The sequence below is a fragment of the Mauremys reevesii genome, linkage group 3 (assembly GCF_016161935.1).
Source record: "Mauremys reevesii isolate NIE-2019 linkage group 3, ASM1616193v1, whole genome shotgun sequence".
Classification (NCBI taxonomy): Eukaryota; Metazoa; Chordata; order Testudines; family Geoemydidae; genus Mauremys; species Mauremys reevesii.
The window spans coordinates 207,548,270-207,791,088 of record NC_052625.1 but is presented as its reverse complement, the minus strand read 5'-3'; the positions used below and the strand labels follow the sequence as shown (position 1 = coordinate 207,791,088).

General features: G+C 58.5%; 6 protein-coding genes and 1 long non-coding RNA gene across 15 annotated transcripts; 5 read left to right on the top strand and 2 right to left on the bottom strand.

Moving 5' to 3' along the window:
• Positions 1 to 14,268: 14,268 nt before the first annotated feature.
• On the top strand, positions 14,269 to 17,104 carry LOC120400298. The gene is made up of 2 exons (XR_005595695.1): positions 14,269 to 14,324; positions 16,453 to 17,104. It is a non-coding gene; the product is annotated as an uncharacterized LOC120400298 (long non-coding RNA).
• Positions 17,105 to 21,837: 4,733 nt separating this feature from the next.
• PPM1G (protein phosphatase, Mg2+/Mn2+ dependent 1G) lies at positions 21,838 to 42,763 on the top strand. Its single transcript, XM_039531721.1, has 10 exons — positions 21,838 to 22,031; positions 25,717 to 25,786; positions 34,802 to 34,887; positions 35,614 to 35,746; positions 37,155 to 37,612; positions 37,991 to 38,128; positions 38,893 to 39,127; positions 40,198 to 40,327; positions 40,715 to 40,817; positions 42,052 to 42,763. The coding sequence occupies exons 1-10, from the start codon at positions 21,912 to 21,914 to the stop codon at positions 42,244 to 42,246; spliced, it is 1,668 nt and encodes a 555-aa protein (XP_039387655.1). The 5' UTR covers positions 21,838 to 21,911; the 3' UTR covers positions 42,247 to 42,763.
• An 8,292-nt stretch (positions 42,764 to 51,055) lies between these two features.
• Positions 51,056 to 71,224, top strand: ZNF513 (zinc finger protein 513). Of its 8 annotated transcripts, none has more exons than XM_039529339.1 (5): positions 51,056 to 51,469; positions 53,896 to 54,014; positions 55,142 to 55,273; positions 68,339 to 68,929; positions 69,474 to 71,222. In XM_039529339.1, the coding sequence occupies exons 2-5, from the start codon at positions 53,957 to 53,959 to the stop codon at positions 70,220 to 70,222; spliced, it is 1,530 nt and encodes a 509-aa protein (XP_039385273.1). In that variant the 5' UTR covers positions 51,056 to 51,469; positions 53,896 to 53,956; the 3' UTR covers positions 70,223 to 71,222. The 8 variants fall into 8 exon arrangements, with proteins under 8 accessions (XP_039385273.1, XP_039385274.1, XP_039385275.1 ...); XM_039529340.1 differs by having other exon boundaries at positions 53,893 to 54,014; XM_039529341.1 differs by lacking the exon at positions 53,896 to 54,014 and having other exon boundaries at positions 51,058 to 51,469; positions 55,114 to 55,273.
• Positions 71,225 to 71,423: 199 nt separating this feature from the next.
• On the bottom strand, positions 71,424 to 110,813 carry SNX17 (sorting nexin 17). The gene is made up of 15 exons (XM_039529348.1): positions 110,642 to 110,813; positions 87,854 to 87,928; positions 87,143 to 87,260; positions 85,162 to 85,226; positions 84,400 to 84,510; positions 81,173 to 81,263; positions 78,477 to 78,564; positions 76,460 to 76,529; positions 76,266 to 76,358; positions 75,817 to 76,020; positions 74,594 to 74,716; positions 72,540 to 72,617; positions 72,342 to 72,416; positions 72,236 to 72,277; positions 71,424 to 72,151 (listed from the first exon to the last, which is right to left on the bottom strand). The coding sequence occupies exons 1-15, from the start codon at positions 110,699 to 110,701 to the stop codon at positions 72,032 to 72,034; spliced, it is 1,413 nt and encodes a 470-aa protein (XP_039385282.1). The 5' UTR covers positions 110,702 to 110,813; the 3' UTR covers positions 71,424 to 72,031.
• EIF2B4 (eukaryotic translation initiation factor 2B subunit delta) lies at positions 110,744 to 144,995 on the top strand. The gene is made up of 13 exons (XM_039530858.1): positions 110,744 to 110,844; positions 120,459 to 120,639; positions 121,246 to 121,372; positions 122,449 to 122,658; positions 127,803 to 127,885; positions 128,922 to 129,013; positions 130,442 to 130,556; positions 132,830 to 132,906; positions 133,211 to 133,313; positions 142,692 to 142,819; positions 143,824 to 144,001; positions 144,117 to 144,297; positions 144,742 to 144,995. Exons 1-13 carry the CDS (start codon positions 110,744 to 110,746, stop codon positions 144,939 to 144,941), a joined length of 1,776 nt encoding a protein of 591 aa, XP_039386792.1. The 3' UTR covers positions 144,942 to 144,995.
• Positions 144,996 to 146,399: 1,404 nt separating this feature from the next.
• Positions 146,400 to 185,713, top strand: GTF3C2 (general transcription factor IIIC subunit 2). 2 transcript variants are annotated; one of them, XM_039530431.1, is made up of 18 exons: positions 146,400 to 146,519; positions 150,778 to 151,153; positions 156,736 to 157,042; positions 161,223 to 161,317; positions 161,800 to 161,877; positions 162,472 to 162,570; positions 162,958 to 163,185; positions 163,685 to 163,796; positions 164,088 to 164,205; positions 172,999 to 173,030; positions 173,428 to 173,557; positions 179,413 to 179,557; positions 179,745 to 179,906; positions 180,042 to 180,129; positions 180,453 to 180,581; positions 181,622 to 181,747; positions 184,114 to 184,221; positions 184,926 to 185,713. In XM_039530431.1, exons 2-18 carry the CDS (start codon positions 150,843 to 150,845, stop codon positions 185,136 to 185,138), a joined length of 2,481 nt encoding a protein of 826 aa, XP_039386365.1. In that variant the 5' UTR covers positions 146,400 to 146,519; positions 150,778 to 150,842; the 3' UTR covers positions 185,139 to 185,713. The 2 variants fall into 2 exon arrangements, with proteins under 2 accessions (XP_039386365.1, XP_039386366.1); XM_039530432.1 differs by lacking the exon at positions 146,400 to 146,519 and adding an exon at positions 146,728 to 146,845.
• Positions 185,714 to 192,406: 6,693 nt separating this feature from the next.
• On the bottom strand, positions 192,407 to 231,665 carry SLC30A3 (solute carrier family 30 member 3). Its single transcript, XM_039531508.1, has 8 exons — positions 231,375 to 231,665; positions 225,285 to 225,499; positions 224,797 to 224,943; positions 221,657 to 221,810; positions 221,091 to 221,295; positions 214,069 to 214,174; positions 193,666 to 193,800; positions 192,407 to 192,840 (listed from the first exon to the last, which is right to left on the bottom strand). The coding sequence occupies exons 1-8, from the start codon at positions 231,464 to 231,466 to the stop codon at positions 192,695 to 192,697; spliced, it is 1,200 nt and encodes a 399-aa protein (XP_039387442.1). The 5' UTR covers positions 231,467 to 231,665; the 3' UTR covers positions 192,407 to 192,694.
• Positions 231,666 to 242,819: the final 11,154 nt, after the last annotated feature.

Below are 242,819 nucleotides of genomic sequence, written 5' to 3'. Positions count from 1 at the left end.
TGCCTTAGAGGTGGAAAAACCCCAGCCTAGGGCTTGACTGCCCTGTTTGAGAAATTAGCCCTTCCCTCCAAGCCAAGGGGAACATGGCTGGGTCGGGAGTTTCCTGCGCAGAGGCAGAGCAAGGAGCCCCCAGGCCGCTCCCCAGAGGCAGGTGCATCACCCTGATTGGGTGCCGTTTCTGGCCAAGTCCCCAGGTGGGACCAGGCTGTCAGGGCAGAAGGCCAAACGGCAGCGAGACCGAGAAATCATGGCACCCAGGGCCGCGGGGGAAGCTCCGATGTCTCTGGCTGGGAGACCCCTGGCGCGGGGGCCAGCCAGCCCCTCAGAGCAGCGCCCGCGGTCTGCAGAGGGCCAGTCCCAGTTCAGCACCGAGGGCGAGTGGGAGATGGTCGGGGACTGGGACAGCGAGGCCGTGGCAGCCTGGGATGCAGAAGGAGAAGGCAGCCTGGGGTGGAAGAAGAGGAGGGAAACGGAGGGGCGACGCGGCATGAGAGAGATGCCGGCGGAGGGGATGGGCCCCAGGGCTGGAATCAACGTGAGGCAGACAGAGGCCCTGGTGCTGACTGAGGCACCGCCTGGGGCCGAACAGCTGCCTCGTGCCCCTCCAGGGAGAGGGGCTGAGTCACCGTCTGTCCCCTGCAAGGGGAAGGGCTCCACCTTCAGGGGAATCATGCTGGGCTTCCTCAAACACATCACCTCCAGGGCATCGGTGGAGAAGAGAGGACAGGTCGATAGGTCGGTGGTTGCACCACATGGAGCCCCGCCACCCCCTCAGAAACTCGCCTCATCCCCCAAGAGCGTGACCTTCAATGCCAACGTCCACGTGCGGGCAGAGGTCAGGAAATGGCAGCTGTGTTCCAGCGTGGAGAAGATGGACGGTGCTGGGAGAAAGGAGCCAGCCGCAGCCGCTCAGACCAGGGGGCTGCCAGGGAATGGGGCTCCCCAGGGATCTGGGGCAGCCTCCCCCGAGGCCAGGCGAGGGGACAGCGTGATCAGGGGAGAAGAACCTTCTCCAGAGGAAACAGGGCCCTCAGCAGAGTATGGTGGATACCAAGAACGGGTGACCCTGAGAGTGACCGAATGCAGGGAGGGGATGCAGGCCCGGCGGAGGAAGCTGTCCCTGTCCCTCAACAGCGCCGCCTCCTAAGAGGGCTGTCTGGAACTAGTTAAAAGCCTCCCAGTTACTCGGTAAGGCATGCGTGTCAGGAGCTGTAGGAGGAAGCCATGCTGTTGGAGGAACTAAGCAGTACAAATCCATATCAGTCACAAGGAAGGAGGCCCTGAGGTAATGGTGAAGGAGATATTTGGGAGGGGGGGCTGCTGTGGGGAAGTGGCCCAGGGAATTGTACACATTCTATTTCCAAAAAGTCAGCTACCATAGCTGCTAATATTAGGGTCCCTGGGCTGGAGCCCGAGTAGAGGGTGGGCCCAGGCTCCCCACTCCCTTCCCTGACTAATCACTGAGACTGGGAGACAGAGACTGTGCGAGGGAGGGTTGCTTCTCCTCACCTCCATGGTTGGCTTGTGATGAAAATGGCTCAGTAAACTGTGACCCTTAATCCTAGAGAGTGAGAGAAGGGCTACGTGGAGGGTCACAGGGAGCCTGAGGCTAGCAAAAGTCCACCATGAAATGCAGGATCCATGGAGTCAAGGACAGAACTTTGTCACAGGGGTCCTTAGGCACATGTGAAGATAACAGGAAGAGTAGAATGTCACATAACGGTTGTCTTAATACCCCTAAAGTGGGGTCTCTCACAGGTCTGGTTCTGTGATGGTGACTCTGCAACTGCTGAACTTCAGTTCATCTGCAAATTTGACACCATCAGCTCAGGATTAAACAAAGACTGTGAATGGCTTGCCAACTACAGAACCAGTTTCTCCACCCTTGGTTTTCACACCTCAACTGCTAGAAGAGGGCCTCATCCTCCCTGATTGAACTAACCTCGTTATCTCTAGCTTGCTTCTTGCTTGCTTATATATACCTGCCCCTGGAAATTTCCACTACATGCATCCGACGAAGTGGGTATTCACCCACGAAAGCTCAAGCTCTAAAACGTCTGTTAGTCTATAAGGTGCCACAGGATTATTTGTTGCTTTTACAGATCCAGACTAACACGGCTACCCCTGTGATACTTGACACCATGCAAGGCACTGCATTTAGCCGTATGGAGTGGAAATCCATCAACCTCATGAAGAAACTTGCACAAATACAGACAGATATCATCTTCCTTTCCAAATGCAAACGGATGGACATCATACCAAATGGACTAAAGGTAAAAAATCCTCTGCTATCTACATACTACACAGACCACAGTGAGAGACTATGCCATACTCTATCAAAGAAACTGAGGAACCAACTAATCAGCATCCTATACAGCAAATAGGAAAACATCAAAAAAGAGCTCTCCAACCTGGAGACTCTCATTAATAACCAAACTTCCATACAAACGGACTTCACTAAAATAAGACAGGAGATCTACATTACTCACTTCACCTCTCTACAAAGGAAAAATAACTGTAAGCTGTCTAAACTCCTACCTGCCACATGGGGCCACAACCGTGATACCCCTAACCCACCCAGCAATATCGTCAATCTATCCAACCACACACTCAGCCCAGAAGAAAAAAGTCTGTCCTATCTCGGGGATTCTCTTTCTGCCCTGCCACCCCCACTAACATGATACAGTTCTGCGGCGATCTGGAAGCCTACTTTCGCCGTCTCCGACTCAAAGAATACTTTCAGGATAACACTGAATAGCGCACTGATACACAATTACCCTCCCACCAACAGCACAAGAAGAACAACTCCACATGGACTCCTCCTGAGGGTCGAAATGACAGTCTGGACCTATACATTGAATGCTTCCGCCGACGTGCACAGGCAGAGATTGTGGAAAAACAACATTGCTTGCCTCATAATGTAAGTTGTGCAGAACGCAATGCCATCCACAGCCTCAGAAACCAGCCTGACATTATAATCAAAGAGGCTGATAAAGGAGGTGCTGTTGTCATCATGAACAGGTCTGACTACCAAAAGGAGGCCGTCAGACAACTCTCCAATACCAAATTCTACAGGCCACTGCCCTCAGATCCCACTGAGGAATACACTAAGAAACTGCACCATCTACTCAGGACACTCCCTACACTAACACCGGAACAAATCAACATACCCTTAGAGCCCCGACCAGGGCTATTCTATCTACTGCCCAAAATCCACAAACCTGGAAATCCTGGACGCCCCATCATCTTGGGCACTGGCACTCTCACTGAAGGACTGTCTGGATATGTGGACTCCCTACTCAGACCCTATGTTACCAGCACTCCCAGCTATTTCCGTGACACCACTGATTTCCTGAGGAAACTACAATGCATTGGTGACCTTCCAGAAAACACCATCCTAGCCACCATGGATGTAGAGGCTCTCTCCACAAACATCCCACACACAGTTGGAGTACAAGCTGTCAGGAACAGTATCCCTGATAATGCCAAGCACAACTGGTTGCTGAGCTCTGTGCCTTTATCCTCACACACAACTATTTCAAATTTAATGACAATATGTATCTCCAGATCAGTGGCACCGCTATGGGCACCCACATGGCCCCACAATGTGTCAATATTTTTATGGCCAACCTGGAACAACACTTCCTCAGCTCCCATCCACTCACGCCCCTTCTCTACCTACACTACATTGATGACATCTTCATCATCTTTCCATGGGTCCAGGAGACTCTGGAAGAATTCCACCACAATTTCAACAGCTTCCACCCCACCATCAACCTCAGCCTGGACCAGTCTACACGGGGAGGTCCACTTCCTAGACACCATGGTGCAAATAAGTGATGGTCACATTACCACCACCCTATACCGAAAACCTACCGACCGCTATGCCTACCTTCATGCTCCAGCTTCCGTCCCGGGCACACGACACGATCCATTGTCTACAGCCAAGCACTGAGGTACAAAAGCATCTGCTCTAACCCCTCAGACAGAGACCAACACCTACAAAATCTCCACCAAGCATTCTCAAAACTACAGTACTCGCACGAAGAAATAAGGAAACAGATCAACAGAGCCAGACGTGTACCCAGAAGCCTCCTACTGCAAGACAAACCCAAGAAAAACCAACAGGACTCCACTGGCCATCACATACAGTCCCCAGCTAAAACCCCTCCAACGCATTATCAGGGATCTACAACCCATCCTGGACAATGATCCCACACTTTCACAGGCCTGGGGTGGCAGGCCAGTCCTTGCCCACAGACAACCTGAAGCATATTCTCACCAGTAACTGCACACCGCACCATAGTAACTCTAGCTCAGGAACCAATCCATGCAACAAACCTCGATGCCAACTCTGCCCACATATCTAGACCACCGACACCATCACAGGACCTAACCAGATCAGCCACTCCATCACCGGTTCATTCACCTGCACGTCCACCAATGTAATATACGCCATCATATGCCAGCAATGTCCGTCTGCTATGTACATCGGCCAAACTGGACAGTCTCTACGGAAAAGGATAAATGGACACAAATCAGATATTAGGAATGGCAATATACAAAAACCTGTAGGAGAACACTTCAACCTCCCTGGCCACACAATAGCAGATCTTAAGGTGGCCATCCTGCAGCAAAAAAACTTCAGGACCAGACTTCAAAGAGAAACTGCTTAGCTCCAGTTCATCTGCAAGTTTGACACCATCAGCTCAGGATTAAACAAAGACTGAATGGCTTGCCAACTACAAAACCAGTTTCTCCTCCCTTGGTTTTCACACCTCAGCTGCTAGAACAGGGCCTCATCCTCCCTGATTGATCTAACCTCGTTATCTCTAGCTTGCTTCTTGCTTGCATATATATACACCTGCCCCTGAAAATTTCCACTACTTACATCCGATGAAATGGGTATTCACCCACGAAAGCTCATGCTCTAAAACGTCTGTTAGTTTATAAGGTGCCACAGGATTCTTTGTTGCTTCTGCATGAATAATATCTTTAAGTACCAACAAAATCTGAATCACGTGAATAGTTGCCATTGATAGACCAGTTAAATGATCCAGCTGCAGTAAAGTAAAATTGGGGAAAAAAAGAAAAAAAAAGATGTGCAAACCAGTGACTGGATTAAAATATTGACAGTAATTAATAAATCAAGATTTGCATTTAGAGTGTCGGTTGTAAAGTAATCAGCACTTCATTGCACTATGTTGATTTTTTTCAGAAAGCGTGGAGGACTACTGCATATACTGCAACCTTGTCAATTGTGAAAAGGAAAGGGAGGATTGCATGATGGTAAAACAGAATTGTATCAGAAACACACGCCATGAGCTGCCTAAGGATCAGACTTCTTGTAAAAATTCCACATCAACAAACATTTTCATCATGCTGATAGGCATATCTTGTGTTAATGAATTGACGTCACACTTGCCTCGTTCGTGCACTTGTGCAACTGTTTTCTATACAATTCAACACGACCAGTCATAGTCGGTCTGTTTGTTTCTAGTAAATTGCATATGATATTTCGATGTGTAATACTAACTGGACTGTTGTTTGAAGATTAAAGTTTCCTATTCAATATTATTTACCCTTCCTAATGAAACAGCAGAAAAGCATTACTGATTGGTTTTCCAGTAAAATGACAATAATTAGTCAGTAGTTCTAGTAATGAAAATAATGATTTATATACTGAAAACACTGATGACAATTTTGGTTATGAAGATATCTTAAATGTTGAATCATCTGAAAATGTGTCTGCAACGGAAGAGGATTTACATGATTGTGGAAAAGGTAGTAGCCGATTGTTGAACTTCCGAGCAGGCACAATATTTTTTAGAGACATATAATGGCTTGATAATTGAAGGCAAAAACCTTGGCTGTTCCCACTATGCAAAGATGTCATATTTGGGGGTCCTTGGAGGAAAATCTTTACATATTTATTTGGAATGACAAAAGTGAACTATTAAAGCATCTGGAACTGAAAGTTCAGCAGGCTTCCTTAAGAAAAAAAAATGAAGGAACATTTTGAATCAAGCTCTCATTTGAGAGTTATAAATATTTAAATGAATCTAAAGAGCCTTTCAGTATAGTGATAAACTTACTGAAAAAAATATTGCAATAACTAGCAACATTTTCAACAGCTTAGTAAAAAGAAACCGATCAATGTCAGATATGGAGGATGAAGTAGAGTTACAAATTAAGAATGAAATTGATTTAGGGAACTGCCTACATTCTCGATTTTCAGCTATCAGAATCGTAGAAAAAATTGCTGAATTAATAAGAAAACAAATTTAGTAAAATCACCAAAAACAATTCAAAGATTTGTATTATTATTGATGAAGCTTCTACAATTTCAAGTAAAACTGCTTGTAATTCTTCTAACGTGTGAATTACAAGATTCTTCAACAATTTCTCTCAATATAGTGGACTTAGAATCAACAAAAGCAGAAGATATTTGTAACGCTTTGAGACATACGTTAACTGATACAGGATTTCTTTAAATACAGAATATTTAAAGAAAAAATTAACCAGATTTTGTTCTGATGGCGTGAGCACCATGCTTGGACATAAATCTGGGTTGCTACAAAACTGATTCAAGATTTTCCAAACATTATAATTTGGCATTGTTTGAATCATCGGCTACAACTGGCTTTAGATTATGCTATAAATCATATCAATTAAATAAGCCATTTCAAGATTTTTTTTGTTCAAGATTTATGCAATTTTTCATCAGTCAAATAAGTCATTTTGAACTTAAACAAGTTTCTGAAGAAATGTACATTGAAATCATCAAAATTGGCCATGGTTTTGGTCCATGATGGGCTTCTTGCAGCCTTAGAGTTGTCAAAGCGGTCTGGCGAACTTATCCAGCTCTTTATAGTTACTTTCCAAAGAATGAGAAATTTTCTGGCATGGCAAAAAGATTGAAAAACAAAGAATTTTTAGAAGACTTGGCATTAATGATTGAAATTTTGGATGAACTTGCATTATTTATCAAATGCACTGCAAGTGAGACAATTGAGTTTAACAAAGGCAGATAAGCTAATCAAATGAACAATTGGTTTTTTTTCATACAATTAAGATAGTTTTGGTATACATGAAACTAAAATTAATGAAATGATAGAAAATGCTTTTAAATGCATAGAGTTTGAAGGTAATGTAAGGTTTAAATCACTGCCACGAGAAAGAGTGCATTATTGAAAAAACGAAGGCAAGATTAGTAAACGAAAATCACATTAAATATAAAGATAATTTAGATCATTCTCGTAATATACTTAAAATAGTTGAATTTGATGTTATGGATCCCACTTCATGGAATATTGAAGGAGTCAGGTTACCTTGGATATCAGAAGAAAAAGTGGATGAATTAAATAAATTCATAAAATTTTTAGTCTATTTAAATGACTTTAATGACTATGTAGAGAATAACATTCAATCAAAAAATCTTCCTGATCTGGAAACAATAAGGAAAGCAAAGCAAATTATGAACACAATTGCAATTAGTTCTCCAGAAGCAGAAAGAGCTTTTTCGTTGATATTATTTGAAGTGATAAAAGGGCGAATTTAACAATTAAACATCTCAAGCTTTATGACCATCAATTTGTTGGGAAAACCACTAAGTTCCTGGAACCCAATACCATATGTTAAATCATGGATAAGTCATTGATCCGCATTAGATACCAGAGTTTGTGTATCCAACACCAAAGATTATGGAGAAGATCAAGAAGCCATTTGGAAATTACCTAATTAGTAATAACGTACTTAAATGTTTAAAATGTTGTTGTTGCATTGTCATATTGATGTTTTACACACCAGCGTTTTTCTCCTGGGGCACCCATCGGTTTGGCCGCCGCATCCCCCGCCACACCCTCATCCTACTGGCCAATCTCTACATCATCATCCCCCCCCATGCTGAACCCCATCGTTTATGGGATGAGGAGTAAACAGGTCTGGCAAGGAGCGATCCGTGTGTTCTCGCATTGAGTGTGGCAGTTGGACTGAGCCATGAAACTCGCCAACAAGTCCGTTTAGAAATGAAATTGGGTTGAAATGATGTTGGGTAGAGAAATGAAGTGGGACGAGGCAGGCAGACAACACAATGAAGCTGAATCTGGCAGGCGACAATTCCTGAGACACGTTGTTTCATTTGAGCCTTCCCCATACTGCTCTAATCCCACCGCAGTCTGAGTGTATTTCCTACTAGTCTATCAAAGTCCTTTACAAATTGAAAAAGCTGTTCCTCTGCGCTTCTCCAACTGCAGGAGCTCAGATGACGAACTTCTTAGAAATTATTATAAAGGGATCAAATAGATCTAGAGAATGTGCAAAACACAGTGTTAAAAAGAACATTATTATGGTTGCAAAGTCAAACATTCACACGTTGGGACATGCCAGAAGGCCTCGGCAGTCTGAGTACAGCCCCCCGCCCCCTTCGTGGATATGTTTTTACACTGTCTTTAACTGATTTGTGATGTTGTACTCCATCTGATTCTATGAAAATATGCTAATGAGTGTGAATATAATGTAACTGGAATATGCTTCATGCAAAAGGTCTCTTGTAAGGTATCATTACAAAGCTTATAATCTACTGAGTGTGATCATCCTATTTGTATAAATGTATCACTCTTGTATCTGAAACTAGAAATATGAAATATAACTCTGAGGGCCTATTGTAATTATGCAAAGTGTGGGCCATTAATGGAGGTCTGGAAATCTGGTGGCTCCCATGAACTCGGACAATTGACTGTAGATGGCTCTGTTTACTTGCAAGCCTTCCTGTGATTCAGGCTGGGAAAAATGTAGGCTTGGGGTCTCACAGGACATGTGACCATATCACCTGGTACTGGAATCCATCTTTAACCTGCTGCTGTTCTATTTAGAATGAGGGGTGGGGCCCAGAGTGACAGATTCCTGCATTGTGCCAAAGCTATATAAGGGAGTTGAAAAGAACAAAGCAGGCAGCAGTCATGAGAAATCCCCTAGCTACCATATGAGCTGGAACAAGAACTGTAGCAGGGGAAAGAATTGTGCCCAGACTAGAAAGGAGTTTAGTCTGTGAAAGAAGCTGATTGGAACATATCTGAGGGTGAGGTTTCATCCGTAATCAGTTTCTTACTGTTTTTGGCTTAGATTTACGTGTTTTTGTTTTATTTTGGTTGGTAATTTACTTTGTTCTGTTATTACTTGGAACCACTTAAATCCTACTTTTTATACTTAAAAAAAATTACTTTTTGCTTATTAATTAAAGCAGAGTAAGTATTAATACCTGTGGGGGGAGCAAACAGCTGTGCATCTCTTTCTATCAGTGTCATAGAGGATGGACAATTTATGAGTTTACCCTGTATAAACTTGCCAGGTGGCAGTCCCAAGGGCATCATTGTGACCCAACCCATCACATGATTAATCTGTCTGACTCAGAGCATGGCCTTCATCTGGGTCTCCCGCATCCCAGGGTGTCCCCTAACACCAGGCTATTGGCTATTCTAGGGTGGGGCTTGTGACAAGGCAGCCCTGCCTGGAGCTACCTCCAATGGCAAATGGCAACATGACAAGTGCACCTGCCTCAGTTTTCCCTGTAGTTCCTCATGCAAAAGAGTATTGACTCACCTCTCTGTCCTGTTCATCAGCCCCTCTCCAGGCCTCCACTCTCCAGACCTCTCCCCGAGACCTCCCAGACCTGCTTCCCTCCACCACTCTTCTCCCATAGCCCCCACTCAGGTCTCCTGTGAGAGGGCCCCCAGCAGGATTCCACTCGGCCCGGCCTCCCAGGAATCCTACCCCTGTTCAGGGCAACCTCCTGCCAGCCCCCCCCCCTCTTGTTCCTTGATTCCTCCCCCAGCCCCCAGATCTTCTGCTGTAGGGATCCCTGCCTTGGCGCACTCCTCAGGCCTCCTGGCTGTGAGCCCTGCCTCTGGGCCTGGCTTACGCGGACCGCGCTGGCTCTTCCCCTCATTCCTATGGGCCTCCTGCAACTCAGCAGGGCTCCCTGGCTCCAGCCAGCTCCCGCCAACAGCTGTCCTCCAAACTCTCCACCGGCAGCTTTCCCTCAGGCAGGCCTCTGCTGCTCCTTCGGTCTCCCCAGCCCTCACCTGCCCCCTCCTCCAGCCCAGGTGCCCTCACTTAACCCCAGACAAATGGCAGCTGCTGAGTCACAGGCACACCGGCCCCCGCGCCCTCCCACGGGGGGCACTCACCCAGTGACAGGCCTCTTGCTGTCCCTTCCCTTGGAGCTGGTCCACGTTGTGTGGTCGCTGGAGCAGAGACGCGGCCCCGGGTCTCCCCGGGGAGTGCCCCAGTCACTGGGCTCGAGGGCACTTTGCTCTTTGTCCCAGGGAACAATTAATTAGTTACACAGAGTGGAAGTGTTTCCACTGGGAGATTGAGAAAGACGGAGACAGACTGGAGCCAGTGGTGCAACCACTCCCCTCGGATGTGGGGGACCCACATTCACGTGCTCTACTGAGTCTGAGCAGCAGCCTGACCCTGGGTTTCCATCCCAGGTGAGTGCCCTGAGCCCTGTCTAACCAAGTGGCTCTCAAACTTTGGTCCTGGTGGCCCCTTTCACACAGCAAACCTCTGAATGTGACCCCCCCCCTTATACATTAACACCATTTTTTATATATTTAACACCATGGTAAATGCCAGAGGCGAAGTGGGATTTGGGATGGAGGTTGACAGTTCACGACCAGGGAGCCGAGATAACTGTCTGGGAGTCCAAGTTAACCTGAGAGTCTGCAGGCAATGTAAAAGGGAATTATAAACCTTACTGTCCAGCACGGTGAGCATCAGACATGAGAAATGCATACACTGATTCGGAGGGCTCTGCCTTCCTGTCGCTGTAAGGAGATTTCCTTTCTCTGCTGAGCGAGATTTCAGTGAGTTGCCTGTTTCTGCATTAAAGTTAGTGCTAACGGCTCAGGAAGGATTCAAGGGTCCAATTCAAGGACCATCTGCACAAGAATTCAGAATATGTAAACTTGGGCTGTATAGTACTGTCAGAAAACGAAGTGATTTACCAAGTAAAATTGGAACTGCCAATGTATTGGAAATTGTTTAGACTTTGTTCTTCTATCTGTCTCAGGATCTTCACTCAAGTTTTCCAATTCAGTAACTTCACTGCCTTGTTAGGAAGTGCAGCCAAGACCTCTCAGTAAGGATCTGTGTTACCAGAGTGTTCACTTCAACAATGGGCTGCACATAGGCCAGATTCTGCTCTCACATTCTGCCTTGACTTGATGACAATAAATATCTCCAGATCAGTGGCACTGCTATGGGCACCCGCATGGCCCCACAATATGCCAATATTTTTTTATGGCTGACCTGGAACAACGCTTCCTCAGCTCCCGTCCACTCACGCCCCTTCTCTACCTATGCTACATTGATGACATCTTCATCATCTGGACCCATGGACAGCTTGGAAATAGGTCTGGCCCCTCTCAGATCCAAAGAGAGAACATAGACCCCAACAAAGAACACAGACAAAGACTTCCCTCCACAGAGATTTGAAATTATCTTGTCCCTTGATTGGTCCTCTGGTCAGGTGTTCGTCAGGTTACTGCTTGTTAATCCTTTACAGGTAAAAGAGACCTTAACCCTTAACTAGCTGTTTATGACAAGTCGCCTCTCTGTACCTCAGTTTCCTCATGTGTTTAACAGTCTACTAACCCATACTGCCCTTTGAAAGGTGCTTTCACAGATTCCAAGGCCGGAATGCTGTATCACACAGGCCAGAAAACTTCCCCAGGATCATTCCTACAGCAGATCTTCTAGAAAACCATCCCGTCTTGATTTAAAAGTTGTCAGTGATGGAGAATCCACTACAACCTTTGGTAAATTGCTCCAGTGATTAATTACTCTCACCAATATCAATGTATACTTTATTTCACACAGGCTCTGTTCAAGATGGTTTCTCTCAGCCACAGTCTCCCAGCAAAATGGTGACTGGCTCTCCCCTTGCTCAGGCTCTCTTCCAGGGGCCCAAAGGTGCTGGTGGTTTTGTTTTCTTAGGTGAAAGAATGTGGGGTTGTCTGCCTCTTTCTTTTCTAGTCCATTGAGTCTTGGAAGCCGAATCTTCTAAAGCAGTGGTTGTCAACCAGGGGTATGGGGTACACAGAGATCTTCTAGGGAGCACATCAACTCCTGTCAATATTTGCCTAGTTTTACAGCAGGCTACAGAACAAGCACTAATGAAATAAGTACAGGTTAAAATTTCATACAGACAAAAGGAGAAAGTCGTCAATTTGTCAGTAAGAGTGTGCTGTGACACATCTCTATTTTAAATCTGATTTTGTAAACAAGTCGTTTCTAAGTGAGGTGAAACTTGGGGGTACACAAGACAAATCAGACTCCTGAAAGGGGCACAGTAGACTGAAAAGGGTCGAGAGCCACTGTTCTAAAGGATCCCCTCAAAGCAAAGTTTATCCAAGCTGTGAGGAAGGCGACCTGAAGTCTGGTGGTGAAGGCTCCGTGTGTAACCCACACACCTCCTGGGTGTGATGTCCTGTCCTATCAAGTGGCACCAAGACCACTTAATGAGAGAGAGAGAAAATGAATCTGTGCTGCAGCCTTTTAGCTCATGTGGTGGAGACTCATTCAGTAAGTTCCAGAGGCCCTAGGTTCAATCCCACTCGCCACCAGCCGGGGTCTGTCAATGTTACAAGTGGGGGCTCGTCTGGGATTTCAACCGGGAAGTGTCTGAGCTCGGGACGTGCTTCCTCAGCAAGGGGAAGTCTGTAACTCACACACCTCCTGGGTGTGGTGCTCTGTCCTATCTAGTGGCACCAAGACCATTTAGAGACAGTTCAATGAGTCTGCTCTACAGCCCTCGCTAACAGCTGGTTGGCTCTTAGTTCATGCAGCAGAGGCTCATGTACTAAGCTCCAGAAGTCCCAGGTTGGATCCTGCCTGCCAACAACCAAGGTCTATCAACATTATTCCTGCTCTTCTCCCTTCCCCTCCCCCACTTGCATTTGCTGAAATGTAAATTGCTCTGTTCACTACCATCTCCTTCCCCTGCTGTCTTAATGACCCTGTTTGCTGCTTCTCTAAACCCCCATTCCTTTGTTTAGGACAGACCTCTTTACCAGCGTTTGCCTGGGAGGGGCTGTCGGGTTTTTCACAAGTAATGTCATACAGGGGGAACGACATTACTTGTAATTTTGCATCATGATCTTATTGACCAGAGAGTTTTTAGTTTTCAAATGGTACCTCACAAGGCATATTTTGTACAAAGATTATTACCATCACATGTAGGGTGTCACTAGAGGGTGCTTTGGTCTCATATGCTCAGTAGGGCAGCTCCAAGGGTGGAGGGCCAATTCCACTCCCAAGTTTAAAAAAAGAGGGGGCCAACCTGTTCCTCCAGTTCAGCCAGCCCCAGAGAGAGACGGCCATATTGGAAGGGCGCTGAAGATCTCTGCCCCGAGGGCTGATGTTCGCAGGCCTGCTTTGGCTACCTGCAGCAAGCAGATAACTGCCAGGAGAAGGATCCCAGCCGATTCAAAGAACACGGTGCTTGCTGCTTGGTCAGCTCAGGAGGGTGTGAGGACATAAATGCCAAATAAGCAGCGCATGCTTTCAATGCATAGGATTAGTGGCCCGTGTACCTTTCAGTACTGAAGAAATCTGTATGTTAGATACTGTTATTTTTCTTTGACTGGTATGTGCTGTATTGCTGTAATGATAAGAGCATGTTTCGATTTATGAGGCGTCTTAGTTAACTCACAGATTGTCGTCTTAGTAACAGAAGGATTTTTTTTTGTTTAGTCTGAGCAGCTTTACTACACTGTGGTGTCTTTCCTCCACATCGGAGCAACTCGGGCTACTGGCATCCCCAACTGTCCCAATTTGCATGTTTGTGTTGTTCTCCACAGGTGGGAGTTCCGCTGTCAGAACAGACTGAACCTGCTCCCTGTCCCTGCAATACAATGGAATTATTTCGGGTGCGGGTGGAATCAGCGTTTGGTGGGTTACACTCAGGCCAGGCCCTTGTCTCCATCTCTTTAACGGAGCCCTGACTCTGCTCTCCCAGGAGCCCCGCTCTGCCTCAACACCGGTTGCTCTCACAGGCCCAGCTCACTAGGTGACATCTACCCTGTCTTTCCATCCAGACTCCATGGAAGACTGGAGAACTGAGCAGGATTATGACATCACAGGTATCAAGGAGGCTGAACAGCTGTAACATAAGAATGGCCACACTGGGTCAGACCAAAGGTCCATCTAGCCCAGTATCTGGTCTTCCGACAGTGGCCAATGCCAGGTGTTTCAGAGGGAATGACCAGAACAGGGAATCATCAAGTGATCCATCCCCTGTCATCCATTTCCAATTTCTGGTAAACAGAACCTAGGGACCCTCAGAGCATGGTGGGGCATTCCTGCCCATCTTGGCTAATAGCCATTGATGGACTTATCTTTCATGAAATTATCTAGTTCTTTTTTGAATCGTCTTATAGTCTTGGCCTTCCCAACATTCTTTGGCAAGGAGTTGACTGTGCATTGTGTGAAGAAATACTTCCTTTTGTTTCTTTTCGACCTGCTGCCTATTCATTTCATGTGGTGACCCCTAGTTCTTCTGTTCTGAGAAGGAGTAAATAACACTTCCTTATTTACTTTTTCCACACAAATCATGATTTTGTAGATCTCTATCATATCCCCTGTAGTTGTCTTTTCTAAGATGAAAAGTCCCAGTCTTATTAATCTCTCCTCCTATGCAAGCTGTTCCACACCCCTAGTCATTTTTGTTGCCCTTTTCTGAACCTTTTCCAATTCCAAGATATCGTTTTTGAGATGGGGAGACCACATCTGCATGCAGTATTCCTGCGCTTTGTTTCCTATGGTTCAGCCAGTTACTGATCCATGAGAGGACCCTTCCTCTTATCCCAGTACAGCTTCCTTTGCTTAAGAGCTTTTGCTGAGGGACCTTGTCAAAGGCTTTCTGAAAATCCCAGTATGTCAGTGCACTGCAAGGCCTTCAGTGGCTTTTAAACTTTCCCATGGGGACATCGGAGACATGGTCCAGTTAACTTGTGTTCAGGCCTAACAAGTGTCCCTGCCAGCAGGTATATGGGATCTTGGGGAGCAATTACCACACGGGTGGGGTGCAAAATAAACTTTATTAAGAAAATGCAAAAACAGGGAAAATTCAATAGTGAGGGGTATGGGGTTTGTTAAGGTAGACAATTGGGGAGGGGTTTCTTTTGGTGAACAGTATAGGGGGTTTCAATAGTGGGGTACAATACAGTTGGTAAACAATTAACACTGAGCTATAAATGTAACAGGTAGCTAACAATTTCTATGTATAAAGGTGTGTCACAGCAGCATATAATCAACTAACAGTTATGGAAAAATATGTTAAATAACAAACAATTTTAGGTAAAAATGTGTCACAGTGGTGTAAATATAGAATGTGAGGTGTATCAGAGAGGAAAAAGGTAACCAATGGGGTTTTATGCTAGATTGGGATGGGGGAAGAGGGGCACGTGGTGGAGCAGAGGGAGATTTAAAATTACAGAGACACAGAGAACAGACAGACTGTAAGGAGTCAGAGGGACACAGAGAAGCTGGGGGGGGGTATGGTTGCAGTAGAAAGACAGACTTAACCACAATTATACAAAACACAGTAAAATCTTATCTATGATCTAACTTAACCAAGACTACACAAATTAGCAAGTAACAAAACACAATGCAACAATTCTCTAAGCCTAACTTACAGAGTATAATGCTAAACCTAACTTAACCTAATGAGTGCACCTTATACTAGGGGTGGTTCTCCAAGGGTGTGGCTGCAGCAGTGGAGCAACTGCAAGTGAGCTGCCCAGGATAGAATCCAGGGAGGCACAGGTGTTTTTTTTCTAGCAGCAAAGGAGCTGCAGAACCAGAAACAGATTACAGATGCAGACCAAGGAGTTAACTTGGGTCTGTCTGTTGGGGAAAGAAAAGCCAGCAGCTAGAACAGGGAGGGTCTGCAAGAGAGAGTTCTTACCAATCCCCAGGACAACAGCAGAGGCAGGCACAGCATCATCATCAGAGGACACAGAGAGGACTCAATTTGCTCACAATAATCAGATCATCTCCAGGCAAAATTCGTTGTTCGTGGGAGGGGAGTTTAAAAACGGGGGTATGCTCAAAAACAAATGAGAGCGGCGAGAGGGCCTCCCAAGGACCCCTAGCTGATCAGACCAGGTGGTGTGTGAAACAGATTAAACTGAGATTGCCACTAAAAGTCCAGGTGATTGAATTGTTTGCAGTACTAAGACCTTCTCGACCTAGAATGGTTGATATTTAATTTTTGCCATTGTTTTGTGGAGACCTTGGAGAGTTGAAGCAGCGTGGAGAACTCTGGTTCAGAGGCCTCATACTCAGGACAACAAAGTTTAGCAGTTTTGGGATGAATTCCTTGAACACACGGATACTGCTGAGGACAAAGACTTTAGCAAACCTGGCTTGTTTGTTTTTTCATAGGTGTCGCTACCTTTTAGCAATGCTGCAGTTGGATGTTATTTGGATGAACTTGATAAAAACTAAACAGCTCAACAAGATGCAAGTGGAAGTTTTAGAGAACATTCTTTATGTTGGGACGTACATGCAGCCACACAAAAATCTATTGTGAACAGTTTGCAGCAATGAAAGAAATGATTGCACTGGTCACTACTGATATGTATGACCAGCAGCAGAAGCATTCTGCTTGTGACGAAGACAGCAAGGATGAAATGTTGCCTTTTAGAGACTAACAGTAACAAATTAATTCAACACAAAATATGAACATTCACTACTGTCATTGAATGCAAATAGAAATAAATAATATAATAATGTTCTTGTTGTTTTTACACTACACACATTTTGGACTACTTTGGGTCTTTTTTTGACACTGATATTTGCTGTTTTAAGTTTGAAACCCCTGCCAACCTTGAATCAGAATACGAGTACCAGTATTGTGGGTTTAATTTTGAATTTCTTTGTCTCATAGATTTGTTGCTAATGTGGACAAACTCCTGCTGGGACTTGTACATTTTTAAAAAAATCAAATCTGTAGTAGGTATGTAATGAAAGCTTTCATTTGTTATTTGATGTATAAATGAATGTGTGAATAAAAAAACCCCTTTGTTTCAAGAAATAGATGGGACTACTTTTAGGTTACGTTTTAAGCAATTATGGGCTATTAATGCAGTAGAAATCTGGAAAACTTGAGCAGCACCTGAAGCTGAGTGAGAGGCACAGAAGCAGGAGTAAAAAACACACGGGCCAGAGAAGCAGCCCAGAAAGTGGATGTGGGCTGGAGCTTGAGCAGCAGTGCTGAGACACAGCTAGGGGGCTGCAGCTGGAGCAGACCAGAACGAGCAGCTGGGTCAGCACAGACCAGCTGTGCCAGTGGGGAGCCAGGGCTGAGCTACAGTGGGGAGTTTGGGGCCACAGCCATTCAAAAGGCCATTGCCCCTTACTGAACACATTGACCGTACTTTCTCTGTATTGTAGCCCATAAGTTTGCATCTGTACATATCATATTGCTAGTATAGTTTTATTGTTAATTTTGGACCCACCAAATAAATTCACATTTAGAGACATTTTTAAGGCTTGGCCCTGTGTCAACTGGAGCTCCACACTTCTTATTCCTTGGTGGGAGAATGCACCAACATTTTGTTATATATGTATCCGTCTAGCCCCAAAATCTTACCCAAGGCTGACATAGCCCCATGTAACGTCTCAATATCAAATGAGTTTAAAAATCCTGCTACAGCACTAATGCCACCTACAAAATATTCCCCTTTACCTGTTTTATTTCATATCGTCCCATCTCCCCATTGTTGCCATGCTTGTAGTAGAGGTAAGGCATATGGTGTGCACTCTGAATATTGTGTACTTATGTTTATTTGCATTCCTTCCAACCAGACTGATTGGTCCACAATGGTTGGGGCTTTAATTACTTCTCTCTTTCTATATGGGTGTTCATCTGCCATTATTCTTGGTTCAATCTTCTTTTCTGGCATTTGATTGATAAACATAAACAACAGACCATATCCCTGAAAATCTACTCCCCGTTTAATTTTCCTAAAGCAACTCAATCTTATCATTATAGAAGAATCCACTATTTTACTATATTCCCATATTTTGAGAGCAATTGACTCATTCCATCCCACATCAATATTAGCCAATTCTTGTTCTTGAATTACATCTAAGGTGATTACATCAAATCCCAAACTCCAAAAGGTACCGTTCAGAGTACTCATATTCAGATTGTTCTCATCATAACTAAATCTAAACATTAGTTCTCTCCCCCACCCTTAGTATATACAAGTATCTCCATTGCTCTTCCAAATTTTTTGGTTTTAGATATTCCTATGTCACATTTTTGCCGTCTTCCCATCATATCTCAAATTTTATCTCAAAAGATTTCTATTTACATTTGGTTTTGTTTGGTCCTGTTTTTCCCATCCTGTCCCTTGAGTAAGGGTAGGAATTAATGGTAAATTCTCAGAATGGAGAGGGGTAACTAGTGGTGTTCCCCAAGGGTCAGTCCTAGGACCAATCCTATTCAATTTATTCATAAATGATCTGGAGAAAGGGGTAAACAGTGAGGTGGCAAAGTTTGCAGATGACACTAAACTACTCAAGATAGTTAAGACCAAAGCAGATTGTGAAGAACTTCAAAAGATCTCACAAAACTAAGTGATTGGGCAAATGGCAAATGAAATTTAATGTGGATAAATGTAAAGTAATGCACATTGGAAAAAATAAACTATACATACAACATGATGGGGGCTAATTTAGCTACAACGAGTCAGGAAAAGATCTTGGAGTTATCATAGTTCTCTGAAGATGTCCATGCAGAGGCGGTCAAAAAAGCAAACAGGATGTTAGGAATAATTAAAAAGGATAGAGAATAAGACTGAGAATATATTATTGCCCTTATATAAATCCATGGTACGCCCACACTGTGTACAGATGTGGTCTCCTCACCTCAAAAAGATATTCTAGAAAGAGGCTAGGACTCTTCAGTTTGGAAAAGAGGAGACTAAGGGGACATGATAGAGGTATATAAAATCATGAGTGATGTTGAGAAAGTGGATAAGGAAAAGTTATTTACTTATTCCCATAATACAAGAACTAATGAAATTAATAGGCAGCAGGTTTAAAACAAATAAAAGGAAGTTCTTCTTCCAGTCAACTTGTGGAAACTCCTTACCTGAGGAGGTTGTGAAGGCTAGGACTATAACAATGTTTAAAGGGACTGGATAAATTCATGGTGGCTAAGTCCATACAGAGGATGGAGATGGATGGCAGGAGAGAGATCACTTGATCAGTTCACTCGGGCACCTGGCATTGGCCACTGTCGGTAGACAGATACTGGGCTAGATGGACCTTTGGTCTGACCCGGTACGGCCTTTCTTATGTTCTTATGTTCTTATGAGTAGTCAAATGTATTATCCTCTTTGAACCATACCTCCATCCTAGAGGTACTCCCATATGTATATCCACATACCCCTACATTTCCTCAAATATTCAACAAAATATAAAAGCCAAAAACTATATTTTCACCCTTCAGGATTGATTTTTCCATTTCCCCTGAATTACTAGGATCCTTAATACTGAAGCCATGGCCATTATTTCATAGGAATAATGTCTGATGCTTCCAGATGTATTATTCTAAATACTTACACTAACATATTTTATCTTTGCTTGAGCTCCGGTATTTATTTTGCTTCCTAAAATATAATGAACACAGCACAATCTTTCTGCTATCCAAAGAATGCAAAGCCAAGCAAGCATAAGCAGTAAGCCAATCACAAAAATTGTAGCACCATATGCACCCTTCAAATCCAAGGTCTGGATCAGATAATCTCTGGTGCAATTGGGCATTCCTTCCACTCTGTAAAATAAGATAAAAGAGAAAGAAAATAACATTATTTAATCTTCAGGCCATAACTTTAATTGTGATATGTGGACCTACTTTCCCGTTCCCCCTTGTTAATCTGCACTAAAGTCGGTGAAAATGTATTCATAATGGAAAATGGTCTGACCCATGTAAACTCCAGGACATGATTTTTCAATATTAATTTCAAATACCATGGCGGTGAGTCCAATGTTAAGCAGCATATTGATTTAAAAAAATAGTTTTTTTACAAAATTTATAATTTATTTAGCCATGTGCATGTGAGGGGAGGGGGCACACATACAGTCCCCAAGGGGGCGGGTGATACACACAGTGGGAAGGGGCATACAAGGGCCCCCAGGGAGACACATGGGGGGAGAGGGGACACTCAAGGGGGCAGGGGATGCACATGGCCTGAGGGGTCACACACGTGGTCCCTGGAGGGTGCACGTGGGGGAGGGGCACACACAGGGTCCCCGGGGGCAGGAGGGGTGCACGTGGGGGAGGGGCACACACAGGGTCCCCGGGGGCAGGAGGGGTGCACGTGGGGAGGGGCACACACAGGGTCCCTGGGGCGGGGCACGTGGGGGAGGGGCACACACAGGGTCCCCGGGGCGGGGCGCACGTGGGGAGGCGCACACAGGGTCCCGGGGCGCACGTGGGGAGGCGCACACAGGGTCCCCGGGGCGCACGTGGGGAGGCGCACGCAGGGTCCCCGGGGCGGGGCGCACGTGGGAGGGCGCGCGCGGTCCCCAGGGGCGGGGGCACGTGGGGAGGGGCGCGCAGGGTCCCCAGGGGCAGGGGGCGCACGTGGGGAGGGGCGCACGCGGGGTCCCCGGGGGCGGGGGGCGCACGTGGGGGAGGGGCGCACGCAGGGTCCCCGGGGGCGGGGGGCGCACGTGGGGGAGGGGCGCACGCAGGGTCCTCGGGGGCGGGGGGCGCACGTGGGGCGATGAGGGGCGCACACAGGGTCCTCTGGGGCGCACGTGGGGAGGGGCACACGCGGGTCCCCGGGGCAGGGGTGCATGTGGGAGGGGCGCACGCAGGGTCCCCCGGGGCAGGGGCGCACGTGGGAGGGCGCACGCAGGGTCCTCAGGGGCGGGGGCGCACGTGGGGCGATGAGGGGCGCACACAGGGTCCCTGGGGGCGCACGTGGGGAGGCGCACGCGGGGTCCCCGGGGGCGGGGTGCACGTGGGGAGGAGCGCACGCAGGGTCCCCGGGGCGGGGCGCACGTGGGGAGGGGCGCACACAGGGTCCCCGGGGCGGGGGCGCACGTGGGGAGGGGCGCACACAGGGTCCCTGGGGGGCGCACGTGGGGGAGGGGCGCACGCGGGGTCGCCGGGGCAGGGGCGCACGTGGGGAGGGCGCACGCCGGGTCCCCGGGGCGGGGGCGCACGTGGGGAGGGCGCACGCAGGGTCCCCGGGGCAGGGGCGCACGTGGGGAGGGGCGCACGCAGGGTCGCCGGGGCGGGGGCGCACGTGGGGAGGGCGCACGCCGGGTCCCCGGGGCGGGGCGCACGTGGGGAGGGCGCACGCAGGGCCCCGGGGCGGGGGCGCACGTGGGGGAGGGGCGCACGCAGGGTCCCCGGGGGCGGGGGGCGCACGTGGGGCGATGAGGGGCGCACACAGGGTCCCTGGGGGCGCACGTGGGGGAGGGGCGCACACAGGGTCCCCGGGGGCGGGGGGCGCACGTGGGGCGATGAGGGGCGCACACAGGTTCCCCGGGGGGGCGCACGCAGGGTCCCCCCAGACTCGGACCCGCCCTGCCCGCCCCCCTCGAGCCCGCGCACTGACTGGCCTCCGGCCCGCGCTCCCTTGGCCGCTCTGTCCCGTCAGCCGCTCTATGGCAGGTACTTCCGGCCGCTCGCTCTCCCCATGGAGACTCTATGGCTGGCGCTTCCGGCCGCTCTGGTTCCGGTCGGTGACTCCGTGGTGGCTGGTTCCGCCTCCTCCCGCCCGCCTGCCCGCGCTCCGCGCCCCGCGCCCGTCCCGCCTGTCCGCCCCGTCCCGGCCCCGCGGCAGGGCCCGGCCGCCGCCGGAGGCCGCCGCACCATGGGCGCCTACCTGTCCCAGCCCAGCACGGTGAAGAGCTCGGGGGACGGCGCCGGGGCTGGGCCGCGCCCGCTGCACTTCGGCTACAGCGCCATGCAGGGCTGGCGGGTCTCCATGGAGGTGAGGGGCGGCGCGGGGCCCGGGCCCGAGGGGAGAGGGGGCGGCGCGGGATCCTGGGGGCGAGGGGAGGAGAGGGGGCGGCGCGGGCCCGGGGAGGGAGAGGAGATGGGGGCGGCGCGGGGCCCTGGAGGAGGAGAGGAGATGGGGCGCGGCGCGGGACCCTGGAGGGGAGGAGAGGAGATGGGGGCGCGGCGCGGGACCCTGGAGGAGAGAGGAGATGGGGGGCGCGCGGGACCCTGGAGGGGAGGGGAGATGGGGCGGCGCGGGACCCTGGAGGAGGGGAGATGGGGCGGCGCGGGACCCTGGAGGGGAGGAGATGGGGGCGGCGCGGGACCCTGGAGGAGGGGAGGAGGGGGCGGCGCGGGACCCTGGAGGGGGAGGGGAGGAGGGGGGGCGGCGCGGGACCCTGGGGGGAGGGAGAGGAGATGGGGGCGCGGCGCGGGACCCTTAACTGCTTCTTGGTACATTTAATTCTCTCTCTCCCCATAAGCCTCCCCAGACTGATAGTGAAGCATCCCCAGGGTTCTACTGTCTTTCCCTCACATGTCCCTTTGCAGAGCTAGGGGGACTCCACTTGTCTCAGCACCCATAACACACTTTTTCCAGCCTGGGGCATGCGTGTGGCTCATCTCTGAATTCCCTGCCAAGCCCTCAGCTGGGGACCTGGTAGCACAGTGCCATCACCACTACAATGAAAGGATGTTTATTCACTCTGTTTTCTCTTTGTTTTCATTAATGCCATATGTAAATCACATGGACGCAAACTCTCTTACTAAGGATTCAACACCCTTCCCACTGTGGTTAAGGGCTGAGAACTTCCAGGCCACGTTTCAGTCCTCCAAGGTGTCTCCTGGCAAAAGTGCCAGGACACAGCTTTCCTGATACTTCCACATAAATAAACAAAGTTTTTTGCAGGGGAGATTCTCCTTTCTAGTCTCTCTGCTATACCATAAAAATAAAGATGCAGTAAAGGAAGGACCCATGCCAAACTCAAGTTCTTCTGGCATTTCCTGGTTTTCGAGTGTTTAACTGTGCACTTACTGTCAGCCTAACATAGGGTTTAATCTGCTGTGCCAGTGCAAACGTGCCTGTCCTGGAGCTCTTGGCCCAGCCCAACAGAACTCCCCCAGTGGCATTCAGATAACTATCACAACCTGTTGGATGCATTGGATCAGCCTATTTCCTCACTTTCTTCCCTCCACCTTCCATTCTGGAATTGGAAGGGGAGCAGAGCACAGGGAGCTGCCCATTCCCCCTGGCTCCCAAGTCTCTAAGGTTAGAAGAGACGGTGGATTGGTGCTGAAAAATGATCGTCACCTGCATGGAAACCCCAGCCTCCCCTGCTTGCCCAGTGAGAACTGGCAGGACTCCTGGCTGGAGAGGGCCCAACAAGAGTCTGACAGAGACAGTATGCTCTGTCTCTTCAGACTGTGCACCAGCTGCTGCTGCCCACTCAACCTTCCTTCCCCCGAGGCTGGGAACTCAGAGTTGGGACTTGGCCTCAGCTTGGCAGCTGGGTTCCCCCAGTTAACAGCTTGATGTTTTCTCAAAAACTCTGGGTGTTCTCTGTGAGGACACCTTATCTTTGCCATTGTTTGATTTCCTGTAAGTGTCTCCTTCCCAGGCTTCTGCCACTGAGGTCTTAGCAGTCAGCTAGGAGAATACCCAGTAGGTGAACTGAGGAGCTATTTCCCTCCCTCTCCATGGCCTACTGTTGTTACACGGGTCGCCCATTCCCCTTGTGCTTGGGCAGTGCTCTGGGCAGGTCAGTGTTGCTGTTTTGTTGGTGGTTATTTGCACTTTCCTCGGGCACTAACTTGGTGCCACCTCTCATCTTGGCTGTGGAGGTTTGGTTTTGCTTTTTGGCCTCTTCAAAATCTGTTAAATTAGGCTGAATAATGGGGAAAGAGGAGTCAGTGAACACTGTTGCTAGTGAATTTTCCTGTGGAGCTCCTCTGATGAGGTACGTCTCAGTGTCAGCATGAGAGTCACTTAAACAGAGCCATCCCCAAGTATCTAGCAGAGAACAAAGCACCTGTGCTGAGAGGGAGTGTGCAGCACTTAAGAAACGTCAAGGCATTTCACACAAACACCCCCTGCAGGCTGAGCACCAGCCAGAGAACTGTTAGTCTGAAAGGCACATTCTGTGCTTCAAATTCAGCCCAGTCACTGCCAGCTGCTGTTCCTGGCCCAGGTCTGGGGAGGGGAAGGAATTTGGACATGAGCCCTTGTCTGCTGCTCTGTATAGGTGATTGTCCCATGCTCGTTACCTCAGTGTCTGAGTGCCTATAGATAAAGGCCAGAAAGGATTTCATTTTTGTGTCAAACAGTCCCCTTGGCGGGCCACCCTTTCTGCTGGCTCACCTGGGAGGTTCCGTGGGTGGCCGGAGAATGAGCAGCATTCTGACACCAGTGCCATGGCAGAGACGCCTGCCTGGGAGATGGGATTTCTGTGACACTATTTCTGATTCGCCCCAATGCACAGAGAACAGTGGGGGACAATGTCAGTTCTAGACTCCTCAGCCTACCCTTCAGCTCATTTGAGACCAGCACATGGGGCAGAGTCCACTTGGGGCGTGCCCAGGAAAGGCTTGGCACATTCAGGCTAGAGAGAGGGGAAAGGCCTCTAGCCCAGGTGTGCAGAGATCCCTTACAAGGGCCTGGGGAGTGTGGTGGTGCTGCCGTGCCACTTCCTGCTCTCAGTAGTCAGCGGGACACTCTCCCTCCTGTCAGGTGTGACTGGAGCAGGTGACGCTCCAGTGTGCATGGATCTGGGCTGCTTATGAACTGGGGAAAGGAGCCGGGCAGTGGGAGGGGCCACAGACTCCCTGTTTGACTTTGTCCGAGTCCTTTGGGGCTTGTCTACATGGGGAAACTTACCGGCATAACTACCAGTACGATGCTACCACTGTCGTTCTCCTGGTGTGCTATGGTGGTATAGTCATGCCAATATATTTCCTTGTGTAGATAAGCACTTGGTCTCCCTGGGCCTCCGTTCCCATCTGTACAATGGGGCCAGTAGCCCCATCCTGCCGCACGAGGGAGTGTGGGGATAAAGACACTCGGATGGTCCAGTGACGGGAGCCTGGATGGATAGGGCTGGAGTCTGGTTCCGGACTGGCAGAATCCCAAGTTACCATTTTAAAGAGCTCTCAGTCTGGAGGAGTGCAGAGGTTGCTGTGCACAGCAGAAGGCTGAAGAGTTACCTGCCCCTTCCGGGAGGAGCGAGCTGCTCTGGTGACCTGTAGATGGAGCGTGTGCTGTGGGTCTGGGAGTGTCTCGGGGGGTCTCAGGAGTGTGAAATTCACCCCCCTGCCTGCTGTAGTTGTGCTGACCCACTCTCTGGGGCAGACATAGCTAGGTCAATGAAGGATTGCTTCCATCAGCCTAGATACCATCACTAAGGGAGGTTGAGTTCCTGTGACAGCAACACCCCTTCTGTCACTGGAAGAAGCGTCAGTGCTATAGTGGCATGTGGCTGTGCTACTGTAGCAGCTGCTTCTTATTGTTCGTGCCCTCCTCTGGTTTTGTGAGAACAGCGTGTGAGTGGGAAATCTCCAGGTGTGACATGTGAGTGTGTCTGTGCTGGTACCGTATTTCCCTGCCCCTGAGCCCTGTTCATGCCAGGTCAGCCGCTGAGAGCCAGTGCAACCCCAACACTCTGAGGTGGTGCTTTCTCTTTCAGGATGCGCACAACTGTATTCCTGAGCTGGACAGTGAGACGGCCATGTTCTCCGTCTACGATGGACACGGAGGTAACTGCTCCTATCGCTCTTTCCAGGGAATTGTACCTGGGCAGCTTCTCACAGGGGACTGCTCTGGTCTGCTGCAGTGGCTGCCCCTTCAGGGCAAACCCCTCTGGCAGTAAAAACCCTACTTCTTCTTGAGAAGTGTTCTCTGGGGCAAAGTGCAGACTGAGGCTGCCGATGGCTGTGTGGGGCTGTGGGAGGAAGGGCATTGGGTTGGCACAGTGGGATCTGGACAACCTCCCTCTGGTGGGAGTTGGGCTTGAAGGGTCCACAGGAGGCATTCCGGGACTGAGGCTGTTTTTCCAGCTGGGCAGGGGAGCGGTTTGAGGGTCACCACTTTGAGGTGAGCACGTGCATAAGAACATAAGAATGGCCATACTGGGTCAGACTAAAGTTCTGTCCAGCCCAGTGTTCTGTCTACTGACAGTGGCCAGTGCCAGGTGCCCCAGAGGGAGTGAACCTAACAGGCAATGATCAAGTGATCTCTCTCCTGCCATCCATCTCCACCCTCTGACAAACAGAGGCTAGGGACACCATTCCTTACCCATCCTGGCTAATAGCCATTGATGGACTTAACCTCCATGAATTGATCCAGTTCTCTTTTAAACGCTGTTTTAGTCCCAGCCTTCACAACCTCCTCAGGTAAGGAGTTCCACAAGTTGACTATGCGCTGCGTGAAGAAGAACTTCCTTGTACTTGTTTTAAACCTGCTGCCCATTAATTTCATTTGGTGGCCCCTAGTTTTTATTTTATGGGAACAAGTAAATAACTTTTCCTTATTCACTTTCTCCACATCACTCATGATTTTATATACCTCTATCCTATCCCCCCTTAGTCTCCTCTTTTCCAAGCTGAAAAGTCCTAGCCTCTTTAATCTCTCCTCATATGGGACCCTTTCCAAACCCCTAATCATTTTATTTGCCCTTCTCTGAACATTTTCTAATGCCAGTATATCTTTTTTGAGATGAGACGACCACATCTGTACGCAGTATTTGAGATGTGGGCGTAACATGGATTTATATAAGGGCAATAAGGTAATCTCTGTCTTCTTATCTATCCCCTTTTTAATGATTCCTAACATCCTGTTTGCTTTTTTGACTGCTGCTGCACAGTGCATGGACGTCTTTAGAGAGCTATCCACAATGACTACAAAATCTTTTTCCTGATTAGTTGTAGCTAAATTAGCCCCCATCATATTGTATGTATAGTTGGAGTTATTTTTCCAAATGTGCATTACTTTATCCGCATTAAATTTCATTTGCCATTTTGTTGCCCAATCACTTAGTTTTGTGAGATCTTTTTGAAGTTTTTCAGTCTGCTTTGGTCTTAACTATCTTGAGCAGTTTAGTATCATCTGCAAACTTTGCCACCTCACTGTTTACCCCTTTCTCCAGATCATTTATGAATAAATTGAATAGGATTGGTCCTAGGACTGACCCTTGGGGAACACCACTAGTTACCCCTCTCCATTCTGAGAATTTACCATTAATTCCTACCCTTTGTTCCCTGTCTTTTAACCAGTTCTCAATCCATCAAAGGACCTTCCCTCTTATCCCATGACAGCTTAATTTACGTAAGAGCCTTTGGTGAGGGACCTTGTCAAAGGCTTTCTGGAAATCTAAGTACACTATGTCCACATGTTTGTTGACCCCTTCAAAGAACTCTAATAGATTAGTAAGACACAATTTCCCTTTACAGAAACCATGTTGACTTTTGCCCAACAATTTATGTTTTTCTATGTCTCTGACAATTTTATTCTTTACGATTGTTTCAACTGATTTGCCCAGTACTGACGTTAGACTTACCGGTCTGTAATTGCTGGGATCACCCCTAGAGCCCTTTTTAAATATTGGCGTTACATTAACTATCTTCCAGTCATTGGGTACAGAAGCTGATTTAAAGGACAGGTTACAAACCATAGTTAGTAGTTCCGCAATTTCACATTTGAGTTCTTTCAGAACTCTTGGGTGAATGCCATCTGGTCCCGGTGACTTGTTACTGTTAAGTTTATCAATTAATTCCAAACCTCCTCTAGTGACACTTCAATCTGTGACAGTTCCTCAGATTTGTCACCTACAAAAGCCAGCTCAGGTTTGGGAATCTCCCTAACATCCTCAGCCGTGAAGACTGAAGCAAAGAATCCATTTAGTTTCTCCGCAATGACTTTATCGTCTTTAAGCGCTCCTTTTGTATTTCGATCGTCAAGGGGCCCCACTGGTTGTTTAGCAGGCTTCCTGCTTCTGATGTACTTAAAAAAAAATTACCACCTTTTGAGTTTTTGGCTAGTGTTCTTCAAACTCCTTTTTTGGCTTTTCTTATTACATTTTTACACTTAATTTGGCAGTGTTTATGTTCCTATTTACCTCACTAGGATTTGACTTCCACTTTTTAAAAGATGCCTTTTTATCTCTCACTGCTTCTTTTACATGGTTGTTAAGCCACGGTGGCTCTTTTTTAGTTCTCTTCCTGTGTTTTTTTTAATTTGGGGTATACATTTAAGTTGGGCCTCTATTATGGTGTCTTTGAAAAGTGTCCACGCAGTTTGCAGGGATTTCACTCTAGTCATTGTACCTTTTAATTTCTGTTTAACTAACCCCCTCATTTTTGCATAGTTCCCCCTTCTGAAGTTAAATGCCACAGTGTTGGGGTGTTGAGGTGTTCTTCTCACCACAGGGATGTTAAAAGTTATTATATTATGGTCACTATTTCCAAGTGGTCCTATTATAGTTACCTCTTGGACGAGCTCCTGCGCTCCACTCAGAGCTAAATTGAGAATTGCCTTTCCCCTTGTGGGTTCCCATACCAGCTGCTCCAAGAAGCAGTCATTTAAAGTATCGAGAAATTTTGTCTCTGCATTTCGTCCTAAGGTGACATGTTCCCAGTCAATATGGGGATAATTGAAATCCCTCACTATTATTGAGTTCTTTATTTTGTTAGCCTATCTAATCTCCCTTAGCATTTCATCGTCACTATCATTGTCCTGTTCAGGTCATTGATAATAGATTCCTACTGTTATATTCTTATTAGAGCATGAAATTACTATCCATAGAGATTCTATGGAACATGTGGATTCACTTAAGATTTTTACTTCATTTGATTCTACATTTTCTTTCACATATAATGCCACTCCCCCGCCCCCCCATGACCTGTTCTGTCCTTCCGATATATTTTGTACCCCGGAATGATTGTGTCCCATTGATTGTCCTCAGTCCACCAGGTTTCTGTGATGCCTATTATATCAATATCGTCCTCTAACATGAGGCACTCTAGTTCACCCATCTTATTATTTAGACTTCTAGCATTTGTGTACAAGCACTTTAAAAATTTGTCACTGTTTATTTGTCTGCCCTTTTCTCATGTGTCCGATTCTTTTTTACGTGAACATTTCTTCATACACATAGCAGGTCCTAGAGGAAGGGGCACTTCCAGTTCTGCAGTGAGGGGATGACTTGGGGTTTGCAAGCTGCTCTGGGGGGCTCTGCAGTTGATGGCCTTGATCCTGCTTTAGTTTCTAGACTGTAGCTGAAGGTCCTTGCCTTGATGCTGCTGCCCGTGCCCCACTTCCCACGTCAGACTGAAGCCTGTGTCCATAGAGACCAAGAGTGTTTTTAACGTATAGGGGCGGCAGCACTCAGAGGCTTGCTGTGTGAAAGGGGTCACCAATGCAAAACCTGAAGAACCGCTGAGCTAGTCCCTTCCCCTCCGCACGCCCAGCTAAGCCAGTACTAGATACATGGGCCACAGTCTCCATGGAACTAAGCTTTCTGTAAATGCCTGGCTAGATGGATTTTGTCCAGGGTCGGTTTCCAATCAGAATACATTATTCTGTGGCTGCAGACTCCACCTCTGTGCAGAAACATGGTCTGGCACCTCTACTTGGGGTGTAACCAATACAGTGACATCCGCCCGAGCCTGCAGACAATAGCATTTATTTATTTGCCACCCCACCCTCATCGTATCTGAGCAGCTCGCCCCTTGCAACGGCCCTGCCAGGTAGGACAGAGTTGTTATCCTCTGGCTGGTAGGAGGGGAACAGAGGCGGATCAAGGACTTTCTGGAAGTGCCTTTGAGTTCAGGTGGTGTTTGGGTGCTGGGCACGTCTGTCCAAAGTCACGTGCTGTCTGCCTGGCCATGGTCCCCGTGGAGTCCCCGTCGTAACTGCAAGCCTGCCCTGCCTCCTGCTGCTGCGTCCCAGCAGGGGGGTCGCTTTGAAACCGAACCCTGGAATTCTCAGCCTCCCCACGAATTGTGTCATTGAGTTTCATGTTAGTAGTATTGGCTTGTGTTGCCATAGCAGCTACAAACCTCTGTCATGGCCAGCACCCCTGTGCTAGGCACTTTAGACATGGGACAAAAAGATGACTCCTGCCCCAAAGAGCTTACAGTTGAAGTCAGGCCAAGAGGGACCCAGCCAGGCGGGGCTGCAAGGGAACAGAGAGACAGCATTAGTGAGCCTGAGGGGCAGGGGGCTCTGCACACCAGCAGCCTAGCGGCTGTCAGTTTTTTGGAAGGTTCATGGCAGCAGAGGTGTTGAAAGAGGCAGCTTTGTGAGTGTTTGCAGGAAGCTCCTCTCAAGCATGTGGGTGGCAGGGGAGAAGGCTTGAAAATGTACCAAGGGGGCAGTTGAGGCTGGCACCACGGGCCAGTTGGAGTCAGCCTTTCACTAATGAATGAGAGAGGACGGTTGGTGGGGACAGGGCGTGAAGGGCCTCAAGAGTGAAGACAGCTTATGTTAGGTACAGTAGAGGAGGTGGAGGGGGGCTGGTGGAGGGATGCGAAGAGAGGGGTGACATAGTCAGAGCACCACGGCTAGGACACTGATCTTTGCAGCAGCATTATGAATGGGTCTGAGCGAGACAAGACTGTATTTGTCAAAGCCAGAGAGAAGGGAGTTGTAGTATTGAGATTGGCGCGCAGATGAGATTCATCCTAGACCAGTCTGAAGTGATGCTGCTGGGTTGGGGGAAGCAGCAAGAGGAGATGGAGATAGTTGCAGCCCCTTGGATTAAGGGGGTACAGCCACTAGCAGTTATTGATGATCACAATTTAGGATGATTCGTGACCCGCAACTCACGTTCACCTGATAAAACATTTGAGTTTGTTTGGCCGAATAAGCCCAGTATGCCTCTCCGTGCTCCCGCCTCCTTGTCTCTGCAGGTCCTACCAGGGTGTTTTAGAGGGACTGTCTCCTCCACTGTTCTCCTAGGTTAGGAACCAGAGATTTATAGAGCATAAAGGCAGGAGGAACCTCTGAGATCATGTCTCTGACCTCTGGTGTAACACACGCTGTAGTAATCCTGATATTGATTTCTATTTGAACTGGAGCAGAGCTTTTAGGAAACTATCCAGTCTTGATTTAAAAATTGCCAGTGATGGAGGATAAGTTGTGCCAGTGTTTAGTTATGCTCAGTGGTTTTTGCTGTTGTTGTTTTTTAAAAAAGTAGTTGCATCTTATTTCTGGTCTGAATTTGTCCAGCTTCAGCTTCCAGACACTAGGACGTTACACCTTTGCCTGCTAGATTGAAGACTCCCTCGATATCAAATAGCTGTTCCCCATGTATGTACGTATAGACTGGGATCAAGTCACTCCTTAACCTTTCCTTTTTTAACAAAAATGTTGTGGTACTAAGTCAAACACCTCACAGAAATTTAAGTCTGCTACATCCACACGATGACCTTTATCAGCCAACTGTGTCATTTCATCAAAAATAGAGAGCATGTTAGTTTGACAGGATCTGTTTTCCATAAACCCATGTTGATTTGCATTAATTATATTATGTAAGAACTGCCATGCAGCGTCAGACCATGGTCCCTCTAGCACAGTAGCCTGTCTCTGACAGTTGTCCATACTGGAGCTTCATGGAGAGTGCACATAACAAGGTAGTTAGTGATCCATCCTGTCTTCCCCTGCCGGCTTCTGGCAGTCAGAACTTTAGGGTTGCCCCAAGGGTTGGGTTGCGTCCCTGACCATCTTGGCTAATAGCCATTGATGGACCCGTCTTCCATGAACTTCACTATGTATTTTTTTGAGCCCAGTTCTACTTTGGCCATCACAACATCCCTGGCAATGAGTTCCACAGGTGAATTGTGCATTGTGTGAAACGGTGCTTCCTCTTGTTTTGTATTCATCCTGCTACCTGTTAATTTTATTGGGTGACTCCTGGTTTTTATATTGTGGAAAAGGGTAAATAACACTTCATTATTCACTCTCTCCACACCAGGCATGATTTTCTAGATCTCTGGCATATCCCCTCTTAGTCGTCTCTTTTCCAAGCTGAACAGCCCTAATCTTTTTAGTCTCTCCTCATATGGAAGCCCTTTTATATTTGTTCCCCTTTTCTAGTTCCATTATATCCTTTCTGAGATGGGGTAACCAGAACTGGACACAGTATTCAAGGTGCGGATGTGCCATGGGCTTACTTAGAAACTAAGACTGAAAATATCATAATGCCCCTATCACTTTCCTAATGGTTCCTACCATTCTGTTAACCTTTTTGACTTCTGCGCATTGAGCTGAAGTTTTCAGAGAACTATTCACTATGACTCTTTGAGTGATAACAGCTAATTTTGAACCCATCATGCATTACTTTGCACTTATCAATGTTGAATTTCATCTGCTATTTTCCTGCTCAATCACCCAGTTTTGTGAGATCCCCCTGGAACTTTTTGTAGTCAGCTTTGAACTTAACTATCTCGAGCAACTTTGTATCATCTGCAAACTTTTCCTGTTCACTCTTTCTTCCTGATCAGCAATTAATGTGTTAAACAGCACAGTCTTTGTACAGATCCTTGGGGGATCCCACTGTTTAATCTCTGTGCATTGTGACAGCTGACCATTTATTCCTACCCTTTGTTCCCTGTCTGTTAACCAGTTACTGATCCATTAGAGGACCTTCTCTCTAATCCCATGAGAGCTTAGGCTCTGGTTACACTACAGCTTAAATCAACATAAGTTATGTTGCTCATGGGTGTGAATTAGTCACCCTCCTAAAGCGCCATAACTTATGCCGGTGTGGACAGTGCTGTGTCGGCGGGAGAGCTTCTTGCAGGGGCTGGAGTAGTTAAGCCGACAGGAGAGCTCTCTGGAGTGGTGTAGCTGCATCAGTGCTCTCTTGTGTAGCCATAGCATAAGTTTCCTTAAAAGTCTTTCTGAAAGTCCAGGTACTCTCTAACCGCTGGATCACTCTTGGCCACATGTGTGTTGACCCCCTCAGAGAATTCTAATAGATTGGTGAGGCATGATTTCCCATAGGAAAAGCTGTGTTGATTCTTCCCCAATAAACTGTGTTTAACTCGGTTTTTGATAATTCTGTTCTTTACTATGATTTCTGCTAGTTTGTGCAGTCCTGAAGTTAGGCTCACTGGCCTGTAACCACTGGCCGGGATCGCCTCTGGAGCCCATTTTAAAAATCAGCATTACATTCTAGTCATGTGGTGCACCGTCCTTTAATGCTTTATAAATTGAGTCCTGTATCAGCTGTTCCGTTGTTCTGGCCAGGACTGATGTCTGTCTGATAGGCCTGTGGTTACCTGGGACATCCTGTTCACCCTTTTAAAGTCACCACCCCAAGATGGTCACGGTCTGTGTCACTGTTGTTGATCCCTTTCCCCCATGCTAGCTTCTGGATCAATGGTTACAGCACTCACCGGGGATGTGGGAGAGCCAGGCTCCAATCCCCACTCTGGAACAGACGTGAAACGGGGGTGCCGATTCTCTCTGCTGCTCAGGGTGAATATGGTCTGACTGGGCGGGTCTGCATCACCCAACTTCTGATGCATCCCCTTTAGCCAAAGCTGTTTTCACAGGGTTTAAATTCCTTGCCAGTTGCCCAGTTCTCCCCTCCCTCCAGGCAGGTTTGAAAGAGCTGTGTGTTTGCCATTCATTCCTTACTTCCCCTAACAGCGCCGTCACCTTGGGGGGACCCTGCCGTCACCCTTTGTCTGCATTCTTGCTGCCCTTCTCCTTTCCCTGCATTCTTGGCATGTTCTTGTTTGGCTGCTTCCCCCTTCTCCATTCCCAGTGTGGTTCCTTCTCCCACTCAGATCTCTGGCCCTTCCCTTCCAGACCAGAGGGGCTGCTCCTCACCTCTCCCATCAGAGCTTTTCACTGGGCTGCTTCCCTGCCCCGCTGTGCGTTCTGCCAAGTCCCATTGGATGAGCTGAACTCCAGGAGTTTGTGGTCACTGCTGCCATGTCAGTGCCGTCTTCTCTTTGGGGGGGCCCCACCTGTCGTCTGAACCACAACCCTGTGGTCTGCCTGGCTGCACTGGTTACCCAGGCACCCCCAAGGAGGAGTCGTGGTGTCAAGTAGCCGACAGTTGGTTCAGGAGTGAAATAATCTGTATGCTCATGTGCAGGCCAGGGGTCTGTTACACGTAACTCAGAGAATTTCTCCTCCTTCCATGTCTGGCCCTGTGGCTTGCTTCTCCTATCGCCGCCTCCTGCATTTCTTTCCTTCCTCTCCCAGTAGGACTCTGCTCTGCCCATTAGGACCACAGTCTCCCTCGTTAATTGTAGCATCTCCTTCCTCTTGCGCTCCTGTATGTGAACACTCACTGGCTGCCCCCTGTGTGCTGGAAACATGGCACCTCCCAGATTATCTGCATTGAGCAGAAGCCCCCTTTTCCCTGCTGCAGTATCAAAGTTTGGCTCTCCAGGTGGGACTGGCCTGAGAACAGTGGAGTCCCTTGGAACCTGGCCAGCCCCAATGAAGGGTGAAAAGCCTTGGAGATTTGCTGGGGTCCCAGGGCTTGTCATACTGATGGTGTCTCCAGTGGCAGCAGCAAGTCCTGCCACCTCGGCGGTGCAGCTCCTTGGAAAGCGGAGGCCCCAGCGCCAAGCCCCGAGATATCCCACTAGCGACCTCTCCTCTGCAGTTGGTTGCTGTCTCCTCCTCCTGCACTGACCTCCGTCCTGGCTGGAGGCCCCAGATTTCCCTCGGGGCTGTCACAGCTCAGCTCGCTCTGTGCCCAGGGCCACTGGGAGGAGCAGGATTTTCAAGCAGCCTCTGCTCTCTTTCAGGGGAAGAGGTTGCCCTGTATTGTGCCAAGTATCTCCCGGAGATAATCAAGGACCAGAAGGCGTACAAGGAAGGCAAACTACAGAAGGTAAGAGCCTGGCACTGCAGTGGATAAGTGTAGGCATCAAGGCAGGAGAACAGGCCTCTCTGGGCATCTAGTCCCCACCCAGATCCCGGTGTCATCTGGGATTGCCCAGCCCCTCCCTCGGAGGCTGTCCCAAGGCCTGGTTATTCTCCCAGGGAAGCTTTCTTCCTTTTTCCACCTTGGGTCTTCTGCTCACTAGCTGTTGGCCTTGTTGTTTAACTGTTCCGCCTCCCTCCTTTAGCTTCCTTGAAGTTACTGAGAGACCGTGCTCATTTCTGCCTCATGCCTTGTGTTCGCTACAGAGAGTCCCCCTCTCTGCTCTCCATATCCCCACAGAGCTACCCTGGTTTTCAGTCTCCTCCTGGATCAATGCAGGAATCGGACTGATGGGCAGCAGTGTAGGTGAGAGAAATGCAGCCCCTTGAGACTCACAGCGATGGCAGAGTGGAGCTTTCGGAGAAGAGTCATTAGGCGGCATGTCCTGAGCGCAGGCCAGTCTGGCAAAGCCAGTGACCTATAGGAACGAGGGGTTGTTCTCATGCTGACCCTCCCCAGTGCCATCCCGTCTGCCCCATGCGCTCTCTGGCAAACCTGGCCAGTCACCTCCGTGATTCTCCTGAAGGGGCTGGGGACGTGATGGGATCCCAGTGCTGCTGAGAGAGGGCAGGGCGGGTGGGCGGGCGCTCCCCTGAACAGCATGCAGCCCCTGTGCTGTCTGTCTGTCCGTAGGCCCTGGAGGATGCCTTCCTGGCCATCGATGCCAAGCTGACCACAGAGGAGGTGATTAAGGAGCTCGCTCAGATCGCTGGGCGGCCCCAGGATGACGACGAGGAGAAAGAGAAAGTGGCTGATGAAGATGATGGTAAGTGAAGCATGTGCCCAGTCAGTATCTGAGGCTGAGCACTGAGGCGCTGGCCGCCAGCCGTGGTGGGGGCAGGGCAGTGACTGCTAGGGAAGGGTTTGCTTTTTAAAGGAGCCAGTTAAACAAAGTGCAGCTGGAGCTAACTTAGCACTCTCCTCGAGGCACCTCCCGGCCTGGCATGGGGGAGTCGGAGCTGTTTTGGCAAGCTTGCTCGTTTAACTGACACACGCCTTCCTTGGGCCCCTCCCTTGGGCGTATCTGCAGCAGGTGCTCTGCTCCAGCCAAGGGTTTGAGCTTTCTGGGCCATGGCAATACGGGTCTGAGCTGAGATGTGGTGTCAGTGAGATGGGCAGCAGTGTCCCAAGCTTGGAGCTCCAGGGTGGGGTGGGTCGTGGACGGCTGGACAAGTGGTGGGATGGAGGTGAACTGAAGCCCCCCCAGGTGACTGGCCCAAGACTCTGCCTTTTTCATTCAAAGAAGCAGATGTGCTTTCCCACCTGGGCATGTCTGTCAGGGCAAGGAGCAAAGCCCCAGCCAGGAAACCAGAATTACTCGCTGCCAGCCTTCGAGTGAACGTAAAGGGGCACCCGCACTGGATCCCGGCATTTTTCTGCAAGTGCCTGGGACACCTGGGTTCCTAAACCTGGGGGGGGAGCCCTTTAGTTTGCTCTCTGCATCTGGCAGCACTCTGGGTAGAGTCATTTCACTTCCCATCTTTGAGCTGACTAGTAAAGTTAAAACGAGCAAAACGGCAGCTTCAGGGAAGCAGCAAGATTCCCCCTTGAACTGCTGGCCCCGGTTTGGTGTTTGGGAAGGGTGTGTCTTAGCGTCTCACATTTCCCCATGGCCCCAGCGCCTGGTTCTCAGGTGGGTGAGCGACCTGTGCCAGAGCCCTGCGGAGTGACTCGGCCTTTCCCGTTTGTGGTGTCTGATCTGTGCAAGAAAACAGACCAGCCAGTGTCCCAGCACTCAGCATCACCACAGACCTTCAAACAAAACCCAAACGCTTGGCCAGCATCAGCTGTTCCCACTTGCGAGCTCACCCCCAGCACCTCGAGCTGCGCTTCCATTGGTGAATCCCTCCTTGGTGGCCACTGTGGCCATGACGGTGGCCAGTGAGCATCGCCCGGCTTAGCAGCTGAGAGCTGGCTGCTGTGTGTCCATAGAGCCCAGTGTGTGCGCTGTGCCTATCGGCTGTGTGAGTGTGATGGTCGCCCTCCCCACTGCTTGGTCTGGGAGCTGGGTGGGGGCAGCTGTCTCCCTTGTGTGTGCGTGGAATGCCCAGCACAGTGCGGGCACTGCTGGAACACCAGGCATCTCTTGGCTAGTGCAGCTTGGAGCCAAACCTGTGCTGCTGCTGCCACCCCACAGGCGGCGTTTCCTGCTCTGATTCCCCTTTCTCTTGCAGTTGACAACGAGGAAGCGGCTCTTCTGCACGAAGAAGCCACAATGACCATAGAGGAGCTGCTGACCCGCTATGGACAGAACTGCATCAAGAACCTCAGAAACAAGCCACTCCCTCCGGCCGGGGAGATGGGCCAGGAGCATGGCGGGGAGGCGAGCGTGAATGGAGAAGGCAGCCCGGGGGAGCTGGCCGAGCACAGGGAGAGGAAGAACGGGAAGCCAGACAACGAGGCCACAGGCATTTCCTCCACCTCGGATGGAGCCGATGCTGGGAACGACAGCTGTGCTGCAAAGCAGGCCGAAGTGGGCAGGGGCGAAGAGACGGTCACCTCCTCCACGGGAGAGGCAGGGCCCTCCTGCTCCTCCACTGGAAAGCCCCAGGGCACGACCAAGTCCAAATTTTTTGAAGACAGCGAGGATGAGTCAGATGAGGGCGAGGAGGAGGAGGAGGAGGACAGTGAGGTAGGCGCCAGAGCGCGGAGGCAGCTGCCCTTCCTGGGGGTGGGGAATGACTCTCTCTCTCTCCACATTCTTTAAGGGCTGTGAGAGCATCGGGCCGCCCCAGGCCTGCCATCGAGGTGGGATTTACAGGCTGATGCCTCTGTCCACACCGCCTCGCAGTGGGCCTGTGGAGGGAGGATGCTGCAGACGCTGTGGTCTGGCCAGTGCATGAGCTGGGAGCTGCTACCTGCTGCCCAGCTCATACGCACCAGAGAGAGAGAAGACCTGCTGGGTCATCGGCTCCCTCTTGCTGAGCTCATCTCGTCCATCCTCCCGGAGGGGCTTGTGCCCTCGGAGCCGGGCACTCCTGCTCTCTCATGGCGTCTCTCGTTTCTGTAGGAGTGCAGTGAGGATGAGGATGGCTACAGCAGTGAGGAGGCAGAGAATGAAGAGGATGAAGATGACACAGAAGAGGCTGAGGAGGATGAGGACGAAGAGGAAGAGATGATGTTACCAGGCATGGAGGGGAAAGAGGAGGTGCACATCCCATTTCTGCCTTCTCTAGGTTCTTTGTTAATCCTGTGTCGGGGAGCACCCGCGGGTCACTTGGGAGCCAGAGAATGCCCCTTTCCATGTAGCCTGAAGCAGGTGTCTTCCCACCCGGAGGCGGTGGAGGGTTTGGAATGGGGCCTGGGCTGTGGGGCAGCAGGGGAGATGCTGCAAAGGGGGACTCCACTGCTAGCTTATCTGGTCGGACGTACCGCAGAACAGCACGGCAATTCCTCAGGATCAGCCAGCCTGGCTGTGTGTCTCACCTGCACACAACAAACGCTAGTAATTAGCAGCTCTCCAGCCAGCCAGCTGGCTGAGGACGGCATTGGCAGCTGGGCGGGAGCTGCAGCTAGGTGCAGTGAAATGGAGACTGCAGCAGCCTCCATCCTTGCCACTACAATGCAGTGCAGCCCCTGCTTGGGGCAGGCTGAGGCTGGAGTTGCTGCAGGAGAGGACAGCTGCAGGCCATACTATTGCGCTCACTGGTGTTCCTAGGACAGTGTGTTAAATCTGAGCTGGCCCACTCCTGGGAGAAGGTACCCATGCTCTGTTCCTTTCGCACCCCTTCCCTCGCCTCCTGCGGTGGCCCCCTCTTTGGGCCCTGCACCTCTTGAAAGGGGAGGTCTGGTACAGCCGATGTCCTGTAAGAGCTCCTGGGCTGGTTTGGACGTCTCTCCCCGAATAGCTCCTTTAAGGCTAGGGGCATTGTGTATCTGGGAGGAAGTCTCACCAAACCCCTTGCCTCTCAGCCTGGCTCTGACAGCGGGACGACTGCCGTGGTAGCCCTTATCCGGGGGAAACAGCTGATCGTAGCCAATGCTGGAGACTCTCGCTGCGTGGTGTCAGAGGGCGGCAAAGCTGTGGATATGTCCTATGACCACAAGCCGGAGGATGAGCTGGAGCTGGCGAGGATAAAGAACGCTGGCGGCAAGGTCACCATGGATGGGAGAGTGAACGGGGGTCTCAACCTCTCCAGGGCAATCGGTGAGTGAATCCAGGAGGCCGGCCAGGGCACCCTGCAGCCGGGGGGATGGCACGTGCATGCAGACCACCTGCTTCATGGTGGGTTTGTGAGTGATGGATGGTGTAGATGGGGCCCAAGGCATGTAGGTGTCAGCCAGGAGTGGTGAGAAAAGCAAATGATACTGGGATGTCTAAGGCATGGGGTGGTGTATTCCCTAATTAGTGGTGTGGGCTCATCTGAACACCGTGTGGGGTTCTCATCACCCTCCTAAACAGGGTGTTGCACAGCTAGAGGGGTTAGAGAAGGGCAGCGAGAACGGTAAAGGACTTGGGGAAATCTCTTCTGTGCAGAGGGGTTTGTCCCCGTGCAAAGGAGATGGATGAGGAGGGACATGATTAAAGTTTCTAAAGCAATGCACGGTCGAGAGAAAGGGAGATCAGCAGTGTCTGTTTAAATGATGGGGACCCTGAAAAGGCACAAGGGGCCTGTGGAACTCCCTGTCACATGACATAGCTGAGGCTAAGAGCCTAGCGGGATTCAGTGAGAAGTTAGATGTTTCTCTAGGAATGGGGAATATCTGGAATTATCAGAGGAAATACTAACCCTCAAACCAGAGTTCTGAAGTGGCCATGAACCCTCTTGCCCCAGAGCATGAGCCTCTAACTACTGGGGCTGGGGGAACCTTCCCCTGGGGCAAACCGCCTGGTCACTGCACCTTCCCCTGAAGCAGCTGGTGCTGGCCCCCATCGGAGATAGGACACTGGACTAAATGGACCCTGGTCTGGTCCACATGGGCAGTGTCTGTGTTTGTGCTCCTAAAAGCACAGGCGGTGGGGAGCTGTGTGGCTGGGCTGGGGACACACTGTTTTGGGGTTCTCGCTCTTCTTCAGTGTTGTAGCAGTTAAGTGCCAGGCTCTGCTGAGCTGGCCTCATGCTCCAGCTCAAACACAGACCTCAGTCTGCGACAGGGGGGTTGTCCCCTCTGCCTGCAGGAGTGCTGGCCTGGGCTCTCGAGCAGCCCCTCCCCAGCAGTCAGGGCAGCACAGCTGGAGGAGACTGTGCCGGCACTGACCTTCCCCTCTCTTGCCAGGCGACCACTTCTACAAACGGAACAAGAACCTGCCCCCGGAAGAGCAGATGATCTCGGCCTTACCCGACATCAAGGTGCTGACAATAAACGAGGAACACGACTTCATGGTTATCGCATGCGACGGAATCTGGTGAGCACCAGAGGAGCAGAAGCCCCTATGGGATGGATCCTGCCCCAGCCTTCGCACGGGGCAGCAGGCCAGGCGCGTATCCCCGTGACACCTCAGTAAGGGTTAGGGGCCTCTGGGATAGCTCATCAAAGAGCCCGCGGCAGGCTGTCCCCAGTGGGGCGCCGTTCCCTGGGCAGAGGATGGCACAGCGCACTCCACGGTGCCCATGGCCCCTGAACAAGGGGATCTCCTTTAACATCTGTCTTGGTGCGTACCCTGCCCCTCCCATTCAGCGAGCCAGCGCTCTCCGCCATAGCACAGCAGAACCAGGCCTCCCTGCCGTCAGCTGCAGGGCACTCTTTCCTTGCCCTGCCAGCCACTCTGACCCCTCACCCGCTCTGCTGGCAGGAATGTGATGAGCAGCCAGGAAGTGGTGGATTTCATCCAGGCCAAGATCAGCCAGAAGGATGAGAACGGGGACCTGAGGCCTCTCTCCTCCATAGTAGAAGAGGTAAGCAGCCTGACTCCAGCTGCCCTTTCCTGGATGGGCTTCCTCAGCTCGCTGGGCATTTGCATGCTCGCTGGGCAGTGACTCCCTGCAGGGAGAGTTACTGGGGCCCGCTCATTGCTGGGTGGTGATGAAATCCATACGGACCCAACAACTTTATCTGCTTCCTAGTTTCAGAGGAGTAGCCATGTTAGTCTGTATCAGCCAAAACTACGAGGAGTCCTGCTGGCACTTTAGAGCCTAACACATTTATTTGGGCATAAGCTTTCGTGGGCTATAACACACTTCATCAGATACATGGAGTGAAAAATACAGTAGGCAGGTATAAATATACAGCACATGAAAAGATGGGAGTTGCCTTACCGAGAGGTCAGTGCTAACAAGGCCAATTCAATCAGGGTGGATGTGGCCCATTCCCAACAGTTGACAAGAAGGTGTATTAACAGAGGGGAAAAATTTTTTTTGTAGTGACCCAGCCACTTTATTCAGGCCTAATTTGATGGTGTCCAGTTTGTAAATTAATTCCAGTTCTGCAGTTTCTCATTGAAGTCTGTTTCTGAAGTTTTTTTGTTGAAGAATGGCCACTTTTAAGTCTGTTGTTGAGTGTCCAGGGAGATTGTTGAGACTGGGCTACATCCACCCTGATTGAATTGGCCTCGTTAGCACTGACCCCCCACTTGGTAAGGCAACTCCCCCCATCTTTTCATGTGCTGTATATATATCTGCTACTGTATTTTTCACTGCGCGCATCTGATGAAGTGGGTTCTAGCCCACGAAAGCTTATGCCCAAACAAATTTGTTAGTCTCTAAGGGGCCACAAAGACTCCTCATTGTTTTTGCCTTCCTAGTGTTATTCTGAACAGCCAGCAGGTGGCAGTGCTGAGCAGCACAAGGCCCTGCCAGCAGAGGTGGTCAGCACATTGGGATATTTTGGAGGTGCCCCCCAACACATACTAATAATGAACAGGGGGCCCCCTGGAGGTGCTCCAGGTGCTAAGCAATTGCTTGGTCTGCTCATGCCTATCGCTGGCTCTGCCTGCCGGCCTCCCAAGGCACTGAGCACTGCCTTAAGCTGTCCCGTTCCCTCGCCTGGGAGGAGCTGGAGCCTGGGCCTGGCCCCGGAGCCGGGAATCAGCCAGCAAGTGAGCGGCTCCCTTGGACTGCTCGGCTGCGTATGAGGTTGGCGTCCTACTGGCTGCTTCCCGTGTGCTGTTAACTTTGTCCTGTTCCCTCTCAGCTCCTGGATCAGTGCTTGGCTCCCGACACCTCAGGGGATGGCACCGGCTGCGATAACATGACCTGCATCATTATCTGCTTCAACCCACGCTCCACGCAAGCCCACACCGACAGTGGCAAACGGAAACTGGCAGAGGCCCAGGCAGCGGGGGAGGAGAACGGCAGCGACAGCAGCAAGAAGGCCAAGCGGGACTAGCAGGCCCAGCACAGAGACTTGTCGTGCACTCCCCAGACTCGTTTCTTAAACAAGCTGAACTCGAGACTCCAAAGTCTCGTCCTTTTTTTTTTTGTTTAGCCTTAGCAGAGGCCACGTTTGTCTGTGTCCTGGACAGGGGTGGGGTGGGTTAGCAGGGCATGTCATGTTCATTTGTAACCATTCCAAAGAGTGAGCCAACAGCAGAGCTGCCAAGCGGGGCTGGCTTCAGCTCCGCGGACACGGGAGCCCCGGCGGAGGTGAGTAGCACGTTAGTGGTTAGAGGATGGACATCCCAACATTGTCTCTATGTAGGTGTCGCCATTTTTGTGCCTGTGACTATTCTGTTTGGAGGGGAAGAACTTTTTCACTGTTGAGGTTTTTTAATCTGTGCCCCCTTTATTTAAGGCCCGTTCTGTTTTTATTTGTGGAACAATCTGGATCGGGTGCCACTGTTGCACCTCGCTCTGTTATACACTTTCAATCAATACTTTTTCAAACTAAAAGCCCAGAAAACTTAGCCGCCCCTTTGTCCTTGGCTCTTTCGCAGGAGGTGGGGCGGGAAGCGGGGAGAACCGAGTCTGTCTGTTTAATCTTTTAACCCTTTACAGGTTACGAGACCTTAGGAGACTGTGAGGAGCTGATTGCATAGTGGGTGCCCCAACCCAGTACTGCCTTTCCTGTTGCACCTTGCTCCTGGTCTGCAGGCTCCAGTCTCGGGCTCCCTCCCATGGCACCATTGAGCCCTGACCCTGCAGCATTTGAGCAGAGAGCTGGCAGTGCTGGGCGGGATGGCTTGGGGATGTGTAGAAATGGGCAGTAGGGACAAACCTCCTGAGCTCATTTGTCTTTACTGAATCCCTGATTTAACCCCTGGGTCCAAGAGGCAAGACTGACATCCAAACACCTCAGGCCCCACCCAGCTCTCCTCTTCCCTTCAAGGTGATGGCCGCATGATGCGCTGGGCGGGTGCCAGCGCTGCACCCATCTCTGGCAGCTTGTGTGCTTTGCACTGAGGGGCGCCAGAGAATCAAAGCGCCTGGGTTGAAAACAATCTACTGAAAACTCAGCTGCTCCTTGTTCCCTCTCTGTGCCCTTCCTCCCCCTGGGCCTTCTGCGTGGATCAGGATTGGGGGCAGAGTGAGGGGAAGGACTGATGGAGGAGATTCCTACAGGCCGTTGCTGACAGAGGGGCTGTGGAGATGTTGGATCGTCCAGCTCCCTGCAGTCCCTCCCCAGGGCCCGGCCCATGGAGATGTTCACTGCTCAGGAGGAGCCGGCATTGCCCCCGAACCCAGCATAGCTGGGCTCCCTCCAGCCGCCACTGAGCCACGCTGCCCAGATCATCAGTCCTACTCAATCCCGCCCCCGCAGCCCATGAATGGCCTTTGTGCATCCCAGCTCCCTCCAGCTGCTCAGTACCCTTCTGCCTGTGAAGGGACCAGAACAGAACTTATTCCAGGCGCGGGCAGAGTATACAGAGGTGCTGTTCCCTGGCAGCCCCTGGACAGGAGGCCTCTGAACTTGCAGCTAAAAATTCCACTGGCCTTTTTGCAGCTGTCTCATAGATACAGATCATTGAGGCCAGAGGAGACCATTATGATTGTCTAATCTGACCTCTTGCATACCTCAGGCCTGAGCACCTCACCCAGTGATTCCTGCCACAAGCCCAGAACTTCTGGGGGAGCTGAGCAGATCTCTTTGAAGGAGATGTTCAGTCTTGCAGCTCCAAGAGCTGGAGACTCCACCAATTCCTGGTGTAGTTCAGTGGTCTGTCACCTTCACAGGAAAAAGTAATTGGAGCCTGATTTCCAATTTTAATTTGTCTGGCTTCAGCGTCCAGCCATTGGTTCTTGTTCTGCCTTTCTCTACTTGATTGAAGAGCCAATTACTACCAGTATTTTCTCCTTAGACACCGTAATCAAGTCTCCTCTCAATCTTCGTTTTGATAAGCTAACCATAAGAACATAAGAAAGGCCGTACCGGGTCAGACCAAAGGTCCATCTAGCCCAGTATCTGTCTACTGACAGTGGCCAATGCCAGGTGCCCCAGAGGGAGTGAATCTAACAGGCAATGATCAAGTGATCTCTCTCCTGCCATCCATCTCCATCCTCTGACGAACAGAGGCTAGGGACACCATTCTTACCCATCCTGGCTAATAGCCATTTATGGACTTAGCCACCATGAATTTATCCAGTCCCCTTTTAAACATTGTTATAGTCCTAGCCTTCACAACCTCCTCAGGTAAGGAGTTCCACAAGTTGACTGTGCGCTGCGTGAAGAACTTCCTTGTATTTGTTTTAAACCTGCTGCCTATTAATTTCATTTGGTGATCCCTAGTTCTTGTATTATGGGAATAAGTAAATAACTTTTCCTTATCCACTTTCTCAACATCACTCATGATTTTATATACCTCTATCATGTCCCCCCTTAGTCTTCTCTTTTCCAAGCTGAAGAGTCCTAGCCTCTTTAATCTTTCCTCGTATGGGACCCTCTCTAAACCCCTAATCATTTTAGTTGCCCTTTTCTGAACCTTTTCTAGTGCTAGAATATCTTTTTTGAGGTGAGGAGACCACATCTGTACACAGTATTCGAGATGTGGGCGTACCATGGATTTATATAAGGGCAATAATATATTCTCAGTCTTATTCCCTATCCCCTTTTTAATGATTCCTAACATCCTGTTTGCTTTTTTGACCGCCTCTGCACACTGCGTGGACATCTTCAGAGAATTATCCACGATGACTCCAAGATCTTTTTCCTGACTCGTAGCTATATTAGCCCCCATCATGTTGTATGTATAGTTGGGGTTATTTTTTCCAACGTGCATTACTTTACATTTATCCACATTAAATTTCATTTGCCATTTTGTTGCCCAGTCACTTAGTTTTGTGAGATCTTTTTGAAGTTCTTCACAATCTGCTTTGGTCTTAACTATCTTGAGAAGTTTAGTATCATCTGCAAACTTGGCCACCTCACTGTTTACCCCTTTCTCCAGATCATTTATGAATAAATTGAATAGGATTGGTCCTAGGACTGACCCTTGGGGAACACCACTAGTTACCCCTCTCCATTCTGAGAATTTACCATTAATTCCTACCCTTTGTTCCCTGTCCTTTAACCAGTTCTCAATCCATGAAAGGACCTTCCCTTTTATCCCGTGACAGCTTAATTTACGTAAGAGCCTTTGGTGAGGGACCTTGTCAAAGGCTTTCTGGAAATCCAAGTACACTATGTCCACCAGATCCCCCTTGTCCACATGTTTGTTGACCCCTTCAAAGAATTCTAATAGATTAGTAAGACACGATTTCCCTTTACAGAAACCATGTTGACTATTGCTCAAGAGTTTGTTTTTCTGTGTGTCTGACAATTTTATTCTTTACTATTGTTTCAACTAATTTGCCCGGTACCGACGTTAGACTTACCGGTCTGTAATTGCCGGGATCACTCCTAGAGCCCTTTTTAAATATTGGCGTTACATTGGGTACCGAAGCCGATTTAAAGGACAGGTTACAAACCTTAGTTAATAGTTCCGCAACTTCACATTTGAGTTCTTTCAGAACTCTTGGGTGAATGCCATCTGGTCCCGGTGACTTGTTAATGTTGAGTTTATCAATTAATTCCAAAACCTCCTCTAGTGACACTTCAATCTGTGACAGTTCCTCAGATTTGTCACCTACAAAAGCCAGCTCAGGTTTGGGAATCTCCCTAACATCCTCAGCCGTGAAGACTGAAGCAAAGAATCCATTTAGTTTCTCCGCAATGACTTTATCGTCTTTAAGCACTCCTTTTGTATTTTGATCATCAAGGGGCCCCACTGGTTGTTTAGCAGGCTTCCTGCTTCTGATGTACTTAAAATGTTTTTTTTTGTTATTACCTTTGGAGTTTTTGGCTAGCCGTTCTTCAAACTCCTCTTTGGCTTTTCTTATTACACTCTTGCACTTAAGTTGGCAGTGTTTGTGCTCCTTTCTATTTGCCTCACTAGGATTTGACTTCCACTTTTTAAAGGAAGTCTTTTTATCTCTCACAGCTTCTTTTACATGGTTGTTAAGCCACGGTGGCTCTTTTTTAGTTCTTTTACTGTTTTTCTTAATTTGGGGTATACATTGAAGTTGGGCCTCTATTATGGTGTCAACCAGATTGATCTCTTCCAGTCTCACTGTAAGGCATTTTCTCCAGCCCTTGGATAATTTGTCTCTTCTCAGCACCCTCTGATTTTTCAACCTCCTTTTTAAAATGTGGACCCCAGGACTGACGCAGTATTCCAGTACTGGCCTCACCAATGCCACATACAGTGGAAACATCACCGTCCTCCTCAAAGTCACTACTTCCCTGTGTGTACATCCAAGGATCGGATTAGGCCTTTTTCCCCGGTGCATCACGCTGGGAGCTCATGTTGAATTGCTTGCCCGCTGTGACCCCTAAATCCTTTTCAGATCCCTGTTTTCCGGGATCCCAGTCCCCATTCTGTACATCTGGCCTGCGTTTCTTGTCCCTAGATGTATGACCTTGCATTGGGTAGTATTAAAATGCATTTTGTTGGAATGGGCTCAGTTTACCAAGCGATCCAGTTACTCTGCAACTGCCCTGCCTCATCGTCCTTCACCACTCTGCCAAGCTTTGTGTCACTGCAGTGGTTTCCATAGTTCCTTCCAGATCACGGATGGAAATGTTAAACAGCATCAGAACTAGTACGGATCCCTGTGAAACTCCACTAGGAACACTTCATTCCATGCCAGCTCTTAATCCGCGAGAACACAGGAACGGCCGTACTGGGTCAGTGCCAAGTACTTCAGAGGGAGTGAACCGACCAGGACAATTATCAAGTGATCCCGGCCTGTCATCCACTCTCACTTTCTGGCAGTCAGAGGCCTAGGGACACCCGGAGCATGGGATTGTGTCCTTGACCATCTTGGATCCGTCCTCCATGAACTTTTTTTTTTAAACCCAGTTACACTTTTGGCCTTCACAACATCCCCTGGCTTTGAGTTCCACAGGCTGACTGTGCGTTGTGTGAAGAAATACTGCCTTTTGTTTGTTTTAAACCTACTGCCTGTTAATTTCATTCGGTGACCCCTAGTTCTTGTGTTATGTCATGGGTAAATAACAGTTTCCATTTCACTTTCTCCACACAGTCATGATTTTATAGTCCTCAATCATATCCCCCCTTAGTCGTCTCTTTTCCAAGCTGAATAGTTCCATCTTATTAATCTCTCCTCATATGGCAGCTGTTCCAGACCCCTAATCATTTTTGTTGCCCTTTTCTGAACCTTTTCCAATTCTCATACATTTTTTTTTAGATGGGACGACCAGAGCTGCACGCAGTATTCAAGATGTGGACGTACCATGGATTTACATAGTGGCATTGTTATTTACTGCCTTATTATCTATCCCTTTCCTAAGGGTTCCTAACATTCCATTCGCTTTTTTGACTACCACTGCACGTTGAGCAGATCTTTTCAGAGAACTATCCACGATGATTCCAAGATCTCTCTATTGAGATGTAACAGCTAATTTAGACCCCATCATTTTGTATGTAGAGTTGGGATTATGTTTCCCAATGTGCATTACTTTGCATTGATCAACATTGAATTTCATTTGCCATTTTGTTGCCCAGTCACCCAGTTTTGTGAGATCCATTTGTAACTCTTCACAGTCAGTTTTGGACTTATCTAGAGTAATTTGGTATTGTCCGTGAATTTTGCTACCTCACTGTTTGCGCCTTTTTCCAGATCAGGTATGACTGTTGAACAGCACTCGTCTCAGTACAGAGCCATGGGGGACCCTGCTTTTTACCTTTCTCCACTGTGAAAACTGATCATTTATTCCTACCCTTTGTTTCCTATTTTTTAACTAGTTACCAATTCTTAAGAGAACCTTCCCTCTTACCCCTTAGAATCATAGAATCTCAGGGTTGGAAGGGACCTCAGGAGGTCATCTAGTCCAACCCCCTGCTCAAAGCAGGACCAATTCCCAACTAAATCATCCCAGACAGGGCTTTGTCAAGCCTGACCTTAAAAACCTCTAAGGAAGGAGATTCCACCACCTCCCTAGGTAACCCATTCCAGTGCTTTACCACTCTCTGAGTGAAAAAGTTTTTCCTAATATCCAACCTAAACCTCCCCCACTGCAACTTGAGACCATTACTCCTTGTTCTGTCATCTGGTACCACTGAGAACAGTCTAGATCCATCCTCTTTGGAACCCCCTTTCAGGTAGTTGAAAGCAGCTATCAAATCCCTCATCATCCTTCTCTTCTGCAGACTAAACAATCCCAGTTCCCTCAGCCTCTCCTCATAAATCATGTGCTCCAGCCCCCTCATCATTTTTGTTGCCCTCCGCTGGACTCTTTCCAATTTTTCCACATCCTTCTTGTAGTGGGGGGCCCAAAACTGGACACAGTACTCCAGATGTGGCCTCACCAGTGCTGAATCGAGGGGAATAATCACTTTCCTCGATTTCCTGGCAGTGCTCCTACCAATGCAGCCCAATATGCTGTTAGCCTTCTTGGCAACAAGGGCTCACTGCTGGCTCTTAGCCAGCTGGCCCCCAGCCAGTGTCAGCGCATGGAATTCTTCCATCCTAAGTGCACTGAGGGCTGCTCAGCTCCTCCCCATACTGTGCTGCCCAGTGCAGCAGTCTGGGAGCTGACCTTGTCTGTGAAAACCAAGGCAAAAAAGGCATTGAGTACTTCAGCTTTTTCCATATCTGTCACTAGGTCGCCTCCCTCATTCAGTAAGGGTCCCACACTTTTCCTGACCACCTTCTTGTTGCTAACACGCCTGTGGAAACCCCCCTTCTTACCCTTCACATCCCTTGGTAGCTGCACTTCCAACTGTGCTTTGGCCTTCCTGATTACACCCCTGCATGCTTAAGCAGTATTTTTATACTCCTCCCATCTGTCCTAGTTGCCACTTCTTGTAAGCTCACCGAAGATTTCTGTCTCTCAGATGCGGCTACCTCATTAACTTCCCTCTTTCCTGATCATTAGCAAATACATTCAATGTTGGATTTTAAATCACCTTGATGCCCTGCTTTTTACCTTTAGCCATAAAAACTGACCGTTGGACTCTACACTTTGCTTTCTGTCTTCTAGACAGTTTCTAATCCACCAGAGTTCTTTGCCTCTCACTCAGTGGCTACTAACTTACATAAGAAAGGCCGTACCGGGTCAGGCCAAAGGTCCATCTAGCCCAGTATCTGTCTACCGACAGTGGCCAATGCCAGGTGCCCCAGAGGGAGTGAACCTAACAGGCAATGATCAAGTGATCATTCTCCTGCCATCCATTCTCCATCCTCTGATAAACAGAGGCTAGGGGCACCATTCCTTACCCATCCTAGCTAATAGCCATTAATGGACTTAACCACCATGAATTTATCCAGTTCTCTTTTAAATGCTGTTATAGTCCTGGCCTTCACAACCTCCTCAGGTAAGGAGTTCCACAAGTTGACTGTGCGCTGTGTGAAGAAGAACTTCCTTTTATTTGTTTTAAACCTGCTGCCTATTAATTTCATTTGATGACCCCTAGATCTTGTATTATGGGAATAAGTAAATAACTTTTCCTTATCCACTTTTTCTACATCACTCATGATTTTATATACCTCTATCATGTCCCCCCCTAGTCTCCTCTTTTCCAAGCTGAAGAGTCCTAGCCTCTTTAATCTTTCCTCATATGGGACCCTCTTCAAACCCCTAATTTTAGTTGCCCTTTTCTGAACCTTTTATAGTGCCAGTATATCTTTTTTTCTTTAGTGGCCTCTTGGGAGGGATCTTGCTGAAGGTTGTCAGGGAGTGACTCTCCCTTTTAGGAAGGAAGCTGGGTCCAGTCTCCCCATGACTCCTGCTGGTGAGCCAGCCTGAGGGGAACAGATTGCCCAGGGAGCCCTTTAGGGCTTAACTGGTAAATGAGCAGCTGGGCCTACCAGAGCGTTTTTTAGAATTCAGGGAGGGTTGATCCCGAGGCAGAACCGGTGGGGAAGGAAGGAGGGAGATCACTGCAAAGGCTGTTCCTCTGCCCCAGCTCCAGGAAAGAGAAGGGGGGTTCTTCATCCACAGAGAAGGGCAAGACTGCTGTATCCCAGCCCCAGGAAGCTTCTCGCTCTAAGGACGGATTCAGAGAGGGTGAACAGGAGAGCGTGGCAGGACCAAAGCCCCTGGGGAAATGGTTTCGTTTTTTGTTTGATGGATTCTTTGTAGACTCAGGGGGTGTCCGTGGATACAAAGCTCATTTTAAACGTGTTGGAAACACCCGGGGCGTGGAGAGGGATTAAGAAAAAGCATCTACCCTGCCATGACTGACCCCACGGGGCCGGTTAGCAGCAGGGACACGAGTCCGTTACAGAAATCGTGTCTGCGGGGTGTGGGTGCAGCCCTGCTGGGCCCAGGGGAGGAGAGAGACTCCCGGGGGGGAGGGAAACCGGCTCGTGCGGCACACGGAGCTCCGGGAGGGAGGGAGGGAGACGGCGCGTCTCTCTCACCGCCAGGCGTTGCTCAGTAACCGCTGTCACCGCCCCCGCCTCCTCTCGCTCGGGCCTGCGGCCGGTACGTTCCCGGCCCGCTCGCAGAACGCCCCACAGCCCGGCCGGAAGGGAGCCGAGCCGAGCCGAGCCGGGCCGGGCCGAGCCGGCGAACGCTGCCCCCCCAGGGCCGCAGGCGAGGCGGGCTGGGCTGTGAGCCCCCGGCCCGGCTCTGGCGCAGGGTCTGAGGCGAGGCGAGGCTCCGCCACGCCCGGCCGGCGGCACAGCGGCTGCGCGGAGGAGGGGGCGGAGTGTTGTCTGTGCCCGGGCAGGGAGCAGCTGGGCCCAGGCCCACGGGGCTTCGCCAAGGCTCCGTCCGCTCCAGGCCCTCAGCCCGCGACGGTGCCGCCTCTGCCCCAGCGGGCGGGAGCGGCTCTTCCCAAGCCGGCAGCGGGACAGCAACGTCCTTGTCGTTCTTAACTGCTCCCTTGACCTGCGGCCACAGGAGCCTCCGCCGCTAAGCCCCGCCCCCGCCCCGCGGGTGTGGGCGCGCCGATGACGTCACCGCCGTTCCCGCGAGGGGCCCCGGGGCTCCCATCGTGCCCTGCGGCCGGAAGCGGAAGTGGGGCCGGAGCCACCGGCCGCTCCGAGCCGCGGGGCCCATGAGCGGCGAGGGCGGCGCGGCGGGGCCGGAGCTGGGGCGGGAGGCGGCCGGGCTGGAGCCGGACACGATGCCCGCCGGAAGCAGCGACACCCGCAGCCCGTGAAAGGTCGGGGGTCCGGGGTCGGTAATTCCCGGGGCGCTGGGGATGGGGGCAGCGTAGCAGCCCGGGGGCGGGAGCTGGGAATGGGGTAGGAGTGCGGGGTGGGGATGGGGAAGCAAAGCAGCAGGGGGCGCTGGGGTTAGGGGCTAGGGGAGCTGCCGGGGGGGTGGGTGGCGGCTGGGGCTTGGGGGTAGCGGAGCAGCCCAGGGGGGTGCTGGGGCTAGGGGGTAGCGGAGTTGGGGGGCGCTGTGGATAGGGGCTAGGGGAGCTGCCGGGGGGGGGGTGGCGGCTGGGGCTTGGGGGTAGCGGAGTTGGCGGGGCGCTGGGGTTAGGAGCTAGGGGAGCTGCCGGGGGGGTGCTGGGGCTAGGGGGTAGCGGAGTTGGGGGCGCTGGGGTTAGGGGCTAGGGGAGCTGCCGTGGGGGTGCTGGGGTTAGGGGGTAGCAGAGTTGGGGGTGCTGGGGTTAGGGGTAGCAGAGTTGGGGGTGCTGGGGTTAGGGGTAGCGGAGTTGGGGCGCTGAGGATAGGGGCTAGGGGAGCTGCCGGGGGGGGGTGGCGGCTGGGGCTTGGGGGTAGTAGAGCAGCCCAGGGGGGCGCTGGGGCAAGGGGGTAGCAGAGCGGCCAGGGGGTGGGGGGTGTTAGTGTCCCTGGCTGTAACATCCTTGCAGCTAAGTGCCGCGCTGCTGGTCCAAGGGGGGAGTCTGGACACCAAGCTCCAGGTGCTGCAGGGGAGCCCAAGGATCGCAGTCCAGGGGAGCCCAGAGGTGCTGTGTGTCCATAGCAGTCAGACGCTGGGAGGCAGCCCCCAAGGATCGCAGTCCAGGGGAGCCCAGAGGTGCTGTGTGTCCATAGCAGTCAGACGCTGGGAGGCAGCCCCCAAGGATCGCAGTCCAGGGGAGCCCGGAGGTGCTGTGTGTCCATAGCAGTCAGACGCTGGGAGGCAGCCCCCAAGGATCGCAGTCCAGGGGAGCCCAGAGGTGCTGTGTGTCCATAGCAGTCAGACGCTGGGAGGCAGCCCCCAAGGATCGCAGTCCAGGGGAGCCCGGAGGTGCTGTGTGTCCATAGCAGTCAGACGCTGGGAGGCTGACCCCAAGGATCGCAGTCCAGGGGAGCCCAGAGGTGCTGTGTGTCCATAGCAGTCAGACGCTGGGAGGCAGCCCCCAAGGATCGCAGTCCAGGGAGCCCAGAGGTGCTGTGTGTCCATAGCAGTCAGACGCTGGGAGGCAGCCCCAAGGATCGCAGTCCAGGGAGCCCAGAGGTGCTGTGTGTCCATAGCAGTCAGACGCTGGGAGGCAGCCCCAAGGATCGCAGTCCAGGGAGCCCAGAGGTGCTGTGTGTCCATAGCAGTCAGACGCTGGGAGGCAGCCCCAAGGATCGCAGTCCAGGAGCCCGGAGGTGCTGTGTGTCCATAGCAGTCAGACGCTGGGAGGCAGCCCCCAAGGATCGCAGTCCAGGGGAGCCCGGAGGTGCTGTGTGTCCATAGCAGTCAGACGCTGGGAGGCAGCCCCCAAGGATCGCAGTCCAGGGGAGCCCGGAGGTGCTGTGTGTCCATAGCAGTCAGACGCTGGGAGGCAGCCCCAAGGATCGCAGTCCAGGGAGCCCAGAGGTGCTGTGTGTCCATAGCAGTCAGACGCTGGGAGGCAGCCCCAAGGATCGCAGTCCAGGGAGCCCGGAGGTGCTGTGTGTCCATAGCAGTCAGACGCTGGGAGGCAGCCCCCAAGGATCGCAGTCCAGGGGAGCCCAGAGGTGCTGTGTGTCCATAGCAGTCAGACGCTGGGAGGCAGCCCCCAAGGATCGCAGTCCAGGGGAGCCCAGAGGTGCTGTGTGTCCATAGCAGTCAGACGCTGGGAGGCAGCCCCCAAGGATCGCAGTCCAGGGGAGCCCAGAGGTGCTGTGTGTCCATAGCAGTCAGACGCTGGGAGGCAGCCCCCAGACCCTGGCGCATTCAGCTTTCAGTGGTGTCCGTTTCCCTTACACTGACCGTCTGTCGAGGTGGAGAAGACGCTGTGGCGTCTGTAGGAAACTGCCCATAGGGACGTCCCTGCTCCGTTCTGAGGAGCCTGTGGCGATGATTCCCCTGCTGCTGTCCGTGCCCTCGCACCAGCTCTCGGCAAGTCGCACGAGTGTAGGTCACAGCCTCACTGCAGTAGCTCGGGCACAGCTGAAATGGCTGGGCAGGTACTTGGCACAGCCAGGCCGTGCCTCTGCTGCCGCTACCCAGGCTGCTGCGGCCACATGGCTGTCGATACTCGCACTTGTTCGCTGAGCGCCTGAGCAAGGGAATCGCAGCCTTAGCTGGTGATGCAGCCATAGCCTGGGATAGAGCTCTTGTGCAGGGGGGGATAGGTGGGCAGCTCCCTAGCCCTGGTAGAGAAGCCATGTGAGCGGTTCCTTTCAGGCAGCAGAATCTCTGATTTCTTCCCATTCTTAGCAGGTGGGGAGTAGCCATCGGGGAAGCCGTTCTGTCTCCCCTCCCGGTGAAATGTACAAGGCAGATGGCTCCAGGCTCCTCTCCTGAAGGTCTCCACGTGGCGGGGGGACGAGCAGGAAAGGGTGTGTGGCATGGCAGAACCCAAGATCTGACCTGAGCACCAGTGGGCTTTGGTGGAATAACTTGCATGGACAGGGTGTCGTCCTGGGAGCCAGTCTGTGCTCTGCCAAGGGCTCCCTGTGGGGCCCTGGGCCAGTCGCTTTGGGTTTCAGTTCCCCACCAGCACCACGGGAGCGAGAGGGTGAAGGCTGGAAAGCTGGCGAGGCTCAGGGGCCGCAGACACTGGGCCAGGTCAGGACTCCAGATAGTCCAGTTGCCATGCAGTGGGGCGAAAGCTGCACGTCCCATGCAAGCCAGCGCACTCTCTCCCAACAGCCAGCTGTGCTCAGCGTCCCCTGGACTGCACTGACAACTCCCTGGCAAAATGAAATCTAATCTGGTCACCTGAGTCTCCTGCCAGCGTAGCTGCTTGTCTGCAGAGGCGTTGGGCTTTGGGGACAGAGCTTGCGAGTTTCCCCTACCCTGTTGGGACCAGCAACGCTAATTGTGTGTAGGAGGTCGTGGTGCTGGCTAGGCCCTTAGCTGTCACTGGCTAGCTGCGAAGCCATGGCCTGAGTGCGGGGGTGTGCCTGGACCTTTTAATGCAGTGCTTCTGCCCTGCAGAGGGGCCTGAGGGCATCGGTGTGCTCCACCATGCAGGCCTGGCTGGGTGGCTGGCTGGCTCCTCTACCGGCTGTCACTGCTTCTCCAATCCCCTCGGGCCTCATTTTCTCTTCACGCAAGAAGCGGGTGTGAAGTCCCTGCTGCACAGGGAAAAGGAGGTGCCCCAGCCTTCCCTTGTCTTGCCTAGCTCCCCTGCGTGTCGTGGGAGCTCTGATCCAGGACGCTGAAGGCAGCCTGAGAAGGGGCATCGGGACCGAGGGGTTCACCTTTCCCCCGTGCTGTAGGATGGGGGGCTCGGAGGGCACTTCACATGCAGCTGGTAGCATGTGGAGGACTCTCCCTGGAGCCACTGCCTAAGCCCCGGCTCCCCATGTGGCTGGGCCCAGCCCTGGCTCCAGACGCTAGTGGTAACGTCCGTTCCCCATGCCTCCCATGGCTGTGCGGCAGAAAGAAGAGAGTCCTCAGCCCGTGATAGCACGTTTCCTTGTGCCCCAGCAGTAACTGGCTGGCGCTCCGTGTGTTGCAGTGGACACTGAAGACACTCTCGAGGAGACGCCAGGAGGGGGTCTGGTGCTGCAGAGTGACCTGCTGCTGGGCCAGGACCTGGAGTTTGAGGACAGCAGCGACAGGATCATGGGCTTTGAGAAAGATTTGGAAGGTTTGTCTATGGGCTGTGTGTGTTTTCCAGAGGGACCCTGCGGTGAAAGGGGAGGCTCCTCCATTGGAGCTGGGTGAGAGCAGTTCTCCGCTAGACCCCAGCGTGGGGCCTGCACTCAGGAGTGGCTGGGGTCTCTACTGGGCACTAGGAGGCTGGTAGTCCAGGCAGCAGCAGCTGTTGCTGGTTTGGGGGGCAGAAGGGGGAGAGGGAGCTGGCCCTGTGCTCAGGGTTTTGGGGAGGAAGTTGGTCCTGGGGCCCTGGCACAGGCCCCTCCCTGCAGTCACCTCCATCCCGAGCAGGATGGGGAGCCTCTGTGTTTCCCAACAGCAACTGCTAGGGCTTCTGTGAAGCTGTGTCTCCAGAGCCATAAGGGAGCATTGCCCGCAGGACCCAGCTCCCCTGTGGTGTCCCCTGAGGCTCTGGGTGGGGAGAGGCCAGGCAGGGCATGTGCCTCACCCACCCTTGGCTACATTGACGTGTATCTGCCATCGTGCTGCCCAGGTGCCTGATTAGCTGGGACCCGTGCGGAGGCAGGGCGGGTGCTTGCCTAGTTGGGTGAGAGATGGATGGGGTGGGTCTGACCCCTCGCTCTGGGCTTGTGTACTGTCATGTGGGGGTTCCACTCCCTCGGAGGTGGCCTGGGTTCCTGTGGGACAAGCGCACGACTGTTGAGCTCTGTGCAGAGGAAACGGGTTGGGTGGGGGGCCGAGCTGCCTGGCCTCTGTTTGTCACTGTGAAAAGCACAGGCAAGTCCAGAGAGAGCCCACGGGAGCGCATGGACGAAGTCAAGACATGAGAGCTACAGTCATCTGGGCACCCTTCATGCCCATAAATAGGGACGGTGTCGTGTGTTGCCTGTCGCTGCTGGGCCGTGGCAAGTTCGCTAGACAGGGCTGTGGGGAAGATTGGTCTGAGGCTGCTACAATTGATGTGTCAGGTGGCAGAGCCCGGAGTGTGCTGGCGGAGGAGCCCCGGATGGGACAGGCCCCAAAGATCTGGATTCTCTTCCTGCCCTGGGGCTGCAGGCAATGACCTTCGGGGGTTTTCTCCCCTAGTGTGTGTGCGCTGCGCTCACCAGGGTTGGCCACACAGGTGTCGTGCATCTACCTTGGGCATCTGCACCGGCACAGCTACATCAATGCAGAGAACCCAGCATAGATCAGCCAGGAGCCTGACTGGACGGGGGGTGGTGGTGGTGAAGGAATGCTTGCTGGGCTCCAAGACGCCAGGAGGCAGGCAGTCATTCCAGGTCTGGATGGTGTGCAGTAAACCACCCTCCTCTCTTCCCACCTGCACCCAACTCCCCCAGACCTGCCCCAAGCAGAGTCCTGGCCTGAAAAGACAATCCCTGAGAGTGCAGCTGGAGCTGTTGAGCTGGCGTGGAAGATGCGTGGCCTTATAAAACCTTAGATGATAGATGGATTCCTGGCTTCTCAGAGCTGCGCCTCCCAGCTGCACGTTTGTAATGTATGTTTTAAATGAAGTGATGTCTGTGCACCAAGCAGAACTCCCTGGCCCTGGCATCCTCGCAGGGCCCTGCCAGGCATCAATGGGAGCCTGGAGCAACAGGTGTCATTTCAACAACACCGCCAAATGCAAGGTTGTCTCCCTAGCAGCACAGAGCGTCGTCCTGCTCACGGGCCAGAGGAACTTCCCGGGAAGCAGTGACTCAGGAAAGGACTCGTGGGCCAGCTGAACGTCGGCTCCCAGGACCACGCTGCAGCGAAGAGGCTAAACGTGATCCTCGGATGTATAAACAGGCAGGTGGTGTTACCTCCGTATGTGGCATTAGTGAAACCGTTGCTGGATGCTGCGTCCACACTGCAAACAGGATCTTGATGAATTGGAAGGGGTTCTGCGAAGAGCCATTTGAGGTCTGGAAAGCCTGCTTTGCAGCGAGAGACTGACGAGGCTCGTTTATTTAGCTCAACCAAGGGAACGTGAAGAGGTGACTTGGAGCGTGACCTGGAAGGATTCTCCTAGCAGACGGCTCTTCAGTCTGGCAGACAAAGGCAGGTTGGGAGCTGAAACTGGAGAAATTCAGCTTGGAAATAAGGTGCAGATGTTTCCCAGTGAGGGGGATTAACTGTGGGTAGGGTGACCAGACGTCCCGATATTTAGTCGGTTGGGACGCAAATTGCCCTCCGGCGCACAGGCAGAGGGGGCTCACACACCCCCGCCCCAGCTCCACCCCAGCCCTGCCCTGACTACGCCCCTCCCTTCCCAAATCCCTGCCCTGGCCCTGCCCCCTCACTGCCCTATTGGATCCCTCCCCAACTCCCCGCCTCTTCCCCACCGCATTCCTCCCCCTCCCTCCCAGGCGACGCAAGCGCTGGAGGGAGGGGGGAGAAGCAGGATGCGGCAGCCAGCTCGGGAGGTGGAGGCAGAGCGAAGGCGAGCTGGTGCAGAGGGGCGGAGCGTGGAGCTGCCGGTGGGTGCTCAGCCCCCACCAATTTTTCCTATGCTCCAGCGGCTGTTGGTGTTTGTTGCTCTGCTGGTACCCCCCCCCCCCACCCCCCCGCATCCCGATATTTCACATCTCTCGCCTGGTCACCCTAACCGTGGGACATCTGGCCAGGGGTGTGGGGGATTCTCCAGCCCTGGGAGAAGTTAGAAGATTGGGCACTCTTGTTTTTTGAAGATCTGCTCTGGCTCAGCCAACAGTTCTGGGCTTGATGCAGGAGTCCCTGGAGGAGGGTCAGTGGCCGGTTCTGCAGGTGGTCACACTTGCTGGCTGCAATGGCCTTAGCAGTCTGAGCTCCAATCAGCAGAGTGATGTTTCTGGAGGAGTCTCCATTACCCCAGCAGTGAAGATCTCTGCAGAGACGTCATTTAGGCGGGTGGCCATAAGAGACCGCGTGTCCCTGTGGATGGGGCCCTGAGCCGGCAGCCTGGATGTCTTCCTGCCTCTCTCACTGACCTGTGGCAAGTTCCGCACTCGGCACCTCCCTGCCCCTATCTGCAGACAGGATAGCAGCCCTGACCTCTGCAGAGCACTCCAAGGTCTCTGGGGGTTAGTGGCGCAGAGGCTGGGCCGTGTGCTCAGCTGGGTGTGGTGATCGGGTGTGCACTGCGTGCCCGTCTGGCTGCTGGCCCCGCCCCACAGCTATGTCACCTCCTGGTGTTCGCTAGCCCTCGGCATAGGGGCTTGGCTCATTGCCAAGCACTACGTGGGCTCCCAGTGCAGTGCGGGAGAGGAGAGGAGAGCTCGGCACTGGCACAGGGACTGGGCCCTCCGTACTAAACAGCGCAGGAGCCTTGGCAGGTTCCCCAGAGCTGTCCCTCGGCCTGCCCTGGGCAGATCCCGCGAGCGCTGCTGCTGTGCGAGTGGGCCTGTTCTCCAGCCTGCTCCTGGACCCATAGCGGTTCACGTGTCGGTCCCTGCAGCACATAGGCTCTTTCCAGGATGGTCACAGAGGATGCAGAGCTCTCACGTTGGAAGGGACCATTGTGATCATCTAGTTTGACCTCCTGCATCACGCAGGCCAGAGAACCCGCCCAATGAGTCCCACCTTGGGCCCAGAACTTCCAGCAGAGCTAGAGCGGCGCCTAAAAACGTCAAGGGCTGGAGAAGCCACCGCAGCCCTCAGCCGGTTGTTCCAGTGGAGCATCCCGCTGGGAGCACGTGGTCAGTTAGGGGTCAGAGTAGGTACAAGTCCTGTGCTGACTCTACTCTCAGGGCAGTGCCCCGAGCTGTAACTCTCTGTCCCTGCATCCAGGGACAGAATGTTTGGCTGGGTTAGTGAGCCCAGCTTCGCAGGCAGTTCCAATTGCTCGCTGTGTTTGACCTGCCGCCGTCATTTAGCGACCTGCTTTGACCCCTCTGCCAGGGCGGGCATTGCCCATGAAGGCAGCCCCTCTTCGTATTAATCATTTGTGTTCCCATCGTGCCTAGGACCAGGCTCCCATTGTGCAAGGGGCTGGCTGCCGTAGACAAGACGTGGACACGAGCAAAGGTGGGGGTCCGAGGGAACAGTGCAGCGGTATTGGTCAGCATGATGGGCAGTGGGCTGAGCCCACCAGCAGGCTCCCCTTTGTCAGGCTTTCATAGGCCTCAGAGAAAAGCGGCTGCTGAAGCAGGGTCATGAGTTTAGTGGAACTTTGCAGGGAACCCCCCAAGGGAGAGGCAGCCAGGCAGAAAACACTGGGGTGCTTGTTTAAAATGTAACCAGTGGGTGCGAGTGCTTGGTCAGCTGCAGGAGTCGGCCTTCGATTGTGAGTGAGAGCGAAATTGCTTGTCTTCGCTGTCTAGGCCCTGCCCAGATGGTTTGGTGTGCTAGAGAGGGGGAGCCAGTGGAGGGGTTTAGAGAGGGAGGGGTGACATGGTCAGAGTGCCCCAGACTAGGACAGATCTTTGCAGCAGAATTCTGAATGGACCTGAGTGGGACATGGTTGCCTTTGTGAAGGCCAGAGGGCAGGATGCTGCAGTAAGTGAGATGTGAGCCTGGCGGAAGGTTTTAGTTGGGTGGCTGGACAGATTAGGCTGGATCCAAGAGCTGTTGTGCAGAAAGAATCGGCAAGATTTAGACACCGCCTGCAAGTGAGGGCCTGGAACGAGGTCTGAGTCGAAGACGATACTCAGGTGATGGGCCTGAGTGACAGCTGGATGGTGGCGGAGTCCTCAGCGATCGAGATAGGAGGTAGCAGGCAGGTGACATGGGGAAGATTAAGAAGCTCTGTCTTAGCTATGTTGCACTTCAGCTGATGGCTTGGCATCCACAAGGAGACACCAGCAAGACAGGACATGGTTGTAGTTTGGCAGCAGGAGACGGGCGTGGAGTAGAAGTAGATAAGGTGTGCGGGGAGAAGAGCAGGGGACCAAGGACAGAGCCCTGTGGAACCCCCACGGAAAGAGAAGAGGATCCTCCAAAGGCTGTGCTGAAGGAGCAACTGGAGCAGTAGGAGAACCAGGAGAGGAGAGAGTCACGGAAACCAAGACAAGGCTGCAAGCGGAGGAGCATGGTCAGCGGTATGAAAGGCAGCTAACAGCTCAAGGAGGGTGAGGATGGAGCGCTGGTTCTGAGCTTTGGCTAGGGAGAGGTCATCAGAGATTTCAGCAAAGCAGTTTCAGTGGAGAGTGAGGGATGGAAGCAAGGTCAGAGAGGATCTCGGATGGAGTTGAGGAGAGGAACTCCAGACTGATATTGTAGAAAGTGAAAATAAGAACGGCCAGACTGGGTCAGAGAAATAGTGGCTAGCGAGAGATGCTCCAGAGGGAATGAACAGAACAGAGCAGTTATCGAGTGATCTATCCCCTGTCATCCAGTCTTTTTTTTTTTTTTAATTGGAGATGTACCAATCTCCTAGAACTGGAAGGGACCTTGAAAGGTCATTGAGTCCAGCCCCCTGCCTTCACTAGCAGGACCAATTTTTGCCCCAGATCCCTAAGTGGCCCCCTCAAGGATTGAACTCACAACCCTGGGTTTAGCAGGCCAATGCTCAAACTGCTGAACTATCCCTCCCCTCTCCTGTCCCAGTCAGAATTCTGTGCCAAAAAAATACTCCCCGTGGAATTCTGTGCCAAAATAAAAATTCTGCATGCAATATTTTAAAATTCTGCATCTTTTATTTGTCAAAATAACACAATATAATCATGCCAGCTTCAATTATTTTGGTAATTTATTTCAAAATACCTGTTAGCAAGTATGTCTGTAACAATACTGACAACAAAAAAGACTCAGGAAATGTTTTTTGGCAAATAGATTCCTTACTTGGGTGGGAGGGATAGCTCAATGGTTTGAGCATTGGCCTGCTAAACCCAGGGTTGTGAGTTCAATCCTTGAGGAGGCCACTTAGGGATCTGGGGCAAAAATTGGTCCTGCTAGTGAAGGCAGGGGGCTGGACTCAATGACCTTTCAAGGTCCCTTCCAGTTCTAGGAGATTGGTATATCTCCAATTATTACTTACTTATTACTAGGCACATTAATACAGACCTTTGAATAATAATTCATTTAAAGTACAACACAGACCCGTATTTCCCCCACCCCTCCGAAGCAGTGCAAAGGCCGGGGGGAGTCGGGGTAACGGAGGAGCTGAGGGAGAGGGAAGTAATTGCTGGGCAGGGGCCTGGGAGTGAACCTGGAGGGTTGTTAGGTGTGGGTGGGAGACGTATGGAACAGGGTGGGGTTTTTTTGGCAGGGTGGGAGAGGTTGTTCAGGAGTTGGGGGGCCTTCCCATGCAGACCCTGGCTGACCCCCAGCCTCTCCCATTCAGACAGGCACATCTGTCCCATCCCCCATGCACCTCCTCTCCCCCATGTGTTTCTACACCCCACTCAGCCATCTCCTTGCCCCATCCCCATGTGTCCCTGCACCTCCTCTCCCCCATGTGTTTCTACACCCCACTCAGCCATCTCCTTGCCCCATCCCCACGTGTCCCTGCACCTCCTCTCCCCCATGTGTTTCTACACCCCCCACTTGGCCACTGCTCCCCCCATCCCCATGTGTCCCTGCACCGACTCAGCCATCTCCTCCCCATTCCCAGGTATCCCTGCACCCCCACTCCCATTCTGCCCCTGGCTCAATGCTGTCACCTCACTGGCTTTGTGCCCCCTCCCTTGTTTGTCCCGTCCCCCCGGCCCTTCTGAACCCAGTCTGTGACGTGCCCCACTCTGGTCATCCTCCCCTGTATCCTGTTTCCCCTCACCTGGCCCCGCAGGCAAGGTGCTGTAAGAAGGCAGCTACTGCCCCCTCCCTCTCTACAGCGCCTTACTCCAGCCCAGAGCCAGCTGCCTTCTCTTCTGGTGCCACAGCAGCCCCTGGTGGGCAAAAGGTGTAACTGCAGCACCTCCCCTGCTGAATCTGTTTTTAGGCATGAGGGGATCTGCAGGGGACATAATATCAGGGTTGGAAGGGACCTCAGGAGGCATCTAGTCCAACCCCCTGCTCAAAGCAGGACCAATCCCCAACTAAATCATCCCAGCCAGGCTTTGTCAAGCCTGACCTTAAAAACCTCTAAGGAAAGAGGGGAGGGATAGCTCAGTGGTTTGAGCATTGGCCTGTCAAACCCAGGGTTGTGAGTTCAGTCCTTGAGGAGCCATTTAGGGATCTGGGGCAAAAATCTGTCTGGGGATTGGTCCTGCTTTGAGCAGGGGGTTGGACTAGATGACCTCCTGAGGTCCCTTCCAACCCTGATATTCTGTGATTCCACCACCTCCCTAGGGAATCCATTCCAGTGCTTCACCACCCTCCTAGTGAAAAGTGTTTCCCAATATCCAACCTAAACCTCCCCCCACTGCAACTTGAGACCATTACTCCTTGTTCTGTCATCTGCTACCACTGAGAACAGTCTAGATCCATCCTCTTTGGAACCCCCTTTCAGGTAGTTGAAGGCTGCTATCAAATTCCCCTTCACTCTTCTCTTGTGCAGACTAAATAAGCCCAGTTCCCTCAGCCTCTCCTCGTAAGTAGGGGGCTGGGGCACAGGAATCATTTTTGTTGCCCTCCGCTGGACTCTCTCCAATTTGTCCACATTCCTTCTGTAGTGGGGGGCCCAAAACTGGACACAGCACTCCAGCTGTGTCCTCATTGGTGCCGAATAGAGGGGAATATTCACTTCCCTTGATCTGCTGGTAATGCTTCTGCTATTGCAGCCCAATATGTCGTTGCCCCTCTTGGCAACAAGGGCACACTGTCGACTTGTATCCAGCTTCTCGTCCACTGTAACCCCTAGGTCCTTTTCTGCAGAACTGCTGCCCAGCCATTCGGTCCCTAGTCTGTAGCAGTGCCTGGGATTCTTCTGTCCTAAGTGCAGGACTCTGCACTTGTCCTTCTGCACATGCACAGTGGTGCAGAATTCCTCCTGGAGTAGGACACCTGGAGCATGTGGTTCCATCCTTGACTATTTCGGCTAATAGCTGTTAGTGGACCTATTGTTTGTGAACTTATCTAATTATTTATGAACCAGTTAGACTTTTGGCCTTCACAGCATCCCTTGGCAACGAGTTCCACAGGCTGACTGTGCATCGTGTGAAGAAATACTTCCTTAGGTTTGATTTAAACCTGCTGCCTATGAATTTCATTCGGTGACCCCCCAGTTCTTGTTATGTGAAGGAGTAAATAACACTTCCGTGTTCAATTTCTGCACGCCGGTCCTGATTTTATAGACCTCGGTCATATCGCCCCTTAGTCGTCTCTTTTCCAAGCTGAAAAGTCCCAGTCTTATTAATCTCTCCTCATGTGGAAGCTGTTCCATCCCCCTCGTAATTTTTCCTGCCTTTCTATCTACTTTTTCAAATTCCAATATATATATATATATATATATATATATATATATTTTTTTTTTGAGCTGGGGAAACCAGAACTGCTCGCAGTATTCAAGGTATGGCTGGACCGTGGGTTTATACAGTGGCATTATAATATTTATTGGCTCATTATCTACCCCTTTCCTTTTGGTTCCTACCATTCTGTTCACTTTTTTGGCTGCTGCTGCACTTTGAGCCGATATTTTCAGAGAACTGTCCACAATGCCCTCAAGATCTTTCTTGAGTGGTAACAGCTGATTTAGACCCCATCATTGTGTATGTAGAGTTCAGATTAGTTTCCACTGTGCATTACTTTGTATTTATCAACTCTGAATTTCATCTGACATTTTGTTGCCCAGTCGCCCAGTTTTGTAAGACCCCTTTGGAGCTCCTCACAGCCTGCTTCGGACTTAACTATCTTGAGTCGTTTTGTATCGTTTACCCCTTTTTCCAGATCATTTACGAATATGCTGAACAGCTGGTCCTAGTACAGACCCCTGGGGACCCTGCTATTTACCTCTCTCCACTGTCAAAATTGACCATTTATTCTTGCCCCTTGTTTCCTGTTTTGTAACCAGTTACTGATCCACGAGACGACCTTCCCTCTTATCGTAGAATTATAGAGTCAGGGATAGAAGGGACTGCAAGAGTCATCTAGTCTAACCCTCTAATCTAATCCCATGTTTGCTTAAGAGCCATTGCTGAGGGATCTTCTCAACGGCTTTCTGAAAGTCCAAGTACGCTATATCCACTGGATCCCCCTTGTCCACATGCTTGTTGACCCCCTCAGAGAATTCTAATTGGTGAGGCAGGATTTCCCTTTACAAAAACCATGTTGACTCTTCCTCCAACATATCCTGATCCTCTGTGTCTGATAATTCTGTTCTTTCCTATAGTTTCAACCAATTTGCCTGTTACTGAAGTCAGGTTTACCGGCCTCTAATTGCCAGGATTGTCTCTGGAGTCCTTTTTAAAAAATTGGCATCATATTAACTATCCTCCAGTCATCTGGTACAAAGACTGACTTAAGCAATAGGTTACATACCACAGTTAGTTTTTCAATTTCACATTTGGGTTCCTTCAGAACTCTTGGGTGACACCATCTGGTCCTGGTGACCTATTCCTCTTTACTTTATCCATTTGTTCCAGAATCTTCTCCACTGACACCTCAATCTGGGACAGCTCCTCAGATTTGTCACCTAAAAAGAATGGCTCAAGAATGGGAATTTCCCTCAGGTGATCTGCAGTAAAGACTGATGCAAAGAATTCCTGTAACTTGGACTTGTCATCCTTGAGTGCTCCATTAGCACCTCGATTGTCCGGTGGTCCTGTCTGGCAGGCTTCCTGCTTTTGATGTACTTAAAAAAAAAAAAAAAGGCAAAATATTTTTAGTCTTTTGCTAGTTGCTCTTCAGATTCTTTTTTTACCTGCCTAATTAAATTTTACACGACTTGCCAGAGTTTATCCTTTCTTTTTTCATCAGTAAGATTTGACTTACAATATTTAAGGGGTGTCTGTATCTCTGGCTGCTGCTTTGACTCTGTTTAGCAAAGATGGCATTCTCTTGTGGGGGGGGTATACATATGGTTTGAGCCTCTGTCATGGAGGTGGTAAGAAGTTTCCATGCACTCTTGTGACTGCTCCTTTTATTTTCCACTTAACTCGCTGCCTCCTTTTTGTGTAGTTCCCCTTTTTGAAGTTAAATGCTAGTGGGGGGGGGGTTCTTTTTTATTTCCCCCCCCCCCCCCCCGGAAGGATGTTCCATTTAATTACATTATGGTCACTATTGCCGAGCAGTTCCACTATATTCACCGTCTAGATCAGATCCTGTGCGCCGCCATGTAGGACAAAGGCCATGTCTGCTGAGTTGATGGGCGAGCGCTCTCCTGGCAAGGTGTGGGCTCCTCCTCCCGAAGAGCAGAAGCTGCGTTAATGGGAGAGCATCTCCCGTCAACGTGGCGCCGTGCAGACACCACTGTACGTTGACGTGAGTTCAGTAACTTGCGTAACCGAACTAGCGCGAGTTAGATGGACTTGCAGCCTTATGTAGAGCGGCGCTAGGGCAAGACTCGCTGCTGCCCCGGGGGTTCCAGGACTGGCTGCCCCAAGCACCTGTCATTAATGGCGTCTAGAAATGTTCTTTGCATCCTATCGTGACGTGACCTGTTCCCCGTCAGTAGGGGGATAGGTGAAGTCTCCCATTACTGCATTTTCTATTTTTACAGTCTCTCTAATCCCCCTGAGCGTTTCCTAATCTCCAGCGCCATTCACGCAGCTTCTGTCCTACCAGGGTACAAAATCTATAGGAATTAGTGTTGCAGTGATTATCATCAGTCTGCCAAGGTTCCATGTTTCCTGTTATATCAACCGCCTCATTTAATACCAGGCACGCAGGTTCACCTATCTTACTAGTTAGACTTTGTGCATGTGTAAACAAGCACTTATAACATTTGTCACTATTTAGTTGTCTGCCTTGTTGTGATGTCATTGAACGGGACACTCACTCTCTCGTTTGACTCCTGCCTGCACTTTATCAATTGCTGTCCTTTCCCCTTTACTAGGCTACTCCCCTAAGCGATGCCTCTGTCCGAATCATGTGGGTCTCCCCCAGCCCTAACTCCTCCATGACCTTTTTAATTTGCCATGCTAGCAATCTGGTTCCAGTTTGGTGTAGGTGGAGCCCATCCTGCCTGTATAGGCTCCTCCTTCCCCAGTTCCTAATAGATCTAACCCCCTCCTCCCTACACCATCGTCAAATCCACGCATTCAGACCCTGCAGTTCTGCCTGTCTAACTGGCCCTGCGCGTGGAACGAGAAGCATTTCAGAGAATGGCTCCTATGCAGGTCCCGGACTTCAATCTCTTGCTTAGCAGCCAACTTTGGCCTCCAGGACCTCTGTCCCGTCCTTCCCAGCTCCTCCCCAGCACTGTGCAGTGAGCTCACTGATGGAGGGGAAACAGGTCTGGAGTGGTAGCTGGTGAGGCAAATGGGTTTTTAAGGGGGAGAAACTAAAGCCGGCTAGTCCTGGCTGGAGCCTGAGAGTGAGCACAAGGCAGATGAGGGGGCTGGAGGGGGTCACTGGAGTTAGAGGAAGAGAACAGACAGGAAACCTCTGCCTCGGTGATAGGGGATGGGCCCAGGGGTTGTATCCATTTTCTGGAACAAGCAGCGAGGCCCCATGCAGGGAGTTGGGGAGCTGGGCGGGCTTGAGGAGCCAGTGGCAGGCACTTAGAAGGCAGCCTGGCATTCGGCTCTGTTGGAGAAGCAGTGCTGGCTGGGAAGATGGCATTTCCATGAGCCCACTGCTGCAAAGCTCGCTGGCCCAGCGTGTGCCTCTCTCCGGGCCTGGAGTGCAGCTGTCTGCAAGCCCTGTGCTCCCCTGGCCCAGGCTGCCAGCAGGGTAGTGCCCTGACTGCCATCTGTCCGGCTGGGGCACTTCCGGGACGGTTCTCTTGGCTCAGCTGTGCCCTTGCCATGGGGTGACCCTGCTGTGTGGGCGGTCAGTGCAGGTCCAGCCAGCCCCCGTGCCAGCTCTCATGCTGGTTAATGGCCTCGGTGAGGGCCTGGCCAGCAGCTGTAGAAGGAACCACTGCAGTTCCACGGAGTGGGGGTCCTGTGTGGGCAGGCCCAGCTGTTGGGAACTGGTGTCTGCTGGGGTGGCCTGCTGGTGGGCGTGGCCCAAAGGGGAGGGGCTCATGGATGGCTATCCCTGCGGGGGGCTCCTGCACTGGGACCAGTGCCCTTCAACACATTCATAAATGATGTGGGGGAAAAGGTGTAAACACTGAGGTGGCAAAGTCCAAAGCAAACTACAAAAAGCTCTCACAAAACTGGGTGACTGTACACCAAAATGCCAGGTGAAATTCAATGTTGATCAGTGCAAAGTGATGCACATTGGAAACCAGAATCCCAACGCTACATATACAATGATGGGGGCTAAATTAGCTGTTACCTTTTAAGAGAGAGACGGTGGAGTTATGGACAGTTCTCAGAAAACATCCACTCAATGTGCCGCGGCAGACAGAGGCACACCGAACATAGGAACCATTAGGAGAGGGCTGGATAATAAGACAGAAAATGTCAAATTGCCTCTCTATAAATCTCTGGTTCGCCCACATCTTGAATCCTGGGTGCAGATGTCTCAAAAAAGAGAGATTGGAGTGGGAAAAGGTTCGGAAAAGAGCAACAAAAATTATTAGGGGTCTGGCACGGCTTCTCTATGAGGCGAAATTAACAAGACTGGGACTTTTCAGCTTGGCAAACAGACGACTAAGGGGGGGATATGACAGAGGTCTATAAAATCATGACTGGTGTGGAGACAGTAGATAAGGAAGTGTTATTTACTCCTCCTCCTAACACAAGAACTAGGGGTCACCACATGAAGTTAACAGGCAGCAGGTTTAAAACAAACAAAAGGAAGTATTTCTACACACAACACAGTCAACCTGGGGATGTTGTGAAGGCCAAGACTATAACAGGGTTCAAAAAGAACAAGCTAAGTTCCTAGAGAGCAGGTCTATCAATGGCTATTAGCCAACATGGTCAGGCCGCAGCCCCACACGCTGGGTGTCCCCTAGCCTCTGGCTGCCAGATGCTGGGACTGACGACAGGGTTGGCTCACTAGATAATGGCTCAGTTCTGTTCGTTCCCGGTAAAGCGTCTGGCTCTGGTTACTGTCAGAAGACAGGACACTGGGCTGACCCGGCCTGGCCGTTCTTGTGTCCAGCCCAGAGGGGAGGGGCTGTGGGTGGCTGCTGGGGATGGGTGTTAGGTCCTGTGTGGCCTCTGCGCTGACTGCTCCCCTCTCCCTGCGGCGTTTGCAGTGGACTCCCTGGTGGGGAAGATCTCCATCCCGGCCTACTCGCTGAGCGACGACGACTACTCCTCCAGCTACCGGCAGCTGAGCGTGGAGAGTGACCCCGAGGAGGGGCGGGAGCCTGGCCCCCCAGCCCCGCCTTGCCCTCAGTGTGGCCTGCAGCTGGCCGTGCGCTTGGGGCAGAGCTGCCCACAGTGTGCGGGGGCCGAGGAGGGCCGGGGCCAGCGTGTGCTCTACTCCTGCCAACTCTGCCCCTTCGCCTCCCACTACTCCAGCCACCTCAAGCGCCACATGAAGACCCACAACGGCGAGAAGCCTTTCAAGTGCCCGCATTGCGACTACGCCTCGGCCCAGCTGGTGAACCTGACGCGGCACAAGCGCACGCACACGGGCGAGAGGCCCTACCGCTGCCAGGCCTGCAGCTTCGCCTGCAGCAGCCTGGGCAACCTGCGGCGCCATGAGCGCATCCACAGCCAGGACAAGCCCTTCCAGTGCAGCGCCTGCGACTACCGCTGCAACCAGAGCCGCAACCTCAAGCGCCACATGCTGAGCCATCGCCAGGCGGAGGAGGGGCCCTGCTGCCGGGACAAGGCCCAAGGTAGGGGGGCAGGACACACCCAGCACGTGGGCCAGAGCAGGCCGCTCCCGGGCAGCCTTGCTGGGCCAGCGAGGGCAGGGCTGCAGGGCCCTGGAAGGAGAAGCCAGTGTGGTCACTGGCCTGCAGGGGCAGCTCCTGCTCTGTGAGGTCTGGGAGCCTGGGAGGAGTGGAGCTGTCTCTGGCCAAGTCTCACTGGGCCTGTGAGCCCAGCCTGCTCCCCACCCGCTGTGCCCCAAACACTCCATCAAGCAGCCGGCCCAGCCGCGCTGGCGACAAGCCCTGGCACTCGCTCTGGGGAGGAGATGTGTGCATTACCATGGCCAGCGGCCAGGGAGCAGGGAACTCCCACCTGTGCTGGGTGGATTGAGTGAGGAGCATTGGAACTGGGGCGGGGGGGGGGTTGCCTCTCCCCCACCCGCTAGATTTGTTCTATAGGTGATGGGGCAGGGGCGGGGGAAGGGAGGAGGGGGATGGACATGGCGGGCGGGGGAGGGAGGAGGTCCCCACCCCCAGTCTCACAGCTGCCCTCTGCCCTGTCCTGCAGAGCCGCTGCTGCCGGAGCTGAGCCTGCACGTGAGTGGTGCCGGCAGCCCCCTCCTGCCTGGCTGCACCCGCCTGCGGGGCGACGAGGCAGACGCCTTGCCCGAGCTGCTCTTTCCCTTCACCTGCCGCATGTGCGGGCTGGTGCTGGACGACGGCTTGGCGCAGGACGAGAGCCTGGTCGAGCAGATCTGCAGCCGCTGCAGCCTGGCCGTGCTGAGCGCTGAGCCGGGTGAGAGCCCCCCCGAGAGCGGCGCCAAGGGCTTCTCCTGCAGCCTGTGCTCCTTCGCCACACACTACCCCAACCACCTGGCCCGGCACATGAAGACGCACAGCGGCGAGAAGCCCTTCGCCTGCCCCCTCTGTCCCTACGCCTCCGCCCACCTGGACAACCTCAAGCGACACCAGCGGGTGCACACAGGCGAGCGGCCCTACAAGTGCCAGCTCTGCGACTACGCCTGTGGCAACCTGGCCAACCTCAAGCGTCACGGCCGCATCCACTCTGGCGACAAGCCCTTCCGCTGCGGCCTGTGCAGCTACCGCTGCAACCAGAGCATGAACCTCAAGCGCCACATGCTGCGCCACACGGGCGAGAAGCCCTTCCGCTGCCGCCACTGCCCCTACACCACCGGCCACTGGGACAACTACAAGCGCCACCAGAAGATCCACGGCCCTGCTGGTGAGGGCTGGGCCAGCCCCCCGAGTGCCAAGCCCCGGCTGGCCCTGCCGCCCCCAGCGGCCTCCCTGCACTAGGAGCTGGGCCTGGCCCGCCGCAGGCGCACGGCGGGGGGCTGAAATGCTGCTGCTGGCTGGGGGCAGGGGGAGGAGCGAGTGCCTGCGCAGCGGCTGGGGGGCAGGGCCCAGCAGTGCTGCAGGTCCCCCCCCTCAGACAGGCTGGGCGTGGGAAGCGGGAACTCAGAGCCATTGCTGCCCAGTAACCTGAGCTGGGGCCAGGGCGCTTCTTACCCTGCGGTGCCCCTGCTTGGAATAAAAGCCTCTGCTTCCTGCAGGGCCGGGCAGTGGCTGCTGCCTTGCGGCCTCCCCCCGCCCATGGAGTCTGAGCCCCCAGTAGGCACTAGAGGGCTGGCTTGGTGACTCCTCCTCTCTGTCATGGGAGGCTCAGGCCAAGCCGCACCCCAGCTGTGTGGAGCTGCTGTCGGGGAGGGAACAGACCCCCCCTCTCCCCCCCAATCATACACAGCTGTTCCCTGGAGCAGGTCTGCCTGGGCCGGCCCCACCCTGGAAATGGGGGTTCAGGGGCGAGGAGGCGGCGTGCCAGCTGGCCTCTGCCCAGGCAGCACAAGGAAGCCTTGTCAGGGACCACGGAGTGTGGCCCCTTCCCTCCGCCAGCACACTCGGGTGCAGCAGGGAGGGAGGGGTGGGGGGGAGGCTGGCCTGGCCCCCCGCCCTGGGGTGCATCTCAAGGCTGTGTAATTTATATTGTGTATAAAAGCATTAAAGTCCATTTGGGTAGCTGGCTTCGCTCTTTGGGGTGCAGAGGCGCCTACCCACGCCCAGGGGCTGTGAGCGAGACCGAGCCCCTCGGCCCTCTGCTCAGTGGGCTCCAGCAAGGGGGTCGAGCAGCACCAAGCCTGGCCCTGCCTGCGTGCGACGCCCTGTAAGTGCTGATGTGTCACGGCCCCAAGCTTCCCCGGGCCTGCTGCGGTATGTGCGCCTGGCCCCACCGCACGGGGCAGGGCGTGGGCACGCTGCCCTGTGCCCCCTGCCCCAGCGCAGGCACAACAGCGATTTACAGTCACCTGCTGGGGCCCTGACTTGGGTTAAGAGCCGACCAGGGCATGGACCTACAGGGGGTCAAGGAGTCGGGGGGGGGGGAGGGGGGGGTTGCCCAAAGGGAGGCATGGCTGGGGGCCCAGCTGGAGTTACGGCCTCTCTGGGCTGCTGCTGCCCCCCCTCCCAGCCCCCCAGCCCAGGCAAGGCAGCTACACACCCGTTACCAATCATGAGCCGCTTTAATCACTGCAGTGTGTAAACACTGGTTAATGTCCATTGATGCTCCAGTCCCTCTGCAAGCAGCAGCGCCTACAGGGTACAAGCCTGGCGATGATGCTGGCGTCTATGAGCGGGTTCGCGGCGGCAGGCGCAGCCACTGCTGAACTTCGGCCGCCGTTCTTTGTGCAAAGACCTAGCTGCTAATTTGGCATTTATGGAGGCCGGGAGGTGTCTGTCGCCATGGGAACAGCCCCCGGCCTCCACCTCCCCTGGCAGCCAGCCAGCCCTCGGCCTGGCTCGAAGTGCAAGCTGCAGGCCAGTCCTGGCCCCAGGCCCCTGAGCCCTCCTGCAGGGGTGTGGTGCTGGACCAGCCCCCGTCCTGGCTCTCGCCCCATGGAGGGGAGCCTTGTTCCCCCTGTGAAACGGGCTCCGTGGGCTGAGCCAGGGCAGGGGCCGCCCTCAGGAAGGCGGTGGCAGCAGTGGGGAGGTGGCGCCCCCCCAAAGGCAATGGGGGGGGGGGGTTGGAGTGGGGCAGGGGCAGGCGGCTGGTAACCCGGCAGAGGCACGTGGGACGTTCCCCAGAGCCGCGCTGGCCGCGGGCGGAGCAGGCTACAGGTCCTCGTCGCCGATCCCCTCGAAGGCGTAGTTGCCGTGGAAGTCGTTGGCGCCCAAGTCGCTGGCGGAGCCAGAGTGGCTGATGCCGCGCAGGCTGACGGAGGTGAGCTTGCTCTGCAGGGAGGGAGGGAGGGCAGGTTAGCACCATGCCGCGCTGCGGGACCCCCGCCCCCCCCGAGGAGGAGGCGAGTTACTCACCGAGAGTTTGAGCATGGGCTCCCGGCTGCCGTCGGGCGAGTCCTGCAGAGACAGACACGGGTCAGAGGGGGCAGCGGGGCGGGGCGGGGCGGGGGGCTGCACTTACCAGCAGGGGTGGGGATTTCACAGCTTGCTGGCTGTCCGAGCGCCGCAGGGCCCCGTTGGCTCGCCTGCGGAACAGCTGGGGGAAAGCAGAGGAGAGCAGCTCAGCAAGGGGCGGGGGGCAGCCAGGGGACCCCAGGGGAGCTGAGGTGGTAGCAATGCAAGAGGGACACACTCACCCCCCTCCCAGCCACCCCCTCACCTTGCGGATGCTGCCGCCAGACTTCTTCACCATCAGCTCATCCACCATGGACTGCAGGCAGATGCTCAGCATGATGGCCTGGGGGAGACAGCGCCCATCACAGCCGGCCCCGAGCAGCCCCATCTCCCCCAGAGCACAGCCCTGCCCGCCAGCTGGGGGGCCCTGCAGAGACCCCACTGCCGGCCCCGAGCAGCCCCATCTCCCCCAGAGCACAGCCCTGCCCGCCAGCTGGGGGGCCCTGCAGAGAGCCCGAGCAGCCCCATCTCCCCCAGAGCACAGCCCTGCCCGCCAGCTGGGGGGCCCTGCAGAGACCCCACAGCCGGCCCCGAGCAGCCCCATCTCCCCCAGAGCACAGCCCTGCCCGCCAGCTGGGGGGCCCCTGCAGAGGCCCCGAGCAGCCCCATCTCCCCCAGAGCACAGCCCTTCCCGCCCAGCTGGGGGGCCCTGCAGAGACCCCACAGCCGGCCCCGAGCAGCCCCATCTCCCCCAGAGCACAGCCCTTCCCGCCCAGCTGGGGGCCCCTGCAGAGACCCCACAGCCGGCCCCGAGCAGCCCCATCTCCCCCAGAGCACAGCCCTTCCCGCCCAGCTGGGGGGCCCTGCAGAGACCCCACAGCCGGCCCCGAGCAGCCCCATCTCCCCCAGAGCACAGCCCTGCCCGCCAGCTGGGGGGCCCTGCAGAGACCCCACTGCCGGCCCCGAGCAGCCCCATCTCCCCCAGAGCACGGCCCTTCCTGCCAGCTGGGGGCCCTGCAGAGACCCCACTGCCGGCCCGGAGCAGCCCCATCTCCCCCAGAGCACAGCCCTGCCCGCCAGCTGGGGGGCCCCTGCAGAGGCCCCGAGCAGCCCCATCTCCCCCAGAGCACAGCCCTTCCTGCCAGCTGGGGGCCCTGCAGAGACCCCACTGCCAGCCCGGAGCAGCCCCATCTCCCCCAGAGCACAGCCCTTCCGCCAGCTGGGGCCTGCAGAGGCCCGAGCAGCCCCATCTCCCCCAGCGCTCAGCCCTGCCCGCCCTGCGGGGGGGCCCTGCTGAGACCCCTCCGCCGGCCCCGAGCAGCCCCATCTCCCCCAGAGCACAGCCCTGCCCGCCAGCTGGGGGGCCCCTGCAGAGACCCCACTGCCGGCCCCGAGCAGCCCCATCTCCCCCAGAGCACGGCCCTTCCCGCCCAGCTGGGGGCCCTGCAGAGACCCCACTGCCGGCCCCGAGCAGCCCCATCTCCCCCAGAGCACAGCCCTTCCCGCCCAGCTGGGGGGCCCTGCAGAGACCCCACAGCCGGCCCCGAGCAGCCCCATCTCCCCCAGAGCACAGCCCTTCCCGCCCAGCTGGGGGCCCCTGCAGAGACCCCACAGCCGGCCCCGAGCAGCCCCATCGCCCCCGGAGCACGGCCCTACCCGCCCCGGTGGGGGCGCTGCACAGACCGCACAGCCAGCCACGGGCAGCCCCATCTCCCCAGAGCACAGCCCTTCCCGCCAGCTGGGGCCCTGCAGAGGCCCCAGCAGCCCCATCTCCCCAGAGCACGGCCCTTCCCGCCCAGCTGGGGGGGGCCCTGCAGAGACCCCACAGCCGGCCCCGAGCAGCCCCATCTCCCCCAGAGCACAGCCCTGCCCGCCAGCTGGGGGGCCCCTGCAGAGGCCCCGAGCAGCCCCATCTCCCCCAGAGCACAGCCCTGCCCGCCAGCTGGGGGGGCCCTGCAGAGACCCCACTGCCGGCCCCGAGCAGCCCCATCTCCCCCAGAGCACAGCCCTTCCCGCCCAGCTGGGGGCCCCTGCAGAGACCCCACAGCCGGCCCCGAGCAGCCCCATCTCCCCCAGAGCACAGCCCTTCCCGCCCAGCTGGGGGGCCCTGCAGAGACCCCACAGCCGGCCCCGAGCAGCCCCATCTCCCCCAGAGCACAGCCCTTCCCGCCCAGCTGGGGGGCCCTGCAGAGACCCCACAGCCGGCCCCGAGCAGCCCCATCTCCCCCAGAGCACAGCCCTTCCCGCCAGCTGGGGGGCCCTGCAGAGACCCCACTGCTGGGCACCGTGCAGCCCAGGGGAGGCGGCAGCTGGCCCTACCTGGGGGCTGGTGATGGTGACCCACTGCAGCCGGTCCTTGCTCATCAGGTACTCAAAGGCCAGTTCCAGCTTCACCTCCGCTTTGCCTGGGCTGCTCCCCGGCGGCCCGGTGCTCGTGGGAACCTGAGGAAGAGGAGGGTGAGGCTGGTGGCTGTCCCTGCCCACCCCTGCCAGCAGGGCACCAACGGAGCCCCCTGGACTCAGCCAGGCCCAGGGTCAACAAGGTGGGGGGCAGCGATGGGACAGGGGGAGGCTGCCCAGCTCCTCAGGCAGCCTTTCTGCCACAGCAATGAAACAGCAAGAGACCCTCCCTCCCCCACAGTCACAGGCACCCCCCACAAACACCCCCTCCCCCAAAGACCCCTCCCCCACACTCACCGGCTCCCCACACAACACCCCCTCCCCCACACTCACCGGCTCCCCACACAAACACCCCTTTCCCCAAAGATCCCTCCCCCACTCACAGACACCCCCTTCCCCCAAAGACTCCTCCCTCACAGGCATCACACAGTCAGGAGGGCCTGACCCGAACCGTGTGGGGCGAGGGGCCTGGTGGGCAGATGGACAAGCCAGACGGACCGACGGGTTCCCCCCAGCTCCGCGGGAGGGCCTGACCCAAGCCGTGGGGGGCAGGCGGGCGAGCCAGAGGGACTGACGGGTTCCCCCCAGCTCCGCGGGAGGGCCTGACCCGAGCCGTGGGGGGCAGGCGGGCGACCCAGACGGACCGACGGGTTCCCCCCAGCTCCGCGGGAGGGCCTGACCCGAGCCGTGGGGGGCAGGCGGGCGACCCAGACGGACCAACGGGTTCCCCAGCTCCGGGAGGGCCTGACCCGAGCCGTGGGGGGCAGGCGGGTGACCCAGACGGACCAACGGGTTCCCCCCAGCTCCGCGGGAGGGCCTGACCCGAGCCGTGGGGGGCAGGCAGGCGAGCCAGACGAAATGACGGGTTCCCCCCAGCTCCGCGGGAGGGCCTGACCCGAGCCGTGGGGGGCAGGCGGGCGACCCAGACGGACCGACGGGTTCCCCCCAGCTCCGCGGGAGGGCCTGACCCGAGCCGTGGGGGGCAGGCGGGCGACCCAGACGGACCGACGGGTTCCCCCCAGCTCCGCGGGAGGGCCTGACCCGAGCCGTGGGGGCAGGCGGGCGACCCAGAGGGACCGACGGGTTCCCCCCAGCTCCGCGGGAGGGCCTGACCCGAGCCGCGGCAGGCGAGGGGCACTCACCGAGGATGTGACCCGCCAGCACCGCATGCGTGTCACCTTGAAGCTGCCCTCTTTGATCTGCTCGCTGGGCAGCCGCACCTGGAAGTTGAGCTCGCTGTTGCCGGCGCTGACGATGACCTGGCAGCCCTTCTCGGGGAAGTCGGTGACGCAGGGCTCGAACTTGAGATAGCCGTAGTACTTCAGGGTCTGCGCCAGGCGGATGAACTACAGGCAGAGCCGGGCACAGGTTCACTGCCAGGCTCACCCCTCGCCCAGGCCCAAGGACCCTCCCTGCCACCGGCCTGGGGCACCTCTGCCCATTTGTTCCCAGCTGGAGAAGGGTCAGGGAGCCTCCAGGCTCCTCCGACTGCAGGAAGTGACGGAGTGGGCCCAGTGGCCAGACCCTGAGCCAGCTCCGCCTCTCCCCTCAGACTCAGCTCCCTTCCCCGTCCCCCACTCCGCTCACTCACCTCCTTCTTGGAGACCTTCTCCTGCAGGGACTTGAGCTGCCGGTGCTGCTCCTTGGTGACGAGGATCCAGCCGCGTTCTATGTCTGACACAGTCTGCAAAGGAGCAGAGGCCATGAGGAGCAGCCTGCGTGGGGCCGGGCCCCGCAGCACAGACAAGGGGCCCAAGGGCCTGGAGCGCCCGGGCAGACACTCACCTGTGCATACAGCAAGTTCAGCCCCACCCGCTGCTCCATGACATCGTCGTCGTAGGAAGAATCCCAGTAACTAGGAGAGACGGAGCACACTGTGTCAGCAGGGCCCGGCACGCACCAGGGCTGGACTGGCGTTCGGGGGCAGCACGAGTGACCCCAGCCCAGTCACTGATCTCCCCAGGCCACCAACATGCTCACGGACCCAGCGGGTGGGGGCTCTGGGAGGAGCCCTCGGTGAGCCACAGGGCCTCACCGCCTCCACCAGAGTCCGTGGTGGGCAGCCGGCACCCAGCCCAGCTGCAGTGACCCCCGTGGTTCAAGCTCTGTCCCCCCGTCTGTCCGATCTCCTTTGTCAGACTCCCGGGGTGCCCCCGACTGCTCCCCACAGCCCACACTTAACCCCCCCGGCCTTTGTTCCCGAGCTGGGGGATGGGGCTCAGCCCCCTGCGGAGAGGCAGGACCACGTCTCTCTGGGTCGCCAGTCGCCAGGTGTCCGCGTCCCGGCCATGGGATCTGCCCTTGTCTTCTCGAGAGCTGCATGGAGATGGGACCTAGGCCGCCAGGCGCCATCCACACCTGTGTCTTCACCTGCCCCAGAGCCCCCAGACCTCCCACCCGCGGGGGAACAGTGCCGCACACAGGGGAAACTGAGGCACACACAGGACTCTCATAAATATTTTTTTTAATTCCCACTTCATCACACGCATCAATGAGAATGAGCAGGGATGGAGGGGATGGGGGGTGGAGTCTAGCCACACACCTGGGAGAGGTGCTGCTCAAGGGGGGAGGCACAGGCAGGGCACTGCCACACACTCCAGCCCCTCGGCCTGCCCTAGCCTGTGGGGCCCAGGGGCCCCGGCACGCCCGATAGCTGGGCAGCAGTGTAGGGTCGTGGGGGGCCTGGTCAGGCCCAAGGGGTGACAAGGGACTCTTCTGGTGAGCTGTTCTGGTCTGTGCACGTGGCTCAGTGTTCCCTGCTCTCTCTGCACACTGAGGGCAGGTCTGCACTACAGACTGACAGCGTGTCACTAACGCCACACCAGCATGGCACTGGCTACACGGCGTAAGGCTGTCGCTCGGGTGTGGCTTATTGAAACCCTCCACAGCAATTCCGTCTGGGGGGAGGGATAGCTCAGAGGTTTGCGCATTGGCCTGCTAAACCCAGGGTTGTGAGTTCAATCCTTGAGGGGGCCACTTAGGGATCCGGGGCAAAAATCAGCACTCGGTCCTGCTAGTGAGGGCAGGGGCTGGACTCGATCACCCTTCCAGTTCTAGGAGACAGGATATCTCCATTATTATCATTATCTATCATGCAGACCCGGGCTGAGTGCGAAAGGGAACGAGGCATGGTGCACAGCAGAGTTTTTGCTAATACTTTTATGACAGGCGTGCCTCAGTTTACCCTGGGTGCCCTGCTCTCTGCATGCTGACTGTGAAAGGGAACGAGGCATGGCCAAGCATCACGGATGCCGCCTGGGCGAGAACAGCTCCTTTAACGGGAGCTGGCTGGAATCAGCCTGAGTGGAGACAACGGGAGCGAAGTGACCAAACCTGGTTGTGGGAGGCCATTAGCACCGCTGGGAGGCACAGCGAGCCGAGCAGGCGAACCCAGCGCAGTTACAGGCAGCCAGGAACGTGGGGGCTCAGAGACAAGGGCCCAGGGAGAGGAACGGCTCTCGGAAGAGCCTGGCGTGGGGGTGTTGCTCCCAGCAGCACGGCCAGCCTGGCGCTTGGCTGGCCAGGCTGAGCTAGGGGCGCCCTGCCGAGCGGCACTGGGTGTGCGGCTCCTGGCAGGGGAGGGTCTCTGCGGGGCATGCGGCAGGCGCCATGGTGAGACCCGGGGCGGTGACCTGCGCTGGGGAAAGCATGGCCAGGCAGCGCCCCAGAGAGCAGGGCAAATCCCTGGAGCGGCGCGGCCCAGCCTTGCTCCTCGCTCCCCAGGGACACCGGGGACACCACGGGCAGCCGAGCCAGTCAGCGAGGGCCCTGCCCCGGGCAGCCCGGCGGCCGAGCCACTCACCTCTTGCGCAGGACGATCTTGTACTCGGGGCTGCGGAGGCTGGTGACAGACACGTAGGGCAGCTCGAACTCCTGCAGCTTCCTCAGGACTGCCCAGGAAAAGCAGCGCTCAGAGCCCGCAGCTCGGCCGGGCCAGGGACCCGCCTGAGAGCAGGAGAGCTGTCTCCTCCCTCCCTCCCTCCCTCCCCGGGGCCTGCCCCACGCCCGGTGCCCTGCCCTCCCTCCCCGGGGCCTGCCCGGCGCCCTGCCCCACGCCCTGCCCTCCCTCCCTCCCCAGGGCCTGCCACCCCCACAGCGCCCTGGCCTCCCTCCCCGGGGCCTGCCCGGCGCCCTGCCCCACGCCCTGCCCTCCCTCCCCGGGGCCTGCCCCACACCCGGCGCCCTGCCCTCCCTCCCCAGGGCCTGCCCCACGGCGCCCTGCCCTCCTCCCAGGGCCTGCCCCACGGCGCCCTGCCCTCCTCCCCGGGCCTGCCTGGCGCCCTGCCCCACACCCTGCCCCCACGGCGCCCTGCCCTCCTCCCGGGGCCTGCCACCCCACGGCGCCCTGCCCTCCTCCTCCCGCCTGCCTGGCGCCCTGCCCCACCCTGCCCCCACGGCGCCCTGCCCTCCTCCCGGGCCTGCCACCCCACGGCGCCCTGCCCTCCCTCCCGGGCCTGCCACCCCACGGCGCCTGCCCTCCTCCCGGGGCCTGCCCCACGCCCGGCGCCTGCCCTCCTCCCAGGGCCTGCCCCACGCCCGCGCCCTGCCCTCCCTCCCGGGCCTGCCCGGCACCCTGCCCCACGCCCTGCCCTCCCTCCTCCCGGGCCTGCCACCCCACGGCGCCCTGCCCTCCCTCCCAGGGCCTGCCCGGCGCCCTGCCCCACACCTACCCTCCCTCCCGGGGCCTCCCACCCCCACGGCGCCCTGCCCTCCCTCCCCGGGGGCCTGCCCCACGCCCGGCGCCCTGCTCCTCCTCCCCGGGCCTGCCCGCACCCTGCCCCACGCCCGGGCCTGCCCCCGGCACCCTGCCCTCCCTCCCGGGCCTGCCACCCCATGGCGCCCTGCCCTCCCTCCCGGGCCTGCCACCCCACGGCGCCCTGCCCTCCTCTCCCGGGGCCTGCCCCACGCCCGGCGCCCTGCCCTCCTCCCGGGCCTGCCCGGCGCCCTGCCCTCCCCACGGCGCCCTGCCCTCCTCCCCGGGGCCTGCCCGGCGCCCTGCCCCACGCCCGGTGCCCTGCCCTCCCGCCCCGGGGCCTGCCCCCCCCACGGCGCCCTGCCCTCCCTCCCGGGCCTGCCCGCACCCTGGCCCACGCCCGGCGCCCTGCCCTCCCTCCCAGGGCCTGCCCCACGCCCGGCGCCCTGCCCTCCCTCCCCGGGCCTGCCCGGCACCCTGCTCCCACGCCCGGGCCTGCCCCACCCCGGCACCCTGCCCTCCCTCCCGGGCCTGCCACCCCACAGCGCCCTGCCCTCCTCCCCGGGCCTGCCCCACGCCCTGCCCTCCCTCCCGGGGCCTGCCCGGCGCCCTGCCCTCCCTCCCGGGCCTGCCCCCACGGCGCCCCTGCCCTCCTCCCGGGCCTGCCCCACGGCGCCTGCCCTCCTCCCGGGGCCTGCCCGGCGCCCCTGCCCCACGCCCGGCGCCCTGCCCTCCTCCCGGGCCTGCCACCCCACGGCGCCTCTGCCCTCCCTCCCGGGCCTGCCCGGCACCCTGCCCCACGCCCGGTGCCCTGCTCCTCCTCCCTGGGGCCTGCACCCCCACGGCACCCTGCCCGCCCTTCCTCCCTCCTCCTCCTCCATCCCGGGACCTGCCCGCACCCTGCCCCACGCCCTGCCCTCCTCCCGGGCCCTGCTCTCCTCCCAGGGCCTGCCCCGCACCCTGCCCTCCCTCCCCGGGGCCCTGCCACCCCCACGGCGCCCTGCCCTCCCTCCCCGGGGCCTGCCCGGCACCCTGCCCCACGCCCGGTGCCCTGCCCTCCTCCCCAGGGCCTGCCCCGCACTCTGCCCTCCCTCCCCGGTGCCCTGCCCTCCCTCCCGGGCCTGCCACCCCACGGCGCCCTGCCCTCCTCCCGGGCCTGCCCGGCACCCTGCCCCACGCCCGTGCCCTGCCCTCCCTCCCTGGGGCCTGCCACCCCACGGCACCCTGCCCGCCCCTTCCTCCCTCCCCTCCCTCCGTCCCGGGACCTGCCCGGCACCCTGCCCCACGCCCTGCCCTCCCTCCCGGGGCCTGCCACCCCACGGCACCCTGCCCCACGCCCAGTGCCCTGCCCTCCCTCCCGGGCCTGCCCCGCACCCTGCCCCACGCCCTGCCCTCCTTCCCCGGGGGCCTGCCACCCCCACGGCACCCGTCCCTCCCTCCCCAGGAGCCTGCCCGGCGCCCTGCCCCACGCCCTGCCCTCCCCGGGGCCTGCCACCCCCACGGCGTCCTGCCCTCCCTCCCTGGGGCCTGACCCACGCCTGGTGCCCTGCCCTGCCCTCCCTCCCTGGGGCCTGCCCGGCACCCTGCCCCACGCCCTGCCCTCCCTCACAGGGGGCCTGCCCCATGGCCAGCGCCTGCCCTGCCTCCCTGGCGCCGGCCCCCATAGCACCCTGCCCTTCCCTCCACCACGGCTCACTGGGGTTGTCCCCTCCCTGCCCCACACATGGCGCCCTGCCCTTCCTTCCCCCCCCCCCAGGCCACCACGGGGCTCCCCGGCTGCGGCCCCCCAGGAGCGAGGCACTCACAGGAGAAGGCTCCGTCCTTGGCTTCCCTCGCCAGGAAGAGGCTGAAGTAGCCGACGAGCTCCTCGGGCAGATCCAGCTTGGAGGCGACAGCCTGGGGAGCGAGCGAGCGGAACGTCACCTCTTCCCGCAGCCCCCGCCGCGTTCTGCTTCCCGCCAGGCTGCGAGGGGCCCTGGAGGCTGGGCGCCGCGGGCACACGCAGGGCCAGGAAGCCACAAGGGTCCTGGGCCCCCCAGGCGGCGTCCCCAGCCCACCCAAAGCCCTCCGGAGCTGGCACCGGCCTGGGGTGGGGCAGAACCCCCCTCGTGCCAGGAAGGGCCAGGCCAGGCAGCTCCCCGCGTCCCACCCTGCCGGGGGGGGGCTGTGCTGGGACACCGGAATGGGGGGCTGGTGAGTGACCCCAGAGACAGCCAGGGGGGCCCCCCATCTACCTCCAGCCCCTTCCCCATCTGCCCCCCCGCCAGCGCCTCTGCCTGCCCCAAATACCTCCAGCCCCTTCCCCGTCTGTGCCCCACCAGCGCCTCTGCCCCCCGCACCTACCTCCAGCCCCTTCCCCGTCTGCCCCACCCAGCGCCTCTGCCCCCCGCACCTACCTCCAGCCCCGTCCCCGTCTGTGCCCCCCAGCGCCTCTGCCCCCCGCACCTACCTCCAGCCCCTTCCCCGTCGGTGCCCCCCAGCGCCTCTGCCCCCCACACCTACCTCCAGCCCCTTCCCGCCTGCCCCCACAGCGCCTCTGCCCCCCGCACCGACCACCCGCCCCGTCCCCGGCTGCCCCCACAGCGCCTCTGCCTGCCCCAAATACCTCCAGCCCCTTCCCTGTCTGCCCCCCACAGCGCCTCTGCCCCCCGCACCTACCTCCAGCCCCTTCCCCGTCTGTGCCCCACCCAGCGCCTCTGCCCCCGCACCTACCTCCAGCCCCTTCCCGCCTGCCCCCACAGCGCCTCTGCCCCGCACCTACCTCCAGCCCCTTCCCGCCTGCCCCCACAGCGCCTCTGCCCCGCACCTACCTCCAGCCCCTTCCCGCCTGCCCCCAGCGCCTCTGCCCCCCGCACCTACCGCCAGCCCCGTCCCCGTCTGCCCCCCACAGCGCCTCTGCCCCCCCCACCTACCTCCAGCCCCTTCCCCGTCTGGCCCCCACAGCGCCGCTGCCCCCCCCACCCACCTCCAGCCCCTTCCCCGTGCCCCCCACAGCGCCTCTGCCCCCCGCACCTACCTCCAGCCCCTTCCCCGTCTGTGCCCCACAGCGCCTCTGCCCCCCGCACCTACCTCCAGCCCCTTCCCCGTCTGCCCCCCACAGCGCCTCTGCCCCCCGCACCTACCTCCAGCCCCTTCCCGCCTGTGCCCCCAGCGCCTCTGCCCCTGCACCTACCTCCAGCCCCTTCCCGCCTGCCCCCACAGCGCCTCTGCCCCCCGCACCTTCCTCCAGCCCCTTCCCCGTCTGCCCCCAGCGCCTCTGCCCCCCGCACCTACCTCCAGCCCCTTCCCGCCTGCCCCCACAGCGCCTCTGCCCCTGCACCTACCTCCAGCCCCTTCCCGCCTGTGCCCCCAGCGCCTCTGCCCCACACCTACCTCCAGCCCCTTCCCGCCTGCCCCCACAGCGCCTCTGCCCCTGCACCTACCTCCAGCCCCTTCCCTGTCTGCCCCCCACAGCGCCTCTGCCCCCTGCACCTACCTCCAGCCCCTTCCCCGTCTGTGCCCCACCCAGCGCCTCTGCCCCCCGCACCTACCTCCAGCCCCTTCCCCGTCTGCCCCCCCAGCGCCTCTGCCCCCATCTACCTCCAGCCCTTCCCCGCCTGCCCCACAGCGCCTCTGCCCCCCGCACCTACCTCCAGCCCCTTCCCCGTCTGCCCCCCACAGCGCCTCTGCCCCCCGCACCTACCTCCAGCCCCTTCCCCGTCTGCCCCCCACCAGCGCCTCTGCCCCCCGCACCTACCTCCAGCCCCTTCCCCGTCTGCCCCCCACAGCGCCTCTGCCCCCCGCACCTACCTCCAGCCCCTTCCCCGTCTGCCCCCCACCAGCGCCTCTGCCCCCCGCACCTACCTCCAGCCCCTTCCCCGTCTGTGCCCCACCAGCGCCTCTGCCCCCCGCACCTACCTCCAGCCCCTTCCCCGTCTGTGCCCCACCCAGCGCCTCTGCCCCATCTACCTCCAGCCCCTTCCCGCCTGCCCCCCCAGCGCCTCTGCCCCCGCCCCTACCTCCAGCCCCTTACCCGTCTGCCCCACAGCGCCTCTGCCCCCCGCACCTACCTCCAGCCCCTTCCCGCCTGCCCCCACAGCGCCTCTGCCCCCCACACCTACCTCCAGCCCCTTCCCGCCTGCCCCCCAGCGCCTCTGCCCCCGCACCTACCTCCAGCCCCTTCCCGACTGCCCCCAGCGCCTCTGCCCCCGCACCTACCTCCAGCCCCTTCCCGCCTGTGCCCCCAGCGCCTCTGCCCCCCGCACCTACCTCCAGCCCCTTCCCCGTCTGTGCCCCCCAGCGCCTCTGCCCCCCGCACCTACCTCCAGCCCCTTCCCGCCTGTGCCCCCAGCGCCTCTGCCCCCACACCTACCTCCAGCCCCTTCCCGCCTGCCCCCAGCGCCTCTGCCCCCGCACCTACCTCCAGCCCCTTCCCGCCTGCCCCCACAGCGCCTCTGCCCCCCGCACCTACCCCCCGCCCCTTCCCCGTCTGCCCCCCCCCGCGCCTCTGCCCCCCACACCTACCTCCAGCCCCTTCCCCGTCTGTGCCCCCCCAGCGCCTCTGCCCCCCGCACCTACCTCCAGCCCCTTCCCGTCTGCCCCCCAGCGCCTCTGCCTTCCCCGCCTGCCCCCAGCGCCTCTGCCCCGCACCTACCTCCAGCCCCTTCCCGCCTGCCCCCCAGCGCCTCTGCCCCCGCACCTACCTCCAGCCCCTTCCCGCCTGCCCCCAGCGCCTCTGCCCCCGCACCCTCCAGCCCCTTCCCCGCCTGCCCCCACAGCGCCTCTGCCCCCACACCTACCTCCAGCCCTTCCCCGCCTGTGCCCCCAGCGCCTCTGCCCCGCACCTACCTCCAGCCCCTTCCCCGCCTGCCCCCACAGCGCCTCTGCCCCCCGCACCTACCTCCAGCCCCTTCCCGCCTGCCCCACCCAGCGCCTCTGCCCCCCGCACCTACCTCCAGCCCCTTCCCGCCTGCCCCAGCGCCTCTGCCCCCCGCACCTACCTCCAGCCCCTTCCCCATCTGTGCCCCACAGGGCCTCTGCCTGCCCCACCTACCTCCAGGACGTCCTCCGTCTGGTCCGAGGTCAGGATGGTGACCGTGACCTTCTGGCCATTGGAGAGCAGCACCTCCAGCGGCACCTCCTCAGTGGGGATCTGCTGCGTCTCCTAGGACATGGGGACAAGGTGAGGAGGCTCCATGCCCTGCCCCCGCCGCCCCCACCCACACCCCCATCCATGACAAGGGGGAATTTTCTGTGCTCTTTTTATGATGTTTAGGTGTGCCTCAGTTTCCCCGGTACGTTGCATTGCTCCCCCGGGTCGGGCAGGGGTGGGGTTGGCTCGCAGGGCAGGCGACAAGCCCGAGGTGGGTGGACTGAACAGTCAGCCCGGAGCTGGCTGATCGAGGGGCCCAGAGACCCAGTGCCAGCCCCAGCCCCAGCGAGTCCCAGCTGGGCAGGACGCCCGGGGAGGCTCTGACCCGGGAACTGACTGAGGAAGGCAGTCAGAGGCACGGCCCGACCATGGGCTCACCGGGATGGCCTCGGGCGCTGCTCTGGGCTCCCCTACAGCCCGTCTGTGCCACGCGCCAGCGCTGACGTCCCGAATGCCGGGCCGACGCGACCCCTCTCCAGGAGCCTGCATGCGGTGGGGCAGGGGCAGGGGCAGGGGCCCAGCGGCGAGGGGAGAGTGAGGCCACGCGGCTGACACCGGGGGCAGAGAGAGAGCCCCGAGGGTCTGGCTCACTGCAGGGTCCCCCCTACATACTCTGGGAGCTGGGCATAGCCCCCCCCCGCCCTTCCTCTGACCCCCGCTCACCTGCTGCGCTTTGCGCAGGAAGCTGTTGAAAGTCTCGCTGCCTCCCAGCACCGGGTCCTGCCGCACTAAGGGTGGAACAACCCGGGAGTCAGGCGGCACGTCCAGAACCCTGCGGCACCCGGCCCAGACACAGCCCCACACGCACCGCCCCGGAGCACCCCCCGGCCCAGACACAGCCCCACCCTCCCCCCCGGAGCACCCCCCGGCCCAGACACAGCCGCACACCCCTGGGGAACCCCCCAGCCCAGACACAGCCGCACACGCACCGCCCCGGAGCACCCCCCAGCCCAGACACAGCCACACACACCCCGGAGCACCCCGGCCCAGACACAGCCCCACACGCCCCGGGAACCCCCGGCCCAGACACAGCCGCACCCTCCCCGGAGCACCCCAGCCCAGACACAGCCCCACGCACCCCGGCCCAGACACAGCCACACCCCACGGCCCCCGGCCTAGAGACAGCCGCACCCTCCCCCCCGGAGCACCCCCCCCGCCCAGACACAGCCACACACCCCTGGGGAACCCCCCAGCCCAGACACAGCCACACACACCCTGGAGCACCTCCCGGCCCAGAGCGCCGCACCCTCCCCGGAGCACCCCGGCCCAGACACAGCCGCACCTCCTCCGGAGCACCCCGGCCCAGACACAGCCGCACCCTCCCCAGCACCCGGCCCAGAGACAGCCGCACCTCCCCGGAGCACCCCAGCCCAGAGACAGCCGCACCCTCCCCGGAGCACCCCCCGGCCCAGAGACAGCCGCACCCTACCCCCCGGAGCACCCCGGCCCAGACACAGCCACACACCCCGGAGCACCCCCGGCCCAGAGACAGCCGCGCCCTCCCCGGAGCACCCCGGCCCAGACACAGCCCCACACGCACCGCCCCAGAGCACCCCCAGCCCAGACACAGCCACACACCCCTGGGGAACTCCCCAGCCAAGAGACAGCCGCACCCTCCCCCCGGAGCCCCCCCCAGCCCAGAGACAGCCGCACCCTCCCCCCCCGAGCACCCCCCGGCCCAGAGACAGCCGCACCCTCCTCCCCGGAGCACCCCCCGGCCCAGAAACAGCCGCACCCTCCCCCCCCACGGCACCCGGCCCAGAGACAGCCGCACCCTCCCCCCCGGAGGCAAGTCTCTGCCCAGCAGCGCTGTGGGGGGGGGGGTTGGCGCTGGGGCCCTGCAGACAGGTCTCTGCCCAGCAGCTCTCTGGGGTGTGGGGGGAGGCAGGCGCTGGGGCCCTGCAGGCAGGTCTCTGCCCAGCAGCGCCGTGGGGTGTGGGGGGGTTGGCGCTGGGGCCCTGCAGGCAGGTCTGTGCCCAGCAGCTCTCTGGGGTGTGGGGGGGTTGGCGCTGGGGCCCTGCAGGCAGGTCTCTGCCCAGCAGCTCTCTGGGATGTGGGGGGGTTGGCGCTGGGGCCCTGCAGGCAGGTCTCTGCCCAGCAGCGCTGTGGGGTGTGGGGGGAGGCAGGCGCTGGGGCCCTGCAGGTAGGTCTCTGCCCAGCAGCTCTATGGGGGGTGGGGGGCGGGAGGCGCTGGGGCCCTGCAGGCAGGTCTCTGCCCAGCAGCCTCTGGGGTGTGGGGCGGCAGGCGCTGGGGCCCTGCTGGGAGGTCTCTGCCCCGCCGCTCTCTGGGGTGTGGGGGGAGGCAGGCGCTGGGGCCCTGCAGGCAGGTCTCTGCCCAGCAGCTCTCTGGGGTGTGGGGGGAGGCAGGCGCTGGGGCCCTGCAGGTAGGTCTCTGCCCAGCAGCTCTCTGGGGTGTGGGGGGAGGCAGGCGCTGGGGCCCTGCAGGCAAGTCTCTGCCCAGCAGCTCTCTGGGGTGTGTGTGGGGGGGGGGGGGTTGGCGCTGGGGCCCTGCAGGCAAGTCTCTGCCCAGCAGCGCTGTGGGGGGGGGGGTTGGCGCTGGGGCCCTGCAGGCAGGTCTGTGCCCAGGCCGTGTGCACACCCTGGCTGGTGCCAGTCATTGAGGAGTCTCTGTCTGCCCACTTACCGGCCTGCATGTATTTCTCCAGCTGCTCTCGCCTCTGCTCCACCTCCGCTGGGGTGAGGGTGAAGATCTTCTTTGGAGGAAAGGCGGGCACCACGTTGGCCCCATATTCTTTCCTTAGCTAGAAGGAGAGCACAGAACACGGGCACCTGAACAGACCCACAGGCCCCACCATCGCCCCCTGGCCTGAGCCTTTCATGGGGACCATCCTCTGAGCTTCAGGTGGGGATGGAGTGGCACCTAACTCCACTGCCCCAAAGGCGAGGGAGAGCCCGTCCCTCCAACCACCTGGGACCCTGAGAGATGTCTCATGAAAGCGCCTCAGGGGAAACTTCTGCCCGACGCTGGAGACGGCCCAGGCAGCGAGTGCCCATCCTGGGAGCCAGGCTGGCCTCGCACAGCAGCACTCACAGCTCGGACTGCGACAGCAGGGAGCAGTTTGTGGGCCCGGGGCCTGGCAGGGGACTGTGCCAGGGGACACCCCAGACAGCCCCTGCCCTGCGCGGAGTCGGGAATGGCAGATTCTCTCAGCAGCTCGGCTTAGCTTCCCCCCACCCCGCTCAGAGCCCAGCCTGCACATGGGCCGGAGAGCTGAGCGGGGGCATGACTGGTGCTGAGGACTCCCAGCGCAGCGGGCGCCGAGGCGCTCTGGGCTGGGTGGGGAGCAGGGGACAGGCCCGCCCTCCTGGCTGAGGCAGGCAGGGAGTGACTCACCTGTTCATGCAGGCCCAGCAGCTGGCTGTAGCGCACTTGGCAGTGCAACACGCCGTTCACGTGGATGTTATAGGCCTGCAGGGGGAAAGGAGACCCCAGCATCACAGCCAGCCCCCAGCAGAGGGGCTTAGAGCACTGGAGCACTGCCAGGAGCAGAGCTGGGGAGCCCTGAAGGGGGCAGGGGAACTTGCCAAGGACGGAAAGGGGAGAAGAGACCCCAGAGCCTGCTGAGCAGGGGGAGGCAAGGGGGCCTTTGTGGAAGAGCTTCCCCCCACTTGCCCGTGGCCTGGCACGGGCACTGCGGGTAGGCACTGCCCTGCGCCCGCTCCCAGAGGTATTCTGCCCCCCAGCCCTCTGGCACAGCTCAGGCCTCCCAGGCAGGGCCATGAGCCAAGGGCCACAGGGAGACGCCCCCCCCCTCAGAGCCAGGCCAGGTGCCAGCCCCACAGAGCCCACTTTCTCTGACCACGTGGGTTTTGCTGTGGGGCAGCAGGCGGCCACCAGCTCCTGCTCAGCCCTGGTAGTTGGTACAGGGTTAGTGGCTGCGGCACCAGCACCCTCCAGGAAATGGGGCTTGGCTGTGGGGCAGCACAGTGAAGGCTCAGCCCGGGCCAGGTGAGGGGCGAGTGTGGAGCCTGGGGGTGGGGGCAGACCCAGCGGAGGGGGACTAGCAGCTGGGCTCCTCAGGGCAATCCCGACGGGTTGAGAGTCACTTGGGCGTACTTGTGGCACCTTAGAGACTAACAAATTAATTTGAGCATAAGCTTTCGTGGGGGACTTCAGAGCATCCAAGGCCAGAAGGGACCATGTGACCCCTGCACCGCGCTGGGCAGGGACACCCCCCACCCCGGCGCACCGTGCACCCGCCCACGACACTCGGGGGAGCCGGTGGCAGACACAGCACAGCTGGCTGTGAAGCCTCCAAGGGCAGCAGATCCGCCCTGTCCCACTGGCGATTTCCCCTCCCCAGTAACACTGGCACCTTTAGTCCGGCTTTGGCCTGGGACAGCAAAGATCTGCCTGCATCACATGCACCAACCTTCCCTTGGCCCCAGCTCTGGAAACCCCACCCCAGGAAGCAGCAGCTTTGCCTGACACCATCCCGTCCCCAGCATGGGGCTCCCGGCTCCCTCCCTCTAGCTGGGCAGGGAGTAACTCTCTCTCTCTCGGTGTTCACTAGCCAGAGAAGTGGGATGGCTGAGGAGGGAGAATTCTCAGGCTGATGCCACACAGGCCTTTCGGGGCTGGGTCAGACACTTGCCAACTCCCTGGCTGCCCTGGGAGAGGGGGGCAGGGCTGCCTGAAGACAGGCTTGTGAGAGAACAGAAAAGGACTCATCCCTTAGCCGCAGCTGCTGACTCAGGAGGTGATAATGCCCTTGTCTTGTTTGCTCTTGTTTTAGATTGCCAGGGCCCATGCTGCGCAGAGCTGTGCCCCACACTCCCCAGGGCACTGCTGGCTGGATGGTGCTGAGCTTTCGCTGCCGGTAGCCAGCCAGGCAGCCACGACACAAAGCAGCAGGACACCCACAAGGACAACGCTATTTAAATAAATATATAACATGGGAAAAAGGAGAACGAAATAGCAATCAACATAGATTAGAAATGATGACATGTACCAAATTGAAAAGGAAAGCTAAAGACAGCATGGAGAAATCCATGGCTGGCAGAGTACGCACCAGTGTTCCCTCTAATTTTTCCCACATGTGCGGAATGAATTTTGTTATGTGCACCAATATGGAGGTGATGCGTGGGGCCGAGGGGTTCAGAGTGGGGGGGGGGCTTAGAGCTGGGGCGTGGTCTCTGGCTGGGGGTGCAAGCACTGGAGTGGGGCTGGGGATGAGGGTTTTGGGATGCAGGCTGCCCCGGGGCTACAGCAGGGAAAGAGAGGACTCCCCCCAAGCTCTCTCTCCCCACAGCAGCACTGATCGGGGGGGGGGCATCTCCCCCCACCGCAGTACTGAGTACCTGTGCGGCGTTTAATAAGCTCCTGCGTGGCAATGCAGCTTCGAGGGAACTTAGGTAAGGACAACAGGAAGGAGGGTTTTTTGGTTTGAAGTCGGGTGGGATTTTTGTTCCTGACAATGGTACAGGCCCATTACTAGATGGAGATGGGGAAATGTGAGTAACGATGCAGGAAAGCCAGAAGCGTTCAAGTTCTGTATTTGGAAAGAAGCAGCATGAGGTACTCCAGTCATAGCATGAGGATGATGAAGTTCTTTCCAGTGCATTAGTGCCAGGAGGATGTGAAATGGCACCTGGGACAAAGTGGGAGCAATGTTTTCTCTGAATACTATGTGCGCCTCAGTTTCTCCTACGTGTTACTCGAGTATCTAAGTGGGGAGATCGGGGGTGCGATCATTGCAGAGACCCCTGGAGGGCAGGTGTGATGCCGACTGGCTGCCTGGGCACAGAGACCGCTCAACACTGTACGCTGGCAAACGATAGCCAGAGCCCAGCCCCTGCAAGGAGCCAGCCAGGGATGTTGGAGAACAGAGACCAGGTGATCCATTTGCCTGAGAAAGAGACAAAGGACAGAGGCGGGGAGCTGGGGAGACTGAGGCTGGGCTGCTGGAAGCGAGTCAGTCTCTTAGTTTGGGATTCGGGGGGGAGGCCAGGGCTCTGGCTCCCCCCAGCTGGACTTTGCGGAAGGTCCCTGCTCCCTGCGCTAACAAGCTCTGTTCTGCATTGTGTTCCCGACGACTAACCACCCGTCTGCGTCACACGCTGGCTGGGTCACTGCTGGCTGCAGAGTGGGGGGCAGGGCCCTTTGGGGGCCTCAGGCTTCCCCAGGTGTCCCATCCAGGGGGTCTCGCTGTAAGGAGCTCCCAGGGTGACCAGAGGACTGAATGCTCCAAGGTCAGACCAGGAAAGCGGCCCTGAGGGGAGAGACACTGCACTAGAGTCCTGCCTGACTTCATTCAGAGCCATTCCAGAGCCCCCAGACTGCATCTACTAGGAATCAATATTTTCCAATCAACCAGCAGGCCTGGATCACTTGCACAGAGTCCCAAGAGCGGCGGAAGAGGAAGGGCTGCCTGTGACAGAGGGAGCATGAGAGCCAGATCTACGGAACAATCATTCTCCAACCTTAGGCCAATAGCCCCCACCTCAAGGGAAAAAACACAGAGAACAAACAACCCCCAGCAGGAGTCCAGCAGCAGAGTGGGGACTGTCCTTTATTGCACTGAATGCAGCATGCAGCCCTGTGGGCGGGTGGCGTCTGTGTGCATTCGGTGCAAGCAGCTCCTGGCGCTCAGAGACAGAGTGCAGGCTTTGGGGAGCAGAGGGGCTGAACCAGAGGAGCTAAGGGAGACAGAGAAGCACCCCGAGGAGATTTTCAAGGACACAGTAGAATGGTCCCACCCCTGGTCTGACAGCCTCTGTGCTGGTGAGGAGGATGAAAGGCCCAGGGAAGGAAAACATCCAACTGGAGCAGTGGGAAACAATCCCATAGTTGGGACCCTCCTTCCAGATGGTGCTGGGGTTGCCTCTCGCCCTGAGGAGACCTCTCTGTGGGAGGGAACTCCAGTTCTTAGGAAGAGACAGGTATTAGTAAAGGGGGATTCAATCATTAGAAATACAGATAGCTGGGTCTGCACATGGTGACTTGCTTGCCTGGTGCAAAGGTTGCGGGGGGGTGTCTGGGCTGGAGGGGCTGCAGCTGGGCTTGGGGGTGGGGCGTATCTGGGCTGGAGGGGGCTGCGGCTGGGCTTGGGGTGGGGTGTCTGGGCTGGAGGGCTGCGGCTGGGCTTGGGGTGTGGGGGTGTCTGGCTGGAGGGGGCTGCGGCTGGGCTCAGGGTGTCTGGGCTGAAGGGGGGCTGCGGCTGGGCTTGGGGGGTGGAGGGGTGTCTGGGCTGGAGGGGGGCTGCGGCTGGTCCAGTTTCTCCACCCTTGGTTTTCACACCTCAACTGCTAGAAGAGGGCCTCTTTGCTGCTTTTACAGATCCAGACTAACACAGCTACCCCTCTGAGGAATGTCAGAGTAGGTCACGCTGGTGGGGGAGTGGCATTATATTGAATGAAGAGTCAAATATAGCAAAAATCTTAAACCAATCAAACAGTGCCACAGAATCTCTATGGATAGAAATTCCATACTGAAATAATCAGAGTATAGCAGTAGGAATATACTACCCCTCACCTGACCAGGACAGTGAAATGCTGAAATGGGATTAGAGAGGGTACAAACAGAAAACCCAATAACAATGGGGCATTTCAACTGGGAAACAGTTATATTGACTGGGAACAGGTTATAGAATCATAGAATCTCAGGGTTGGAAGGGACCTCAGGAGGTCATCTAGTCCAACCCCCTGCTCAAAGCAGGACCAAACCCAACTAAATCATCCCAGCCAGGGCTTTGTCAAGCCTGACCTTAAAAACCTCTAAGGAAGGAGATTCCACCACCTCCCTAGGTAACCCATTCCAGTGCTTCACCACCTTATTAGTGAAAAAGTTTTTCCTAATGTCCAACCTAAACCTCCCCCACTGCAACTTGAAACCATTACTCCTTGTTCTGTCATCTTCTATCACTGAGAACAGTCTAGATCCATTCTCTTTGAAACCCCCTTTCAGGTAGTTGAAAGCAGCTATCAAATCCCCCTCATTCTTCTCTTCTGCAGGCTAAACAATCTCAGTTCCCTCAGCCTCTCCTCATAAGTCATGTGCTCCAGCCCCCTAATCATTTTTGTTGCCCTCCGCTGGACTCTCTCCAATTTATCCACATCCTTCTTGTAGTGTGGGGCCCAAAACTGGACACAGTCTCCAGATGAGGCCTCACCAGTGCTGAATAGAGGGGAATGATCACATCCCTCGATCTGCTGGAAATGCCCCTACTTATACAACCCAAAATGCCGTTAGCCTTCTTGGCAACAAGGGCACACTGTTGACTCATATTCAGCTTTTCGTCCACCGTAACCCCTAGGTCCTTTTCAGCGGAACTGCTGCCCAGCCATTCGGTCCCTAGTCTGTAGCAGTGCATGGGATTCTTCCGTCCTAAGTGCAGGACTCTGCACTTGTCCTTGTTGAACCTCATCATATTTCTTTTGGCCCAATCGTCTAATTTGTCTAGGTCCCTCTGTATCCTATCCCTACCCTCCAGCGTATCAACCACTCCTCCCAGTTTAGTGTCATCTGCAAACTTGCTCAGAGTTCAGTCCACACCATCCTCCAGATCGTTAATGAAGATATTGAATAAAACCGGCCCCAGCACCGACCCTTGGGGCACTCCACTTGATACCAGCTGCCAACTAGACATGGAACCATTGATCACCACCCGTTGAGCCCGACCATCTAGCCAGTTTTCACTTCAGGTCACTTCAGGACAGGTCACACATTTCTAGACACCATTAATGACTGCTTCTTGAAGCAGCCAGTCCTGGAACCATGAGAGAGAGTCAATTCTTGATTTAGTCCTAAGTGAAGCACAGGATCTGATCCAAGAGGTGAATAAGAGTGTTGATCTGCTCAGTAATAGAGACCAAAAATTAATTAAATTTAATATCCTTGTGAGGGAAGAATTCCCAAGATGCCCACCACAGCAGCATTTCACTTCAAGAAGGGAACTACACAAAACTGAGGAAACTAGTTAAATGGAAATTAAAAGGAACAGCCACACAAGTGAAATGCCTGCAAGCTGCATAGAAACTTTTTAAAAACACCGAAATACAGGCTCAAACTAAATGTTACCCCAAATTTAAAAAAAAAAGAAAGAAAAATGAGATGACCAAACACATGCCATCATGACCAAGCAGGGGGTTAGAGACAAAAAGACATCTTTTAAAAATTGGAAATCAAATCCTGCTGAGGAAAATAGAAAGGATAAACTCTGGCAAGTGAAGTATAATCAGGCAGGCCAAAAAAGAATTTGAAGAGCAACTACCAAAAGACACAAAAACTAACAGCATTTTTTTTGTTTAAAGTACATCATCAGCAGGACCCCTGCTAGAAAATCAGTGGGGCCAGGGGATATTCAAAGTGCCTAAAGAAGCACTCAAGGGAGACAAGGCCATTGTGGAGAATAAATTCTTTGCATCGGTCTTCACTGCGGAAAACATGGTGGAGATTCCCATACGTTAGCCATTCTTTTTAGGTGACAAATCAGAGGAACTGTCCCAGATTGATGGCTCGATAGAGAAGGGTTTGAAACAAATTGATAAATTAAAAAGTATTAAGTCACTAGGACCAGAGAGCATCCACCCAAAAGTTCTGAAGGAACTTAAATATGAAACCGCAGAAAAAATAAGCATGGTATCGCTTAAATCAACCTGCATACCAGATGACTGGAGGATAGTTAATGTGATGCTGTTTTTAAAAAAGGCTCCAGAGGTGATCCTGACAATTACAGACCAGTAAGGCTAACTTCAGTACCAGGCAAATTGGCTGAAACTACAGTAAATAACACAATTGTCAGACACAGATGAACATAATATGATGGAGAAGATTCAATACAGCTTTTGTAAAGGGAAATTGTGCCTCACTGTAGCGGGGTGGTTACCCGCTCTTGCCCTTTGGGGCTTTAAAACAGCCCTGGGAAGGGGCTTTAGGCTGGGCTGATTGGGGAAGTGGCTGCAGCTGGGGCCACGCCCCAAACAGAGCTACAGGGCCTTATAAGGCGGCCAGGGAAGCCAGAAGGAAAACAGTCTCTCTCTGTGTTCAGAAGGAGATGGGCCTGGCTGCAGGGAGCTGGACCCAGGGTACCTGAGTGGAGCAGGGCTGGGGAAGGCTGAGGAGCTGGGGAGCTCTGGCCTGGAAAGCCCCAGGCTGCAGCCTAGCACAAGGCCAAAAGGGTACTGGGGGTTGCAGAGGGCAGCCCAGGGGTAGGGCAAGGCAGCAGGTCCAAACCCTCCTTGCCAGTGATGAACAGGCGGATACTGCAGCCTGCCCCAGGATGTGGTGCTAGAGAATGACTGGCAGTAGCCAACACTGAGGCAAGGTGGGGATAGTGGGGTGGGGGTTCCCCTGGGAGGGGGAGACCCTGTTAAAGGGGCACTGGGGTCCTGGGAGGGACACGGGGGGCCAGGAGAAGACAGGTGGATCACCGGCCTGCAGAGGGCGCTCCGAACGCTGGACTGAGCTAATTCCCAAGGTCGACCAGCAGGAGGCGCTGCGGGGGTGAGTCCGACCCGGTTACACTCACCAACCTATTAGAATTCTGTGAGAGGGTCAACAAGCATGTGGAAAAGTGGGGGATCCAAAGGATCTAGTGTACTTGGACTTTCAGAAAGCCTTTGACAAGGTCCCTCACCAAAGACTCTTGAGCAAAGTAAGCTGGGCTAAGAGGGAAGGTCCTCTCATGGATCAGTAACTGGTTAAAAAACAGGAAACAAAAGGTAGGAATAAATGGTCAGTTTTCACAATGCAGAGAGGTAAATAGCAGAGTCTCTCATAGCTCTGCACTGGGACCAGGGCTGTTCAACATATTTATAAATGATCTGGAAAAAGGGGTGAACAGTGAGGTGGAAAAATTTGCACAAGATACAAAATTACTCCAGATAGTTAAGTCCAACGCAGACTGCGAAGAGTTACAAAGGGACCTCACAAAACTGGGTGACTGGGCAATAAAATGGCAGATGAAATTCAGTGTTGATAAATGCAAAGTAATGCACATTGGAAAACAATCTCAACTATACAAAATGATGGAGTCTGAATTAGCTGTTACCATTCAGGAAAGAGATCTTGGAGTCAGTGTGGATAGTTCTCTGGAAACATCCGCTCAATGTGCAGCGGCAGTCACAAAAGCAAACAGGATGTTAGGAATGTTAGGAAACGGATATATAAGACGACAATAAATAACATAATACCACTATATACATCCATGGGACGCCCACACCTTGAATACTGTGTGCAGATCTGGTAGCCCAGCTCAAAAAAAGATATATTAGAATTGGAAAAAGTACAGAGAAGGGCAATAAAAATGTTTAGAGGGATGGAAGAACTTCCCATATGAGGATAGATTAAAAAGACAGGGACTGTTCAGCTTGGAAAAGAGACAACTAAGTGGGGGGGGATATGATAGGGATCTATAAAATCACGACTGATGTGAAGAAAGTGAACGAGGAAGTGTAATTTACCCATTCACTTAACACATGAACCAGGGGTCACCCTATTAAATTAGTAGGGAGCATGTTTAAAAGAAACATAAGGAAGTATTTCTTCACACAACATAAGAATGGCTCAGACCAAAAGTCCATCTAGCCCAGTGTCCTCTCTTCTGACACTGGCCAGTGACAGATACTTCAGAGGGAGCGACCAGAGCACAATCAACCTGTGGAACTCATTGCCAGGGGATTTTATGAAGGCCAAAAGTATAAGAGTTAAAAAAAAAAAGGGAAGTTCATGGAGGATGGGTCCATCAACGGTTATTAGCCAAGATGGTCAGGATATAACCCCATCCTTCGGGTGCCCCCTAACCTCTGACTGCCAGAAGCTGGGACTGGACAGCAGGGGCTGGATCACGTGATAAATTGCCAAATTCTGTTCACTCCCTCTGAGTCACCTGGCACTGGCCACACTGACTGAAGACAGGACACTGGGCTAGCTGGACCATTGGTTCATTTTTATGTCCTATGCCCTGCGCTCAATGACTCAAGATCCTTTCCAGTCCTACGTTCCTCTCTCTGGCACACTAAACGTTGGTGTTAATACATTGTGGCATGTCAAAGAACTTCCTGAAGAGTGCAAGAGTGTGTGCCAGTGTTCCAGCAGGGCAAGCGGAGAGGCTGTATGCCACAAGGTGCCCCTGTAAGAGAGAGTGGAGTGCAGTGCACCAGCTGCCTCCACAGGGGACTTTGAGAGAGGGTGTCTGGGCCACAGAGATTCCTGGATTCCAGGGCCAGAGGGGATCCTGTGATCACCCAGTCTGACCACCTGTATCACACAGGCCACAGACCGCCCCACAATAAATCCTAGCACAGATCCTTTAGAAACACAGCCAAGTGGGATTGAAAAATGGTCAGTGCTGGAGATGCCACCGCTCCTTGGTCAGCTGTTCCAGTGGGTAATGAAACATTTACCCCTTATTGCCAGTCTGAGCTAGCCTAGCTAATCAGAAAGATGGCTGACAGGTGGCCTGATTACAGCATCGAAGGGCCTTCTTGGGGAGAATCCCAGGTGCTAAAGGGCCTGTCAGCCTAGCACAGAAGGGCAGAGTAAGGAGCCATGGCCAGACATCCCAACGAGGCACCAGTGCCGGTAAGGAGCCACCAAGGGCAGCGGTGGAGTCTCCGTGTTTTGATCGTCAGATCCACACTGGCTGCCTGTCTGGAAGATGTTTTAGTCAAACCCAAGTTACTGATATGTAGGAAATGCAACAGCCTGTGACACCCAGCAGGTCAGACTATGGTCTGATGGTCCCTATTAAAAACCCAAACCCAACTGGGGGGGGCCTGATCAATAGCCAGAGGGTTCCCCCACCCCACACCCGCCTGCACCGCCACAGCCTGCAAGCACATGCCAGGCTCCGCTCTCTCCCCTGGCTCGGAGCCCCAACTCATGGGGAGGCAGAACAGCTCAAGGGGTCCTCGTCTCACCCAACAGCGGGCCTTGGAGCTCCAAACCCCTTCCCAAGCTAGCAGGGGCAGCGCATTTGGCCTGCCACAGGCCAGAAGCGTACAAGAAGACTGCCCTCCTCTCCCTGGCAGAGCTGGGACAGCGGGGACTGCGGTCGGCAGGGGCCGAGGAGGTGAGAGGGACTGCTCACTCCATCGTCAGGCCTGCTAGGTCCCTGCTACACCCTCCAGATGCTGGGACCTGCCACGCCTGCTGTGGGGCGACTCGCCCTCTCTGGGGGTCCCTGCACAGAGGCAGCGAGGAGCTGCGCCACGCAGCTGATGGGGATGCGGCCCTGCCTGGAATACCAATGAGGAGCTGGTAGCCGCAGGGAGGCAGCGCTCCAGAGGCTGGCTCAGATCACAGCCCAGCCAGATGGAGTTCCAGCACTAAGAGCAGGGAGGGGGACGGTGAACAGTGTGGGTTGGGATCGGCTACAGCAGTGCTGGGCAGTGTGACCCCAAGGCCTCATTCCCTCTAGCCCGAGCCACAGCCCCAGTCACCAAATCCACGGGGAGCCCTGCCAAAGAGGCAGAAACTTTGCAGGAGGGGAGGCAATTCCAAGCAGGGCTCGCAGCCTGGCTGCGTAGAGCTGTGCACCACGGGGCTCACTGCCAGCCCCAAGGGAAAGGCCCCTCATGGCAGGCAGCCTCCTTGCCCTCCCCACAGAGCAGCTCTGCAATGGCATGGGGACCTCTGGGCCGCTCTCAGCCGGGAGATGCACCAACACAGACACATGGTGCATGGGGACGAGAGAGGCACCCCTCTGCCCCCAGCGCAAGGGCAAGCAGGGGCTGTGCTCACTGGCTGCTGGCATGTGGGAGCAAAGTCACGCTGCAGCCTGCTGGCAAACAGGCCAAGGGGACAGAGAGAGTGTGCGCAGCCCTGTGGCAGGGCCAGCCTGGGGGGCGGGGGCAGGGTGGCCAGCCCCACGGCCGGGCCGGCCGACAGGCCCCAGTGGCTCTGCAGATGCCCAGGCCAGTGCTCCACCTCTATGACAAAGTGGGAATTTCTGGAATATAGTTTTTAAGCCTATGTGTGCCTCAGTTTCCCCTGCATGCTCCAGCATCACCTAGGGGGTAGGAAGGGTGGTTTGCTTGCTGCGGAGGCCAGGAGACTCAGGGCTGGATGGCTCCCAAGTGTCAGGGGTTTGGCCCCAAACCAATGGAGTTTTCAAAAAGATAATGGCAAATCCGATCCCTGGGATAAATTGCCTGGGAAGATTATGGACTCTCCATCCTTGGGGATTTTTCAGAGCAGGTTGGACAAACCCCTCTCAGGGATGGTCTAGATAATCCTTAGTCCTGCCCTGAGTGCAGGGGACGGGACTAGATGACCTCTTGAGGACCCTTCCTGTCCTACGATTCTGACTTTGATACCTCGCAACCAGAGCCCATGGAAGGCCTCTCGGCAAGAAGCCACGCCATGTCTGGGGAGGTGCCAGGAGGTGGTTAAAGGTTGGCTGCTGGAGAAGTCGGGGCCCACAAACCAGGACACAGAGGGGTCAGAGGGACCGAGCTCTGTGCTGACCAGAACGGACTCTGCTGTAACTTTCTTTTCTCTGCTGGCAGGCTAGATCATGCCAGGTCATTGAGGCTGACGGCAGAGTCCTTAGGCTCTGGAATTCAATGTCCAGCTCAGACGACCCACTCAGGGGTCTCTGGAAGGCAAGCCAAGCTCAGTGCCACGAGCCCGCCACGGCCCAGCAGCTGCCCTCGGCTACACTGGGGCACCCAAACCAGGCCTGGCATTTCCCTTCCTGCCAGTGATCCAGGCACTAGAGCCACATACCACAGGAACCACACACACTGGGAGGCACTGCTACCCCCTCACAGCCAGCGTCTCCAGCTCAGCACCCGTGCTGCCGCAGCTCTGCTGCTTTGCGGCGCTCTCCTCCTGCAGGCCTGGCTGGTAACCGCCTGGGCCACTGCAACAGCCTCCTGGCTCTGCCCAGCCCACGAGTGCGGGCAGAGCCTCCTCCCGAGGGGCCCCGGCTCAATCTATGGGACCTCCCCTTTGTGGTAACGTGATGCTGGCAGAGCAGCTCATGCACAGTGAATTGCCCCAATACACTAGGGTAGAGCCAAGTGATAACTGGGTCCGAGCGGATTTGGTGTTTAAGGGGATGTTACATGCATTGTTTTTACTTATCTGTGTCCTGTCCTAATGTACTAGCAACCTGCGACTCCGGGACACTGCACAAACCCTCGGAACTAAACAACTCACCAGCCATCAAAGACACCTTGGGCAATGCTACCGAAGGACTCTCAGAAAAGGTGCTAATTCCAAAGCAAATGGCCATGACCTGTGGTGAGCAGAGGTCAGAGACTCAAAGTGCATTGCTCCTTGCTCATCCTCATGGAAGGAAAAGCCCCGCTGGGTAGAGAACCAGTCAGCTTCTCTTCTGCCAGAAGATGATACAAGAATGGATGCAAAGGAAGATCCCTCGTCTCTGGACTATTTGGATTCTTACAGGGAAGTGCACCAGATGCAAAGCGGAGATACCCAGCCTCGAAATACTTTTGCGAAATTGGCCGTTTATTACATCACTGCCACCATTTGGGGTTACAGACTGACTCGCCTGTGCAGATATTGTACCTGCTTTAACCTGTAACTCTCATTCGTTTCTCTTAGCTAATAAACCTTTAGTAAGTTTACTACAGGACTGGCGGCCAGCGTGGCCTTTGGTGGAAGATCCAGAGTGCCAGCTGATCTGGGGTAAGTGACTGGTCTCTTGGGATTGGGTGAAACCTGGTGTGGTTTGACTTTTGGTTCCAGTGCCCATTATCACAACGTTCTGTTTGTCTGGGTGGGAGACAGGCTGTTGCTGAAATCTAGTCACCGCACACACCATCCACTTGGGGTACCTGCCCTGAGGTCGACTCTCCCAGCTATGAGTCACTCCAGACCGCGGGACAACAACTCCTCACGCTCTGGCCAGCACAGTGCGGCAGTCAGGCATCTGCAGGCCTATTGGGGTGGAAACCATGGGATGCCCCTCCACTCTCTGCTTAAGAACATAACAGCTGCCAACCAGGGTCAGATCCTGGCCCATCTAGCCCAGCGTCCTGCCTCCAACAGTGGCCTGTACCAGAGCTTCAGGGGGAGCGTAGAGAACAGCGCGATTTTTGAGAGAACCCACTTATACTTTTGGCCATCACAAGAACCCGTGGCAATGAGTTCCACGGGTTGATTGGGTGTTATATGAAGAAATACCTCCTCTTGTTTGTATTTCAGAGACTTGCTCTCTATTAATTTCATCAGGTGACCCCTGGCTTTGTATTGCGGGAAAGGGTAAATAACATTTCTCTGTTCACTTTCTCCACACCAAGCATGATTTTCTAGACCTCTATCATAACCCCCTTTAGCCATCTCTTTTCTAAGCTGAACAGCTCTCACCACGTATGGATCTCTCTGTTGTCCTTCTCCGAACCTGGTCCAGTTCTTACTATACAGTTTTTAAGATGGGGTGACCGGAACTGGACACAGCATTCAAGGTGTGGGAGGACCACAAATGTATATAGTGGCACTAGGATATTTTCAGTCTTATTTTCTATCGCTTCCTAACATTGTTGGCCTTTTATACCGCTCCTGTGCATCGAGCTGAAGTTTTCAGAGAACTATCCACGTCGACTCCAAGATCTCTTATCATCTGCAAACTCTGCCACTTCACTGCTCGCTCTTTTATCCAGATCATTAATGAATATGTTGAACAGCACTGATCCCAGTACAGATACATAGGGGACCACATTGCTCACTGCTACTCCATTGTGAAAACTGACCACTTATTCATAGTCTGTGTTTCCTGTCTTTTAACCTCTTTTAACCAGTTACTGATCCATAAGAGGACGTCCCCTGATATCCCATCACTGCTCAGTTTACTTAAGAGCCTTTGGTGAGGGATCACATCAAAGGCTTTCTGAAAATCCAAGTACACTCTAGCCACTGGAAAACCCTTCTCTACATGCTTGTTCACCCCCTCAGAGAACTCTGACAGACGGGTGAGGCAGGATTTCCCTTTACAAAAGCCCTGCTGACTCTTCCCCAACAAATCATGTTTGTCTCTGTGTCCGATAATTCTTTTCTTTAGTACAGTTTCAAGCAACGTGCCCAGTAGGCTCATCAGCCTGGAAGTGCTAGGATCACCTCTGGAGCCCTTTAGAAAATCAGTGTCACATTTGCTACCCTCCAGTCACATGGTCCAGCAGCTGATTTAAGTGACAGATTTCATACCACAGATAAGAGTTCTGCAATTTCACATTTGAGTTCCCTCAGAACCCTTGGGTGATACCATCTGCTCCTGGAGACTTGTTACTATTTAATTTATCAATTTGTACTAAAACATTCTATTGACACTGCCTGTTTGGCAGGCTTCCTGCGTCTGATGCACTTTAAACAATCCTCACTGGTCGTTTTGGCATCTTTGGCACGTTGCTTCTCAAATTCTTTCTTGGCCTGCCTTATTACACTTTTATACTTAACCTGCCAGAGTCTGCTTCCCTTCCTGTTAGCCTCACTCTGACTTCTAGAGTTGAAAGGATGCCTTTTTGCCTCTAATGGCCTCTGCTACTCGGCCATGGTGGCATTCTTCTGGTCCTCTCGTTGTCTTTTCTCCTTTGGGGTACCCATTATGCTGAGCCGGTCCTCCGGAGGCTAGCAGGCTCTCTGGGCTCATTCAGCGCTAACCCGGACAAGAGGGGAAAGCGTGAACAGGAAGAAGACAGCTATACACAGAGACTGCTGACCACAGAGACAGATCAGCCAAGAGCGACACAGTCGCAGGCCTCACCACCCTGAAGTGAATGGACCAGCTGTAAGGTAGGGTGCCCCCAAGAGGAGGGGCTGAAGGTAGACCCCAATTAAAGCCACTCTACCAGCTGAGAAGCCAAGCCCCAAAAGGGCAAACCCAAAAGACTGCCAGCGAGAGATCACCACTGCCTTTGGTTTTCCTCTGATTCCCCTCTCTCTCCAGGGAGGGGCAGAGAAACAGACCCTTGAGTGTTTGGAAAACCCCTTGTGTGGTACAAACAGGGGCAGGACATAACTTGCATTGGGGTCTAGTGGGGACTCAGGAGCCCTACACCTTGCGACTGCTGCTTTTAATCTCCAGTCTAACAAGATGGGGAGCATTTGTGTGCCACTGACAGCCCCTGCCTGCCCACCCACCGACCTCCAGGGTTCGGGCTGATTTCAGACAGACCTTTGGGGATCTCTGCCAGTTTCGTGCTCTGCCCAAGGCACAAGCAGGTGAGATTCTGGGGAGAACAGCGCTGCTCTGAAGTCAGATCTCATGGAACCAGCCTCAGCTCTAGTCCTGGCAGGTAACTACAACACCAGACAACAATCAGTTGGAGAGAGGAAGCCTCTGTCCCCAGGTAGGCGAGACCCTTTCTGCACTAGGAACAGAGTGTTTTACCACGGCCAGCATTCCCCTGTGAACACGTGTGAAAACAGCAGGCTGCCCCATCTTCACTGGGATTTCACCTTGGGCTCGCAAACCCGTGGTAAGAACATGCCTTCCTCCTGCACGTGGAAGGTGCACAGCCACGGAGGGCTCACTGCTGCAGCTGGCCTCCCACCCTCGTGAGCTCTACTCCCTCCCACCCACACAGGCAGCCCACTGCCCACCGGCACAAGCCACAGGAACCAGCAGGGCTGGCATTCAGCACCCCGGCCACCCCCCACATCAGCTCCCCGACTCCAGCCCCTGGCACAGCCCACAAAACTGCCGGCAGCTATGGAGGTGCCCGGGGCTCCCTGACCCTCTCCCCGAGCAGCCCCCGTTCCAGGACGCACTGCTGCTTGCGCAGCTGCTGCCCTGCAGCATGAAGTCTCGTGAGAGCGCCCCGCTGCTCAAACAGGACCAGTGCGAAGAAGAGCTCCTAGGATGACTGGGCGAGAGGAGACTGGCCTGGCTTAGCCTAGCCAGAGACAGGCTGAGCAGGGATCGGGCTGTTCTCTCCAGTACACACCAGGGAGGGAGACGAGCTGCTGAAGCTACAGGTCAATGCTGGCCCAAGAACAAACGGAGATAGACCAGCCACCAGGACACAGGCTAGCGCTCAGGAGTGAGGCTCTTGGACCCAATTAGCTCGCCTGCGCCACGGGTTTGGAGATGGCTCTTGGCAAGTTTATGAGCAGGATGATGTGAGGGGGCTGCCTGTGCTAGCAGGGACTGGCCACGATCACACACCCCCACCCCCGAGCACCTGCAATGCACCGAGCTCCTCCCCGGCACACTCACTCCACAGCACCCACAGCGCAGGCAGGTGGCAATGGCTGGCGGGAGCAGGGCACGCAGCCCCGGCTGTGCCGACCGCACAGGCAGGAGGAGACGACCCCCCGCAAACCCAACACTCCTAGTCACGTTCGGGTCGGGTTGTGCCACTGAGCGACCCCTACTGAGCTGCGCAGCCGGAGGCTGAGCCCTCGTGGGGGAAGGGGACGGTCACGCCGCTCCAGGCACATAGCCCCACAAACAGCAGGACAGGCAAGGAAGAGGCCAAAGCAGCAGAGTAGGCGCTGATTTCATGCCAGGAGCTCCCAACCCCTGCCCAGCACAGCCCAGGGGCCGTTGCCAAGTGGCAGCCAGTGGTCAGAGATGGCTGTGTCGAGAGCCAGCGCCTCGGCCACCAGCCCTCAGGGAGCACACACCAGCACAGCAGCACCCAGATGCCCAGGAAGCTGCCAAATCCATTGCCTCAGACAGGCTGCTCATGCTCCAGGGCCCTGCTCCTCCAATGAGCAGCCAAGCTGGGAGGGCGTTCCTGCTCCAGCTGAACAAAACAGGAAGCTGGGGGCTGGCCGGCTCCCGCGCCAGGCTGTGCGCTCCAGCCCCCTCGGAGACAGGCAGCACAAATCCCTCCCTCCAGGCCGCAAACAGCCACTGGGGCCAGGCCCACAAGTCACCTGGGCACCAGCACCCCCGGTGGAGGCCAGGCTGGACTGTCCCACCCGGCTCCTCAACACACAGCAGCTGCATCTTTAAGTCAGCTCCTGCAGAGTGGCAGGAGCCTGGGGCGGGACAGGTCCCCTGCAAAGCCAGCTCCCTATCCCCAGCGCCCGCAGAGCCTGAGCAGGGCCAGCGGCTTTGCCCCTACGGGCCAGGCTAGGAGCTACAGGTGGGGCAGTTCTGGTGCCCTCTCTGAGCTCTTTCTAAGGGCCCTTGGGGCCACTGCCCTCCCTGAGACAGCACCGCTATCTGGGGGAGGGGGGACTCAGCCCCTCCCCAAACGGGGAACAACCCAACCAAAAAAGAACTAAACCCAGCCGAGGCCTCAGCAGGGTCCCCAGCACAGCCCCTCGCTGCCCGCAGGCCAGGAACACAGCAGGGCTGTGCCCCATGGCTCTGCACACTCCCAGCAGAAGGCTCCCGCCTAAGCCATGTGCAGAGCTGCTGGGCGTAAAACATGCCAATGGCTGTCTCCGCCCTTCCTGAGGGGCTGGAGGAGCCGAGGCCTGACACTCCCCAGCATCCCAGCCCCAGGGCTTGCTCCTGACAGGGCTTGCAGCCTGGCCACTGCAGTCTCTGAGCCCCTCTTAGGCAGGGGACAGCCCCACTCCCTGCTGGTCAGAGACCCAGAGATGCCCCTACACAGGATCGCTCTTGGCCAGCTCAGTATCTGCGGCTGACCCACAGGACACACAATGCAGCAGGCCTGTTACTGCCCTGGCAGCGTGAGAAGAACGCACGTCTCCATCCACACCCAGCGGAGGTAACCGCACAGTTGTGCAGCGCGTCTGAAACACTAGCCCAATATCCTGCAGCCTCCAGTGCCCCCTTCTCTGAGTGTCACCTCAGGACTCCCTCCCTCCAGAAGCAGCAGCCAAACACCCCAGGCTCTCCCCACCACACGCCTGCTGTCAGCAGGACAGCCGGGTGAGCTGCCCCAACGCACCACGCTGACCCTTCGTGAGAGAGCATGCAGCCTTGTGATGGGCGTCAGCAGCCACTCCTGGCAAGCACGGCCCCTTTCTGCCTCCTCACTGGGTAAGACACACACAAATTGGGGCTCAATCCAAGATGATCACCTTTCTGAGAGCGCCTCCTACAAGCAGGAAGCCCCCCAACTCCGGGTCAGGAATCCCTGCCGCTTATTGGGGTCTCGTGGACAGGCCACCAACCCCACTAGCCCTGCCACCTTGCCACTGTTACTGTGAACCAGCCTGCCCCGGCCTAGGGAAAGGCATGCGAGTGACAACTGGCCATCGTCATGCCAGCGCTGTCCCTCACCAAAGGGAATGACACGAGACCAGCCAAGCCAAGCCAGTCCTTCCCATTGCAGGATTCCTCGCAGCCTCCCCAGGACAACAGCATGTCTGCTTTCCCATGGCTCTCCAGAGAAAGCCCCGAAGGGCCAGAGAGAAGCTTGGCATGATTCTCCACAGGACACGGCAGATCCCAACCCTGACCCTCACAGATTATGCAAAGAAGTGAGAGCAGCGAGCAGGAAGGATGCAGCTGAGGGGCCCAGCTCTCTGCGGGAAACACTCTGCGGGCAATAGTCCAGCCCACCAGGAGCCCAGGACTATTGTTCACAGCTCAGCCTGTTTGGGGTATCGAGGAACTTTGTTCACATAGCACTTGGACCTTCCTGTCACGCAGGGAAATGCAAGGAGAGGAGAATTTCCAGGCGCTGGTATTACCTGACACTGTATTCGTAAGACCATTACTGCAGCACTGTACCCAGCTCTGGGCTTCACGTGCTTCGTACAGGATGCTCAAAAACTGAAGAGGGTTGAGAGAAGAGAACAGGAATGACTCAAGGGCTGGAAACCCACCTTACAGTGAGAGAGAGAAGGAGCTCAGGCTCCTCAGCTGAGAAAAGAGGTGGTTAAGGGGTGACTTGATGACCGTCCACGAGCAGCTCAGTGCGGAGAATGGTTCTGAAAGCAGACAGCTCTTCAATCTGGCACACAGAGGCAGAACATGCACCAGTGACTGGAAGCTAAAGCTAGAAAAATTCAGGTGGGAATAAGGTGCACGCACTTACAGTGCAGGTAAACGACCGTCATCCGAGGGTTCCCTGTCACTTGGGGTCTGAGACTAGAGAAACCATCAGCTCCTGTTCGACCACACACTACTGGGCTCGAGGCAGGACGACTGGGTGGGGCCTGAGCCATGCAGGTCAGACTAGAGATCAGAAGGGCCCTGACCAAGAACAAGGGCATGAAGCCAGGCTCCCAAGCCCAGGCTGAGGAACCCAGCTCCAGGACCCCACAGCTCCTCATTTGAGTTTTTCAGTCTTGGCCTGTGAATCTATGAAATCTGTTCCCCAGAGCTGGTAGGGGGGGTGCCCACGGGAGCCCCTTGGACCCCTGCAAATAGGGACTGATTCACGTAGGTGGTTTTTAATAGCTTCCAGGGGCGATGGAGTCTGACGCAGCACCAGTGCTACCGGCCCCCCCACATTCTGTGGGAGCCCACACCACGACGACAAGGATGGTCTCAGCCCAGCTCTCAAGGCCAGGTGCCCATGTCACAGTTACCACGGTGGCCAGAGCAACGTGGAAGCGACACTTTGCACCCAGCACTGCCACCGCTCGGGGGCTACAGAGGCCTCAGGCTCCAGGGCTGTCAAGCCAACACTTCCCCATTTAGATGGGATTCAAGCTCCAAGTGCTCCAGCTCGTTGGATGCACCAACACCACAGCGCACATCCAGGAAGACCCTCTAGGGCAGGGGTCGGGAAGTTTAAGGCCTGCAGGGAGCACCAGATCATCCGGTCTGACCTCCGGTATATTACAAGCCACCACCACCACCCAGCACCCACATACTGAACACAACGACCAAACAGGAGACCAGACTATGACATGCCAGAGGGAGTAAACAGGAGAGGCCGAAGTGCACAAATATCTGTGTCATGGTGGGCGTCAGCAGCTCTGGGGAAACTCCGATCTATACAGGTGGGAGAAGCAGCCAACTGTCTTATTCCCCCAAAAGCCCTTAGAGCCCTGCAGCAAGGCATGAGGAGGACTCCAGTGCATGCTTCGGCCAGCTGCCCAGACCACCAGGAGCCAACAGATGCAGGAAGAGAAGGTGGGAAGAGTTTCCCAGCCCACCAGGAGCCCAGGACAACAGCCCCGTTGGCTTGTTTTGAGCAAAGGAAAATAAGGCATAAAAGCCCTGAAGGCCCAGCCAGAGGGGCCAAGAGGAGGAAAGGCCAGGCTAGAGTCTGTGTTTACAGCAGGGAAGAGCCGTGGGAACACAGCAGTGATCACCGAAGCAGCAGCGCTAGTGCAGGCTCGGGAGCTGGGCCTGTGTTTCTCTCTCACCATATAAAGAGGCAGGGGATTTTGCCTGCCAAACCTTACGCACAATCCCACTGTCCCAGCCTGCGACACAGACCGAGCAGATCGAGGAGGGCGGGTGAGCCGCAGCAGGGGCACTGGGGTATGTGCAGTTCAGTCCCACAGGGAGAGTAACACACTGGCCCTTAGCACCATTGGCAACATGCACAAGGCCCACTACCAGCACATGAGAGCGAGGGCTGGGGTAACTCTGGGGAGGGTCAGAGCGGGACAGTACCTCTCTCTCCTCACCGTGTCCCTTGCCCACTGCAGCCCTAGCTGGGGGGCATTCCGAGATTCTTAGACTCCAGGGCCAGAAGGGACCATTGTGATCAGCCAAGGCCTCAGCTGGATTGTGTCCAGGGGTCTGGGCGCCACATTTCAGGAAAGATGTGATCAAATTGGAGAAAGTCCAGAGAAGAGCAACAAAAACAATTAAGTATCAGAGGAGGAGAGCCGTGTTAGTCTGGATCTGTGAAAAGAAACAAAGAGTCCTGTGGCACCTTACAGACGTATTGGAGCAATGCCCCTACTTATACAGCCCAAAATGCCATTAGCCTTCTTGGCAACAAAGGCACACTGCTGACTCATATCCAGCTTCTCATCCACTGTAACCCCCAGGTCCTTTTCTGCAGAACTGCTGCCCAGCCACTCGGTCCCTAGTCTGTAGCAGTGCATGGGATTCTTCTGTCCTAAGTGCAGGACTCTGCACTTGTCCTTGTTGAACCTCAACAGGTTTCTTTTGGCCCAGTCCTCTAATTTGTCTAGGTCCCTCTGTATCCTATCCCTACCCTCCAGCGTATCTACCACTCCTCCCAGTTTAGTGACATCTGCAAATTTGCTCAGAGTTCAGTCCACACCATCCTCCAGATCATTAATGAATATATGACTATATAGGACTATAGTCAATTAAATGATGGATTCACATTCCAGTGGCTCTTTTGGGGAATGTTGATCACTAATTTGGCTCCTGAACCACTGAGGTCTGAGTATCACTGGTCTGGACAATACTTAGTCCTGCCTCAGTGCATGGGATGGGGCCAGATGACCTATCATGGTCCCTCACAGTCCTACATGTCCATAACTGTAGTCTGACCTCCTCTATAGCACAAGCCAGAGAACTTCCCCAAAATAATTTCTAGAGCAGCTCTTTTCAAAAAGCATCCAATCTGGATTGAAGTATTGCCAGTGCTGGAGAACCCACCACGGCCCTTGATGAATTGTTCAGTGGGTAACTCCCCTCATCATTAAACATTTCCAGTCTGAATTTGTCTAGCCCCAGCTTTTCCAGCCACTGGATCGTGCTGTACCGTCGCTGCTAGACTGAAGAGCCCATTGTTGACTGTTAGTTCCCCACGTAGGTACTTAGACTGGGATCACGTCACCCCTTCACCTTCTCTTTGTCAAGGTAATAGATTGCGCTCCTGGAGTCTGTCACTGTAAGGAATATCTTCTAACCCTTTATTGATTCTTGTGGCTCTTCTCTGAACCCGTCTCCAATTTATCACCAACATCCCTCTTGAATTGAGGGCAGCAGAACTGGACACAGGATTCCAGCAGCGGTTGCACCAGGGCCAAACACAGGTAAAATAAGCTCTCACCTCCTTCTTGAGATTCCAGTTTATGCATCCAAGGATCACGTTAGCGCTTTTGGTTACATTATTGCACAGGCAGCTGACATTCAGCTGATCGTCCACCCCCACCCCCAAATCCTCTCCAGGGTCACTGCTTCCCTGGAGTCCCTTGTTCGCATCTAGCTACATTAAACAGCCTTCAGAGGGCTTGCGGGGCGGTTCATTGGTGCAGACTCTCTGGAGGAGTTTCATAGCCGGTATGTCACTGACACACACACACACACACACACACCCAACATCCAAGGGTTGTATCAACAACTTCTAACTCAGAACACGCAAGGGACACTGGGGCAGGCAGCTGGCACTGGGGCACCCCACTGCTGCAGGGCTTGGGGAGCCCAAAATCCTGCCCCTCCCGGGCTCGGGGCAGCCATTTGCAGGACGGTGGGCAATGGAAGGGCAGAGCCGATACCAAGGGCCCCACCACAACGCTGGGAAGCTGGGACTCAACAGGCAGCCGCCGAGCCACGGGGCCGGCCCCACACAGCCTGACAGCAGCCCCCCAGCACAGCCCCCTCCACACCCTGGGACACAGCCCCCCCTGCCCAGACAGGGACCCCCAGCACAGCCCCCCCAGAGCCACCTCCACACCCCAGGACACAACCCCCGCCCAGACAGGGACCCCAGCACAGCCCCAGGAATCCCTTCACACCCCAGGACACAACCCCCGCCCAGACAGGGACCCCAGCACAGCCCCCAGAGCCCCTGCACACCCTGGGACACAGCCCCCTGCCCAGACAGGGACCCCAGCACAGCCCCCAGAGCCCCCTCCACACCCCAGGACACAACCCCTGCCCAGACAGGGACCCCCAGCACAGCCCCCCAGCACAGCCCCTGCACACCCTGGGACACAGCCCCCTGCCCAGACAGGGACCCCAGCACAGCCCCAGGAATCCTCCACACCCTGGGACACAGCCCCCCCTGCCCAGACAGGGACCCCCAGCACAGCCCCCCCAGAGCCCCCTCCACACCCCGGGACACAACCCCCCCCGCCCAGACAGGGACCCCCAGCACAGCCCCCCCAGAGCCACCTCCACACCCCAGGACACAACCCCCCCCCCGCCCAGACAGGGACCCCCAGCACAGCCCCCCCAGAGCCCCCTCCACACCCTGGGACACAGCCCCCCCCTGCCCAGACAGGGACCCCCAGCACAGCCCCCAGGAATCCCCTTCACACCCCAGGACACAACCCCCTGCCCAGACAGGGACCCCAGCACAGCCCCAGAGCCCCCTGCACACCCTGGGACACAGCCCCCGCCCGCCCAGACAGGGACCCCAGCACAGCCCCAGACTCCCCGGACCGGGCCCCGCCCCTCACCACGTAGGCGGCGCCGCCCTCCCCGCCGCGGCTCTCGGTCTCGGGGATGGAGAAGTGCATCTTGCCGCGCGCCGCTAGCGCCCCTGCGCCGCCGCCGCCGCCATGTCGGGCCGCACCACCGAGCCACCCAGCGGGGGGGACATGGGCGGGCGGATGGAACGGCCCGAAGGGGAGCGTGGGCGGGGCCTCCCCGGCCCCGGAACGTACCAAGCGGCCCCTGCAGGGGGAGCCGCCGTCTGCGTGAGGGGCAGGCCCGGCTCGCGGGGGCGGGGCCCGCTCGCTCGAGCATTGGCGGCCCAGGGCCTCCTCCGCCCCCGGAGCAGAGACCTCCCCGCCTCTTCAGGGCACCCCCGCCCCGCCCCCCAGCGCCCCTCCCCCCTGGGCACAGCCCCCTGCCCAGCACGCCCCCGCCGCCCCCCAGCGCCCCTGCCCCCCCAGCGCCCCCCCCGCCCAGCGCCCCCTGCAACGCCCCCTGCTGCCCCTCCCACCCCGCCCCAGCGCCCTGCCCCGCCCCCAGCGCCCCCCGCGCCCCCAGCGCCCTCCCTGCAACGCCCCGCTGCCCCACCCCCGCCCCCTGCAACGCACCCCTGCCCCGCCCCCAGCGCCCCTGCCCCCTGCAACGCCCCCTGCCCCGCCCCAGCGCCCCCAGCGCCCCTCCCCTGCAACGCCCCCGCTGCTGCCCCCGCCCCGCGCCCCTGCAACGCACCCCCTGCCCCCGCCCCGCGCCCCCAGCGCCCCCCCTGCAACGCACCCCTGCCCCGCCCCCAGCGCCCTCCCCTGCAACGCACCCCTGCCCCGCCCCCCAGCGCCCCTCCCCTGCAACGCACCCCTGCCCCGCCCCCAGCGCCCCTCCCCTGCAACGCCCCTGCCCCGCCCTCCCCGCCCTCCTCCCCTGCAATGCACCCTGCCCCAGCGCCCTCCCCTGCAACGCACCCGCTGCCCCACCCCGCCCCAGCGCCCCTCCCCTGCAATGTACCGCTGCCCCACCCCGTGCCCCCAGCGCCTCCCTGCAACGCACCCCTCCCCTGCAATCACCCCTCCCTGCCCCTATTGACTGTCACCCTGCATCCCACCAACCCTTCCTCTGCACCCCTGCAATGAATCCCTGTGCCCCCACCAACCTCCCCTGCAATCACTCCCTCCCCACCCCATTGAGTGAACCCCTGTACTGCCCCCCAGTGCCCCTCCCCTGCAATCACCCCCTCCCCGCCCCATTGAGTGAACCCCTGCACCACCACCGCCACCCAATGACCCTCCCCTGCACTCTGTGCGATGCACCCCAGGCAGAGGTGGTGCTAGCCCATGGAGGGCCCTAAGCAAGGATCTCTTGGGGTCCCCCACAACGCATACAAAGTGAAGAAGGGGCCCTCTTGCGCTGCTCAGGTCTCACCCTGGGTTCGCGCTGCCCTGCTGACAGCCAGGTGTGGGTGGCTGCGGGAGGGTTGGGGCCACGTGAGCTGGTATGCAGATCTGGGTGTGAGCTGAGCACCCTGGGATCGGGAGCAGGCTGTCAAGCAGGGCCCTGATTTGGCATCGGGGGTCTGCTAGCGAGAAGGGTCTGGGGCCGTGGCAGGGCAGCTTGCGGCAGTCAGGGCTGGTGTTGGCTGGGGCGGCGGGAGGTCTGAGGGGGCCTCCAGCGTGAGCGCAGAGTGTTTTGCGAGTGAGGGGACTGATGCGGGGGAGTAGTTCACACTCCTGTGGGGGGATGAATGCATGGCCCTGATGGGGTGTCTCTCTATTGCCTGGCGGGGGGGCTGCCTCCTGTGATTCCCTTGGCCTCTGTCAGCAAGAACAGATGGAGCTGTGGGGGCTGCAGGCAGCGCCCTCCCATCTCCTGCTCTGGTGGGGCAGCTGCAGTTGCTTGTTGGTTTCTTTGCTGCCCTTTGCAGGGCTTCTGCATCCTGTCTCCACTAGCGGGTCTTGGAGCTGAGCCCTGGCTCATGATGGCAGGAGAACCAAAGGAGAAATGGAGTGAGAAGCCCACACACGAGTTATGGAGGGTTGTCCAGCTAAAGAGGCAAGAGGAATTGACTGATGGGACTCCCGTCAGTCCTGTAACAGACCCCATATTGTCAGTGCCACCCCAATAGAGGTGGTTTGGGGTGCAGGCTGCCCTGGGCTGCGGCAGGGAGAGAGGACTCCCTGCAGCTCTCTCACCCCTTTGTTCTTACCGGTGAAAGTCACAGCAGCAAGATGGAGTCTGGAGTCACACGGACAAATCACATGTCCAGGCATGACTCCGTTTGCAGGCTGACGCCATTGTTTACATGTTAGTTTGAAGGTTCCCAGGAAAGCTCAGATGTGGATTGGAGTCTCCCAAGTTCATTGTCAGTTAAGTGTTTCTTGTTTGGGCACTTCCTGAGAATTGCCCCTTCTCAAGAAGCTGCTTCACTGAGGCTACTTGGAATCAAATTTGAGATATAAGTACAGAGCCCATATTCATAACTTCAAATACAAAAATGATACACATGTACAGACAGCATAGTTATAACCAGCAAATCATAACCTCTTCATAGACACCTCACACAACAACCTTTGTACAATATTTGCTGCAAATATATAACAGTGGTTGCAACAATGATCTATACCAGGGGTAGGCAACCTATGGCACGTGTGCTGAAGGCGGCACACGAGCTGATTTTCAGTGGCACTCATACTGCCCGGGTCCTGGCCACCGGTCTGAGGAGCTCTGCATTTTAATTTAATTTTAAATGAAGCGTCTTAAACATTTTAAAAACCTTATTTACTTTACATACAACAATAGTTTAGTTAGATATTATAGACTTATAGAAAGAGACCTTCTAAAAACGTTAAAATGTATTACCGGCACGCAAAACCTTAAATTAGAGTGAATAAATTAAGACTCGGCACAGCACTTCTGAAAGGTTGCCAACCCCTGGTTTAGACTAACATTGGCTGTTTTTTAGTAAGGACAATTTAAAACAGCATGCTTTTTCAACAAAGCCACTGTCAGCAAAAACAGCCTTTCTAAGCCAGTGGATCAGAGATAAGAAGGCTTCTTCACCCACTTTTTAACAAATACAAGTGAAAGTTATATTAAGTTTTGTAAAGGAATAAACACTTTGAAATACAAGCCTATATGAAGACAGAACCCTTTATTTAACATTTACAAGTGTAAGAGCAGCAAAGAATCCTGTGGCACCTTATAGACTAATAGACGTTTTGCAGCATGAGCTTTCGTGGGTGAATACCCACTTCTTTGGATGCAAGTGGGTATTCACCCACGAAAGCTCATGCTGCAAAACGTCTGTTAGTCTATACGGTGCCACAGGATTCTTTGCTGCTTTTACAGAACCAGACTAACACGGCTCCCCCTCTGATAATTTACAAGTGTGTTTCAATAAAAAAAAATAGCTTGCAGAAACACCCCCAAGTTAAAAACACAGAACCTTAGTAACAGCTAGCTTATATTCTCCTTATTCTGTAAACCAGGGGATCAGAGATAAGTTTATTTTCCTCCCTGCTTTTTAACAAATCCATGTGAAAGTTATATTAAGTAGGACTTCTAGATTGAAGTATGCATTTTTCTGTTGCATTATCAGAATGTCTTTGTTTTTAAATGTTTGCAATCTGTGCTGAGACACTGGTACAAGCTCCTGTGTTTGTTTTGGGTCTATAGATTTTATTAAAAATATACATCACATGTTGGAGCTGTGATTTTCTCTAAATTTTAAAAACAGATAAGACTAATTAGGCTAACCAGTGATCCTTGCACTATAGCAGGGGTGGGCAAACTTTCTGGGCCGTGCACCACATCTGGGTGGGGAAATTGCATGCAGGGCCATGAATATAGGACTGGGGCAGGGGGTTGGGGAGCGGGAGGGAGTGCTGGGTGTGGGAGGGGGTGTAGTGTGCAGGAAAGGGCTCAGGGCAGGGGGTTGGGGTGCGGAGTGCGGGAGAGGGCTCAGGGCAGGGGGTTGGGGTGCAGGAGGGGTTCAGAGTGTGGGCTCTGGCCCGGCGCTGCTTACCTGGAATAGGGAACCACGGCCAATGGGAGCTTCGGGTGTGGAACCCACAGGTGAGGGCAGCACGTGGAGCCCTCTGCCTCTCTCCCACCCCCCCAGGGGCTGCAGGGACATGGTGCCGGCTGCTTCCAGGAGCAGCGCGGGGCCTGCAGCGCCACAGGGGGCAATCCCGGGGGCCGGATCCAGTCCGCAGGCTTTAGTTTGCCCACCCCTGCACTATACTCTGCCTTAGCAATTCTCTAGCGGTCACCCCTTCAGTTTGCTTGAGTTTTCACACAGCCTTCTTTCCTAACTTTTTAAACCCTGTTAACGTTTTAACAAATGGTGAGATGACACTGAAAGACACTTTGTGACCGTTATAACAAGTATTTTATTCCATTTACTGATTGTAAAGGAAAAAACCATTGCTTTGTGACTGCGTGAAGCTTAGAGAGAGCCTATCTGAAGAACACCCCACCCCTCGACTTTGCCCCATACTTTAACACTTGCTAAACATGCAGTGTTTCATTATATATATATCTATATCTATCGCTTTAACATTTAACATGAAAATACAGCATTGACTGAGATATAACAACATGACCTTTTTAAAGGATATGCTATATGCAATGAGGCCTATTTGAAGCATTATTTATTTATTTATTTATTTATTAAGTTTAACATGAAAAAGCAGCATTGACTGAGCTGTAACAAACCAAGGCCCATCTTAGGGGTATTTTGTAGAAGTTCAGTGAACTAAAAAGGCTTAAGATACTAGCCTGTCCTTTTAAAAATAGTGTTTTTAAAGTAGCAAAACAGTCATTGGGTAAGAATATGAAAACCTGCAATTGAGAGGAGTTTACAGATATGTTTTAATAAAAAAAAAAATTAACAAAAAAATACAAGATTGCTTTTTAAAGTTTGGATTTATACTAAAAACACATGAAAAAATAGCTTATGTAAAAAAAGTTAGCTGTTTTTTTTTACCAGAGATAAGGAGTCTGCCCCCTGCGCCTCACTTTCTTTTCTAATGTTTTTTTAAATCTAAACTGAGGACAAACAATTTATTTAAAAAGCCACAGACAGATTTTAATTTTAAAAGCCACGGGCCATGAGGGTGAGAAAGCTGTCCTGAGTTTTAGGGGGAATATCGATAACTCTTTTAGTGAAAGAGTTTTGTAGGCAGCCATTCTGTGTTACTTGTTATGCTTTAGCACGGGCAAGCGTTTGGCATTTGGAAGCACTTCCCCACTTTATGAGGTATTATCTCCCCCATCCTACAGCCTATCAGAAATATTAACAAAAACAAACATAAAGATACTTTGTAGCAGGGCTTGCAAAGCAACATTTACAATTTGGTTTATCATTATCTTGTCTAAGCCCCTAGAGCAGGGGTCAGCAACCTTTCAGAAGTGCTGGGCCGAGTCTTCATTTATTCACGCTGATTTAAGGTTTCACGTGCCAGTAATACATTTTAATGTTTTTAGAAGGTCTCTTTCTATAAGTCTATAATATCTAACTAAACTATTGTTGTATGTAAAGTAAATAAGATTTTTTAAATGTTTAAGAAGCTTAATTTAAAATGAAATTAAAATGCAGAGCTCCCTGGACCGGTGGCCAGGACCCAGGCAGTGTGAGTGCCACTGAAAATCAGCTTGCGTGCCACCTTCAGCACACGTGCCATAGGTTGCCTACCCCTGGCCTAGAGAGTATTTTTTGTTTGATTTGTATAAAACACTTCTTTGCAAACTGTAACCCTAGATGACGTACAGCATGAAGTAATATGAACCAGTAGACAAGAGACCTGAGGCATTGTTGAAATCAGAGGGGTCATGATTAAGTCCTAATGCAGAGGGTGTGGGGGGAAATGAAAAGGTCCAGCTGGAGCAGAAGACAGTATGATTTAAGAGGGGTTCTGGGGTTGCTTTGCAATGGTCCAGGTGCCCCAACAGCCTATATCCCTCATGCACAAGCGCCAGGGCTGGGTGTGTCTTTGTTAGAGGAACAGGTCGCTTAAATACCTCTTCTTGTTGTTGACAAACTGTAACCTAACTGCACGCATATTATGGGGCAACCTAATTCCCTTTTGGCAAACCCCACAGACCTTGAATTCCATACAAACACGCTTCACACTGTTATTTTCAACTGACATTTTATTTTACAACATGCCCTCTATGCCATTATCTAAATCATTGATGAAGATATTGAACAGAACAGGACCCAGAACTGATCCCTGCAGGACCCCACTCGTTATGTCCTTCCAGCCTGACTGTGACCCACTGATAACTACTCTCTAGGAACGATTTTCCAACCAGTTTTGCACCCACCTTATAGTAGCTCCATCTAGGTTGCATTTCCCCAGTTTGTTTATGAGCAGGTCATGCGAGACAGTATCAAAAGCTTTACTGAAGTCAAGATATTCCAGTCTACTGCTTCCCCCCATCCACAAGGCTTGTTACCCTGTCAAAGAAAGCTGGCAGGTTGGTTTGACAAATCCATGCTGACTGTCACTTATCACCTCATTATCTTCTAGGTGTTTGCAAACTGATTGCTTCATGATTTGCTCCGTTATCTTTCGGGGTACAGAAGTTAAGCTGACTGGGCTGTAATTCCCTGGGTTGTCCCTATTTCCTTTTGTAGAGATTGGTGCTAGATTTGCCCTCCTGAGATGGAGCAACAGGAGAATCTCAAGCAGGAGTTAAGAGGTTATTGTCTCTCTGTATTTGGCAAGTGGTGCAGCTGCTGCTGGGATCCTGTGTCCAGGCCTCGTGCCCACAGACCAAGGAGGATGTTAGTAACTTGGAGAGGGCTCGGAGAAGAGCCGCAAGAATGACTGAAGGGTTTGAAAACCTGCCTGAGACTGATACTCAAGGAGCTTGATCTATTTAGCCTAGCAGAGCGAGGGGAAAGGGGTGGCGTGGTGTACACGTGGGGGACAGATGTTTGATACCGGGCTCTCCAGCCCACCAGAGAAAGGTCTAATGGGCCAGTGTCTGGAAGTTGAAGTGAGACACATTCTGCCTGGAAATGAGACATGAGGTTGTAACAGCGAGAGGAGTTACCCCCTAGCACTCTACTAGTGGTCGTGGTGGATTGTCCAATGTTTCAGTCCAGACTGGCTGGTTTTCTAAGCGATCTGCTCTAGGAATCACTGTGGGGCAGATCTCTCTGGCCTGTGCAATCCAGGGGGTCAGGCTGGGGGATCACCCTGGTCCCTTCTGGCCTGGGGATCTAGGACTCCGTTATTTGCCCGTAGGTGTGTGACTGTCCACGTGGCTGTATCGCAACACGCTGAATGGGCAGATCTTACCCCAGCGACCCGCTTGCCCCGAGTGGCTCTCCTCTGGGAGCCCAGATGGGGCTGTTTGCAGCTGGCCGCAGCTTTGGACGAGTGGGGTGTGAGGCCCCTTGCGTGGCTCCCCTGGAAGGGAGATGACGCTTTCCCTGCACAACATTGTGGTGTGTGTTCTCCCACCACATGGGCTCCAGAGCACACCTAGGGTTGTCAACTGTCTAATCACACAAACCCAAACACCCTTGCCCTGCCCCAGCCCCCGGCCCCACCCCTTCTCTGAGGCCCTGCCCCATTGACTCCATTCCCCCCCCTCTGTCGGTTGTTCTCCTTCACCCTCACTCACTTTCACCCAGCTGGGGCAGGGGGTTGTGGGGTGTGGGCCCAGAAGCGGCCGGCACGTCTCTGCAGCCCCTGGGAGTGGGCAGGTGGCTCCACGCACTGTCCCTGCCTGCAGGCACTGCCTCCGCAGCTCCTGTGGGCCACAGTTCCTGGCCCATGGGAGCTGCCTGGGGGGACAGGGGAGTGCACGGAAACCCCCAGCCCCCACAGGGGTTGCAGGGATGTGCCGGCTGCTTCCGGGAGCAGCATGTGGCCAGGGCAGCCAGGGGCCTGATTTAGCCCCACTGTGCCACCGGACTTTTAGCAGCCTAAAATCTCCTGGTTTGGCTTCAGTAGCCTCTGGGAGATTGAGCCCGATTCCGGGAGACTCCTGGTGAAACCAGGAGGGTTGGCAACCCTAAGCACACCAGGCACAAGGGACGGGGCAGGGCAGCCAGTGGGATGCAGGGAAGCTGCCTGTGGCTGGAGTGGACAGACGGGGCTGGGGCTCCGTGACCCAAGCTGGCATCGTCCCTGCATTTAGCATGGCCCGTGAGCTGTGCTCTGCAGCTCCCCCTGGAGACCGAGCACTGGGTGCTCGTCTCCTCCCATGGCGTGGGGCAGGCTGCAGGAGACAGGGGCCATGGGCCAGTGTGGCCGCGGAGCAGCAAATCTGGCTGGGAGGCTCATGGGTGAGATGGGAGCCACGCTCCAGACGGGTCCCGGGGGGCCAGGACAGGCCTTTAGCGGGGACACACGTGGCCAAAGCTTTTGCGATGAGCTCCTGGCAGAGGGCAGGGAGTGGGGGGGTTACACCCCAGAGCCCAGTGGGGGGGGATTCACCCCTCCCCCACCCAGCCAGCCGGGGGGGGCGATTTACACCCCAGAGCCCAGCGGGGGGGGGGGGGTTCAGTCCGGGGGAGGGGTACACCCAAGAGCCCAGTGGGTGAGGATTCAGCCAGGGGGGTTTACCCCCCCAGAGCCCAGCAGGGGGGGATTCAGCCCCGGGGGGGGGGGGTTACACCCCAGAGCCCAGCAGGGGGGGATTCAGACTGGGGATTTTACACCCCAGAGCCTGGCAGGGGGGATTGAGCCCGGGGGGGGGTTACACCCCAGAGCCCGGCGGGAGGGGATTCAGGACCGGTGGGGGTTACACCCCAGAGCCCGGCAGGGGGGATTGAGCCCGGGGGGCTTACACCCCAGAGCCCGGCGGGAGGGGATTCAGGACCGGGGGGGTGTTACACCCCAGAGCCTGGCAGGGGGGATTGAGCCCGGGGGGCTTACACCCCAGAGCCCGGCAGGGGATTGAGCCCAGGGGTTACACCCCAGAGCCCGGCAGGGGGGATTGAGCCCGGGGGGGTTACACCCCAGAGCCCGGGGGGGGGGATTGAGACTGGGGGTTACACCCAGAGCCCGGCGGGGATTGAGCCCGGGGGTTACACCCCAGAGCCCGGCGGGGGGGGATTGAGCCCGGGGGGGTTTACACCCCAGAGCCCGGCAGGGGGGATTGAGCCCGGCAGGGGGGGTTACACCCCAAAGCCCGGCGGGGGGGGATTAAGACAGGGGGGGGTTACACCCCAGAGCCCAGCGGGGGATTGAGCCCGTGGGGTTACACCCCAGAGCCCGGCAGGGGATTGAGCCTCGGGGGTTACACCCCAGAGCCCGGCGGGGGGGATTGAGCCCGGGGGTTACACCCCAGAGCCCGGCGGGGGGGGATTCAGATTGGGGGTTACACCCCAGAGCCCGGCGGGGGGGATTGAGCCCGGGGGGGGGTACACCCCAGAGCCCGGCGGGGGATTCAGCCCTGGGGGTTACACCCCAGAGCCCGGCGGGGGATTGAGCCCGGGGTTGCACCCCAGAGCCCGGCGGGGGAGTCAGGACGGGGTTACACCCCAGAGCCCGGCGGGGAGTCAGGACGGGGTTACACCCCAGAGCCCGGCGGGGGAGTCAGCCCGGGGTTACACCCCAGAGCCCGGCGGGGGATTGAGCCCGGGAGTCAGGACGGGGGTTACACCCCAGAGCCCGGCGGGGAGTCAGGACGGGGGTTACACCCCAGAGCCCGGCGGGGGTCAGGACGGGGGTTACACCCCAGAGCCCGGCGGGGAGTCAGGACGGGGTTACACCCCAGAGCCCGGCGGGGATTCAGGACGGGGTTACACCCAGAGCCCGGCGTGGGGATTGAGCCCGGGGTTGCACCCCAGAGCCCGGCGGGGGAGTCAGGACCGGGGTTGCACCCCAGAGCCCGGCGGGGGTTCAGGACGGGGCGGTTCCCCTCCGGCCGGGGCGGCGCTGTGAGCGGCCGGGCCCGGCGCAGGCTGCAGCGATGGCGGCGCGGGGCGGTGAGCGCGAGCGTCGGGCCGGGTCCCCGCGAGTCCCCGGTGCCGGCCCCCGCGAGCCGCGAGCCGCCCGCAGACCGGCAGGTGAGGGGCCCGGGGGCGGCTGCAGGAGCGGGGTCTGGGGGTGCAGCAGGCAGGCTGTGTGGGGCTGGGGGCTGCCCCGGTGAATGCAGCAGGCAGGTTGGGGGCTGGGCTGGGGGGACAGCAGGCAGGCTATGGGGGTGGTGCTGGGGTGCAGCAGGCAGGCTGTGTGGGGATGCTGGGGTGCAGCAGGCAGGCTGTGTGGGGGGCGCTGGGGGTGCAGCAGGCAGGCTGTGGGGGCACTGGGGGTGCAGCAGGCAGGCTGTGAGGGGCTGGGGGCTGGGGCTGCCCTGGTGAATGCAGCAGGCAGGTTGTGTGGGGGCTGGGCTGGGGGTGCAGGAGGCAGGCTGTGTGGGGCGCTGGGGTGCAGCAGGCAGGCTGTGTGTGTGAGGGGTTGGGCTGGGGTGCAGCAGGCAGGCTGTGTGTGGGGGGGCGCTGGGGGGGTGCAGCAGGCTTGCTGTGGGGGGGGCTGGGGGGCTGCCCCGGTGACTGCAGCAGGCAGGCTGTGCGTATGTGGGGGCTGGCTGTGGTACCGCTGCCTCCAGAGCAGGGGGTGGGCAGGCTGCCCATGGGGGCCGTGCTGACTCGGGGTCCCCCCCCCCGACCCAGGAGCTCTCCAAGGGGGAAAAGCTGCAGTTGCGGAAGGAGAAGAAGCAGCAGAAGAAGAAGCGGCGAGATGAGAAGGGGCAGCCAGCTGAGTCCTCCACCCCTGGGCACCCGCAGGCCCAGCCGCCAGGTACAGCTGGGGGGCTGCCCCGTCTCAGCCCGTGCCCTTGTCGCCGACCCCCAGGGCCGGGCTAGGCCCCAGCCTGGGAACAGTCTCTGGGGGGGGCCTGCAGTGACCCTGACCCCCAGGGTGAGCCACCCGGCCTCCCCACCTCCTGAGACTGGGCCCCTGGGGCTGCAGCCCCCCTGCCCCACCCCGGGAGCTCTGGGCAGCGAGTCTGGGACAGACCCTGGGGGAGACGTGTGCAATCTGGGGGAGCAGCACCCCCCCGCCAGCGTCTGCAGGGACACCCAGCCAGCGCGGGCAGACAGGCGGGTGTATCCTGGCACACGGCCCAGGCAGCCCTTGGGGAGCCCAGAGAAGTGACGGTTACAGCCCAGCCCAGCTGCAGTGACCCCCGTGGTTCAAGCTCTGTCTGTCTCCATCTCACTCCTTGGTCCAAATCCCTGGTCCGAGGGCCCCCCCTCCAGCAGCCAGTCCCCCCCCCCCCCAGCCTGTTCTGAGCTGGGGACTGGTGCTCAGCTGCCCTGCGGAGAGGTGGGACGTCCCTCTCCCTCTGGGGCGTTGGCGATTGGATCTGCCACTGTCACCCGCAGAGCTCCGCTGGGAGGGGGCCTGGGCAGCTGGGTGACACCCACCCCCGTCTCCCCCTGCCCTGGGAGCACACAGCCCCTTTCCACCCACTCGGTAACGACGCAGCACCGAGGGGAAACTGAGCCACACGCAGGGCTCATAAAATAGTACAGAAAATGCCCACTTTGTCCCAAGCCTTTGCTCATTTGCATGTGGCCCCTGGGTTACGAGCCCTCTGTCTGTCCATCCGGGTCCCACCTCTGACCGTCCCCTGGGCACACCCGGCCAGCCATGGCACAGCAAGGCTACCGTCCCTATGCTACTGGTGGGGACTGGAGGCCCAGTGCCTGGCCAGTCTGTGGTGGAGCAGGGACATGAGCCCCGGTCTCCTGAATCCTCATCGAATGCTCTGACCACTGCACCTCCCCCCCCCCCCCCCCACGGGCCGTGTGCTCTCTGGAGCCCGGGGGTGTGGGCGCCTCCCGCACGGTGACCGGTCTCTCCTCCTGCAGGGGCTGCGCCCCCCATGCCGGCCCCAGTGCCCAGCGAGGACCTGGCCGGCAGCGAGAAGCCGGCAGGGGGGAAGAGCAAGGCGGAGCTGCGAGCAGAGCGCCGGGCCAAGCAGGAGGCCGACCGCGCCCTGAAACAAACCAAGAAAGGGGAGTCGAGCCCGGCAGCTGTGCCGGCCAAGCCCAGGCTGCAGCCCAGCGAGCCCCAGTCCAGTAAGGGCAGAACGGCCATGCCATGGCTGCTCCCCTCCTTGGGATTATGGGCTCAAAGGGGTCAGGGCAGCGCCCCCTGGGGGGGGCTGGGTGAGCCGGTGGGAGTCCAGGGCAGCGCCCCCTGGGTGGGGCTGGGTGAGCTGGCGGGTGGCCCGGGGGGGGCTGGGTGAGCCGGTGGGAGTCCAGGGCAGCGCCCCCTGGGCGGGGCTGGGTGAGCCGGCAGGTGGCCCGGGGCAGCGCCCCCTGGGGGGGGCTGGGTGAGCCGGCAGGTGGCCCAGGGGGGCTGGGTGAGCCGGGGGGGTGTCAGGGCAGCACCCCCTGGGTGGGGCTGGGTGAGCCGGCAGGTGGCCCGGGGCAGCGCCCCCTGGGTGGGGCTGGGTGAGCCGGCAGGTGGCCCGGGGCAGCGCCCCCTTGGGGGGGGCTGGGTGAGCCAGCGGGTGGCCCGGGCAGCGCCCCTGGGTGGGGCTGGGTGGGCCAGCGGGTGGCCGGGCAGCGCCTGGGGCTGGGTGAGCCGGTGGGAGTCCAGGGCAGCGCCCCCTGGGTGGGGCTGGGTGAGCCGGCGGGTGGCCCGGGGCCGCGCCCCCTGGGTGGGGCTGGGTGAGCCGGCGGGTGGCCTGGGGCAGTGCCCCCTGGGGGGGGGGGCTGGGTGAGCTGGCGGGCGTCCAGGGCAGCACCCCCTGGGTGGGGCTGGGGGAGCCGGCAGGTGGCCCGGGGCAGCGCCCCCTGGGTGGGGCTGGGTGAGCTGGTGGGAGTCAGGGCAGCACCCCCTGGGTGGGGCTGGGTGAGCCAATGGGTAACCTGGGGCAGCGCCCCCTGGGTGGGGGTGGGTGAGCCAATGGGTAACCTGGGGCAGCGCCTGGGTGGGGCTGGGTGAGCCGGCAGGTGGCCCGGGCAGCGCCCCCTGGGTGGGGCTGGGTGAGCTGGTGGGAGTCCAGGGCAGCACCCCCTGGGTGGGGCTGGGTGAGCCGGCAGGTGGCCCGGGGCAGCCCCCTGGGTGGGGCTGGGTGAGCCAGCGGGTGGCCCAGGGCAGCGCCCCTGGGGGCTGGGTGAGGGGGTGGGAGTCCAGGGCAGCGCCCCCTGGGCAGGGCTGGGTGAGCCGGCAGGTGGCCCGGGGCAGTGCCCCCTGGGTGGGGCTGGGTGAGCCGGAGGGAGTCCCGGGCAGGGGCCCCTGGGCGGGGCGGGGTGAGGCGGCGGGTGGCCCGGGCAGCGCCCCTGGGGGCTGGGTGAGCTGGTGGGAGTCCAGGGCAGCACCCCCTGGGTGGGGCTGGGTGAGCCAGCAGGTGGCCCGGGGCAGTGCCCCCTGGGTGGGGCTGGGTGAGCCAATGGGTAACCCGGGGCAGTGCCCCCTGGGTGGGGCTGGGTGAGCCGGTGGGAGTCCAGGGCAGTGCTCCTGGGTGGGGCTGGGTGAGCCGGCAGGTGGCCGGGGCAGCGCCCCCTGGGCAGGGCTGGGTGAGCTGGTGGGAGTCCAGGGCAGCACCCCCGGGGTGGGGCTGGGTGAGCCAGCCGGTGGCCCGGGGCAGTGCCCCCTGGGTGGGGCTGGGTGAGCCAGCGGGTGGCCCGGGGCAGCGCCCCCTGGGGGGGGGGGCTGGGTGAGCTGGTGGGAGTCCAGGGCAGCGCCCCCTGGGTGGGGCTGGGTGAGCCGGGGTGTCAGGCAGCACCCCTGGGTGGGACTGGGTGAGCCGGTGGGTGTCTGACTCAGCGCCCCCTGGGTGAGCCAGTGGGAGTCCAGGGCAGCGCCCCCTGGGCGGGGCTGGGTGAGCCGGCGGGTGGCCCGGGGCAGCACCCCCTGGGTGGGGCTGGGTGAGCGGGGGTGTCAGGGCAGCACCCCTGGGCGGGGCTGGGTGAGCCGGCGGGTGGCCTGGGGCAGCGCCCCCCTGGGTGGGGCTGGGTGAGCCGGGGTGTCAGCAGCACCCCTGGGTGGGGCTGGGTGAGCTGGTGGGAGTCCAGGCAGCACCCCTGGGTGGGGCTGGGTGAGCCAGCCGGGGGCCCGGGGCAGTGCCCCCTGGGTGGGGCTGGGTGAGCCACTGGGTAACCTGGGGCAGCGCCCCCTGGGTGGGGCTGGGTGAGCCACTGGGAGTCCAGGGCAGTGCTCCCTGGGGGGGGCGGGGTGAGCCGGCAGGTGGCCCGCGGCAGCGCCCCCTGGGTGGGGCGTGGTGCGCCGGCAGGTGGCCCGGGGCAGCGCCCCCTGGTTGGGGCTGGGTGAGCCAGCGTGTGGCCTGGGCAGCGCCCTGGGGGCTGGGTGAGCTGGTGGGAGTCAGGGCAGCACCCCTGGGTGGGGCTGGGTGAGCCCGGGGTGTCAGGGCAGCACCCTGGGTGGGGCTGGGTGAGCCGGTGGGTGTCTGACTCAGCGCCCCTGGGTGAGCCAGTGGGAGTCAGGGCAGCGCCCTGGGCGGGGCTGGGTGAGCCGGCGGGTGGCCGGGCAGCACCCCTGGGTGGGGCTGGGTGAGCCGGGGTGTCAGGGCAGCACCCTGGGGGGCTGGGTGAGCCGGCGGGTGGCCTGGGGCAGCGCCTGGGTGGGGCTGGGTGAGCCGGGGTGTCAGGGCAGCACCCCCTGGGTGGGGCTGGGTGAGCCGGGGGGGGGTCGGGGCAGCGCCCCCGGGGGGGGGCTGGGTGTGCCGGCGGGTGGCCCGGGGCGGCGCCCCCTGGGTGGGGCTGGGTGAGCCAGCGGGTGGCCGGGGCAGCGCCCCTGGGGCTGGGTGAGCTGGTGGGAGTCCAGGCAGCGCCCCCTGGGCAGGGCTGGGTGAGCCGGCAGGTGGCCCGGGGCAGTGCCCCCTGGGTGGGGCTGGGTGAGCCGGTGGGAGTCCAGGGCAGCGCCCCCTGGGCGGGGCTGGGTGAGCCGGCGGGTGGCCGGGGCAGCGCCCCTGGGGGCTGGGTGAGCTGGTGGGAGTCAGGGCAGCACCCCTGGGTGGGGCTGGGTGAGCCAGCAGGTGGCCCGGGCAGTGCCCCCTGGGTGGGGCTGGGAGAGCCAATGGGTAACCTGGGGCAGCGCCTGGGTGGGGCTGGGTGAGCCACTGGGAGTCCAGGGCAGTGCTCCCTGGGTGGGGCTGGGTGAGCCGGCAGGTGGCCCGGGGCAGTGCCCCCTGGGTGGGGCTGGGTGAGCCAGCGGGTGGCCTGGGCAGCGCCCCTGGGGGCTGGGTGAGCTGGTGGGAGTCCAGGGCAGCGCCCCCTGGGCAGGGCTGGGTGAGCCGGCAGGTGGCCCGGGGCAGTGCCCCCTGGGTGGGGCTGGGTGAGCCGGTGGGAGTCCAGGGCAGCGCCCCCTGGGCGGGGCTGGGTGAGCCGGCGGGTGGCCCGGGGCAGCGCCCCCAGGGGGGGCGGGGGTGAGAGCTGCGGGGAGTCCAGGGCCGCACCCCCTGGGTGGGGCTGGGTGAGCCAGCAGGTGGCCCGGGGCAGTGCCCCCTGGGTGGGGCTGGGTGAGCCAATGGGTAACCTGGGGCAGCGCCCCCTGGGTGGGGCTGGGTGAGCCACTGGGAGTCCAGGGCAGTGCTCCCTGGGTGGGGCTGGGTGAGCCGGCAGGTGGCCCGGGGCAGCGCCCCCTGGGTGGGGCTGGGTGAGCTGGTGGGAGTCCAGGGCAGCGCCCCCTGGGTGGGGCTGGGTGAGCCGGCAGGTGGCCCGGGGCAGCGCCCCCTGGGTGGGGCTGGGTGAGCCAGCGGGTGGCCCGGGGCAGCGCCCCCTGGGGGGGGGGCTGGGTGAGCTGGTGGGAGTCCAGGGCAGCACCCCCTGGGTGGGGCTGGGTGAGCCGGGGGGGTGTCAGGGCAGCACCCCCTGGGTGGGGCTGGGTGAGCCGGTGGGTGTCTGACTCAGCGCCCCCTGGGTGAGCCAGTGGGAGTCCAGGGCAGCGCCCCCTGGGCGGGGCTGGGTGAGCCGGCGGGTGGCCCGGGGCAGCACCCCCTGGGTGGGGCTGGGTGAGCCGGGGGGGTGTCAGGGCAGCACCCCTGGGCGGGGCTGGGTGAGCCGGCGGGTGGCCTGGGGCAGCGCCCCCCTGGGTGGGGCTGGGTGAGCCGGGGGGGTGTCAGGGCAGCACCCCCTGGGTTGGGGGGCTGGGTGAGCTGGTGGGAGTCCAGGGCAGCACCCCCTGGGTGGGGCTGGGTGAGCCAGCAGGTGGCCCGGGGCAGTGCCCCCTGGGTGGGGCTGGGTGAGCCACTGGGTCCCCTGCGGCAGCGCCCCCTGGGTGGGGCTGGGTGAGCCACTGGGAGTCCAGGGCAGTGCTCCCTGGGTGGGGCTGGGTGAGCCGGCAGGTGGCCCGGGGCAGCGCCCCCTGGGTGGGGCTGGGTGAGCTGGTGGGAGTCCAGGGCAGCGCCCCCTGGGTGGGGCTGGGTGAGCCGGCAGGTGGCCCGGGGCAGCGCCCCCTGGGTGGGGCTGGGTGAGCCAGCGGGTGGCCGGGCAGCGCCCTGGGGGCTGGGTGAGCTGGTGGGAGTCCAGGCAGCACCCCTGGGTGGGGCTGGGTGAGCCGGGGGGGTGTCAGGGCAGCACCCCTGGGTGGGGCTGGGTGAGCCGGTGGGTGTCTGACTCAGCGCCCCCTGGGTGAGCCAGTGGGAGTCCAGGGCAGCGCCCCCTGGGCGGGGCTGGGTGAGCCGGCGGGTGGCCCGGGGCAGCACCCCCTGGGTGGGGCTGGGTGAGCCGGGGGGGTGGCAGGGCAGCACCCTGGGCGGGCTGGGTGAGCCGGCGGGTGGCCTGGGGCAGCGCCCCCTGGGTGGGGCTGGGTGAGCCGGGGGGGGGTCCGGGCAGCACCCCCTGGGTGGGGCTGGGTGAGCCGGGGGGGGGGCAGGGCAGCACCCCCTGGGTGGGGCTGGGTGAGCCGGCGGGTGGCCCGGGGCAGTGCCCCCTGGGTGGGGCTGGGTGAGCCGGCGGGTGGCCCGGGGCAGTGCCCCCTGGGTGGGGCTGGGTGAGCCGGCGGGGGGGGTGTCTGACTCACTGCCCCCTGGGTGGTGCTGCCCCATCTCCCCTGTGCCCAGGTCGCTGTGATTGTGCTTTTTCCCTAGTCCCCCACCCCCTTCCCAGGTCCCTAGGCTCTTTATTGCCCCCGTCCCTCTAGGGTGCCTGGGTCACGGTGGAGTGTGGCTGTGCCCATCCAGGGTGCCTGGGTGGCTCCGTGTTGGGGTCATGCCCTGGCCCCCAGCTCAGCCCGTTCTCCTTGCTCCTGCTAGCGGTGAAGCGGGTGCCGGAGCACGTGCAGGTGGACGACCCAGCAGCACAGAGGAGACTGGCGAAGAAGCTGGAACGGCAGCAGGTACAGGGTGCCCGGGCACTGCCACATGCTGAGGGACTCGCGGGGGGAAGGGCCTGGGGAGAATCCCGTGGTCTCGTCTCCGTGAAGGGGGACGCCCGAGGCATCGTGGGCTAGACAGCGGGGGTCAGGGGCAGCTGAGCTGGGCCCAGGGGGGCAGGAGTTAGGGGCACGGGCCTGGGGCAGGCTGGGTGGCAGTGGCGGCAGGGCAGGCGGGTGGGGTGGCTGTGGGAACGGACAAGGTGTGCGGACGCAGGTAAATCCTTCTGTCTTAGTGCGTTCTGTTATACCGGGGCTCTGCCCGCCCCCTCCCTGGCGGCGTTCGGCTGTGACCCAAACTAAGGGGCTCCCTTCACGCCAAGCGAGGGAAGTCACTTATCTGCTTAGTAGCAATAACCAGCCTGTCCCCACGCTCGTCGGGCTCGTCGCTGGTTCTGTTCGGCGGGGCTGTCGTGACCTGTCGTAGCTCCGTCCCTGTTCTGTACCCAGATACCAGGGACGGTTCCTAGTAGGCCAAATGGCTGTGTTTGGTACTGCTCCCCAAAGGGTTAATCCCGGGCACCCTAAAACCTGGCCCCCCGTTGTATAGGTTACGTTCATGTAGGTTACTAAGCAGCATGTGATATCAATGTGTATATGGATCCTTCACATGCACGTAGGTCCTAATCGCTAGCTCACCTCCTGACGGGCAGGTTGGCTGTGCCAAGCGAGGGGGTGTCAGGGCTGTGCCCGGCGGGGTAGGGGTGGGGGGGTGTGCCATGGGCAGGCTGGGCCCGCTGGGGAGGGGGCAGGTGGGTGGTGTCTGGTGAGGGAGGGGGTGTGTGCCATGGGCAGGCTGGGCCCGCTGGGGAGGGGGCAGGTGGGTGGTGTCTGGTGAGGGAGGGGGTGTGTGCCATGGGCAGGCTGGGCCCGCTGGGGAGGGGGCAGGTGGGCGGTGTCTGGTGAGGGAGGGGGTGTGTGCCATGGGCAGGCTGGGCCCGCTGGGGAGGGCCTTTGCCGACCTGCACTGAAGCAGCATGCTCTGAAATTTCCATGCCAGGTTCCTCTGAGGCCAGATTACGGCGCCAAAGTCAACCTCTTCTCCCACTTGCACCAGTACAGCCGGAAGATGCCGCTGACCCAGCAGATGAGGTTTGTGCCCCTCGGCCCTGAGGCTGGTGAAGGCGTCTGCTGCAGCCTGCGCTCTGGGGTGGGCTGTGCCCAGGCAGCCTGGCCTTCGTGTGTCCTTCCTGGATGTGGGGTGACGCCCCGTTGCTGTGGGCTGCCCAGCTCTGGGTGCCCACCCCAGGGGCAGATCTTGCTGCCTGGTGGGGCTGTGGGGCGAAGGGTGAGCCCTGGCCAGCTGGGGGTGGGGTTGGCCAGGACATCCCATTTCCTGCACGTGGGGGCGTACTGGCTGTGTGAGTGTGGGGGGTATGGAATGAAGGGGGTACCCAGTGTGTGTTGGAGGGGTATGGGGTGAGAGGGGCACACTATGACTGTGTGTAGGGGTGTCTGGGGGACGGGGTAACCTGGGTGGTTAGGGGAATATGTGACAAATAGGGAGCCCTGGCCTGGGACAAGTGTGGGGCAAAGAGTGATGCCCCAGGTGTGTGCGTAGCGGGCTGATGGGGGTGTGTGTGTCTGTGTGGGTGTGTAAGTTACAGGGTGACGGGGATGTCCCGGGGGTGCATGGGGGTGCGTGTGACAGGGATGCCCTGGGTGTGGATGGGGGTTATGGGGTGACGGGGATGTCCTAGGGCAGTGGTCCCCAACCTTTTTCGCACCAGGGACTGGTTTCGTCCTGCCCCCCAGGGCGGCATTAGCCGGACCCTCCGCAGTCATGCCTGCGGGAGGTCCACCGGCTCCAGTGGAGCTTCCGCAGCCGTGCCTGCGGGAGGTCCAGCTGAGCCGCACGACCAGCAAACCGTCCGCAGTCATGCCTGCGGGAGGTCCACCGGAGCCCTGGGAGCAGCGGACCTCCCGCAGGCACGACTGCGGAGGGGCGCTCGTCCCGCGGCTCGGGTAGACCTCCCGCAGGCACGACTGCGGAGGGGCGCTCGTCCCGCGGCTCGGGTAGACCTCCCGCAGGCACGACTGCGGAGCGGGCGCTCGTCCCGCGGCTCGGGTAGACCTCCCGCAGGCACGACTGCGGACGGTTCGCTGGTCGCGCGGCTCGGCTGGACCTCCCGCAGGCACGACTGCGGAGCGGGCGCTCGTCCCGCGGCTCGGGTAGACCTCCCGCAGGCACGACTGCGGAAGCTCCACTGGAGCCGCAGGCCCCGCCGGAGACATGCCGCCTAGGGGTCGGTTTGCGGCCCGGTTCCTAAGAGGCCCGGTCCGCGGACCGGGGGTGGGGACCCCTGCCCTAGGGGGTGTGGGGGTGACGGGGATGCCCTGGGTGTCCACAGGGGTGATGGGGGTGCCTTGGGGGGAGGTGATGGGGATATCCTGGATCTGGCAGGTGGAAGCTCTGTGGGGAGTGACCCAGCACTGGGGGCCGTAGGGTCCTTCCCCTTCTGCGCTGGTGGAGCCTCCCAGCTCCAAGGCCTCTCATCTGTGCCCTGCGTGTGTCCCCAGCATCCCCTCCACGGCGATCCATCCGGCCGTGGTGCGGCTCGGCCTGCAGTACTCCCAGGGGCTGCTGAACGGCTCCAACGCGCGCTGCCTCGCCCTGCTGCAAGTCTTCAGACAGGTACCGCTGACCTGGGCCTGGGTCCCTCACTCCTTTGGGCTGCGCCAGCGCCGGGCTCCCCCCTGGGGGGCGCAGGCTGAGACACTGCGTCCTGCCCTGGCTCGGGCCTGGGCTGCCCTGGCTGCGCGGCACAGGCCGAGACACTGCGTCCTGCCCTGGCTCGGGCCTGGGCCCGTCCCTGGCTGCGCCGGGCTCGCGGGCGCAGGCCGAGACACTGCTCCTGCCCTGGCTCGGGGCCTGGTCCCGTCCCTTGGGCTGTGCCGGGCCCCCCCGCGGGGCGCAGGCCGAGACACTGCGTCCTGCCCTGGCTCGGGGCCTGGGTCCGTCCCTTGGGCTGCGCCGGGCTCCCCCGTGGGGCGCAGGCCGAGACACTGCGTCCTGCCCTGGCTCGGGGCCTGGGCCCGTCCCTTGGGCTGCGCCGGGCTCCCCCGCGGGGCGCAGGCCGAGACACTGCGTCCTGCCCTGGCTCGGGGCCTGGGCCCGTCCCTTGGGCTGCGCCGGGCTCCCCCCCGTGGGGCGCAGGCAGAGACACTGCGTCCTGCCCTGGCTCGGGCCTGGGCCCGGGTCCTCAGTCTGCGCCAGCGCTGGCCCCCGTGGGCAGGCTGAGACACTGCGTCCTGCCCTGGCGCGGGGCCTGGGCCCGTCCCTTGGGCTGCGCCGGGCTCCCCCGCGGGGCGCAGGCCGAGACACTGCGTCCTGCCCTGGCTCGGGGCCTGGGCCCGTCCCTTGGGCTGCGCCGGGCCCCCCCGTGGGGCGCAGGCCGAGACACTGCGTCCTGCCCTGGCTCGGGGCCTGGGCCCGTCCCTTGGGCTGCGCCAGGCCCCCCCGCGGGGCGCAGGCCGAGACACTGCGTCCTGCCCTGGCTCGGGGCCTGGGCCCGTCCCTCGGTCTGCGCCAGCGCTGGCCCCCCCTGGGGGGCACAGGCCGAGACACTGCGTCCTGCCCTGGCTCGGGGCCTGGGCCCGGGTCCCTCACTCCCTCGGGCTGCGTCAGTCTGTTGTGTGCCAGCTCCCTGGGCTGGTGAGGCCAGGCCCTGTGTGGTGCTGCAGCCCAGCCTGGGAGCAGAACGGGTCGGGCTGCTGGTACCGCGGAGCCTCACGAACTGCCCCGCCCCCCAGCGCTGCCGGTGCCTCAGCCCCAAACACCCCAACCCTGCACTGCCCCGCCCCGCCCCCCAGCTGTCTGGAAGCCTCGCTCTCCTGCTCTGCCAATGCCCCTTGACAGCGGCCGGCGAGGCGGGCTGTGCTAACTGAGCAGAGGCAAACCAAGACAAAAGGGATCATTCACCTTTTTAAAACCCCACCACTGTATCCAGCACATAAATAACCTAGACCGTCACCGAGCACTCACTGCTTGTGCCGATGAGCGACGGGTTCCCCACACGCTGGCCTTGCACACGCTGCTCTTCCTCGCTCTGGCCAAGAACACGGAGCTGGGTCAGCAGCAAACTGGGTCGCTCCGGAGAATGACCTTTTCCTCCCCTTGGCTGGAAGTCCAGCTCCACGCTCGCTGTCCTGCTCTTTGCCTCTGTTCGGCTTGGCGTGCTCCTTAGAGTCGCTGTCCTGCGGCTGTCTCTCTTCCCACGGCATGTATCCACAAGCGGGCTCTCTGCGCCTCGTGGGCCCTCGCCTGCCCATTGGGTGCAGCGAGCTGCGTTCCTTCAGTACCTGTCACGCTCAGGCCATACGCTGCAGGCCGTGGGTGGGTGGGCTTCTCATTTGCTGGTTTCAGGATCTGCTTTGTGATCAGTTCCCTTTTCACCAAGCATCTTTCCCTGATCCTCTCTCCAGCATGTCTGTAGCTGTTATTCCCTCGCCTTCCCGTCTCTGGTAGTGCCTGCTCACATCCCCAGCTCTGCTTTTCTCTCCTCCTCGGGCCCTAAAACCTTCCCTGCTTTCCTCCTTCCCGGCCCCTCCTCCTGGCCTTCCTTTATTTGATCACCTCGCCTCCCAGCGCAGCTCAGTTCACTGCTAGCTCAGCGCCTCCCTCCGCCTCACAGCCTTTTCCAGCTGCCCCCCCCTCGCCCTCGTAGCTCGCCCTGTCCCCTCCCCATGACAGCACTCTGTGTCGGGTACGACACCTCCGCCCCACCCCAGCCCGTGTCCCCCCTGCCCATGCCTGCTCCTGGGAGATGTTCCCAGTTAACATGCCTGGCTGGGTTCCTGCTGCTCTCTCTAGAGGAGCCCTGGCTGCCTGCCCTCCACTCCTCTGCCAGGCCGGGATACCCTGTCCCGGTGCCTGGGTGTCATGGTCTCTTGCTTGGCTTATTCCAGGTGATCTGGGATTACTCAACGCCGCCCAATGAGGAGCTCTCGCGAGACCTGGTGGCCAGGCTGAAGCCCTACATCAGGTGAGGCCGAGAGAGACGGGACGGCAGGATCTTCCAAGGGAGGGGCTCTTGGGGCTGCAGTTCAGATGGGTTCTCCCCTGGCCCCCCCAGTCCGGGCTGGTCATCTCCGCTGGCGCTGCTGTTCCCATCCCCCGCTCCCCGCCAGGCCCAGGCTGGGGGTTACTGGGCAGGGGCTTCTCTGCAGATGCTGAAAAGCTGCTGATCCCCATTAATGAGCCCAGGCGCTCCCCCGCTCTGGGGGTGCTCCCTGCCCCCCAGGCCTGGCTCCAGTCCGTGCCCCTCAGCGTTTGTCTCCTCTCTGCAGTTTCCTGAACCAGTGCCGGCCCCTCTCCGCCAGCATGGGCAACGCCATTAAGTACCTGAAGAAGGAGATCTCGGGCCTGCCCAGCACCCTGAGAGAGGAGGAGGTGAGCAGGGGCCTGAGCGCAGGACACGGGCTTTACGCCTGCAGAGGGGCCTGGGGGTTCACCAGGGCTACGGCTGTAAAGACGCTAGGTCACGGCGTGGTGAGGCAGATACTGCCAGGGACCAGAAACGGGTTAGGAGACAGGACACAGCGTCCCGTCACCTTCCATTACGGCTGCAGGCAAATGGGGGCCTCGCGGTGCTGAACTAGATCTTGTTAGTGTGTTTACTGAGGAGGGAACGGGGGGCAGTGAAGGGCCAGAATGTGCAGGTGACACTGAGTTACGTAGGGTCGTGAGGAACTTCAGGGTACAGCTGCACTGCACACTGCTTTCAGTGTGTCGAATACATCCACAGCCGCCGCCCCCCAGCACTGGCATGAACAGCACTGCAGCCGGGGAGGCTCTGCTCGGGGGAGTACAGACACTCCTGGCCCCTGGTGGTCGCACCAGGGCACGGACCCTGCGTGGCTCTGCTCGCCCACGCAGCACCCCCATCCACACTGATGTTCTTAGAATCGTAGTGCCCCACCGCTGGACTCTGACCCTGCTGCAGGGAGAGGCTCCGGCAGCGGGTGGGAGGCAGCGGGGAAAGGCTCCGGCAGTGGGAAAGCAGCAGGAAAAGGCTCTGGCAGCAGGTGGGAGGCAGCGGGGAAAGGCTCCAGCAGTGGGAAAGCAGCGGGGAGAGGCTCCGGCAGCGGGTGGGAGGCAGTGGGGAGAGGCTCCGGCAGTGGGAAAGCAGCGGGGAGAGGCTCCGGCAGTGGGTGGGAGGCAGCGGGGAGAGGCTCCGGAAATGGGAAAGCAGCAGGGAAAGGCTCCAGCAGTGGGTGGGAGGCAGCGGGGAAAGGCTCCGGCAGCGGGTGGGAGGCAGCGGGGAGAGGCTCCGGCAGCGGGTGGGAGGCAGGGAGAGGCTCCGGCAGCGGGTGGGAGGCAGCGGGGAGAGGCTCCGGCAGCGGGTGGGAGGCAGCGGGGAGAGGCTCCGGCAGCGGGTGGGAGGCAGCGGGGAGAGGCTCCGGCGGTGGGAAAATAGCAGGGAGAGGCTCCGGCAGCGGGTGGGAGGCAGCGGGGAGCGGCTCCGGCAGCGGGTGGGAGGCAGCGGGGAGAGGCTCCGGCAGCGGGTGGGAGGCAGCGGGAAAGGCTCCGGCAGGGAGAGGCTCCGGCAGCGGGTGGGAGGCAGCAGGAGAGGCTCCGGCAGCGGGTGGGAGGCAGCGGGAGAGGCTCCGGCAGCGGGTGGGAGGCAGCAGGGAGAGGCTCCGGCAGCGGGTGGGAGGCAGCGGGGAGAGGCTCCGGCAGCGGGTGGGAGGCAGCGGGGAGAGGCTCCGGCAGCGGGTGGGAGGCAGCGGGGAGAGGCTCCGGCAGCGGGGGGGAGGCAGCGGGGAGAGGCTCCGGCAGCAGGGAGAGGCTCCGGCTGGGGGTGGGAGTCAGCGGGGAGAGGCTCGGGCAGTGGGTGGGAGGCAGCGGGAGAGGCTCCGGCGGTGGGAAAACAGCAGGGAGAGGCTCCGGCAGCGGGTGGGAGGCAGCGGGGAGAGGCTCCGGCAGTGGGTGGGAGGCAGCAGGGAGAGGCTCCGGCAGCGGGTGGGAGGCAGCAGGAGAGGCTCCGGCAGCGGGTGGGAGGCAGCGGGAGAGGCTCCGGCAGCGGGTGGGAGGCAGCAGGAGAGGCTCCGGCAGCGGGTGGGAGGCAGCGGGGAGAGGCTCCCGCAGCGGGTGGGAAGCAGCGGGGAGGCTCCGGCAGCGGGTGGGAGGCAGCGGGAAAGGCTCCGGCAGTGGGTGGGAGGCAGCGGGAAAGGCTCCGGCAGCAGGGAGAGGCTCCGGCAGCGGGTGGGAGGCAGCGGGGAAAGGCTCCGGCAGCAGGGAGAGGCTCCGGCAGCGGGTGGGAGGCAGCGGGTAGAGGCTCCGGTAGCGGGTGGGAGGCAGCGGGGAAAGGCTCCGGCAGCGGGTGGGAGGCAGCGGGGAGAGGCTCCGGCAGCGGGTGGGAGGCAGAGGGGAGAGGCTCCGGCAGCGGGTGGGGAGCGGCTCCGGCAGTGGGTGGGAAGCAGCGGGAAAGGCTCCGGCAGCGGGTGGGAGGCAGCGGGAGAGGCTCCGGCAGCAGGGGAGGCTCCGGCAGGGGGTGGGAGGCAGCAGGGAGAGGCTCCGGCAGCGGGTGGGAGGCAGCGGGGAGAGGCTCCGGCAGCGGGTGGGAGTCAGCGGGGAGAGGCTCCGGCAGCGGGTGGGAGGCAGCGGGGAGAGGCTCCGGCAGCGGGTGGGAGGCAGCGGGGAGAGGCTCCGGCAGCGGGGAAAGGCTCCGGCAGCAGGGAGAGGCTCCGGCAGCGGGTGGGAGGCAGCGGGGAAAGGCTCCGGCAGCAGGGAGAGGCTCCAGCAGCGGGTGGGAGGCAGCAGGGAGAGGCTCCAGCAGCGGGTGGGAGGCAGCAGGGAGAGGCTCCGGCAGCCTTTCCCCGCTGCCTCCCACCTGCCAGGGCCTTTTACTGGTCTGTGCAGCTACACATCACAGTATGGACGCAGCGGCGTGTACCTACACCTACCCTACGTGCTGCCAGAGCAGCGGTGCCATGTCGGCGCAGCCTCAGAGAAGCCAGGAGAACAGGATTGTCTGCATTGATTTCCATGTGCTCGTAACACCTGCAGCTCTGCATTGTGGCAGTGAGTGTATTCAGATCTCATGCTTTGGGCCTTCGGCCACTCACCTGCAGGGGGCCAAGAAGGAATTTCCCTCCAATGCACAAGTGGCAGGATGGATTCTGGTTTTTTTGCCTTCCTCTGAAGCATTGGAGATGGAACACTACGCGGGGTGGCCCTTCGCTCTGGGGTGGTGCAGAGGATCCTTTCTACATGCCCAGCTGCTGGTCTTGCTCACAGGCTCAGGGTCAAACTGATGGACAGATTCGGGGTTGGGAAGCAATTTTCCCCAGGTCAGATTGGCAGGGGCTTTGGGGGTTTTTCATCTCCCTCTACAGTGTGGGGCTTGGGTTGCCTGCTGGGATCACCTGGGCATGTCTCACCTGATCAATTCCCTGCCATTGCGGGGGCCACAGCCCTGGGGGCACCTCGGTCTCTCCAGTTCTCTGCCTGTGGCCACAACTGCTCAGTCTCCTGCGGGGTGAAGTGCTGCAGTTTAACTAAAACCTTTGGGGTTTGTGTAGGGCGGGAGAAGTGGGGTTCCGGGTGGGTAAGGACTGCCCTCGCGGTGTCTGATAACAAGTGAGACACCTGGAATTGGGTGTGGAGCACTGGAGTGGAGGAAGGTTGCCTCTTCCACAGTGAGGGTCACTTTGTGGTGCCGGGGGGGTATTGTGATTTTGTAGCGTGAGAGTTCTTTGACAAGGGCTGTCTTGTACCCAGTGCAGCTCAGCGTTAACCTGTTCCGTGTGGTGAGAGACCCCAAGGTCTAGTCAGCACGTCCGGAGAGCTGGGCCTTCACGTGGCACATATTGACATCAAAGTGGCTTTTGATCAGTTGCAAAGTCAGCAGCCCTCCCTCAGTTCCCTTGTGCCACTGTTGTGTTCATTTAGATGGAGCAAATGGGCCAAAGGTGGTAACAGAACCCAGCCCCCATCCAACATTAAACTGTGTTAAACAAGGGACAGGGCGGGGGTTGGTATCCAGAGACCTCAGCCTGCCTAGCACCAAGCCAAACACCCCATTAAACAGCCTGTTCACCTGCTATTACAGCTACAGAAAAGGACGACAAACAGTTAAAGCGTTTGAAATGTAAAGCATTAAATCAGACTTTCCTTCCAGCCGCATCCCGTGTTCCCTTGCCCTGTAGCTGGAGAGGGTTTTAGAAGGAAAATCCCCCGGCTGTTTGACCGTCTCCTAGACAGTATCAGCTGCTGTTATGGGCAGAAGCGAGCTGAGATGAGCTGGAGCTGCTGCTGCTGTTAAAGTCAATCCCGCTTCATCCCAGGTGGTGTCTGGGATTCAGCTGTGGCTGGTGGAGATGGCGATGTTGTCTGGATCTCTCTCTCTGGCCTGTTCTGGTCAGGACGACCAAAGCCCAGGGTCCCTGGAAAGGGTGGAGGTAGCAGCCATGATGGTGAAACTCACTTGAGTAGTCACTGTCTGTTCTTCCTCTCCATTCTTCTGTCCGTCTTCTCCCCACCCCCAAAGTCTCTTTAAGGACCCACATGGTGAGCAGTGGGGGAATAGCCCATCCCCTCATTATTTTGTCCACCAATTAGGCCTGATATCTGAATATATTAACTTCTGGCTCCACATCATCTGTTTCTAACAATTAGAATTTCAACACTCTTTGGATTGTATCAGCATGGCCTTCCACAGTGAGGGAATCTCCTGGAGCTCAGCCGCATGGCCTTCTGGTGTAGGCTAATCCAGTCTCTCTCTGGTTCTCTTGCACCTGTTCATAACACTCTTTATTGAAAATGACTTGACCTACTTTCCACTGTACATTTCTAAGCAGGCAAAAGTTACAGCCTACCCATGACAGCAATACGGAGCCTGGCGAGTGCCCGCCCGCTGACTTTCTCCTACCTTCAGACTCATCTTCTACATCCAGTTTGGTGACAAAATGCTTCTTCACCCCCCTCTTAGCTTCAATTAATTCTCTCCTGTGGACATTTCGCGCTATCCATCCCCCAGTGCCGCGGGTCGCAGCGCATTGCACTGACCATGTGTTAGACTCTAAACCCGCAGGGCGTAAGCCAAGCCCCCTGCCGACAGGCATGGCCGATGCCTTTTCTGTCCGGGGAAGAGCCACATCCCCATTAGACGCACAGGGGGTAAGGACTCGCAAGTCGAGGGAGGCGTGGCTGAAATGCGCGTCACTCAGACCTGGAGGAGATGTCCACCTCCCTCCAAGGAGCCCACAGGGTCATCCTCAGCGAGTGCTCAGTGAGCAGACCCACGCCTGGGCTCGAGCAGCACAAGGAAGGCAGGCAAGACAACTGTAGCAAAATCGGCACAGGTCACATCAACGCTGTTTGCCCTGGTACTATCAGCACCCCCTGCTGCTATCGCAGCACCAAGGCTGGCTACTGCTTTGGCACCGGTACCGGCAGAGCCTGCACCAGCTGCTCCAGCAGGGACCCCATCATCACTGCAGCAGGCACGAGTGTAGGGCCAAGCAGAGACAGACACGACTCCAGGCATAGAGATGTCGCCCGATCAGGAGGAAAGGGGAGGGTGCCGTCGTGCTGTGCCAAGGGAGCAGTGCTAAGTCACTGACAGAGACACCACGGAACGCCCTTACTGAACCACTGGGATCCCTGCTGGGCAGCCGTTGGCGCAGAGCTGGAGCAGAGACATCCCCCATGGCACTGGCCGAGGAATACGCCTCGTCACCGTCACCAAACTGTGCCTTCTTCCCAGCACCAAGCAGAGACTCCTCCCCGCTTCTGGCTGACAGCGGCCCTAGAGGCGGTACCAGGGACCCCTCTCGTAGGGGGCCAGAGTGGTGCTGAGCTCACCTATATACCATGCTACACTGGCTCTTTTCCTTCCCTCATTCTTAGCAGGCCAAATATACCTGTTGTGCCCGGCCCTGGTCCCACCCCTTACAACGTCTGGTCATGTTCTGTCTTGGAGGGTCTTGAGTCTGGGGGCTTCGGTATCCCCCCATGGGAGGAGTAGGGAGTGAGCTTGTGTTTCAGGCAGGATCACCGTTTCTTTGGCTTTTAGTGTTTCTTACCACCACCCCCTTGCCTCTCCCGACCAGTTGCTTGACCTTGGCTTGGGAGAGGAGTCGGTAGGGTGTATGCTCGGCTGTAAAACTCCACCATACCCAGCAACACTTGAACGCTCTTCCTTGTCTTCTCACATTGTGCGGTAAACCCATCTATAGTGGGCAGATGCAACACACAGTGTCTTTGTTCACACACATTAGTAAGAATATAAAAGTATAAAAAATCAAACCCAAAATTTGATCTCAGGCTAACAAACGGGCCTAGATACTAACAGTAACGTCTCACCCTCCTGGACGCAGCGTTCACGGGAGCCGGTGTCGACTCCAGGCAGAAAAGGCATGCATGCCCGAGGGTGGGCTCCAGCACTACAGGGGCCAGGACAGCCATGTCTTGCAGCGCTAGCTCGCGTGTTAGCATGCACGCACAGGGAGTCTCTTGCCGGACATCAGCTGCGGTCCCTCTGACTCTGGCTCAGGTCGGTCTCATCTCCACCGAGCCTTCAAATAGGCAGGGATGTGTCTGCCCCAGCACGTCACTGCGGAGCTGCAGGTGGTTGGCCCCACACACCCTTGGAAAGGGTTGCCCTTCCCAGTCCCCTCGCAGATGAAGACACTGATCATGGATGTGTCAGGCTGGGGGCTCACTTGGGTCACTTACAGATTCAGGGGACTTGGTCCCCGGCCGGCGTGGGGGGAATCTCCTGGAGCTCAGGCTGGTGTGACATTCCTACCTGTCTGCTGGAATTCAGCCCTGCAGAGCTTCCTGCATGACACACAGCAGCGAAAAGGAGACGCCTGCTCCTTACACGTCTGGAGGCCATCAGGGTCTGGACTTGATGCCATCCAAACAAGGTGATGCCGCTGGCCCTTCCATCTCCCACAGCAGCCAGCAAGAACCGAGAGGGCTTCATGGGCAGTCACCAGCCACGAACAGTCCCCACACAGACCCATACTCTGCCTTGGGGGTTCCCCTAAGAGGCCCTTTTGCCACCACGGACGATGCCGAAGGTCAGAACCTTGGCTCCCAAGAAGGACTGAGCCCAGGATTGTCCCCAGAGCTCGTCCTCCTGCGGTGGAATGGAGCCTGCTGCATTCCATTCCACCTGCTCCCCCAAGTCCTACGGTGATCTCCCACAGTCTGTCTCATTGCCGCATTGGCCAAGGCAGCTGTGGCTCACAGCCTTGTGACAAATGGCTGTTCAGCTGCTGATCCGGCTCCTGGACCTGATCTCGCAGCACCGTGGCCAGCTGCTCCATCCAGACCCGGGGTCGCTGCACCTGATGGCATGGCTGTGGGCTGACTCAGTGCCGCGGGCAGGCACTGCTCCTTCGGGGCCTAGGAAATCCTAACTGAATGCAGGACAATATCTGCCAGACTGATGGACTCCTCTAGGTGGAAGGTGGTCTCAATCTGGCAGTCCAGCCCCGTTTGGTCTGAGCCCCAGCTTTAGAACCCAAGATCCTGGACTCCCTGTTACACTGGAAGCAGGCTAGCCTTCACTTCGCTCCGTTAACGTGCCCCTCACAGCATTTCAGCTCGCCCCCTGTGCGGTCGTGCCTGCTCTTTTCACACACCTGTCTCCCTAGTGTTGAGATTCCCAAGGGACTCCTGCATTGATCAGAGAACCTGCCTCTGCCTGGGAGCTCCTGAGAGTCGTGGAGCCTCGGTTCGAACCGCTCTCAGGACGGTCCCTGCACCACTTCACTCTGAAGTCGGTCTTGCTAGTGGCTGTGACTTCAGGGACGTATTGCCGAGCCTCCCTATGGGACAAGGTGGGGCTGAGACCTCAGCTGACGTTCACTGCTGAGCTGGTCTCAGATTTCCATCAGAATGGGCCAGTCCATTGCCAGACTTCCTCCCGCAGCCACACTTGGTGCCAGGAGAAAAGAAACCACACGCGTGATGCATCCAGGGCTTTGCTTTCTTGTATTGTCCAGACCAAACCATTCCGACCCCCCCCCTTCCGTTTATTGCCAGAGCCCTGGACCAAGCCATCTCTTCACAGAGAATATCAAAGTGGATAATATCACACGCTGTAGCTGGCGGCGTTACCAGCTGGCCGGCGCACTCCCGTCTGCTTCAGACACACGCCAGTATCCGAGATCTCTAAGTGACCCGCTGACCTTGTCAAACCCTATGCCTGGGATTCAGCAGCCAGGTCTGAGCCAGGTACTCCAGTCATGGCCAGCTGGAGCTCCTCATTCCCCCGCCCTGAGGGACACTGCTTGCCAGTCACCAGCAGCGGGCTCCATGCTCACCTGTACTCGGAGAGACTGGTTACTTACCGGGCTGGAGCTGTGGTGCTTCGAGATGGTGCAGTCCGTGTGGATCCCATGACGCACCCTCTGTCCCTGTTTTCAGAGCCCTCAGCTACCAGGGGCTTCGACCTGCGAGGGACTGTCACAGGTGCCCCACCCCCTCTCCCCTTGCACAGGAGCATGAGGGGGCCTGGGGTGCATGTGTGGCCCTGAGGCACCTGGCTATTAAAACGTCCCATCCCATGTGCACAAGGCGCCTGGCCGCGTCCAGGGGGACCTGCACTTCCTACACACAGCATCTCGCAGAACCACCGCTCCAGCAGCGGCGTAACCGCCCGCTAGGTTCTCTCTGCCCTGGTGCTACAGGGGATGAGACATTGCCAGTGGATTTCCTGCTGTTGGCTGATCGCGGATGAATACAGAGACTTGGGACTCAATTCAGGAGTATCCTGCCTCTGTCCCCCTCTGCCCGTATCCACCCCTCAACCTGGCTCCAGTCCCCCTCTCCTCCTATCTGTCCCCCTCCTGCCCTGGATCCCGCCTCCTCCCCACCCTGTCTCCCATTTCACACAGCTCTGTGTTTGAATCAACTACTTCCTCTTTCTCCTGCTGCAGGGAGCCGGGCAGGGGACTCGCCAGGGAACATGCTGGCCCCAGTGCAGTGCTACGGGCACGGTGCTGCAGGGAGCTGGGCAGGGAACATTGTGCCCCTGCAGTCAGGGCTGGCTTCGGTGCCCCAGCGCGGTTGTAGAGGGTTCTGTCCCCCTCAGTTGAGGTGTGATTGCAAAGGCCTGACCTACCATGTTAAAGATCCTTGCCACTTGCTGTCTGTCGGAGTTGGGGTTTTAGCTCCTGTGGCCTGGCCAAATTCCAGCCTAGGTAATTTGTTTGGCTGAGCTAACCCCCTGCAGTTGTTTCGTAGAGGTTCCTCCTTCACCTGCTGATCTCATCTATTTTGCAGCATTTCTGTGTGGCTCTTACAGGTGCCCAGTTCCACCCCAGAGGGGACTGCACCTCCATATGGGTGGGGTGATGGGAGTGCTTTGGAGGCCTTGTAGCTGGAAGGTGGTACAGGAATGGCAGTCGCTCTGCCAGCCTATTCCCTGCAGGAGAGAGGGAGTAACCCCCTGGGTTTCCTCTCCAGTTCTGTGGGGTGATGGGTCCTTTGAACTCACGGTAAGGCCTGTGCCATGCAGTGCATCCTGCCCCCTGCTCACGAGGATGGGTTGGGGGGATGGGAGCTGCCCTGGCTGAATTGTGCAGCACAGACCTGTTCCTTTCCCTTCCTCCCCCAGTGCTGAGGGGCTCTCCCAAACCATGTGCTGGGGGCCTGCAGCAGCTAGGCCCACTCGGGGCATCCTGGGTAGGCGGGATGGGAGTGCACACTCCTACTGGGAGTGTGGAGCATGGCCAGCTGGGGGGTGAGCCAGAGGGAAGGATGTCAGAGCTCTCAGGCCCCAGAGTGACTGGCACTGCTTCTCCCCAGGCAAAGAGGAAACTGCAGGGCAGCATTGACGGATACGTGAGGGAGAAGATCCAGCTGGCAGCCGAAGCTATCTCCAAATATGCCTTCGAGAAGATCAGTGACGGTGATGTCATCCTGGTGTATGGATGGTACGGAGGATGGAGCTTCCCTGTGTGGATGATCTGGCCCAGGGTGGAGGAGCCTTCCTTATGTTTGCTGTGGGCGAACTGGACAGTCCCAACCAAAAATACAGATACTTCAAAAGGCTAATTTCCCATGAGCAAAGTTGACTGGAAGGAAAATTTAGACAGAAAAATGTGAATGGAAATCAGGTGCTGTTTAAGAGAAATTCATGAGATGGCTAAACATCCATGATTCCACAATCACAGAAGAGGACAACTGTGCCTAAAAGCCCATCCTGGGTCAGTGGGGAAGTGAAGGCAGCAGTAAGAAATAAAAAAGCAATATATAACAAATGGGAAATTGATAGCAATTGATATAAACTAGAAGCTAAGAAGTGTAGGAAATTGATAAGGGAGGCTAAAGACCTCAGGGAAAAATGCATGGCTGTCAGGGCTAGGGACAAGGAGTTCAAATATATCAGGAACAAAAGAAATTCTAGCAATGGTGTAGGCCCGTTACTAGACAGAGATTTTGGTAATATTGTTAATGATGTGGAAAAGGCAGAACTGTTCAATAAATATTTCTGTTGAATATTTGGAGTGAAGCAGGATGAGCTTTAAAGAGTTTGATCTGTTTAGTTCAGTAAGAAAAGTGAGAGGTGACTTCGTTACAGTGTCATTACAGCACCTTCACAGGGGGAGAACAGTGAGGGCTCTTCAGTCTAGTGCAGAAAGGCAGAACAAGAACCCATGGCTGGAAGCTGGAGCCCAACAAATCCAAACTAGAAAGAAGGCACAAAATTCTCACCAGGAGGGTGATGAACTCTTGGGACAAACTGCCAAGGGCAGGGGTGGAGTCTCCCTCTGTCGTTGGCTTCAGATCCGGACTGGCTGCCATTCTGAGTGTGCGTTAGCCTATCCCACGTTATTGGGCTAAATGGATGAGGTTCTCTGACCTGTGATATGCCAATTAGACTAGATGGTCCCTTCCCGCCGTAAGCTCAATGAATTCACTTGTGGTGTCCTGTCAGCTCCTCCTTAGTGAACCGCACATTGTGTGACGCCCATGCCAACGGTCGTGCCTTCCGGGTGATTGTGGTGGACAGTCGGCCGCGGCTGGAGGGCCGGGACACACTACGTAGGCTGGTGCGCAAGGGCATCCGCTGCACCTACGTCATGATCACCGCCATCTCCTACATGCTGCCCGAGGTGAGCAGGCAGCTGTGCTGAGGGCAGAGGGGAAGGGTGTTGCTGGGGTGATGGAGGCAGAGCCTGCCACAGCCGTAGATTGGTGCTAGTTGACGTGGTGTCCCCCCCCCCGCAGGTCTCCAAGGTGTTGCTGGGGGCTCACGCACTGCTGGCCAATGGCTCCGTCATGTCCCGGGTGGGGACATCCCAGATTGCGCTGGTGTCCAAGGCCTACAACGTGCCTGTGCTGGTGTGCTGCGAGACCTACAAGTTCTGTGAGCGGGTGCAGACGGACTCCTTTGTCTCCAACGAGCTGGGTACGTGCCCTGCGTCCTCCCGTGCCGTGGGCTCCACTCCCCTCAGAGCAGCCGCTGGCCACGGTGCAGCCAGACTGCCCAATGTATGGCACGTCCCAGCGCAGTGCTGCGCCCTCCTCTGGCCAGTTGGGGAAGTCATGGGGGCAGGGAGGGGCTGTGCCAGTGCCAGCCAGCTCCTTTGGCTGGGGGGCTGTCCGAGTGCTAGCCAGCTCCCTTGGCCAGTCAGGGAAGTCATGGGGCAGGGGCTTGTGCGGGGGAGGGCTGTCCCGGTGCCAGCCAGTTCCTCCGGCCAGTTAGGGAAGTCATGGGGGGCTGTGCCAGTGCCAGGCAGCTCCTCCGACCAGTTAGGGAAGTCATGGGGGGCTGTGCCGGTGCCAGGCAGCTCCTCCCAGGGAGGGGATGCAGGTGCACCCTAGTGCCTGACCCTGTAACATGTCTCTATAGATGACCCTGATGACCTGATCGTGCCCGGGAAGGGAGGAGCCCATCTGCGTGGCTGGAAGGAGAACTCGTCCCTGCGCCTTCTCAATCTGGTCTATGACGTGACCCCCCCCGAGCTAGTGGACCTGGTGATCACAGACTTGGGCATGATCCCATGCTCCTCGGTGCCCGTCGTCCTGCGTGTCAAGAACGTGGAACAGTAGTGGGTGGGGTGGGATGGGGGCTGCATGGACCCCCAATAAACCCTGCTGATCTCACGGCTGCCTGCTGTGACTGCATAATTGGGGGACAGGGCCAGAGCTGCACTGCATGGGCCCCCACCTGCCCCCAGGGGAACCAGCCCCTCTGGCTGCCCCCAGGGGAACCAGCCCTGCCCCACGGGCTCCTGTCAGGGTACCCAGCCCCCCTGCCTCCACCTGCCCTCAGTGGAACCAGCCCCTCCCCCATGGGCTCCCCTCAGAGTATCCAGCCCCCCCTCTGCCTGCCCCCAGGGAAACCTGCCCTGCCCCACGGGCTCCTGTAAGGGAATGCAGTCTGCCCCCGTGGGCTCCTCTCAGAGTACCCAGCCCCCGCCCTCAGGGAACCCATCTCCTCCCCACAGGCTCCTGTCAGAGGAACCAGCCCCCTCCCCGGGAACCCAGCCCCACCCTCACAGGCTCCTCTCAGGGTACCCAGCCACCTCCGCCTGCCCCAGGGGAACCCGCCCGCCCCATGGGCTCCTGTCAGGATACTCAGCCCCTCTCCTCCCCAGAGAACCAGCCCCGCCCCACGGGCTCCTGTCAGGATACCCAGCCCCTCCCCGGGAACCAGCCCCTCCCCCATGGGCTCCTCTCAGAGTACCCAGCCCCCCCTGCCCTCAGGGAACCCATCCCCTCCCCCACAGGCTCCTGTCAGGGAAGCAGCCACCCACCCCCCCAGGGCAACCAGCCCCACCCCGATGGGCTCCTCTCAGGGTACCCAGCCCCGCCTGCGCCCAGGGCAACCAGCCCCACTCTCACGGGTTCCTGTCAGGGTACCCAGCCCCCCTGCCGCCACCTGCCCTCAGTGGAACCAGCCCCTCCCCATGGGCTCCCCTCAGAGTATCCAGCCCCCTCTGCCTGCCCCAGGGAAACCGCCCTGCCCCACGGGCTCCTGTACGGGAATGCAGCCCCCCCCCCAGCCTGCCCCCAGGGGAACCAGCCCCTCTCCCATGAGGTCCTCTCAGAGTACCTAGCCCCCCCCCCAGGGGCTCCTCTCAGGGTACCCAGCCCCTCTCCCCCTCCTGGGAACCAGCCCCTCCCCTGTGGGCTCCTCTCAGAGTACCTAGCCCCACCCCAGGGGTTCCTCTCAGGGTACCCAGCCCCCCTCCCCCTGTCCCCAGGGGAACCAGCCCCGCCCGCACAGGCTCCTCCCTGGGGAACCAGCCCCTCCCCTGTGGGCTCCTCTCAGGGTACCCAGCCCCCCCCGCCTGTCCCCAGGGGAACCAGCCCCGCCCGCACAGGCTCCTCTCAGGGGAACCAGCCCCGCCCCCACGGGCTGTGTCCCAGGATCTGGCTCCAGGCAGCGCCTCCTGGGCGCGAGGGCGGGGCGGGACGGCGCTCGCGCTGCTGCGGGCGGGGGCTGGCGAGGGGCGGGGCCGCACATGCAGATCTGGGAGCGAGCGGAGCCTTGTGGGAGCGAGACAACGGCCGTTCCCAGGGGCTGCCGGGGACGCCGCCGGAAGTGACGCCAGGGAGCGCCGCGCGCCTGCGGAGCGGCCATCTTGGAGATCCCGGCTCCGCGCGCGCCGCCGGGGAGCTGAGGTGAGGGCGGCGGGGCCGGCTCAGCCGGACTCGGCCCCGCGTGACCCCCGGAGCCCGCCCCGGAGCCATGCGGGCGGCGCCGGCCTGAGGCCTGCGGGCGCTGATGGCGGCTCGTGCCGCAGCCGGGGCTATGGGGGCGGCGGGCGCGGGGCCCCGCGGGACCCTGCGCTCGGAGCCGCCCTGCGCCGCGACGGCCGCCGCGGGACCGTCCGCCCCGGGGGGCCGGGCCGCGCGGCGGGAGGAGCCGGGCCGCCGCCGCCGCACGACAGGACGCGGATCCCGAGGGAGCGAGGGGCCGGAGCCGGGCTCGCCGCAGGCTGCCGCCCGTACGTACCCGCGTCCCAGCCCGGCTCTGCCCCCGCACCGGCAGCCTGGGCCTGAAACAGCTCTGCTGCGCCGCCCCCCCCGAGTCACCCTGGAGCCCCCCCCGACGGCAGCCTGGGCCTGAAACAGCTCTGCTGCGCCCCGGCAGCCTGGAGCCCCCGCCCCCGAGTCACCCTAGAGCCCCCGCCGGCAGCCTGGCCCTGATACAGCTCTGCTGCGCCGCCCCGAGTCACCTAGAGCCCCCCGCCGGCAGCCTGGGCCTGAAACAGTTCTGCTGCGCCCCCGGCAGCCTGGAGCCCCCGCCCCCGAGTCACCCTAGAGCCCCCCCCCCCGCGCCGGCAGCCTGGGCCTGAAACAGCTCTGCTGCGCCGCCCCGAGTCAACCGTCCCCGCCTGCCAGCCTCGCTCTGCGCGGGGAGCCCCCCGAGTCACCCTAGAGCCCCCCCCGCACACAGTGCCCCCGTCCCAGCGCCGGCAGCCTGGGCCTGATACAGCTCTGCTGGCCCGTCCCAAGTCATCCCAACACAGCTCTGCCGGCCCCCCCAAGTCACCCCGACACAGTTCTGCCGGCCCCCCTGTCTGGGGTTGGTCCTGCTTTGAGCAGGGGGTTGGATTAGGTGATCTCCTGAGGTTCCTTCCAACCTTGGTATTCTATGATTCTATGAGACGGCTCTGCTGCCCCCCCAGTCACCCCATCCCTACGCTGGGGCCTGACACAGCTCTGCTGCCGCCCCCTGAATCACCCCGACACAGTCCTCCCGGCCCCCCATCACCCCAACACACCTGCTGCCCCCCCCACGCACTGCTCTGCTGCCCCCACAGTCACCCCATCCCAGCACTGGGGCCCAGACAGCTCTGCTGGAGCCCTCCCCCGGAGTCACCCTGTCCCAGGACTGGGGCCCAGATGGCTCTGCTGCCCCTCCCCCACCGTCACCCCATCCCAAGGCTGGTGCTCAGACAGCTCTGCTCCCCTGAGTCACCCCGACACAGCTCTGCTGGCCCCCACCTAATCACCTCATCCCAGTACTGGGGCCTGACACAGCTCTTCTCCCCCCCCCCCCAATCAATTTCACCCTGTCCCAGCGCTGGGGCCCGACACAGCTCTGCCTCTGGGTGGAGTGTTAAGGGGCCTGCTCTGAGGTGTGACCCCCATTTGATCGCTAGGAGACTGGGGGGAAGGGACTTGCCAGATTATGTGGCAGTGGAGAGGATAAATCCCAGGCTTCATACATCCAAGTCCTGTGCTTCAATCCCAAGTATACCTTTCCTCTCCCTCAGTCCCCTGTGCTCTTTGTCGTGTACAGAATCCTTGTTCAATTCCTGTTGTAAGCTGTGCGTGGTTAAACAGCTGCCAGGCTCCCCTGCCGGTGGCTGCCTTTCAGTGGTGATTTCTGTTGTAGCCAGAGCTCCAGTTCTCATTTAGCTTGCCTGAGGCTTTCTGTTGCAAGCCCCCAGTTTTGGGTTGCCATAGCATAACTCTCTGAAATGTCCATCTCTGGGCCTGCAAGGGCCCGGGTCTTGGCTCAGGACCTTTTTGAGAATTTGAATTAAAGCCTGTTCAAATTTGGAGGCCATGTGGGCAACTTTCCCATGTGAGAATCTGCCTGCTGCTGAAGTCAGGAGAGCTCTGGGACTGATCAGTGGAAATCACCCTCTGCGTGCACAGTTTGGGAGCTTTCTAAGTGCTGGCAAACTGCACTGAGCCACAAACTCAGCTCATGGAGTCTCCTGAATTAGGCCATGTTGGGGGAAGACGGAGACCCTCTTGGTCTTCCATTCCTCCTTATCTGAGAGCTTCTCCCTTAATAATCTTTTAGAAAAAAGAAAAGAAAATAATGGAGATATCCTAGCTCCTAGAACTGGAAGGGACCTTGAAAGGTCATCGAGTCCAGCCCCCTGCCTTCACTAGCAGGACCAAGTACTGATTTTTGCCCCAGATCCCTAAGTGGCCCCCTCAAGGATTGAACTCTCAACGCTGGGTTTAGCAGGCCAATGCTCAAACCACTGAGCTATTCGTTCCCCCGAGGAGGAATTCTTCTGTGAGCTTCCCAGTTTAAATGAGACCTGACTCTCCTCTCCCCCACCCGCCTCCGGGTAGGGTGGTGAGTGAGCCTTGTCCCGTGGAAAGCTTGTGGTAGAGTCAGGAACAGAACCCAGCTCTCTGGGATCGCAGAGCACTAGACCACAGCACCTGATAGGTGGACTTGGCTCTGCCTGCCCATGCAGCTGCTCCGATTGGCAGCTGCAGAAGGGCCAGGGAGGTGAAAAAGCATTGGCATGGGAGAGGGAGGGCGCGGGCAGGAGGTGTTGTGGATGGAGTGACCTGGTTTATAGTCTTAGCTCGTACTCTATCGCTCTGAGTTCTGCAGTCCTGTTGACCTCACCTGTAAGAACATAAGAAAGGCCGTACCGGGACAGACCAAAGGTCCATCTAGCCCAGTATCTGTCTACCGACAGTGGCCAATGCCAGGTGCCCCTGAGGGAGTGAATCTAACAGGCAATGATCAAGTGATCTCTCTCCTGCCATCCATCTCCATCCTCTGACGAACAGAGGCTAGGGACACCATTCTTATCCATCCTGGCTAATAGCCATTTATGGACTTAGCCACCATGAATTTATCCAGTCCCCTTTTAAACATTGTTATAGTCCTAGCCTTCACAACCTCCTCAGGTAAGGAGTTCCACAAGTTGACTGTGCGCTATGTGAAGAAGAACTTCCTTTATTTGTTTTAAACCTGCTGCCTATTAATTTCATTTGGTGACCCCTAGTTCTTGTATTATGGGAATAAGTAAATAACTTTTCCTTATCCACTTTCTCAACATCACTCATGATTTTATATACCTCTATCATGTCCCCCCTTAGTCTTCTCTTTTCCAAACTGAAGAGTCCTAGCCTCTTTAATCTTTCCTCATATGGGACCCTCTCTAAACCCCTAATCATTTTAGTTGCTCTTTTCTGAACCTTTTCTAGTGCTAGAATATCTTTATTGAGGTGAGAGACCACATCTGTACACAGTATTCGAGATGTGGGCGTACCATGGATTTCTATAAGGGCAATAATATATTCTCAGTCTTATTCTCTATCCCCTTTTAATGATTCCTAACATCCTGTTTGCTTTTTTGACCGCCTCTGCACACTGCGTGGACATCTTCAGAGAACTATCCACGATAACTCCAAGATCTTTTTCCTGACTCGTTGTAGCTAAATTAGCCCCCATCATGTTGTATGTATAGTTGGGGTTATTTTTTCCAATGTGCATTACTTTACATTTATCCACATTAAATTTCATTTGCCATTTTGTTGCCCAATCACTTAGTTTTGTGAGATCTTTTTGAAGTTCTTCACAATCTGCTTTGGTCTTAACTATCTTGAGTAGTTTAGTATCATCTGCAAACTTTGCCACCTCACTGTTTACCCCTTTCTCCAGATCATTTATGAATAAATTGAATAGGATTGGTCCTAGGACTGACCCTTGGGGAACACCACTAGTTACCCCTCTCCACCTCGTGCCCTCCTGTCACTCACCTCGTGCCCTCCAGCCCAGCCATTTGGCACAGGGACTTTCTTCTCTTTCAAATAACCCAGGGCTCCTTGATCCTGCAAGGCCCTGTCAAACAGGAAATGATCCAAGTCAGTTTGTTATCTGACACCAGGCACCTGGCCTTGGAGAGAGCCCCTCTCCCCAGAGGGGTCCCTGTGGCTGAGGAGTGCCCCGGGAAGGGGCAGAGTGGTTGAGCTTGCCCTGATAGCTGCCGGAACCTGGGCTTAGCCAGAGAGAGTCAGTGCCCGACTGCTCCAAGGCAAAGGCCTTTGTGTCTGCAAAGGGTGCCCTGTCACCCCCACGCTTGTGGGCAGCAAGACAGCTTTGGGTGGGAGAGGTGAATGGTGAGCTGAGCTGCACGTCACTGACATCTGGCCTCCTTTCTTTGGCCAGGTGAGCTTCCAGCGCTGGTGGGCTTGGGGGTCTCAGCCCACCCTGAAGGGGGATTGGCAGCTGCCATGCCCAGGAGGAAGCCTGTCCGAAGCCGAAAATCTAAAAGGAAACCGCCTGCCCGCAAGTGTCCAGCCCGGGCGGAAGCTGAGGGGCATGGGGCGGGGACCTCAGAGAATGGCCCCGCCTCACCCGTGAAAGTGCCAAAGAAACGAGGCCGTAAGTCCAAAGCAGAGCTGCTCCTGCTGAAGCTGTCGCAGGGTCTGGACTGCCAAGCGCCGGAGCCTATCTGTGTGCAGAAGATACTGGGGAGCAACGAGGCACCTGACGGCTTGGAGGCCACGCCCACTGGGCGCCCCAAGAGGCGGGCGGCTAAAGTGTAAGAGTGGGTGTGGGGGGATGGGGAATAGAAGTGCACTAGGGGCAAGGGTGCCAGTGTAAGAGTGCCCTTGGGGGCAGAGCAGGCATCATTTCTTTGTCCTGGGTTTATACAGCGCCTAGCGCAATTGGGCCCTGGTCCATGGCTGGGCTCCTAGGTCCTACGGTACTACAAAGAATCAACAGGAGGAGGTGAGGCTGTGCAGCTGGGCATGGTGCTCTTGGGGCAGGTTCTGTTCCTAGAATTCCTCTGTATGCTCTCTTGGGAAGGTGTCACGGAGTCCCTGGGCGATGCTCTGGAACTGCTCCCCACAAAGCCAGTCAGGACTTTGGGGAGCCTCCTCTCCCTTGGAGCAGACTATCTTTAGGGTGGGAAGCTCACATGTAGCATTCAGCACGTGCCCCTCCGTGTGCTTCCTACGACGAGTCCACCCAGTCGGGGTCCTGGGGAAGCCAGAGGTTCCTGCACCCCCACCTTGCAGTCAGACGTGACTCTCAGCCAGCCAGTAAGACAGAGGTTTATTCGATGACAGGAACACAGTCCAAAACAGGTCTTGCCAGTACAGACAACAAGACCCCCCTTAGTTAGGTCCATCTGGGGCCCCAGGGAGGCCCCAGCCCTGCTGGGAGGCCCGATTCTCCTCGGGGCTCCCCTCCCTTTTCTAGCCAGCTTCCAAAAACTACCCAACCCCCTCCAGCCCCTCCTCTCTGGGCTTTGTCTCTTTCCCGGGCCAGGAGGTCACCTGATCTCTCTGTCTCCAACACCTTTAGCATCCCCTGGCAAGGGGGAAGGGCCTGGCCATTAGTTGCCAGGCAACAGAGGGTCGGCCAGAGCTGAGGCCCCCACACAGTATTCAGAGGGAACATTAAAACCAGTCCCACTTGGTCACAGAAGGCGCCTGGGAAAGTCACAAGAAGAGTCATAAAACTGCTCTGGAGTGCTTTGGGCTGCTCGGTGAAGCACACCGAGCTAGGGAAGCCAGGGGCCAGTTTGACTGTGCTCTGCAGGGGCTGGTTTTCAATGCAATAGACTATCTGATGGGATTTGTAGGGCTGCTGCTTGCCATGCTGCACTCTGGGCTGCAGTCAGCAAACTGATCGGGGAATCCATTCTCATGAACTGCAGTTACTCACTGCCTTCACCCCGCAAACACACATGCACGTTCCCTGCAGAGGACAGTCGTACGGGACATGGGGCAGTATTGGCTAAGTGTGGAGCTGACTTCACTGCCCTGTCCCCAGAGGGGCCCCTGGGAGGGCAGTGCTGCTGGCTGAACAGGAAATGGCCGTGGGATGCTGACAGTTCGGGCCTGGGGTGGGAGAGCTCAAGGGGCTGAACACCTGCCAGTTCAGCAACTCTCATCTGAAAATTCACTGACAAAACAGTCGTTAGCCCAGAGATAAGGTTGCCCGGCGACATCTGGTGCCCTTCCACATCATCGAGTTTGGTAAAACTCAAACCCAGGAAATAGAATTACGGCGCATGCCTGTGTAACCTTAACTCTGCCCCCCACTCTGGAGCTGGCACTAGCCACAGGAAGGTCTTGCCTTAGGTATAGCTGTATTGAATGATGGATACATTAGTTGGAGCAGCTTGGCAGAGCTGAGAGTGTAATATGAGGCGATCTGGGGGGCTGTGGCCCTCTAGGCTGTTTGTGAGCCCCTCTCCCTGACCCCTGTGTGTGATATCAAAGGAAAGAGGTACTTGTGTGCCTTAGGAGATTCAGCAGCCCTCACATCAGTATTGCATTTTGTAGGCTTTGTCAAGAGCAGGGCACGGGTCTTCTGGCAATGGGGATTGCCAGCAGTTTGTGGGAGGTGAGTGGCTGTGGGTTTAATGAAGGGTGAGTGGAAGCAGAGTGCTGGATGGCCCCATGTGCGTAGGGGTGAAGGCGCTGTGAAATGTAGCAGGGTGGTGGTCTTTCTGTGGAGCAAGCTGTGTTTGAATGAGCTCCCGTTCAGTACCATGCAAAGGGAGAGTGTGAGTAAGCATTCAGTGAGTCTGTTGGGGTGTTGCTCAGAGGGCAGAGCTAAGGCTGCATGGGCGTGTACCCTAATTCAGTATTTCCTGGCTTTCAGAAGCTGGAGTTTTGGTGAACTCAACATTCTAGAAAGGTGCAAGATACCACCAGACAACTGCGCCTCTGCATTGATGATGTTGTAGTCAGTGAACTTCCTAGTTTCTTCAAATGTGATGTTGGTAGTTCAGGTCACTTAGGCAGATGAAGGAGTGCAGCTCAGACAATAACACCTAGCCCTGACATAGCACTTTGCATCAGTACATCTCAATTTTGGCCCAGGTCACCCAGCAGGCCAGTGGCAGAGCTGGGAATAGAGCCCAGGGCTCCTGAGTCCCCATCAGCAACCGTGTGGGCTAGTGATGTGATGCCAGAGGGTATGTCTACACTGCAATGTAAGCCCAGGGTTAGTGGGACTCCAGTCAGCTGACCCGAACTAGGGAACCCTGGGCCTGAGTGTCTACACTGTATTTTACCCTACATTAAGAGTTTTCTAATCTGTGCTTGATCCTAGGGCTCTAGTGTCCACACTGCAGTACGCAGACCCTAGTCAAAGTAACTATCCCAGAGTCCCTAGCACCCTCATCCCCCCCGAAATGTGTCCGCTCTAGTACTAGGACCGTGGTGCACTGCGGGGAGAACTTTATTGCCCATCCTGCCCATTATAGGAAGGTTGAAGCTGCTCACTTTGCAAAAGGTTTGATCTGTTCGCTCTCCACTGCGGACCCAGGAGGCGCTCTGACAGCGCACTTGCAGATTGGTGATCAGCAGAGAATGGGTTGATGCTGACCTGAGTTGCTGCTGTTCAGAGGGTGGGGGGCTTTCATTTTCAATAGAGTGGATTGTTGGTATAGAGAGGACTAAGGAGGTTATCCCATGGAATTGTGGGATCCTTCTGGTGGAATCCTGGGACCCGGCTCAAGCAATTGCAGTGTAGACACAAGGTGAGGCTAGGCTAGAGCCCAGGCTGAAACACAGGCTGAAGTTGCAGTGTAGACATTCCCTAAGTGGCCCACCCTCGGCTCTTTGCTATCGTGGACTGGGACTAATGGCCATGATTGGAATGTTTGCAGTGTTCAGTTCCGACCAGGGCTGCAGAGAGATTTCAAACACGGGTCTAGCTACCAAGAGTGTGACACTTTTATATGTGATGGTTACGGGAACTTTAAACCTGTGAAAGAAGGCTGGTGCCTGTGTCTCCGTCCCCTGTAATGTATAACAAGCACTCTCCAAATATGTGGCCCTATCTTCCGGCCGGCATTGCCAGCTCACCCTCCTCCCCTTCCCTTCCCCTTAAGCCATTAGTTAGAAGCCAGTTGTGCACAAAAAAAACTTTGAGAAAAATAGCCATAGTTCTGCTATATCCAGATTCCCAGCACAGGAGAACCCGGAAAGCTTGGGACGGTCTGCGGGGTGTGATGTGGCCCATCCATGGTGATGGCCTCAGCTTGAATGAGAGCACCATGGAGATGTATACAGCCTGAAACAACAGTTTTGGGAAGTGTGCAGTACTCCATTTATCTCAGTTCCCATCCCCACTCCCCCTGCTTCAGCAGCCTGTGATGTGCCCCAGGTATGCCCGGTCTCAGCAGTGTGTTCTTGGTACATGCTCCTAGCATGCCTGTTCTCAGCGCCACACCCGGAGGCCAGGGTTTCCCCACATGGGGCAGGGAGAGGGTCTTTGATAGCTCCCCCAATCCCATGAGAGATGGGGAGGAGAGGGCCCAGACACCCCTAGGGTGTCAGGCCTCCTCCAGATCTTGGCCCATAATGAGGGTGGGGATCAGATTTCTATAGAAGGGCAGGGCCCCCCAAGATCCTGCCTCATCCTCTGCCATTTACCCCCATTTCCATCTTCCAAGTGTCCCAAGGCTCCAAACTCACCTCCCACCCATCCGTGTTTATTTCCCCTCACCTCCCAGCAAGCATTTGCATGTCTGATTTAAAAACAAAACCACACTGCCAGACACTGATTTCAGCAACATGCCTTCAAACCTTTCCCTGATTTCTGCCCTCCATGGGATCTCAACTGACTCTGCCTGGTTGGGGCAGAATTCAAGCCTCTGTTTAGCCCCTTGAGCTAAGCCGGTGCACTGAGATTTTCCACACTACAGATCCTCTTGTCTTCTCTGTGCATGTTCACTGTAATTTGTTTGGCTCATGAGCAGTTGGCCCATGCCTAAAATGCGAAGTAAACCCTGTGATGAAACCATTCTGAATTTGGCTCCCACAAAGGGGCAATGGGTGCCACAGACTAGTTGGGATTAATTCTCAAGAAACTGAGACTCTTGTGCCAGGATCAGAGCCCTGGTTTGATCCCCAGGACTGGGCCAAAAAAAGGTTGGTAGAATATGTTGACCTAAAAAAAAAAAAAGCTGCTCTCCCCACCCCTGCCTTCAGGGAGCTGTATCTCAGGAACCTCTTTGTCAACCCACATGTGGGTCACTAACCCTAGCCCATACCCCTAGGAGGCACACTACATTTTAGGGCAATTTGAATAACTGCAGATTCCAAGAGTCCAGCTTTAAACAGAAAGCTGGTCTTAACCTTAACTCCAGCCAGCCTGGCTGTCTGCTGGGTCATCCTCCTTGGTGGCCTCTCTAGAGTCCGTGGTGGGTGGGTTCTCTGCCCCTTGCTAGTGTTCCACAGAGCAGAGACCGACCAATTGTCCAAGAAAAGAGCAATCCCTGCTCCGACATCCAAGCCAGCCGCCCGTGAGGGGAGAGTGTGCCTCAGTCCCAGGGATCCTGGGCAAAGGGGGTAGGGCAGAAGCATCAGAGATCAGTCGCGTTGATGGCGTCCCTTGGGGCACATAGAGGGTTTGTTGGCAACCAGCTGTTGGGTCGTTATGATGCTGAATGTCAGCAGTGAAGCAAGTTTCGAATATCGCGGTGCCCTAATGGCAGGGGTGGATATGCTGATGCTTGGTTGTGTGACGCGAGCACTAGCATGTAGCCTTGGAGCTGGAGTCTGTTGTGCTGGCCATGCCCAAGGGGCAGAGTTAAGGTTAAGCATGCACCTTTACCTCTGGCATTTCTTGACCCCTCTGCTTTCTCAGGTAGCTGGCATGGTCTCCTTGTTTAATTGTTTGCACAGAATTAATGCCTGGAATCACCCAGTGGCCTGGTCAGGGTCCCTTTTCCCTTTGCCTGTAGAGCTGATCTGAAGGAGCCCCAGTCTGGCTTTCTCTCTCCCTGGCTGTGATTGCTGTTCAGTGAAACAGCCAAGGTGGGCAGCAGTGCTTCTAGTCTCTAGTGGCCCTGGCTGACTCAGAGCAGCATTGCTGGGCTCTGTTGGAGCTCCTGTGGGGGAAGATTGGCTTTCAGATCCAGTGTATGCTTTCCCCCAGAGGGATGAGCCATGTCTCCTGCATGCAGAGCTTGGCTAGGGGGTGTGAAGTTGCTGGTAAGGTTTGAGTCTCCAGTCCTGGGGCAGCCTGGTCCCTCTGGGCACCAGTGGCAGAAATGCTCCTTCCCAGAGCACCAGGCCTGATGACTGTAGCCCAGGAAGAGGGCTAGAGGGGGCAGGGCAGCTCTCTTACCAGTGATGCCTTTGGTGCCCCCAGGGCCTTGCTTTACCTGCAGGAGCTGGCCGAGGAGCTGACATCGGTGTACCAGCCTCTGGCTTCCAATGAGGGCCCCCAGGAATCAGAGTCCGACAGCTCGAGGAAGAAGCGCCGGAGCAGAAGGAGGAAAGAGGAGGAGACTGATGACGATGACCTCTCCCGGGATGTGGACTTTGTGCCCTCAGAGGAGGTGCTGCTTCAGGCGGCGGAGGAGGAGGAGGAGGAGAGTGACGTCCTGCTCAGCGAGGTCTCTGAGTCAGAGCCAGAGGCTGTCCGAGGCCACACCCCAAGGATGCCGTCAGCAGGGGTAACAGCATCCCCTTCGCCTTGTCCTGTTGTCACACGAGCCCTGGGTTAATGTTGGGGGGAGTGGGCTGGCCACTGAGCCTTGTGCGCAAACGCAGCACACACACACCCCCGCCATGTGTATGGGGCAGAGCGGGAAGGGAGTCAGTCAGCTCCTGAGCTCTGAACCCTAAAGTGGCCACCCTCCCTCTGGGTGTATAGAGCATGGCTGTGGGGGAGGGAAGCAGTCCCTCCTGGGTGCAGGGGGAGGGGGCTCTGAGACATGGCAAGGAGGCAGAGCTGCCTGTTTAAAGGGACTCGAACTCCCTGTTTGAACATAGGGCCTAGGCCTGGCAGGGAGCCCCATGTCCCCCGAGGTCGCAGGCAGCCCCTTTGTGAGTTTGTCGAGCTCCATCTTAAAGCCAGAGAGGTGGTTTGCTCCCACAGCTTCTGTTGGGAAGCTGTTCCCCACCCTCCGATGGTCCAAAACTTTCTCTTCTCCAGCCTCAGCATGTTCATGGTCAGCTTATCCCTGTTTGGTCTTGTGTCAGCATTGGCCTTTAGCTTCAGCGGCTCTCCCCTGTCTTGGACATTCCCCATGCTGTATTCCTTGGGAGCAGTCAGATGTCCCATCCCCCCCAGCCCACTCTCCAGCCTATGTTTTGCTAGGGTAGTCAAAGTGCTGCCAGCCTGCTCCCATAAGACAGGCCCTGCGTTCCGCTCATCAGCCTAGCAGCTCTTCTCTGAGTTCCTGTCTTGCACATGGGTGAACAGAGCTAGGTATGGTGTTCCAGATGGGGTCTTTACAAATGCCGTGCACAAGAGCATTTATTTTCCTATCTCTGCTAGTGGTACCTCCCCTCTGAAGTCCTAGGGTTGTACAGCCACGTCGAATTGATGGCTCACGGTCATCCTGTGATCCACCCATGCACCCAGGTCTTTGCTGAGTCCCCACTTTATAGCATAAACTCTTGTTGTTTATCCCCCCCTTGCACTTGGTACTATTGAATTTCATTCCAGTTCTGTCACTCCAGTTGTCAAGGTCATCCAGTTCTTTTTGTGTAATATTCTGATCCTCCACTGCATTGGCAATGCCTCTCAACTTTGTCTCATCAACACAGTTCATTAGCGCACTCCTGGTTTTGTGCAAAAGTCATTAATGAAAAGATTAGAAAGATCAGTTCCAAGACTGATCCTTGAGGAACTCCCCTAGTATCCTCCCTGTAGCCTAACTGTTCTCCTTTCAGCACAACCCATAAAAGAGGATAAAGGGTTATAAAATGTAGAAGATGTTTCTGTGGAGTAGGCCATGTGTGTGACAGTAGGTAAGTGTGGGTTGTTCCTATGCAGCACAGTGCAAAGGGGGAGTGTGATGAACCTATTGGGGCAGCACTCAGAGGGAAGTGTCTGGTTGAGAGGCCATGTCCCATAACCCTCTCTTTCCTGGTTTTCACAAGTTTGAGTTTTGCTCAACTCGACGTTCTAGAAGGGCAGGATATACCACTGTCAGCTGCAGCTCTGCATGCATGAAGGCTTTGGTCAGTGAATTTCCTAGGTTTTTTTTTTTAATCAGGAGAAGTGATGTGGGTAGGAGTTAGTGGTCATTACATAAGTGTGCAGTCCAGACACTGCTGTGGCCAGGTAATGAAGGGGATTGCCTAAGTCTTTCATGGTGCTCTTCATCATTATGTTTCAAGGAGGGAAAAATCATTATCCCCATTGTACAGATGGGGAAACTGAGGCATGGAGATTTGGCCAGAGTCACTCATCAGGTCAGTGGCGGAGCTGGGAATAGAGCCCAAGCTTTGAGTCGCAGTCCACTGTTCTCATCACTGGGCCACACGGTTGCTACATGACTCATAATTCCCATCTCTCCCTCCCCCCTCCCCCCCTTTGCACTTAGTTACAGTGGACCAGGCGTAATGGTCATGCTTTGAAATGCTTGTAATGTGTAGTTCCCAGCACGGCTGGGAGGAGAAAGCCCAGCCATGGGCTGTGTCCCAAGAATGTGACAGCTTTATTACATGGTGGTTACAGGAATTAAGCATGTGAGAGAAGACTGGTGTGTGTCTCTCCATCCCCCAAGTAACACCCCCCCACACTTCCCAGCTCCCCCTTCTCCCCTTCCCATCCCTTTAAGTCATTAGTGCATGAGAAGCCAGTGGTGTACAGAAAGCAGTAATCAGTCAGCACTGGGGAATCCTGAAAGCGTAGGAGGTTCTGAGCAGTGTGAAGTGTCCCATTCGGCCCAGTGTGATGGGCTCAGCTGAAGGGAGACAGATAAAGCCTAAACCCATAACTCTGCTGTGCACTGCACCATTGCTGGAAGTTCTTTGGAACCAACTCCAGGACACAGCCCCAAGATCAGAGCTGCCAGACCTCAACACCCTACCAACCACATGGTGCAGAAGCTGGCATTCCCCAGATGACCTGATCCTGACTGGCCATCACATTCATCCCAGTGGCTGTTCCCATCCCCACACTTCCTGCTTCAGAAGCCTGTGATGTGCAGCAAGTACGCCCAGTCTCAGCTCTCACCCTGGTCTCAGCAGTGTGCTCTAGGCTCATGTGCCTGCCATGCCTCTTGGGAGCTCCCCACCCCGGGGACCAGGGCCTCTGAGATGCTGGCTCATGTGGGGCAGGGAGAGAGGCTGAAATCCTGGCTGGAGTGGGGCTCTGCTTTCCTCCAGGAAGCCAAGGCTACCAGATCCCAAGGGGGAGGCAGGGACATCCTCAGAGTAACCATGTTCCCCTGCTCATATGGGGGGAGAAGCCGCTCCCCCCAGATCGCAGCACACACAGGAGATTAGGGAGAGGGCTTCAGGCCCCCCAGATCATGGCTCATGTGAGGGGAGCGGGGGCTGGGAGGACCCTTGGATCCTGATGTGCACACAGGACGGGGGAAAATGTGGGGTGACAGGTGCCCTGCCCCTATTCTCCCTCACCCCTTTCCCATGTCCTAGGCTATCCCTCCCAAATCTTCATCCCCTCACCTGAGCCCTCTGATATTTCCCCCACGCCCCTTCCCAGCAAGCAGATGCGAGTCTGATTTTTTCCAGAGTACTTTGCTTACATCCCTGGAAAGAAAGGTGTAAGCTACATGCCGTCTTCTCTGCCTCTTCAGCGACCTGCCCTGGGGTGGCTGGGTCAGGATCAGAGGCTGCTGCTTAGCCCTGGGGCTAGGGTGACCAGATGTCCTGATTTTATAGGGACAGTCCCGATATTTGGGGCTTTTTCTTATATAGGCTCCTATTACCTCTGATCCGCTGTCCTGATTTTTCACACTTGTCTGGTCACCCTACCTGGGGCTCTGCAGCTACTGAGAGACTGCTGAGGCTGCAAGCCCTCCTGTTCCTCTGTCCACAATTGCTGGGTGTGATCTGTGCCGCTCTGACATCGCAGGAGCGCTAAACAGGCTGGGGACTGCGGCTCCTCGGAGCAGTGGGGACAGGCACTCCCAGGGGTAACTCTTTGCCAGGACCAGAGCCCTGCTTTGATTCCCAGCTCTGGCCCCCAAAAGTTGGCAGAATGTGGCAACCCTAACAAAAGCCCTTGTTGTCCTGGGGGGGCTCAGGAGCCCCTTTGTCCAGGGGTCCCAGGCATGGGGGCACTGTACCTGCCCCCGCCCCCAGGAAGCACCCTGACTTTCCGGACAGTCTGCAGGAGTCAGCATTAACCAGAAAGCTGGTTTGCACTGGGACTGTAGTGCAGGGGGTGGCCTGTTGTACTAAGCAGGTTTGCCAGTCCCAGGGGTTCAGAGGTTCTGCCTGGTCTGGAGCCAATAGGTTAATTATAGATCCTTGCTACCAGACTTGCTGGTTTGCACTGGGACAGTTCCTGTCTACTGGGTTGGCGGTTCTGGGGCTGACGCTGGCCGGGGCTGAGGCTGGGGTGTGGGCACGCACCTGCTGGTCCCTGCAGCTGGCCAGGACGGGCTGCACTTCTCCAGCCTGCAGCAGCCTTTGTGCTCCGACCAAGCCAGCGGGCTGAGCAGGGGCTCCATGGGATGGCTGCATCCCCTTGCCGTTCTGGGGATGGGTGGAGGGGGTGTTGCGGGGCTGCATCTGGGGTGTGGGTGGGTTGGCGGAGGGCCGGAACTAGCTGGGGCTAGTGGCATGGGTGTCTGGCCTGGGCTGGGACCTCTCGTTGGTGTGGCTGGATACCTAGCGCCTGGCTCTAACCCTGCTTTCTCCTATGCTCAGAAGTCCAAGCCCCAGTGCCGAGGGCTTGCTCCCAATGGCTTCCACAACTCCATCATGGCCCCTGTGTGGAAGTGTCCCAGCATCACCCGCAGCCTGTGAGTACGGCCACACTCGCGCGAGCCTAGGGCGGGTGCTGAGAGGTGAGCGCCTGGCCCTGGGGCTGCGACAGGCTGGGTGACCCGCACAGCTGGCAGGGCTGGTGTGCTGGAGGGGCTGCAGGCTCTCTCTCCCAGGGGCCCTTTGGGTGGCAGGACCTGCCTGCCTGGGGTGGCATGGGTAAGGCTCCCTTGCCCCGCAGTCTGGGGCGGCAGGGCTGGGTGCATCAGCCTCTCTCAGGGCTGCCCTGTGTGTAGAGGCCTGCAGGATCCTTTGCAGTACAGGTGACTCGGGAGCCCTTGGCAGAAGGATCCCTGGGGGGGTGAGTTTCAGGAGTGAGGGACTGGGGCCAGACTGGGCTCGAATTCCCCACTGTCTTCCTGCCCCAGCATGCAGCTCCTGCCTCTAGCCTGGGCGTATAGCAGCAGGGAGAGCAGCCAGGCGGGGGGCATGTGGGGTTCTGATGCCTTGTGCTCTGCAGGCGGGACCGGCACTTCTCCCCCTGGGAATTCCCCGACTGGCTCCCTTCTATGCGCAAGTGGACGTTTCTCTCGGAGAGGTAGGAGAATGGCCTTCCGCAGGCCAGGGCAAGTCTGGGCATGGGGCGGTCCCGGCCTGGGGGCTGGAAATGGAGCAGTGGGTAAGGAGTGAATGCACAATACAGGGGCAGTTCCCTACACTGACCTCAGTGGTTGGCAGGTGTCCAATGTAAGAGGGCCAGACCGGTTCCCTGGGGAGCGGGGTGCCGAGGGCCGGGCCGGAGCCCCCGGGGAGGCGGGTGCCGAGGGCCGGGCCGGAGCCCCCGGGGAGGCGGGTGCCGAGGGCCGGGCCGGAGCCCCCGGGGAGGCGGGTGCCGAGGGCCGGGCCGGAGCCCCGGGAGGCGGGTGCCGAGGCCGGGCCGAGCCCCGGGAGGCGGGTGCCGAGGGCCGGGCCGAGCCCGGGGAGGCGGGTGCCGAGGGCCGGGCCGGAGCTCCCGGGGAGGCGGGTGCCGAGGGCCGGGCCGGAGCCCCCGGGGAGGCGGATGCTGAGGGCCAGGCTGGAGCCCCCGGGGAGGCGGGTGCCGAGGGCCGGGCCGGAGCCGGGTTTGTTTCCCACTTCAAGTCCTTGAGAGAGGAGACAGTGGCTGCTCATTGCTCTCCTTTTGCTCCTTCAGCGAATGTGCCCAGTACCTGCCGGGGGAGATGAAGTCTCCCCTCTTTTCCATCCAGCGGGAGGGCATCGAAGAAGACGGTGTCCTGTACCGCATCAACAGGTATGGCCCAGCCCCAGGGTCGCTATCCAGAGCTGGTCTGGCAGCTGGAAGGCTGTGCCTACTCCAGTATGGCTTGCTGGGCCTTGGCAGCAACCCAGAGCGGCTTCTGCCCCTGAGATCCCGCGCAGCCACCGCCCAGTGCTGATGGGAATCGAGGCCCCTGGCATCAGGGCCAGCGGAGCCTGCAGTGCGCTGTGTCCCTCCTTGCAGCTTCCCTTTGCACTTTACCCCGGGCATTGGTGCAGGGCTCCCACCCCCGGAGCGCGGCTTGATTATGGCACAGTGTCGGGGCAGCCTGCAGCTCCTCTGCCTTGCTCTGCCCTTAGCTGGCTGCGCCCGGTGCCCTGCCGCTCGCTTGGTACCCACAGCTCCCATTCCCCCCGGCAGGTTCAACTCCCTGCAGCCCCACGAGGAGCGCCTGGACGTGTCCTTCTTTGTGGGTGGCCCGGTGTGGGCCATGGAGTGGTGCCCGTGTCCAGAGGGCTCTGCCGCCCCCCAGTATGTGGCGCTCTACTGTAACAAGGGCATGGACGAGAAGCACAGCCTGGCCGAGCTCCACACAGGCCCTGCACTGCTGCAGCTCTGGGCTCTGGGCATCCTGCAGCCAGAGGCAGGGTGAGTCGTGTGGGGGAGAGGCTCTGGGAGCGCAGAGCCCTGGTGGAAGGGGAGTTGGGATAGGCGAGCCCACAGCCTGCAGGGGCGGGAAGCGCAGAGCTCGTGGGAGTGGAGCAGGGCTCCCCCGCCCCCATGGGAAGTGGGCCTGGGGCCTCGGCCCCCCCTGGGGCACATGGCCATGCCCTGCACAGGCCGTTACTCACTCCAGGCCCCGGGAGCTCAGTGGCTCCGTCCTGGGCAGAGGCCAAGGCTGGGCGCTCTGGGAAACCGTAGCCCAGGTGCCCAGGAGCTGCTCTGCAGGGGAGGGCACGATTCACCTTCTTGGTCGCGGCTGGAGGATTGGCCCTGGGCGGCAGAGCCAGCGGCTGCAGAGCTGTGCTGGGCTCTCTCTGCCTGCTCCATGTGCCCTGGGGCTGTGCTGCAGCTGTGCCCCTGTGCGGGTGGAGGGGGACTCCTGACACCCTCCAGCCAGGCCCCCCCAACTTGCCTCTGCCTGCAGCTCTGCCACCAAAGCCAGGCTGGCCTACGCCATCGCCACTGATCACGGCTGCATCTGGGACATGAAGTTCTGCCCCAGCGGAGCCTGGGAGCTGCCCACCACCTGCAGGAAGGTAGGGGTGCGGCGGAGCAGGCGGGAGGCTGGGTCTGCCTGCATGAAGGCTCTGGGGACGGCCTCTGCAGTGGGCCCCACAGATATGGATCCTGCCCCCCTCCGAGCAGTCTGTGGGGTGGCTGCAGCCCAGCACGGAGCCATGCCCACGGATTGCACCCGCCCCTGGGCACAGAATGGAACCATTGCACTGCAGCCACCCAGCGTGACCCGGCTGGGGGTGGGGTGCCTTAGGTGAGTCTCCCCAGGAGCCTGAGTCTGGCCCATTCAGCCTGTGCGTCTGTCCCTCCAGCCCCCTCAGATGAGCCGGCTGGGCCTCCTGGCAGCAGCCTTTTCTGATGGCAAAGTGCTCGTGTACAGCCTCCCGCACCCCGAGGGCCTGATCGCTCACAAGAGAGCCCAGGTAAAAGGTAGGAAGAGCCGTGCCGCGTGGCGGGGGGACAGTACAGAAACCCTGGCGGGGCAGTGCATGGGGCTCTGGGAAACCCCTGAGAAATGCAATGCCCAGGGCCCCACCCATGGATCCTGGGCCTGGTGTTAGCCTCAGGGCACCCCAAAGCAGCCATGTGGCTCCCTGTGTCAGCCCACGCTCAGCTACGTGGCCTGACACAGGAGCCTCCCAGCCCTGGTGGGGCCCAGCAAGGTTCTCGCACCACACTGCACCGTGCCCTGCCGGCACACTGATCCCTGGAGGGGCCCGGCTGTCCTGGCAAGGTTCTCACACTGGGCTCTGCACTGATATTGGAGTGCCTCACCTGCCAGTTGTGCCTTGAGCAGCGTGACTACCCAGGCAGCCCCAGGTTTGTTTGTGTGCATGCAGCATTTGGGTTTGGTAACAGTTGGGGTCTTGACGTCCCTGCTATGGGGTGTGTATCAGAGAAGAGAAGTGGGAGTGGAAGTGGGAGGCTGCTTCTGGGCGAGTTCACTCCAGTCTGGGCCCATCCCGGTAAATGGCCCATCTCCGGCACAGAGCAGCTGTCCTTGAATTGCTGAGAGCTCTGTTGGGCCAGAGGAGCAAAGCTGTCATCCGCAGTCTTTGTCCAGAGCGTCAGGCAGTCCAGCTCCCCAGAGCCCAGGCCATGCAGTGCTTTCAGGAGAAGGGCTGAGCCCTGGGACTTGATTTGAAAAGCCTGGGAAGCCGGCGTAGAGAGCAGAGATGGAGCTGAAAGATTAGCAGTAGCTGTGGTGCTGAGGAGACCTGCTGCAGCATTCTGAAGGGCTTGGCAGCTCCATGCCCAGGTCCATTGCGCTGCTGTAGCCCACCTGAGAGGGGTGACTGAGGCAGGGTCTTCATCTGCCAGGACGGGGCCGGGCTCCGAGCCGGCCGGAGGTGGGCGGCGGCGCTGCCGGGACGGGGCCGGGCTCCGAGCCGGCCAGAGGTGGGCAGCGGCGCTGCCGGGCCGCCGGCTGGAGGTGGCGGCGGCGCTGCCGGGCTCGAGCCGCTGGAGGTGGGCGGCGGCGCTGCCGGACGGGCCGGGCTCGAGCCGGCTGGAGGTGGCGGCGGCGCTGCCGGGACGGGCCGGGCTCCGAGCCGGCCGGAGGTGGCGGCGGCGGCGCTGCGGGACGGGGCCGGGCCCGAGCCGCCGGAGGTGGGCGGCGGCGGCGCTGCCGGACGGGCCGGGCTCCGAGCCGGCGGAGGTGGGCGGCGGCGGCGCTGCGGGGCGGGGCCGGGCTCGAGCCGGCGGAGGTGGGCGGCGGCGGTGGCGCTGCGGGCCGGGCTCGAGCCGGCGGAGGTGGCGGCGGTGGCGCTGCGGGGACGGGGCCGGGCTCCGAGCCGGCCAGAGGTGGGCAGCGGCGCTGCCGGACGGGGCCGGGCTCCGAGCCGCCAGAGGTGGGCAGCGGCGCTGCCGACGGGCCTGGCTCCGAGCCGGCCAGAGGTGGGTGGCGGCGGCGGCGCTGCCGGGACGGGGCCGGGCTCCGAGCCGGCCGGAGGTGGGCGGCGGTGGTGGCGCTGCTGGGTGCTGCTCTGTGAGAGCTCAGCGAGGAATCCAGCCATCTCCCAGGCCGGGGACTGACCTGACCCTTGCCCATGGAGATGGCCCTGGGGCCAGATGGCCTCAGCCTGGCTCGGGGGCGCTGGAGCCAGCTGTTCTCCAGGCCTGGGGCCAGCTCGATGGTCGTGGGGGCTGGAACGTGGCGAAGGGCAGACGGGGAGGTGGCGCTGGAGCCCTGGTGGCTGACCGGCTCACCTAGCAGCTGCAGGTGGCTTTGAGAAGGGCCCGAGGGAGACCTGGTCCTTGTGGGGCGCAGCCAAGGAGGGGTTGGGGGGAGGGGCCGTTCCCAGGGCTGCTCGTTGGGTGCATCCGTCCAGCAAGGACTCAGCCCACTTCAGCGCGTTCCCTTGGACCCGTCCACCTCTCTCAGGCCAGCCAAGCATGCGCTGGGCAGCAGGTCGAGCGCTGCCGAGGGGACGCAGGACAAGAATGGGGGTCTGGCCTCTGCCCGCCGACAGGCGGGAGCCAGCCGGCAGCACCGCGAGGGCTGTTTGCTACTTCTCCATGAGCTAGCCCAGCCTGGTTGTGCCCCTTGGCTGCCTGTGGGGCAGATCTCCTCCCCGCCTGGCCTGCCAGGCTCCTCCCCGCCTGGCCTGCCAGGCTCCTCCCCGCCTGGCCTGCCAGGCTCCTCCCCGCCTGGCCTGCCAGGCTCCTCCCCGCCTGGCCTGCCAGGCTCCTCCCCGCCTGGCCTGCCAGGCTCCCCCCAGCCTGGCCTGCCAGACTCCCCCCAGCCTGGCCTGCCAGACTCCCCCCAGCCTGGCCGCGCTCCCTTGTTCATGGAGGTTCCCTCTTCAGACGGTCAGGCTGGGTGCTGCACAGAGGGGAGCTGGGCCGGGCCAGTGCCCCGGGAGGCTCTGCCTGTGGCAGGTGTCTGGGAGATGCCCATGTCATGTTAGCAGCAGGGCCCCTCGTTTGACGCATTGTGTCTCCATAGCGACCGCTGGACATGCTGCAGCCTGGCCGAGGCCTCCCTGCTAGCCAGCGAGAGCCAGCGAGGGGCTTAGGACATGTTTGGGAGCCCTGCTGCAGAGACGGCAGTGCCCACCCCACGCGGGCAGGGCGAGGGCTCTGAGCCTGCTTGCCTGCCTGCCGAGGGGGCTGCCAAGGTGAACAGGCTGATAGGGAGCTTCCCACCAACGTCCCCACCTGGCTGGGTGGGAGAGCAGGCAGGCCAGGCACCTGGGATGGTGCTGGGGAGGTGCAGCTATTCCTTGTGGCCACCAGAAGGTGCTATCGTCCGCAGGCTGCTCTGCCCCATGCTCCGGCTGTGGGGCGGCCCCGCTCAGAGCTGCCCACAGGGGGCCGGGGCGGGGGGGGGCAGGCTGCTCCCTGGAGAGTCGAAGCCTGAGCTGGGTTGGGGAATGGGGGCCTGCCTTAGGGGATGGGAGAGCTGGGGGGCTCCTCCTCGGGCTGGGAGAGGCCTCTGTGCTCTCAGCCGAGTCTGTCCGTGGGGGCTGGGTGTGATGGGTGGCCGGTGCTGTGCTCGTTCAGCCTTGGCCAGTGTCTCCTGTGCTGACGCTGTAACAATGTGAATCCCAGCCTACTCGCTCCTCTGTGGGGCAGGCCTGTGCCAGGGCACTAATCAGCATCTGCAGCCCCACACCCTGAAACTGCTCTGGGCACCAGGCTCTGCAGCAGGGTGGGGACTGGGCCCCACTCCTCTGGCAAAACCCCTGTAGTTCGGAGCATCCCCACCGTACCCCCAGGCAGCCAGCTACAGCGGGTTCACCCTTTGCCTCCTGGTTTGATACCCCCAGGCTGGCAGGCGAATCCCTGCTGGCACAGTGCCCCCTTTGTGAGGTGGGGGCTCCCCTGCTGCCCTGCTAGCTGGCCTGGTGCTGCCGGAGCACAGTGCAAACAGCTCTGGGCTCAGCGTGGGGGAGCTATCCCAGCCCAGCTGCCATGGCCTAGGGGCTGCTGGTGCTGGAGATCCCCAGGTCAACGTGAACTGCCCTCCCTCTGCTCCATGCACCCCCCTTCCCGGGGCTGTGGGCAGAGGGGCCGCTCCCCCTCAGTGTCTCTGTGGGTACTCCTCACCTCCCCCCCGCCTAACTGGCCATCTGTAATTGAAGCACCCGAGAAGATGCATGGCTGCACTGTGCAGTAATTGAAGTGCCTGTCGGGTCTGAGCAGGAGGAATGGAGAGCACATGCAGCAAGGAGTGTCCCACGTTGTCAGACTCCCACCCCTGGCCCCAGTTTGCCCTATTGGTAGCTGAGTGTCCTGTGCCCAGGCCCAAGGGTGAAGCTGCCATCCCCGCCTCACCCATAGAGTTGGGAATTTGTGAATGGTGCGCATGGCAGTGACTCCCTGGCCTAGGGACTGCTGCCCCGAGGGGGCAGAAGGGATAAAAAGCTGCTCTGGGGCGGAGCCGGAGACTTGGCATTTGTGTCACTGGCTAGAGCCAGCATTAAGGACTGGCTAGAGCCAGCCCACGGCAATGGAGGGTCCATACAGGCAGTGTGAGGCGCAAGGACTGCTCCCATCCTGGGGAAGTTCTGGGGGCGGACTGTGTGAACTCAGCAGGGCTCTGCAGGAGGAGGACAATGGATGGGAGGTGACAGGAGGCTGGCCTGGGACTGACGGACACAGCTTACTCAAGAATTAATGGAGGGTGATGTGATTCATGGTGATCATCTGGGTTTATGGGAAATAGATTCTGTCCAACTAATTTGATCTATAGATGTTATTAAGCGCTTACATGCTTGGCTGATAATGGTAATAGCGTTGACTCGATATACTTAGGGTTCTGTAAGGCGTTTGGCTTGGTGTCACATGACATTTTGATTAAAAAACTAGAATGATATAAAATGAACCTGTCCCACATTAAATGGATTAAAAACTGGCTAAGTGGTAGGTCTCAAAAGGTAATTGAAAATGGGGTGTGATAAAGTTCCTCCTCTACCTTGGTGGGTCCTGCGCTTATTGGTGGATTTTCCTAGCCTCAGAGATCTTCCTGTGTTGGATCAGGAGTTGGGAGGTTTTGGGGAGAACCCAGGCCCACCCTCTACCCCAGGTTCCAGCCCAGGGCCCTGTGGACTGCAGCTGTCTAGAGTGCCTCCTGGATCTGCTGCACGACAGCTACAATTCCCTGGGCTACTTCCCCATGGCTGCCTCCTCCCAACACCTTCTTTGTCCTCACCACAGGACCTTCCTGCTGGTGTCTGATAACGCTTGTACTCAGTCCTCCAGCAGCACGTCCTCTCGCTCCCAGCTCCTTAGTCTCTTGGTGCCACAAGTACTCCTTGTTCTTGTAGCAGAGTTTCACAAGCTAATTACACATTGTGTGAAAAAGTACTTCCTCGTCAGTTTTGAAATTCCCACCTATCTTAATTTCATTGAATGTCCCTGTGTTTGTGTTATGAACGGGGGAGGGATAGCTCAGTGGTTTGAGCATTGGCCTGCTAAACCCAGAGTTGTGAGTTCAATCCTTGAGGAGGCTACTTAGGGATCTGGGGCAAAAATTGGTCCTGCTAGTGAAGGCAGGGGGCTGGACTCAATGACCTTTCAAGGTCCCTTCTAGTTCTAGGAGATTGGTATATCTCCAATTATTACCTTTTATTACACACACACCACTAACTGGAGTGAGAGCCTTTTTATACCAGGTGTCCTGATTAGCCTTAATTAATACTAGTAACTTCCCAATTGGCTACAGGTGTCCTAATTAGCCTGCCTGCCTTAATTAGTTCTAGAAAGTTCCTGAGTGTTCTGGAATAGTCCCTGTTATCTTACCCAGGGAAAAGGGACCTGCTTAACCTGAAGCTAATGTATCTACTTTCAACCACTCTCTTGTAGCCATCTGCCCTGACCCTGTCACAGGGGGTTCTCATTATCAAGCGAGTTTGTTTCCAGTGGGGTCCCACAGGGATGGGGTCTTGGCCCTACACTATTTAACAGTTTTATCAATGACCTGGAAGAAAACAAAACCAACGTTGACGAAGTTTTCAGATGACCCAAAGATTTGGGGGAGTGGTGAATAACAAAGAGGACAAGTCAGTGACACAGTAGTCTGAATCCCTTGGAACGCTGGGCACAAGCAAGCACTATACTACAACGAGTCAGGAAAAAGATCTTGGAGTCATCGTGGATAGTTCTCTGAAGATGTCCACGCAGTGTGCAGAGGCGGTCAAAAAAGCAAACAGGATGTAAGGAATCATTAAAAAGGAGATAGAGAATAAGACTGAGAATATATTATTGCCCTTATATAAATCCATGGTACGCCCACATCTCGAATACTGTGTACAGATGTGGTCTCCTCACCTCAAAAAAGATATTCTAGCATTAGAAAAGGTTCAGAAAAGGGCAACTAAAATGATTAGGGGTTTAGAGAGGGTCCCATATGAGGAAAGATTAAGGAGGCTAGGTCTCTCTAGCTTGGAAAAGAGAAGACTAAGGGGGGATATGATAGAGGTATATAAAATCATGAGCGATGTTGAGAAAGTGGATAAGGAAAAGTTATTTACTTATTCCCATAATACAAGAACTAGGGGTCACCAAAATGAAATTAATAGGCAGCAGGTTTAAAACAAATAAAAGGAAGTTCTTCTTCACGCAGCGCACAGTCAACTTGTGGAACTCCTTACGTGAGGAGGTTGTGAAGGCTAGGACTATAACAATGTTTAAAAGGGGACTGGATAAATTCATGGTGGCTAAGTCCATAAATGGTTATTAGCCAGGATGGGTAAGAATGGTGTCCCTAGCCTCTGTTTGTCAGAGGGTGGAGATGGATGGTAGGAGAGAGATCACTTGATCATTGCCTGTTAGGTTCGCTCCCTCTGGGGCACCTGGCATTGGCCACTGTCGGTAGACAGATACTGGGCTAGATGGACCTTTGGTCTGACCCGGTACAGCTAGGAATAAAGGATGCAGGCCCCAGTTACAGGCTGAGGGACTCTACCCTGGGTGCCATGGTGGACAATCAGCTGGACATGAGCTCCCAGTGTAACACTGGCCAGAAGGGCTAATGCCATCCTGGGAGCATAAACAGGAGAATCTCGAGTAGGAGCAGAGAGGTTATTGTACCTCTGTTTGGCAGTGGTGCGACTGCTGCTGCATGCAGGTCTGGTGCCCGCAGTTCAGGAAGGCTGCTGTTGAATGGGAGAGGAGCCAGAGAAGAGGCATGCGAGGGACTGAAGGTGTAGAAAGCCTGCCTTTGATTGAGCTGCTGGAGACTCTTTAGTTCAATCAAGACAAGGTGAAGGGGTGACTTGATTACAGACTGTGCCCCTACATGGGGAACAAAGCTTTAATAACGGGCCGCTCAGGCTAGCAGAGACCGGAAGCTGAAGCCAGACGCATTCAGGCCGGCAATAAGGTGTAAACGTTTAGCAGGGAGAGTCATTAGCCATTGGAACAAGTGACCAAGGATCCTGATGAATGCTCCATCGCTGCCAATGTTTCAGTCCAGATAGGCTGTTTTTCCTATAAGCTCTGCTCTAGGAATCCTTGTGTGGCAGACCTCTGGCCGGTGGGACACGTGGTCAGATTAGCTGCTCACAAGGGCCTTTCAGGCCTCGGGATCTAGGAAAAGGGACAGACACCGTAAACCAAGGCAGTCCCGCAGCAGCCTGGCTCGAGGGAGCCCTGGGACTGGCCAGGCTGGACCATGTTAAATTGCAGCAAGGGAGGTTTAGGTTGGACATTAGGGAAAACGTCCTAGCTGTCAGGGTGGTTAAGCACTGGAATAAATTGCTGAGGGAGGTTGTGGAATCTCCATCCTTGGGGATTTTTAAGAGCAGGTTGGACAAACACCTGTCAGGGATGGTCTAGATAATCCTTAGTCCTGCCCTGAGTGCAGGAGACTGGAGTAGGTGACCTCTTGAGGTCCCATAAAGTCCTATGTTCCTGTGTCTTTACCTTTGGTTCCTTGGCCAACCGAAGGGCTTCCCCCGCTGTGCCAGGGGGCTGATAGACCTGCTCTGGCTGCCTGCTGCAGCTACTTGCTGGGTGCATGAGTCCCTGAAGAGTGGAAAGTGTCTGACCAGGCGTCTGGCTCAGCTGGGCTGAGCTTCTGGGGTAAAACAGGGAGGGCTGGAGCCCAGAGGCTGTCTCCGAGGGTTGGAGGCTGCGTGGCCTATCCCCAAGGAAGAGTGGGGGAGACACACATACACCCCAGCTGATCTGGCACACGGAAGGTGTTCCTCTGAGGAACTGTTAAAAGCTGGGCATGGCACAGATCCTGGAGATGCAGGACACCCCCGCCACCACTAGTCCCAGAAAGTCCAGGGTCCTTCCAAGCAGAGTGTCCACGGTGCCCTTGTGCTGGCTGGCAGGATGAGCCCAGGGCTGGCAGGAGTCCCACGGAGGGGAAGCCCTGGGAGTTCTGCTATCCTTACCAGCTGCTGCCTCTCAGAGCTGGCTGGGGGGCAGAGGTGCTGGACACAAGGGTGGGGCTTCAGTTAGGGGTCCCCACTGCGCCAGCCAGCCCTGTCACAGGAGCAGGGTCCATGCCAGCCTGTGTGCCCTGCATAGGCAGCTGCCCCAGCGGTGGGGGTCCCGCTGCCCTGCCTTTGAGCCCCGCCAAGGGCATGCGTAAACCTGCCAAAGGGGTGGGCAGGCCCTGCGAGTGCTCTGGCTGGCTTGCCCGCAGCCAGCCGGCCAGGCACTGTGCCCAGCTCAGCGAAAGGTCCTGTGCAGCCCTGGAGTAACTGGCCTGTCTAATGGGGCGGCCTAACAACTAATGATGAAGACAGAGCTCCTAGGTTCCTAGACTGTATGGCCAAAGGGACCATGTAGTGTGACCCGCTGGATAACATGGGCCGGGGGACCTCACCCAGCATTGAGGGCAGCCAGGCTCAATGTGATGCCTTCACTGGGTGGTGAATCCACCCCTGCCCTTAAGAACTTGTCTTGACAGTTCAACACTCTCCCTCATCTGGCGTCCGCGTCCTGCTGTGGGTTCTTGAGCTGTTCTCAGCTGCATTGAAAAGCCCTTTGGAGCTGGGATTTTCTCGGTAGATAGGGGCTAGGAACCCCACAATCAGCTCCCCTCTCCGTCTTTGCTCGGTGACCAGATCGGGCTCCGTCCATCTCACTGCACAGCGCTTCCTCCAGCCCTCGCATGCCAGGCCGCAGGGGCCCCTGGACAGTGTGTGGACCCTTAGGGGCTGGCACCTTTCACCTGGGCTGTGGGGCAGCCTCACCCAGCTCAGCTGGCCCTTGGCACAGCGCCTGCCCTTTCTGACTGTCCTGCTCTCTCCTTCCTCCTAGGTGGGCCCTTCCCAAAGCACACCATCTGCAAGGTGAGTGTCTGCTGGTGCAGCCCGTGCCCCCGTTCCTGGCAGCCCTTCACCCCCACCACACTCTGCCCCTGTGGCCTAGGACTGCAGGTGGAATCTGGCTTGCTAGGGAGCACCAGTGCTGAGCCCCAGCAGGGCTCCTGGCCCCTGGGGAGTGTGGGGCTGGGAGGTGGAGTGGGAGCAGCACAGGGCATTTCCCCCTGTGGGGGCCCAGTCTAGCAGGGAGATGGGAGTTGGGTCCCCCAGGGCACTAGCCCTGGTAGTTGTGCAGCTCATGGTGCTGCATGATGCCTGGTCCCATGGGGCTGGCACCATGGGTGTGGGGGCTGGTGAGGGGGCCTGGATGGGCTGGCTAGCACCAGGACCCTGTTAATCCAGGCCATGTCCTTGGCACCCGCAGGTGCAGTGCATCGCCACCCTGCAGGTTGGCTCCATCCAGGCAGGGAACTCTTCTGAGTGCGGCCAGTGCTTCAGCGTCTCCTGGATGCCTTCCAAGCCCCACCAGCACCTGGCAGCCGGCTTCTACGATGGTGAGTCGGCCTCCCGCTTGGCACTAGGATGGGCAGGGACAGGGTGCCAGAGAGGCTGGGTGGGTTGCCTGGCGGGGCAGGAGGATGGTGACAGGATGGGAAGGGGACAGGGCGTGGCTGCAGGGTGGAGTATTACCCGCACAAAATTCTCTGTTACTCACATACTCTAACGGCGCCCGCCTCACCCCGTTCCTGGGGTCAGGTGTCACCTTATGCTCTAGGCGCCTGCCCCAACCCCTTTCCCCTTACGCTCTAGGCACCCCCCTCTCCCTGTTTCTGCAGTCGGGTGTCACCTTACGCTCTAGGCACCTGCCTCACCCTGTTCCCGGGGCTCAGGTGTCACCTTATGCACTAGGCACCCCCACACACACACCCCGTTCCTGGGGTCAGGTGTCACCTTACGCTCTAGGCGCCTGCCTCACCCCGTTCCTGGGGTCAGGTGTCACCTTACGCTCTAGGCACCCCGCCACACACCCCGTTCCTGGGGTCAGGTGTCACCTTACGCTCTATGCGCCCCCCCACGCACCCCATTCCTGGAGTCAGGTGTCACCTTACGTTCTATGCGCCCCCCCACGCACCCCATTCCTGGAGTCAGGTGTCACCTTACGCTCTAGGCACCCCACACACACACCCCGTTCCTGGGCTCAGGTGTCACCTTATGCTCTATGCGCCCCCCCACGCACCCCATTCCTGGAGTCAGGTGTCACCTTACGCTCTAGGCACCCCACACACACACCCCGTTCCTGGGGCTCAGGTGTAACCCTGCAAGTTTACAGGACCTTTTACCAGTGACAGAGCCTTACACAGTAATATCCTTATCCACTATTTATTAACAATCACCCAAACAAGAATGCATACACTAAGCATACAATGCTCACCACTCCCAACAAGACAGATGAACTTTTCTTGAGGGCCAGTCAGGATCAGGTCATCTGGGGGATTCCAGTTTCTACATGGTGTCATTGGCAGAGTGTTGAGGTCTGGCAGCCCTGATGGGGCTGTGTCCTGGAGCTGGTTCCCAAAGAACTTCCTTTTGGACCCCAATTTATATAGTGAAACTTGAGTCCTGCTTAGCTCTACCTTCACCAGTCATTTTACTAACCAATCTGAACACATTGTAACAAAATTCTCTAGCCAATTATACCCCACCCCCTTAATTTACACCTAGCAAAATTAGTTATGTAACCGACAGAAACAATCAAAGAACCAGACAGAGATCATACATCAGACAAACAATCGGGAAGTGGGGACCATAATGACGGAACATAAAGAAGTGAGGATTTCACAACCACCACTACTGAGAAGTGATTTCTTGCCAGAGAGAATGCTAGAAAACTGTTATCTTTGTTATCAATGGCTTGCCAGCTACAGAACCAATTTCTCCTCCCTTGGTTTTCACACCTCAACAGCTAGAACAGGGCCTCATCCTCCCTGATTGATCTAACCTCGTTATCTCTAGCTTGCTTCTTGCTTGCTTATATTTACCTGCCCCTGGAAATTTCCACTCTTGCATCCGAAGAAGTGGGTATTCACCCACGAAAGCTCATGCTGCAAAACGTCTGTTAGTCTATAAGGTGCCACAGGATTCTTTGCTGCTATGTTATCTTTCACCATCTTAAGATCTGTTTCTTTATCTGGTGATAGTGGGTGCTATTAGACCAGGATCTCCTCCTTAACAGCCTGATACTACATTGTTTCAATGCCATTTAAATGGGATGTGACTTCTTAGCTCATGGCTGCTGCTCTTCTAATATGGCTGCAGACAAAGGCCTCAGACCTTACAGAAGGGCGATTGGGTGGGGTAGGCACTGGAGGGCCGGGGTGGCGATTGGATGGGGCGGGCACAGGGGCCCGGGAAAGGCCTACCTTTGACTGCCCGCTCAGGAGCCACAGGTGCCTGCCCAGCATCTTGTGTGGCAGGGCCCTCTGAGCCCAGATACATAGTGCTGGGCTGTTGCTCTCTCTCCCTTGCCCAGCCCACGAGCTGTCCCAGCCCCAGCAGTGCAGCAGCCTCGGCCTGTTCTGCCCTTGCCTGTCAGAGCCCAATTCTGCAGTAGTGGCAGAGGCTGCAGGTTGGGATTGAGGGGCCTCGGCAGAGGGAGGGCTGGGATAGCAGGGGGCTGCGGCTTATGAGAACGTAAGAATGGCCATACAGGGTCAGACCCAATGGTCCATGTAGCCCAGTATCCTGTCTTTCGACAGTGGCCAGTGCCAGGTGCTTCAGAGGGAATGACCAGAATGGGGCAATTAGCACAGGATCCATCCCATCTCATCTCATCAGTCCCAGCATCTGGCAGTCAGAGGCTTAGGCGACACCCAGAGCCTGGGGTTCAGTCCTGACCATCTTGGCTAATAGCCATTGATGGACCTGTCTGTGAACTAATCACAGAATATCAGGGTTGGAAGGGACCTCAGGAGGTATCTAGTCCAACCCCCTGCTCAAAGCAGAACCAATCCTCAGACAGATTTTTTGCCCCAGATCCCTAAATGGCCCCTCAAGGATTGAACTCACAACCCTGGGTTTAGCAGGCCAATGCTCAAACCACTGAGCTATCCCTTCCTCCCCGTTCCAGGGCTTTGTCAAGCCTGACCTTAAAAACCTCTAAGGAAGGAGATTCCACTACCTCCCTAGGGAACCCATTCCAGTTCTTCACCACCCTCCTAGTGAAGAAGTTTTTCCTAATATCCAACCTAAACCTCCCCCCACTGCAACTTGATAACGTTACTCCTTGTTCTGTCATCTTCGACCACTGAGAACAGTCTAGATCCATCCTCTTTGGAACCCCCTTTCAGGTAGTTGAAAGCAGCTATCAAATCCCCCCTCATTCTTCTCTTCTGCAGACTAAACAATCCCAGTTCCCTCAGCCTCTCCTCATCAGTCATGTGTTCCAGCCCCTAATCATTTTTGTTGCCCTCTGCTGGACTCTCTCCAATTTATCCACATCCTTCTTGTAGTGTGGGGCCCAAAACTGGACACTACTCCAGATGAGGCCTCACCAATGTCGAATAGAGGGGAATGATCACCTCCCTCGATCTGCTGGCAATGCCCCATACAGCCCAAAATGCCATTAGCCTTCTTGGCAACAAGGACACACTGTTGACTCATATCCAGCTTCTCGTCCACTGTAACCCCTAGGTCCTTTTCTGCAGAACTGCTGCCTACCCACTTGGTCCCTAGTCTGTAGCGGTGCATGGGATTCTTCCTTCCTAAGTGCAGGACTCTGCACTTGTCCTTGTTGAACCTCATCAGCTTTCTTTTGGCCCAATCCTGTAATTTGTCTAGGTCCCTCTGTGTCCTATGTTCTCAGTGGTAGAAGATGACAGAACAAGGATTCTATCCCTATCCTCCAACGTATCTACCACTCCTCCCAATTTAGTGTCATCTGCAGACTTGCTGAGGGTGCAGTCCACGCCGTCCTCCAGATCATTAACGAAGATATTGAACAAAACCGGTCCCAGGACCGACCCTTAGAATCACAGAATATCAGGGTTGGAAGGGACCTCAGGAGGTATCTAGTCCAACCCCCTTGGGGCAATCCGCTTGACACCAGCTACCAGCTAGACATGGAGCCATTGATCACTACCCAACGATCTAGCCAGCTTTCTATCCACGTTACAGTCCATTCATCCAGCCCATACTTCTTTAACTTGCTGGCAAGAATACTGTGGGAGACCGTATCAAAAGCTTTGGTAAAGTCAAGGAATATTTCCCCTCATCCACAGACCCAGTTATCTCCTCATAGAAGGCACTTAGGTTAGTGAGGCTTGACTTACCCTTGGTGAATCCATGCTGACTGTTCCTGATCACTTTCCTCTCCTCTAAGTGCTTCAGAATTGATTCCTTGAGGACCTGCTCCATGATTTTTCCAGGGACTGAGGTGAGGCTGACTGGCCTGTAGTTCCCTGGATCCTCCTCCTTTCCTCTTTTAAAGATGGGGGGCACTACAGTAGCCTTTTTCCAGTCATCCGGGACCTCCCCTGCTCGCCATGAGTTTTCAAAGAGAATAGATTATCTAGTTCTTGTCTATGCGGCTCCTGCAGCGAGCCAGCCCAGCCAGGCCCCTGCAGGAGGCTTGTCCTGTGTCCCATCCAGGTGCAACGCTCCCGGGGCGGATCTGCAGTGTCACCGGCCGCCTGGCCAAACGGGAACCGTGGATCAGCCACCTGCCAGCCCCTAGCACTGAGAGGCCAAGGTGGAGCCATGGTGCAGCCTGGTCAGTGCCAGGCCAGAGCTTGCTGTCTTGCCTCTCTCTGTCAGTCTCCTTGTTTGTTGTCTGAGGTGTGTGTGCTGTCTGAGAGCCACCAGACAGGTCTTGTCTGTCTTCTCCACACCCCGCCATGCTCAGCTGCCACAGCTGGGTGTCGCTCTGCGCTCAGCGGGGTTCCCTTGGGCACTGCAGGGCCGGCCGTGCCAGTGGGTGGGTCCTGGCAGCTGAGTCTCAAATCCCCCAGCTGATGGAGCTCGGCTGTTCTCAGTGGTAGCGGGTGACAGAACAAGGAGCAATGGTCTCAAGTTGCAGTGGGGAGGTTTAGGTTGGATATTGGGAAACACTTTTCACTGGGAGGGTGGTGAAGCACTGGAATGGGTTCCCTAGGGAGGGGGTGGAATCTCCTTCCTTAGAGGTTTTTAAGGCCCGGCTTGACAAAGCCCTGGCTGGGATGATTTAGTTGGGGATTGGTCCTGCTTTGAGCAGGGGGTTGGACTAGATACCTCCTGAGGTCCCTTCCAACCCTGAGATTCTATGATTCTATGGGCCAGGGCTTCAGGAGAAAATCAGTCTCTCCGCCCTGCCCCCCACCACTGGGTGGCTGTCAGGGGTGGCTCCAGGGCACGCGCCCCATGCTGGCTCGGGGTTCTGTGCTTAGATTTCACCCACCCATTATCAGTGCGAACTCCTCAGGCACGATCCCAGCTTCAGCACGGAGGCACAGCCAGTGCCTGGGGCTCTCTGCTCAGTCTTGTCACCCTCGTGGGCCTGCTGGCCCCTTACACCAATATTCCGGTTACTCCCAGCCCCAAAGCACCAGTCCCTCACCCCAGTCTTCAGTCCCACACCAACAGCACTTGTAGCCAACCCTGTCATTAACTGAAGATCCCGGTTGGCTAAGAAGAAGAAATAAGGGTTATTTACAGAGTTAAAGCAGGCAAACACACACACCAACCGGTTAGTCTTGGGTCTCCAAAGGTGGTGGAAGCTGCTGCTCTATGTCCTGTCGGGCAAGCCCAGGCTCAGCAGCAGGGGAACCCTTGCTTTGCCCTCGCAAGGGCCAAGCAGCACGGAGACACAGTTCCTCTTGCCAGGGATTTTTATCCCCTTCACCCAGAGCCCAAGGTGAGGCCAGCAGGTCTCATGTGTCTCCTTCGTGGGGCTGGGGAGGCTTTGTTCTTGGAGAGTTCACAGTGCTCAGTGAACCGCCTTGGTGGGCAGGATAGTGCCTTCTGTAGGAAGCCAGGATTTTCCATGAATTAATGCTGCTTTCTTGGGGTGGATGGCTTGCACCATTAAGTGTTTGCAATGCAAATCTCTACTACCACCTTGTCCCGTGGGGCACAGATGTCAGATGGGAGAGGAGCATCCTGCAGGCATCTCAAAGTCAGAACACCTTGGTATAAGCTTACTCCCTGTGTTAGCGGCACTAGCGCAGATGAGAGCGTGGGTCCTTGGCATGAGCTGGCACCTGGTCTGTCAGCAGCAGTGCCAAGCAGATCTGTACAGAGTCATAAAGATTGGACATAGAAATCAGACAATTCCTACAGCCCCCCTAGCCCCGATGCTGCCTCTTGGCAGGGTGGGGGCTCCCCAGCTCTGGGCTGCCGGTGCTGGGCTCACGGGCATCTTGGTGTGTTCCCCTAGGCACCGTGGCCATCTGGAACCTGCCCACCAAGTCCCTGCTGCAGCGTGTGCGCCAGGCCGATGGCTCCCTCAAGCTCTACCCCTTCAGGTGCTTCCTTGCCCACGACCATGCGGTCAGGAGCATCGAGTGGTGCAAAGTCAACAGGTGAGCAGTGGGCCGGGCGGGGCCCAGCCTGGCTAGGAAAGGCCCTACCCCCACGGGGGGCGGGGGAAGCGTGTTGCTTGCCCGGTTTCCTGTGGGGGAGGGTGTGTGGGCCAGGCCTTTGAGCTGGCCCGGAGGTGATGGGGAGGTGGCCCGGGGCTCTGAGTGCTGCTCCTCTTCTGGCTCTCAGCAACTTCCTGGTTACGGCGGGGAACGACCGGAAGATCAAGTTCTGGGACCTGCGGCGGCTCTACGAGCCCATCAACAGCATCAAGCGTTTCCTGACCACCGAGATCACCTGGCTGCTGCCCTACAATGGCGTCACTGTGGCCCAGGACAACTGCTACGCCTCGTGAGTGACCCTCCCCGTGCCGTGCCGTGCCGCGGCGCGGCTGGGCGCCTGGCTCCTCCCCTGGGCCGGGCCTGCCGGGACCCCGGGGAGAGGGCAGCCTGCCAGCACCGGGCTCTCACTCGCTCTCTCTTGCAGGTACGGACTGTGTGGAATCCACTATATTGACGCCGGCTACCTGGGCTTCAAGGCCTATTTTGTGGCCCCGCGCAAGGGGACTGTGTGGGTAAGAGCTGGTGGGGGGAGGGGTCAGGGTCCTGGGGTGCTTGGGGCCAGCTGTGCCCCATAGCCCATGGAGGGCTGCGGGCTCCTGTGCTCTGCTGGGGTTGGCTCCCGGGGACACGCTGTGCTGCCTGGAGCAGGGCCCCTGGCTCCCACTTGGTCGGAGCCTGTGGCGGGGTGGAGCCGGGGCCCTGGTGCCCGTGGGGTTTCCCCTTTCCTGGCCTGCCCCGTGGTCACCTCTCTGACGTGGTGGCTGAGGCCTGCCGGGGCACCTCTGTCTCGGAGCAGGGCCTGTGCTGACAGCTGTGCTCCCCTCTCCCTGGGCAGAGCATCTCCAGCTCCGACTGGCTGAATGCTGTGGCGGCCGGGGACATCACTGGGGAGCTGCTGGCGGCGGTGCTGCCTGACCTGGCCATGAACCCGCTCAACATCAAGCGGCCCTCGGAGCGCAGATTTGTAAGTCTCTCTCCTTGGGGGAGCAGCCCAGTGGGCCGAGAACCCAGGCTCTGGGGTGCATGGCATGCGACGGGGGCAGGGGCCATGGGGCGCAAGGGCTGAACCGGGTGGGGGGACCATAGAGTTGGGTGGGCAAGTGGTTTGGCAGGATGGGTCCATGGGGCTGGGACAAGTGGGGTGGGGGGGTGAGCTGCTGGGAGGCCCATGGGGCTGGGACAAGTGGGATGGAGGGGTGGGGGGGTGAGCTGCTGGGAGGCCCATGGGGCTGGGGGCAGTGGGATGGAGGGGTGGGGGGGTGAGCTGCTGGGAGGCCCACGGGGCTGGGGGCAGTGGTGCGTGAGGGGCTATGGGGCACAAGGGAGCGAGGGGCCCTGTGGGCACAGCACCAGGGCTGGGGGCAGGGCTGTGGCGGCTGAGGGAATAAAGGGAACACGTGTTAACGTGACCTGGCCCCCATCCAGCCCTGACCTGAGGCCTCGGCCTGTGGTGTCCGTGGCCCCGCCCGTAACGACCTCTGATTAAGGAACAGCCGGCTGGCCCCAGCAACAAGGAAATCTTCCTAAGGCTCTAATTGTACCAGCGTCTCCTGGCCCCTGGCGAGGTTGGGAAGGGGAAGCCCCTGGTAAGACCATCCCTTGGCCAGAGCTACCGTGGTGCAGGGCTGGGCGGCAGTGTCCTCTCGGCCCCTCTCTGGCTGCCCTGGTCAGGAACCTCTCAGGGTCAGGACGAGGGCCCGGGGGGCAGCAAGGATGGTGCCGCACGCTCTAGTAGCCTCCCCCATTCCTACAGCTGCTCTGGTTCCCCACAGCGCTGGGGGGAGCAGCCGGCCCCTCGTTACTGTGCCCAGTGTCTGACAGACCCGTTTTCACTCACTGCCTTCCAGCGCCCCAGCTGGCAGCACCGTCCTTGGCTTCAGACAGGAGCCACGGCGAGGCCCCATTGTCACCCCAGGCCCTGCTCCCCTGGGGGAGAGCGGCCCCAGCCAAGTCCCGGGGGTGGGAGCAGCATGGCCCTGCCCTCAGGACTTGTCTCCTCCCCAGCCCATCTACAAAGCGGATCTGGTGCCCTGCAGCTCTGCGGGAGGCGAGGAGGAGCCGAGGCCGAAGAGCAGGACGTACAGAGAGATGACGAAGGAGCATTGCCTCCGCTTCCAGGACACAGACCTGGTACAGGCGCCAGCTGGGACAACCCAGGGAGCCCCTTTGTCTCCACCCGCCGGTGGGGGGGTGGCTTTCTGCTCCCCTCCCCCTCCTGTGTGTGTGGGGGGGGCTCTCTGCTCCCCTCCCCCTCCTGTGTGTGTGTGGGGGGGCTTTCTGCTCCCCTCCCCCTCCTGTGTGTGTGTGGGGGGGCTTTCTGCTCCCCTCCCCCTCCTGTGTGTGTGGGGGGGTGGCTTTCTGCTCCCCTCCCCCTCCTGTGTGTGTGGGGGGGTGGCTTTCTGCTCCCCTCCCCCCTCCTGTGTGTGTGGGGGGGTGGCTTTCTGCTCCCCTCCTCCTCCTGTGTGTGTGGGGGGGCTCTCTGCTCCCCTCCTCCTCTTCGTCTGTGTGTGGGGGGGCGGCTTTCTGCTCCCCTCCCCCTCTGTGTGGGGGGGGGCTTTCTGCTCCCCTCCCCCTCCTGTGTGTGTGTGGGGGGGCGGCTTTCTGCTCCCCTCCTCCTCCTGTGTGTGTGGGGGGGGCTTTCTGCTCCCCTTCCCCTCCTGTGTGTGGGGGGGGAGACTCTCTGCTCCCCACCCCATACTATGTGTGTGTCTCCTGTGTGGGGCGGCTTTCTGCTCCCCTCCTCCTCTTGGTGTGTGTGGGGGGGTGCTTTCTTCTCCCCTCCCCCCTCCTGTGTGTGTGGGGGGGCAGCTTTCTGCTCCCCTCCCCCCTCCTGTGTGTGTGTGGGGGGGCTCTCTGCTCCCCTCCCCCCTCCTGTGTGTGTGTGGGGGGGGCTCTCTGCTCCCCTCCCCCCTCCTGTGTGTGTGTGTGGGGGGCTCTCTGCTCCCCTCCCCCCACCTGTGTGTGTGTGTGTGGGCAGCTGTCTGCTCCCCTCCCCCCCCCTGTGTGTGTGGGGGGGGGCAGCTTTCTCTCCTCCCCTCCTGTGTGTGAGGGGGGGCTCTCTGCTCCCCACCCCCGCCTGTGTGTGTGGGGGGGAGGCTTTCTGCTCCCCTTCCCCTCCTGTGTGTGTGAGGGGGGGCTCTCTGCTCCCCTCCTCCTCTTCGTGTGTGTGTGTGGGGGGCGGCTTTCTGCTCCCTTCCTCCTCCTGTGTGTGTGTGTGTGTGGGGCAGCTTTCTGCTCCCCTCCCCCCTCCTGTGTGTGTGTGGGGGGCAGCTTTCTGCTCCCCTCCCCCCTCCTGTGTGTGTGGGGCAGCTTTCTGCCCCCTCCCCTCCTGTGTGTGTGTGGGGGCTCTCTGCTCCCTCCCCTCCTGTATGTGTGGGGCAGCTTTCTGCGCCCCTCCCCCCTCCTGTGTGTGTGTGGGGGGTGGCTTTCTGCTCCCCTCCCCCCTCCTGTGTGTGTGTGTGGGGGGGTGGCTTTCTGCTCCCCTCCCCCCTCCTGTGTGTGTGGGGGGTGGCTTTCTGCTCCCCACCTCCTCCTCCTGTGTGTGTGTGGGGGTGGCTTTCTGCTCCCCTACTCCTCCTGTGTGTGGGGGGGGGTGGCTTTCTGCTCCCCACCTCCACTTCGTGTGGGTGGGTGGGGGGCGGCTTTCTCCTCCCAGCCTCATCCTGGGTGTGTGTGGGGCATCTTTCTGCTCCCCTCCCCCCTCCTGTGTGTGTGTGGGGGGGGCTCTCTGCTCCCCTCCCCCCTCCTGTGTGTGTGGGGGGGGCAGCTTTCTGCTCCCCTCCCCCCTCCTGTGTGTGTGTGGGGGGGCTCTCTGCTCCCCTCCCCTCCTGTATGTGGGGGGGGCAGCTTTCTGCTCCCCTCCCTCCTCCTGTGTGTGTGGGGGGGGTGGCTTTCTGCTCCCCTCCCCCCTCCTGTGTGTGTGTGGGGGTGGCCCTCCTGTGTGTGCCCACCCCTACTGTGTGTGTGTGAGGGGGCTCTCTGCCTCCTTCTCTGTGTGTGGGGCGGCTTTCCTCCCCTCCTGTGTGTGTGTTGTGTATGTGGGGGGGCGGCTTTCTGCTCCCCTCCTCCTCCTGTGTGTGTGGGGGGCTTTCTGCTCCCCTACCCCCTTCTGTGTGTGGGGAGACTCTCTGCTCCCCAACCCCTACTGTGTGTGTGTGAGGGGGGGCTCTCTGCTCCCCTCTCCCTCCTGTGTGTGTGCTGAGAGCCAGTGCAGAGCACTACCCACAAGGCCGCCTGGCCCGCAGGCCGGCCCCTGGCCCCTGGCCTGCCCCTGGCCCGCGGCCCTGCTGGGCTGTGCAGGCTGGCTGGGCGCCCCACAGTGCTCCGAGCTGTGAGCTGCTGCCAAGGGGGCTGTGAGCGTTCAGGCCGCTGTGTTCGTGGGGCCCAAGAGCTGAGGGGGTGGCTGCGCCCAGGGTCAGACGCCCACCCTGGCCCCAGTTTGCCCTTCCGGGGGCCCGGCCCCAGCGTCCTGCTCACTCTGTACCCTGCCCCCCCAGCGCAACTTCCGAAACTTCTTCAGCCGGGAGCCCATGCGCAGGATGCACGAGCAGGAGGTGAAGGCTGAGCTGAGCCTGGACCGCATGCAGCTGGAGTCCATCCACAAGGTGAGCGCCAGCCCGCAGCCCTGTGCCGGAGAACTCTCCCTGTAAGCCCGGTCGCTGCTCCTCCCTGCCGTGCTGGAGGGGCCCGGTCCCCCTTCACCCCTGCTGTGCTGGAGGGTCCTGCCCCCGCCAACGGTCCCCTTTCATTCCTGCCATGCCAGGCTGGGCCTGACCTCCCCCCCACCGTGCCAGTCCCAGCAGGATCTCCATGTGCTCTCCCTGCACTGTCCCTAGAGCCTTGCCGTGGGGGGGGGGGGGGGGGAGGGTGCTGAGGGGCAGGACTGGACCCCAGGGGACTTGGGGGTGGGACCTGGCTCAGCCCAGGTAGGATCCCCCCAGGCTGCAGCCGGAGCCCCTTGCCACCCGCTGCCTGCCCTCCCCCTCTGAGTCAGTGCACAGTGTGAGGTGGAGATGCAGAGTATGTGGGGCAGGGCTGGGATGGGGCAGGAGACCTGAAGCCACTGGCCTCTGGGCTGCTGAGCGCCCCCCCCTCCCCGCAGCTGGGGCAGGGCCAAGGGCAGCCCAGGGGGCCCCAGGACATGCAGCAGGGGCAGCCGGCCTGTCTGTCCCATAGGGCGGGGGGCGAGCAGCCCCTCACAGTCAGAAGGATGAGCTGTGACCCCCTGTCCTGCTCAGACCCCCCCACACACACACACTGTCACTCAGCCCCCACCCCTGTGAGCTGCCTGACGCTCCTCTCCTGGCAGGTTCGCTTCAGCCCCAACCTGGACTCTCACGGCTGGCTGGTGTCGGGCGGCCAGTCGGGCATCGTGCGGGCGCACTGCCTGGTGGGGCTCACCTCCCCTGTGGGCCACAAGCTGCTCCGGGAGTGCCAGGCCCAGTTCAGCGCCATGGACGGGGACAGGCCGGAGAGCCCCAGCGGCAGGCTTGCCGAGCACGGCCTCCTGCAGGAACAGTAGCCACCCGACCGCCGTCGGCCAGAGCCCTGCACGGGGAGCTGGCTCCAGGCTGCAGCGCCTTCCGGGGCTCACCAGGCCTGGGAGGAGACCCGAGCAGCCCAGCCAGGGTCCCTCCTCCAGGCACTCAGGCTTGGGACGGTTCAGTGCATCCTGCCGCTCCCATCTGTCCCCCGCGGGGTGCGGGCCTGGGCCTGAGCGCCACGGGGGCAGGCTGGGCGAGCTGTGGCTAGACCCAGCCTGTGAGCCGGGGGCAGACCTGTGCAGGGGCCTCTCACCCACCTGTGGGGAGTGGTGGGGGCTGACGCTCTGCGCAGGGGCCTCTCCCCCGGCCCTGGAAGTGTGTGTGGGGGGGGGGCTGACGCTCTGCGCAGGGGCCCCTCCCCCGGCCCTGGAAGTGTGTGTGTGGGGGGGCTGACACTCTGTGCAGGGGCCCCTCACCCAGCCCTGGAAGTGCGGGGGGGGGGGTGCTGATGCTCTGTTCAGGGGCCCCTCCCCCGGCCCTGGAAGTGTTGGAGGGGTGGGTGCTGATGCTCTGTTCAGGGGCCCCTCCCCCGGCCCTGGAAGTGCGGGGGCGGGTGGGGGCTGATGCTCTGTGCAGGGGCCCCTCCCCTGGCCCTGGAAGTGTGGGGGGGTGGGGGCTGATGCTCTGTGCAGGGGCCCCTCCCCCGGCCCTGGAAGTGCGGGGGGTGGGGGGGCTGACGCTCTGTGCAGGAGCCCCTCCCCCGGCCCTGGAAGTGCGGGGGGGTGGGGGCTGACGCTCTGTGCAGGGGCCCCTCCCCTGGCCCTGGACGGGTGGGGGGGGGGCTGACGCTCTGTGCAGGGGCCCCTCACCCAGCCCTGGAAGTGCGGGGGCTGATGCTCTGTGCAGGGGCCCTCCTGGCCCTGGAAGTGCGGGGGCTGACGCTCTGTGCAGGGGCCTCCCTGGCCCTGGAAGTGCGGGGGGGGGGGGCTGATGCTCTGTGCAGGGGCCCCTCCCACGGCCCTGGAAGTGCGGGGGGGGGCTGACGTTCTGTGCAGGGGCCCCTCCCCTGGCCCTGGAAGTGTGGGGGGGGGGGCTGACGCTCTGTGCAGGGGCCCCTCCCCCCGGGGTGAGCCCGTGTGTGTAGCATTGTGGTTTTGTGCCTGTTGCTGTCTGGTCGTCGCCTGGCTCAGGCCCCACCTGCAGGCCCGGGCACGGGTGCCTGTGGGCACCAGGGGAGGCTGCAGAGCAGCTGTGGGGCCGGGCCCAGGCTGTACGAGCAGCGCCTCGCACCCAGGCCAGGAGCCGAGAACTCGCTCACATTGAGCCGCTGTGATCTTAACTGTTCAATAAAGGGTTTGTTTTTTAAAGGGTCCTCGTGGTTTTCTGCTCCTTGGAGCAGGATGGGCGGGGGTCTGGGTGAGGCCCTGCATCGGGCTGGCAGGGAGCACTGGGTGCATGGGGTGCCGGGGGGACTGGTGGGAGGTGGCAGGGGCACTGTGCTGGGTGGGGCTAGTAGGGCAGGGCTGGAAGGGCGGGGGTAAGGCACCAGGCAGGGAGCGGGGGTGCTGGGGGGCGGCGCCAGGCAGGGCTGCTGGGGGCAGGGGCGCGGGAGGGGGTGGGTAGGGAGCAGTGGGGGGGCACTGGGCGGTTGTGGCGCCAGCAGGGCTGCTGGGGCAGGGGCGCTGGATGGGGTTGGTAGGGAGCAGTGGGGGCACTGGGTGGGTGTGGCCAGCAGCTGCTGGGGGCAGGGGCGCTGGATGGGGTTGGTATGGAGCAGTGGGGGCACTGGGCGGGTGGCGCCAGGCAGGGCTGCTGGGGGCAGGGGCGCTGGATGGGGTTGGTAGGGAGCAGTGGGGGCACTGGGCGGGTGGCGCCAGGCAGGGCTGCTGGGGGCAGGGGCGCTGGATGGGGTTGGTAGGAGCAGTGGGGGCACTGGGCGGGTGGCGCCAGGCAGGGCTGCTGGGGGCAGGGGCGCTGGATGGGGTTGGTATGGAGCAGTGGGGCACTGGGCGGGTGGCGCCAGGCAGGGCTGCTGGGGGCAGGGGCGCTGGATGGGGTTGGTAGGGAGCAGTGGGGGCACTGGGTGGGTGGCGCCAGGCAGGGCTGCTGGGGGCAGGGGCGCTGGATGGGGTTGGTGGGGACACTGGGCGGGGGCGCCAGGCAGGGCTGCTGGGGGCAGGGGCTGGATGGGGTTAGTGGGGAGCAGTGGGGGCACTGGCGGTTGGCAGCCAGGCTGCTGGGGCAGGGGCGCTGGATGGGGTTGGTATGGAGCAGTGGGGGCACTGGGCGGGTGGCACCAGGCAGGGCTGCTGGGGGCAGGGGCGCTGGATGGGGTTGGTATGGAGCAGTGGGGGCACTGGGTGGGTGGCGCCAGGCAGGGCTGCTGGGGGCAGGGGCGCTGGATGGGGTTGGTGGGGAGCAGTGGGGCACTGGGCGGGTGGCGCCAGACAGGGCTGCTGGGGCAGGGGCGCTGGATGGGGTTGGTAGGAGCAGTGGGGTGCTGGGTGGGTGTGGCGCCAGGCAGGGCTGGTGGGGAGCAGGAGGCGCTGGATGGGGTTGGTGGGGACACTGGGCGGGTGGTGCCAGACAGGGCTGCTGGGGCAGGGGCGCTGGATGGGGTTGGTAGGGAGCAGTGGGGGTGCTGGGTGGTGTGGCGCCAGGCAGGGCTGGTGGGGAGCAGGGGCGCTGGATGGGGTTCGTGGGGACACTGGGTGGGTGTGGCACCAGGCAGGGCTGCTGGGGGGCAGGGGGCGCTGGATGGGGTTGGTGGGGGGGGCACTGGGCGGGTGGGGCGCCAGGCAGGGCTGCTGGGGGGCAGGGGGGCGCTGGGTGGGGTTGGTGGGGAGCAGTGGGGGGGCACTGGGCGGGTGGGGTGCCAGGCAGGGGGGTGCTGGATGGGGTTGGTACGGCACAGACGTGCCCCACTTGCTGCCTTGTGCTCTGGGAGGCCGGTAGCCTTGTCCCCCCGCGAAGGGCAGGCTTGGGGCCCCCTGCCGCTGGCACGAGGCCGGGCCCTGGTGCTGTCAGAGCTGGGGCAGCTCGCTGGCTGGGGGGGGCAGGGTGCGCCCCACTCCCCAGGCGAAGGCACATGAGCCCCCGAACCCCCGCTGTGCTGCGTGTAGCCCGCCCAGCCCAGCCCAGCCCAGCCCACAAACAGCAGCAAAGATCACGGGGGCTTGTCTGAGGGGGACAGTTTATTGGAGTCGTCGGTGGTGTCTCCGCTGCCTTCGCGTCTGGACGCAGGTTCCTCCCCCAGATGAGCACAGACAGACACTGACGGACGGACGGACGGACGGCACGGGGGGACGGACAGCGACACACGGCCCACGCGGGGCGACAGCGACAAAGCTGTGACACGGGCTGGGGCAGCACCGGGGCGGGGGCAGCACAGCGGGGGCAGCGGGGGGAACCAGCGGGGGGCAGTACGGGGGTTAGCGAGGGCGGAGGCTGGGGCAGGGAGGGGGGCAAGGAGGGGGGGGGGTACAGAGGGGCGCAGGGCGAGGGAAGGGGCCAGCCGGGGTACCAGGCCAGTACCTCGGGGAACCAGGGTGGGGCAGTACCGGGACTGGGGCAGCACAGCGGGGCAGTACCGGGGGAACCAGAGCGGGGCAGTACCGGGAGGGGGTTAACCAGAGCGGGGCAGTACCGGGGTTAAGCAGAGTCGGGGCAGTACCGGGAGGGGGGGTTAAGCCGAGTCGGGGCGTGCAGCTGGGAAGGGACGCTCCAGAGCCAGCTCCCTACCTGGCACGCTCAGGGAGGCAGAGCTGCTGCCATCGCAGCAGCCGGATGAGGGGGAGGTTCCCGGTTTGGGCCTCTTGGCCCCTCCTAGGGCAGAGCAGCGCCCGGGACCCCCAGGCCAGAGGGGTCTCTCGTCATCTACTCTGAGCCCCTGCATCACGCAGGCCAGAGACCTGCCCCAGGGCAGAGTGGTTAGAAGAACATCCCGTCGGGTGAAAAAATCCACCACGACCCTGGGGAACTTGTTCCCATGGGTAATTCCCCTCACCGTGTACATCTCCGCTCCAGTCCCTGTCTGGCTTCCGCTTCCAGCCCTGGGCCTGTGTTCGACCCTCCTCGGCCAGACGGACGAGCCCACTTGAGCCCCACGTCGGTACTTGCAGCCTGGGCTCAAGTCACCCCTCACCCTCTCTTTGCTAGGCTAAATCGAGGGCGTTCCTGGCGTCTAGCCTTGCAGACAGGTTATCTAATCCCTTAATGATTCTCATGGGTCTTCTCTGCCCCCTCTCCAGTTTATCAACCTCCTCCCTGAACTAGACAGGGGATCCCAGCAGCGGTCGCACCGCTGCCAAATACAAAGAGAAAGTAACCGACTTCTACGTGAAAGTCCTGTTTGTGCAGCCCAGGGTCACATTCGCCCTTTCGGCCACAGCATCCCGCTGAGAGCTCCCGTGAGAACATAGAAATGACCAGAGCGGGTCAGACCACGGGTCCATCCTGCCCAGTGTCCTGTCTGCCAGAGGGAAGGACCAGACCAGGGAATCGTCTGGTGATCCATCCCCTGTCGCCCATTCCCGGCTCCTGGCAAACAGGTCTAGGGGTGCCCCGAACATGGCGTTGTGACCCCGCCCGTCTTGGCTGCTGGCTCCATCCTCCAGAATGTATCGAATTCCCTTTGGACCGACGCACAACATCCCCGGCAGCGCGCTCCACAGGCTGACTGTGCGTGGTGTGAACGGCCTTCTGTTTGTTTTAAACCTGCTGCCTGTCCATGTCATCGAGTGACCCGCAGTTGTTGGGTTACGAGAAGGAGTAAACAGCTGCCGGACTCACTCTCTCCACCCCAGTCACGATTTTACAGACCTCTGTCGTATCCCCCCTTCGTCCGTCGCCTCGTTGCCAAGCTGAACGGCCCCGTCTGGTTAATCTCCCCTCAGACACCAGCTGTTCCACCCCCGGATCATTAGTGTTGCCCTTCTCTGTACTCTCCTCGCTTGTAACAAGTCTGGGTGACCAGCTCTGCGCGCAGGATTCAGGCTGGGGGCGTCCCCCGGGTTCATACAGAGGCACATGGTAGTTTCTGTCTTATTATCGATCCCTTTCCTGATGGGTCCCAACGTGTTTCACTCCTTTGGAGCGCTGCTGCTGCCGCTCTGCTGCCCGGGCACCCAGATTTGTAACTCTTCCCCGTCTGCTCTGGGCAGAACGAGCCGTCCTGTGCCCAAGGGGCACGAGCAGGGCGCACACAAGCCCTCACGCCTGGCATGTGGCTGTGGCTCCTCCTGCAGCAGGTGGGATGGGGGGTCTGGGGTTTGCCTGCCCGTGGGCGGGAGGGGCTGCTGCCCTGGCCTGGGCACTGAGCAGCTGCCGCCAGCAGGAATCCAGCTTCCTTGTCCACTTCCCCTCTCCACCAGCACTGGGGCCCCGCCCCGCCTGGGGCCACGCCCCGCTGGCACTGGGGCCCCGCCCTGGGCCACGCCCCGCTGGCACTGGGGCCCCGCCCCGCCCTGGGCCACACCCCACCGGCACTGGGGCCCCGCCCCATCCTGGGCCACGCCCCACCGGCACTGGGGCCCCTCCTGCCCTGGGCCACACCCCACCGGCACTGGGGCCCCTCCCTGCCCTGGGCCACACCCCACCGGCACTGGGGCCCTCCCTGCCCTGGGCCACGCCCGCCGGCACTGGGGCCCCACCACGCCCTGGGCCGTGCCCCACCAGCACTGGGGCCCCGCCACGCCCTGGGTCGTGCCCCGCCAACACTGGGGCCCCGCCCCGCCCTGGGCCACGCCCTGCCGGCACTGGGGCCCCGCCCCGCCCTGGGACACGCCCTGCCGGCACTGGGGCCCCGCCCCACCCTGGGCCACGCCCCAGAAGTGCTGCTGGCAGGGGGCTGCCAGGGAGGGGTTCTAAGCAGGGAGCCGGGGTGGGGACAAATACCCTTCTCTGCGGGTCCTGGCAGGGAGCATGACAGACACTGCAGGCCGGCTGCACGGGAGTGTGAGCCCAGGCCCCTGCTGCTTAGAGGGCTGGCGCCTCCCCCCACCAAGGCAGGGCTGGGCTGCTGGGGGCGGGAGGGGGCTGTCCGGCTAACTCCCCACACAGCTGGGGGTGGTGCGTGGCAGAGTCAGCTGCAGTAACTAGTGGCCTGATGCTGCCCTGACCCCCCGGCACTGGTCCCTCAGCAGGCTTGGGCATGATAGACTGGAACTGGAAAAGGTTCAGAAAAGGGCTGAGGAGAGATTAACCAGCCGGGGACTCGTCAGCTTGGCAAAGAGACGACTAAGGGGGGACATGGCAGAGGTCTGTAAAATCATGACTGGTGGGGAGAGAGTGACGTGGGAAGTGTTGTTTGCTCCTCATAACACGGGGACTAGGGGTCACCACATGAAATGAACAGGCAGCAGGTTGAAAACAAACACAAGGCACAGTCGACCTGGGGAACTCCTCGCCAGGGGATGTAGGGAAGGCCAAGACTATAACAGAAGTTCCTGGAGGACGGGTCCATCAGTGGCTATTAGCCAGGCTGGGCAGGGATGGTGCCCCAGCCTCTGTCTGCCAGGAGCTGAGAATGAGCGCCGGGGGCCGGGGGGGGGAGAGGGTCACTTGATGACTTAGGCGCCGACTCCGTGGATGCTCCGGGGCTGGAGCATCCACAGGAAAAAACTGGTGGGTGCTTTGCACCCCCTGGCAGCCAAGCGCCTCTCCCGCCCCTGCCCCACCTCCTCTGCCTCCTCCCCGAGTGCGCCGCGTCCTCGCTCCTCTGCCTCCCGCCCAGCGCTTCCCGCCCGGCTGCAGCCAAACAGCTGTTTGCACGCTCGGGGGCGGGGGCGGGGGTGGGACTGTGGCACGCTCAGGGGAGGAGGTGGGGCCGGGGCGGGGCAGTGGGGAAGGGGTTGGAATAGGGGCAGGGAGGGAACGGAGTTGGGGCAGGGCTTTGGGGAAGGGGTTAGGATGGGGGTGGGGCAGGGGCAGGGCGTTGGGGCCGGGGTTAGGCTGGGGGTGGGGCAGAGGGGGGTCAAACACCCCACAGGAAAGAGGGACAGTCGGCGCCTGGGCTTGCTGAGTCCCTGTGGGGCACCTGGCACCGGCTGGAGACCTGGCTAGAGGGACCCTTGCTCTGACCCGCTGTGGCCCTTGCTGTCAGGAGCAGGACGGAGCACAGCAGGACTATGTCAGTGCCCGTGGGCGGGCGCAGGGCCCCAGCACAGCAGCGGTGGGAGCAGCACCAGGGCAGAGTCACCCCGGCGCGGGGTGCAGGGAGCCTGGCGCTCTCACCCTGCAGGGGGCGCTCTGCAGCGCACCCCACTGCCCAAAGGCAGGCTGCCCGGATGGGCCCCGGGGCGGTGGCTCCCCCATTTCCCAAGAGCTCACCAGAGGCAGATGGGGAGAAGGGTCCCAGCAGGGCCCCTCTGCCCGAGCTCCAGCTGCCCCATGGCTCTCCCCTACCTGTGGGGGGCAGCCCCAGGGTCAGTGTGGGTGGGGCTCTTGCACCCCATTGGCAGTGCAAAGAGCCAAGGCTAGGGCCTGGTGGGGCAGCCCCACAGCCAGCTGGCTGGACGTGGGGGCCTGCTGGGCAGAGCAGAGGCTGGGGCTGGGGCGTCTCCATCTCTGGTGCCAAGCGCTGCGGGCCCAGTGCTCAGTCCCGGGGGTCCTGGCACTGGCGGCAGGCAGCCATGTCCTCCAGGTACCGCTCCACCTGCACCGTGCACGAGACGAAGCCAAAGGTTCTCTGCAGCTGGGCGGTGGCTTCCTGCAGCACGTCTTCCATGTCCGCGCCGGCACCTGCAGGCAAAGGGGGCAGCCCAGCCCCCTGTGAGCATCTCCTGGGGGGGGGCCTGCAGGGACCATGTGCTGGGGGCGGGGCTTAAAGGGACCACCTATCAGGTGTGGGGCCTGCAGGGACCAGGTACCAGGGGGCGGGGCCTGCAGGAATCACATCACGGAGGAGGGGCTAGCAGGGACCACCTATCAGGTGTGGGGCCTGCAGGGACCAGGTACTGGGGGGCGGGGCCTGCAGGAATCACATCGCGGAGGAGGGGCTAGCAGGGACCACCTATCAGGTGTGGGGCCTGCAGGGACCAGGTACCAGGGGGTGGGGCCTGCAGCAATCACATCACGGAGGAGGGGCTAGCAGGGACCACCTATCAGGTGTGGGGCCTGCAGGGACCAGGTACCAGGGGGCGGGGCCTGCAGGAATCACATCACGGAGGAGGGGCTAGCAGGGACCACCTATCAGGTGTGGGGCCTGCAGGGACCAGGTACTGGGGGGCGGGGCCTGCAGGAATCACACTGCGGAGGAGGGGCTAGCAGGGAGCACCTATCAGGTGTGGGGCCTGCAGGGACCAGGTACTGGGGGGCGGGGCCTGCAGGAATCACACCGCGGAGGAGGGGCTAGCAGGGAGCACCTATCAGGTGTGGGGCCTGCAGGGACCAGGTACTGGGGGGCGGGGCCTGCAGGAATCACACCGCGGAGGAGGGGCTAGCAGGGAGCACATGTCAGGGTGGAACATGCAAGGACCCCATTCTGGTAGGGGGAGGGGTGCCCCACAGCTGCCCCACAGCTGCGCTGGAGGGCGGGGTCAGGTGGGGGGGTGGCGGAGGACTCACCAACTGCCACGTGCACAGACACCACGTGGTGGCCGAGGGTCAGGGCCCAGAGGTGCAGGTTGTGGGCGTCCTTCACGTCCTTCACGGCCAGCAGCACGTCCTTCACTGCACTGAACTCGACACCCCGCGGCGCCCCTGGGGCCAAAGAGGGAGGGTGAGCCTGGCACCGGGGCAGCCCAGCTCCTGGGGGTTCAGGCGGGCGGCTCCCCCAGCCTGGCAGGGCTCCAGCCCTGGCACAGGGGCTCCCCAGGGCTCTCTGGAGGGGACGCCAGAGCGGCGCTGGAGCAGGCTGCGGAGGGAGGGGCCAGGCTGGCCTGGGGTGGCCCCATGGAGCCTGTGAGGGTGGGGGCAGGAGATGCACCCAGAGCAGGGGACTCACTGGGTGGCTGGAACGGGCGGGCGGGGTGCTGTGGGCATGGGGAGGAGTGTGCTGGGCTCAGGGACTCGCTGGGCAGCCAGGACCTAGGAGCCCCCCCCCCCCCGGCAGAGCTAGGATGAGGTATGACCCGTCCCCCCCAAGCATTGGCAGGAGCATGCCAGGGCCAGGCTGCCCACGTCCTCCCATTGCCCAGCCAGGCGCTGGTGGGGTCCTCAGAACTCAGGCCAGCCAGAGTCCCTCGTCGGCGACCCCTGCCCTGAGCCCAGGAACCTGCGTTGAGCTAACACACAGGTGAGCAAACTACGGCCCATGGGCCACATCCAGCCTGCGGGACGGTCCTGCTCGGCCCCTGAGCTCCTGGCCCGGGCTGCTCGCCCCAGCCCCTCCCCCACAGCCACGGGATGGGGGGGTTGGATAAGGGGCGGGGGTGCCGGGGGGGCAGTCAAGGGACAGGGAGCAGGGGGCGGTTGGATGGGGGCGGAGGTTTGGGGGTGGGGTGCGGTCAGGGGATGGGGAACAGGGGCGGTTGGATAGGGCAGAGGTTCTGGGGGAGGGCAGGGGACGGGGAACAGGGGGAGTGAGATAGCGGGTGGGGTCCCGGGGGCGGTTAGGGGCAGGAGTCCCAGGAGGGGGTGGTCAGGGCACGAGGAGCGGGGTGTGTGTGTGAGGTTATGAGTGTGATATAATATCTCATTGGAAGGTGGCAGGGCCAGACAGAGTTAATTACCTCCCAGACTGACCCGACCCCTGGGTGAACCTTAGAGACTGGTTAGGAAGATCTGTAAATGACCAGAGCTTTGAAATGCAGCCGCATTGTTAGAGGCAGAAGGGGAGGTGTTTGCTCAGGGCTTGGGATGTAACAAACAAGGCTTGTCTATTGCTAGAGCTTTGATTCAAAGACCAAAAAAGGACCTCAGGAATTGAATTCAAGTCTGTCTGTATATTGATCTTTCAACCAGCTCTCTCTCTCTCTCTCTCTCTTTTCTAATAAATGTTAGCTTAGTTAATAAGAATTGGCTGTAGTGTGTATTTTGGGTAAGATCTAAGGCTATGGCTAAGCTGGGAGCCGCGCTCCCAGCGCTGGGGCTCTGACCACACTGGCGCTTTGCAGAGCGGCAACTTGCAGCGCTGGAGGGGGTGTTTTTTCACACCCTGCTGCAGCGCTGCAAATCTGCAAGTTTAGCCATGGCCCAAGTTATAATTGGACCTGGGTGTGTGGCTGATCCTTTGGGGTTGGAAGAACCTTTTCTTTTGTATGGTGAGATAAGATTTTTCAGGAATCATCATCATATGTTTGACAGGTGTGTCTGGCCGGAGGCCTGAGGCTGGGCACTTTAAGGGAACTGCGGGGTTTGGATTCTGAGTAACCAGTGAGGTAACACAGAGACTGTTCTGTGCTGGTTGGTAAAGCTAAGAATTGGAAAATCCACCAGCGTTTGGGGTTTGTCTGCCCCATTTTGTTTGCAGTTCACCCTGTTTGAGTGACCTCAGCTGGCTCCCCCGGGCAGCACCGTCACAGGGGGGTTGGATGGGTGGGGATTCTGAGGGGGCAGTCAGGGGTGGAGGTGTGTGGATAGGGGTCGGGGCAGTCAGGGGACAGAGAACAGAGGGGTTGGAGAGGGGGTGGGGGTCCCGGAAGGGGGCGGTCAGGGGACAAGGAGCGGGGGGGGGGATGTTGGTTGGGTGGGGGGGTTCTGAAGGGGGCAGTCAGGAGGCAGGAAGTGGGAGGGGGCGGATAGGGAGCAGGGGCCAGGCTGTGTGGGGGGGCACAGTCTTGCCTACCCAGCCCTCCAGACAGTTGTGCAACCCCAATGTGGCCCTTGGGCCAAAAAGTTTGCCCACCCCTGGGCTACCACGTCGGCCTGAAAGGCAGCCAGGAGCCAGCACAGTCACTGCTGCCCTGGGCTGTTTGGGCCTGTGGGTCACTGCCCTGGGTTTAACACATGGGCCCACTGGCCAATGGACTGTCTGGCTTCAGCTTCCAGTCACTGGATTTTGCCAGCCCCCCACCCCCCAGTTTAGAAAGCCCCATAGCACCCAGGCTTTTCTCCCCATGCTGCTGGGACGCTTATGAACACTCTGCGTGCCTCAGTTTCCCTCCACACTTTGCATTGCTGCCCAGTGGCTGCAGCAGGGTTGCCGGCGCTGGTGGGGCAGAGCAGGAGATGGGCCGTGTTCCTGGGGAGGGGGGGCTGGGGGCCATTAGGGACTGTCGATGACAGTGCCCAGAACATTCCCACCCAGCAAAGCCCAGAAGAAGGAGATCTCTCATCTGGGACTGAGAAAGGAGAGAGAGACAGAGCCTGACATGGAGTCCATAGCATCTGGGCTGGCTGGCTGCACTGCCAGCTGGCAACTGGATATGGCTTTTGTTTCTCTTGCTAACTTAAGGACTTCCTGGTGCTGTGTCCAGGTGACTAATAAACCCTGCTCTGTTTGGAAAACACTGCCTGGTGTCATTGCAAAGCCTGGCCAGGGTGCATCAGTCCCTGAGGCGTGGAAAAGTCTCTGACTAAGAGTCTATCTCAGCTGGACAGAGCTCACTGCATGAAGCAGGAGTGCTGGAGCCAAGAGGCTCAGTGTGTGGGGCTGGGGTGGGGGGGACGTGGCGCACCCATGGGAGCCTCCACGAGCCTGTGCCAAGCGGGGGTGGCTTCCCTCCTGCTGCTCCGTGACAGCCTGACAGGCTGCTGGGGGGTGGGGGGGCTTGTTGGGGGCACGGGGTGAGTGCTCGGGGGATGTCGGGTGATTGCAGTGGGGAAGGATGTCGGGGTGATGCTGGGGGGAATGTCGGGGGGCAGGATGTTGGGTGATTGCTGGGGGGCAGGATGTCGGGGTGATTGCTGCAGGGATGTTGGGGTGATGCTGGGGGGGTGATTGCAGGGGGATTGTTGGGGGGAATGTCGGGGTGATGCTGGGGTGATTGCAGGGGGGGCAGGATGTTGGGTGATTGCAGGGGGGCAGGATGTTGGGATGATTGCCGTGTGGGAGGATGTCGGGGTGATTTCTGCGGGGATGTCAGAGGGATTGCTGGGGAGATGTTGGGGTGATGCTGGGGGTGATTGCAGGGGGGCAGGATGTTGGGGTGATTGCAGGGGGGCAGGATGTCAGGGTGGTGCTGGGGGGCAGGATGTCAGGGTGGTGCTGGGGGGAATGTTGGGGGGATGTTGGGGTGATTGCTGGGGTGGAGGTTGTTGGGGTGATTGCAGTGCGGGAGGATGTTGGGATGATTGCTGGCAGGATGTCAGGGGGGATTCTGGGGGATGTCAGGCTGGTGCTGGGGGGAATGTTGGGGTGATGGAGTGGTGCTGGGAGGCTGGTTGTCGGTGGATTGCTGGGGGATGTGGGTGATTGCTGGCAGGATGTCGGGGTGGTACTTGAGGGAAAGTCGGGGTGGTGCTGGGGGACAGGATGTCAGGTGATTGCTGGGGAGATGTTGGGGTGATTGAAGTGGGGAGGATGTCAGGGTGGTGCTGGGGGTTGTTGGGGCAGGATGTTGGGTGATTGCTGGGGGCAGGATGTCAGAGTGATTGCTGGGGGGATGTCAGGGTAATGCTGGAGGGGTGATTTCTGGAGGGTGATTTCTGGGGGGCCGGATGTTGTTTGATTGCTGGGGAGAGGATGTTGGGGTGACTTCTGGGGGACAGGATGTCAGGTGATTGCTGGTGGGATGTCGGGGTGATTGCAGTGTGTGAGGATGTCAGGGTGGTGCTGGGGAATGTTGGGGTGATGGGGTGATTGCTGGGGGGCAGGATGTCAGAGTGATTGCTGGGGGGATGTTGGGGTGATTGTTGCAGGAGAGGATGTCGGGGTGATTGCTGGCAGGATGTTGGGAGGAGGCTGGGGGATGTCAGGGTGGTGCTGGGGTGATTGCTGGGGGCAGGATGTTGGGTGATTGCTGGGGGGATGTTGGGGTGATTGCTGGGGGGCAGGATGTCGGGTGATTGCTGGGGGGATGTTGGGGTGATGCTGGGGGTGATTTCTGGGGGCAGGAGGTCGGGTGATTGCTGGGTGGAGGTTGGGGTGATTGCAGTGGGGAAGGATGTCAGGGTGATTGCTGGGAATGTCTGGGTGATTGCAGGGGCAGGATGTTGGGTGATTGCTGCGGGATGTTGGGGTGATGCTGGGGTGATTGCAGGGGGCAGGATGTTGGGGTGATTGCAGTGTGGGAGGATGTCAGGGTGGTGCTGGAGGGAATGTTGGGGTGATTGCTGGGGAGCAGGATGTTGGGGTGATTGCAGTGGGGATGTCAGGATGATGCTGGGGGGCAGGATGTTGGGTGATTGCTTGGGGGGAGGATGTCAGGGTGATTCCTGGCAGGATGTCGGGGGGAGGCTGGGGGATGTCAGGATGGTGCTGGGGTGATTGCTTGGGGGCAGGATGTTGGGTGATTGCTGGGGGGATGTCAGGGTGATGCTGGGGTGGTGATTGCTGGGGGCAGGATGTCGGGTGATTGCTGGGGAATGTCAGGGTGATGCTGGGGTGGTGATTGCTGGGGGCAGGATGTCGGGTGATTGCTGGGGATGTTGGGGTGATTGCTGGGGTGCAGGATGTCAGGGTGATTGCTGGGGAGATGTCAGAGTGATGCTGGGGGGTCATTTCTGGGGTGATTTCTGGGGGCAGGGTGTTGGGTGATTGCTGGCAGGATGTCGGGTGGTTCTGGGGGCTGGATGTCGGGTGATTGCTGGGGATGTTGGGGTGATTGCTGGGGGCAGGATGTCAGGGTGATGCTGGGGGTGATTTCTGGGGGCAGGATGTTGGAGTGATTGCTGGGGCAGGATGTCAGGGTAATGCTGGGGTGATTTCTGGGGGTGAGTGCTGGGGCAGGATGTTGGAGTGATTGCTGGGGGCAGGATGTCTGGTGATTGCTGGCAGGATGTCGGGGTGGTTCTGGGGTGATTTCTGGGGCAGGATGTCAGGGTGATTGCTGGGGTGATTTCTGGGGTGATTGCTGGGGGCAGGATGTTGGGTGATTGCTGGCAGGAGGTCGGGGTGGTTCTGGGGCAGGATGTTGGGTGATTGCTGGCAGGAGGTCGGGGTGGTTCTGGGGGCAGGATGTCGGGTGATTGCTGGCAGGAGTTCGGGGGTGATTTCTGGGGGCAGGAGGTCGGGTGATTGCTGGCGTGATTGCTGGCGGGGCAGGAGGTCGGGTGATTGCTGGCGGGAGGTCGGGGTGGGTCTGGGGGGCGGGAGGTCGGGTGATTGCTGGCGGGAGGTCGGGGTGGGTCTGGGGGGCAGGAGGTCGGGTGATTGCTGGCGGGAGGTCGGGGTGGGTCTGGGGGCAGGATGTCGGGTGATTGCTGGCGGGAGGTCGGGGTGATTTCTGGGGGCAGGAGGTCGGGTGATTGCTGGCGGGAGGTCGGGGTGGGTCTGGGGGCGGGAGTCGGTGATTGCGGGCGGGAGGTCGGGGGGGGGCTGGGGGGCAGGAGGTTGGGTGATTGCTGGCGGGAGGTCGGGGGTGATTTCTGGGGTGGGATGTCGGGTGATTGCTGGCGGAGGTCGGGGGTGATTTCTGGGGCGGGAGGTCGGGTGATTGCTGGCGGGAGGTCGGGGTGGGTCTTGGGGGCAGGAGGTCGGGTGATTGCTGGCGGGAGGTCGGGGTGGTTCTGGGGGACAGGATGTCAGGTGATTGCTGGCAGGATGTCGGGGTAATGCTGGGGGGAATGTCGGGGTGATTGCTGGCGGGCAGGATGTTGGGTGATTGCTGGGGGCAGGATGTCAGGGTAATGCTGGGGTGATTTCTGGGGTGAGTGCTGGGGGCAGGATGTTGGAGTGATTGCTGGGGCAGGATGTCAGGGTAATGCTGGGGGTGATTTCTGGGGGTGAGTGCTGGGGGCAGGATGTTGGAGTGATTGCTGGGGGCAGGATGTCTGGTGATTGCTGGCAGGATGTCGGGGTGGTTCTGGGGGTGATTTCTGGGGGCAGGATGTCAGGGTGATTGCTGGGGTGATTTCTGGGGGTGATTGCTGGGGCAGGATGTTGGGTGATTGCTGGCCGGCGGTCGGGGTGGTTCTGGGGGGCAGGATGTTGGGTGATTGCTGGCAGGAGGTCGGGGTGGTTCTGGGGGCAGGATGTCGGGTGATTGCTGGCAGGAGTTCGGGGGTGATTTCTGGGGGCAGGAGGTCAGGTGATTGCTGGCGGGAGGTCGGGGTGGGTCTGGGGCGGGAGGTCGGGTGATTGCTGGCGGAGGTCGGGGGTGATTTCTGGGGGCAGGAGGTCGGGTGATTGCTGGCGGGAGGTCGGGTGGGTCTGGGGCGGGAGGTCGGGTGATTGCTGGCGAGGTCGGGTGATTGCTGGCGGGAGGTCGGGGTGGTTCTGGGGGCAGGATGTCGGGTGATTGCTGGGGCAGGATGTCTGGGTGATGCTGGGGTGATTTCTGGGGTGATTTCTGGGGCGGGAGGTCGGGTGATTGCTGGCGGGAGGTCGGGGTGGGTCTGGGGCAGGATGTCGGGTGATTGCTGGCGGGAGGTCGGGTGGGTCTGGGGCAGGAGGTTGGGTGATTGCTGGCGGGAGGTCGGGTGGGTCTGAGGTTGGGTGATTGCTGGGAGGTCGGGGTGGTTCTGGGGGCAGGATGTCGGGTGATTGCTGGGGCAGGATGTCTGGGTGATGCTGGGGTGATTTCTGGGGTGATTTCTTGGGGCAGGATGTCGGGTGATTGCTGGCGGGAGGTCGGGTGGGTCTGGGGCAGGAGGTCGGGTGATTGCTGGGGCAGGAGGTCGGGTGATTGCTGGCGGTCTGGGGGCAGGAGGTCGGGTGATTGCTGGCGGGAGGTTGGGGTGATTTCTGGGGGCAGGATGTCGGGTGATTGCTGGTGGGAGGTCGGGTGGGTCTGGGGCGGGAGGTCAGGTGATTGCTGGCGGGAGGTCGGTGGGTCTGGGGCGGAGGTCGGGTGATTGCTGGCGGGAGGTCGGGTGGGGTCTAAGGGAGGTCGGGTGATTGCTGGCGGGAGGTCGGGGTGGTTCTGGGGGCAGGATGTCGGGTGATTGCTGGGGGCAGGATGTCTGGGTGATGCTGGGGTGATTTCTGGGGGTGATTTCTTGGGGCAGGATGTCGGGTGATTGCTGGCAGGAGGTCGGGTGGATCTGGGGGCAGGAGGTCGGGTGATTGCTGGCGGGTGATTTCTGGGGGGTGATTGCTGGCGGGAGGTGGGGTGATTGCTGGCGGGAGGTCGGGTGATTGCTGGGGGGATGTCAGGGTGATGCTGGGGGGGGGATTTCTGGGGGGTGATTTCTTGGGGGCAGGAGGTCGGGTGATTTCTGAGGGGCAGGATGTCGGGGTGGTTCTGGGGGGCAGGAGGTCGGGTGATTGCTGGCGGGAGGTCGGGTGGGTGATTGCTGGGGGGATGTCAGGGTGATGCTGGGGGGGTGATTTCTGGGGGGTGATTTCTTGGGGGCAGGATGTCGGGTGATTGCTGGGGGGCTGTTGGGGTGATGCTGGGGGGCAGGATGTCGGGTGATTGCTGGGGGGATGTCAGGGTGATGCTGGGGGGGTGATTTCTGGGGGTGATTTCTTGGGGGCAGGATGTTGGGTGATTGCTGGCGGGAGGTCGGGGTGGTTCTGGGGGGCAGGATGTCGGGTGATTGCTGGCAGGATGTTGGAGTGATGCTGCAGGAGGCAGGTTGTCAGGGTGGTGCCAGGATAGATCGGGCTGTTGGGGTGATGCTGGGGGATGGCTCTGGAGGGGGCAGGGGAGACTTGCTAGGGCACCCAAGAGGCTGGGACAAGCCCTGCCTTTGAGCGACACAGGGCTCAGCTGGGTGTGCCAGACAATGACACAGAACTGCGCCCGTGCCACAGCATCCTGCCTTGTGTCCTTCCCTTTGCGTCTCAGAGCTGCCCCAAAGCCACCCCAGGTTGGGGCAGGTGACTGGAAACCCACCCGTGACACAGGGGAATTTTCTGTGCTCTTTTTATGATGTTTGGGTGTGCCTCAGTTTCCCCGGAACGTTGCATTGCTCCCCCGGGTCGGGCAGGGGTGGGGTTGGCTCGCAGGGCAGGCGACGAGCCCGAGGTGGGTGGACTGAACCGTCAGCCCGGAGCTGGCTGATCGAGGGGCCCAGAGACCCAGCGCAGCCCCAGCGAGTCCTGGCTCAAGGCTCACAAGGGGCTGGGCAGAGAGGTGGGAGGGGTGCAGGGGAGCAGGAGGGCTGTCGGAGACACAGCCCGAACACGGGGTCCGTGACAGCCGCACTGGGCGGCCCAGACTGGACTCGCTTTTACCTTCAGCTCTCTGGCTACACTAAGGGCGTCGTCTGCCGTGTCTGTCTGCACTGTGAGTGTCACTGCAAACACTGGGCAAGGGGCACCGAGCCCCCAGGCTCTGGCTCAGCTGGACTCGCTGCCCGGAGCTCCAGGGGCAGGGCCGGCTCCAGGCCCCAGCATGCCAAGCGCGTGCTTTGGGCGGCAAGCCATGGGGGGCGCTCTGCCGGTCGCTGGGAGGGCGGCAGGCGGCTCCGGTGTCCTCCCACAGACGTGCCTGCGCAGGGTCCGCTGGTCCCGCGGCTCCGGTGGAGCATCCACAGGCACGCCTGCGGGAGGCCCACCGGAGCCGCAGGACCGGCGACCGCCAGAGCGCCCCCCAGCAGCGTGCCGCCCTGCGTGGGGCGGCGAAATGGCTAGAGCCGCCTCTGCCCAGCAGCCCAGTCTCAGGAGGCGGGGAGGCCGCGTGGCTCACCCTGGGGGAAGAGAGAGACCCTGGGGGGTCTGGATCACTGCAGGCCCCTCCCAGAGACTGTTCCCAGGCTGGGGCCTAGCCCGGCCCTGGGGGTCCCTGACAGGTGGTGGGAACAGTGGGATGGTGAATGCACCGGTAGTGTCGTGCAGTAAGTGACGTGCAGCAGGAAAACAAGGGTAGGCAAAGGAAACAAGAAAATGGCGTGTAGCCCCTCCCTGAGAGGGACGGCGCAAGCCTGTGCGGGGAGAGACGCTGCGTGTGGGGAAGCTCGACAGGGGGCAGCTGGTTGCACGGCTGGAGAAAGACGGTTGATCCGAGAAGCAGGTTTCAGGCCCAAGTGGGGTTCCCAGAGGGTCCCCGTCCAGCAGGGCGTCCTCGGCGCCTGGCTCCCTCCATGCCCTGGCTCCCTGTCCAGCAGGGCGTCCTCGCGACCTGGCTCCCTCCATGACCTGGCTCCCCGTCCAGCAGGGCGTCCTCGCGACCTGGCTCCCTCCATGACCTGGCTCCCTGTCCAGCAGGGCGTCCTCGCCACCTGGCTCCTCCACGACCTGGCTCCCCGTCCAGCAGGGCGTCCGCCACCTGGCTCCCTCCATGACCTGGCTCCCCGTCCAGCAGGGCGTCCTCGCCACCTGGCTCCCTCCATGACCTGGCTCCCCGTCCAGCAGGGCGTCCTCGCCACCTGGCTCCCTCCATGACCTGGCTCCCCGTCCAGCAGGGCGTCCTCGCCTCCTGGCTCCCTCCATGACCTGGCTCCCCGTCCAGCAGGGCGTCCTCGCGACCTGGCTCCCTCCATGACCTGGCTCCCCGTCCAGCAGGGCGTCCTCGCCACCTGGCTCCCTCCATGACCTGGCTCCCCGTCCAGCAGGGCGTCCTCGCCACCTGGCTCCCTCCACGACCTGGCTCCCCGTCCAGCAGGGCGTCCTCGCCACCTGGCTCCCTCCATGACCTGGCTCCCCGTCCAGCAGGGCGTCCTCGCCACCTGGCTCCCTCCATGACCTGGCTCCCCGTCCAGCAGGGCGTCCTCGCCACCTGGCTCCCTCCATGACCTGGCTCCCGTCCAGCAGGGCGCCTCGCGACCTGGCTCCCTCCATGACCAGGGAGTCCCTGGCGCCCTCCATGACGTGGCTCCCCATCCAGCAGGGCGTCCTCGCCACCTGGCTCCCTCCATGACGTGGCTCCCCATCCAGCAGGGCATCCTCGCCTCCTGGCTCCCTCCATGACCTGGCTCCCTGTCCAGCAGGGCGTCCTCACAGCCTGGCTCCCTCCATGACCTGGCTCCCCGTCCAGCAGGGCGTCCTCGCCACCTGGCTCCCTCCATGACCTGGCTCCCTGTCCAGCAGGGCGTCCTCGCCACCTGGCTCCCTCCATGACCTGGCTCCCCGTCCAGCAGGGCGTCCTCGCCACCTGGCTCCCTCCATGACCTGGCTCCCCGTCCAGCAGGGCGTCCTCGCCACCTGGCTCCCCAGCGATGGAGTTGAAGTGCTGGGAGCTGGAGCAGCCCGTGAGATGCAGTGAAAACACGAGGAAGCAGGAGAGGCGGCGAAAGCGAGAATGGGGGCTGGAGAAGCCGAGGGCGAGAGGACCCACTGAGGGGAAAGTGAAGAAAGGCCCCAGGATGCCAGTTCTAGGGGAGCCTGGATCCCAACTTGTTGCCCAGTTGGAGGAGGGTGGGATATCGGTTCCCACCTCCCTGCCTTTGAGGAGGCCTGTGATCGAACCAGGCTGACCCCGCGGGCCAGCTCCACGTCTCACCCCCTTGCTCGGTCCCAGAGCCATAGGGGAGCCCAGCCAGATGGGCGGAGCCAAGACTGGGGACTAGGAACAGTTCAACCAGGCTCCGCTGCTCACGTCTGAATGGGCACCTGAGGCTTATGGGGACAGGTTTTGGGGTGTGCAGAAGACCCTGGGGCTGACCCACATGGAAGCCCCCCCCCCCGCTGGGAGGAGCTCCCCACAAATGGGGTGTGGGGAGGGCTCACTGCACTGAAGGATTTGTGTAACCTGGCTGGGTCGGAACAACTCCCGGAGATGTGTCCCTACGAGCCTAGGCCGTGGGTAGTGGACAGGAAGCCGAAGGGTCTGTGCCACGCAGGCCGGTGGGCAGATCACTTTGGGGACAGTCGGTCTGGGGATGGAGAGACCCGAAGGGGATGGGCCTAAGCCTGGGTGCTGGGAGAGGGATGTGGAGATGCCCCGGAAGTGGGACTGGGGTAAACCCAAAGGGGGGGAGCAGAACGTGGGTTGACTCCTCCAAGGGGTCTCAGAGCCCTGAGCTGTGATGTCTGTAGGAAAACAGGGCGTACGTGGGCAGAAGCCCAAGGTTAGTGGCACTGGGGCCACACAGAGCCCGTGGGGGGTGAGCTGGGGAAGGCCCAGGGCACAGAGCCTGGAGCTCCGGCTCCGAGAGGGACGATGTGACTGACCCATGGAGGGAAGCAGCCATCCAGCCAGCTCCTCAGGGGCACAGGGGGTGGCAGACGGGTGCTGATTTAGGGTATCGAGAGAAGGTGCGGACCTGTCCCTCTCCACTGGTTAAAGACAGAGCTGATTAGGCTTCATAGAGAGTCTTTTGTTCTGTTAAGTGGCTGCTGCAGCTGAAATCACTGATAATCAGGTCTAAGTGCTTAGTCCTGCTGTGGGACAGTGTTTCTGTGGAACAGATGGCCCAGACTGCACTAGCAGGGAGGTTCCCCCACTGAGAGCTCAGCTGAAATCACTGAGAGCCGGTGGAACCTCAAGAGACCAACTCGCAGAGGTCACAGGGGCAGGTGGCAGCAGATGGTGACTGCGCAGGGCCATTGGCAACAGAGTAGTGGAGTGACCGGTGGCACAACGAACAGCCGTGGCAGAGCGAACAGTGAGCAGCTGGAGGAACGAGCAGGGGGCCTCCTTGCCCCCCACCTGGGAGGTGAACTCACATGAAAGCACCTCTGAACTCTGAGTCTCCACTGACCAAGGACAACACCGGTGAGTGTTAATGAGGCTGTTAAGAATGCTGGAGACACAACACAGTTCATGAGAACAAACATGGCTGTGGCACCGTACTTTCTATTTAAGCAAGAGATACCACACACTACAAACTGGAGGCCAATGTTAAGGGCATTGTCACTTGTTCATCCTGAAGTTGAACACGGTTCCGAACAAGACCAGTGTACGCTCACTATCTTTCTGCAAGAAACTCAACTGACTGGCTAGAAGCATGTGGTGCAACAGTGAAAGACTCAACAGTTGAAAAAGTGAAGAACTCTCTCACAGCATTCAGACAATGTGCGTACATGGCTGACGAATGCACCGATGCAAATGGGCATCAAGTCATTATGTATGTTATCTTGATGTCAGGAGTAGACCAGTAGATGCATTTCTAGATGTTCAAGTTATAGAAGAGACATTGGCTGCATCTGTGACAACCCACATCTTAGAGTTAATTGGACCCCAAACAGATGGCTGCTTGTGCATTTGATGGCGCTGCAAACTTCTCTGGAAGACATGGTGGAGTACAAGCTTTGCTCAGAGAAAAGTGTAACCCTAATCTCTCCTATACACACTGCAGAGGCCATCTTCTCCAACTAGCACTAGTATGAGCTGCAGAGTCTTCAAAAGACATTAAAAAAGCTACAAATGTAATGGCTTCATTATATTATTTTTTTCAGCAAGAGTCGAAAAAGACTGACTATCTTGGAAAATATAGAAGACACACTGGGACTGAAGTTCAAATTAGTCCAACCTGGGAAAACCCGCTGGCTTTCTCATGAGTGATCCTTAGCTGTTGTCTTAAAATTACTCCAGCCGTTATTACTGGCTTTGGAAAGTATCTACCAAGATGGGATGGATCTAAGTAGTGAGGCTGGTGGATGACTTTTGCTACTATGTTCAGAGAAGACTATTGCCATTCTCCCTCTTGTAAGTCTACTGTTGAACAATTAAACAATGCCATCCAGGCATCTGCTACAGCAGTAGTAGATCGTTGTCCAGCAATAGAAGCTACATTTGGATCAATCAGAGAGCTCTCCACTGAACAAGTACTGGAAGAAGCAAAGACTTCAGTCCAGAGGTTGACTGATGAAGGCATTTATATTGAATCCTTAAGTGAAGACGACAAGTGTTTGTTAAGCCAGCTGGAAAAAGTACAGACTTGATTCTTAAAAATCTACAACAGTGACTTCTAGATTCTACTCAACCTCTACGCAGCTTTTACAGACGCCTGTCCTAGAAAACACCAACAGTTGAGTGGAGTGAGGCACTACCAGCAATGGGGCTGCCATGTGCTCAGGACAGAATAGAGAATTTGAACACAGAGTGGAATATCATACGATGAATGAATGAAGATTTGACTTCGACTTCTTTTTTATCATCGCTAGTGGCTCAACCCAATCTTTGTGCTCTGTTTCCTGGGGTGAAAGACGTAGGAATTAATCTCTTGCTACTCCCAGTCACAACAGCTACAGCTGAGGGTTCTTTTTCATCAGTGAATAGAATTTTGTGTTCTGAAAGAAGTCGCCTTCTGCCTGATCATGTGACTGAACTAATGAGCATATCAGTTGAAAGAATGGAAGTACCGGACATACGAGAAGACACAAAGATGAAGACATTGCATTCATAAGAGCATAAGTGATCTCTCTCCTGCCATCCATCTCCATCCTCTGACGAACAGAGGCTAGGGACACCATTCTTACCCATCCTGGCTAATAGCCATTTATGGACTTAGCCACCATGAATTTATCCAGTCCCCTTTTAAACATTGTTATAGTCCTAGCCTTCACAACCTCCTCAGGTAAGGAGTTCCACAAGTTGACTGTGCGCTGTGTGAAGAAGAACTTCCTTTTATTTGTTTTAAACCTGCTGCCTATTATTTTCATTTGGTGACCCCTAGTTCTTGTATTATGGGAATAAGTAAAATAACTTTTCCTTATCCACTTTCTCCACATCACTCATGATTTTATATACCTCTATCATGTCCCCCCTTAGTCTTCTCTTTTCCAAGCTGAAGAGTCCTAGCCTCTTTAATCTTTCCTCATATGGGACCCTCTCCAAACCCCTAATCATTTTAGTTGCCCTTTTCTGAACCTTTTCTAGTGCTAGAATATCTTTTTTGAGGTGAGGAGACCACATCTGTACACAGTATTCGAGATGTGGGCGTACCATGGATTTATATAAGGGCAATAATATATTCTCAGTCATATTCTCTATCCCCTTTTTAATGATTCCTAACATCCTGTTTGCTTTTTTGACCGCCTCTGCACACTGCGTGGACATCTTCAGAGAACTGTCCATGATGACTCCAAGATCTTTTTCCTGACTCGTTGTAGCTAAATTAGCCCCCATCATATTGTATGTATAGTTGGGGTTGTTTTTTCCAATGTGCATTACTTTACATTTATCCACATTACATTTCATTTGCCATTTTGTTGCCCAGTCACTTAGTTTTGTGAGATCTTTTTGAAGTTCTTCACAATCTGCTTTGGTCTTAACTATCTTGAGTAGTTTAGTATCATCTGCAAACTTTGCCACCTCACTGTTTACCCCTTTCTCCAGATCATTTATGAATAAATTGAATAGGATTGGTCCTAGGACTGACCCTTGGGGAACACCACTAGTTACCCCTCTCCATTCTGAGAATTTACCATTAATTCCTACCCTTTGTTCCCTGTCTTTTAACCAGTTCTCAATCCATGAAAGGACCTTCCCTTTTATCCCATGACAGCTTAATTTACATAAGAGCCTTTGGTGAGGGACCTTGTCAAAGGCTTTCTGGAAATCTACGTACACTATGTCCACTGGATCCCCCTTGTCCACATGTTTGTTGACCCCTTCAAAGAATTCTAATAGATTAGTAAGACACGATTTCCCTTTACAGAAACCATGTTGACTATTGCTCAATAGTTTGTTTTTCTATGTGTCTGACAATTTTATTTTTAACTATTGTTTCCACTAATTTGCCCGGTACCGACGTTAGACTTACCGGTCTGTAATTGCTGGGATCACCTCTAGAGCCCTTTCTAAATATTGGCGTTACATTAGCTAACTTCCAGTCATCGGGTACCGAAGCCGATTTAAAGGACAGGTTACAAACCTTAGTTAATAGTTCTGCAACTTCACATTTGAGTTCTTTCAGAACTCTTGGGTGAATGCCATCTGGTCCTGGTGACTTGTTAATGTTGAGTTTATCAATTAATTCCAAAACCTCCTCTAGTGACACTTCAATCTGTGACAGTTCCTCAGATTTGTCACCTACAAAAGCCAGCTCAGGTTTGGGAATCTCCCTAACATCCTCAGCCGTGAAGACTGAAGCAAAGAATCCATTTAGTTTCTCTGCAATGACTTTATCGTCTTTAAGCACTCCTTTTGTATTTCAATTGTCAAGGGGCCCCACTGGTTGTTTAGCAGGCTTCCTGCTTCTGATGTACTTAAAAAACATTTTGTTATTACCTTTGGAGTTTTTGGCTAGCCGTTCTTCAAACTCCTCTTTGGCTTTTCTTATTACACTCTTGCACTTAAGTTGGCAGTGTTTGTGCTCCTTTCTATTTGCCTCACTAGGATTTGACTTCCACTTTTTAAAGGAAGTCTTTTTATCTCTCACTGCTTCTTTTACATGGTTGTTAAGCCACGGTGGCTCTTTTTTAGTTCTTTTACTGTTTCTTAATTTGGGGTATACATTGAAGTTGGGCCTCTATTATGGTGTCTTTAAAAAGGGCCCACGCAACTTGCAGGGATTTCACTTTAGTCACTGTACCTTGTAACTTTTGTCTAACTAACCCTCATTTTTGTATAGTTCCCTTTTGAAATTAAAGGCCACAGTGTTGGGCAGTTGAGGTGTTCTTCCCACCACAGGGATGTTGAATGCTATTGTATTATGGTCACTATTTCCAAGCGGTCCTGCTATAGTTACCTCTTGGACCAGCTCCTGCGCTCCACTCAGGATTAAATCTAGAGTCGCGTCTCCCCTTGTGGGTTCCCGTACCAGCTGCTCCATGAAGCAGTCATTTAAAGTATCGAGAAATTTTATCTCTGCATTTCGTCCTGAAGTGAAATGTTCCCAGTCAATATGGGGATAATTGAAATCCCCCCACTATTATTGGGTTCTTAATTTTGATAGCCTCTCTAATTTCCCTTAGCATTTCATCATCACTATCACTGTCCTGGTCAGGTGGTCGATAATAGATCCCTACTGTTATATTTTTACTAGAGCATGAAATTTCTATCCATAGAGACTCTATGGAACCTGTGGATTCGCTTAAGACGTTAATTAACAGAGTTGTGCAAAATTATAACAAACCACGAAGGTTGTAGCTGTCGTGCTTCCCAGCAGGCTGGAGCAGTGAACTGTAATTTGTGATGGTTTTAAAACACGAGTTAAATCTAATAAAATGGTCATGAAACATTTTCAGTTGTTACTATGGTGCCATACAGCCCCCTTCACCCTCACGGTCTCACCCCTCATTGGCCCTGACCCCCCCCCCCCCGATTTCAATTCCTGGGGAAACACTGGCGCTGTCCCGGCTAGTGGCACCGAGATCACTTACCGCTAGATTGCGTCTGTGCTGCAGCCTTAGCTAGGGACTAGCTGGCTTTTAGCTCAGGCAGTAGAGAGGCTCATGCACTAAGCTCCAGAGGTCCCTGGTTCAATCCTGCTCACCGCCACCCAGGGTCCGGCGGCGTTACACCAGCCCGGCCTGACCTCGCTGGGGAGCAGAGGCAGAGCTGAGCCCTGTGCTGGCTGAGAGCCCGGCTGAGCACAGGGAGACCTGGGCAGGGCGAGGGCCGGACGGGTTTGCCCTGCCCAGGGGTGAGAGAGGCCCCAGTGAACGGTAAAGCTGCTGGAGGCTGATGCTGGTAGACCTGGTACCACAACTGCAGGCATCAGCTAAGAACTGACAAACTCGTAGCTGGCGCCCTAGACCGGCCCCTGTAGGTGAGTGTGGCCCACAGCAGGGGCAGACTGACGAGGAGGTGTGGGGCTTACTCCCTAACATGCTGCATGACTCTCCCTGGCGATGGTGGCTCTGACCACGTGCCGCCAGCCACGGGAACGGACCCACCCAGGATGGTGCTCAAACGGCAAGCGGGCCATTATTAGCCAAAGCTTTGTTAATAGTCCCCTGCCCCCATGGAGAAGCGCAGCAGCCTCAGCCCACCGCTCTGCAGGCTGGAAGAGGGAAAGAAAAATCATGGATGTGAAGATTTTTCATCTTGTCGCTGTCTGAGCCCTCACGGGGCCAGAGACACGAAACTGGAGCCCGAGCCCCCGGGGCTGCCCTGAACGCCTGTGAAGTGACAGCTCACTGCAGCTCTTCACTCGCTGGCGGGAACCTGGCACTTGGTTAACAAACCCGTCGATTCCAGAACTGCCTACAGGGGCTGACATTGGTGTAAGAGCCAGGGGGCCGATTGTCCTGGGGTAAGAGCAACCTGAATGGGGGGTGATTTTTGGGTTCAGTGACCACTGATCACTCGTGCAGTTTGTCGGGGGGGCCAGGCAGGATGGGGAGCTCCAGGGCGTGGCTGGGACTCCCTGGGGAGACTGGTGCAGAGCCCTAGAAGTTTGTATTTGTTACTGGCTTAGTGATCTCTAACTGTAGGCCCCTCTGCCAGCTGGGGGGGTCTGCCCTGCTTTCGCCAGCCTGCTCTAAGGGCGGCACTTGCGGCCGTGAGCCGCTCCAGGCAGCCTGAGGCTGGGAACAGACACTGGGCAGCAAGCCACCAGGAACTAACCTCATTCGTAGCTGAACCCAGTTAGACTTTGGGACTTCCCAACATCCCCTGGCGAGGGGTTCCACAGGTTGACTGTGTGCTGTGTGAAGAAATACTGCCTTGTGTTTGTTTAAACCTGCCGCCTGTTAACTTCATCGGGTGACCCCTGGTTCTCGTGTTGTGTGAAGGAGTAAAGAACACTTCCTGATTTACTGTCTCCCCACCAGGCATGATTTTATAGACCTCTGTCATCTCCCCTTAGTCATCTCTTTTCCAAGCTGAACAGTCCCAGTCTTGTTAATCTCTCCTCATATGGCAGCTGTTCCAGACCCCCCAATCATTTTTGTTGCCCTTTTCTGAACCTTTTCCAATTCTCATACATCTTTTTTTTAGATGGGGCGACCAGAGCTGCACGCAGTATTCAAGCTGTGGACGTACCATGGATTTACATAGTGGCATTATGTTATTTACTGCCTTATTATCTATCCCTTTCCTAACGGTTCCTAACATTCTGTTCGCTTTTTTGACTGTCACTGCACGTTGAGCAGATCTTTTCAGAGAACTATCCACGATGATTCCAAGATCTCTCTATTGAGTGGTAACAGCTAATTTAGACCCCATCATTTTATCTGTAGAGTTGGGATTATGCTTTCCAATGTGCATCACTTTGCATTTATTGTGACGCAGCAGCGAGCGGGCGGACTGACCTGGGAATGTCGTCTAGTTTTACTGGGGCTGCCTGCATGGGGGATGGGAGAGCAGGAGGTGACTTTAGGTGAGGGACAGGACCTGAGCCTGTAACCTGAGCCAGGAGGGGGGTGGGACTAGTCGACTCCTTTGCCCGGGAAACTGGACAAAGGGAGAGGGGGAGAGAGCCTGCTGGAGGGTTTTGGTTTCAGTTTTGGGCTGGCTGGGAGGAGGCAGGAACCCCCAGTCTGGGGTCTAAGCTCCCTGCCGCCCAGAGGGACCTGGCTGAGGGGTCCTGGTTGTACCTACAAGCCCTGCTTGGGACCGTGTTCCTGTCGTCTAATAACCCTTCTGTGTTACTGGCCGGCTGAGAGTCCCGGGGAATCGCAGGAAGTGGGGGGTGCAGGGCCCGGACTCCCCAACACTCCGTGACATTTATCAACCTTGAATTTCATCTGCCATTTTGTTGCCCAGTCACCCACTTCAGTGAGATCCCTTTGTAACGCCAAAGCAGACGGCAAAGAGTGAACTATCTGGAGTAGTTTGTATCATCTGCAAACTTTCCCACCTCACTGGTTCCCCCTTTCTCCAGATCTTTATGATATGTCCTCTCTCCATTCTGAAAACCGACCATTTATTCCTACTTACTCTGCTTAAGAGCCTTTGGTGAGGGACCTTGTCAAAGGCTTTCTGAAAATCTAAGTACACTATGTGCACTGGATCCCCCTGGTCCACATGCTTGTTGACCCTGTCAAAGAATTCTAGTAGATTGGTGAGGCAGGATTTCCCTTGACTCTTTCCCAACAAATTGTGGGTTCAAACTTCTCCCAGGATGTTGGTTAAAGGAACCCTGCTTAGTTCAGTCGTGATGGGGAAGAGATGTTACAAAGGAGGAATTTTCTGTACTATTTTTTATAAATGCTATGTGTGCCTCAGTTTCTCCCATACTTTGCATTGCAACCCAGCACGGACCCAGAGGGGTGATGGCTTAAGATGATCTGTTGTGGGGGGCGGGTTGTGGGGAGGTCAGGGGTTTGGGGTGATCTGTCGGGGGCAGGTTGTGGGGAGGTCAGGGGTTTGGGGCAATCTGTCAGGGGCAGTTGTGTGGGTCGAGGGTTAATCTGTCGGGGGCAGGTTGTAAGGTCGGGGTTGGGGCGATCTGTCGGGGGCAGGTTGAGGGAGGTCGGGGTTGGGCGATCTGTCAGGGGCAGGTTCTGGGGAGGTCAGGGAGTGGGGTGATCTGTCGGGGAGTGGGGTGATCTGTCAGGGGCAGGTTGGGGAGGTTGGGGGTTGGGGCGATCTGTCGGGGGCAGGTTGTGGGGAGCAGATGAGCGGGTTGTGAGAAGGGGGCGGTTGGGGCGACCTGTCAGGGGCAGGTTGTGAGGAGGTGGGGTTGGGGTGATCTCTTGGGGCAGGTTGTGGGGAGGTCAGGGGTTGGGGCGATCTGACGGGGGCAGGTTGGGGAGGTCGGGGGCTGGGGCGATCTGTCGGGGGCAGGTTCTGGGGAGGTTGGGGGAGGTTGCGGCTGCCGTAGCTCAGAGTAATGTTGGTTTTTACAACAGAGAATCTGCCCAGCTCCCTTCTCAGTGAGACCCTTTGCCAAGCAGCCCTGCCCCTGTCCCCAGCCCCGGCCCCAGCCCCGGCCCTGCCCTTGCCCGCAGCTCTGCTCCCTGTCCCTGTCCCCAGCCCCGGCCCTGCCCCTGTCCCCAGCCCCGTCCCCAGCCCCGGCCCTGCCCGTCCCAGCCCCGGCCCTGCCCGTCCCCTGCCCGCAGCACTGCCCCTGCACCCAGCCCCCGGCCCTGCCCTTGCCCGCAGCTCTGCTCCCTGGCCCTGTCACCCAGCTTTGCACCCAGCCTCCCCTGCCCTGTGCCCCCTGCCCTGAGCCTGCCCCCGGCCCTGCCTCCTGCCCTGCCCAGCAGTCGCAGCCTCTGCCCGCCGCCCCCTGAGCTCCCCGTGCGCCGTGCCCCCAGCTCACCTTCCATGAGCACCCGGAAGACGTCCCTGAGGATGGTGACGGTGGAGCCCAGCACGAAGACGGAGAAGAGGAAGGTGCTGATGGGGTCTGCGATCTTGTACTGGGGCTGCAAGGGGCAGGGTCGGGGTTATGCCCGGGCAGCCGGTGGATCCCCAGAGCCCCCCCCCCAGCGAGGGGTCAGACCTAGGAGTGGAACCCAGGAGTCCCTGGCCCAGCCCCACTGTCCCCTCAAGCTGGCGGGGGAGGGCACCGAGGGAACGTGGCAGCAGAGGGCAGTGGGCAGAGCCCAGCATGGGGAGCTGGCAGGGGCTCTTCCTTGGGGCTGGGCAGCAGGGTCCCAGCGAAGGGGCCTGTGCGGATCTCAGTGCATTTCCCCCGGGCAGGTCCTGTTCCCCGGGACAGGCAGGAGCTGCAGTGCAGGATCACTGGCCTGCTCCCACCGCAGGAGCTCAGGGCGAGGCAGGGAGCGGGGCACACGGGTGTCTGTGCACAGGAGAGCCCATGAGGGAGGGGGCAGGTGGGCCCCACAGAGGGCGGGACGTGGGAAGAGGGGTAGGGGGCAGCGCAGGGAGGGCCATGGTTAGCCGGGCACCAGGCGACGCAGGGAGGGAGGCGGTTAGCGGGGGCGGCAGACGGAGGGAGGTGGAGGGAGGGAGGTGGTTAGCAGGGGCACTGGGGGGCGGGCGGAGGGAGGCGGTTAGCAGGGGCGGCAGACGGCGCAGGGAGGGAGGTGGTTAGTGGCGGTGGTGGATGGAGGGAGGCAGACGGAGGGAGGCGGTTAGTGGGGGCGCCAGGTGGAGGGAGGCGGTGTGACGTTATGACTGTGATATAATATCTCATTGAAAGGTGACAGGGCCAGAAAGAGTTAATTAACTCACCGACTGACCTGACCCATGGGTGAACCTTGAGGACGGGTTAGGAAGATATGTAAATGACTAGAGCTTTGAAATGCAAGTTGGCATTGTTAGAGGTAGAAGGGGAGATGTTTGCTCAGGTCTTGGGATGCAAGCAAACAAGTCTTGTCTATTGCTATAGTTTTAATTCAAAGATCAAAAAAAGGAATATTAACATTTATAATGATACTTGAGTAAAATAGTATTATTGTCTCTGTGTCTCTTTGAAGGTTGTGCTAACCTGTATCTGAACTGTTTAATGGGTAAATTACTCTGTGCTAATTGCCGGGATGTTTGGGAGAAGGAGTTGAGCCTATTGTTTTCTCAGGCCGAAAGGCTGCTGGAAATGTATAAGAAGCCTGGGACACGATCCTTCTTCATCTCAGATCTGCTTTGGGTTTCAAGAGGGGGAAACCTTAAGCCATAAGGATTGAGATCCCCAGTCATTGACTGGAGCCACCCTGAATATGGACATTGGACTATAACCTATGGACTATTTCTAAAGGGACTTTTGGCAACTACAAGCTCATCTCTGCTGTGTATCTGAACCTCAAGAATTGAATTCAAGTCTGTCTGTAGATTAATCTTTTAACCAACACTCTCTATCTTTTCTTTTTTAATAAATTTTAGCTTAGTTAATAAGAATTGGCTATAGTGTGTATTTTGGGTAAGATCTAAGTTATAATTGGACCTGGGTATGTGGCTGATCCTTTGGGATTGGAAGAACCTTTTCTTTTATATGATGAAGTAAGATTCTCAGGAATCATCATCATATCTGACAGGTGTGTCTGGATGGAGGCCTGAGGCTGGGCACTTTAAGGGAACTGCGTGGTTTGGACTTCTAAGTGACCAGTGAGGTGCTGTAGAAGCTGTTTTGTGCTGGTTGGTAAATCTAAGTATTGGAATAACCACCAGCGTTTGGGGTTTATCTGCCCCGTTTGGTTTGCAGTTCACCCTGATTGAGTGACCTCAGCTGGCTCCCACGGGCAGCACCGTCACAGTGGCGTAGTCGTGCTAGGATCCACAGAACCAGGTCAATTAAGCTTTGGGTCAGAACCCCACGCTATCCAAATTGGAATTTTGGTATTGAGAGTTTGGTTGGTTAAGGAGCAGTTGCAATGGATGAGCAAAGAGCATATGAGGGTCTTGACAAAAAAGCCCTGGAAGATCTGTGTTCAGAAGAGGGGATAAGCTTTAGAAAGAAAGCTACAAATCAAGAAATGAGAGATCTGTTAACGGCCAGTGATCAGGAGGCAGGAGCACGGCCCTTACCTGATGCTACAGAAAATGCAGAAACAATTAGAATAAATAAGGCAGCAAATAAACTGCAACTGGAGCATGAACAGAAACTAGCAGATCTTCGATTGCTGGAAAGGCAAAAAATAGCTGAATTCGAAAGAGAAGCTGCTGAAAGAGAGAAAGAAGCTGCTGAAAGAGAGAAAGAGGCTGCTGAAAGAAAGAAGGAGGCTGCTGAGAGAGAAGAAAAAGCTCGTAAGGGGCGTCTGAAGCTGCTGGCTGCTGAGGAGGAGACTCGCAAGGTGCAGCAGGAGACTCACAAGATGCAACAAGAAACTGCTAGACTCCAGCTCCAAGTCAAAAAAGCAATGGAAGAACAGCAGAGACTGTATCCTCTTAAAAGTCCAGTTTATAACAATGTTGATATGTGGTATTATTCTGGGCAGTTTTCTGTGTTTAACCAGTTTTGCTATGGCTGGGGAGATGGGAGTTCTAACCTGGGGAGAAATATCTGTTTGTCTGTGCAAGAAAGCAGTGTGTCTGGGAATGAAGTTTCTGAATGTCTGTCTGATGTCTCAGATCTCATTGGGGAGGAAAATGTTTCTCAGGAGCAGATTAAAATGGATGGTCAGGTGAAAGCCCTAACTGAGGAAGGAGAGGGTAGATCTGTGATGGGTAATGGATTGGTGGCTAGTACAGCTTGTAGAAGTGAACCTGAAATGGGTAACTGTAATTTGCTAAAAGTAGCTCAGTGTAGTGAAAAGAGCAGCAGCTTATCTGTTGGGAGAGGCAATGTGCCTGGTAGGAAAAGTCTGGATAAGCCTAGGCAGCCTTGTGAGCTAATGGCTTTGTCTAGTCAGCAGTTTGGAAAGGGAGGGATAGTGGAAAATAAGTGTCCCTGTCCCTTACCTGTGCCCTGTGTGGAGAAATGTGACAGTGAAGGCAATGTGCCTGTGTCTGTCAGGGGTATTGACTTGCCTATGGAGGGAGCTACCCCAGTCTCCAAGCAGTTGTCTGTGAACAGCCCTATGTGCTGGGACAAGGGAAGTGAAATCCCAAGCTGTGTGTCTGGTGAAGGAGAATGTGTCTCCGGCTATTCTGTGTCTGTGGAGCAAACAGAAGGGGCCTTTCAGCCTGTAATGGTTAAGGGTAATTCAGTTGTCTCGGAGTTGGTTGTAAATACAGCTAAAGCCCAGGAAGGGAATAATCCTGAGTTTGTGTCTGCTGGGGAGAATGGCACTGTGACTAGGTTGCATCCAGTTAGTGTCATAGCAAGGTCCCAAAGACCAGACAGTTCTGGTGCTTGTAGTTTGCCAGTTGCTAATGTGTGGTTGGAAAAGGGTGTAGCAACTCTGTCTGATCAGGGTGATACCCTAGCCAGGGCACAAGGAGAGCATGAAGGTGATTTAAGTGTGTTACCTACTGACAGTTTGACAACTTGTAGCAAAAAGGAAAAGATTCCTGAACTGGTTCATGGCCAAGGAAAGGAAATTGCTTCTAACCTGTTATCTAGAAAGTCTGTAGGTTTGCCTAAAAGGGAATTGTATAAAAATCTGCCTGTTGGGCCTGAGGTGATCATGAATGTAAGTAAAACCCAGAAAGAGTCTGTTGTGGCTCAGAAAAGTGTTCCTTTAGAGCAAGCCCTGGGTGAAGAGGGTAAGAGCAGAATTTCTGTGAAAGGTAAATTGTTGCTTAGAGAAGCTGCTAAGGAGAGAAATCCTCCTGGTAATCTGTGCAAGCAGTTTACTGCGACTAAAGGGTGTGAAAGTAATTTAATCAAAAAAGTGTCAGTTCCTAACAGCCAAAAATTTTCTGTTGTAAATGGATCCACTGACTTTCCTTTTGAGAGATCCAGTGTGGGCAGCTTTGAAAAGGTCTCAGATGGAGTAAGAGCTGTTAAGAAAGTTGAGCAGCCCTATGACCAAGTGGCTGGGTGTGGCCAGCGTGTTGGGAGGACAATGGTGTTGGAACAGGACTGTCTCCAGGCTGATTCTGTGAGTGAGCAGTCTGTGCTTCAGGGGCTGAGGACAGATTTGGTTACTGGTGTGTCAAAGCGAATCCAATCCATTATTGTTCTAAGCGAGTTTTACCTTGAGTTCATAAAAAGATTCAATCATGTTATTAAACATGAGTTGGGTAAACCATTTCTGTTATACAGTGACATGGCTTCTAACCCAATGCAAGCTGTAATAAGACAAAACCCAGAATGGGGAGCTTTTGGGATGCAGTCAGTGATGTTTGTGTCATCCCTTCCTGCATCAATTTTGCGTTGGGGGTGTGACGTTATGACTGTGATATAATATCTCATTGAAAGGTGACAGGGCCAGAAAGAGTTAATTAATTCATAGACTGACCTGACCCATGGGTGAACCTTAAGGACGGGTTAGGAAGATATGTAAATGACTAGAGCTTTGAAATGCAAGTCTGCATTGTTAGAGGTAGAAGGGGAGATGTTTGCTCAGGGCTTGTGATGGCAGCAAACAAGTCTTGTCTATTGCTATAGTTTTAATTCAAAGATCAAAAAAAGGAATATTAACATTTATGATGATACTTGAGTGAAATAGTGTTATTGTCTGTGTGTCTCTTTGAAGGTTGTGCTAACCTGTATCTGAACTGTTTAATGGATAAATTACTCTGTGCTAATTGCCGGGATGTTTGGGAGAAGGAGTTGAGCCTATTGTTTTCTCAGGCCGAAAGGCTGCTGGAAATGTATAAGAAGCCTGGGACACGATCCTTCTTCATCTCAGATCTGCTTTGGGTTTCAAGAGGGGGAAACCTTAAGCCACAAGGATTGAGATCCCCAGTCATTGAGTGGAGCCACCCTGAATATGGACATTGGACTATAACCTATGGACTATTTCTAAAGGGACTTTTGGCAACTACAAGCTCATCTCTGCTGTGTATCTGAACCTCAAGAATTGAATTCAAGTCTGTCTGTAGATTAATCTTTTAACCAACACTCTCTATCTTTTCTTTTTAAATAAATTTTAGCTTAGTTAATAAGAATTGGCTATAGTGTGTATTTTGGGTAAGATCTAAGTTATAATTGGACCTGGGTATGTGGCTGATCCTTTGGGATTGGAAGAACCTTTTCTTTTATATGATGAGATAACTTTTTCAGGAATCATCAGCATATCTGACAGGTGTGTCTGGATGGAGGCCTGAGGCTGGGCACTTTAAGGGAATTGCATTGTTTAAACTTCTGAGTAACCAGTGAGGTACTTCAGAAGCTGTTCTGTGCTGGCTTGGTAAATCTAAGTATTGGAATAACCACCAGCGTTTGGGGTTTATCTGCCCCGTTTGGTTTGCAGTTCACCCTGATTGAGTGACCTCAGCTGGCTCCCACGGGCAGCACCGTCACAGGCGGTTAGCGGGGGCGCCGGGCGGCAGTTAGCGGGGACGGCGGGAGGTGGTTAGCAGGGGTGCCGGGCAGAGGGAGGCGGGAGGTGGTTAGCGGGGACGGCGGGAGGAGGGAGGCGGTTAGCGGGGGCGCCGGGCGGCGGACGGAGGAAGGCGGTTAGCGGGGGCGCCGGACGGAGGGAGGCAGGAGGTGGTTAGCGGGGACGGCGGGAGGTGGTTAGCGGGGGCGCCGGCCAGCGGGAGGAGGGAGGCGGTTAGCGGGGGCGCCGGCCAGCGGGAGGAGGGAGGCGGTTAGCGGGGGCGCCGGACGGAGGGAGGCGGTTAGCGGGGCGCGGACGGAGGGAGGCGGTTAGCGGGGACGATGGGAGGTGGTTAGCGGGGACGGCGGGAGGAGGGAGGCGGTTAGCGGGGGCACCGGGCAGCGGACGGAGGGAGGCGGTTAGCGGGGACAGCGGGAGGTGGTTAGCGGGGGTGCCGGGCGGAGGGAGGAGGTTAGCGGGGGCGCCGGACGGCGGTTAGCGGGGCGCCGGGTGGAGGGAGGCGGTTAGCAGGGGCGCCGGGCGGAGGGAGGGAGGCGGTTAGCGGGGGCGCCGGGAGGCGGTGGCGCCGGGCGGAAGGAGGCGGTTAGCGGGTGCGCCGGGTGGAGGGTGGCGGTTAGCGGGGGCACCGGACGGAGGGAGGTGGTTAGCGGGGGCGGCGGGAGGGGGTTAGGGGGGCCGGCGGGCGGCGGACGGAGGGAGGCGGTTAGCGGGGACAGCGGGAGGTGGTTAGCGGGGGCGCCGGGCGGCGGGAGGCGGTTAGCGGGGGCGCCGGGGGGAGGGAGGCAGTTAGCAGGGGCGACGGGCGGAGGGAGGCGGTTAGCGGGGGTGCCGGGCGGAGGGAGGCGGTTAGCGGGGGTGCCGGGCGGAGGGAGGCGGTTAGCGGGGCGGTGGAGGCGGTTAGCGGGGCGGTGGGAGGCGGTTAGCGGGACGGCGGGAGGCGGTTAGCGGGTGCTTCGGGTGGAGGGAGGCGGTTAGCGGGTGCGCCGGGTGGAGGGAGGCGGTTAGCGGGGGTGCCGGGTGGAGGGACGCGGTTAGCGGGGGTGCCGGGAGGAGGCAGGAGGTTAGCGGGGACGGCGGGAGGCGGTGAGCGGGGGCGCCGGGCGGCAGACGGAGGGAGGCGGTTAGCGGGGACGGAGGGAAGCGGTTAGCGGGGGCGGTGGGGGGCGGTTCGCGGGGGCGCCCGGGGGGGGGCGGGGGGTCGCGGGGGTGCCGGGTGGAGGGAGGCGGTTAGCGGGGGCGGCGGGCGGCAGACGGAGGGAGGCGGTTAGCGGGGACGGAGGGAAGCGGTTAGCGGGGGCGGGGGGAGGCGGTTAGCGGGGGCGCCAGGTGGAGGGAGGTGGTTAGCGGGGGTGCCGGGTGGAGGGAGGCGGTTAGCGGGGGCGCCGGGCGGCAGACGGAGGGAGGCGGTTAGCGGGGACGGAGGGAAGCGGTTAGCGGGGGCGCCCGAGGCAGGGCCGCGTTAGAGGCTGGCCTGGGGTTGTTCGTGCCGTACCTCCACGTAGATGACGGTGGCCGCTGTCAGCACCCCAAGGCTTTGCAGCAGGTCCCCCACCACATGCACGAAGGCGGCGCGCACGCTGGTGCTGCCGGGCAGGGGGCTCCCGGGGGGCGCGCAGCAGCCAGGACTCTCCTCCATCTTCTCGTAGCCCCGGGCGTGGCCGTGGCCCGTGACCGACTGGTGCAGGATGTAGGCCATGCTGGAGGGAAGTGGGGAGCCTGAGCGGCCACGGGCAGACACAGAGCCCCGGGGGCCGCAGATCCCAGAGACCCCCACCCTGGAACGGGCAAGGTGGGTGGGCATTGACTGGGGGCTGGGCAGAGGCAGGAACAGGTGAGGTGGGGAGGGGTGTAATCCAGGGAGGCTGAGGGCAACATTCTAGGGTGGGGGGGAAGTCACCTGGGCAGGGTGGACAGTGATCGGGGCTCAGGGATCAGGGTGCCAGGGATCCCAGGGTGGGGGCGGCAGGCAGGCAGGGATCCAGGGGGGCTGCAATCCAGGGGGCAGGGATCTGAGGGGGGGCGGCAGGCAGGGATCCGGGGGGCAGGGGGCCCACGTACATGACGTTGATGCCCACGGCGCAGGCGGAGGTGACCAGCATGGCACGTGCGTCGATCTCGTAGTCGTTGCTGATGATGCGGGCTGAGGCCAGGTACACCAGGACTCCGGTCACGACCCAGATGGACAGCACGGAGGCCAGGGCGCTCAGCGTCTCTGCAGGCACGGGGCAGCAGTCAGCGCCGCCCGCAGCTATGGGGGCGGAGGGGAGTGGCCAGGAGCAGCCAGGCTGGGACCCATCCACGTCCCACAGGGAGGACGGGGTTAAAGACCTGCCTGCGGGGCCCGTTGCTGCAGGGACACTGGCAATGTCTGTGCGCAGCTGTGACGTTATTGATATAAACTGGGACCATACAGAACATGGGTTGCAACCAAGGTCCTGTAGTAGCACCAAATCTTGTATAAAGGGGGTCATATAAGGTGTCTAAGACCAGGCTCTGGGTTGCTGGTTATGATTGTGCTGTCTGTGTGTCTGTATCATTTTGTAGTTGACGTTATGTATATTGGTTCTGTACTGTCTGTATTTCAAATTTGTGCTCTGCTTCTGGGTGACACCCCAGACAAGTTGGTGTTAGCTCTGCCTAGCCTGCTTGATGGCCCATTAAGGACCATCAGCTACAACTGACCCATTGAGAGGAGGCAGATACGCCTTGTAACTCAGGCCTTGGCTACACTTGCAAATTTGCAGCGCTGCAGCAGGGTGTGAAAACACACCCGCTCCAGCGCTGCAAATTGCGGCGCTGCAAAGCGCCAGTGTGGTCAAAGCCCCAGCGCTGGGAGCGCGGCTCCCAGCGCTGTCCGTTATTCCCCACAGGGAGGTGGAGTACGGACAGCGCTGGGAGAGCTCTCTCCCAGCGCTGGCGCTTTGACTACACTTAGCGCTTCAAAGCGCTGCCGCGGCAGCGCTTTGAAGTACAAGTGTAGCCAAAGCCTCAGCGAAGTGCAGGGACTTGACCATGTGACTCCAGACTCCATTTTGCTGTAATTTTCCACAGTAAGAACAAAGAGGTTCTTACACCTGGAAAGGCCTATCTAAGGCTGATGCCTCATCTCCATCTTGTCTTCAATCCTGCTTCTTACCTCTGGAGGAACTTTGCTACAAACTGAAGCTCTGAACAAAGGACTGAATGACCCATCCCAGCTGGGGATGTTCCAGAGACTTGATTTGAACCTGCAGTTTACTCCATCACTGCTACAAGCCTGAACTAAGAACTTTGCCATCACTGTATGTAATTGATTCCATTTAACCAATTCTACCTCTCATCTCTACCTTTTTCCCTTTGTAAATAAACCTTTAGATTTTAGATTCTAAAGGATTGGCAACAGCGTGATTTGTGGGTAAGATCTGATGTGTATATTGACCTGGGTCTGGGGCTTGGTCGTTTGGGATTGAGAGAACCTTTTTCTTTTATTGGGGTGTTGGTTTTCATAACCATTTATCCCCAGGACGAGTGCACTGGTGGTGATACTGGGAGACTGGAGTGTCTAAGGAAATTGCTTGTGTGACTTGTGGTTAGCCAGTGGGGTGAGACCAAAGTCCCTTTTGTCTGGCTGGTTTGGTTTGCCTTAGAGGTGGAGAAACCCCAGCCTAGGGCTGTAAGTGCCCCATTTAAGCAATTGGTCCTGAATTGGCACTCTCAGTTGGGTCCCGCCAGAATCGCTCCGTCACAGCAGCCCATGCCTGCCTCGGTTTCCCTCTGTGCCTGGCGCTGCCGTGCACACGGTGCCAAGGGCAGGAGACCGGGGGGCCACAGGGCAGCCTAGGGTCAGCCCAGGGGGTCACTAGGCCTGGCTAGAACCAGCCCATCAGGGAAGCTCCAGACAATGGGTGCCCGAAGGCCTGGACCAGTGATCTGGCCACGGGAAGGCCTGAGCGCGGATCCGGCACTGCAGGAGAAGGGCCATGGAGCAGAGGTGACAGGAGCCGGGACCAGAGCTGGGCTCACCAGAGACACGGCAGCTCTCACCTGCTGGGACTGACAGAGACTGAGACAGGGAGGAACCTGCACGCCAGCGGCCCTGGCGTTGGCCAGCAGGGACTTAACCCCGAATTCTCTGGGCCAAGCCCAGGGCCCCCCACGCCGTGCCCAGGGGCCCGAGACCGGCTCTGGGGAGAGGCTGCCTGGTGTCGCTGCAGGCACTGGTGGGCGCAGGGGTCCCTGCAGAGCGGCTGAGTCTCTCCTGGGCGTCTGGCTCAGTGGGACTCACTGGGCAGGGCAACGGGCTGAGGCAGGGGGCTGGAGCCCAGGGGCTCAGGATCGGAGGCAGTGAGGCTGTGTGGCCGACCCTGGGGGGGAAAGCAGGACCCCTGGGGGGCTGGCACATGGACAGGGCACTTAGCTGGGGTATAGCACAGACCCTGAGGGGAGAGCGGGACCCCTGGGGGGCTGGCACACAGACGGGGCACTTAGCTGGGGTATAGCACAGACCCTGAGGGGAGAGCGGGACCCCTGGGGGGCTGGCACATAGACGGGGCAAAGCACAGACCTGGGGGGAGAGCGGGACCCCTGGGGGGCTGGCACACAGACGGGGCAAAGCACAGACCTGGGGGGAGAGCGGGACCCCTGGGGGGCTGGCACATACATGGGGCACTTAGCTGGGGCAAAGCACAGACCTGGGGGGAAAGCGGGACCCCTGGGGGGCTGGCACGTAGATGGGGCAAAGCACAGACCTGGGGGAAGAGCAGGACCCCTGGGGGGCTGGCACGTAGATGGGGGCACTTAGCTGGGGCAAAGCACAGACCTGGGGGAGCGGGACCCCCGGGGGGCTGGCACATAGACGGGGCAAAGCACAGACCTGGGGGGAGAGCGGGACCCCTGGGGGGCTGGCACATAGATGGGGCACTTAGCTGGGGTATAGCACAGACCCTGAGGGGAGAGCGGGACCCCTGGGGGGCTGGCACACGGATGGGGCACTTAGCTGGGGCAAAGCACAGAACTGGGGGTCCGTGAAGCCTGTGTGGGGCAAGGCATCGTGGGAGGTGTACCAAGGTGGCCCACGGGGAGGATCTGCCTGTGGCCTGGGGGTGAGAGCTCTGCCCCCCCAGCTCCCCACGGGCTCAGGGAAATAAGCCCCCAGGTCGCCCCGGCACGGCAGGGGAAGGTCTGTGAGGGCTGGAGCCACGGCCTGGCGGGGCCCTTACCTGAGCGGTGCCAGCCGAAGGTCATGGCCTTGGTGGGCGGCCTGGCGGAGACCCACAGGGAGAAGAGGCTGACCGACATGCTCCCCACGTCCGCCAGCAGGTGGGCAGCGTCAGTCATGATGGCCAGGCTGTGTGCCAGGTACCCGCCTGCAGTAGAGATTGGCCAGCTCAGCGCCAGGTGCTGGCAGGGCTCCCCCACAGCCCCCAGGCAGCACCTCTGCCCTCCGCTCCGGCCTGCGGGGGCTGGCTCCTTCCCCAGAGCGCTGGGCACTGCCACAGCGTCCCCTCGCACTGCCAGGGAGCTCCCATGAATGTGGGGACCCTGGCAGCGGGTGAGGGGAGCTGCCCATCCCACGGGGGCTGCACCAGGCACCTCTCTCCTGGCCCCCAGAGACCCGGGCTGCGCCTGCCAGCCGGGACACGAGCACGGTGCAGAGCAGGACGTCCCGCAGCACGGGCTGAGCGGAGCCAGGAACAAGCCACCTTACCGACGACCTCGCCGACCATGAAGACGAAGCAGATGGCGCAGGTGATGCCCAGCTTCTGGCAGGCCTGCAGCTCCGCACGGCTCTGGCTGGGGGCGGGGGGGCTGCGGTGGCAGTGCCTGGCCAGGCGCCGCTCCAGCTCCAGCTCCAGGGACGGAGCCACGGGGCTGGTCTCCAGGGGCAGGCCGGGGGCGGGCTCCTGGGAGCCTGTGAAGAGACTAAGACAAGGGGGTCAGTGCGAAGGTCACCCCAGTTCCAAGAGCTCACGGGACACCTGGCCCAGCCCCTCCCCCCCCCGCCCCCGCCCTGCCGGGCCCAGAGCAGGGCTGGGAACCGGGACGGGAGGGGCTGTCACCGACCCAGCAGCTGCCCTCATCTGCTGCTAGGTAGCAATGGAGTGAGGCCATGACACCGGCTTGGCTGGGGTCCCCCCATGGCCCAGGCTCCTGGGAGAGGCCACGGGCAAGTGGGGAACCTGGTGGCCCTGGGACATCACCCCAAGCCCGGGTTCCCCAGGGGTGCCCAAACCTGGAACAGTTGGGGGGTGACTGCTGGTCAGGTCTCTGGGGCAGGGATATGGGGTCAGGTTGGGATTGAAGGGCACCAGCAGAGCTGAGGGGAGCTCAGGGCGGGGTTAGCAGGGGGCTGTGGGTCAGGACTGAGGGGCACTGGCAGAGCTGGTTGGGGGCAGGGCTGGGCTAGCAGGGTCTGTGGGTCAGGGGAGAGGGGCACTGGCAGAGCTGGGGATGGAGGGGCCCGGGTTGGGAGGGCTGTGGGTCAGAGGAGAGGGGCAGAGCAGGGGCTGGGGGGCCCGGGGGGGGGGGCTGTGGGTCGGGAGTGAGGGCCACCGGCACAGCTGGGGAAGGGGGGTCCCGGGTCGGGGGCTGTGGGTCGGGGAGAGGGCCACCGGCACAGCTGGGGAAGGGGTCCCGGGTCGGGGGCTGTGGGTCGGGGAGAGGGGCAGGGGCACAGCTGGGGATGGGGGGCCTGGGGCTGTGGGTCGGGAGCAAGCGGCATCGCAGAGTCAGGAGAGGGGCCTTGAGGCAGCCGCTCTCCCTCCCGGGAGCTGAGCCCTGCTCCCCCGAGAGCGGTTCGTTATTTCACGCCTCGGCACCCCCTAAATGGCTCCAGCTATAAAGCAGACGGTGATCCTGGCAGCAGAACAATGTGTCACGTCGCCGCGCTCCCCTCCCCCGCCCATCGCCCCACACTGCAGCCCTAGCTCCACGTCCCTCCCCACCCCCAAAACCGCCCCATTCTCCCTCCCCCCGGCCTGTCGCTGGCCGCTTGGGGGCTCGGGGGAGGGGGGCTCTGTCCCAGGGCTGGGGATCCAGTGGGGAGCCCACAGAGCTGCTCTGGTGGCGGTGCTGGTCGGAGCTGGAGCAGGGCACCTGAGCCCCAGGCCAGAGCCAGGAGCCCCACAGGCAGGGCCCCACCCTGGCTGCTCAAGGCAGCTGTGGCCGGTGGGTAGAACTGTGGGGCCAGCGCTCCCATCCATCTAGGGGCTGCAGAGACCCCGCCAGCCTCTCGCTCGGCCCCAGCAGCCCCAGTGCAGACAGCTGGCTGGGCCGATGCCTGCGCACCCACTGCCCGCAGCGTGCAGGGCCTGGCGTGTTCGCCCGAGAGCCCCTGCCCAAGCCCCGTGTCACAGGCTCCGGGCAGGGCTGCATCCCCAGCTGCACCAGGCCCCACACTGATGCGATTCTCTCTGCCCCGCTGGGAGCTGGATGCAGCTGGTGGGGACTGGAGCATCCCCCCACCCCAGGGGGTCCCGGAGCAGGGCAGGCTCATCGGGCCAGGGTCTCTGAGCGGCGCAGCGTTGGTGGCACCGGGGTAGCTGGCCTGGAGACGGGAACACGAGATCTAGCCATGGGAGCCAGTCACAGTCAGGTCCCTTGACCCCCTCCTCCCCACATCCCCACCCCCACTCTTTAAACCAGCACCTCCCAAAGCCTGGGCCATGCCCCAGGGCACACAGGCCAAGGACCAGCGGGGCGGGTGGGGGCAGGGCCCTCCACTTCTCCTGGGTCTTTAGTCTCCAACTCTCCCCGAAAGGAGCCAGGTGTGAGAGAGGCAGCGCTGGTCTGAAAGCACAGCTCTGGGTGCCGACGCCCCGGCTCTCAGTAGGGGCTTGTGACAAAGTGGAAATTTTCTGTAATATGTCTATGAGTCCTGTACATGCCTCAGTTTCCCCTGCGTGCGGCACTGTTCCCCCGCGGGTGGGAGGTCTGGGGGCTCTGGGCAGGGGCGGCTCTACAAATTTGGCCGCCCCAAGCAATGATGCCCGGGAGGCGCCCCCGAGCCGCGGGAGCAGTGGACCTGCCGCGGGTATGACTGCGGATGGTCCGCTGGTCGCGCGGCTCAGCTGGACCTCCCGCAGCTGCGGACGGTTCGCTGGTCCGGCGGCTCTGGTTGAGCTGCCGCAGTCATGCCTGCGGGAGGTCCAGCCGAGCCGCGGGACCAGTCATGCCTGCGGCAGGTCCGGTCGTTGGACCTCCCGCAGGCATGACTGCGGCAGGTCCACCGGCCCAGCCTGCCGCCCCCCTGGGAAAGGGCCGCCCCAGGCGGCTGCTTGCCCCGCTGGGCTCTAGAGCCGCCCCTGGCTCTGGGGCAGGTGAAGACAGGTGTGGACGGCGCCTGGCGGCCTAGGTCCCATCTCCATGCAGCTCTCGAGAAGACAAGGGCAGATCCCATGGCCAGGACGCGGACACCTGGCGACCAGCGACCCAGAGAGACGTGGTCCTGCCTCTCCGCAGGGGGCTGAGCCCCATCCCCCGCTCGGGAACAAAGGCCGGGGGGGGTTAAGTGTGGGCTGTGGGGAGCAGTCGGGGGCACCCCAGGAGTCTGACAAAGGAGATCGGACAGACGGGGGGACAGAGCTTGAACCACGGGGGTCACTGCAGCTGGGCTGGGCTGTAACCGTCAGTCAGGTCTCTGGGCGGCCCGAGGGGCTGCCTGGGCCGTGCGCCAGGTGACCAATAAACCCGCCTGGTTTCACAGTGCTGGGTGAGTGTCCCTGCAGGCGCTGGGCGAGGGGCACTGATCCCGGAGGAGAGGACACGTCCCCCCAGGGTCTGTCCCAGACTCGCTGCCCGGAGCTCCCGGGTGGGGCCCAGTCTCAGGAGGCGGGGAGGCCGCATGGCTCACCCTGGGGGAGGAGTGGGACCCCTGGGGTGGGGGGGAGGGGGAAATCAGGGTCACGGAAGGCCCCTCCCATTCCCAGAGCCTGTTCCCAGGCTGGGCTGTAGCCCGGCCCTGGGGGTCGGTGACAGGGGCTCACCCAGGTGCCAGCGATGATAGAGCCTGTCTTCGCTAGGAGCAGGGGGCATTCAGCAGCGCTGCTGTCCTGCCGCCCCCCGTGTAGGTGGGGGGGGGGGCAGTGCTGACTCCCTGCACCACACGGCCCTGGGGCAGCCCCCAGGCTGCATGGCCTGGCTGTTTGCCCCCGGGGGCTCTGCATGGCTGTCCGAGGGGTGCCGGCAGCAGGGGTCGGTCTCGCTTGTGCCGGTAACAGCAGCAGGGACGCTATGGCAGCAGGGACCAGGTGCCCCCGCAGCCGCCCACCAGGCCCTGGCCATGTTCTCGGGCTCGTGGCCTATACCGGGGTCTGGCCCGCCATGCGCTGTGCTAGCCAGTGCTGCAGAGACAGGCTATAGCCCCCCTGCCCCCAGTCCCAGGGGCTGACCCATTGATCTCCCTATGCAGGGAATGCAGCACAGCCCTCCCCCCCTTCACCTCCAGGGCTTATCTCTGTGCCCAGGAAGAGTGATGAGTCTGGCTGGGCTGGGAGGGGCCCTGGGAGCCGGCTATCTGTGTGGCCACGCGTGTGCCCCCACCAAGGACTGAAATGCCCTGGCACCAGATGGCCATTGCCTCGCCCTTGGGGGGCATGCAGGGGCCAGAGTCCACCCCACAGCCCAGGATTTCAGTGGCTCTTACCATGGGGGGCATTTGGGGCCCTTCTAGCAGCCAGGGAAGGTCTGTGCCAAAGGCCCCATGCCCTGAAGCTGCAGATCTTTCTGGCACTGCCAGCCAGGTGCACAGACGGGTACTGCCGACCGCCCAGTGGTGCTCACCCCACTCTGCTCCTGCAGCCCTGCCCCAGCAGACGCCTGCGTCCCCAGCCGCACCCCTGGCCTGCTCCGGGAGCTGTTGTTAGCTCTTACCTTACCAGTTCCCTGGGTAAGGTCCCCCCTTCCTCCCAGCACCCCTTGCCCCGCCCCCAGCCCTGTGGAAGCTGCAGCTTGGTCTCTTTGCGGATACAGATGCAGCTCCTCAGGCCCCGACCCTCGCCAGGGCCCAGCTCCCACCCACCAGGATCCTGCTCTCAGCCCAGCACCAGGAGTCACGTGCGTTTGGTGCAGTGGCCCAGCAAAGCCAACCGCAGCAGCGAAGCTTAGAGCAGTGTTGTGCCCTGTGGTTACTGCGGCACGGGGGAGTCCCCAGACACTCCCCAGCTCCCGCTGCACCCCCATTCTCCTGCTGCCTGCAGAGATCCCACAGAGCCCAATCACCCTCCCCGCCCGGAGAGTGGGGCTCTGACCCCTGCACCATGGCCTCCATATAGCCCTAAATTCCCCAGCCTGGGAGCCCCCCCCCCACACACACCCCACACGCCAACTGCCAACAATCATTTACCATCGAGCATGGGGCAAGGGGGACCGAGGGACAGGAGCCCACAGACACCCAGTGGGGGGAGCAAAGGGGCTGACCCTCCCCCCACAACACACACAGAGGGGCAGAGGAACAGACTCCCCCAGACACACACACGGGGGGGGCAGAGGGACCGACCCTCCCCCCCAGACGCACACAGGGGGCAGAGGGACCGACCCTCCTCCCCAGACGCACACGGGGGGGGTGTGGCAGAGGGACCGACCCTCCTCCCCAGACGCACACACGGGGGGGTGGCAGAGGGACCGACCCTCCCCCCCAGACGCACATGGGGGGGGGGCAGAGGGCCCGACCCTCCCCCCCCAGACGCACACAGGGGGCAGAGGGACCGACCCTCCCCCCCAGACGCACACATGGGGGGGCAGAGGGACCGACCCTCCCCCCCAGACGCACACATGGGGGGGCAGAGGGACCGACCCTCCCCCCCAGACGCACACGGGGGGGGCAGAGGGACCGACCCTCCCCAGACGCACACAGGGGGCAGAGGACCGACCCTCCCCAGACGCACACGGGGCAGAGGACCGACCCTCCCCAGACGCACACGGGGCAGAGGACCGACCCTCCCCCCCAGACGCACCCAGGGGGGGGCAGAGGGACCGACCCTCCCCCCCAGACGCACACGGGGGGGGGCAGAGGGACCGACCCTCCCCCCCAGACGCACACGGGGGGGGGCAGAGGGACCCCACCCCCTGCGCTCCGGGTCTCTGCAGGGAACGCGCCCTGGGCTCTGGAGTGGACCCAGCTCCTGTCTGAAGGGGGGGCTGGGGGCTCCACTGGGGGACGTGGGGAGGCCCAGGGCCGGGGCGCAGCGGGGCGGGTCACAGGGTTCTTTCCCCCAGCGCTTCCCGTTCCTGCCCTGGAGAAGGGTCACGTCCAGGGGCAGCCTCGCCGCCTCCGCCCGGTCTCCGCGCTGTCGGGGGGGAGGGGGCAGCGGACGGAGCGGCGGGGGGGGGGATAGGACGGGGCTGGAGGACGGAGAGATGGAGGGGCCGGGGGTGGAGGGCGGATGGAAGGGGATGGGATGGAGGTGGGTGGAGGGGATAGGAGGTGAAGGGAGGGGTGGGATGGAGGGGGTGGAGGGGATTTAAAGGGGATGGATGGAGGGGATGGATGGAGGGGTGGATGTAGGGGATTTGACGGGGATAGGAGATGAAGGGCAGCGTGGGTGGAGGGGGATTTAAGGGGGTGGATGGGGAATAGGAGGTGAAGGGACGGGAGGGGGTGGATGTAGGGGGATTTAAGGGTGGATGGATGGAGGGGGATAGGAGGTGAAGGGACGGGAGTGGGATGGAGGGGGGTGGATGTAGGGGGATTTGACGGGGGATAGGAGATGAAGGGAGCGGGGTGGGACGGAGGGAAGGACGGAGAGGCCCCGGGGGCAGGCTGTGGGCCCGATCTCAGCAGGGCTGGCGGCTCCTTTACCTCTTGAGGCGCCGGGTGCCGGTGCTGCGGCTGCCCCGGGCGCTCACCAGCCGGGCGGTCTCCAGGTCCCCGGCCCCAGACTCGGGGTCCATCTCGGCTCCGGCTGCTGCGCCCTGGGAGTGCGGGGCTGAGCTCCGGCGGGCCGGGCTCCCCGGGGCTGCGAGCGGCACCAGCCCTGGCTCCGGCTGCGGGACCCTCGCGGCTCCAGCCAGGTGTGTGCGGGCAGTAGGGCCCGCAGAGCCCCGCCCCTTCGCACAGAGCTCCGCCCCCGGCCAAAGCTCCGCCCCTACATCTGGACACGTCCCAGGTCCCCTCCAGGGCGACGCATCGCGCCAGCCCCACACCTAAGTCGAAGAAACTCCCCAGAGCCTGGCCACACGCCTTACAGCCGGAGCCCCGCCCCCAACGCGGAGCCCCGCCCATAGAAGCGGAGCCCCGCCCATAGAACCGGAGTGCTGGAGTCCCACCCAGAGTCCCGCCCCCAATGCTGCGCCCCCGCCCCCAGTGCTGGAGTCCCGCCCAGAATCCCGCCCCCAATACTGAGACCCCGCCCATAGAGCCGGAGCCCCGCCCCCATGGCTGGAGTCCCGCCCAGAGTTCCGCCCCCAATACTGAGACCCCGCCCATAGAGCCGGAGCCCCGCCCCCAGTGCTGGAATGGGGTGCCCTACCCAACACACCTTCTGCCCCCAGCACTGGGACCCGCCCACAGAGCTAGTGCCACGCCCCCCGAACGTGATGGGGCCCCGCCCAGGGAGCCAGAGACACGGCCCTGGCAGTGGGGTGGGACCCGGTCCTGTCCCGACGCTGCACGAAACCCTAAGGCAGCCAGAGGGGTGGGTAGGGTGCGCAGCGTGGGGGAGTGAAGAGACCAGTGGGAGGGGGTGGAGCTAGGGTGTGGGGGAGGGGGCATGTGCCCCCCATGCAGGGCAGATGGGGTGTTGGGGGTGGTTGGTATAGTAACCCTGGTGAGCTCCAGGATTTGGTGGGAGGGACATGGGGGGGACAGGGCCCCCAAAGGGGGTAGGTGTCAGAGGTGGGGGGAAGGTGCCCCCTGGATTGGCATGTGGAGGACAGTGCTCCCTAGTTGATTAGTGGGGGGAGCAGGTGCCCCTTAGTTGGCAGTGGGAGACACAGTGTCACTGGGGGGGCAGGGAATGGGACACACTTCCCCCTGGCTGGTTGGTTGGGGCATGTTGCTCTCTGCCTGGACAGAGGGGGGAAAAGGTTGGGGGGCACAGTGCTAGTGAGGGGTGAGGGGCCACGTGGCAGGCTGGGCAGTGGGGGGATGATGAGGAGCCGTTGGGCAGTGTGGGGAGTGAGGGGCCACGTGGCAGGCTGGGCAGTGGGGTGGGGTGATGAGGAGCCACTGGGCAGTGGGGTGTGTGTGAGGGGCCACGTGGCAGGTTGGGCAGTGGGGAGGTGATGAGGAGCCGCTGGGCAGTGGGGTGAGGGCCACGTGGCAGGCTGGGCAGTGGGGCGGTGATGAGGAGCCGCTGGGCAGTGGGGGGGGTGAGGGGCCACGTGGCAGGCTGGGCAGTGGGGTGAGGGGCCACGTGGCAGGCTGGGCAGTGGGGTGATGAGGAGCCACTGGGCAGTGTGGGTGTGTGTGAGGGCCACGTGGCAGGCTGGGCAGTGGGGTGATGAGGAGCCGCTGGGCAGTGAGGGGATGAGGGCCACGTGGCAGGCTGGGCAGTGGGGTGATGAGGAGCTGTTGGGCAGTGTGGGGAGTGAGGGGCCACGTGGCAGGCTGGGCAGTGGGGTGATGAGGATCTGCTGGTCAGTGGGGGGGGTGAGGGGCCACATGGCAGGCTGGGCAGTGGGGGTATGATGAGGATCCTCTGGGCAGTGGGGGGGGTGAGGGGCCACATGGCAGGCTGGGCAGTGGGGATGAGGAGCCGCTGGGCAGTGGGGTGAGGGGCCACATGGCAGGCTGGGCAGTGGGGGTGTGATGAGGCGCCATGTGATAGGCTGGGCAGTGGGGCGGGTGAGGGCCACGTGGCAGGCTGGGCAGTGGGGAGGGATGAGGAGCCACTGGGCAGTGGGGCGGGTGAGGGGCCACGTGGCAGGCTGGGCAGTGGGGGGGGATGAGGAGCTGCTGGGCAGTGGGGGGGGTGAGGGGCCCCATGGCAGGCTGGGCAGTGGGGGGGGTGAGGGGCCACGTGGCAGGCTGGGCAGTGGGGGGGGATGAGGAGCCGCTGGGCAGTGGGGGGGGGGTGAGGGGCCACATGGCAGGCTGGGCAGTGGGGGTGTGATGAGGAGCCATGTCATAGGCCGGGCAGTGGGGAGGGTGAGGGGCCACGTGGCAGGCTGGGCAATGGGGGGTGAGGGGCTCTCTGGGATCCACAGGGTCTGGTCTCTGCCCAGCCTGTGACCAGTCCCTAGGGAGCGACCCCTTTGGTGCCCCCGGGATTCCCACAACTCTTCAGGGACAGGTCTGTGGCCTCTGAGACTGGCCCTTGGGCCACAGCGACCCCCCGTCTGTCTGCACGGCTCCTGCAGCGAGTCCAGCCCAGCCAGGCCCCTGCAGGAGGCTTGCCCCGTGCCCTGTCTGAGTGCGATGCTGCCGGGGCGGATCTGCAGTGGCACCAGCCGCCTGCCCAAACAGGGGAGCCAAGGATCAGCCACCTGGCTACAGCGTCTGCCAGCCCGGCCAAGCCAGCACGAGGAGCCAGCCAAGCTGGGCCAGACCCATCTCGGTCTCTGAATCTGTCTCCTTAGGTCCCCAGTGAGAGGTGCTGAGTCCCACCAAAGGCAGCTCTTATTCCAGCCTGCTCTTTGCCTTTGCTCTCCAGCTCCATCCCACGGCCCGTCTGCTGGGGGCTCCTGGCAATTGTTGGGGTTTCTCCTGTTGATCTGGGTCGATTTCAGCCAGTTCTTTAGTGACCCCATCACTCCCCACAGACAGTGAGTGGCGCATGTGCCGCCTGGCTCAGCGTTAACCCTTTTAACACATTAGGTAGCAATGCAAAATACAGGGAAAACTGAGGCTTTGGCTACACTTACACTTCAAAGCGCTTTGAAGCGCTAAGTGTAGTCAAAGCGCCAGCGCTGGGAGAAAGCTCTCCCAGCGCTGTCCGTACTCCACCTCCCTGTGGGGAATAACGGACAGCGCTGGGAGCGCGGCTCCCAGCGCCGGGGCTTTGACTACACTGGCGCTTTGCAGCGCCGCAATTTGCAGCGCTGGAGAGGGTGTGTTTTCACACCCTGCTGCAGCGCTGCAAATTTGCAAGTGTAGCCAAGCCCTAAGTCACACATAGGCCTCATAAACCTGTTACAGAAAATCCCCACTCTGTCCCACAAGTTGAAGTCAGAATTTCCTGGAGCTTGTATGACGCCTGTGTGTGCCTCAGTTTCCCCTGTGTTTTGCATTGCTCCCCAGTGTGGGGAAGGCCTGTCTGCTCCCAGGGCAGGGTCAGAGACATCCGTGTGGATGTCACCCAGCTGCCTGGGCCTCAGCCCCCCTATCGGGGCGTAGCTGAGACGACAGGGGAACCCTGCGCTTTCCCGGCTTTGTCTGTCTTTGCTGACCAAGGCCTGGGGGTTAGGGCCCCGCTGTCACCACCAGGCAGGGGAATCCCAGGGGTCAGGAGCCCACCGTGCAATGGAGGAGCCTCCCCTGGGAGAGCCCCCGCAGGACCACAGTGTCTCCCCTGGAGGAGCAGCGCAGGGCCAAAGCCCTATCGCTTTTTGTTCTACTTTTTTCCTGCCTTAAGGGCAAAGAGCAGAGCAAGGGGCAGGAGGGGACTTGGCTGTGGGGGGCCACATGGACAAGGTACAGGAAAAGGTGAAGGGAGGGAAGGGCCAAGCATAGACAGGACCACAGTGTAAGCAACTGGGGGAGCCTGACCCACCCATTTCTCGGGAGCTTCCCCCACTCCTGGGCTGGGCCCTTCTCACCACCGAGCCCCGGACACCTACTGGGGCCCTACTTGGCCGCTTGCTCCCGCTCCCACAATGCTCTGTTTGCACCCAGATCTGCAGTGCTCACGGGGCACCACCCCTCCCGCAGCCCGCCTGCACTCCTCCCCGCCTCCGGCCAGCCCCGGCTCCCCCGGTGTAAGCCCAGCGTGAGCCCTCGCCAAAGGGCCACCAGGTCCCGGCCCTGGGCCCGCTCTCCCCAGCTGTGTGGGTGGCTGCAGCTGCAGAACAGACCACACAAGGCCTCTCCAATCTGTCCAGTGCCCCAGCAGCTGCTGCTGGGGCTGGTTCTGTGCCCAGTGGGATGGGGCCAGAACTCACGAGGCACCAGCATGGGCTCCAGTCTCCGTCCCCCAGCCCAGCTGGCATGGCCCAGGGGTGGCATCAGTCTCTTCCTGGTGGGGGGGCTGTGACGTTATTGATATAAACTGGGACCATATAGACCATGGGTTGCAACCAAGGTCCTGTAGTGGCACCAAATCTTATGTAAAGGGGGTCATATAAGATGTCTAAAACCAGGTTATGGGCTGCTGGTTATGATTATGCTGTCTGTGTGCATGTGTCATTTTGTAGTTGAAGTTATGAGTATTGGCTCTGTACTGTCTGTATGTCAAATTTGTGCTGTGCTTCTGGGAAACATCCCAGACAAGTTGGTGTTAGCTCTGCCTAGCCTGCTTGATGGCCCATTAAGGACCATCAGCTACAACTGACCCATGGAGAGGAGGCAGATCCGGCTTGTAACTCAGGGTGTGCAGGGACTTGCCCATGTGACTCCAGACTCCATTTTGCTGTAATTTTCCACAGTAAGGACAAAGAGGTTCTTACACCTGGAAGATCCTATCTAAGGCTGATGCCTCATCTCCATCTGGTCTTCAATCCTGCTTCTTACCTCTGGAGGGACTTTGCTACAACCTGAAGCTCTGCACAAAGGACTAGCTGTGGATGTTCTCCAGAGACTTGATTTAAACCCGCAGTTTACTCCATCACTGCTACAAGCCTGAACTAATAACTTTGCCATTACTTATGGAATTGATTCCATTTAACCAATTCTAGCTCTCATCTCTACCTTTTTCCCTTTATGAATAGACCTTTAGATTTTAGATTCTAAGGGATTGGCAACAGCGTGATTTGTGGGTAAGATCTGATGTGTATATTGACCTGGGTCTGGGGCTTGGTCCTTTGGGATCGAGAGAACCTTTTTCTTTTATTGGGGTGTTGGTTTTCATAACCATTCATCCCCAGGACGAGTGGCACTGGTGGGGATACTGGGAGACTGGAGTGTCTAAGGAAATTGCTTGTGTGACTTGTGGTTAGCCAGTGGGGTGAGACCAAAGTCCTCTTTGTCTGGCTGGTTTGGTTTGCCTTAGAGGTGGAAAACCCCCAGCCTAGGGCTATAACTGCCCTGTTTAAGCAATTGGTCCTGAATTGGCACTCTCAGTGGGGTCCCGCCAGAACTGCATCGTCACAGGGGCTGAGGTGGGCTAGACAGAAAATGGGGGTGATCTCCCTCACCAGAAGGCCCTGGGTAGCTGCAGAGTGGCGGCTGGTGACTGGGTCCCCAGCTCTGAAAGCAGCATTGCTGTCAGCAGCAGCACAGAAGTAAGTGTCATAACGTTTGCACTGGGAAGGGTGGCTATGGGGGGGCTAAGACACATTTTGGGGTGGCTTTAGCTCCTGCAGCTCCCTCGCCCAGCACCACCCATGTGAGAGACTGGGATCGGTGACCCTTTTGGTCCTGTGTGTTGTGTCCCAAATGTCATGTTTCAGGGATTCAGCTGGTCTGCAGATACCAGGAAAGACAGAGCCCTCCTCTGGTGCATTCTGGGCATTATTTTTTCTCCTCCCCCTGAAGTGTCAGCGATTGGCCATGGCTGGAGATGGGCCCCCACCAGGATGGCTCAACAAATTGTCCTTCACAGATGCTCGGCTGGTGCCTCTTGCTCACGTGATCGGGGTCAAAATGCCCATTTTGGGGGTCAGGAAGGAATTTTACTGTAGAGAACTTGGGTTTTTCCCACCTCTCTCTGCAGATGGGGCGTGGCTCACGTGCTAGACTCATCTGGGTGTGTCTCACCAAGTCATTTCCCTGCCTTTGCAGGGCCTCGGGCATCAGTGCACCTCAGTCCCTCCGATTCTCTGCCTGTGGCGGACAAGAGTTAGTCCTCAGATGGTCTAATGCAGGTGATTGGGCCCTTTGTGGGTGGAACTGCGTGGGGTGTAGTGTGGGACATGCAGGAAGTCAGATCAACTGATCTGGTGGTTCCTAAAGGGCCATGACCCTCCTCCTCTTCTGTGCCTATGAAGCAGCCCTAGTCTGGAGAGACCATTCAGAGACCGTTCCCCAAGTTACATCAGGGGGAAAGGGACGGAAAAACTCTCTCCTGTGTGGGGACAGAGGAGGGAAAGAACCATACACACCATGCAATTTCAGAAGGGATGCTAATGAGCAGTGGTGGATTAGCCACTGGGCCAAGGGGGCCTGTGCCCAGGGGCCCCGGCCAATTGGGGGACCCCTGGAAAAATGGGACCCACGTACCCCAACTCACTCCACTCACCTGGCACTCCCACTGGGGAGCAGGAGAAGCCCCTGCACCCTGACCCCACTCCCTGATAGGAGCACCGGGAATGCGGAGCGGCTGCAGGTGGAAGAGGTGGGGAGGGGCCCCACTTGCTGGGTAAAACCCCAATCTGCATCAACTTTCCCTCAGAAGCTTTTTTCTGTGCCAAAAATTAAAGCTATGCCTGGTTGATTAATTATGCACGTGTGCAGTGGTGCAGAATTCCCTCAGGGGCAACCTCCCCACTCTTGCTTTCTTGACAGCTGGGAACCAGCTCAGGACAGGGCAGGCGTGCCCTGGTTAGACACGGGAGAGCCAGGGCCTGGCCTGGTGTTGAGAGACATGGGACGTGTCTGTTGTGTGCCCAAGGGCAGGCATGTATGAGCAGACACCAGCCTGGGCTGCTGCGCCCCTTGCACACCTGTCTGTTCCCTGTGTCGCTGTGAGAGCTCCTGGGGACAGAGCACATCACAGGGAAGTGGGCAACCAAGGAAACCAGCGAGAGGCACCAAACTAACCGGGTGGAGAGAATTCTTTGTCTCTGATCTGGAGTCTGTGTGCAGGGACCTCGCTGCAGATTCTGGCCTGGGAGTCATTGCAGGACGGTGACTGTCACTCAGTGACATGGTGTGACGAAGTGGGACTGGTCGCACTGGGGGCTGGGTACAGATCCTAAGTATCTAGCAGCAAAAGTCCATGCAGCAAATGCCTGACACTCTGTCTCCTAGCAACTGATGGCCGGGCCCCTCCCTGCAAAGGTGCTGGCTAAAGGTGTTGGAGACAAAGGGGTCAGGTGACCTCCTGGCCCAGGAAAGAAGCTGAGCAGAGGGGAGGGGCCGGAGGGGGTTGGGCAGACTGGAGTTGGCGGGGGATAGAGGGGAAGCAGGGAGAGAGGGCTCTGATCCCCGAGGGGGGCTGTGAGGCCCCAAGATGGACCTAACCGGGGAGGATCCTGTTATCTGGGCCTGCAAGACTTGTGTTGGACTGTGTCCTGTCGTCTAAATAAACCTTCTGCTTTACTGGCTGGCTGAGAGTCCTGGGGAATCGGCAGGGAGCCCGGGGGTGCAGGGCCTGACTCCCCCACACTCCGTGACACATGGTTCTGCAAGTCTTGTTAATGGTGTCTGGGGTGGTCTGCGGGCTGTTCCGGGTGATGTGGAATGCTGTGGGGGCGATAGGGCTGCGTAGTGTTGCAGGGTAGCAGTATTGCTTCTCTGTCGCTGTTGCTGAGATCAAGTGTAGTAGCCAGACCAGGGCAAGGCACTTGAAGTAATGTGCAAGGGGGATGCCAGCAACCACTTCCTCCCTGGAGGCAGCTTCACCTCATTTGCTGACTGGACAAGTGATGCAGGCAGTGCAGCTATTCCAATGAGACACTACCCTATGTCCTGTGTAGCTGCAAGCCCCATTCCAGAGTCTGGTAGCTGTGACACAACGCCATCCCACCACCCTTGGGGAAGGTTGCCATGAACTCTACCATCTCCAAAACTGAGAGACAACTGCAACCAGACATTGCCATCACCAATGAGGACTGGAAGAAGATCATCATGGTGGACATCATAGTGACCTTGAGCAGGATCCTGCTCTTCAACGATGCCCGAGCTCGAAAGGTGGAGAAATATGCCCCTCTGGCCAACACCCTGAGAGCTAGGGGTTACCAGGTCCAGAGACATGCACTGATTGTCGGAGCCCTGGCCAATGGGCCCCAGTAATGAGCAAGTGCTGAGAGAATGCAGACTCAGTCAATGCTATGCTCGGCTGATATGGCAACTCATGTTGTCAGATGCCATCAGGTGTTCAAGGGACATCGGCAATACCAGGCGGGATGAGCTGGAGTGCCGATGAGAAGCACAGTGGGGAAAGTAACTGAAATACTTCCCTGATAGATTGTATTGTCTAACGGACAACCTACCCTAAATACTCAATTACTGAGGGACAATCTCCATTCATGGCTATTGTACTCTATATGATTTCATAAATATATGCTAATGAGTGAATATAATGTAACTGGAATATGCTTCATGCAAAAGGTCTCTTGTAAGGTATCATTACAAAGCTTATAATCTACTGAGTGTGGTCATCCTTTTGTATAAATGTATCACTCTTGTATCTGAAACTAGAAATATGAAATGTAATTCTGAGGGCCTATTGTAATTATGCAAAGTGTGGACCATTAATGGTGGTTGGGAATCTTGATGGCTCCCATCAGCCAGGACAATTGACTGGATGGCTCTGTTTGCAGGCAGCCTTCCTGTGAGTCAGGCTGGGAGGAATGAAGGCTTGGGGGATCTCACAGTGCAGGGCCGGCTCTAGGCTTTCTGCCACCCCAAGCGGCAAAAAAAAAAAAAAAAAAAAGGCCGTGGCAGTGCGGTGGTGCCACTCCACTCTTCGGCAGCAATTTGGTGGCAGGTGCTTCGCACCAAGCGAGATTGAGGGACTTGCCGCCCAACACCCAGACGTGCCGCCCCAATAGCGGACGGAGTGCCGCCTCTTAGTATTGGCCACCCCAAGCACCTGCTTCTTTAGCTGGCACCTGTTACAGTGACATGTGATCATGTCACCTGAACTGGAATCCATCTTTAACCTGGTGCCTTTCCATTGAGAAGGAGGGGGTGGGAACCCAGAGAGGGACAAAGGATTCCTGCCTTATGCAAAAGTACTGAAGCCGATTTAAAGGACAGGTTACAAACCTTAGTTAATAGTTCTGCAACTTCACATTTGAGTTCTTTCAGAACTCTTGGGTGAATGCCATCTGGTCCCGGTGACTTGTTAATGTTGAGTTTATCAATTAATTCCAAATCCTCCTCTAGTGACACTTCAATCTGTGACAGTTCCTCAGATTTGTCACCTACAAAAGCCAACTCAGGTTTGGGAATCTCCCTAACATCCTCAGCCGTGAAGACTGAAGCAAAGAATCCATTTAGTTTCTCCGCAATGACTTTATCGTCTTTAAGCGCTCCTTTTGTATCTCAATCATCCAGGGGCCCCACTGGTTGTTTAGCAGGCTTCCTGCTTCTGATGTACTTAAAAAACATTTTGTTATTACCTTTGGAGTTTTTGGCTAGCCGTTCTTCAAACTCCTCTTTGGCTTTTCTTATTACACTCTTGCACTTAAGTTGGCAGTGTTTGTGCTCCTTTCTATTTCCCTCACTAGGATTTGACTTCCACTTTTTAAAGGAAGTCTTTTTATCTCTCACTGCTTCTTTTACATGGTTGTTAAGCCATGGTGGCTCTTTTTTAGTTCTTTTACTGTGTTTCTTAATTTGGGGTATACATTGAAGTTGGGCCTCTATACCCCAAATTAAGAAACACAGTAAAAGAACTAAACAAGATGATGATTCCTCAAAATCTTATCATATAAAAGAAAAGGTTCTTCCAATCCCAAAGGATCAGCCACATATCCAGGTTCAATTATAACTTAGATCTTACCCAAAATACACACTGATAGTCAATATACAGACAGACTCGAATTCAGTTCTTGAGGTTCAGACATAGCAGAGATGAGCCTGTAGTTGCCAAAAGTCCTTTTAGAAATAGTCCATAGTTATAGTCCAATGTCCATATTCAGGGTGGCTCCAGTCAGTGACTGGGGATCTCATCCTTATGGCTTAAGGCAGGGGTCCCCAACTCGGTGCCCGCGGGCGCCATGGCGCCTGCAGGGGCATCTAAATGCGCCCACGTCCTGGCTGGCGGTGGAGCATCCACCGAAATGCCGCTGAATTTCTGTGGCATTTCGGCAGTGACACCTCTCAATGATGTCACTTGTCGGTGGCAAGCGGCATCATCGAGAGACGTCGCCCCCGAATTTCTGCGGCATTTCAACAGTGACACCTCTCGATAATGCTGCTAGCCGCCGACAAGTGACATCATCGAGAGGCGTCGCTGCCGAAATGCCGCAGAAATTCGGCGGCATTTCAGTGGATGCTCCACCGCCGCCACGGTCCTTCGTCTGGCACCTGCCAGACGAAAAGGTTGGGGACCACTGGCTTAAGGTTTCCCCCTCTTGAAACCCAAAGCAGATCTGAGATGAAGCAGGATCGTGTCCCAGGGTTCTTATACATTTCCAGCAGCCTTTTGGCCTGAGAAAACAATAGGCTTAACTCTCCTTCTCCCAAACATCCTGGCAATTAGCACAGGGTAATTTATCCATTAAACAGTTCAGATACAGGTGACCACAACCTTCAAAGAGACATAGAGACAATAATACTATTTCGCTCAAGTGTCTTCCTAAATGTTAATATTCCTTTTTTGATCTTCGAATTAAAGCCATAGCAATAGACAAGACTTGTTTGCTGACATCCCAAGCCCTGAGCAAACACCTCCCCTTCTACCTCTAACAATGCAGACTTGCATTTCAAAGCTCCATCATTTATATATTTTCCTAACAAGTCTCTAAAGTTACGCCATGGGTCAGGTCAGTTTGCAGGGACGTGGGGGGGGAGAGGGGAAATGGGCCCCCCCCCGAGAGTATAATATTCTATAGTTTTGCAACTTTTTTTGATGGAAGGGGCCCCCGAAATTGCTTTGCCTCAGGCCCCCTGAATCCTCTGGGCAGCCCTGTCAGTCTGAGGTAATTAACTCTTTCTGGCCCTGTTACCGTCAATGAGATAATACATTACACTCATAATGTCACACCGGGCGAGGAACCCAGATCTGGGGCCAGCAGAGCCCTTGGGAGCAGCGCCCGTAGGGGGCAAGGCCCAGGAGTCTGGGCTACAGCAGTCAATCCGGGCTGCTGTGGGGAGCCCTGGACGTTCCGGTGGCCCTATGCAGTGTGCCCTGCTGGAGGGTGGGCACCTCGGCAGGGGCTGCTCATGGAGGAGCTGGGCTGGCAGAGGGCCAGGGCTGCTGGCCAGGCTGGCAGGCGGAGCAGCCATGGGGCTCCCCTTGGTTTAGCAATAGTGCAGCTCCAAGCCGGGCCCCTGGGCACTCAAGACACAGAAACCCTGCAAAGGACAGGAAAGAAT

What these genes read in the sequence shown, in the direction of transcription:
- PPM1G (XM_039531721.1), top strand. Translation starts at nt 21,912, where the DNA reads ATGGGCGCCTACCTGTCCCAGCCCAGCACGGTGAAGAGCTCGGGGGAC. An exon ending in CGTCTACGATGGACACGGAG is followed by an intron (nt 25,787 to 34,801) that starts GTAACTGCTCCT and finishes GCTCTCTTTCAG; the next exon opens with GGGAAGAGGTTGCCCTGTAT. An exon ending in AGTGGCTGATGAAGATGATG is followed by an intron (nt 35,747 to 37,154) that starts GTAAGTGAAGCA and finishes TTTCTCTTGCAG; the next exon opens with TTGACAACGAGGAAGCGGCT.
- ZNF513 (XM_039529339.1), top strand. Translation starts at nt 53,957, where the DNA reads ATGGCTCCAGGCTCCTCTCCTGAAGGTCTCCACGTGGCGGGGGGACGA. An exon ending in GGGGGGACGAGCAGGAAAGG is followed by an intron (nt 54,015 to 55,141) that starts GTGTGTGGCATG and finishes CGTGTGTTGCAG; the next exon opens with TGGACACTGAAGACACTCTC. An exon ending in CTGCCGGGACAAGGCCCAAG is followed by an intron (nt 68,930 to 69,473) that starts GTAGGGGGGCAG and finishes CCTGTCCTGCAG; the next exon opens with AGCCGCTGCTGCCGGAGCTG.
- SNX17 (XM_039529348.1), bottom strand. Translation starts at nt 110,701, where the DNA reads ATGCACTTCTCCATCCCCGAGACCGAGAGCCGCGGCGGGGAGGGCGGC. An exon ending in AGACGGAGGACGTCCTGGAG is followed by an intron (nt 81,264 to 84,399) that starts GTAGGTGGGGCA and finishes CTCGCTCCCCAG; the next exon opens with GCTGTCGCCTCCAAGCTGGA. An exon ending in CTGGCGGCAGCATCCGCAAG is followed by an intron (nt 72,417 to 72,539) that starts GTGAGGGGGTGG and finishes GCTTTCCCCCAG; the next exon opens with CTGTTCCGCAGGCGAGCCAA.
- EIF2B4 (XM_039530858.1), top strand. Translation starts at nt 110,744, where the DNA reads ATGTCGGGCCGCACCACCGAGCCACCCAGCGGGGGGGACATGGGCGGG. An exon ending in GGCCTCCCCGGCCCCGGAAC is followed by an intron (nt 110,845 to 120,458) that starts GTACCAAGCGGC and finishes GTTGCACCCCAG; the next exon opens with AGCCCGGCGGGGGTTCAGGA. An exon ending in GCACCCTGAGAGAGGAGGAG is followed by an intron (nt 133,314 to 142,691) that starts GTGAGCAGGGGC and finishes GCTTCTCCCCAG; the next exon opens with GCAAAGAGGAAACTGCAGGG.
- GTF3C2 (XM_039530431.1), top strand. Translation starts at nt 150,843, where the DNA reads ATGCCCAGGAGGAAGCCTGTCCGAAGCCGAAAATCTAAAAGGAAACCG. An exon ending in CCCAGCATCACCCGCAGCCT is followed by an intron (nt 161,318 to 161,799) that starts GTGAGTACGGCC and finishes TGTGCTCTGCAG; the next exon opens with GCGGGACCGGCACTTCTCCC. An exon ending in GAGTGGTGCAAAGTCAACAG is followed by an intron (nt 179,558 to 179,744) that starts GTGAGCAGTGGG and finishes TCTGGCTCTCAG; the next exon opens with CAACTTCCTGGTTACGGCGG.
- SLC30A3 (XM_039531508.1), bottom strand. Translation starts at nt 231,466, where the DNA reads ATGGACCCCGAGTCTGGGGCCGGGGACCTGGAGACCGCCCGGCTGGTG. An exon ending in GGCACCCGGCGCCTCAAGAG is followed by an intron (nt 225,500 to 231,374) that starts GTAAAGGAGCCG and finishes CCCTTGTCTTAG; the next exon opens with TCTCTTCACAGGCTCCCAGG. An exon ending in CCACCGTCATCTACGTGGAG is followed by an intron (nt 214,175 to 221,090) that starts GTACGGCACGAA and finishes TGCCCCTTGCAG; the next exon opens with CCCCAGTACAAGATCGCAGA.